The sequence below is a fragment of the Microtus oregoni genome, unplaced genomic scaffold, assembly GCF_018167655.1.
Source record: "Microtus oregoni isolate MIOR12 unplaced genomic scaffold, Mior012 000001F_ref0000356, whole genome shotgun sequence".
NCBI classification, from domain to species: domain Eukaryota; kingdom Metazoa; phylum Chordata; class Mammalia; order Rodentia; family Cricetidae; genus Microtus; species Microtus oregoni.
The window spans coordinates 3,295,407-3,563,890 of NW_024543060.1; the positions used below are offsets into that span (position 1 = coordinate 3,295,407).

The window sequence follows — 268,484 nt, forward strand, 5'->3', positions numbered from 1 at the left end:
GGAGAGCAGAGGAGCCAGGAGGAAAATGTTCACAAGAAGTCACCTTCACACAGAGGAACAAAGTGAGAGAGGGTGCCAGGTTTGCCCAGGTTTTACCTGTTCTCCAGGTAGCTAACCTACTCCTTATGGTGCTGCACTAATCCCTCTCTGGGAGTGAAGCGCTGTGGTTTAACTGCGTTTTGAAGGTTTTACCACCTCCCAACACTCTGACACAGGGTGCAGACCTCTGATACATAGATTTTGGAAACAAACTATATGCAAATGATAGGAATCTATGAAGAGTAGAGTGCCTTTGAATTCAATGCAAGTATTCTCTTTTGTCTCTGGCAGAACTTAACTCAGGAATTAGGATGTGGGCCGCTCAGATGCACTTAACACTTTCCGGAGTCAGTAGCCTCTGGGTTCTTACCTCATGGATTCAAATGATGAAACTCATGAGCAACAGGAGGGTGTGCTTAGAAAGTTTTCTTGAAGGTTCACAGATGGGAGAGTAAGAGAAGGAAGCCAGCGTCTTATATTGCAGAAACAGGTTTCCAATGATGCGATTCCATAAACATCTCATCTCAGGGCTTTTAAAAGTTATCCAGAAACTGGCTGGGGTGAGGTATGGGGAGAAAGATACAATGGGCAGTCCCACTGACCCAACTGTGGGGTGTCCATGTGCTTCCTCTCTGTTTCCATCATGTTCTCTTGGGTAGAAAGAGCGGAAAAATCCTGGGGGTTGGTAGATGGTTAATCTAGCCAAAATGATGAGCTTGGGGTTCATTGAGAGATCTTGCTAAAAAAAAAATAAGGTGCAGAGATAAATGAGATGAGACAGTGATTTTAGCCTTTGACCTCCAAACCTGTCAGTATGGGTGAAGACACCTACACCCAAACATCCATACACTGCAAGGGGGGGTGGGTGAGGGAACCCACACTCACGTGTCCATACACCCCATGAGGGGAGAGAGAGAGAAAGAGAAAAGGAGGGAGGGAGGGAAGAAGGAAGAGAGAGAAAGGGAAGGAGAGAGGGAGAGAAAGAGAAGGAGAGAGGGAGGAAGGAAGAGGGAGAAAAAGGGAGGGAGAGAGGGAAAGAGGGAAGGAAGGAAAGGGAAGAGGGAGGGAGGAAGGGACAGAGAGAGAGAGAGAGACCCTTGACCCTAGTCTTGCTTGGAGGAGACAAAGTAGATATTGTCAGCAAGCCCCCAGTGCTGGTCCCCGGGCAATCACTAATACAGGCTTCACACTTGAAGAAAGACACCAACAAGGCAAAAGTGTGAAGCCTCCGTTGTCTTCCTGGGAATTTTCTCCACCGTTCTAGCAGAGACTGAGTGCATATGTGCTTTCAGAGCACATGTAGGACTTTTGGTGCATCAGACGGACATCTGTTCAATGCTCTTAAGCACCTGCCAACCAGGCAGCTTCAGAAGCATGCATTAGATAAGCAAGGACTTTTTTTTTCCTCATTGCAAATCACGTCGTTAGAACAGTACAGATCCTTGCTGGAGCTGGGATCTGCTGGCTGAGCTCCCCAGAAGGCTGCTCGCCGAGGCAAACATTCTGTTGGGGCCTTTTAGACAACAGATTCATGTGCTCATTGTTTCACACCGTGTTTTTAAATTGTTCTCTTCAGTTGGAAATGAATTTTCACCTAAAGGATGGAGGTGTAGACTGGTTTCAGTACCCAAGTAACATTAACATATGTGCCATGTTTGAAGCCCACGCTCCACTCCTGGTCTCTCTTTTTCTTATTTTTTTCTCCTTCTTTTTCTTTTCATTTTCTACATCTTTTTTTTTATCTCCAAGTGGGGGGGGGGAATTGCAAAAGTGAACTTTATCTGCACAGTGTCCATGTAATGCCCTCCCTTCATCTGGGCTGCTTCAGATACCATTCTTTTTTTCTTTTTTTTTTTTTTTTCTTTTTTGGCTTTTCAAGACAGGATTTCTCTGTAGCTTTGGAGCCTGTCCTGGAACTAGCTCTTTAGACCAGGCTGGCCTCTAACTCACAGAGATCTGCCTGCCTCTGCCTCCTGAGTGCTGGGATTAAAGGCGTGCACCACCACTGCCCGGCTCGCTAAATTATTCTTGAACTGCAAGAGCATCCACAAGATCATCCGGCTCATACCTGTGTCTGCCTGCCGTTCTCACTGCTTGCCTCTCTCTGCCCCTCCCCTCTCCCGCCTGGACCATCACAACAACAACACCTTCTCCAAACTGCCTAGCAACCTCAGGGCCTTTTAGCCCATTACTCACTCCTCAATCACAAACATCACTCTTCCTTCTCTGTGTGGCCAAGTCCCAGCCTCTCCTTGAGATGCGGCTGAAGCATTGCTTATGTTGGCACCACCCCAGTCCCCCCCTCGCTGAAGCTGGCCTCCTTCTCCGAGGCTCACTCTGCTCCCTGACTTGTGCTCCTGGTGGCTCTCAGACCTGCTGTCCTCCTTGCTTGAGAAGAACATAATCACAATGCATGTGCTCGTGCAAGTCCAGCCTCTTGTCCTGCAGCATTATGCACATGAAAATTATCCACGTTGCTATGCATGGCTATATCCGCTCATTTTCATTGCTCCATGGTACAGCAGTTCTCAGCCTTCCCAACACGGTGACACTTGGACACAGTTCCTCATGTTGTGGTGACCCCAACCACAAAATTAACTCGTTGCCATTTCATAACCATAATTTAGCTACTGTTATGAATCGAAATGTAAATATCTGACATGCAGGATATCTGATCTGCAGCCCCAAAGGAGTCGTGACCCACCATTGCTCTAGCAGCTCCTGGAAGTACGTTTCCCTGTGTATCTTCTTCTGGCTCTTGTGGACGGTGTAGCTACAGACATTCTTACGAACAGCTCTTGGTGACTATGTGTCTATTTTGAATGTGGACTACACGTGCAGCTTGGAAGTACTGGACAGTAGTGTAGCACAGCGTCACGGCTACACACATTCTTACACCCACGTACGAGAATTCTAGGTCTCAGTTCTTAATATTTCCTTTGTAATTTTAGCCACCATGATTGGCATGAGGCTAGACCCCATTTTGGCTTTCACTTGCATTTCCCTGCTGACCAAGGGATTTTATCACCTTCCCACGGGCTTGTTTTCTGTGCAATGTCCCTCTGGAGACGACACAGTCTTTTGTTTGTTTCCCTATTGAAAAAATGTCTTTTGAAAGCATAGGCTTGTAGGAAATTATTCATGTATTCTTGATGAAAGACTTCCGGGATATTCATTTTCCAAATCACTTCTCTCATTCTACGGGTCATACAGGATTCTTTCAAAAATTTTAGATTTGCTTATTTTATGTATTTGATTGTTTTTGCCTGCATGTATGTCTGTGCATCATGTGTGTGCCTGGTGCCTGTGGAGGTCAGAAGAGGGTGGTGGATTCCTTGGAACTGGAATCATGGATGGCTGTGAACCACATCATGGGTGCTAAGAATTGAACCTGGGTCCTCTACAAGAGCAGCCAGTGCTCCTAATTGCTGAGCTATCTTCATCACCCCAATTTTTATTCTTTTAATAATGCCATTTGATGAGTAGACATTTTTAATTTTAGTGTATTATGCCCAACTGTTGTAATAAGGGCGGCGGGGCTGCGTCCCCAGCACCCCGGCTGCCTGGCTAGCTTATGCCCGAAATAACAACACACAAACTGTATTCATTTAATCACTGCTTGGCCCATTTCTATCTAGCCTCTTCTAGGCTAATTCTCACATATTAATTTAGCCCATTTCTAATCATCTGTGTAGCGCCCCTAGGTGCGCTTACCAGGAAGATTCTAGCCTATGTCCATCCTGGGTCAGAGCTTCATCCCGTGCGTCTGCCTGGGAGCTGGGAGCATGGCATCTCTCTGAGGCGTCTGCTCCCGAGAGGAGAGCTGTGGAGTCTGAGCTCACTTCCTCTTCCTCCCAGCGTTCTGTTCTGTTTACTCCTCCCACCTATCTTCTAACCAATGAGGGCCAAGCAGTCTCTTTTTATTTAACCAATGACCTTCCTCCATCATCCAACATTGATTACATTGAATGCAATGTATCTAAAATGTGTCAATTTCTTGTGCATTCTGCACAATTGTTTTGTGAATGCTGTTGTTTTAATATTCAAAAAATTATTTTTCTCTATTTAAGGTCATAAAGCTATACTGTTTTTTCTCTGCTGTCTTTGTTGTATTGCTCTTCATACTAGGAGTGCAGTCCATCTGGTGTGACAGCCTTGTTCACTGTGAGGTGGGGATCATGGTTTCCTTTTCCCGATGTGATAATGTAGCTCTTCTAGCAAAATCTCCAGAAAAAAGAACCCTCTTCACAGCCTGTATGCTCAAGGCTTTGACTACTATATATCTGTCAATACAATTATGATTTTTATCCCTAATTCCAGAGGTGGTTCACACACTTACTTTGCACCTGTTTGGGGCACTCTTATCATCACTCCCATTTCACAGGAGAAACATGCAAGGCAAACAGAGATTAAGGCACTTGACCGGCTCACAGACAGCTCATCGCAGGGTGACTCAGACTGGACACCAGGAAGCCTCGCCTTGCAGCCTCTATATTCTTCTTGTCCTTACAGTCTGCTGCTTCTCACTAGCACGCTTCATGGGAGTGTTCATTTTGGTGATGTTCTGTAGGCTGGTTCGTGACTCTGGTGGGAGAAATATAGAAAGACACTCATCAGGGAGCACTCAGTGGTGGGTTGCTAAAATAGAGCAACAGTGGTGGAAAGAAGATGTGGATTTGACCAGCATCGCTGAACTGAGAGAGCAGACTTAGTGATACACCCCAGTGAGAGTCCAAGCAAAGAGGCGACACCGAGGGCTGTGAACGCATCCGCAGGGAGGGCAAGGAATGCATCTCCTGGATAAAGCTCACATCTCGCCTTCCCATTCCTTTCTTGCCCAACCTTACCATCCATTTCTCTTCCTCTCCCCTTACTTTATCCCTTATTCACATTAAGTGTTACCAATGCAAGGCTTCTCCAGTATCACTCTCTAGCACCAAGAGACTCATGCAAAACAGTTTGGCTCCAAGAGGAATTCTGGTGCCCAGTGTCAGAAGTCTGTTTATTGCCCCATCAAAGGACTTTAGCTTTTCCCGAGTCATCGAGTCATATATTCAGCTGCAAGGTGTTTCTCTCCACCATGAAGCCTCCCCCTGATGTCCTTGGCTCTCATCTCGTGTTGACTACATTTTGGTTCATAAACTAAATCATGGTGCAGCCCTCCCAACTACTAGCATGGGTCAGCTGCCCCTTGAGGAACCAGTAGCAAGTAGGGGTCCTACAGGTCTCTCTCTAAAGATCCTTTAAGTTGGCTTTCAGTGAGGTCAAGTTGTCTTCTTGGATGCCTTTACATGCTCAGCCTCTGCTCCAGATGGTTGGAAGAAAGTGGTTCTCATGCCGTGCTGAGAAGTGATGTTGTCGTGGGTTGGGGGAATGCCACTGTCTGGTTCTCTCCCTCTGGGGCAGGGGTGCATCTCCAATCCATCGAGGCACCAGTTGATATAAGGGCTTCACATTGTTGTCCATCCTCTCAGCAGTCCTGTGAGTCCCCATCGTCTCCGTTTTACAGGGAGGACACTGCAACTCAGCACGATCCGTTTGCTGGGTTTCACAGCCAGTACTCTGCCATTGACTCACTCCCTCATTTATGTTCCACCGTATGCTTGGCACTATTCTAGGCACCAGTAGGCGGCAGAGCAAGGATATGAACTTAGAACACTGAGCTCATGCTCTCAGCCACGTGGACGTATGTCTTCCTAAAACCCATGGTGATAGCTTCATAGACGCCAGGGCTGAGTGTGGCAGGGGCAGAGGAAACAGGAAGGCAGGAGGATCCCTGGAACTTTATCTTGTCCTGTTTCTTTCCTGTATAACCTCAGGCTTTTTAATCTGTTTGTGTTCCCATCCCCAGAACTTTCTCTCTACACCTGACCACCAGAAAACTTACCACATTTCTGTTTAGCCAGCACCCCAGACTTAAGCACTCATCACTCTCAACTTGGTTTAGCCTCTTTGTCTTCTTTCCCCTTGACTAAATCCCTAGGAAAAGAGACTATGTTGTTAAACTCAGGGCCCAGAAGAGTCTCGCCTTGCTGTGCTCAGCTTGTGTATCTGCCTGGGCTCTCCTTTCCTGTTGTACAGCTAGCTCTCCCCAGGTCCCCAGTGCAGGCATTCTTGCCTTCATTTGTTTGCTCATGGTTCCGGGTGTCGATGATAACATACACCTGTAAGTCCCTTCCTGAAGAACCTACTCTGGCCGCTTTGGGGATAACCTCACCAAGAACCAGTCATATCTCAGTATCTACCTTAGTCTCTGTCCAGACTTGCATCTGCTGACTCACCTGCAGGACCCTTCTAGGGGTGCAACAGTAGATGACCAAGAATATGTCCCCTGACTTCTGATGTTCCTAACACACTCCCCATGCCTCTCCCCCTCCTGTGTATGGTGCATTCAGGTGAACATGCACATATGTGCATTTGCATGTGGGGGGCTGGTGGTCATTACTGGTATTTTCCTCAGTCACTTTCCACCTTATTTTCTGAGACAAGGTCTCTCACTGAGCAGGAAGATCACCAGTTCAGATAGGGTGGCCAGCCTGCCAAACAAGTTCTGTTGTTACCTCCCAAGCTCTGGGAATATAGTTATTTGCCACAGTGCCTGGCATATGCTGTGGGTGCTGGGGAATCTGAATTCAGGTCTTTATGTGTATACAGCAAACTCCTTCCTGACTGATTTCTCTAGGTCCTATGACTTATTTTTATTATTTTTAATGTGTGTGTGTGTGTGTGTGTGTGTGTGTGTGTGTGTGTGTGTGTAGGGTGTGTAGGCTATGATTGCAATTGCCAATACCTGAGGTGTCTGGAGGCACTGGATCCCCCTGAACCTAGAGTTACAGACACCTGTAAGTTACCTAATGTGGGTACTGAAAACCGAACTCAGGTGCTCTGGAAGAGAAGTATCTGTTCTTCGGTGCTAAGCCATCCCTCCAGTTCCCATCTCTTATTATTTTGATATAGGGTCTCACTGTGTAGCCAAGACTACCCTGGAATTTGCTAAGTAGCCCAGACTGGCCTCAGATTCCCAATCCTCCTGCCACAGCCTCCTGAGTGTTGGGATTACAGGTGTATGCAACCATGCCTGGCACAGAAGTAATATTTCTGAAAGCAAGTGCCTTTGCACCAAGCTATGAGCAGCATTCTGCTTAGCTCTCTGTGCACTAAGAATGGAAATCTTAGCCAAAGGGCGACGGTAAACGGTATAAGTTGAGAAGGCAAAATTTCCCTTAGTCTTTTCAGCAGCACAATTGCAGCAGGCACTATTTTAAACTCTCTGATAATTTGATCTTAATTATATGGTGTGCAGAGGCACTAATAAGTTTACCAATCTGCCAGCAACACTAAACACACATGTCTTAGAAAATGCTACCCTTCTTTCTGCTTATTACAGGACTGGGAACTTGGGTAATTGTGAATAATTAAGAGGGAGTGACCAAATGGTGATTCGCAGGAAGTCTCCAGAGATATCAACAGAAGCAGGGAACCTGCAGGGTGGGCAAGGATCCTCTGAAGGCTGTGGGGGCTGAGACTGTAGGCATTCATCCTTCCGAGCTGAATGGGAAGCAGAAAAAAGTACAACAGGATGGCCAAGAGATGGCTTCTTATCCATCAAGAAGTCCAGTGAAAGTTTTGATGGTGTGTGACTCTAATCTTAGTCAAGAGACTGAAGCAGGAAGATCTCAGGCAAGGCCAATCTGGGATGGATGGATAGATAGATAGATAGATAGATAGATAGATAGATAGATAGATCGAACAATAGGAGGCTTCTGTTCCCAGTGCCTATGCCACAGTGGTGCAGAATTACATGAGCCCTGGGTTCCCACCATCTGAACAGCTCACAGCATGGTTCTGCCATTCAATAGCTGAATGCCACCGTCAAGTTACTGTGGGTGTTCCTTGGCTGCTTTACTGCAGAATGTGGCAAATCCCTGCCTGGCAGGAGTCATACTTATATCTACAAACATATGTGAAGTCCCAGAAGACATCTCCACACACACACACACACACACACAGTGGGGATGCAATTTCTGGTCTTTCATTTCTTTCCCTGCCTTTTTTACTTAAAAAAAAAAAACTATTTGAATTTGTGTGTTCTGATCTTAGCCGTCCCAACTCTCCCTCCAGCTCCCTTTGGACTCCCCTTCATCATCCCATCACTTCTCCTCCTCCTCTTCCAGTAAGTCTACCGTACACAGCCATATGTGCATAGATATGGCACCACCCTGAAGCCAGTGACAATCTACCAGTGGCCATACACACTCAAGGAAAAATGACCCTCTCTCAGTAGCCATCAACTGCCAATGGCCTCTCAGGTGGGGTGGGGCCTTATGAATCCCATCTCCATCTGTGCTGGAGTTTTGACCAGGTAGCCATATCTGATACGAGTTCTCGAGTGCAACAGCCGATCATGCCCAGAAGACAGACTTCGCATCATCCCCTCGTCTTCTGACGCATATATTTTTCTGCCTCTTCTGTAATGTTTCCTGAATGTGTGTGTGTATGTGTGTGTATGTGTGTGTGTGATATAGGTGTCGCATTTAGGGATGAACTCACACACTCACACAATCTCAGTTTTCAGCACTTTGACCAGAAATGAATTTCTATATTAACTATGTCCCCTGCAACAATATCTCTGACCAAGGTTGAAAACACCATTACTCTATAGCTAGAAAAATATATTTAGAAGGCAGTTTGATATTATGACCATTCCTCGATAGAGCCTGTGACCTCCCAGTTATGAGTTTTTGACCAGGTTCACATTGCTAGACACAAATTCCCTCTTGTGAAACAGGTTTCAGATCCAAGTAGAAAGTGGTTGGTTATCCCCAGAACCATTATGCCATTACTCTACCAGTAGGCAGATTTTGCCTGGCATGTTGGCATTGCAGCATGCTGGGTAAAGCTATTGCTGTCTCTTGTCCCCCAGCAGAAGTTCCCATGAGACCTAGACAGCAGGGAGGGACCCTCCTCTTGTCTTTGTAAGTGGATAAGCCGTGTTTACTGAGGTCATGACTGGTACAGTTTCTGATTCTCAGAAGTGTCTTGATCAATATTGGTCCAAGGAAGGAACATATAAAATATTCTGTTTCCTACTTCATGAACAATTTTGAGAACAGAGAGGCTAAATAACTTGGCTAAAGCACCCAGCAAGTAGGAGGCAAGCTAGGCTTTAATCACGGCAGGGGCGGTGTAATGGCAGCATAGTCAAACTCAACATGACGGATCCGAGCTACAGTGTGGAGCTGGGCTCTGTGCCCTGATCTTTGTCCTGAAGTTTCAGTAATTAGCCAGAACATTTGTTTCCAGCAGGAAAAAAGAACACCCCGGCAGCTGAGGGAGTGTGAATGCCTGACTTCTGCCTAGCTTCTTCGGATAAAATAGAAACTTTGCTTCTTTGATATATGTGTTTAGGCAGATTAAATTCATGTTTGATTACAAACCCCAGGATAAAAGGAAAATAAATATGTTCATGCAGATGAGAGATTTCCAAAGGGAGGAGGGGGAAAACGTCCTCAGATAATCCAGTGGTAACTGCTGTCCATAGGGAGGGATACTGTGGGCTACCCAACCTGCTATGGCAGCCTGTACTGAGACCCTGCGCGAGGGACTCCAGGAGATCCAGGGAATGTCTACGGCTCCAGGCATACCACCCACAACCCTCCCATGCTGTTAAAATCCCATAAATTTTTCTGATCTTTTCCCTTGGCCCTTTATCTTACACATCAGCCTGTGTGCTGTATGTTCCCCTCCCTGAGCCTTTACTGCCTGAGACTCCAGCCTATTCCTTCTCAACCCACTGGGAAATAAAAATCAATTCAGAAGGACCCGTTGAAACTTAAATCCCCTTTTAGTCTCTTTGTAGCTCCTTGGCAGGAAATGGCCATTTCCCTTGCAACCCCAAAGCACTCGCTAGCTTTCTTGTTCTGTTCATCAAAATCCACTTTTTATTAAAAGAACCTGGAACCACACCATTTGCCTCCCTGCTTCAGGACTCTGAGCACTACACAAAAGTGTGTGGGAAAAAAATAGTTGATGAGAAGTCATTTAAGTGTCCAACACAGAAAGCCAACGAGAATCAGGTGTGGCATGTTCTAAAGTGTGGTTTTGTGACATCATTAAAGAGACGGCCTTCAGCTCTCAAAGACAGAAAGAACTGTTTAGCAGGGTGTGACCGTGTACACCCCTGTAACTCCAATACTCAGGAGGTGGGAATAGGAAGACCATGAGTTTAAAACCGTGTTTGGCCGTATAGTGAGCTCTTAGCCATCCTTGGCTGCATGAGACTCCATCTTAAAAAGCCAAAACAACAAAGCCAAAGCAAAAAATGGCTTAGCTTTCAACCTTCACACTTCTACTACCCTGGCAGAGCCACAGCTACCTACTAAAGTGTTCATCTGCTTTCATAAATTTCTCTGTCCTGCAGTGAGAGTGTGTGGGGCTGTTTGAGTCCAGTAGCCAGTAGGATTTTAGCACCAGCAATTCTGCTAAGACAGAATCAGGTGAGCCTGCTGATAACCTAGGGCTCCCTTTCTGTCTTGATGGAGCCAGGCAGGGGTCCAAGCAATGCAGCTACAGAAGACCATCTAGAAGCCTTAGTGGCACTGTGGAGAAGAGGCATGACTTAAAGGGGACAATGGAACATCCCTGTGTTGAGTTCCTGGGGCTTAAGTGAGGGCAACACCAAGTGTGGATGTTAGCACCTCCTTTCTAAGTCACGATGCCAATCAAATGAGTATCAGTGCTCATGTGTGGTGCTTAGCAGGGCAGGGCAGGGCACCCAGCACATAGCAGGTGCTTTATAAATGCTGGTTCTTGTCTTCCTTTCTATGTTCCCAGTGATGAACTTCCATTGTCCATCAGCAAGTTATACTACAGAGAGGAGCCCCAGAATGATAGAGAATTCAAAGCAGACCAACAAACCGGTGATGCTGCTCTAAGGGTGGTTCTAGTGGGCTGTCGTGGCAGTGGCTCCGAAAGACCAGCATGGACACAGAGACAGGGGAGCTGGGTTCGCTCCTGCAATGGGCACTTAGAAGCTGCTTTTGCTAAAAGAAAGCCAGTAGGTAACTAAAAGTAGGAGGAAATATGGACACCTCTGACTTCATTTTGTGTGTGTTTCTTTTACTTTGGGGGCGGGGTATCTGCTTATCTCTGCACACGAGCTGTGTCTGCTTAACCCATTTCACCTCTCTTCAAGTCTGAAGACACAGAGTTAAGTCATGGGACTAAAGCTGCAGTCCAAGGGGGATAGCAGAACCTCTCGGGAAAGATTTGGTCCATCATCCACAGTGGTGAGGCTGCCGCCTGGGGCGACTGTCTCCTGAGAGTCAGATTTATCCCCTCCCATGATGACAGAAATAGACCTTCTTGGAGAACCAGAACTGAGACACTGTCCACTAGAGCCACCACAACTTGGCCAGGACTGCTAATCATGTACACCTCAAGCCCTGGCCCAGTTTTCCCTCTGTCTGAAGTTAAACCCCATACCGGTAACCCAAGTCAGACCTGGGGGGGGGGGGTCACTGGACTTCTTTGTTCTTCTCTCCAGGGTGGCTGCTTTAGGTAGCTTTCCTCTCTGCTTTCGCCACCACTTTTCACTGTGATCAGCATTCTGGGCACCAGTGACCAAGCCTAGTAATTCAGGATTCCTGGAGCCTAGGCTTCTGCCATAGAAACCCCAGTTACACTCCTAATTTGGTAACTTGATTTTATATATATATATATATGTGTGTGTGTGTGTGTGTGTGTGTGTGTGTGTGTATCTCGCAAGGGATGGCCCCCAGGGTCTCACTCACACTAAGCAAGCACTCATCATTGAGCTACAAGCCAACCCTGTGGCTTTGGCTTCTGGTCTGTTCATCCACTCTCTAACAATTATAACAATGGTTATAATCAATCTATGCCCTTTTGGGGTAGAAGACACAGAGACACAGGGATCTGTGGACATCTGCCATAACACCGGGGCAGAGGTCTGGAGGGTTGTGTGGCAGGGCAAGAAGGTTGTGAAATGGGGTGAGATTTATAAGGCTGCAGAGAAGGGAAAGTGTCCCTTTTAATCCTATTTGTCCTATGGGAGTTTTCCAAGGCCAGACAAAGGAACTCCTGTCTAACCCCCGGTCTCACCCGCAGACTGTCCTGGGCAGTCTTTATGCTCCTTTTCTCTAGCTGTGCGCACTTGACTGCACAGATTTTAAAAAGGACAAAGGTTGCTTTAATGGTGTTAATGGGGGGTGATGAGCAAATCATAATCTTATAACCGAAATGGTTCACTCATTCGTGTGAGCTATTGAGAGCTAAATCTCTTCGGTAGGTGGAGAAGAAAAGGATTTGAAATTGCCTGCCACCCACCTCCTCCACAGGAGTCGGCTTGCATTAATGAGGGAACACACCGTGCGCGCGCTCTGCGCTCTCCGCCAAGAGGCTGCCTCGCTAATCGCAAACATTACTGTGACTCGTTAGGCAGGGCTGGAGAAACCGTGGGGGTGGGAGGCTGGCTGTTGCCTGCGGTGTTTTTCTTCTGGGGCTCCCAGTTGCCTCTGAAGCAAAACGTCTGCTGAGAAAGGACCCAAGATCAGAACGGTATTTCTGGATTCTTGTTCTTGCAAGCTCCTGGTCAACATGTGGCTCCTTGTTGTGGCTCCGTGTGCCCCACTGCCCACTTCTGAGAGTATCTGATGGCGAACACTTGAAGAATTTGCAAGTAAGTTAAAGCCTGTTGGGAAAGAAAAAGAAGTGGATGCCATAAGAATAGTAGGGCTTTAGGGATGGCTCAGTGGGCTAAAGCCCTTATCCCTAAGGCTCACAACCTGAGTTCAATCCCCAGGACCCACAAGGTGGAAGGGGAGGAATGAGTCCTGCAAGTTGTCCTCTAGCCTCCGCCATATCCCCTCTAAATAAACAATAAATGCAATACAAATATAATACAACCTTCAGGAGTCAGTTCTCACCAGCCCAGGACTCTTTTCCTTATTTGTACCAAGGCCAAGAGTATATCCAAAAAGATCCAGCCACACTTTGATAGCTCAAATCAAATCTTAGTGTGAGGTACTTCAATAACACACTGAGGAAACGGGTAATTCACATTAAAATAATAGAAATATCCATTATGTACAGTTGTTTTGAGCTGTTAAGTTGGAAGAAACAATAAAACCTGTTGAAGTGGGTGTGTAAATGCGGGGAATCAGATATTGCCTCCTTCTCTGATCTCTGCTAGAGAAGACTGAATGTTTAATAAAACACGGATACATTTTTTAAACAAAACACTTCTTTTTAAGGAGTCTTAATAATCACACTCTCTTAAAAAGTATTAACGGAGCCACAGACTGCTAAATTCAGTAATATTTAAGCTCATAAGGTTTTCAGTGTGAACATGCATAACCCGGATGGTGATTTTTGCAATCTTAAAATTTTGAAGCGCCTTGAAAATATAAAATAGTACAACACTAGGACCTGAGATTACAAGACACTGAAAGCAGTGTGTTATACCTTTTAAGAATTCTTTACATATCCTGAGAGTGTCTGGGGTGTCTGTATGTGAATTTGTGCTTAACAGTCACAGAAATAGAGGTTAACAGCAAAACTCCTAGTAAAAACGGAATAGACGGGTTTTACTGGTTTCTGTGTTTTCTGCTTTCTTCATCTACACATTGTCTTCTTCTTCCTGATAAGTGTGTGACTCCTGTAATGTTGTGTGTGTGTTTGAGCATATACACATGTGTGGCGACCAGAGGTTGACACTGGGATCTTCCTCAGTCATTCTCCACCTCCGTTTTTAATATAGCATCTCTCGCTCAACCTCTAACTCATCCATTCGGTAAGGCTGGTGGGCCAGCAAGCTCCAGGGATCCTCCTGTCTCACCTGCTCAGCTCTGAGATTATAGGCACATATAGCTATGACCAAATTTTCCATAGGGGCTGGGGTTCAAACTCAAGTCATCACGCTTATGTGACAAGCACTTCACTGGTAAAGTTATCTTCCCCGCCCCAATTTTCTTAAATCCATCAAGGTAGGTAAAGAATAATTCATTAGCTTACTACTTTCTATTTTCAAAGTCGAAGGCTATCCACAGTGGCTCTGGGGATTCCATTCTAGTTCTTACCCCAATCCTGGCAGAAGATCAAAAGTTCAAGACCAGCTTTAGTTATATATTGAATTCTAGACTAGCTTAAGCTAGATAAAACATTGTCTTAAATAAAAAAGAAACAAACAAATAAGTAAGTAAATAAAAAATAATATTGTTCTGGGCTGAATTAAAGCCTCCCAGATTCCTGAGTGTCAGTCCTACTCCTCAGCATTTCTGGTGACTCTGACTGGAGATGGGATTGTTGAAGGGCTAATTAAGGTTAAGTGGGATCATTAGGGTAGGGGTCCTAATCCAATACGAATGGTGTTCCTGTAAGAAGAGGTTATGATAGACTCATACAGAAGGAAGAACGTGGGATGGGTTCTTTAGTGCACAATTTTAATCTCGGCCTTTGGGAGGCAGAGGCAGGTGGATTTCTCGGAGTTCTTAGGGAGCAAGAAATACATAATGAGACCTTATCTCAAAGTACCAAACCAAACCAAGACCACACCCCCCAAAACAAAACAAAAGGAAAAAGACAAAACAGAGGGAAGACCGTATGAGCCCACAAGTTGAAGAAAAAAATCCACATGAGAAAGTAACTCTGCCATAACCTTGATCTTGAACTTCCAGCCTCCAGAATAGGGGGTAAGGAATTTCTGTTGCTACTCTCCAAGTTTATAGTATTTAATTCCTCACCATGTAGGTTCTGGTGATCAAAGTGCCTTTACCAGATGAGACGTCTCAATGTCCCAATACCTAGTAGATTTGTAAGGATCTGTTCTAATTAATATTACCTTTTTTTTTTATAAAAAAAAGTGCATCGCTTTTAAAACTAATTATTTTATAACTTGCAGTGGAGTTGTTTAAAAATCACCCAATGCATTTCTTACTTATTCCTATTATTATTATTACTATTATCATTATCCCCATCCCCATTTTTTTTTCAAGAGAGGGTTTCTCTTTGAAGCCTGTCCTGGAACTAGCTCTTGTAGACCAGGCTGGCCTCGAACTCACAGAGATCCTCCTGCCTCTGCCTCCCCAGTTCTGGGATTAAAGGTGTGCACCACCACTGCCCAGCTCCATCTCCATTTTTGAGACAGGGTCTTACTATGTTGCTCTGACAGACCTGAAACTCACTATGTAAGCCAGGCTGACCTTGATATATTTTGGCATTTTTGATACATGGTCTAGCTATGTAGCCCTGGTTGGCCTGGAACCGCTTATCCTTTCATGGAAGCTTTACTATCTAGACATTGTCTTGCACCTTCAAAGTTCCTTTGTGAAGTTCCATATACATATTCTGTAGGAAACTTTCACATATAAACTCCACTACAGAGCAAACTGAGGGGAGGAATTAGAAACCAAACCTCCTATTTTGTAACTGATTGAGCAGAGAGGAGGTAGAACAGACCACAGATACACAGTGAAAGCCATGGAAAAGGCTTTTTTGGATGTTTGCGATTTTATCAGCAGATGGCAAGTGTAATTTATTGTAGACAAACTAAGAATTAATTGCAGAGCAAGGAGGCCAGGCCTGTGATGTGTCTGGGCAGCAGATAATCCTCTAGCACACAGATCAAGAAGAAGATTTAGGGATTATTCCTGAAAAAGCATCAAAACTATCAATCTAGACTTAGACTCTGGAAACAAAGAGAAGCAGTGTTAACAAAGAGGGCCACAGAAAACTGGAGTTAAAGCCTGCTAATTTGCGAGTGTGTTTGGGGGCTACCTGGCAGTGCTGTTAGTGACTCTTCAGCAAAAAGAAATATTGGAAGAATGATCAGAACAAGAGCCAACTGTATTTGCCTATAGGGTCATTGAGGGCCATGTGGGGTGGTGGCAAGCTCTCCTGGTAAAACTTTTGGGTACAGTGGGACCGGGTTTGCAAGTGTGCTTGAAGGTTTTCACGTTCACACACACTTGCACGCATGTGCCTGCCTGTATAGGTCCGAGGTTTGCCTACCAATGCAGACCTACGATGCCAAATGTTTTGCTTGGTGCCTCTCTTCTGTTTCTTGCCTGGTCAGAGAGTCCTAGGAGGTAGAGCTGGATCTTATATACTCCTGCACTGCAGCAGGCTGTCTAGCAATGACTGCCCTGGCCCTGCTGTTGAGAATGCTAAAATAAAGGAGCCACTTAGCAATGACCCATGATGGCGATCCCTGACACTCAGTGCCACTACATCTAATGTTTAAAGGACCTGGTGGGTGAGCCCTAAATGTCAGTTCTGTGTGAACTCAGCCTCATTGTGCTTACCTGTGTAGGGGGTTTGTGAATTCTCTTTAGGTTTTATTTTCTGTACTGTGTGGGTATGTGTATGAGTACAGGGGGCGATTAGAGGAAACATTTCAGGCATCAGTGCTTTACAGCCACCTCGTGGGATCTGGGGCTCAGACTCAGGTAATCCCACAGGTATACAAGTACCTCTACCCTTTGCCAGCCCTAGAGTTTGTGAATTATTCTATCTGTTTCTGTTTTGAATGAGACTGCATTTTCTCTCTGCTCTCTCCAGACACTGGGCCTTTCTCCCTCTCAGGTCTTTTCCTTCCTTGTTTAGCCACTTTTTCCCCCCTGAAACATGGTCTCACATAGCCCAGGCTGACCTCAAACACCTTATATATGCAAGGATGATTTTGAGCTTCTGACCTCCCCCCCCCCCCTGCACCACTTTCGTTTCCCAAGTGCTTGATTTGCAGGCTTGCACGACTGACTCCTCCAGGCTCATGCAGTGCTAGATTGCTGGAGACTGAACCCATGACTTTATGAATTCTAGGCAATCTCTCTGCCAACTGATCTACACCCCCAGCTTCTTTGTTTAGTATATAGACAAGAACTTTCTCAGCTGGCTTTGTCTGGCATCTCTCATCCCAGTTTGCTCTCTGCTCTTGCCTTTTTCTCACTGTATTTGTACTGCAAAATAAGTAAATGAATGAATGAACAAAACATACAAAACACACACTGCTCTTGCATATGACCCCAGTTCAGTACCCAGCACCCTCATCAGGCAGCTCACAACTGCCTGTAACTCCAGCTCCAGGGGATCAGATATTCTCATCTGGATTTCATGGGTATCCTAGCAACATCACACACCCACACCCACATCCACACATCCACACACAAACACACACACAGAATTTTTTTTTAAAAGCTACATTAGGCTGATCCTAAAGTTTGTATATCAAATTCTGTATCATTAGATCTATACGAAAGTATCTATATAATATTTATATATAGAAATTATATAACATACTACAGTAAGTATCTGTGAACTCACGTCTCAGGAGCGAGAGTGCTGGAAATACTGTTAAAATGCCTGCCTATCGGTCAGTGTTCCCTTGAGGCTTGTAAATCCTGCTCTAGGAACATCAACATGGACATCCATTGAGACTGTGCGATGCTGGGGGTATACAAAGCGATGTGTCTGTAAGAATAAGAAACAAGCCTCGGTGTTGCTTCTTGTGCCTGCCACCTGCCTGTTCTGCTTCCCAGCTGCCACAGCTTTTGCACAGACCCCCTCTCCCCAAGAAGCACACCTCAACATAACAATGACCCCTTGTTTTTTCTATCTCCTTTCTCACCTAGCAGTTGGAAGAGGTTGGCAGTTAGAGCAGCAAAAGAGGCAGGAAAATGCTTAAATCAGCTAGAAACATGGTGTGAGTAAGTGCAGCTATTGCGTGACACCAATGCACTTAACGGAAGATGGGCAGCTGCCTGAGACCGGCCTCTTCATATCCATCCTTTACACCCACTGTACATGAGCTGAGGAACCTTACCCAAAATACTTGGGACCAGAAATGTTTGAATTTGGAGTTTAGGGGTTTTATTTTATTTTTTAAACAGTTTTCACAAGCTTTACTGGTTAAACATCCTTCATCTGAAAATATAAAATCAGAATAATCAGAGTGTGGTGGCACACATCTATGACCTCAGAACTCAGGAGGTAGAGGTGGGAGCAGCAGGAGCTCAAGATTATCCTCAGGGATGTACCAAGTTCAAGGCCAGCCTGGGACATGTAAGACCCTGTCTCAAAAAAATCAAAGCAAACCAAACCAAAGGAACAAGGTCCCAAATCTGAAACGCTCCAAAATCCAAAACATTTAGACCAATACACGAAACATTTCTGATTTAGTGACATTTTCTAAAGGATTTATTTGTATTAATTTTAAGTGTGTGTGTGTGTATATGTGTGCACGTGTGTGCATTAGTGCACGTGCAAATAGGAAGGAACACACGTGGGTATGTGCACATGAGTGCAGGTGCCTGGAGAGGCCAGAGGTGTCAGATTCCCCCGCAGCTAAAGTTATAGATGAAGCTACAGACACCTGTGAGCCTTCTGGTGTGGGTCTGGAAATTGAACCCTGGTCCTCTGGAAGAGCAGCAAGTGCTCTTAACTGCTGAACCACCTCTGCAGTCCCTGATTTGAAAGTATTTACAGTTGTTCTGTAATAGATTACTGCAAATCAAGAAGGTGAGTATAATGCACCTATTATTCTAGTTTCTGGGAGACAGCTCAGGCAGAGTGTGGCTGGGACCTCTGCCCAGTGACTCTCGCGGCTATGATAAAAGTGCTGCCAGGCTTGTATAGGCGTTATTGGAGAAGACTTCACTGCCATGGCAGAAGTCATTTCCTTGTGACTCTGTTACTGCAGGTCCTAGGTTTTTGTTGACTGCTGACTGAGGTTATTCTCCAGTAGGGACCTTCTTCTTAGGGCCTTCTCCCACATAGCCACTTACTACCTCAAGCTCCCCGGAAAGCCTTCAGTTTCATCAGACTTGTGCGTCATCAATTACAGATTGATAACCCATCATCTTTGCCATGGTCTCTTGGCTAGAGTCAAGGCACAGGTCCTGGCTGCCCTCAAGGGGAAGGCATGAACACCAGCAGAGGAGGCATTGGGGTGGACTTATTACCATCTCATTACCTGTGCCTAAGTAGACAAGGCCTTGGTATAGGAAAACAACAACGAGAAAAAAAAAATAAAACAAAAACTGTTCAGAAGACATATTTTTGTTGGCATTTCTTTACAAAGATCACGTGTGACTACATTAGCGGAAACTTGGCCTTCTGCTGGCATTTCAGAACCAAATGGTGCATTGTATAATGCTGACTGTTTGGAAGGAGTGGCTTATTACATTAGCTAACTTCCAAACTCTTTAATATGCTCCTGTAAAGGGGTTTAGTTTAAAAAAAAATCGTGAGATAGAATTGATGAGAAATAAGGAACGATAGGAAAGCAGAAACTGTTCGAAAGTTTTAAGCTTTATTATTTGTGCATGCGCATATGTATACAAGTGTGCACTTGTGTGTTGTGTGTGTGTGTGTGTGTGTATGCACATCCATGAATGCAAACAGAAAAGTCAGAGGTCACCCTTGGGGATCTGTTCCTCAAGAGCCATTTATTTTGTTCTGTGAAGCAAGGTCCCTCATTGTCTGGGGCTCACTGATGAGAGCAGGCTGGTTGGTCAAGGAGATCCAGGGCTCCACCTGTCTGTCTTCGCAGCACTGGGATTGCAAGTGTGCACCACTGTGTGCAGCTTGCTTACATGGGTTCTGAGGATCCAGCACAGTCTTCATGCTCAGATACTTTTGTATCTTCTCAGCACTTATCCTGCTATTTTTAAAAATGACAACTGAATGACAATCAGGAAAAACTAACCTGAGTAGGATTTTTACTAAACTCAGATGTATTTCTCCATTTCTACTAAATGAACATCAAACCCAATGCTGGTTTATGGGGACACTAGCTAATTAGCCAGTCCAAGGCACTTCCTGTGAGTCTTTGCTCTCATGTCCACACTTCCATCAGAATAGTTTGTCTGAAACACAAATTTGAGGAGCTGGAGAAAGATGGGAGTGGGCTACCAGTGGTTAAGAGTACCCAATGCTCTTGCAGAGGACCAGGTTCAGTTCCCAGCACTCATATGATTGACCACAACTGTCTATAACTCTGGACCCAAGGGGATCTGATGGCCTCTTCTGGCCTCCACGGGTACCAGACATGTATGTAGTGCACATACATACATTCAGGCAAAAAGCCACACACATACATTTTTAAAAATTAATTTGTCTCTTTTTTGATAAATGCCTATAGGATTAACTTTATAGTCTCATATTGATAGCTAGGAACCTTTCTGAACTTAGCACATGTGTTCACTTACCATCTTCCTCTCCTTTACATGCTCAATACTATAAACAATCTGCACAGTTTCATGGCCCGCTACTCTTTCATGTTCTTGCCTCTGTGCACATTATGTCCTCTTCTTGGTATATGTCTTTACTGCATATCTAGAGACTTCGCTTATAGACCTCGAGGACATCACCTGGCTTGATTCACCACTGGAGTTGTCACAGGGCAAAAACATAGTAAGAGATTAATAAATATTGCTTAGGGGCATACCTCAGAATCCACTTATTCAAAGAATTGGAGGACCTAGTTCCTATACTCAATCTTAGCTGAAAGGGCAAGAGGCCACTGGGATGATGGCTTTCTTATGGTTGTGATTTAACAAAAAAATCATTACATGAATTAAGAGTTAAGAATGTAAGAATGAACACTAGTAAATTAATGCATAGAGGAAAAAGGCATCTTACTAGACTAAAACAGGTGTTCCTGCTAAAGGAGGTGGAATTTAAAATACATATTGAAAGATGAGAAGGAATTTCAGCCTATGCTAGCATGACATTTTTTTACAGTAGGCTTTCATTAAAAATTTCTTTTCTTGTGTGTGCACGTATGCATGTATGTATGTATGTATATGCGTGTACATGGGCACATGTGTGTATATGGGTATACACGAGTGTGTGTAAGCCCAAGGTTGATGTTGGATAGCCTCCTCAATTGTTTCTCGCTTTATATATGAGACAGGGTCTCTCACTTAAACCCAGAGCTCACCAATATCGTTTAGCCAGCTTTCCTAGGGATCTAGTTTTTGCCTGAGTGGTGTGGAATTCCAGGGTGGTACCACATTCACCCAGTATTTACATAGGGTTCTTTAGTGGCAATTGCTTTATCTACTGAGCTGTCTCTTTACCTCCCCTTCATTGAAAGTACTGGTTTGAATGAAAATAGTAGGTAAGGTGGAAGGAGAAGGCATTGCAAATGAATAAAAGGCAAGATCAAAAGTTCTAGCATGGGGAGACATAGACTACATGTTCACAAGAGGGCAGTCCCTTGCCTGGGGTGGGCACTGGCTAATGGTGGAAACTCATAACTGTAAGATGGAATGAGGCTATGGATGATCTGAAAACTAAGCATGCCATTCGTATTTGGTAGGGCAGGTAGCAGGGATTCATTACATCTTATCTGGTGACTGTAAATGGGCTGCTAGAGAAACAAAATATAAATGGGAGAGATTAGCTAGAAGGCCTCAACTTGGATAAAAAGTTTTTATGTTATTGTATTTCTTTATGATTTAGAAATCATCCAGTAAGTCTACCAGAAAGTTTCTTACCACGTGACTTTTAAAGTATGTGTGTGTGTGTGTGTGTAGCGGGGGGGGGGGGGGGGGAACAGAAGGTAATATTTTTAACATTCAGAGACTCAATCTGAATTAATCTAAGTCTTATAACCGGCAAATCACATTCATCTAGAAAATGTTGGCATCGGAATCAAAACCTATCTGCTTAGTTAACATCCATTGTGGCTAATTTTATGTAATAGCTTGACTGGACTAAGGGATGCCAAGCTATCTGAGGAAACACTATTTCTGGTTGTTTGGTGAAGATGTTTTTGGAAGAAATGAACACTTGAATTGGTGGATTACATAAACTCTATCTTCACCAAGGCAAAATCCCGCCCTCAGATAAAGAGGGCGGGAGGGTGACAGAGCGAGAAAGGAGAATATTTAGAGGTAGGAGTGAAGTGATGGCTTTGAGGACGGAAAAGGGAAATGGCCAAGGCACGTTGACAGAATCAAGAATTCAGGAAAGGCATGGAAACACATCCTTTCTCACACTCCACAGGAGGAACGCAGCCTGCAAACCCCAAAGATTAACTCAGTGAAATGCTTTTTGTAGTTTGATCTTGGGCAAGGTAAAACAATATGTTTTGGGGACTGTAAGCAATTTAGAGACTCTGTGTAGCAGATTCAGGGAACAAACAGGGAAAAAACTAGGGAAAGAGGACCAACGCCTACTTAGCACATACTGTGTACCCTTACTGATCTTACAGCGAGCTTGTGAAGGGAATCTATAAGCCATTTTCACATACTAGGAAATAAAACTGAGAGATGAAGCAACTTGTCCAAAATGCTATAGTGGGGCCGAATTAGGAAATGAAGGGACTGAGATTTGCTGTAAAACTGTCAAATTCCTCTCCCCAATCTCATATGCTCAATCTGGTGACATATATATCAACTGATTTTCAGAATTGCCTTTCTGATTTAATTTGTTAGTGCTCACCTATCTTTTTCCTTCAGTTGAGAGTAATTAATCCATTTCACAGAAGTCGTGTGTATGTGATGAAGTCGTAACACTCTTTGGGAGGTGAACTCATGAAACCCATTATTCGTAGATAATACAGATGAAAATGTAAGTAAGCTCCAAAAGGGTTTCCATCAATTCACCAATGCCAGACTTAGGGGTTCTTAGAGCCAATGTCTTTAAAAACCCTCAAGGCTGTTATTATCGATAATGGCCCCTTAGGGCTGCCCCTGCTGTGCTGCCCATCTTGGTGTGACACTGGAGGCATGCACACATCACCTGCCACCTCCCAACGTCTTCCAACTTTATTATTTTTATATCCCAGTGCCTGTTCACACAATCTTGCCACACCTAAAACATGACTCTGTGTAATTAATTGTTTTAATTATTTCTTGGGCAATTTCCCGCAAATTTCTTTATATAGAAACAAGCAAACAGTAACAGATAATAAATGCACCTCCTTTATAGTCTTGCAGAAAATGGAGCATGCTCTACTGTATTGCAGAAAATGGAGCATGTTCTACAGTCTTACAGTAAATGGAGCATGCTCTACTGTATTGCATTTCATTCAGCATAACATCATAAAACTCATTCTGCATAACCAAAAGGAGTAACTGACATTTTCAACATCAGTGCATCATATTCTGTCACATAGATACACCATAATGTATCTAACAGTTGCCCCCTTGAATTAACATTTGGGTCTTTTACCCCATTCATATTTTCATATGATTATAAACATGCTATATGTAGAACTGACTTATATGAATATGCATATACTTTTCTGTTTTAGAAGTTTATTTTATGTGCATGGGTAAGTTTTGTCTACAAGTATATCTGTGATATATTACTGCAACAGTGGCATAAATGTTATGGGACTAACCAACCACTTCATGAGATGGAATCCATATTTGACAATGTTAATAAAGCCAAGAATTTGAAACTAGATAGGTTATGTGTGCATGTTTGGTTATGGTTTGGTAGTTTCTTTTTGTTTTTATTTTCATAATGAGAGAAAGAAAATTAATTTGGTGGGCAGAAAAAGGAGAAGGATCTAGGAGGACTTGGGGGAAGGGAAAGAATGATTAAAATAAATATATTCTATGAAAAAACTTTAAAAATAAAAAATATAAAAATATTTTATATACATGAATGTTTTGTCTGCATGTATATCTGCATAACATGTGTGAGCCTCATGACCTTAGAGGTCATCAGACCTCCTGGAACTGAGCTTAGAGGCAGTTGTGAACCACCAGGGTGCTGGGAATTGAAATCAAGTTGTCTAGAAGAGCACCCAGTGCTCTTAACTGCTGAGTCATGTCTCTAGCCCCATTTATACTTAAGGACATGTGCATATTTATCTATAGGATAACTTCCATTAAAAAAGTTATTGTCTTACAGGATGATTGAAAATTTAGGCAGGTAGTGTCTAATTCTCTTCTATAGAGTTTGTTCTATTTTATACCACCAGCAACGATGCTTCAGTTCTCGCTCTCTCTTTCTCTCTGCATGTGTGCACGTGTATGTGCATGTGTGAGTCTATGTCACACGGGTGCAAGTGCCCATAGTCGACAGAAGAGGGTACCAGACCTCAATGAACGAGAGTTACAGATGGTTGTGACCTATCTGGTATGGGTGCTGGGAACCAAACCTGGGTCTTCTGCAAGAGAAAGTGCTCTTAGCCATGGAGTCATCTCTCCAGCCTAAACTCCAATTCGTAATATCAAAATAACGGGCTCTATGACTTTACCATGAACCTCTAAAAGAAAGAAGCTCTATTTCTATAGAAGCCACTAAAATAGAAGGCACAGAAATGATATGGGGTGCACTTACTGTTAAGAAGCTTACATAGGCTCAAAATGTGAAGAATGCATGAAGGAGCCCATGCAAGAGGTTTTGCTGAGCTCCATCCCCATATCAGAATTCAAGTATTCTGTCTCCTAGATGTGTGCCATCACTGCAACGCAACAGGGTCCTTCCTATAACTAATACAGTGAGTGCTGTGATGTCCTTTGTGGGTAGCACTGGCAGGCTGGACCAAAACAGTGGTAGGGCAGATGGCAAAGGGTCTGACTCAGGAGAAGTCATTTAGCAGAATTGACTGTGATGGAGAAGGAACTCCCGAGCCTTTTTGGACTGCCGTAAGGTTTAAAAGGAACAATATTTAGAAGAATATTTAATATATAATAGGCTTCAACACCAACTTTCTTCTTTGCCTTTCTGAAAATATCAAAGAATTAAGAAGGAAACCCCAAGCAAGGACTTCCAAGCAGGATTTATGTCACAACTTCCATACAGTAAAACTACCTTACTATACTCATAAAAGCTCTTAGGATGTATTTAGAATTCATTTACATGAAATTGAAAAAAATGCTGTGTTGTTTAGCTTTTCATTCCACATAGTAGTAGAAACATAGGGTCAAATCATTAACTGATTGAATTACAGAAAGCAAAGGTTAAAAGACCAGGAAAAAGGCACATTAGCACTACAACAAAGGCGCTTAGTAGGCCTGAGTGGACACCTTGCACAATGTCACCTCAAGTCAAACTGTCAAGAAAAGGTTAATAGAAGAGAAAGGATTTACCAGGTGAAAGTGGGTGGTAAAGCATGTGCTTAGCATGTATCAGGCCTTGAGTTTAATTCTCAGTATCAAAATAGAGAATTAATAGACCTCAAATTAAAAGGTTACCTATCTCCCTGTATGAAGAAAGTAGGCCAATGAGGTACTTTTACTTACCCTTCTCTCTACAATTTAAATGGGTGAGATGTCTCTGTAACACATCAATGATTTTATGAAGATTTACATCATCAAATATAAAATATAATTTTGACCCTCAATTTTAAATCTTAGTTACCCATAAAATTGGCCATCCACTCTTTCATCTATTTTACTGAGAACTGCTAAACATACACAAAAACACTTAAGTGACCTAAAATTATAGGTTAAAAGTACCATTCATAGAATGGGCTAAATTCATATTAATCTTTCAGTAAGTCTTTGTGGTAGGTTTATTATCATTGTAACTGACTTTAATTTTAGAACCCTCTGGAATGGAGAATATATTCACCCCTTCCAAAACAGACAGAATATAAAATTGTTGAGTCAGCAATTACAAAGTTGAAATCCCTTGAAAAGACAGAATCTTACATTTCTATTTGAAATTTCAATTGCGACACTTTTTGACTCATAGTCTCTTTTGTCAGCCGTAGTGAGTATAATTTACTTAGCTAATTTCACTAGTAGATTCTGTTCTTTCAGGGCACAGAGAAATAAGAATCATAAATTTGCTATTACTGCCTGCTTTTGTATCTAATTTCATAGCCTCACAGTTTAAAAAAAGAAAATATATTTAAAAGTACAAATTAATTGCACTCATTTTCTGGAAGTATTTCAACATGATTTCTTTTATTAGAGCCACCAAATCTATTTCATGGAGTTTATGTAGATATATATTGGCATGATGCAGACGTAACAGTAACAATAATGGCAACAATAACAAGGCAGTTGCCATTTATTTATTGATTAGTGCCTACATGGTATCATGTTGAGAGCTTTGAATAGATTATTACTATTATAGATTATTACTGAGCACATTTTAAAAGAAGGAAGTATTATTATTCCCATTATATAAAGTTGAAAACTGAGGTTTAAAGAGATTATCTTGTTTATTCATGTTACCAATTTAATGGAACTAGAATTCAACATATGCATTTAAGTTGTTTCAAATCCAGTAAAGAAATAATCTGTCATCTATATGCAAAACAATTTCTTTTACCTGTTAGCTTGGTTTTATTACCCTAGCAAGTAAAAGGATTAAGCTAGTAAGAAGCAAGAGATAGTTATGTGGTTTTTTTAAAAATGTAGATTTTTGAATCACTTTCTCTAATGTGTGTGTAATATCCTCTTCAATTTGTCTTTCAACCTTTATAGGGTTTATTTTGGTATATATACTCATGAAAACTTGTGTCCTACAATGGGGTATTCTCATCTTTCAAGGAGACTCTCAAAAGTCGAGTAGTTCTTACAGTGTTAAATGTCATATGTACCAGAATGACTACTAAAGCTGTCAAAGTAACTCTTTCTACAGAACTTCAATATTATAAACATATTATCTATTTGTTTTCTTAGCATTCCTGAAAAAGCTATTGCCATTATTAGGCAATATTTCCATTATTATTAAAGGAAAGTGGTTAAAAAATCTACAGAGGTTGATGAGAAAACACCAGTGCTTTCTCTTCACCCTTTTCTCTTCAAAATGCTTGTTTTAACTCATCAGTAACAATCAAGTAGTTTGCTGTGTCTTCCACTGAAGGAGCATTGTAATTCAAATCCATTCAGTGCTGCCTCACTTGTGCAATTTGTTAGCCAAGATTTCATAGTGTCCTCTGCACCTATTTTAATGATATAGCACATTAACAACATTTCCACTCACTTACAGCCATGTTTACTAACAGAGCCTTAGCACCTCCCCAAAAAACCCTCAAAGACCAGTTTCACACATTCAAATTGTCTGAACAAGTAATTGATACGTACAGCATTAAGCTCTTTTTCAAATCAAGGTCTTTGCAGAGTTTTAGAATTATGTTTAAAAAAAAAAAGGTTGGTAGAAGTATGTTTGATTGTGCAGAAAACACTCAAGGTCATAAGATGCCCATCCAATTTTTGCTATAACATGAAAGAGGTAACCAGGCTGATTTCTAGAGTTTTTTTTTTTCTTTCTCTCTTTTTTGAATTTTCTTGAGGGAACGTTGGAAACTTTATTACAAAAGATGGGAAACTTATCAAGTGATAGGAAAATCAGGAGATCAATAGAGCTTAGAGGTGCCTAAATATAAGTGAAAATCAGTAAGTTTGTGGAAACTATACTGACTTATGTAATTTTTTTTAAAGCCCCTCAAGATAAGAAAACAACACGGATGTAAGAGAAAAAAAAGAAAAACAGCCCAAGAGGTGAGACAGTCATTTTGATGGGGGGGGGGGGGGTGTCTAACTACACAATGAGGTCATCCTATCTCCCGGAAGTGACAAGTAATCACCTGCTTTGCACTAGCTCCGCCCCTTCCCTCAGAGGTCCCGCCCCTCCGCCAGAAGCCGGCCGGGTGTTAGGGGGCGTTTCTCCCAGAGCAAAGCTGAGAGCTGCAACGCAGAGGAAGGGGACCCCAAAACGTCTGGCACTGCCTCCTCCAGGGAACACTTTGGACCGCCTCACTCAGCCCAGCGGGATTCTGAAACGCCGAGGGGTCAACCTGATGGGTTTCGGGGTCAACGGAAGAGGGGAAGGGGAGCCCTGGCGGGGAGAACCCCCCGGTCCCCCGCCCAGCAGCTGAGGCACAGGAGGGCGGCCATCTTGGCCGGCAGGGTAGGGCCAGGAGGCTGCGGGCGCCGTGCGATTGGGGGGCTCGCCCGGAAGTGACGCCACCCGCCCGGAAGCGGAGGGGGTTCCCTGGCCCACTCCCCCCCCCGTTCGTCTGCTCCCCCGCTTCCTCCCCGCCCCCCTTCCTCTCCATTCGTTCCCCCCCTCCCCGGTCCCTGCCTTCTCCCCCCCACCCGTCCCTCCCCCCCCAACCTCCGGAGCTGGGAAGAGAGTCAAGATGGCGGCGAAATCCGATGGCGGTGGCGTGGGGGTGGGCTTCGCCCAGCTGCACAACCTGGACGAGGCGGTGGGCAGCGGCGAGGAGGACGGGGAGCCCGGGGGAGGCGGCTGCGGCGGCGGCGACGGCAGCGAGCCCGGCGAGAGCAGCTCGCTGCACATCTGCCACTGCTGCAACACCTCCTCGTGCTACTGGGGCTGCCGCTCCGCCTGCCTGCGCTCGCTGCTGGGCAAGAAGCCGCGCCGCAGCGCCGCCGCCGCCGACGGGGGGGACCAGCCTCTGCAGCCGCCCGGGGCCGCCGGCCGCCACCCCCCGACGCCCTCGGCCGGCCGACCGCAGCCCGCGTCGCCGCAGGTGGAGCGGCCGTGGCTCGACTGCCTGTGGATCGTGCTGGCGCTGCTGGTGTTCTTCGGGGACGTGGGTACCGACCTGTGGCTGGCCCTCGACTACTACCGCAAGGGGGACTACGGCTGCTTCGGGCTGACCCTGTTCTTCGTGCTGGTGCCGTCGCTGCTGGTGCAGAGCCTGAGCTTCCGCTGGTTCGTGCAGGACTACACGGGCGGCGGACTGGGCGCCGTGGAGGGGCTCAGCAGCCGGGGACCCCCAATGATGGGGGCCGGCTACGGCCACGGCGCGGCCCGCGGCGCCCCGGGTGCGGGGGGCTCGGCCACCCCGGGGGCGCAGCGTCTGTGCCGCCTCTCCGTGTGGATCTGGCAGTCGGTCATCCACCTGCTGCAGATGGGGCAGGTGTGGAGGTAAGAGCACTGCGGGGTGGAAGGGGGGGGGGCTGCGGCCGCGCGCGGACCCCTCGGACGGGCCGGGCTGGGTTGAGCGGGGTAGCCGCGCGCTGTCCTAGCATCTCGCGACGGTCAATAGGATGTCTGCTGGCCACGCCTTTTGGCCCAGGGGAGGCCCCTGTTTGCCCATCTCCTTCCCCGGGTAGCATTTGGAGGGGATCCTGCCTCTGCCCTCCCTCTTCTCTGCAGACCTCCATCCAGGTTGCCCCTTAACGCCCCCGTGTCCCAAGGTAACCGGCGCTCGCTCTCTGCAGCCCAGCGCTCATCCTGGAGGGAACCTGGCTTTCTCCAGCCGGTTGCCCTCGGCCTTGTCCCCCTCCACCCCCCCACCTCCCCTTCCCCGAGAGACATTTCCTTTCTCCCCCACCTCCCGTTTTCTCTCTGCAGTGGCCGGTGTCTGGCCTCTCCTTAAAGCACTCCTTCCTTTCACGCCCCTCCTCCTCCTGCAGCCCCAGCCCCTGCTAACAGCTCCACACCTCTGCCCTCCTTGAAGGAAAAATGACTTTTTTTTTTCTGGTGTAGATGTGCCCTTTTGCAGTGACTGGGAAAAAATGAGATGCTATCTAATGGCAGCAAACATTTGATGTTAACTCTCACCTCTGGAAAATCACTGAGCCACTTGGGCACCTATTCTGTTTTTAATGGCCAGGCCTATGTGCGATTTCTGTTTACATCCAAGATGCAAGCTTGGCCTCAAGGCCCCTTTCCTCCCTCTGTAAAGTCCTGGTGCGTCAGGTGCATCTCTCGAAACCACTCACTAAGGAACCTTAACTGTGTACCTCACCGACTGGCTACCCCACCGACTGCCTCGTTAACTGTCTACCTTACCGTCCATCTCTCTGACTGATGGCTTCACTGTTTACATCACTGCCTCGCTGACTACTTTAACTCTTTACCTCGCTGACTACCTTCATTGTCTGCTTGCCTCCTCACTGTCTACCCTCACTGACTGTCCCAGTGCCTGACTCCCTCACTGTTTACATCACTGCCTCATTGACTACCCTTATGGTCTGCCTCACTGATGATCTCACTGTCTTACTCTCTGACGACCTCACTGACATGCTACCTCACTGGCAGGCTACTCACTGACAGGCTACCTCACTGGCAGGCTACCTCACTGACAGGCTACCTCACTGACAGGCTACCTCACTGACAGGCTACCTCACTGACAGGCTACCTCACTGACAGGCTACCTCACTGACAGGTTACCTCACTGACAGGCTACCTCACTGACAGGCTATCTCACTGACAGGCTACCTCACTGGCAGGTTACCTCACTGACAGGCTATCTCACTGACAGGCTACCTCACTGACAGGCTACCTCACTGACAGGCTACCTCACTAACAGGCTATCTCACTGACAGGCTATCTCACTGGCCGGTTACCTCACTGACAGGCTACTCTTTGGCAGGCTACCTCACTGGCTACTGCACTGGCTACCCTCCTTGCCTCATCCACTGACAGGCTACATCACTGGCTACCCCACTATCTACCTTTTCCACTGCCTGTCTACCTCACTAGCTCAACCAGCTAGATTTCTTCACTGTCTCTCTGACCACTTCACTAACTGATTGTTTCGCTGGTTGCATCATTCTCTCACTACCGTCCCTGTTTACTTCTCTGTCTTCATTGCCTGCCTCACTGTCTACCTCATTGTTTACCTCAATGATTACCTTCACTGCTTACCTGACAGAGGCGTTGTTTGCCTCACCGGCTTACCATCTGCTGACTGTCTCAGAGTCTGTCTGCCTACTGAGTCCCTCACTACGACTGCCTTAGTACACCATTACCTTCACTGTCTGCTGACTAGCTCACTGTCTACCTACCCGCCTCACTGGCTGCCATTGCTCTTCTCCCTGACCATCTCCCCGTCTACTTGAATGTCTGCTGATTATCTCACTGTCTACTGACTGCCTTGCTGTCTGCCTCACTGCCTGGCTGCCTGGCTGTTTCCTTTCACCATTTACCTCACTGACTGACTACTGTCGCTGTCTACCTCACTGACCGTCTACTGTCAGTGTTTACCTCACTGGCTACATCAGGAAACCATTGAAACCTTAGTCACCCTGTGCCCTCCGACTTATATCAGCTTCAGTGTGTTCTGGAACCAATGACTTTGTCAGTGACAACATTTGCAAGGGGAACAGTTTTTCTAGTAAAGCCTACACCAGGATGAATCCTTTTGCTACATTTCCTCTGAGGAGACTGGTCTAGACTTCTATGCCAAGTAGGTACCAGACCTCAGTACCTCAGCTGATAAAACTGTACTCGGGTTAGATGAAAGAAAGTTTGTGTTTTGAATGTTTTCTTCTGATCTCTTCTGACTCATCAGAACATCTCAGAAAGCGTGAGACTGAATTAAAGCCTTGTCCTGAAGAGTTGACGTTCTGATTCATGGAAAAGCTCACTTTCATGAGACTGATCTTGGTTTTCCAGGTTAATCCCAGTGACTATTTCTCTAGCTGCATTCGTCTGCAGATAATTTGTTTCCTGCTGATAAAAATTTACAAACAGGAGATTAAAATTTTTTGTTATGAGCATAGCTCAAATAACATTTTCAAAATAAATCTTAAATTTAAAATTTTAACCCCTTCCCTTAAATAATTGATGCTGAATCAAAGTGTGCTTGGTATTGGGGATATAGTTGTTCAGTCTGTTGGAGACTGCTATGAAAAGTGGGGGTCAAAAAGTATGGGTCTGAGAGCTATCTTGAACTGTTAGTAGGGATTTTACAGCATGTATTTAATAACTAGGCTTCTGTTTGAACAAACTGAAATTACTGTCTCCTGGTCTCGTGTAGTGCCATGTTAATTTTTCTGGGAGAATTAATTCTCATGTGTTCTATTCCATTATTTGGAAGTAAACTTTTGGGACCAATGAAATTAGAGTTCAGTGTCAGTATTTTCTGTCAGGAAAATCTCCCTTGCCCCATGCCTCTTTTAGCCAAACTTAATTGTGTCTGTGCAAAGTTGAAGTCTAGATTATGGGACAAACCGAAAAGTTTTAGATTTAGCTTGTAGAATTTAAATGGGGTGCTGTATTTGCTCCCCCATCTTCATTTAACTTTTCAAAGTCTTCACTGGAAAGAAATTATGGAAGATGCCTGTGCTTTTAGTATGTCAAACTTTCAGATTGGATTTTATCTTTACATAGCTCATAGAGTTACAATATTAAAAGACAGAATGATTCAGCTAAGCTGTTTCATCTGTGTTGCTCCATTTCTAAAGCAGCATTTACTGGGGAAGGATTTTCATTTTTTATTTTTGGACTGATTTTGCTTGAAATGCTCCCAGAACAAGGTCTGCTCATTAATACCTGCTAGGCATGTTGTTTGCATTGAAATCATTCATGTGGAAGAGCTTGTGAGAAAGGTTTTCGCTCTTTTCTTGTTTCTACCTCTTGGCAAATGGTTGCTTGTCAACATATATAAGCACCCGTTGACTCAGTCCTTTACTGCAGGTCTTTGGGGTTCTATTTGTTTCCTTTATCACATTTGTGACCCAAATTGTGCTATTTCATGTGGTTACATGCGATCCTGGTTAGGAAATTTATCATTTGATTTGGGCCATGTTTCTAAGAAAAGTTATCTGTTAAGTTTCATATTGTCAAAATCAATTCCATTAAACACTGACTGAATACTTTTTTTTTAATTTATGTATTTATTAAAGATTTCTGCCTCCCCCCCCCACCGCCTCCCATTTCCCTCCCCCTCCCCCGATCAAGTCCCCCTCCCTCGTCAACCCAAAGAGCATTCAGGGTTCCCTGACCTGTGGGAAGTCCAAGAACCACCCACCTCCATCCAGGTCTAGTAAGGTGAGCATCCAAACTGCCTAGGCTCCCCCAAAGCCAGTATGTGCAGTAGCCAGTATGTGCAGTAGGATCAAAAACCCATTGCCATTGTTCTTGAGTTCTCAGTAGTCCTCATTGTCCGCTATGTTTAGCAAGTTCGGTTTTATCCCATGCTTTTTCAGACCCAGGCCAGCTGGCCTTGGTGGGTTCCCGATAGAACATCCCCATTGTCTCAGTGTGTGGGTGCACCCCTCGAGGTCCCGAGTTCCTTGCTCGTGCTCTCTCTCCTTCTGCTCCTGATTTGGACCTTGAGATTTCTGTCCGGTGCTCCAATGTGGGTCTCTGTCTCTTTTCATCACCTGATGAAGGTTAATATTCAGGAGGATGCCTATATGTTTGTCTTTGGATTCACCTTATTATTTAGCTTCTCTAGGATCGCGAATTATAGGCTCAATGTCCTTTATTTATGGCTAGAAACCAAATATGAGTGAGTACCTCCCATGTTCATCTTTTTGGGTCTGGCTTACCTCACTCAGGATAGTGTTTTCTATTTCCATCCATTTGTATGCAAAATTCAAGAAGTCCTTGCTTTTTACTGCTGAGTAGTACTCTAATATGTATATATTCCATACTTTCTCCATCCATTCTTCCATTGAAGGGCGTCTAGGTTGTTTCCAGGTTCTGGCTATTACAAACAATGCTGCTATGAACATAGCTGAGCATATACTTTTGTTGTATGATAAGGCCTCTCTTGGGTATATTCCCAAGAGTGGTATTGCGGGGTCCAGGGGTAGGTTGATCCCGAATTTCCTGAGAAACTGCCACACTGCTTTCCAATGTGGTTGCACAAGTTTGCATTCCCACCAGCAATGGATGAGTATACCCCTTTCTCCACAACCTCTCCAGCAAAGGCTATCATTGGTGTTTTTTATTTTAGCCATTCTGACAGGTGTAAGATGGTATCTTAAAGTTGTCTTGATTTGCATTTCCCTGATCGCTAAGGAAGTTGAGCATGACCTTAAGTGTCTTTTGGCCATTTGAACTTCTTCTGTTGAGAATTCTCTGTTCAGCTCAGTGCCCCATTTTACAATTGGGTTGATTAGCCTTTTACGGTCTAGTTTCTTGAGTTCTTTATATATTTTGGAGATCAGACCTTTGTCTGTTGCGGGGTTGGTGAAGATCTTCTCCCAGTAAGTGGGTTGCCTTTTTGTCTTAGTGACAGTGTCCTTTGCTTTACAGAAGCTTCTCAGTTTCAGGAGGTCCCATTTATTCAATGAGGCCCTTAATGTCTGTGCTGCTGGGGTTATATGTAGGAAGTGGTCTCCTGTGCCCATGTGTTGTAGAGTACTTCCCACTTTCTCTTCTATCAGGTTCAGTGTGTTCAGACTGATATTGAGGTCTTTAATACATTTGGACTTGAGTTTTGTGCATGGTGATAGATATGGATCTATTTTCATTCTTCTACAGATTGACATCCAGTTTTGCCAGCACAATTTGTTGAAGATGCTCTCTTTTTTCCATTGTATACTTTTATCTCCTTTATCGAAAATCAGGTGTTCATAGGTTTGTGGGTTAAAGTCAGGGTCTTCTATTCGATTCCATTGGTCGACTTCTCTGTTTTTATGCCAATACCAAGCTGTTTTCAATACTGTAGCTCTGTAATAGAGTTTGAAGTCAGGGATGGTAATGCCTCCAGGCAATCCTTTATTGTATAAGATTGTTTTGGCTATCCTGGGTTTTTTTGTTTTTTCATATAAAGTTGATTATTGTCTTCTCCAGATCTGTGAAGAATTTTGACTGAATACTTTTTTAAACATGTTTTAAAATGTAAAATTTCAGGAGTCTTCTTGGAGAGAATATGATGCCTCTTTAAGCACTTGTTCCCCCTGATTTTAAGGAACGTTCTTCTTGTCTCTTGGGCCAAGATGGCACATGCCTGACATTTTTGTCATGCCAAGCCCAACTTGGAGCAAGGAAAAGTAGCTGTTTCTTAGGGTTAACATTGCTGGGATGAAACGTCATGACCAAAATAAACTTGGGGAGGAAAGGCTGACAAAGTCTGAATGATGATCATTGAAGGGGAAGCCTTGCCAGAAGCTCAAAATGGATGGGAACGTGGAGGCGGGAGCGAATGAAGAAGCCATGGAAGAGTGCTGAGTACTGGCTTGCTCAGCCTGCTTTCTTACAGCGTCTGGGAGCACAGCACAGGGATGACACCACCCACCACTGTCTGGGCCTTCCCACATCATTAATTAGGGAAGTGCTCCGCAGGCTTGCCTGTAGCCTCAGTTAGGGAGGCGTTTTCTTATTTGAGGTTCCCTTCTCTCACACGACTATAGCTTATGTCAAGTTAACATAAAACTAGCCAGCAAACACTGTGTTTGTAGTGATTTGGTGTGGTGAGCCTGCTTCTGTGGAGCATCCGAATGTGACGGAGGGCTGTTTAGTGCAAGCTTTCCTGGCACTAATTGGTGAACATGTTGCTTACTGTGTAGCGTGTGCACCATTCTTCAGGTGCTTTTCCCGGGGATAATGGGTTGTGTGCATCAACCATAGTGACGATTCACTGCACTTCTGTACAGTGAGCCATTATTAGAAAGTGAGACCATTTTCTAGGTGGCTCTGGAACAGAATTGTGTGACTGAGTTTGCATGTCTGTGGCCATGCTGGTCTTTCTGCAGCATTTTGGCCTTCACATTTGGCTACACCTTTGGGAGGTACCCAGTGAGGGTTGTCATAAAAAAAAAAGTTTAGGCTTTGTGTTAATTTTGGAGGGGCAAGTAAAGGTAGACAAAGCACGCCTTGCCCTGCCCCAGTTCCCTGTTAGGGTTGGAGAGGGTGTGTGTGGGGTACTTGCTGTCAGCTGGGATGACACTTTCTAGAAGTAAGTCTTGATACTATGGAATGGCAAAGAGAGTGGAAGAGAATTGAAAAATCACTAAGGAGTATGGGAAATGCATCAAGTTCTGTTTTATACGTGAATCAACTAGTTTACATTTTGCACCCATTCTACAGATGGAGTAGGGTCAGGGGTTTTGTAACCTTTGCCACTGCTCACTGGTGGAGGGAAGTTTTGACAGTCTCTCAATGATGGCAAAACTGGTCACACTTTTCTCCCTTATGGGATTCTTTTCCCTGAATTAAGGCCACGACAGTTGGTGTGGCCACCTCAGCGACTTTGCTTCCTTCTGAGAGTCTGCTCTTCTGATTAGTCAGAATCAAACTGTGGTACCCCTGGAGTCTGGGACACTTGTTGATGAGCGGAGGTTCTCTGACACCTTGCTCTGTAGTCTAATGCATTAAACCCCATTTGGCATTGGGGCAGAGTCTTAAGTCTTGTAGCTGATGATGACATCAGATGTGGCACAGCTGAGGACCACCAGTGAGCTTGAATTGAGAGCGTTTTCAGCAACCAATCTAACTCTTTTTCTCAGAGTAGATGGCTTGCAGCCCTAAAAATCCACAATGCCTGGAGGATATGGCCGGGTTGACCCCTCTGGGCCACCATTCATACCTGTAGTTACATCTACAAGCTGTCTCTATTTATTGTTCTATGTTGATCTGCTGGAAATGCCTCAGGGTTACAAATGCATCCGGCTCACACTCACCTCAAAGTCAGATATTCAGATCCATCATGAGAGATTTTGGTTCATGAGTTCTGGCATTGGAATGACTCCAAGAATCTTAATTATTAGGGACTGGAGAAATGACCCAGCTCTTCAGAGAACTTTCTGCCTTTCAAGAGCAAGTTCAGTTCTGGAGTTCAGTTTCTAGAACCCATGTCTGGTGGCTCCCAACCTCTTTTCTCTTGTAACATACATGCAAACAAAACACCCACACCCCATACATATAGAGTGATTTGATTTTCCTTTCTCTCTCTCTCTCTCTCTCTCTCTTCTTTTCTTTTCTTTTCTTTTCTTTTCTTTTCTTTTCTTTTCTTTTCTTTTCTTTTCTGAGACAGGTCTTAGTATGTAACCTTGGCTGGCCTGGAACTCACTGTGTAGACCAGGCTGGTCTCAAACTCAATGGAGAACCATCTCACTCTGCTTTCTAAGTGATTGATTAAAAGCATGTGTCACCATGCTTGGCAGAAACAAAACAAACAAACAAACAAAACAGAAATCTTAAAAGAACCTAAGAATTCTGAAAGTGTGGGCTTCCCATAAGTTCCCCAGCTGTTGTAGAGGGGAGCGGTGAGAACACAGTTGCATCATCTTGAATTAATACGGTATTTACAGGAGTACTTCTAAGGAGAAAGGGTACATTCTAGATCGCTTGGGGTTGTTTTGTAAACTTAATCTCTATCCAGATTAGGTTTAGTGAGGTAAGAATGATGAAGGGTCTCTGGATGGTTTATTTATTTATTTATTTATTTATTTATTTATATTTCTCATGTGTGAGTTTTCCCTACATGTATGCATATGTACTGTTTGCTTCTGCAGAGACCAGAAGAGGGCGCCAGGTCCCCTGAAACAGGAGTTAATGGATGGTTGTAATTCACCATGTAGTGCTGGGAACTGAACCTCAGGTCCTCAGCAAGAGCAGTCTGTGCTCTTTAGCGTTGAACCATCTCTCCAGCCTCTGTAGGTGATTTTAATAGATCTTAGGTATTTAAACAATAGTTGGCTTAGGTTTTTTTAAAATCTGGAATGGGGTTGATGAAAATGTAGATTATATAGTAATAAAATAATTGGTGTTGCCCTATAGTGTGCTTAAAATTCTGAGTGGTGTTGTGGAAACATTTGACACTAAATTGCAATGAAATACTCTGTTGGCTCAGAAGTTTTTTTTGAGTTTTGAAATAAGGGTCATTATTTGAACACTATGATGATTCTCATTCTGGAAAACAACAAAATAAAAATATCAGGGCTGTGGGGAAAAGAGCAAAGACAGATTACCTAAAATTGTAACTTTGTAAGCAAACCAGTAATAAAAAATCATGAAGCTCAGATACAGATAATAGCAAGCAAGGCTCACTTTGCAAAGACATTTCATTCAGCCGTGTGTCTGGGTGATTCTGCGTCTTACTTGAGTCTCATATGTAGACTCCTTTTTTAAAAACGGTATTGTGTGTGCACACATGCACATGCGTGGAGATCAGAGGACAAATTGTGGAGTTGGTTCTCTTTCTCCATCATTTGAATTCCGGGGATTTGAATACAGGTCACAAGGCTTGGTAGCCATCTTGCTGGCCTTAGAGGAAGGTATTTGATATGATTCTTAGCATTATTTTGGAGCAACAGTTCTTGCCATTTTCTCATCATTCGTGAGAACATCAGTAGCTGTGGAACATGCTAAGAAGAATGGGCTTCAGACTAATGCCACTTCCCCACATGCTTCTGTTCCCACTTGACGGTTGCACATGGAGAAGCCCGTGGTATACAAGTATGTACTGAGACATGTTTTGAGTTGAGAGATGTCAAGATGCAGCCATTGAAATGTCACGGTTCTGCTGTACTGGAAGTCTAGCTTGGGTGAGACTGCTCCAAGGTCAAGTGAAAATGATTGCTCTTTTCACGCTTAGGTGATCCTTGCTTATAGTGAAGAAGCACAGAGGGGCAGTTTTAACCCCCTTTTAAGTGTCTACTTCTGTGACCTTGCCACTGGATGAGAAGTGATCCTCTTGAATAGTGTGCCTGGAGACTGAGTGGTTTGGGAATTTGCTTCGTTTGTTATGTGGTTATAGCAAGGGTTTATATTAAAATTCTTCTGAGCACACAGTAAACAAAAAGAGCAACAGTAGCCAGTTGTCAGGGAAAAGACTGATGGGTAGAATAAACAGACTGCTTTCTGCAATATAAACAATCTGTTTTCATAGGGTTTTTTTTTTCCTTTACTTTTTTTTTTTTGAAGGCTGAGTAGAACTTCCAAATCAAGAAGTTGCTTGAGTGGGAAGCCGCAGATCTGCCTGTACATTAATCACTGTTAGTTTCTGCACTAACGAAAACAACCTCAGCTGCATGACTCAGTGGGAACGCATGGCCTGTTGCTGTGTCCTGCCTGCAGGAGGTATTGACTGGTGGTGCCCCTCACATTTCTCTGGCGCTTGGATTCCTCAACCTGCAGAACATCCAGCCATAAAGAGGAGAGAGTGGGCGTGTTTCTTCAGGCTCTCACTTGAGTGACACGTACCACTTCCATTTAGATGCCAGGGTTAGGGATGAACCTAGTGGCCATGCCTAGGTCAAGAATGGCTACCACTTCTGCCAAAAGGAGTTTACATTTTGTTGAAATGAAACCAAGAAAGAAGTAAACCATCTATTCTTCAGGTTACAATGGCAAATACATATATGGTGAGACACATAAATCATGCTAATGGTTGTAGAGTATAAGAAGAAATTGCCTATTGCGGTTGTTTTTAAGTTTCCTGTTGGTTTCTGCCTGTGTGGTGCTCATGCACCATGATGTGCCTGTAGAGGTCAAAGAACAACTTCCGGGAGTAGGTTTTCTCTTTCACTATGGGATGCAGGGATTGACCTCAGGCCCTCAAGCTTACATGGCAGGCACTGTTATCTGCTGAGCCGTCTCAACTATCTGCACTGTTTTCTGAGACAGTCTTCTGTGCAACCCAACAGGCCTGGAACTCACTGCATAGGTCAGGTTGGCTTCAGATTTGTGGGTGATTTTCTTGCTTCTGTCCCCCCCCCCCCAATGCTCTGAAATAGTCGTACCCCACCATACTTGGCTCCACAATTTCCTTTTAAAATTTTGATTCTTGCTTTAATTTCATTTAGATTAGCAAAGCTTCTCTAAAAAGAGATATTTCAGAACTTGGGGGTCCTGTGGAGCATCCATTGTACCGTTTCCTTTAAAAATGTATAACCGCCTTTGCCTGTTGGGTCTAGAAAATAGTTCATTATTTAATCTTTAAAACTAAGAGCAAAGTGTAATGACTTAAAGGCCGAGTCATACTAAGTACACCTAAATTAAAATGTGCAGGGGCACCCCTGGGTGCTGTTCCTCAGGCCCTCCTCATCTTGCATCTTGACATGTATGTATGTATGTATGTATGTATGTATTTAGTGCCTGGAACTCACCAAGTAGGCAGACTTCTATTTCTGTTTCTGCCCTGCTGGGATTACAAGTGTGCGCCACTGCACTTGGCTGTTCTCATGGGGGCTCTGGAAATCCAACTCAGGTTCCCATGCCTGTTGTGCACTTAGCTGACTAGGCTGTCTTCCCTGGTGATATTTTATTGAAAAATGTCCTTAACAAGGTATCGTGGCCCCATACCTAAACTTGTCAGTGTTTCAAATTTTAAAACATAGTTTATTTGATTTAGACAAGGCTAGGTTTTGGTTTTTAACCACAGCTAATGTCCCTTTAAAGAAATTCTCTTCCTTCGTGGGACTTTTATTGAACCCAGGCTCTCCAAATGACTTTATTTCTATCTGCTAATTTTATAGACCACCAAATAATTTACCCAGAAAACCTTGCAAAGTTTTATACTTAAATTTGGAACTTTTTAGGTACCAAAATATACTGGATTAGTATTTGATTTTTGTGTTAGTAACTCTTGGGGATGAATTAAAATTATCTGAAAATTCTTTACAAAGGTGTTACTAATCTAAGTGTGATTTAAGTCTGAAACTAAACCTCGTGTGCTCTTGAGACAGGTCACTATGTTCTTGACGTTCATAGTCAAGTCCAAAAGATACTTCAACAATAGGTGGCACCTACCATTCCAAAAAGGAAGTTCTTAACTACTGTTTAAAAGCATGCTCTCTACTAATTCTCTACTAATAATAGGTTACATTTTCTGTGATTCTTAAATGGCCTTTAAAACTGGGTCACTGACACATGAAAATAATAACTATATATTTATTTAGCAGCTATTTAATAATTAAGGTTCCTTTATGTAATATAGCACCAATGAGCCCATGCAGAGCTCTAGATGAAATTCTTGTTTCTTTTAAGAAGTCAATTTGTGACCTATGTGGGTAATAAGATCTTCTCAGACGTGAGAGTCAACTGCAAATTATATAACGAGGGTAACAAATATCTATGAGAACTTGGCAGATTGTGGTAGTCTGCCAGGTTGGAAACATTCATTACAGGAATCGGGATCCTGTAAAAGCATCTTATAAGGTCTTGGTATGACATTCTTGGAGTGTGCAGTGCAGAGCAGAGCAGAGCATCTCATTCCTAGGGGTCAGAAGTTGACACCCATTTTCATGCTTTAAATGCAAATAAAGGTGGAAGCTAAGCTGCAGGCTTGTATTCTTGTCCTGTTTTATACACTGTGCCATAAAAGAAAGATGGATCATAAGGGCTGTGCATTCATATGGCTGCCACTGGCACACGGAAGGGTGATGTGATTTGGAAGGGATTGGAAGGATGTGCTGAAGGCCCATTGATCTGGTAGGTGAAGAAAGTATAGTGCATGGGGCCGAGGAGCCATACATTACTTCCAGGGTGAAGTAGTAGATCATCAGAATTTTAAAAAGGGTTTTGAGCACTCAACCAGATGATGTGTATATATTTTGGACAAATTTGTGCTCTTTTTCCTTGTCTTAGAGAAAGGAGAGGTTAAATCCCCTTGGATGTATGAGACCACTCTGCTCTCCACAAGATGGATATGAGGTGTTTGAGAAGGTGATAGTACCCCATGGCTGTCCGTTTTCTTTTCTCCTCTGCTTGACTGGCGTCTGGGGAGTAGGATCATGAGAAGACCTGATGAACTTTGCTGGAGTCTTGAGGGGACATCTATAATTGGAAGCACACTCAGGCCAGGATGTCTGCCTTGTGGATCAGTGTAACCTCCAAGACTATTAAAAAGCAACTAAAGGAAGACACTTTGTGTTCCTTGCAAGTTGCAGGCACTTTGTTCCTTGTATCAAAGAAAAGAACAGAATACCTAATTATAATCATCTTCTAATAATTACAATATTTTGCATTCATTTTCTTTTAAAAATCTATTTGAGTAAGTACTAGCCTTCAGAAGATGTTGGAAAATAGTGTTTAGGCAGCAGCTAGCAGCTCTAGTGCAGTATAGTGCCCTGCTGCAGGAAGAGTTAGTTGGGCACACACTTTGATTTCCTTACTGCCGCAGAAGTGTGCTCCTGAGAGACTGTTTTGGGAAGGGATGTGCAGTACAGGCTCCTACACTTTTGTGAATGGGTGGAGTGCCGCTCACCATCTGGAAGAGAGAAGAGGGAGTGCTGGACTTGCTAGAGTGCTGGTGCTGGAGACGGCACACTGTTCTGGTGCCGTGGCCATCCCCTGTCATCTTTCTCTCGTGGGAGAGTGGCTGACAGCTGTTGTCATTTTGCTTCATCAGACGCTTAACAATCGGACTACATGGGCAGGAGAGTTTCTAGAAGGGGCATTGTGCTGTTCTCACCAGTGGTGTCTTAACTTTTAAGTGACTGACTTTCCTAGTGCTCACCCACACTTGGTGTTTTCATTTTTACTTTACGTGTCTGGCTGGTTGCCTGCGTGTACACGTGTGTACAATGTGCATGCCTCATGGCATGTAGAGACCAGATGAGGGTGTTGCATCCCTGGAATTGGAGTTAACAGAAGTAGTGGAAGCAAGGAACTGGTAGAGTGAGTTGAGAAGAAAAGCATAGAAGGTTCACAGTCCATATGTAATTGGGCTTACAGCTTTAAATTTAAGGTCTTCATGTGCAGGGCATAAAGTGCTTAATGCCAGTGTTACCCCATCCCCAGGTAAGCTGTTGATAGGCCTAGTGACTTAACTATCACGACAAGATTTTATAGACTGATGAAAGTCCGAAACAGCTGCGCTGGCTGTGGGCTGTTTCTAGATTCAACCCTCTTTGGGAGCGGCTTGGTTATAGTAAATGTTTTTCCATAAGTCATATGTAGGACTATATTCCTGAGGTCTTTCTTTGGGGTTTGTGTGCTTTCTGACATTGCTCCTGCTGACAAACCAGATACAGCCGTATAGAGGAATAGAAGATCTTCACAGTTCAAAATGGATTTATGAGGGCACTTTTTTGTGGTTAAGAAAAAGCAACAGGAAGCAGCAAACATCAACAAAACCCCCACGTCGTCTACATCACCTCTGTGTTAACACTAGACCAAACTGATTTTATTTGAAGGCAGGCATGTGTTGGTGGAGAGTGCCCAGAACCACTGTGACAGCTTGATGACTTTGTGAGAAGCTTCTCTTCAGAAATGTGGAGGTGCTTTGTCCCATCTCGGTCATTCTGAATTGACAATTGACAAGAGACCTGCTCTGTGGACAGGGTGCACTTTTCCTGTGCTGTGTTCAAGTACCTTTAACAGGTCATCTACCCTTATTTTTGGGGTAGTGTCTGCTATGGCTGCCGAATCTAGTTGGTTGATGTGCCATACAAGGCTCTTGTTCATTATTGGTCTTCACTGAAGGTACATCCACTCTGGAACATGGCTTCTGGAACTTCATATCTTTTCATGAGCTCTGTTAATCCTTGCTCTGGTCAGGTGCTACTTATTTTCTTTCTTATTTTTCATGTATTGTATCTTTGATGAATGGACTCTCATTGATTGGTAATGCTCTCCATTTCACCTTCTATAGCATATTGATACTGAACTTATAGTTTAGAAGTTGCTTTAACGTTTTCACATAGTAAAGACAGTGGCCTTTTTAGGTACTTTCCAGTATTTTGGAATGGACTTAAACTTCCAAACTTCCCATGCCTTGTACTCCTTATGCTTGTGTGTGCTGGTGTTTGTTTCTGTTGTTGAAAGCACGGATATGTGAGGATTATGCTCTTTCTGTAACTCTGATTCCCTCACTCTTTTTCTCCAGGGTTTGCTTGCTTTTTGGTCTTTGTTATTGAGGGCTACACCTTTCCCTTACCCCCTTGTTTTTGAAGTGTTTTTGTAGGGACGCAATTCCTTGTCCTATGTGGTGGTTTGGAAGTTTGTGGTGTTATTGTTATATTGTTTTGAATTTCAGTGTCAGGGATTGTACTGGCTGGTAAGAAGAAACCAGTGTCACTGAGGTGAAACCTTCTGGGATTTGTTTCCTGAGAGCAGAGAAACTGCTTTTCAGAAGTGGCTAAGGTTGTACCTTCTGCTGACAGCTGGATTTGGTAATGTGTAGCATCACCCAGGTGGTACTGGTTTTGAAGGCAGGAATGGGTCATGGAGAGCAGCTGAGGCCTGGCACTGAGAGACCAGAAGAGGCCACTGGTGACGATGCAGCCTCAGTGGCAGTTGAAAGCCCAGGACTAAAGGGGTCATGCAGAGAAGTTGAGGCTTGGCACTGTGAGGAGGGCCTAGGAGAGGCTATTGGTGAAAGTGCAGTTCAGTTGTAACAGAACACCCAGCGTTTTGAGATGCCAGCACCATGGGGTGACCACCAAGAACAGCAGCAGCAGTGGATGGGGCCAGCCGGAGCCTAGAAGATGAGCTTTGTGTGCTGAGGAAGGCAGAGCCAGGAAATACCCTGAGTTGGAGGAGTCCAGAAGACCATGAATTTGATCTTCTGAATCCCAGAATTTGGACATTGAGTTATTTATACTGTTGAAGTTTGATTTTGTTTGATTTAGGTGTGACAGTGCTCTGGTTCTTGCCTCTTGAAGAAGGTATTTAATTTTGATTTTTACAGGAGATAGACTTGAACTTTTAAAGGAGATTGGATAAAGAGACTGCATTTTTAATGTGTCTGAATTTGTAAAGACTGTGGGACTTTTAAAATTATTTATAATTTTAATATGAGATCTTGGGTTGAATAAGAAAGGAAGGGTTATAGCATAATAGTGATGTATTTGTGTGTTAAGTTGATAAGGGGTCTGTTGTACTGGCTGATTTTGTGTGTCAACTTGACACAAGCTAGAGCCATTAGAGGAAGGAGCCTCAGTTGAGAAAATGCCTCGATGAGATCTAGCTGTAAGGCATTTCCTCATTCAGTGATCAATGGGGGAGGGCGCTGCCATCCCTGGGCTGTTGGTCTGGGGTTCTCTGAGAAGGTTTGCTGAACAAGCCATGTGGAGCAAGCCAGTAAACAGCTCCCCTCTATGGCCTCTGCATCAGCTCCTGTCTCCAGGATCCTGCCCTATTTGAGCTCTTGTCCTTAACTTCCTTCAGTGATGAACAGCAATGTGGAAATATAAGCTGAATAATCCCTTTCCTCCCAACTTGCTTTTTTGGCATGGTGTTTTGTTGCAGCAGTAGAAATCTAACTAAGATAGGGATTGAACCTAGAGTCTTGATCGTGATAAGCAAGTGCTGTACTATTGAGCTATTCCTCCAACTTTTAAAAATGCTTTTTATTTTAGGATCTCTCTAAAGTACCTACAGTGGCTTTAAGCTTGCTTTTTAGCTTAGGCTGGCCTTGAACTTATGGCTCTTTTGTTTCATCATCCTGAGTCATCAGAAAAAAACAAAACCAAGTAGGTAACAAGCTAGACCCCCTCTAAGTCTTTGTTAATTTACTCTTTGCTGGCTCCACTTTGACCAGTTAGTCAGACTGATGTCTAGTACAAGTTCAACCTAAGGTGAAACCCCTTAGGATCTCCTCTTGCTGCTTTTGAGCCTCTATCCTCTGAGCATGTGTTTGGTTTCTGAAATCCTCCCATGTGTAGGCTGCTTTTGATTGCTCTAATTCCCAAGGACACCTCTCCTCCTGTGAGGTCTCCCGGGTCTATCTTATGTCTCAGTTGTGGTACTTTTATCACAGGTAATCTTGAACACTGCCAATCTTCCTCCAGCTTGGGTAGGTTTTGGGCTAGGTATGCAGCAGGTTTTTGTGACAGACTAGAGCAGTTACTGTATAATGGGTCAAGACGGTCCGCTCTACTCCTATTGGAGCCTAGGATGAGTCCCAGTCTGGGAATGTGGGCTACTGCACCAGGCAGGAAAGACAGATAAGAATGCTGTAAACTTGCTTGCTCTTTTTAGTTGATGTTTCCTTGATTCCAGGTTCCATTGGTTGCTTAGCTTTTGACTGATTTGCAGAGCTCTGATAGACAACTGGCTCCTTCCTCATGTTTCACATAGGGATGCTGTGCACTTGGAGCTGCCTCCTCCGCCATCTCCCAGCCTCACTCTGTCAGACTCCACAGGAATCCTTTCCAGAAAGCACAGAAGCATTTGCTTCATAGACAGGGATGCCCCATTGCCCTCTCAGACCCTTTCTTGTGACTGTGAGAATCACCCATTACGTTTTTCATTATACTTTTTTACCTGAATGCTAGTGTTGATACTTCCTGTCTTAAATATAGAAATATTAGGATAAAGAAGCTTTGATTCTTAGTTCATTCAGGGTACTGTAACAAAATACTATATTAGAAGTTGCTTATGACCAAAAGTTGTGATTTTTTTTAAAAAAAAAAAAATGGTTCCAGAGACTTGAGAAGTCCGGGTGAAGGTATTGGCGGACTTGGTTGGTGTCTGTGAAGATCTACTCTTGGTTTTTACTAATTACTCGGTTTCAGATCTTATTATAGCAACAGAAACAGATGAAGATCATCAGGAGTCGGAGATCCTTGCGTGAAAGAACAGTGCATACCGTCCTTTTAGTGTTTCTTGACTCCTTTGTTCTTGGTGCAGAATTTTGATGGACATTTGGTGTCATCATCATGTGGTGGGAAGGACAACTTAGTTTCTTTGGGACTCTTTTTCTAAGGACACTGATCCCATTTATGAGGGTTCTGCTTCTTGAAAACCCCACCCCTTAAGACCATAGCCTTGAATTGCTGCTTGGGAATTTTGGTGAGACGTAGATATCTAGACCACAGCCAGTGCCCGAGTTTTGTGGTGTTTTCTCTACTGTGAAAATATGTTTCCTGACCCAAGGACAGGTCCAGTTTCATTGTGTACAACTTTATAGTTACGCTTTTATGGTAAAACTTATATGGTATTTTGTCTGGTGATTGGTATTTGTAATTACTTTGCAGATTGGGAACATTAGGGCTGTTGGACAGCGCTAGTCACTACTGCGTGCAAGCTTCTGAGGACCTAACTGTTCCAATTGTGAGACAGTGTGAAGCTTTTTGTTGATGAAAGACAGTGTGATATTTCATGTGAGAAATTATCATGCCATAGTTTCAGTGTCCCAAATGACTCATGTTAAAGTTTAATTGCCAGTGTGATGTGATTGGAAAGTGTTTAGTTCGTTTTCTCATGGTTGTGATACAATAACCTACAAAGGCAACCTAAAGAGGATGGGTTTATGGGGCCCATAGTTTGAGGATTACAAACCATCATGGCGGGAAAAACGTCTGCAGGCATGTGAGGCAGCTGGCCACATTGTGCCCACAGTCAGGAAACAGAGAGGTGAATTCTGGTAGTCTTCTTACTTTCTCTCTTTTTCATTTTGGAGACCTGAGCCCATGGGACAGGGCCACCTACATTCAGAGTGGGTTTTCCTCCTTAGTTCATCTCTCCAGGAACCTCACCAGAGGTTTGTATCATTTTGGATAATCAAGTTGATAGTCAGGATTCACTGTGGGTCAGCAGAGGAAGCCTTGAGTGAATGCACATTGTTTGCGTGGTGGTATCCGTGTCAGACACCAGTGCCTCAGACTTACAGCAGTTTGCAACGCCTTCCTCTGGGTGAGGCTCAGAGGGATGCAAAGCTTTCTTACTTCCTTTGGTCCAAATTCGAATATTGATAGTGTATATAAAAAACTAGCAGCAACAGCCTCCTCCCTATGGGTTGACTATAACTTAAAATGCTTCTCTACAGAGACCTCATACTAAGACTAGCTAACAGCATGAATGTGCTGAGGATTCAGGGTTGTATGATGTTGATATGTCTCCATCAGATCTAGAACATCCATCTGATCCCAGCTTTTCCGTGTGTGTGTGTGTGTGTGTGTGTGTGTGTGTGTGTGTGCTTTCTTTATGCTCTCAAGGCCCCAGTCAGATTTCCATGACCAAGCTGGGCAATTAACCATCCAAGGATGTGAGACTTGTTAGAAGCCCATGTGGATGTACTAGGGCCACTATGGGAATGGGCAGTTGTTTTGAGTGGGCTCATTGTGAAAGCAATGACCCTTTTCTTAGTCTCTGTCTTCTGTGCCTTTTTGCCTGACATGGGGTACAGCAGCAGATTTCTTGCCAGATGCCACAGCCATAGCCTCGGACTTCTCAGCTTTCAGTACTACGAGCCATATCATTTTCTATTATTTATAAACTTCCCAGTCTCTGGTATTAGTCTGTTATAGCAATAGAAATAGACTAAAATAGACCATCTTAATAAAAATTTAAGGTCTTTGGATGAAAGATAGTATATATTGTCTTCCTGGTGTCTCTTGACTACTTTTGTCCTTGATGAAGCATTTCATGTACTGTATTGGGATTCACCGTTAATATCCAGAAGCATAGTATGTGAATTAACACATATTTACATTGAAGACTGAGTTGGGGAAGGGGAAGAAAATGGGTTTCTAATAAATTGTGACCTTAGTAACTATTAGCCAGGAGTGAATACCCTTCTCAGCTATTCTTTGACCCTGTCTCATTTGTCTAGGTAGATGTAAGCTGAGCTATAATTTGGCAAAATTCTTCCTAAAACTATAGGTGGTAGTTGACCTGGCTTTCCTGCTGAAGATAGTCCCAGGATAAGTACTTAGTACTGGCATGTTTCTTCTAAGGGGTTGCTTGTATCCAAAACTTTCTTAACCTGTTGGTACCTCAAGTAGTTTGACATCCTAAGACACAGCATCTCCTTGGAGCCTCCCACTACTGAGGTGAAGTGGGAGTGTAGACAGGTGGTGTTTACCCGTAAGCTTCAGTGCCTTGTACTGTAAGGAAGTGGTCATGTTTGTATGGGGTAGGTCTCAGGTGTCCAAAGCTGCTGCCTGTCTGCTGTGCCACATATGACGAGTGTGTGACGGAGAGACAAATGTGGTAGACAATCGGGGATAGAAAGAAATGCCATCTTAAGATCTAAGGCACAGCAGAATACATGTCTGTTCGTGTGTCTTCCTTTGTATTTTGGCCATATGTTGTATATTTTATTTTCTGTGATGCTGGGAATTGATTCTAGGGCCTCGTGTTTGGTAGGCCGGCACTTTTTCCCTGGGTCAAACCCTAGCCAGTTCACCATGCCTTTTAAAATAGTAACTTAAAACAAGAACCTCTGAATTTTGGCTTCATTATTTCCCTGCCCTCCACCACCTCTTCGTATCTTTTGTTTGCCCCGCAGGAATTCATAGGAGAAAAGACTCAGAATAGCTTAACTGTAGGGCCTGTTTCATGGAGAGGAAAGGGCTAATGACAGCTCTGACTGAGTACTGGGAAGAGAGTCTGAACCCCAGGGGCAGAGAGGAGGAGAGAAAGTCTAGCAAGTACTCTCGTAATTGACCTCATTCCTAGCATGGCTGGATGGTACTCAGTTGCAGAGTTTGAGACTGAAAAGGATCAGAGAACTGTGGGCTCTGCTTGAGGCACTTTCAAACCTCACTGCTTTTCCAGCATTGAAGCTGAAGCCTGTGGGATGACTTGACTTTCTGCCCCTCAATAGCAGACCCAGTGGGGAGTCAGGCAGGAGTAGTGCTGGCCTGGCTGCTCTTGCTTTTCCAGTTGTAGACAGGAGCATTGCAGGCACACACTTCCTTCCACATTAGCCTGTGAGTGAACTTACTAAGGTATGGGGCTGTTAGTGAAGGCTGTCCCTTTGAGATTTCTGTATAATTTTGTCCTGTCTGTATTTTTGGTTAGAGCTAGGGCAGGGACCAGAAAAATGCCATTCAGTTCTGTGCGCTTAGGTAAATTGCTGAGCTGTCTTACCCTCAGTTTCTCAGCTGTTAAGGGAGATAATTTTGACATATTCACCCCCAAAGGCAAAATGAGTGTGTGTTTGGTGCTTAGCATAAACGAAGTAATATATAAACATTGTTAGAAACCAAACAAAGGAGTGACAGCATGCACACAGCAAATGATGGGTTCTGTTTTATCTAAGGGCCCCTAGCAAATCCAGTATGTGTTTTTGTATTATTAATTTTTATTATTTTGCCCTTACATTTTATTGTAGGACTTAATTCTATTACATGGGCATTTCTCTCCAGCAGATCTCAAGAAATATTTATGTATTAAAGATAGACACAGGGGAGGCAGATTTGGGTAGATTTTCTGAGCCTTTTAACCCTAGATTAGTACCTGGGGCTTGACAGTAGTGATCAGCCACAGTTTCGTGAGCCAGTTGTATTTTTCCTGCAGCATCGTTCTAGAAAGAAGCCCATTTGGTAAGTGTGTAGGTTGGAGAGCAAAGGTTGAAAACACTCATGGTAAGATGTCATGGACATTTGAGTTGCTCAGTGCTTATGCTTTACAAAGAGCCTTTCCAAGTTTGAAAGAATGGTGGTTAGTAGGAGCATCCCTCATGAGAACGGCTTCATGCTTTCTGACAATTTTCATATTAAATTTGTTGATTTATCACCATTTTAAATGGTTCTGAGTCCCGCAGAAAATAATTCTGGGTTATGACCACTGGTTTTAGTGTAGAATTACGTTTAGCAAAAGGTTCAGGTTTCTCTGTTTACATGAGCAAAGTGAACAGATTGTTAAAGTAGCTTGTTTTCTCTTAAAGAGGAGCTGTTTTCTTTTTTCTTACATACTTCTTTGTGGTCCATGGTATGTGATAAACATGTAGTGATGTCTGTGAAGTTATGTTCTGGTGGGATTTGACTCTGTTTTCCCTACACTACAGGAATAACACCCTTGCTTTCACCATGGTTTTTCATTCAATATGTAAGCCTTTTTGAGAACAGAAACAGGATACTAAGGATTGGAACCCAGGGCCATATGCCTGAAGCACTCTGCCAACTGAATTATTTGCTCATCCTGTAAAAGCCATTCGTAGATAGCTCTTTGGGTTGTTGACCGGCCTTCCTAGTTCTACCTAGAGCAAGTTCAGCTGCTCATTCTGAGTGCCTCTTTCTGAGCTGTATTCCTTTCTGTGTCTTCAGTTTTCATGTTTTCTTGATATTGCTGGATCTACCACTGTTATTCTTTCCCATGCTTTGAATATTCTGTATCTTAATGAATACCCAAAATTAAACAGAATAACCTTAAAAATCAATTATTCTTTTAAAAATCAATTACTATTTTAACAGCAAAACCAGAGAACCTCTATTCATCTGGCTTAAACAATAAGAAAAATATTTTTTGATTTTTTTTTTGAGATGTATGTTTCTTCATATTTGGAAACTCCTATAGTTGAAATACATGGTACACTTTATGTATGTTTAATTAGGGCAACAACATTTTTTCCATTGATGGTTTATAAAATAAATATTCCATTGTACCATTGATAAGTCTTTTATTTAGTGAAGAGAGATTTCAGATCTCAGAAGTTCTTGTGTGCAGGGTAGATCCATGCTGAGTTATTTTACTGGCTTGATTATGTCAAGACCCTGTGACAGATGTGTCTTGGCTCGTCCTCCTGCACAAAGAGGTGGCTGAGATTCTAAGCATCAAATCATCAGTGTGTAAGTGCATAGAGACTGGAGAAGAAAGAGAGGCCGTTCTTTGTCTTACCTCTATGGTCCACGCTGGGCTTGAACTCATTATGCAGCTAAGGAAGACCTTAAACTTCTAATCTTCCTGCCTCCATCTCCTGAGTGCTGAGATTACGGGCATATACCACCTCATTAGGTTTTACTTTTTCTTGTGTGTGTAGTATGTGTGGTGCACATTTGCAGTGTGTGGGTATGTATGTGCATGTGTATGTACATGCATGTGGACGGCCAGAGGTTTACCTTGAATGTCTTTCTACATTATGCATTAAGGTGGAGTCTCACTTGAACTGAGAGCTGGTTGATCTGGCTAGTCTGTTAGCCAGCTTGTCCTGGGAAATTGCCCTGGCTCCCAATCTGTAGAATTACAGTAGCCACCATAGCTGCCTGGCATTTACATGGGGCACCTGTCACAATCTAGGCCAGTATGGTTATGGTTATTTATTATGAGTTGTGCAAAATGTTATTAGAAGTAATGATAATTATCAGTAATCATTCAGAATGGTTTGCTTAAATCACATCAAATGGATCTAAGATGATAATTGTGACTAATGACATGCTTTCTTGAGGAGTACAGAAAAGTATGATTAGTCCACAGGAGCTGAGAGAATGGACTATATGGTCAGACAGAGTGCATACTAATGATATCTTACTTAACCACCAAACCAAGTCAGTGAGACTAGTATTGCTAATAGCTGTTTACGTGACCCAGTACTATCATGCTAGGCAGAAGTATAGTTAGAGCTGGTTGTGCTAGATACGCACTTGTAACCTTTGCACTTGGGAGATGGAAGCAGGAATATTAGAAATTCAAGGTCAGCTGGGGCAACAGTAGCAAGACATTGTCTCAAAACAAAAACAATAGGAAGGTAGTACTGTGCTATTTGAATTGTGCATGACCAATACTTTCAACAAAACATCCTGCTACTCCATTCAGGTCAGATCTGAGAGGCTTGTACTGTAGATTTGAGTTGTGTACAGAGGTTGGGATTTGTGCTCTGGAAATTATTCTTTCACTTTGTGGATCACCTCTGCCTATGTTTGTGGGGCTGATGTATTTGGATATTATGTATAGAACTTAAACTATGCCAGCTCCATTTGTTAGAGCCTTTTGTCATTTCTCTATTTCGGTAGCTGGCCTTCCATGTCCTTATACATGTCTGGTGGGCAAATGAGTTTGAGAGCAGAGACTTGTGGCTAAATGTCAGTTGTTGTTAAACACAAGGGGTTTTATTTAGTTGCCCCAGAATTTTCAGCAAAGCTAAAGCAATCTGAGGCCAAGGGTCATGCCCAGAGTTGACCGAGACCCTACCTTCCTGTTTTTGGCCTTGTCCCGGCATTACGCTGATCTGTTGGCTTTATGCTGGGCACTGAGCTGCCTGCCTGCCCTGTCACTTGCTGTCCTGTGCTGTGATCCCTCTGCCCCTCTTCTTAGCTGATGCTCCTTAGCTTTGAGGGCTCACTCTGAATTTTTTTTATGGATCTGTTCATCCTAATTATGATGGTAGGTGCACTGGTTTGCCCTCCCTGCAATGGAGTTTCAGATGGCCACCAACTTGCCCTTACCCCTTTCCCTGTGAGGGTGCTTTGCCTAGTGTGAGACTTGAAGGGAGTGTAATGGATAGCTTAGATTTAAAGTCACCTGTATCACACTGGACCAGAAATGATGCCCCTAGTTATTGTGTAAGTTGCAATTTTTGTGTCTCCAATGGACTCTATAAACTCTCTGCTTTGGCTTGAACAGAACACCCCTGTAGCATGTTTAGTGTGACTGGAGCTGGATGACGGGCTTGCTCACCGATACTTCTTTGAATTTGGAAACTGGGAATCTGAGAGGTTGTATTTACATAAGAAGAGCATCTGTAAACCAAATAGTCATAAGTTACAGAACACTGGTAAAGGTGGCCCAGGGTTGCTGCGCTCTGCTTATCCACTTCTCTTCTTAACGTTGGATGTTACCACCATAAATTTATTGTGCCAAAAAGATCAAGAAGCTTGAGACTCTGTCTCTTCCTATGAGAACAAATTCCTACCATGCTGTGGCTCTGTAGCATATTGCCACAAGTTAACAGATAGCAATGCATGTTCTCCATGTGCCAGAAACTGTCCTAAGTTGGGGACAGTCATTTTAATTTCTATAGGGTCACATACTCTGAGGAACTGATAATTGCTGTAGGCCTTTTCTCACAGAACTTGAAGATATTCAAGATTATACATATACTTTTATGAGTTTATATAGTTTTAGACTCTTAAGACTTCAGTTAAGAAGACATGGTTTGTTGCCAGGTGATGGAAGCAGAGGTAGGCAGGTCTTTTATGATTTTTGAGGCCATTCTGGTCTTCAGAGCAAGTTCCAGGACAGCCAGGGTACACAGAGAAACCCTGTCTTGAAGCCCCCCCCCCAATAAAGAAGACACTGTCCTCTATGAGTTCAGCCCCACCGAAGTGTCATGCAGGTAAGGAGAGGGATGTGTTGTACACCCCAAGTGAAAAGCCTTACTTAAGGGAACAGGTAGTTGTGAGTGAGGCAGTAGAGAAGGCTGCCGAGGGCAAATGCCACTGCATTCTGAACTTGAAGAATGGGAGCATTAAATCAAGGTCTGAAACAGTCCTAGAGAGATAGCTCAGAGGATATGAGTGCAAAGTTTGCATACTGTTCTCCCTGAGGACTCGAATTTGGTCCCCAGCACTTGAGTCAAGTGGCTGTCTCACAATTGTCTGTAATTCCAGCTCCAAGGAATCAATTGCCTTTGGCCTCTGGGACATTTATGCTCACGTCTATATACCCATACACAGCCACATGGCCACAATTAAAAATAAAGTGTTTCTAAGTCTTCTTAATAAAAAGGTCTGAAAAACATAGTAATTAAATAGAAGGACTCAAACCAGCAAATATGCAGTGTGTTTTATGATGACTGAGGGTTGTGATCTTGTCACAGTTGTAGAGGTGAACTGAGAGGTGGGCTGGATGTAACGCTGGAGAGGGAGGAAAAGGTGTAGAAGTTTCTCAATTTATGAATTTTAGAATGTTTCAATGCCTTTTAATTCTGTACTCAAGTAATTTCTTTAATCCTGTGGCTTGGTGGTTTACAGTGCGTGATGAGTTGAGTAGGCAGAAAGAAATGCAGGCTGCATTGTGAGTAGGTGTGACTGGGAAGGGCCTTGGTGTGAGAGCTCCATGTGATCTTGGGGATCCAGAAAATTTTGCTTTATGTAGAAGTGGGAGAGTGATGTGTTAACTGAGACCAGGGAGCCAGCAGAGAAATGAGGCAGGTGAGGGCAATCAGAATCTCAATATGCCGAGAGCTGGCTGCTACAACCCAAGATGGACTCTCACTGCCTGAGGACAGCATGGGGACTGTGTCTCACTCGTGGTTCCTGGATGCGTGTGTCCTGTTACTGTCCCTGTTTCTCCTACCATGGACCCAGCAAGAAAAGTTTAAGGGCGGGGGGATAAAATCTTATTATTCTAAATTGAATATGGCCCATCATGATGGGGAAGGTGGTGAACAGGAAGTGGGGCCAGGCTGTAAAATCTCAGGGTGGCCTACTTCCTCTAGCTAGGCTCCACCTCCTAAAAGTTCTTCAGCCTTCCCAAACAGTGCTGTCACCTGGGGACCAAGTCTTCAAATGCACATGCTCAAGGGAATGTTTGACATTCAAACCATGGCAGTAGCATCTAGAACAACCAAACATCTAAAACCTATATTTTAAATGTGGCCTCACTTTGATCTTCCTGTTAGTGCAGTAACTATGCTTTTTACTCCCACCATTGAGGTCTTTGCTAGGTTCTGGTGATAGAAGCATCAGAGTTAAGGCTCCTGATGAATTCGTTGAGGTAATTAAGGAACAGCTATAGAAAGGATAAAAATACATGTAATATGATAAGTCATATTTTTTCTCTGCTTTGGGCTGCAGGCTCTGGCCAGAGCACCCACCATCTCCATGCTGCTGGGAAATAAAGCTGAGGTCTGTGATTTCCTCTTCCTAAGTAGCTCCTCCTTTAGAAGTGAGCATGGAAGGTTGGCGCCTCCTCACTTGCTCTTCCTTTTTCCTTATCTGTGGTCTGTAAAGAGGAGTGGCTTTTAAGGTGACTTCTGTCCTTTTAACTTAGGCAATGGTGCTGTTACTTTTTAATCCCATGAATGCTATTTGTAAATGAACTGGAAACCTTTGTGAGGGAAATGATTCCTAACTTAAAATTTAGTGATTTTTGAGTATAAATTTGACTCCCTACAAAAGGAGATTTTTGGTGATGGTTGCAAAGTCTTTTGTGCATTTTATTAACTGATATTGAAAATGAATTTAAAATGAAATTTCAATGGGTAGACATTGCTTTTGTGTTTCTGTTCTTCTTTTCCTTGTGACCTCTTTCTTGAGAAACCTCAGAAGCTACATGTTGAAGTTTTATTGTTTTAAAAAACTGTCTAGTGTCACAAACAGCTGACTTTGGAGGACCTTCTCCCTTTTGTGATGAATTTTTACTAAGAAATGTTGGTTAAATTGAATGACTTCTAAAGTCACAAGACTTTGAACTCTGTGGAGAGAGTCCTGTTTTGTTTCTGGATTTAACTCAGCGTGTCTGTGCCAAAGCACCACAGTGGAGAGGGAAGAAAGTCAGGAGGCCCACAGTGAGGGGTCCAGGCACTGGACAGGAGTGGCTGGTTCTGAGACAGGGCTGTGGCCATGGCCTGTGTTTAGGACAAGGTGAGGGCTGCAGCCTGGATCAGAGTGGAAAGACACAGAGAGGAAGACAGGCAAGGAGGAGAGCCAGGTGTGTTGTGCAGAGTTTGCCAGGATTTTGTCTCTGTCCTGAGCACACTGGAAAGCCAGAGAGGCATTTTGAGTCTCTCATGAGGTAGAGCAAAAACTAGGTTGAGGTTGAGGTGAAGATAGGGAGACCAGTGTGCTGCTCTCTAGAGAGTCTGCAGATCTGAGGGTGTGTCCTGTGAGCTCTCAGCTGTTCCAGGTTAAAGGTAGCTATGTGAGCACCTCTTTTTGGAAGTGTAGTTTTTAATCTATGTTCATCTCTCTCCACTCCCATTTAAGGATTCTGGATTCCACTAGGCTTCTTGCCCTAAGAATGCCTCATGGCTGTAGTGAAGGATTCTTATCCTAATGATGCTGTGTGGCTATAGTGAAGGCTCCTCTTCCTATGGATGCCGCATAGCTGTGGTGAAGGCTCTTCCTCCTATTGATGCCACATGGCTGTCCATAGTGAAGGCTCCTCCTATCAATGCTGCATGGCTATCCATATTGAAGGCTCCTCCTCCTGTGAATGCTGCATGGCTGTCCATAGTGAAGGCTCCTCCTCCTCCTGTGAATGCCACATGGCTGTCCATAGTGAAGGCTCCTCCTTTCAATGCTGCATGGCTTTCCATATTGAAGGCTCCTCCTCCTGTGAATGCTGCATGGCTGTCCATAGTGAAGGCTCCTCCTCCTGTGAATGCCACATAGCTATCCATAGTGAAGGCTCCTCCTCCTCCTGTGAATGCCACATGGCTGTCCATAGTGAAGGCTCCTCCTCCTGTGAATGCCGCATGGCTGTCCATAGTGAAGGCTCCTCCTCCTGTGAATGCCGCATAGCTATCCATAGTGAAGGCTCCTCCTCCTGTGAATGCCGCATAGCTATCCATAGTGAAGGCTCCTCCTCCTGTGAATGCCGCATAGCTATCCATAGTGAAGGCTCCTCCTATCAATGCTGCACAACTCTTGTGAAGTCTTCATTACTTTTTCTTACTGGCAACTTGTCTTTTGTTATTTTACAAGATGAGGTTTTTTGTTTGTTTTTTGTTTTAAATCCATTTGTAAGTTTTTGATCATTCATACTGAATTAAGAGTAGTTTTTTCCTTTCAGTCATAAACATACCAGACTACTACCACTTTTTGAAGCATTTGACCCTTAATTCGCTGGCAAGGCAGGGATTTCAGTCTGCACAGCTAAACCTTGGAAACCTGAAGCGAAATAGTAAGGCTATAGTGACCCATTCAAGCCGTGTACACTGCAGCCTTTTTGAGTAATAAAATAAGCTTTTATGGTGAGTCCAGAGTGGGGAGCAGGGCCCAGTAGCTTTGTCTTCAGGACAAAATCCCTCCAGACAATTCCTGTTTGTCTGCCACAGCTCAGGTAGCCACGAGGCTGTGCTGTGCTGTGCTGATGGAGACCCCTTTGAAGGCCGTCACTGTCTTTCTTTTTCAGAAGGAATGGAAACTGTGTGGAAGGCTTATGAGACTACAATAGAATTTTAGGATACAGTTTTGAGTCTCTATAGAAGTTTTGTTCTTTATTCCTTTTACTGGGGGGGGGGGGCGCCACCCAGCTCTCAAATCATGACATGGAGGCTTATTATTTCTTATAAATGTGCCCCCTTAACTTGTCTTACTTTTGGCTAGCTTTTCATAACCTTTGGCCTCTGGGATTTTTCCTTTCTGTTACTTCTGTATATCTTACTCTCACTCCTGCTCTATGCTGGCTGAGTGGCTGGTCCTGACGTCCTCCTCTCCTTGTTATATCTTGCTCCTTTTCCTTCCAGATTTCTCCTTGTATTTATATTCTCTGCCTGCCAGCCCCACCTATCCTTTCTTCTGCCCTGCTATTGGCCATTCAGCTTTTTATTGGACCATGAGGTCTTTTAGACAGGCAGAGTCACTGCTCCACAGAGTTAAACAAATGCAGCATAAACAAAGCAACACATCTTTACATCGTTAAACAAAAGTAACACACCTTAATATTTCCAACATAAAAATATAGACTTTAGTGCTGAGAATTTTGAAACAAGAATGAATGGCAATAAAGCAGAGGGAAGAGCATGGACCTTATGTATAGGCAGAGAAGCAGTAGACAAGGACCCATCATATACTGTAGAAATTCTTTGTTAATTTGGAAGAAAACTATATAGACACTCATTGATAGCTTTCCAGAGCCAGCCAGACTGAGCTTTGAGGGTGTGCTCTCTAGCACCGCCCTTCGTTCTGATGGCTGTTACACGGTAACATGAAGGAGTGAGTCCTAGCCATCTTTGGGCCTGGTAATTTGCAGGAAGGATTCTGCTTCATTGACTGTTGTCATATTTATCGTTATGGTTTGTTGGTGTTAATGTTGATTCCAGCTAAAGTCAGCAAAGGAAGATATGCATGGGAAGGTTCCATTTGCATCTTCACTTTTCTTTTCCTTGGAGTAGGGCCATACCAACCTCCTGGTACTGATGTGACAGTACAGTGTTGTCAGCCAGGAGGACTCTCCTGAGCATCCACGTCCAGAGGTTCACTAGAAATTTGGTACATAGACTTACTTAATTGAATGATTATCCACAAGCTTGACTTCAGTCTCCAGGTCTACGGATAGTCATGAGCAAAAACTGCTGCCCTAAACCACGTGATTTGCCTTTTTGGCATGACCAGCCTCCACCCTAATAATGTAGTGTGACCAACCCTTCCCTAAGATCCAGTTTGTCACTCCTAACAAGGACACTTACTCTGTCTGATACAGATTACTGATTACCTCCCAGAAATGAAGGGCAAAGAGCAAACCTTTCACTCAATGAGGCTGTCTTCTGCCTATGTGCAGACTGTGAAAGGATTGCCTTAAGAATAGTTTGGGGGTGGGGTGGGGAAAAAAAAAAAGAATAGTTTGTTTTTTCCCCATGGATCATGAATGCAAGGGTGGAAAGCAGAGGAACTGGTAAGAAGTGTATTATTCACAGTCCAGAGGGAAGGTGACTGGTAAGTGTGATGCAACTAGCTCAAATCTGAAACTATTTTGAAGGGAAGGGATGGCAAGGTATGTTGATGAGTAGATGTGTGCATGAGAGAAAGGGGAGTCCAAGCTTCTTTAAGCTTTTTACTTGGGCTGTCTGGAGGATGCTGAGATATAGGACCAACAGTTGTCCATCATTAGAGTGAAGTGACTCCATCCTCATCACCATGGAGAAGCGATCATGAAAAGCAGTACTGTGCTGGCAGCTTAGTAAGAGCTCTGCGTCAGTGCTGCGAATGAACAAATACCCCGCAACCTGATACTTGAAGTTTCTAAAGTGCCAATATTGCATAATCACTTTTGGATCTAAAGTTATTTGACCCATTGAAAGTGGCCAGATCTTTATAAAGTCTTGCTCTGCATGTTGTGCATTCTACAGTGCCTGAGTGGCTTTGTGTTTCTTCATTTCTATCTGTTGCCTTTGTTTGGTCATGGTCTCTATTGATCCGGTAAATTGGTTTATTTGGGTCAATTGAGAATAGTTACCTAAGGGACCTGTAAATATTGAGCTCAGTCATTCATGTTGCTTAACTAAGTGCTGGGAGTTAGTTACAATTCTCTGGATACTATCTGCAATTCAAAAATTAATTCTTCTCAATGGCACACTGCATCCCTCTGTGTCAGTTTTCTGGTCACAGTGAGGTTACAGCTATGTACGCATTGTTCTGTAGCGGCACACACCTTGTCTTGTCATCTTTGACAAATCTGTCTGCTCACGTTTATGTTATGTTCAAGCCCCGGTGATCAGTGGTAATTTTGTTGAATTATGGGTAGTGAGACCAGTTTGCTTAGGACTGCTTAGGAAAGTATCATTGGCCAGTTGCTGGCGACTATGCGTCCATTGCACAGTTGACAGGAGTAACCTCTACAGACTTGCTGCTCAAAGGTTGATTGAGGAACAGCTGGTCAGTTTCTGACTTCTGGTTACTGACTTAATTCTTTGTCTTGCTCTATGAAAGCAGTTAGGCTTTACTGAAGTTAAGTAAAATGGGAACGGAAGCCGTGTTCAGAAGACACGTGCATTGGGTAAAGTTGAGGAAAGTTTTCCTTGAAGAGAGCATTATCCTGGCAGCAGCTCATCATTCTGGAGCGCTGGGTGCATTCCCCACTATGCCCCAGCCTCCTGGGACGATCTGCACCCCAAATACAGTGTCTACTTAGCTATAACCTTGAATAGATGGGTAAACTAGCAACATGCCTGGTTATTGTTTGAAATCAGAGATGAGAGACCTTTTAGGATGTTTCAGGGTGGACCTTTGTCCTTACATTCCCCAAAGTCCCTTAGCTGATAGCACCAATTTATTCCAATATTATATATTGGTAGAAATTTTTACCTAAGATCTTAGGTGAATTCTATATACTTTGGCAAACCTTTGTAATGCCCTTCATGTAGGGCATGCTGGATGTAGTAGCACACATTTGTTTTCCCACCACCCGTGAGGCTGAAGCAGGAAGACAGTGAGTTCAAGGTCAGTGTGGGCTACACGGTGAGGTGTCACCTTAAATAAGAGGGCTGGATATAGCTCGGAGGTGGAACCTGGCTGCACAAGACCCTGAGTTTGACCTACCTGTTAGAGTGTGTGTATGGTTTTGTTTTAATAGTAACGTGTTAATATATTTGATTACTAGTGTCCTTATTTTCTCCCTTTAATATTGACCTTTGATTATCTGTTACATTCACCCTTCAATTTAGTGTAGTTTGAACATGGTCTTCCCATCTTTGTGGCCACACTTGTAATGTTAAACTAGCCTTATTAATCATTCTTTTCTTGGCTGATGAGAGCTATCAGAAACTTTAAAAGGCTATTTTGTGATTTTTTTTTTTTAAGGTGAGGAAACATTTGAAGCAGAAAGACATAAGTGGAGTGTGGCCAGCTTAAAAATTGAAATAAAACAAACTTCTTGCTGAGAGATTATCACCCAGCTCTCAGGTGGACAGCTTTGAAATGGGGATGTCTGATGGCATTCACTCTGGCTGCTCCATTGCCCTCAATGTTTCCTGGTGTCGCCTGGGCTTTTAGGAAACAGTGTGCTTACATGGCTGGGATTAATTAGATTGGTCTCTGAATGATCGTGTGCTAAGTTGAAATATTGCCACTCTTATATAACTAAACAGTAAGAAACCACAGAAAAGTATGTTCAAGTTCTCTTTCACACAGCTAATGTGCCGTCTTAGAAATACATTTCTAAATTAAATGTAAACATTTTGAAATGTAGTGACTTTTTATATATACATACTCTTGTCAAAATATGGCATTGTGATTATATTTTTATTAGTATATACTAGTGTGGGTTAGAGTTTAATAAACATGGTTTAAATTGGGAAGTAATAGGCTGCCAATAAAGCTGAATTCTTTCATGTTGAAGGCTGGGTTCAATCATCGACACTTTTAACAAAATTACAGAAGAGAAATTGAATAGTGTTGGGGTTTTTTTTTTCTCACTTTTGCTCCTAGCTTTTGAGTATTTTGGGGCAAAAGTTGTTGTTTTCCAAATACTCAATGAACAAATACATCATTGAGGAAGAAAGGTAATTGGGAAGAATATCCTGGGGAGGTTAAGGACTGTGCCTGTTTAAAGAAATACTCACAAATTAACTTGGTCTCTTTATTCCTTGGAGGAATTCTAGTGCCATGGGTGCCTTTAAATTGATCAGAGCAACATAAAACTGCATTTAATGTGTACAGTACTCAAGGCATTTTTATTTGAACTGCAGTGTAATAGAAGAGGAAAACAGCAGATTTCAAGGTTGGAAGGTGTTGGAAAAAGTCCCTTTCCAGTCAGTATTCCAGCGAGGTGGAAAGTGACCAGAATGAACCCTCCACTCCGTGTCTTGGTGAAAACAGACATATCTTACCTTGTGAATCTGTAAATGTAATCATAAGGAATTGCACAGGAGCTGAAGAGTTGTCTCCCCGTTAAGGGTATGTGCAACTCTTGCAGAGGACCTGAATTTGGTTCCTAGTGCCCACATCTTGTGGCTCACTGCCGTCTGTCACTCTGGCTCTTGGGGGCATCTCACACCTCTGTTTATCCTTTGCAGGCACCTATGCCCAGGTGCACACACCCACACACATGCACATAATAAAAAGCAAAATCGTTTTTAAAAGGATGCTACAGACCCTTGGTGTCTTAATATCTTTAGGTCAGTGTCGCCACATTGTGCCATAAGCTTTCTTTCATGTGTGTGTGGTGCTGCTGAGGACCATGGTGGAGGAATGCTGCTGGACCACCCGAGCCTGCTTCATGGCCACTTGCCCTCTGTGTGCCCCAGAAGCGGAGCTGCTCTGCCAGCATCCCATCTGGACAGCTCTTTCATCCCCTTTGCTTTATACTGCTTCTGCTCCTGCTTCTTTATTTTCTTTACTATTTTCATTTGCTTCATTTCTTTTTTTCCTTCCTGAGTATTGTCTTGCAATCAGTTTAGGGAGGTATTGGCAAATATTTTTTTCAAAGTAATTGTGTTCACATTCACTTCCCCTAGCAGATAGTTTTGTGTCATTGATAATACTTATTATTTATTTCATTGTACTTATGCTGTCAGGGTTATAGTCCATGCCATATTATCATATCTCTGTTTGATTTTAAGTTTTTAATCTCATAATTTCATGGTCAGTCTTGTGTGAACAAGCAGAGTTTATCAGTGTGGACTTCAAGATCATTTTGAAGTTTGTAAAATAAATACACTGGAGTTTTGCATTGAATTTGGTGAATTTACAGAGGTCAAAGTGACACTTGCTTTTCCAGTTGCTTTGATATGTCTTTCCTGGCCCATAATTGAGGTAGGTGGCTGATGTAGAAATGTTCCATAATGAGTGGATTCCCTGTATTATGCTTTTAACATAGCTTCATTTTATTATTTTCTGGCTTCTTCAGTTTCAAGCCTATCTATCCATTTTCATTTGTACTTAGTATCAAAGGCATTAAAAAATTTAAACTTTCTTATGTTACCGATTTAGAAATTGCTTTTATATTTTGGTGTTTGCACTTTAATTAAAATTTCCTAGATAATGTATAATGCTGTCTCGGATCTCTCCTTTGCCTAATCACCATTTGTAAGTGAGTGTTCTAAATTCTATGAGGTTAAGGGATTTTGTTGTTACAAATCTCCACTTTTGTTGCATGATGATCAAGATGCTAGAATTCTTTTGTAATCCATTAATAGCTTTTATTGCTCTAGTGTCTGTTGAAATTCTCTGTTGTGAATGTTGAATAGAGACGCAGCTGTCTTTGTGCTGTAGTTAATGTGGTGATGTGTATGTGTGTCCTGGCTGGTGTTCACTCCTAGCTTTTGCTTGCCTTATCTTTCAGGGCCTAAGAGATTTATGAAAATACTGTTTTTTTTTTAATGTCAGTGTCTCTTTGACTATTACAGTTTTAAATATATAGTGTGTACATATATATATATATATATATACACACAATTTTAGCAGTTTTGTTGAAGACTGATCTATTAAAAACCACATGTGTAAAGTATAAAACTTGACATTTTTGAATGTGTGTGTGTGTTTGTATATTCATATCTATGAAGCTTAAAGTCACAGGAATCAACACATGCATCCATCACTCCTTGGCTTGGTCAGGTCTGGCTGTTAAATAACTACATCATAGGTATCCACCCAAATGTTTCTCAAGATCTGGGGGTTGGAAGTCTGAGGTCCAGGTCTCTGGCATGGTCAGATTCGTGGTGAAGGCCTTCATGGTTCACAGATGACAGGAAGGGGCAGAGCTCTCGGCTGTAGTGACATTGTTAGTCCCATCACCTTTCAAAGGCCCCACCTCCTAACTCCATCACATTGACCATTAGCATCTCAACATCTGGATTGGGGGAGTATATAAACTGTTGATTCTCCACGTGCAGTGTCTCCTAACCATCCTTCATGTCCAACAGCACGAATGTGCTTTCTCTCTATCTAGGGCAAGGTGCTGCATCTGGACTTTTATAGTAGTAGCGTTTTACTCCGTCTTCCTGTTTGGTTTCTTTGACTTAACGCAGTTATTTTCAAGTTCATTCATGTTATGTGGGGTTATTAGTGCATTCTTTTTAATGCTCAGAAGTGCTACAATTGCATGAAAACACAAATCTATTCACTCATTCATCTGATAATGGACACTCCATGCAGCTGGGGGCTGTTACGAATGGATAGGCTTTCAACATTTGGGAGCAAGTCTGTGTAGACATACGCTTTATTTCTTCTAGGTAAATATCCAGGAGTGAGATATCTGGATCATGTGGCAGATATATGTTCAAAGTTCTAAGAAATCGCCAACCGTTTTCCAGAATGGTTGAGGCATTTTTCATTCTTCCCAGCGGTACGAGAATGGGTGCTTGCTTCACCTTTGCTGAAGGCTGCCATAACAGCAAACCAGTGAGACCACAGCCTTAGTGTCTGAAGTGATGGGCTTGTTTCCTTTAATTCTGAAGTGCGGTAAGACCAAGACCAGGGTCCACAGGGTAGCTTTTATTGATTGCCATGGTTCCTTCTAGCTGCTTCTGGGTTCTTTCCTTTGCCTGCACACTCCTGGGGCTTTTGATCTGTTCTCTGGCTTCGTTTTTACCCGAGAGGCTTCACTTGCCTGTGCTGGACCTAACATCTCTTCCATCCTTTTTATTGTATCTTCATTTCTAGTTTAATCACCCTATGTCTGTTTTTTTTTTTTTTAAATCTGACTTAAGTTCTTTCATGTCTAGTATTTATTTCAGTTTCCCTTTGGCTTTCTTTCTTTCTTTCTTTCTTTCTTTTCTTGTTGTGTAATTTTGGTGACTTTGTTAATGAGGGTATTTATTCTGTAATGGCTTTTCTTCCTTAACTTGTGGAATCTGATTTAGTGGGGGTTTTTTTTTCTGTTTTTTTTTTTTTCTCTATGTAACCCCTAGCTATCCTGGAACCTTCTTTGTAGACCAGTAGACCAGGCCGGCCTTGAACTCACAGAGATCCTCCTGCCTCTGCCTCCTGAGTGCTGGGATTAAAGGCATGTGCCGCCATCACCACCCGGTCTGACTTAGTTTTTTTGATGCTCATTTTTATGTGAAGTTCTTTTCTTTTGGGAAGGGTGTGTGTGTGTGTGTGTGTGTGTGTGTGTGTGTTTAATCTTTTCACCCTCTAGGGTTCCTTAACAGTGCCATGGCACAGGCATCTTCCTCTCTTCCGTGTTTGCCTCGCCCATTTCTTCTTGTTTGCCTCACCCATTTCTTCTACTCCATCTCCTGTTGTAATAATTTTTTTTAAGCTTTCACTCTGCTGCCCTGAGTGGCCTGAACTCATTATGTAGATCAGGCTGCCCCAACACAGAAATCTGCTAGGCTCCTTTTGGAACCCTTGCTTATTAGCTTAATTACCTCTTGTCTTAGCTGAATTCTTGCTTAGCTTAATCACCTCTTGTCTCCTCCCTGGGTGCCTTGCTCTGGAAAGGGAAACCTTTGATTCTCTATATGAGTCAGTCCAGATCTGCGAGGTCTAGCCCTGCATGCCTGTGCTTCTAGCCTGTGTGGAGAGGGCTGAGCACCTTCACTGTGTTTCCTATGAGCACCTGTCCTGTTGGGCTTCTGTTCTGAGCTGGCAGACTTACCACTATTCCCTCTGCAGTGTCCTCTGCAGCCTATGTTAGGGTGTGGCCTGTGGCTGGCATTTCTTCCTATTTGCTGGTGTCCACAGGATTCTTGTCATTGGATGTGTCAGAAATGATGTGGGTGAGTGTTGGTTTTGTTAACTAGTCTTTTTGTACTTCATTTGGTAAAAATATTTTTATTCAGAGAAGTAAAGATTTTTAGCTTCTTTCACAGACATAAGAATCTACTTGTATTTAAAATTAATAGCCCTGTCATGAGGCTAAGAGAGTAAAATTGTTAAAGGTTTACAATTTGCATTTAGTATTATTAAAGGTTAATTGTTTTATTGTGAAATTTCTAAGCATTGGAGAACTAATTGCTTTATTAGTCCCTAACAAGTAACTCATAGTTATCTGGAATGTGACACACAACTGAATATGTATTAGTACATTATTGAAAATCTCATCTCGAGGTCAGTCAGTTTTTATCATTGGTTAATGAACTGGTTCAGATACTTCAGCATAAAAAGTGCTTCTGGCCCTGGAACATATGTTATTTGTTTTGTATATTTTTGCCTAGAGAATATAGAATACTTACTTGTAATAAAATTAGACACTGTGAATCCCGAGAATTAGAAACTTAATAACCAATCATAATCTCCGTTTGCATCCACTTGAAAGACCCCCTTGGTTTGAGAGTGTTTTGAATAGAAGTATATATAGATTTAGTAAAACTTTCAGTCATTTTATGTATGGCTCTGTTTTGGGACTTAAAATTTCCCTTGTTTTCATCTTTTTCTGTTTTTAATTTATTGTAAAATAATTTGTTAAAATGTGCTTTTTATGTTATATGTTTACATATATTCTTTTTAACACAAAGTTCATAGTTTCTTTTAACAGTGTAATAGAAATAAACACTTTTATATCATTAAATCACATTCAATCACAACAGTTTATGGTGTATAGTATTTCATTGTTTATACTATAGTTTAATTTGCTGGTTTATCATTGGTCATTTAAGCCCCTTCTGAGTTTTGCTGTTATAAATAAAAGCATAGTAGACACTTTGTGTTAATAACAGTGTATATTCAGGGTCATTTCCCTAGGTAAATAACTTGCCTATCTGTTTTGGAGGTGGGAGGAATAAGAGATGCAGGATGAGTTCAGATAGCTTTCCTAAAAGGTTGTGTGAGGGGTAGGAATATAGCTTAGCGCTAGATCTAGTGCCTGCCTAGCCTCGCCTAGCATGCCAGTGCTGGCCTTGCTCTTCATCAACCCCATCCCAGTCAACACCAACAGAGAGCTGAGAGACAGAGAAAGAAAATGAGATGAATTTACATTCCTACCTGCATCAAAAAGGACCATACAAATGAAAATATCAGCTAACATCCTATACCACACAGGTGTGCAACAGTCAGTGAATGCCCATTGTGGCTATGGAGTAAATGCCAGTATCAGGGCCATAGTGAATGCTGAGTTATTGAGCAATGCCCGAGACTACCCGTTCAGTATATGCTTACATTTAAGGTGTTGGGATAGGAGAGGGTCCAGATAGACAAGAAGTAGCATGCATGGTCACTCTAAAAGAGAGAGAGATAGGGGACACAGAGAACATCGGGGCAGTGGGGCAAGGAGGGTATCACAGAGGAGTGTGATGGCTGTGGGGAATGCTGAGGAAGAGTTCTCCAAATGGACCAGGAGCCTGGAGAGCGGTGACACAAGATGCTTACAGAATGTGTGTCAGTGCACAGGGCGGTGAGCATCATGGGTACCTCTGAGGAAATGGAAGAGATTTTAAGACGGGGCTTTGGGATAGAATATCAGGTTTAAAAACAAGAGACCAATTTACAAATGGCCTCACAGGCAAAGTCATGGGCTTAACATTTACTCCACAAGTTAGGGACAGTCTTTGCTGGGTTTAAGTCAAGGAGTGGTTCAGTTGAAGACATGAGTAAGCATACTTATGTTTGGTGTACAGAGTGTAAAACCCAACACTTCCTTACATTGATTAGAAGGAAGCAGGCTATTATGAACAAGGGGCAGTTTGGGGCATAGATTTTCAACAGCTTCTTTTTTTTTCCCTAAAGGACGGCGTTAGCCCTGCCAGCTTGCTTTCCCACCATGAGTTGATCATTTATTAAATGCCAGGCTCTTTGGTTAGCCTATGCTATATTAACATTTCCCATTCGTTCGTTCATTCGTTTTGTGTATTTGTGCTTGTTTTATGTGTGCATGGCTGGGCTGGTCCATGAGGGGTCTGTGGAGGCCAGTGTTTGCTTCTGGGTGTTTTCTTTGGTCACTTTCCACTTGGGTCTTTCTGAATCTGGAGCTCACCATTTTGGCTAGACTGTCTGGCTAGTGAGCCCCTGGGACCCCCACCTGTCCTTACCTCCACCCTTTCACCCCAGTGCTGATGTCATAGATACCATCTGGCCTTGCTTTTAAGTGGATGCTGGAAATCTGAACTCAGGTCCTCATACTTTGCAAGCAGGCTCTACCCACTGAGCTGTCCTCCCAGCCCCTATCACATAATCTTCCCTTTTCAGTCTCCCTGGAGAGTGTGTATTTTAGAGAAACACCATTCCCTCCTGCTCAGGGTCTATTCTGAAAGGTCTTGCATATTCAGGAGGAATATTTTGCAGTCTTTGTAATTTGTGCCTGGAGATGAAAGATGGTGTTCACATACTTAGCCCAAGTTAGATCCAACACAGACAGTAATGATGTACTATCTCAGAGCACCTAAAACTTGCCCCTCTCAAAGCCATGCCCTGTGTGACGTGTTACGGTGTCTCCAGGTCTGCCAGAGTGGGATTCCAGCTGGAGTTCTGATGCTGCCATGGAGTTAAGCTTTTAATAATGCATTTGAGTCACAGTCTTTTTGGCCCTCATGCCCTTGTACTGTCAGCCAATCATGTTTAAGAAAAAAATAAAGATTGTTTAAAATTTTATATCTAGGAGTATTTGCCTACATGTGTGTGTATTATCACATGTATGCAGTGTATATGGAGGCCAGAAGTGGGTGTCAGATCCCCTGAGAGTGGGTGAGCATGTGGGCACTGGGAATGGAGCCAGGGCTTCTGGAAGATCAGCTGCTGCTCAGATAGCCCTCCCGCCTATTTCACATCGAATGCTATTATTGCGCTGGCCATTTTTACCCCTTGCTGTGACAAAATACTTGAGAAAGGAAATTTTACAGCTTCATAGTTTCAGTCCATGATCACTTGGCACTGTTTTGGGGTCCTAGTGAGGTAGAACATCATGGCAAGTAGTGCGTGACAGGGCAGAGCTTGCTCGGTCATTAAAAGTGCAGGGACAAAGCAACAAGCATGCCATTGGTAGCCTGCTCCCTCCATCTAGGCCCCACCTCTGAGTTTCTGCACCTCCTAGCCATGGCCATACATCGTGAGTCCAGCTGCGGATTCATTTGTTGACCAAGTCTGCTCACTCCCAAGAGCCCCACCTCAGCACTGTGTTGGGAACCACACCTTTTTTTTTTTGTTTGTTTTTTTGTTTTTTTGTTTTTTGAGACAGGGTTTCTCTGTGGCTTTGGAGCCTGTCCTGGAACTAGCTCTTGTAGACCAGGCTGGCCTCGAACTCACAGAGATCCGCCTGTCTATATTGGAATAATAACATGTAACATTTCTAGGGAAAATTCCCTTTCAGCACCATAAATTTAAAACAAGTCAGGAAACTATTTCGGCTACGCCCTCTACTTTAACAACCTTGCATCCTGGTGTCTCACTTTTCTAGTAAACACATTACTCATTCATTCCTCCCCTCCATACACACGGAAATATAAAGAGGCGTCACCTAGACTGAAAAGGCGAACTTGCAGTTGAATTATCTGTACAACAAAGAGAAAGGCGGAAGCTGTGGAGCCGTAGATGTGAGACACTTGCTGAGATTAACCAGGCTGTGTAAATGCTGAATTCCATGCTGTGTTGGTTCTGGAATGTTTTCTTCATCAAGATGAGAGCAATGAGCAGGGATTACCACAGCGAGACAAGGCATTCCCTTGGGACAGTCTCTAAAAGAGGGTGCTGAATTATGTACCCAGGTTTCCTGTGTGGTGTACCCAGGCTTGTATGCTGTGGGTGACACCATGGCACCAATTCTTGCTCTTCTGCTTAGAACTCAGGTAGTGTGGGAATACGCTTGGCACCCCTGTGGTGTGTGTTAGCATTGCTACAGCCAGGTGGAATGTGTGTGAAGGACAGATGCTGATGTTACAGTGGCTTATTTAGTGAATGTGTCCATGTGTGTGTCTTGAAAAGCCACCTGCCAGTCTTCCATGGCTCTTCTCATTAGGTTGGGCATCTTATGGCTGGCCGTGGAAGGCCCACAGTTGGTACAGATCGTATTTCATGGGCACTTCTTAGTAACACCCGGAGGTAAGCCCAGAACGGAGTTAGGCCATAGTGTGTCTGCAGTGGTCTTTGACAGATCTCATTGGGTGGGGTGGGACTAAGGAACCTGTTACAGATCAGTCAGTGAGGGGGTTTGTTGCTTGTTTTGTTTTTAAAGTCAGAGACAGAAGGCCAGGCATCTGCCACAGTAAACAGTTCTCCCACCTTGTCCTGAGGAAGCCCAAGGACACCACAGCTCTCGGCTGTGGACTTTGCAATGTCAGCACACCTGCGCCAGCTCTGTGGCACATGCCTACCTCTTGCCCTGATGCTGACAGTTTCAGGCCCCTGGGAGTGGGATGAGGTGGGGGTTAAGTCCTAGGAGGAGGGGATGAGGAAGACAGGATTTCCCTTTAAAAGCCCGCATTGCTCTGTGTGTTGATGCCTTGTGAAGTGCTTGTACTTTGGGGATGTAAAAACCGCAGACTCAGATGTGGCCGTATGTGAAAAGGAACTGAATTGTGCTAAAAATTTGTATCATGTTTGGAAGTACTGAAAGATTAAACTCACATTTCTGATGGCAAAAACCCCAGACAAACAGGTTGGCTACCCGTCTACTCCAAAGCCCTTGCTTTGCTTGGCTTTCTAGAAGGTACATTTTGATTACATAACGAGGTAACTTTCCTTTGGCTTGGGAAAGTTACTTTTAGTAATTCAGACTGTTTATATAAGAGTGTGCTAAGGATTTCCCCTTTAGTCTGGAATTGAGAATTTGGACCAAGAGTGTAGCTTTGTGCTTCAAACATTGCTACTCCTGTTAAATGTCACGTCTGTGAAGGTTTTTTTTTTCTTTTGTAGAGAGAGGAAATAGTTTATTTCACACAGTTTCATAAAACCATTCATCATTTAAGGACATGAGTACAGGAAGGAACTCAAGCATGCAGGGACCATGGAGGAGGCATGCTTACTGGCTTGACCATCATGGCTTGCTCAGCCTGCTTTCTTCTTTTTTTAAATTTTTAAAACAATCCTATTTTGCATACCAATCCCAGTTGTCCCCCGCCCCCCCATCCACTCCTCAGAGAGGGTGAGGCCTCCTATGAGGAGTCTACATACATCACTTGAGACAGGACCAAGACCCTTCCTGGTGTATCTAAGGTCTCCCTCCATAGAGAATAGGCTCCAAAAAGCCAGATCATGCACTAGCGATAAATACTGGTCCTACTGCTAGTGGCCCCACAAACTGCCCATGCCACACAACTGTTACCCACATTTAGAGTTTGGTCTTATGATGGTTACCCAGCTGTCAGTCCAGAGTCAGTGAGCACCCACTAACTCGAGTCAGATTTTTTTTGGTATCCCCATTATGGTCTTCACACCTTTGCTCATAATATCGCTCCTCCCTCTCTATGACTGGACTCCAGGAGTTTGGTCCAGTGTTTAGCTGTGGCTCTCTGCGTCTGCTTCCATCAGTTACTGGATGAAGGTTCTATGATGACAATTAAGGTAGTCATCAATCTGATTACAGGGGAAGGGTAGTTCAGGCACCCTCTCCACTATTGCTTAGATTCTTAGCTGGAGTCATCCTTGTGGTTCCCTGGGAGTTTCCCTGGTGTCTGGTTTCTCACTAACCCCACAGTGGCTCCCTCTTTCAAGGTATCTCTTTCCTTGCTCTCCCTCTCTATCCTTTACCCAACTCAATCGTCCTGATTCCTCATGTTCTTCCTGCTCCCCTTTTCTCTTCCCCCTACCCTCCTCCCTACCCCCATCTGCCAGTTTACTAAGGAAATCTTGTCTTAGAGTAAATGTTGAATTGTTCTCATACTTGGACTGGCAGAACATGGCAAGGCCTTGGACAGTTGACTTGGCTGGAATGAAAACCATCCTCTGGCCTGTTTTCTCGTCCATCCCACACTAACTTAACAAATAGATACAGATGCAGAGTCCCCCAATCATAGGTTTAGGATGAATCAAAATGCAGAGACGTGCAGGTGTTATAATCTGCCTATGTAACACCTGGCACTAAGTGTATGTAATCTTTTACAACATGTCTTTTTAACTGGGCCTGGCTGTTGGGCCTGTAATCAATACCAGCCATGTGGGAAGCTGAGGCAGGAGGTTTACAAGCTCAAGGCTTGCCTGGAAAACTTAGTGATATCTTGCCTTGCAATAAAAAAAAAAAAAAGAGTGGGGGTGGAAGATGTAGCTCAGTATAGGCACTTGTCCAGCGTACATGGGGTCCTGGGTTCAGTCCCCAGGATAACATACCAACTGTCCAAAAGAAGTATCTTCATAGTATGGTTACTGTGATTGTTCATAACCCCTGGGTGTTCTCATTCAGTTTAGAACTAGTTATTAACCCAAGCTTGGCCATCCATTCATCTCTGTCTGGTGATGTATAGGAGAGCTGTTTAAGGTGTGTTTGACAGGAAGTTTTTAAAAGGATGCATGACCAGTGAAACCATGACTGGGTGCTAAACCTTTAGCCTCGCTGGAAGTCAAACATCTTTGGAAATGAAACTTGTACAGCTCAATGATCCACTTTGTTATTTATTTATTTATTCATTCATTTACTTAGTTATTTATTGTGTGTGTACACTTGCATGTGAGGCGATTATTGGGTGTATTCCTAAAATAAACCATATTAAACAGACCTGTTCTGGGCGGGCTGTCGAGATGGCTCAGTGGGTGGAGGAGCTTGCCCCAGTCCTGATGGTCTGAGACCCATATGGCAGAAGGAGAGAACTTGCTACCACAAGTTGCCCTCTGACCCCTACAGCACTTCCTGGTATGTGCCTACCCATCCCCACACAGAACAAAGAAATGAATAAACGATATCCTTAAGATGAACTGTTTTGGGGGTGTTCAATGCTTCTGGGGTGTTGAGCAGCCACCTGACTAGTCTGAACACCTTTGGTCACCCTGCACACATTGAAGAGTTGATCCTGTTTCTCCGCCTCTCAGCTCTCAACAGCTGCCAGTTTACCTTCTGTCTGTGTGTGTTTACCCACTCTAAATATTTTGTGTAAATATGATCTCTTATATTTGATTTCTGTCATGGAGTGTAGTATTTTTAGTGTTTATCTACCTGTGAGTGAGCGTCTAAACAACGGTTCACTGCATAGATAGACAGACCACATTTGGTTCCTCCCGGTTGTCCACTCACGGGCATTTAGGCACTTTGGCCTTTTTTGGCTGTCCTGAACAAGGCTGCTGCTGCTAGAAGCAGCCACATGGGTCTGCCCTGTGACCCAGTAGATTTATTTTGGATGTTACCCAATGAGACTATTTCCCTGAAAAGGATGTCTATATTACAACAGCTTTATTCCTAAGACGCTGGCAGTGGAAGTGTTACGTCTTGAAAGGGGTCCTGTTTACATGAGGTATATACTCACTGAGTTGAAACCAGAGCTAATGTTTGATTTCACTGTTGGCAAATTTTAGCTCATTTTACAAGAGAGAATAGAGCAAACTGTGAATCCTAATTTTCAGCAACTCCAGCTGCTGTGCCAAACTAGGGGAACAAGAATAGAAGGAAACTAGTTAGCAATACGTAAATCCAGAGAGGCAACGGTAGCTTGGCTCCTGTGGCAATCGTGGGGGTAGGTGGGAAGTGGTGTGATTCTTGGCAAACTCGGAAGGTAGACCCGATTCGCTGTGTTGACAGGTGTGACTGTGGTTGGCTGATGGACACGGATACATTGGCCGGAAAGACAGGGTTGTGAAGGACACTAAAGGATGGGGGTAGAGCTGCCGTCTCAGGAGCTGAGAGAGCCCGAGGGCAGGTGTGTAGGAAGGCTGGGAGTTTGAGTCCACCCAGAGAGTTGCCAGAGATTAGGAATCAGATTGGAGCTAGAAATGTAAAATCCAGAAATGTCAGCATGGTAGTCAGGCCATGAGACAGTTTCAGCACCAACAGAGTGTGTGCTAAGCCGGTCTGAGTGCCTAGTCCCCTGAAACAGGTAGACGAAAAGAAGCCAGCAGAGGGGGGCGGGGCAGAGGCCTGGCTGGAGGGTGAACCGCAAACTCCCCCTCTGTCCAGAGTAGGTGGCCTGCTCTGTTCCTGTCTCAAAGAAAAGCACAAGCCTTCAGATCTTTTTACTTCCTCTAATTTTCTTCCTTAATTTGAACCTTCCTAATTGGCACAATGGTAACTGTGTGCCCGTGTGGAGGCTGTAGATGGGCACCAAGTGTGTTTCTTCATCACTCTACTCTGGAGCTCATTGATCATCTAGGATAGCTGACTGGTAAGCCCTAAGGGTCCTGGCTCTGCCTCTCCCCTCCGCTCTTGGAATTACAGATGAGTGTCACAGCATATGGTTTTTATGTGGGCAGTGGAGATCTGGACTCAGGTTCTCATGCTCGGCATCTCTCCAGCAGTGGACCGTCAGGAAGGCAAGTTGAAGGATTTTAAAAGCGTTTTATCCTAGTATCACCTGGAGTACCCTGTTTAGGGACTGGCGCATGAGGTTAATTTACCCTGTGTTGTTAATGTATTTTAGGGAGCTGCTTGCTCTGGGTTCTGTATGCAATAAAGGAGGGCTTGATGACTGCGTGGCTCCCTCTGTGGCTTGCTTGCATGGAATGGCTGCATTGAGCAAACGAATCAATTACCTGACTTCCTGCGATTGTATACCAGCCTCCAACAAGGTTTGTCTGCTGGGGAAAGTGGTTGTCACTGGTCACAGGACTCTGATGTTTCCTAGTCCCCTCTGATGTTATAACTCACTAAACACTGCCAAACCAGCATTCTGGTCGAGTCCATAAGACGGGGGCTACTGCAGTCCTCTCGTGGGACAGAAAGTACTTTTTTTTTTTTAAATAGGAGACATAGCCCTGTTGTACAAGACTGATAATAAACGTGTGTGAGGTTTTCCCCAGCTTGAATTTTTATTTTGACAACCAAGAAAATGGAAAATGAAATCATGAATGAAGTAGAATTTTATTCCTTCCCTTCCTTCTACTTCCCTTCCTCGCTTCTATTTCCTTTCCTCCCCCCACCCCCCCCCCCCCTTTGGAGACGAGACCTAGCTATGTGGTCCTCTCTGGCATGGCGCTTGCTGTGTAGCACAGGCTGGGTTTAATGGCAGTCCTTCTGTATCCGCCTTCTGAGTGCTAGGATTACAGGCAGGTGCCAGAATACCCGAAGCTCCCCTTCTCTCGCTTCCTCCTCTCCCCTTCCTTTGTCTTAGTTAAAGCTTATAGGAGGCCAGGCCTATCTGTTACTTGTTGGACATACAGAAAGGTGCAGTTCCCAGCAGGTTGGTTGCAGGCCAGGTCGTGTTGATAGAAGTGTTGTGTTCAGAACCCCAGAGGTTGTCAGTGTGATGGACCTCACACTAGACATCATAGATGATGGATTGATGACTGAAAGAGGGATCATATGGTAAAGCACAGACCTGTGCAGGGGAGCTGTGGATGGGAAAGGGGAACACAACAGTCTCTCCATGTGCAGCCAAGGATCATGACCTCTCTGTAGCGCAAGAGGTCAGAGCCAGTATCAGTAGGTGGAAATGACTGGAAGACAAAACCTTCAGTTCCATGTACCCACTGAGAACACTGGGTAACCTTTAAATCCATCTGACACCTCCTTCCTGGTGGAAACTTGGTTTTATGATATGTCCTCCCTGTACTCCTAGCTGGAGTCTGTGACAGGGAAGGAGATGAGGGGAATGCATTTTAGACAATCAGTCTGGAACCTTGCCCTGGCCAGTGCCTGGCCAGAAACAGCTGTGGTCAGGCATTGGTTTTGGACCATTTGTGTTATAACAAAATACCAGAGGCTGTGTATTTTATTTTTCAACTTAAAAAATTCAGAAGAGATTTGTTTATTTGTATTTTGTATGCCTCGTGTGTGTGTGTGTGTGTGTGTGTGTGAGAGAGAGAGAGAGAGAGAGAGAGAGAGAGAGAGAGAGAGAGAACTCCTAACTATATGTGTATGGGTACTCACAGAGGCCAGAAGAGGGTATTGGACCCTGGAAGGAGCTGCATTTGGAGGTGGTTGTGAATTGCTGGATGTGGGTAACTATAGTCCTCTGAAAAGCCTGCTATAGCATGAATAATAAAAACCCAGAGATGGATACTTGGGTTAAAGCTGAAGATCAGAAAAGCAAAACAGCCAAGCCACTAGAAAAGTCTTCAAGGCTGGGAGACTGCAGACTGAACCCTGAGCTCTGTTTCCTCCTGTTTTATATTCCCCTTTATTGCTGGGGTTAAAGGCATGTGGCTCCCTAGTACTAGATTAAAGGTATAGGCCACCACCACTTGGCTCTATTTCTGCATTGATCTTATGTAGCCCAGGGTGGCCTTGTACTCACAGAGATCCACCTGCCTCTGCCTCCCTCTTCCAAATCCTGGGATTAAAGGTGTGTGACACCGCTGCCTGACCTCCAGTGGCTTAGTTTTACCCTCCGTCTTCAGGCAAGCTTTATTTATTTATTAAAACCTAAATAGAGTATCGCTATAGGCTGCAAGTTCTCTTAACCACTGAACCATCTCTGCAGCTCTGAGACTGTGTACTTTAAAGGAGATTTATTTAACCCACATTTGTGAGGTCCAGGGCGCAGTTGTGGCATGTGCTCAGCTGGTGAGTACCGACCATGGCGGGAGTTGCTCCTTTAAGAAACTGGACCATTTACTAGTAATGAATGTTTTGGGGATACAACGAAACGATACACCTTTGGAAAGTGATAGCAGTGGTAGGCATTGATTTGGAACTTTCTGTGCGATTTGAATTGGGAGTACACTCCTTATGTTAAGGTCTAATGAGAAATTTCAGAAGCTGAGAAGAACACCAAATAGATAGGTGTGTCTATCGGGGATGTGTGAGTTGTCCATCCTACCGATTGTTACAAGGCCATTTTTCTGATCATTATTCTTTATCTCTTACCTGTGCGTGTGTTTAAACCATGCCTGACCCTGAGCAGTTGGGGAATCGGGCACAGTTTGTCTTTGACACTTCCTGATTCTTGATGTAGCATTGCAGCTTTTTTATGTACAGCGCTTTTGTCTTGTTCTCAGGAAGCCGTATTGATCTTTCCTGGGGAGCGACAGACTTTAGAGTGTGGTCATTATGACTCGGCAGTGAAGCTTATCAATTGTGTGCTTCCTGCCTTGGAAGCACCATCTGCTCCGCGGTGATTATGCTCATATGCAACCCTGGGATTGTGCTTTGGAGATCTTATGTGGTACATTCCCCCGCCCCCTTATTTAAACGCCATAACCACCACCATCCCCAGAAATGTCCCAAGACACAGTTGGCCTTGATAGGCCCTGAAAATGATTCCCTGCTGCCGTGCCTCTGCCAAGGCCTCCTCTGCTCAGATGGGTGGCTTGCTGTTCATCCTCCTCCACTGTGTGTGCACTCAGCTCCGTGCTGGTGTTGCTGCCTTGAGCTTGATGACAGTCGCTCAGAGTGCCTTGCATTTCATGGTGTGCCAGGCCCTAGGAGCAATGCAGCCGCCCTGCGGTGAGCTTCAGCCATCGCCTGCTGTCCTTCCCCTTCACTCCAGCTTCCTTCCGCTGTGCCTTGCAGTGATGGCCCCTCCCTCTGTGATTGTAATTCTTGTCTTTTAACTTCTGTTCACCTCCGCCAGCCCTGAAGGGTTCTTGTATCTAGCATGTTCTGCTCAAAATAGGATGATGGAAATAGTTTTGCTATCGTAGGTAACATGGACTTAAAATTTTTACTACATTCATTCATTTGTTTATTTATTTATTGTGTAACTGAATGCATGTGCCATGGCATACATTTGGTGATCAGAGGACAACTTGCAGAAGCGCGTTCTTTCCTTCCACCATGTGAGTTCCAAGATCAAACTCAGATGGCAGCACCCTCACCCACTGAGCCATCTTGCTAGCCCAACGTTTAAAAAAAATCAAATATTATCAAATATGCTATTTTGAAAACACGTATTGTACTTTGCTCATAATCACTCCCATTACCCTTTCTTGTCTTTGCTGATCCCAAACACTCCCCTTTGATTTTTAAGTCTTGTTTTGAATTATGATTCCACATATAGGAGAATGCACATCTGTTTTTCTGAATCAGGCTTATTTCATTTAACATAGTGATTTATAGTACCATCTATTTTCCTTTATAATTCTGTTCTTCATTATGGCTGAATAAAATGCCATTGTGAGTGTATTTTTTGGTCATTTATCTGCTGGCTGGTACCTAGGCTGACTCGATAGCTTGGTTATTTTTGAATAATGCTGCAGTACCGTGTATGTGTAGATATGGCAATGTAGGATGTGGGCCTAACATTTAAATTTCTAAGTCCTTTTTTTTGTTTTTTGTTTTTTTTTTGAACTCACAGAGATCCACCTGCCTCTGCCTCCCGAGTGCTGCGATTAAAGGCGTGTGCCGCCGCCACCTGGCAAATTCCTAGTTAGTTTGGTTATTTTATAGCTAGATTAAGAACATGCTTGCATGCTTATTTTTCCTGCCTGATCTTCCTTGGTCTGCTAAGCCTTATCAGCGCTGTATGTGGATCCAGACACTTGGTGCCTGTGATTCCGGGGGGCTTTGGGGAGCTGCTTGCTGATGCAGACTGTGTCTCTCTAGTTCGTTAAAATAGGATGGTATTAAATGCTTTTCCAAAAATTTTGGATTCTGGCTGCTGTTGTCTGTTTGTTTGTGTTATTGGAAGTAGTTTCTATTTAGTGTGTTTAGACCTGAGCTGTTTACTCAGTGACATAGCTGTGTTGGGAAGCCTGCTAGTAGAGATGCTGCCTGTCTAGGTTAATCTCCTGGGAGCATCAGCTGTCATCTCCCTTTACATACATTTTCATGTGTCTCATTAGGGGTTTTATTGCTGTGAAGAGATACGATGACCACCATAACTTTTAAAAAATTTTTTTTATTAATTTATTTTTTAAAACAATCTTTTCTCATTTCACATACCAATGCCAGTTTGCTCTCCATCCACTTCTCCCGCTACCCCCACCTTCCTCTCACCCTACCATTCGTCCACTCCTCAGAGAGGGTAAGGTTTCCCATGGGGAGTCAACAATGTCTGGCACATCACTTTGAGGCAGGGCCAAGGCTCTCCCCCTGTGTCTAGGCTGAGCAAGGCATCCATCTAAAGAGAATGGGTTCCAAAAAGTCGGTGCAAGCACTGGGGATAAATCCTGGTTCCACTGGCAGTGGCCCCGCAGACTGACCCAGTCACACAACTGTTACCCACATTCACAGGGCCTAGTTTGGGCCTGTGCAAACCACCGTAACACTTAAAAAAGCAAAACATTTAATTGGGGCTGCCTTACAGTTCAGAGGTTTATTCCATTATCATCATAGTGGGTGGCATGCAAGCCAGGCAGACATGGTACTGCAGAAGGAGCTGACATTCTGCATCTTGATCTGTAGGCAGGAGAAGGAAACTGTAACACTGGGCATAGCTTGAGTGTAGGAGACTTCAAAGCCAGCTTCCACAGTGACATTTCCTCCGTCAAGGTCACACTTACTCCATCAAGGTCACGCCTCCTAATAGTGGCAGTCCCTGTTGGTCAAGCATTCACACACACGAGTCTATGAAGGCCATTCCTATTCAAACCACCACAGTGTGTGTCTTCTAAAAGTCCTGCCTATTGGTGTATCTGGTGGGTAGTTAACTGTGTGTTTAATAGTTTTTGTTTTTTTTTTTTTTGTTTGTTTGTTTTTTTAACAGAGTCAGCTTTAGCTTCTGATTGGGAGAAAACATTCACACAGGCATATGGGAGATAGAAATAAACGTCCCAAGTACTCACCAACAGAGCAGGGCGCTCAGTGAGTCGACACATTTGTATAACTGAATAACACACACAAAAGCTGTTTGTAGACACCGCGCTTTGCCAGGTGCTCACTGCCTCACAAATGATTGTTTATCATCCTGTGCACCGTTGGTGGGAACAGAAAGTGGTATGGCTGTTGTGGGAAACAGTATGGTTGCTTCTCAAACAAAGGAATGGAATTGCCATACAATCTAGAAATTTCACTTCTGGGTATACATACTGAAGAATGGGAAGCAAATACTTAAACAGATACTCAGGCAACTGCATTCGTAGTAGCTCTTTAGTCATCCTTGCCTGGAGGTTCAGGCAGCTGCAGAGCCGCTGGATGAATGAGTGGAATATAATCCAGCTTTGGAAAAGCAGTTCTCATGCACACGACACCCGGATGAACCTTGAGGAGTCTCTGTCTCTCTCTTTCTGTCTCTGTTTCTCTCTCTCTCTCTCTCTCTCTCTCTCTCTCTCTCTCTCTCTCTCTCTCACACACACACACACACACACACACACCTACACATGCATGTTTCTACTTGCGAGGCACCTGGAGTAGGCAGTCATCAAGTCAGAAAAGAGGGCAGATGGATGGGAGATGGTAGCCAGAGGATGTGGCTTGTGCTTTGCAAGGTGGAGACCTTGTTGGAGGTGGACACGTACCAGTGCAAATGCACTCAGTACCTCGGAACTGTGTGCCATAGAGATGGTGAGCATGGAAAGCCAAGCAGCAGCTCAGTTGCAGATTGGGCTTTGGGTGGGGAAGGAAAAATTCCCATGACATGGAGAGCTGAGGAATCTCTGGGGAAACAGGTAAAACACAGGTGGCAGCGTGTGGATGATTATTAAAACTGGATGAGGGTTGTCATCAGGGTGCACTCTGCTGCTTTGCTAATTATGTATATATTTGAACAGTTCTTGTTTGTCATTCAGTTAAGAAGACCGCTTGCCTTTTCCATGAGGAATGGGTGCTTCAAGAGAGAGATGTGAGCCGGTCTGGGATGGAGCTGGTGGGCTCTTAGTGCAGAAGGCTGAGAGGAGAGCAGCTGTGGAGGGAGAGGAGTTTTTCTGCAGGCAGATAATTTTGTGACGGCCTGAGTGACTTGCAGAGAACTAAAGAACGTGGCGTCCTCTGAATGTCTGATACATGGGCATCAGAGCTCTACATTCTTACAGAAGTCTCTCCTGAAGGGCGAGGTTGGGTTGTATTTGTCTCTGCTTTGAGAGCCACAGTGTCTCAGTGAAGTTAATATGAGAAAGACCATGACAAAATCCTACCCTTAGCTGAGGAACTCTTTGCACTAATTGAAAGTCACTGACTGTCCTTCAAGGAGCTACTAGTAAGGTGTCCATGATCCAGGGACTATCCACATCCACCCATGCACATGCAGGTAACCCTGAGAAGTTAGTGGGTTGAATAGATATTTTTTTTAAAAATTGTGAAGGTAGGAGAGTGTGTTTGGAAGATGGGGTCAGAGGTCAGGGAGAGGGGTGGGATAAGAAAGGGCAGTGGAGGGTTAATGTGGTCAAATACATTATAAATAATAGTAAGTTGTCAAGTGAGTAATTTTTAAAAGAAAGGAAAAATACAATGGCATGCATTTCATGGAGCAAAGTTTTGAATACTAACTCCTCTCCACCAACCCCCCCCCCAAAAAAAAATCTGGGTTCTGTGTTGTGGCTCCAAAGACAGGCAGTTTTTGCTCTCATCCTTATTAGACTCTAATAATCTCTTGCACTCAGCACAGTATCTTCCTGTGATCAGGACCCAAGTATCAAAGTCTCCTCCATTTCCAGCTTTACTGCTGAGGCAGCCACGTGCAGATAGAAACAGGCTGGTGTGTGCCTACGCTGAGCTCCACAGTGTGCAACCTGCTCTCTTAAGATATTTTTTAAGACAAAAATTGTAGATAAACAGTTTTAAATTTTTTTCTCTACCAGTAGTATTTAAATTTTATGGCATTCTTACCTTTGGTTATTAAGGAATATGAGTGGAAGACCAAGAGGAAGGACATTTTGTTTGAGTCATATAAAGATGTGTTTAACTAACGTGAGACCTTATTCTGGGCACCACTGTGACGAGCCGGTGGACTTTTAAAAGAAAGTCAGGGCCTGGTGATTTGGCTCATTGGGTAGAGGTGCTTGCTGCCAAGCCTGATAACGTGAGTTGGCTCTCTGGTACTCACGTGGGGCTTCCACGCTTGCACCATGGCGTAAGTGTGTGCCCATACTAACTAAAGGTGTTTTGTTTTTAATTGGCAAAAAGGAGGCTGGAAAGATACCTCAGCAGTTAAGAACAAGTATTACTCTTACAGAGGAGCCGAGGTTAGTTCCCACCACCCACGTTGGGCAGCTCACAACCCCCTGTAACTCCAGCTCTATGAGCATCTGATACTTCTGGCCTCAGTAGTTGTTGCCATTCAAGTGCACATTAACACCCCCCACACACATAATTAAATTAAAAATAAAGTGACCCCTTAAAACCTAGCAAAAAACATATCAGCAGCTTGGTTTGTTAGTGGGATAATATTTTTTCTAAAATAAGTAACTCCTGGGCTAGAGAGCTGGCTCAGCCATTAAAGGCTAGACTCACAACCAAAAATATAAAATAAATAATTTGTGCATTTCTTTTTAAATTTGTACCCATAATTCTAGTAAAATTTGAGCCTATCCTCTCCCCCATATCAAAATCAAGTGAGATTACTCGGTCCATCTTTTTACTTCATAGAATGTAGTAATCATAATTTCCCTATTATAATGTATATATGATGTTGGACAGTACCTTTTAGCATGTACTAAAATTTTCAAAATGGAAAGAAGAGAATATTCTAAGAAGTTTAAAAATGATTCACCTATGACCCAGGGGGAAGGGTGTGTTGGTGACTGACAGGTGTGAAAGCTAGTAGCAGAGTGACATTAGTAGTGGTTGTTAACACTGGGGTTCATGACCGCATGACACATGCAGGGACTGGTCAGCACCAAGGACAACGACCTAAGGAGCAGTAGCATGGCTCCTATGCTCCTGTTCACTAGGGAACATTACCACTCACACAACTCACACAGGCAGGGACTGGTCAGCACCAAGGACAGCGACACAGCCTCAGGCTGTTAATGGGGGTTTGTTTAAAGGAGTTTCTTGTTGGAGTTCCTATGTGCTTTGGCAGAGCCCAGGGAAACACCACAACAAGGTTTCATTCTTGTATTGCTACTTCTCATCCATAGTTTCCTTCGGAGACTGGTCCATCCACTGTACAAATCCTGAACACTTCCTGTGTGTAGAATGCTGTGTAACTATTGAGAGACGCTGAGGGGTAAAGCCAGCAAGAGCCTGTGCTTCAGGCTCAGGTCAGGAGTCATTTCCAGAGTAAACAAGAACTGTGACATCTGAGCAGCTCTTCTGTCTGGGAGTGCCCAGCTGGCCTTAGGGGATAGAAGGACACCAGGAGCAAGAGTGAGGTGCATTGAGAGTGACAGCCCAAGCCTTCTCTGTTGTCTGTGGTTGTTACTTGGGTTAGAACTGACTTTCTTCAAAATTGTCCCCACATCATTCAGTCTGATGTCCCAAGATACCACATTGTGGTCTCAGGTCTCAAAGGTCCAGGTCCCTCCCTGGGATGCTATTGTTCATACTCTCTGCTTAGCCACCTCCTATCCAGCCCTTAGGTTTCAACACAGACACAGTTCTTCCCAGTCTTCAGTCAGGTATGTGTGTGATGTGGGACCTACAAGAATGACTGGTCCCAGAGAGGCAGGACAGAAGGACCGTGGGGTCCAAATGAGGTCTTTCAGGAGTACCCTTCAGTCCTAGAATCTTTTCCTTTGTGAAAAGTAACATTTCAAACCAGAGAATGTGCCTGATGGCTTGTGCAATGACAGCAGCAATCACTAGCAATCTCATTTTACTCACAAAGCCCTGGTGTATTGTCATTTTCCAATAAACACTTAATGAGTGATTAGATACCATTGGAATATGTCCGTAACAAGTTGTTGATATACACAGGGGAGGAGATTGTGGGTTGTTCTGGGGTCTGGCAGTGTGCTTGTGCTTATGGGGTGGAAAGAAGATGGACAAGGGAGAAAGGGGTGGAGTAGTACATGGGATAAAGTCTACAGGAGAGGTGTGCAGAGAGCCTGAGAGAAGAGCTGGGTCGACTTGAGATGAAGGAGAGCACTTTGAGTAGCAAGCTGCCATAGACATACATTGTCGCCCTGGACGACCACCAAAATACGGGCGCCTGTGGGGTTTTTCCCCTTCTTGCATGTACTTGTGGTCAAAAATGTTCTGATCTCACCAGAGAGGTTGTCTTGCTATCCTCTGCTCAGGTCTGTTTACTGCTGATGTGGGAGCAGCCATGAGGACTGTGAAGTCAACAAGGGGCTTTCTGCAGCTTGTTTTTCTTGGCTTCCTCCCTGAGAGACAGATTTTCTCCAGTGACATTTTACTGGGAGCTTTAGCTCCAGCTTTGTGTTCCATTTGTAAGGGTAGGTGTCTCAGAACAAGACAAGATGGAACATACTGGCAGAGGTACTGGGTTAGCGTCTGCCATCTCTGAGAGGGCTGTCAACTGCATGGGGTTCCTGGGTTGTGTCTCTGGGTGGAAGATCACTAATTTTGTGGCACACACTGTGCTACTGTATAGCTTGTGAAGACCTTGAAAGTAAAAAGCCAAGCCCTGTGGCATGTTGACATGCCCCATTGTGTACTGGAGCTTATAGCATAAGTTTACTTTGCCTGGAGTGTGTAGACTGAAGGATATTGGAGGAAGCAAGAAGTGGTCAAATTCAAGAAGCATGGTGCCCAGGCCACATTAGCAGTTACCACCCTCAATTCTTTGACACCTGAGCTGTGCATGAATTCTCATGTTCACAGTGGCTTACAGTAGACCTGACGGAGAGCCAGCAGTTTCTATCCATTTTCAGAAACCCAATTTGTAGAATTTTGAAATGCTTAGTAAAGCACCTAGGGAAATATTTTGCTAGAAGAAGTAATAATTGTTCATGATACAGAAATTATACTCTAGAACCATGAAGTGGTAAGCGAAAAGCTATTCTTCTGGGATAACAGCTTCTTGGACAGCCATGCATCTTGTGTTTCTTTTTTTACTAAAACCCTGCTTCGGATAAGCAAATGGCTTATGTCTCTTTTTGGCAGCAGCATTTGTGCACCTGCTGATGTGCCCAGATCACGTCTCTATAGCAGCATAAGAAGAGGCAGCTTCAAACCTACTTCCTTGTGGACATTATGATTGTTTTCTTTGACCATTTGCATGTTGACAGTAATGCCACCATATATCTGTTTTATAAAGTCTCTGTAAATATTTTCACTTATAGAAGAGAAGAAATCAGAAGGATCTAGTACTCGAACTCAGATTGTGGGGGTATAAACTGGTTTTTGTTGTGTACTGCTGTTATTATGTTGAAATATGTTTCTTTTATCCCTATAGTCTCCAGGATTTTTTTTTAAATCATGAAGGCATGTTGAATTTTGTCAGTTTTTTTCTGCATATAAGGAGGTGTCATGTGCTTTGTGTCCCTGTGTCTATTTTTGTGGTGGATTACTTTACTGATGTTGAATTTATCCCTGCATGTCTGCGATAAAGCCCACTTGATCATGGTGGATGATCTTTTTGATGTGTTTCTGAACTTTGTTTGCACGTATGTGGTTGATAATTTTTGCATCATCGGGGAGATTGACCTTTAACTTTTTTTTCTGTTCATTTATTTAGTACAGACTAATTTGAGTGAGGCATATTTATTTAATTTATTTCATACAGACTAACTTGAGGAGTGTTGATGTTAGTTCTTCAAGGCCTGGTAGAATTCTGGGCCCATCCATCTGGCCCTTGCCTTTTTTGGTTGGGAGAATTTTAGTTACTGTTTCTATCTCATTGGTTGTCATGTTTAAGGTGTTTGCTTCCTCTTGGTCGAACGTTAGTAGGTCATATATCTGGAAATCATCTGTTCCTTTTGCATTTTCTAGTTAATAGAAAACTAAATCTTTTTAAAGTTCTTCAGCTGTCCTCGGTGTCTGTTGTAATGTCACCTTTTAACCTTTCATTGTATCTATTTGATTTTCTGTCTCTTTCTCTTTGTGAATTTGGCTAAAAGTTTGTCTCTTTTCAAAGAACCAACTTTTCATTCAATAATAATACTAATAATAAAACCAAATTTTATTAATTCTTCGTATTTTTTCATTTTTATTTCATTAATTTCAGCCCCAATTTTGGTTCTCTCCTCTCATGTACTTTTTCTGGATGTTGTTTGTTCTTGTTTTTCCTAGGAATGCAGTCATTAATTTGAGATCTCTCAAAAATTTTGATGTAGAGCCAGCACTGTAAACTTTCTCTTAGGAATCACCTTTATTGTGCCCCATGGATTTTGGTATATTGACCAAGCTTTTAGTCTCTATGGGTTTATATACTTCCTGTAGTTTTTACTGGAGTTCTGTAGGCCAGTTTTACCCAGATAGACATCTCTTTCTATTGGTTTGGGAAATTTTCTTCTTTGATTTTTACTGAAAATATTCTCTACATCTTTATTATGCAAGTCAAGCCAATATAACTTACTAACATTTGTCTAGAGTTTAAATTTAGTTGGCCCTCATGTAAAGTTCTAGAAGATGAGCTGGCTTAAATATGTGCTGGCTACTCCTGTTGCAAGACGAAGGTAGACCTTATGTTGTATCACAGAATTAAAGCATGCCATTTGATACACACAGCAGACAGATGAGAACACCCAACAGGAATGTTGATGCGGACACTGCTTGCTGACTTAGGAGCTGTGTTTAACTTTGGTATTTATGAATGGAATTAAAACCTGTAAGCTGCTTGTCTTAGTTATACCATAGGGAGAGCTGATTACAATGTAACTAACTACCAGCAAGATTCCTGAATTTTACATCATAGCTCCAGCTAACTGAAATAATGCATAAGTGGCTTTTGCTCATTTTGACCTTCAAAAATAACCCAAGACATGTTTGGGATCAGAGTGCCCCTGTGTACATTCCAAGAGAACAATGAATTTCAAGACTATTGTAGGATTTTGAAAATCATGCTTGGTCCTGAAGATTAGGGGTTAGTGATGCAGAGCAGAAATATTTGGGGTTCTTGGTGGGGTTTGTTTGAGTCCCATGGTCTCTTGCTGTCACATCATGGATTTTGCTGTCCTTCCTGGTGGAAGCAGCAGCCCTACTGCCCTGGGTTGGCTGGGACCCCATCTGTGTACTTGGCTTTGCCATCTAGGGCTCAGGCACATTCTGTATTGGTTGCTTTCACTGGAGAAGCCGGTCAGTTCCCCTGTACTTCAGCACTGCTGTTGAAACCAGTTCTGAAAACTCTTTTTATTGTCAGACCATTGTTCTGGCTCAACATTGAACTTTGCTTTCTTGCCCTGGTATGTATGTATGTACAAATAAATATATGTGTATATAAGTAACAAAGTTAAATTGTTGTTTAACTTCATTAATGTCATTAACTTAAGAGTAAAAATAAATGTATCATAATTTCAGAAAATGAGCGAAATATTTCTATTTTGGCTTTGTGGATCAAACTTGGGGTTCAATGATTGTTATTGTTCTAGCCTTTAAAAGGATAGAAAGGGGAACATTCCAGGGAGCCTGGAGCTCTGATGCTGTGTACAAATGTGTGCGCTTTCAGTTTTCGGACATAAAGTTGCTTCTGATGCTATGTAGTTTAGTGTCACGTTAGAGGTTTCATTTCATGATCATTTGTTCATTCACATGTATTTTTATTTTTAGCTCTAAGCAAAAGACTTGAGGCCTCAGCCGAAATGAGGTGGTTTTGAGGTCATCCGATTTCTAGACGTGTGCGGTCACCTGGTCCTGAAAGTCCTCCACAGAGAATGGTAATGGCAAAATCTAAGGGATGGAGAAGGGCCTCGTGTCCCCACCTGTCCCACCCCCACCCCAGTGCCTCCCCTTGTAAGATGCAGAAATCCTTAATTTAGCCATGTTCCTGCCCTAGACTGGGTCAGATGTTGCATAACAGCAGCAGCAATAACATCAGAAAACCACAGGCAAATCCAATGTTTCAGGTGTGTGTGAACCAGTTTTTATTTTTGCTTAAGTAGCAATAAAATATATGCCATATGAAAAGCCTTGAGCCCCTAGGAATTTGCATACTGAAAACTAGTAGGATTTGCTCCCAAGCACAAGGGAATCCAGGCTTCCCTAGTATCTTTGATGCAAAAGAAAGAATTCTTGCCAGAGAGTTCTCTCCTAAGATAAGAATTTTAATGTTATGTATCTCTGTGGTTTAGTTTCAAAAGGTAAATCACCTTTTGAGAATGAGTGATTTTTTTTATTTAATGATTTTACATGTATCTGTCAGCTCTACTTTAATTGTTTATATTCAAAATTTTATTTAAATAGTTTATAGTGGAAGGGAGTATAACTAGTATATATATGTGTGTGTGTGTGTATAAGCATATTTGTTAATATTAGTGCAACTTTCTTGGGAAGGTGTCATCTCTCTGTGTTTGTTTTATAAACAGTACTTAGAGAAAGGACTAGGCTTGATTCTGAGAGAGACTAAGATTCTTTGCTCAAATTCAAAAGGTGTCTGAAGTCGTTAGCTCAGAGAAGGGGTCCCGGTGTCATTTCATATCCTGCCCTAGATACAGGTACCATTAGCTTCCGAAATAACTCCCAGGCTTGCTGCATGTTAGCCTAAGTCGTGAAGTTGCTTCATCACTGAGCTCTATGAGGGGCCAAATTTCATCCCAGTCTAGCAGGTCACACGGAAAGCAAGTTCCAAACTGTTCCCCGGTGGACAGGATCATTTTAGAGCAGCGCCATGTTGCTTTTCGCATTTCCTTTCATGGACACTCATCGGCACTCCTGTGCCTGCTTCCTGTTTTCTCGTAGTGTTTTCTCAGTCTGTAATCTTACATGTTGGGAGTAGCAAGATTCAGGGAAGACTTCCCTTCACATCTGTGACACATTGTGACGAGAGAGAGAGTTGGTCACATGCACCAAGATAAAGCCTACCTTTGGAGTTCTGGCCCAGTGGGCCATCCAGGAGAACTGCACTCTTGTTTGTGTCTCAGCTTGTCCTCACTGGCCAGCCTTGTCCTGTTCTAGACAAAACCAGTGGGTTGTTCCTGTGTGCAGGGTTACAAGTCTCTAAGAAGGGAGAACTCTGGGCTCTTGGTTTTCTATAGAACGATGCTCTGGCCTTAAGTGGCCTTGTGTCTAAACCACAGTCGAGTGGGTGATGGTTCATTTTCGTGTATTAACAGTGTCTTAGTAAGAAGGGGCAGAGCTGTATATTTCTGTAGTCATAGCCCCAGTACTTTCGAGGCATCATGGTGAGACTGCCCTAGGTGTGGGTTGTGGGAGAGGGCCTTAATGGAAACAGTTCCTAGCCTTGCTGATGCCTGTATGTTTAGACACTGTAATTTCTAGCTGCTCTTCGTGGCCCATGCCTGTTATCCCAACACTCCAGAGCAGAGACAGATCTCTGCTCTACATAGAGAATTCTAGACTGGCTAGGGCTACATAGTGGGTTTTTTTTTTCTCTCTCTCCTTCTCCCTCTCCCTCCATCCCCCTCTCTCTCACACACACCCCTGATTTCTCATTGCCCAAACTAAAACAGGTTTTTTTTGTTTGTTTGTTTGTTTGTTTTTTAAATAGAAAAAAGAAAGCAAAGCAAGCACACTGGATTATGCCAGCCCCTTTTGAGGTTAGGAGAACTTGGTATATTTTTAATGTTAAGTGCTAAAAGTTAGTGTGTTGGAGGACAAACACCAGCCGCTATCACTCAGCTTAAAAAAAAATAAAGCATCCAAACAAGTGAATTATTCAAGAAAAAGCCTGTAGCTTCATTCAATGCTCCTCAGTGTCTTGGCCATAGCGACGCTTCCAAGAGAGAAGGACAGGACTAGTGAGTGCCATTGAAGACTCAGAAATGTGCGAAGGTGATGACCCAGCAAATACTAAACAAGCAGGGGCCATTTGAGTACAGTCGGATATTTACTTCACTGTATGGAAGCCGCTTTGTTTTGAGGTAAAGCCCAAGAGCGAATGTAAGACGAGGGAAGCACTAATGGTGAAATGTTTTTGAAGTTTATAAAAGTAAATATTGACCTTTTCTGGAAAAGTCTTTTCTTTTGTCCTTGTTTAATTTATTTTCCCTTTTTTGTTTTTTAGGTTTGCAATTTTTTTTGGTGATGGCATGTTCAGAATCTTGGATCCCTAAGTTGAATATTGGAAATATGTAGGAGCCTTGGAAATTATGTTGTTTTCATATTTTAATGTTTTGGTAGGTGAATCAGTAGATTAATAAATGTATGTAAAAGAACTCTGTACTTGTAAGCTGACAGGTGTGTCTCAGGCGTGTCGCCTGCGTGCAACGCTCTGGAGAGAGTCTGTTTCGGAGGTTCTCTGTGGACCCCTCGTGGTCTGGGCAGTGGGCTTTCTCCTGTCGTGTTTTAGTTAGCTGGGTTTCCTTCCTGCCTGCCTTGTAATGTGAGCTCCTTAGATCACAGGCATCATTGACCAGGGGTTAAGAAGAGATGAGAAAACATCATGTAACAATCTTAAATGCAGTGATTACAGAATTTCTACCTGGAGATCACCTCACAAGATCTGTATTAGAAATAAGCAGACTCTTTTTTTTTTTTTAAACAAATATATGTATGAGCAAATGCTGCCAGTTCTTAAAATTAGACATTACTTTAGATTGGAGGTGCTCACACTGAGGGAGTAAGGCTGTTCACTTTCACCTCCTTCCTCTCCCTCTCTCGTCAGGTGGGTGAGCTAGTGGGAAGGGGTCGGTGGTCTGTATAAAGGGAGAAACCCCGAGAAAAGGCCTCAACTTCCTGGAAGGATTAAGTTCCCCAAACAACTACAATAGCAACAGATTTGACTCCCTTCCAAGTATGGGCTGCTGTCATGTAGAATGTGGGCAAGGGGGTGTTCAACCACTGACAGATGGATGCGTGGTATCGAGCGCAGATTACAGTGGCTGTAGTCGTTGGTGGTGGTTGTCTTTTGCCTGCCTCCCCTGCACCTGCTGGAATCCGGAGACCTGAGGATGCTTAGTTACTTCATAACTAACTCTGGAGCTTCGTTATTCAGTGGGCAATAGAAATGCTCTTCACCCTAACTGGGGAGCAGTGACTGTAAAGACCACAGTTAGAACAACTTGGAAGGATGAAGAAAATGCAGGAAACTGGGGAGCCTGAATAGTAGTAGCTCAGGAGAGATCGTGGTGAGTTCTATTATTGGTGAGTTGTCCGTTGTTCCTGGAGTCCTTACATGCCTGTAGCCACAGTGACCCTCAGATTTCTGTTAGAAGGTCTTCAGTTAGTAGAACTGACTGTACTACTGCCACTGGCTCCCTTCTAATTAAGATTTAATCACATCGTTTCCCCCCTTACTCCCCCACCCCCGTCCCGCTATCCTGCTCCTCCCTTTGCAGTGGGATGAATCAGATGTTACTTATTTAATAAAAAGCGCACTGAAAACACTCGGTAGACTTTTTTTTAATTGTTACATACCAGTCTCCACATGTGTTGTCTATTTAGCCGCTTTCTGATTACAATTGGCTTTTAAAAACTCTCCGTCCATGGTCCTTCTGTCAATAGAGGTTTCCTTTTAGCCAGTTCTAGCTACAGTATTGATTGGGCCTGGGTATCTGATATACCCAGAAGGAATTAGCCAGCCAGGAAAAAACTTTGTTCCCTTCAGAATAAATATTTTAAAGACCTTCTTAGATTCTGAAAACCATGAGTTCAAATGAAAGAGACTTAAAGAGAAAACTTTAGGATTCTGATGGTACAAAGTGAGGGTGGGCTGCATTTGGTACTCCACAGAGCAGGTCCAAGGGAACAGAGTGCATCCCAACAGGACAGGAGGCATTTCCTGTTGTCATGGTAGCTTTCATGAGCTTGCATGGTATTTTAAGAGTAGTCAGGCCAGTGTTTGGAAATACTGATGTATCGCCTAATGGTGAGTTTGAATTATTCTGGAATGTTCTAAATATGTTTGTGACTTAATGGTTAATTTAATTTCAAATAAATATTTTAAATACTAGAGAAAATACATTTTCAATAAAACTTTTGTTTTTGTTGTATAACTTTATAAAATAATATAGAGTATCATGTATAGTGGAAAACTGAGGGCATGGGTGTGGTCATAATGGCCACCTCCCAGAAACTTCTGGATAAAACTTTAAGACTATACTCAATTTTGTTTACTTGTAGTATTGATTAGAGAGCATTTTAGTGTGTCTCTCATAGGAAGTCTGTCCCTTCCTGGGTGACCGTGCTTCACGGCCTTGGTTACATCATACTCCAAAGAGTAACAGATCTGTGAGCGTTACATAAACTAACAACGGGACCCGGAGAAGGTGAGTGGAGCAGCGCCTGCTGTGGTGGGGACGTTGTAGAGAAACGCCAGCAGAAATTTGCTGGAAGCTGGGGCGCCTTCACCAGCAGAGCCACAAAAGCTGGACATAGCTGTGCAGTGTGTGCACAGGCAGGGACATTGATGTGTGAAGATGCCCTGATATGTGGGGTCCTCGTCACTCGCTCTGACCTTGATCTCCCCGCTTAGCGGTTCTTTGCTTCCAAAGACAGGGCTTCCATTGCCTCTTCACACAGAGACCTGCGGCCACAAGATGGAAGCTACTCCTAGAGCAAGGAAGTAGATCCTGCAAAGGCCACTCCCTCCCGAGAACAAGTAGAATGTGGAGCCTGAGGCACAGGGCATGGCGGTGTCCTCTGTGGATGGATGTTTATTTGTTTCATAAGAGGTTGAATAGCAGTACCCTTTAACATGAGCACACTTGCCCTCTAAATTATTAGAAAGGTCTTCTCAAGTGTGACCTTTTATTATGTCAGGATATTAGGTTCTTGGTGTCAGATACTTGTTAAATTCTGTAATAGTGACTAGAGATTTGAGACTCCGTTGTGACTTGTAAATCTGAAGCACATTTTCAGGAAAACTGTCCACACTCCCAATTGATTCGTTTGCATCCCTTTCGGCTTTTCCGGAGTGTGGTCCTTTCTGAGTTTGTCAGCTGAGAGGAGATACCCTCTGCTCTCTGTTTCCCCTCGGTGACTGCCTCTGGTTTGCACCATTCGAAACCTAATTTGTCAGAAAGTCCATATGAACAGCCTACCTTTCTCCTTGGTGCAATCTCGGGTCACCTCCTTGTTCTTCCAGTTGCTGGGAATTTCTTGTATGGTATGGCTTCACTCTTGAAGGTGAAGTCAAGAGACTTGAAGAAACACTGCCCTGTGTCTAAGTATTCAGAAGGGAATCATCAGGGTGACACCAGCAGAGAGAGCATCCTGGGTGGCCTGCTGTTGACTGAGTTGAATTTGACTGTTTTTTAAAAACTGAATGTATAGACGTAAAGTAATCACATAAGGTGTATTGTTAATGTAAGGCCTGTCACCTGAGGCGTTTCTGTCTGTGTGGTCTAGGGTTGATGACCCATTCTGCTGCAAAGGATCCAGGTCAGTTAATCTGACTGAAAGATAACGTTTACTCAGCTTCTGAGGCCTTTTCATGTCTCCTTTGAAAGTATGCTACTTTGTACTTTCATGGTTTCACATCCACAGGAAGAGAATCCTGGAAGAAGAGCTTGAGTTCACCCATGCCTCAAATACATGCTTTCTTTGGTGACAGTAAAAACAGCATACAAGGGGTTTAAGAGTCTTTTGGAGTTCTCCTGCATCTGTCCTGCATTCTTCCTCTGCAATTCCATCATGGTTCCTTCTAGCACTTCAAGATGGTGCTGTTGGCTCCCAAGTCCTGAGTCCAGATAAAAGTATCGGCACACAGTTCAACCTTGTTTCCCATCGTCAGGTTGCACTCTACTGGGAGCAGGAGCTTCGCTTCACCTTACCAATCCGTTCCTGGTGTATCTCCATCTTCCTTCCTGAAGGGAAGCGGCACTTCCAGACACAGGCACCTTGACTGTCTAAGGGATGCCTCTAAAAAGTCCACAGCACTGTATTCTCATTGTGCCGGTCACTGCTGTTGTGGTTTCCAAGGAAAACAACTCCAACTGCCATGCTATGAAGCCAGAAGCAGCCTTGCCTACCTCAGGCATGGGAAGACCCAAAGCTGAGCTACGAGCATGGAAGCTTACTAGAACCTGAGGAGAGCTGGAGGATACTCCTGTGTTTCCTTTGGTGACTTAAAAGCAAACAAACAAACAAATAACACAAACACACACAACCAGATCACAGAGAGAAAGTGTCTGTGTCAGCAAGATTTGTCCAGACCATAAGCCCACTTTTTCGGCCCACATAAACCCACATTGAACCTACATTGACTGTCTAGGTGTGTCTCTGTAAGCCATCATGTAATCTTTGGAAAACCTTGTTACACTGATACTAAAAAATAATAAGATTTCAAGTTTTTTGCCTACACATTTCAAAAACCATATAGGTGTATTTTATGGATAGGCTATACTGCTGGTAATAAATTTCTCACTCTTTTTTATAAAAATTAAATGGTTTGATTATTTAAAACCTAACACTTCAAAATTATTTGTGGGGGGTGGAAAGTGCATGGCTGGTTTTACTTTTCCTGTAATATAGGCATATTTTCTGTGGCTGCTGCATATAAATGATGTGGTCAGGGGTCATGTGTTTTCTCCAGAGTCCCTAAGAGCTCGGCTGTAGTCGCTTAGTGCTGAGGGTACTGGGAATGTATCTTAAGGCTTTCTGTGTATGTGGGGAAGTTTGTCCAAGTACAGAGGCTTTGTACTCTGAAAGAGGTTTTAATAGGTAAGGCTGAGTGGGGTATGGTTCAGAGGTTCAGAGGAAAGGGAAAGACCCTCTGTCTGGAACGAGCAGTGGATTAGCTGCGTGCTGTGGCTCTGAACCCTGTCGGAGGGGCTCATGGTTACTAGAACTCCTGATGACTGATGGGGCTTCTGCCTGCAGAAGAATACAGGGAAAAGGAATGCAATTGCAAGCAAGCACTTAGGACAGTAAAACATAAAAGACTTTAATTTGGGTGTTAGTCCCGGCACTCCCAAGGCTGAGACAGTAGGAGTCCCCTCTTTTAAGGACAGTCAGGACTATAGAGTGACTTCTAGGCCAACAGCTGTCAGAAGACAAATTTTATACTCCTCTTTACCATATGTCAGGGTCATAAAAGTAAAAGTCTGTGTTCTTGAGTTCTCTTAAAGGCAGTTATACAATTTCTTATTGGTCTTTGAAGTCAAAATCTTGGGAGACATCATTTCTTAGAGTTAGATTAATAATAGCTTGTTGACTGAGTTGTGCCTAGTGGACTTGTTTAACTTTCAGGTCCCTTATTAGGGTTTCTGAGAACAGTCTGGAAGGGGAGGTTGATGGTTTCTTTAACATGCTGTTTAGCAACCATCTTTGTTTTTAAGACAAATCTGACTTTGTAATAGTGTCATCCTGTTTGAGCCAATATTTGGCCAAGAACTCTCTGGAAATCTCTCAAATTACCAATATGTTAAAATTCAGCTGAAAACTCAAGTGATGCAAAGACTCATGACAACACAAACTTTCAGGAAATGATTTATATCACACCGTGGAGTGATTGTGTGTGTGTGTGTGTGTGTGTGTGTGTGTGTACCCATGCATGCATGCTACAGCTCGAATATGGGGGTCAGGATAGTTACAGAAAGCAGGGCTCTCCTACCGTGCCTTGCAGGGATTGGACATGGGTTGTCAGGTTTGTGTGGCAAGTGCTTTTACTCACTAAGCCATCTTTCTGGTCCTGATTTATCAATTTCTGCTTATCTATACTATCAACTTTAAGGCTGATTTTTGCATGTCGTTGTCTTTAGCTAGATTGCTTTTGTTAATAAGTTTTAAAGAACTTAACAAAAATACACTGAAGGAAAGACACTAATATGTCCATGTTGCCTTTGAGAGGTGCAGTCACCCTCACCTTCCCAGTGTAATGGAATTTTCTAGAAAAACTTAGTCCTGTAATGCCAGTTTCCACCCACTATCTACTTGAGGACCAACCATTGTGCTAAGTGTGTCTAGGAGCCAGTTTCTTCAAGAGTAGGGTGGAACCTTGACCAGCGGATAGCCCAGAGCAACATTCATAGGAGGCTCCATGACCTCTGGCCTGGTGCATAGCACTCTACAGTTTCTTCCTAACTCCCTCCACCCAGGACTGTACACAGTTCTCCTGGGTTGCATACCAGAGGAAGTTTGTTCTACTGTGTTTTTCTTAGAATTTTTTTTCCCTAAAGAGTTTCAATGTTGAATTCTTAAGCCCTGGGCTGTAATTAGTGAGGCAGTTGCTTCCTCCATTCATTGGGACTTAAAAGCAAGAATGAAATTACCAAATAAATGAACTTGGCTGTAGGGGTGTCTTGAACTGTGTGTCATGTTGCACAGTATCCTCCTGTGGGGCTGCACAGCCATCAGGCTTCATGGAAGGTGTTACTTACCATTAAGGTTGTGAGCCGTTTTTAGTATTCTGCAATTGAAGCAAAGACACCTATTGAGATACTAATTAAAATATGACATCCAGAACTTGGTAGATTTGTGATTTTTGCTTTGAAGAGGAAACACAAGTTTCTGACTGGACTTTTGATAGCAGTCTCAAGCAGGAGGCTTAACTGTTTCTCTGCCTTCTGAGCCATGTGCGTTTGTGGTCAAACGATATCTCAGGTTTCCCTTAGAAATTGGAGTGGTGGGTTGTTGTTTGCCCCCCTCCCAGACTTGGATTTCCCCATAACCTCTATAGAAATCCAAAATCCTGATCACAAAACAGGTTTTCATGAATTTTAAAAACCCTATTTGTGGAACCTTCAAAGCATGCCAAAATATTGCCCCTGCCCAGTCATATAACTGAACTTGATTGAAATCATTAGTTCTATTTTCTGTCAGGATGAGCTCTGTTTAGGAATTGTTTCTACACCATCTCTTTCATCTCCCACCTTCATCATGCCTCCTCAGGAACTCAACAAGCTTGGTACTGTTATTGGGAGGTATCCAGCAGAGAAGACCACTTAGACGTGGGTTCAAGTCAATAGACAGTCTTTATTAGCTGACTGGGATTCCATGTAGTCCTGAGCCTTTCCCAGTGAGCTTTTAGACAGTGTGTGTGTGGGGGGGGGGTGGTTAGAGGGAGGGGGAAAATAGAAAAAACACAGACAAACCTCAGCAACAACAGCCAGAAGAGTAATTACAGAAGCCTAAAAGCAAGGTTAGTACATTTAGGGACTTTCCCAGAACTATGGGCTTTGATGGATTAGGTCTTTGTTCTCGTGTTGGCAGGTATTGCTGCCCATATGCTGGGTTTGAGGCCTGAATGGTAGTTTCATCAGGGTGTCTATTGTTATGCTAAGATCTGGGGTCCATTAAGATCTGGGGGTCTGTTACATTCCCTCTTTGTGAGCATGAATCAAATTGTGGAGTCATCTGAGGTTACTTCATTTTCTTAGCCCTAGTAACTTAGCAGAATTGATATCTGTTTTAAGTAGGCAGTTGAGCAAGCAGTACCCTATAGTGAGTGCTAGGAGCACAAGGATTAATGGCCAAGGCATGGCCTTAAGTGCAGTAGTTAAGTAGGGTGACCAGGAGCACAAAGTGTGTTAGTAGTTGTTAGAGTCTTAATGTCTTTTTTTTCCCCTGCCTCCAGGGGAAACCCTGACCCTGGCTAAACTTTCTCTAATTACCCCGTCTGGTGGGTGTAGAAGCAACAAGTCCCACCCGGTGCCATAGAGAGACCTCCTTGTCTCATAAAGAGGAATCCAGTCCTCTGTGGCTCTGAAGAACAACCCTGGCTAAGTAATCTAATTGGACTTCCATCTTGAAGTGGAAGTAGAATCTTCTAGATGGCCCAGGAAGGTTTTTATAACTCATAACTAGGTCTAAGGTTCTGATTGCAGCAGAGCCCGCAATGCCTGTCCCCACCAGTAGGGGATTGAGGCTGGGAGTGGCTTACCATGCATGGGAATACCCAGAATCTAGGTTTAGGTGGACCCTGCCCTCTTCTAGATGAACACCTGCAGTATAAAGTGCACGAGGACAAGTGGTGGGGTCTCCTCCTGTGTAAACAATTTGGAAGATGCACACTTGGTTAAGCTTTTAGCATAAGCAAGCCAGGTAGGCTCTGGAGCCTGGAAATAGACTCAGTTGCCATTCCTGGAATTAGACTGCTGCGTATGGCTGCAGGATTCTGTCTAGGGGAAATGATCTAGGAAGTATCATGGGGACATTAAACAGGCACCCTTCCGCTGGAAGTACCCAAAGGTGGACTCTTAAGTTGGGAGTGGCCAATCTATCCACTGAGACTCAATCCACCTTCCAGGTAACCATTCACAACCAGACGTAGGCCAGAACTGCTGATTACTCCAGATCCCCAAGTCTCCATATTATGTTGGCTCCACGTGCCATGTTGGAATTTTCTTTACCCATAAGGTTCCAAGGCTGGAACTTGGGGGCAGACTGGGACACAGGCAAGGGCACAGTCTCTCAAACATTCTAGTGAGTAGTACTCGGGATCTTTTGCAGGGTCTGTAAGGACATGAGAAGGGAATGGCTAGGCATTTTTGCCCCATGAATTTCCCAATAGAGGGTGCACCTGGCTCTTGAGAGGGCAGAAGGTAAGAGGCTGGCTCAAGGACACAGGTCTTAAGCTGGGGACTGGCTGTTGTCTTCCACCCATTATCTTTATAGCCACTGGTCAATACAGGGAAATTGGTATGTGTCTGGGTGGTGGGGTTTCATAGCCACTGTGTTCTAGGTGGCCTGAACCATCACTGGGCAACCCGACTCCAAAAGAAGGGCAATCCATTTTACAGAAGGTCCAGAGACTTTTGGGAGAAACACATCATATCTGTTCTTGTCTGCAAAATTCCCCTTGTGCTGTGGCAGCCATCAGCCACTATTATTGCTTGGAGCTGCCACTGGCATCGTCATAGCAACAACAGCAACTGCCTCTGAAAAAATGGTATGTCTCTCTGGTGGATGACCTGGCATGGCCCATAAGCCTTTGAGAATTTGCTATTCATCGTGGGAGCAGTGGAGGCTGTAGTCCCATAATGACTCCTCTTTCAATTTTAGATTTGTTTCTCTGACCAATAAAGTTGATAGAAACACCTAGATACACACAGCGATACTGTGAAGACAATCTTGGTGGTCACCACATATCTATACACCTGAACAGACCAGGGGCATCTGCTGAGGTCTCACATAGGGTTGGATCGGCAGCCACTTCTGGCCTTTCCTATGTGTCCTAAACAGAATACACCTTAACCAGACTCATCTCCAGAGGTGACAGACGAAGCAGCTTTCATTTGTTTCCTTTTGAGATGGAGCCATTGGATTCCTTTGAGGTCATAGTCAGCGATTGTCAAAGGGAGTTCTGGGGCCCTGGAATGTCGCAGGTTGCACACCACTTAGGATTTTCTTGACCACTGTACTTTTTCCCAACTCTGAGGCCGCTCCAAGACCTCTGGTGTCTTGAGGTCTGATTTCTGGGGATTGACTGGGGCCTCTAGAATTATGAGGTAGGTGTCCACTAGATAAGTCCATTCAGACATGGTTCAAGCCAGTAGACGTCTTTATTAGCTATCCAGTAAGTATAGTAGGTGTTTGGGACTCCAGTGCTTTTAAGCACAAAAAAACATATCCAGGTTTAACATACTTCATCTAGCAAGAGCAGTTGGCCAGAAACAGAAGCCAAAAGCATTTAGGGACTTTCCAGGGAGAATGTTTTTTTTTTTCCTTGTTTTGGCTGGTGTTGCTGTCTATGTACTGGGTTTCAAGACCTGAATGGTGTTTCCATCATGGTGTCTTCCATCATGCTAAGGTACGGGGGTCTGTAACACTGCTCCAGGTGCTTGTGCTGATACAACCTCCCTAGAGAGGTCTGTTAGTATGTCTCAGTTTTTTTTTCATCACAGTGATTATGACCTGAACTGTAACTTTCACACCTCCAAATAAATACAAACCCAGCCTGGGAAGTGTCTATTTAGTTTATGACTTCTTTCTCAAGACCTAAGCAATCCCCAATGTGTTAGACAAGAGTCCAAGGCCAGCCTGGTCTGCCTTTAGAAGTCAAGAACATGGAAGCAGCCCCTAGAGTGAGGTTTCCAACCATGACTGCCCAGTAACACCATTCTAGCCCCACCCTTGGCTTGGGGGAGTACTAAATATGATCACTTCAAAGCATTTCAGTGGCTTGATGCCATTCTGAGATCCTCACCGGGAAGCAGCCATGTGCCCACTTTGGTGCTGGATGCCAGTGTTGAAAGGTGCTTGGCAAGTTGTCTGAGCATGTGACCTCGGTGGATACCTGATCAGCCTGGGCAAAGCGTATCCACACAGCTGTGAGGATGGAGAGCAGTCACAGGCCTGGGTGTTGATGGGAAGTGGTGGGCTTTGTGGTGCTGTTGCCATGGTACATGGCAGAAAACAGGAACCAGGATGCTTCTAGTGGGCATCAGGGAAAGAGTCCTTGATACTCTCCCTTCCTTCTAGACCATATTAATAAGAGTCTTGTGAGTCCTCTTTTAAGTTATTAAGTTAGATGTTTATTGACTTGGTTCAGAGTGATATCTGTGGAGAATTTTTTAGAAACTTTCAAGATCTAAAAAAAATCTATTAATGTGACATTTAAAACACCAAAAGGGACAGTGAGATACTTCAGCAGATAAAGGGGGTTGCTGCCAACCGGGCAGTCTGGGTTCTAGACCCAGGGCCCACTTGGAAAGCCGAGGGAGATGGTTTGATTGTAGCCGAGAGCTGGGCTGGATTGCTGGAGTGAGGAAACATACCTCAAGGTCGGCTGACCCCAAATCAGTGGTGGGCAGTCTGGCAAGGGTTCACAGGGCCTGTCATAGAACTGTTATCAAACATGGCAGGTTACAACCTGGATTCCAAGTCAGGTTCAGCCGCCCATTCTCAATAAGCCAATAAAAGAGACAAATTAATAGTGGAAAGTGGAAAAAGATATTCAGCATGGCCACATTGGGCAGATGCCTCTTGGGCATCATTACCTCATGCAAGAGGCTTTTGTGGATTTTCCATCTCTGGCAGAATACATGGGAAAGTGGACCAAAGGAGTCAGGCTTATTTTGGCTCATGGTTTCAGTCCATGATCACTCTGCTCTGTGGCTTCTTGCCCTGGAATGAGGCAGAGCATCCTGGCAGGGAGCCTGTGGTGGAGCATGTGGTCAGGAAGCAGAGAGAGAACGGGGTGGGGAGGCTGAGACAAGATACACCCGTCAACAGCCATTTTCTGCAGCTTTGCCTACCTCCTTCTCCAACACCCTTCTCCACCCAGCAGCCTGTTAAACTGAATTCATCAGTGGTTAGATGAGGTCAGAACCCTCATGACCCAGCCATTCCTGAAGGCCTCGTGTCTGAGTCCTACTGCACCAAGGACCAAGCCTTTGACACAACCCTTGGGAAACCGGCCAGACCGTAACTGGGCCCAGCTGACTAGAATGTTTTTTGTTGAGGACCCTCAACCCTAATGAGAACTATTTATTGATTGTTACAGGACAGAAAAGTCAAAAGATGTTGAAAGGGGGTCTCCGCTCCTTACTGGCTGAGGACCCTGGTCCCCACCCAGGAGGAAGCACATCCACACCCTTATCTCTTGGCGCCTCGCTGGGCTCCACTGGCAGCACCATGGACAGCTCCTGCCAATCTAGTGCAGCAACACCTTTCCTTGATCCACAGTAGCCTCACCCATACTGTGGCCTCTAGAGGAGTCCGCCTTTCCAGCCAGGATTCTTACCTGACCCCTCAAAACTCACAGGGATATCAGGTCAAAGTGTCGTGTGAACTCTGATAGCAGTGCTGTGAGCCACAAACAATTCTAAAGGTAAGGTAAATAGAAGAAAATATACAGTAGGAACTCTTGAATGGAATGTTCCTTGGTTTGCCATTTGTACGTGTGTGCACATGTGTGTGATTGCACGCTCAATGAGGTGTAGTGAAAATTTTATTAATTTTTTTTCTGACTCCTTAGTTGTAAACAGGAAAATTTCAGAGATACCTGGAAGTATTTTTAGGTGTGGCATAAAGTCTTGTGAGACCCGTAAGGTTAAGGCACAGCCAAGGAGAGCATTCTTATTTTCAACTGCGGTACAGATCATCCCTTTCACTCCGGTGGGTGTGCCACACCTGGTAACTTTTGCGTCCCGGAATTCTAACCCACAAGAGATATTACATAAGAAGTGGTGCTGGTTAGTTTTATGTCAACTTGACACAAGCTATACTCAGTTGGAAAGAGGAAATAGTTGAGAAAATGCACCCTCCAGATAGGTCTGTGGGTAAGTCCATGACGTATTTTTTTCTTATTATTGGTAAGTGCCCAGATTTTTTAAATTATTATTATTGGAGTGCCCAGATCACTGCGGGCAGTGTCTCCTCTGGGCAGGCGGTCCTGGGTGCTATAAGAAAACAGGCTGAGCAAGCCCTGAGGAGCAAGCCAGTGAGCAGCATTCCTCCATGGCCTCCACTTCAGCTCCTCTCCACAGATTCCTCCTTGAGTTTCTGCCCTGATTTCCCTAGATGAAAGAGTAAATAAACCCCTACCTCCCAAAGATGGTTTTGGTCACAGTGCTTTATCATGGCCACAGAAAGCCCGAGGCAGAGGATGGCTGCTCCCTGTGAACAAACTGGAGAGTGGGATTCAGAAGGAAGGAGACCAGCTGTGAGGTGTGCAGGACTCAGAGCATTCCATAGTTAGGGTGGCTCTGGGCTCTAGAATGGGGATTCCATTTCACCTTGGTTAGCTTCTGCTGACTCATGGCTGCTCGTGGCTGTAGGTCTTCCCACCCACAGTTCCAACTGCCCTGCAGGACTCATCATCCCCTCATCCCAGAGCCCTGAAAAACAAACTCTTGCCTACTTCTCCTGTGTTCCTGTATCCTGGGTGGCACCACTGCCTCACACACCTGCACATAGCCCATCCTTGTCCTCAGTATTGTCATCTGGTCATTGGTTGTTGCCACCCCAGTACTACCTGTTATTTGGGTCTCTTTTCACTTCATTCTCAGTACCACCTCCTACCGGAAAGTCAGAGTGGTCTTGAAGGGTAAAGTCGTCGGTCATGAAGGACTGGACATAAATAAGTGTGTTCTATCTCTATCTCTCTCTCTCTCTCTCTCTCTCTCTCTCTCTCTCTCTCTCTCTCTGTGTGTGTGTGTGTGTGGTGTGTATTTGAGACAGGGTCTCACTATGTAGCTCTGATTGTCCTAGAACTTTCTTTGTAGACCAGGCTGGCCTCAAACTCAGAGATCCACCTATCTCTGCCTCCCAAGTGCTGGGATTAAAGGCATGGGCCACCACTGCCTGGCCATAAGCTGTGTCTCTTACACATTCAATTTTTCGTCTGTAAAGTAGAGTTGGTGATAAGTATTTTGTGGATTGTAGTTACAAATAAAAATGGAAGCTGAGTGTGCTAGTGCACACTTTTAACCTCAGCAGTCAGGAGGCAGGAGGATAACACCAAGTTTGAAGCTAGCTTGTCTAAAGAGATAGTTCTAGGTCAGCCAGAACCATGCAGTTAGATTCCACCCCAAAACACAAAGCAAGCAGAAATATATTCAGGGAACATAGGCACCAAAAGCCTTGTTAATCGGCGAGATGGGTGGGGAGCAATGTTCAAAGTGTATGAAAGGAAGAGACAGTTTCATGTGTGTGTGTTTGTGTCTTTATGTGTGCAAGTCCACATGTGTGTTCATGTGTTTGGAGGCCAGAGGACAAGCTCAGCTGTCATTCCTTAAGTTTTGTCCTCTTGTTTGTTTTTAAAGACAACGTCTGTCATTGGTCTGGAATTCACCAAAGAGTCTAGGCTGCTTGGTTCCAGGGATCCTCCTGTCTCTATTTCCATAGTGCTGGGTTTACAAGTGTGTGTCAACTTGATTCCCTTTAAAAAGTGGGTCTGGGGCCCAAACTCAGGTCCTCATGCTTGCAAGGGAAGGCATTTTGCTGGCTGAGCCATCTTCCCGAACCCTTAAGTGGGATTTCTGAAGAGGAAATAAACAGATCAGTAAGTACATTAAAAGGTGTTTGACCTTGTATTACAGCAATATGGACTAAAAGAATGTTACTCATGCCTTTCACAGAGCACAGACTACAGGCAAGCGTGTCAGGCAGGAGTGCATATATTCCTGGTGTATGTGTGAGTGGCTCCTCTTTAGAGTGTTATTAGCAATATCTTAGAAGCACTGAAGCTGTGTAAACACCTGTCATCCGACACACCAGTTAGGAGTGTGTTTGAAATGGTTCATTCCTAGAAAGTGCCTAGTCGTGAATATGTAATACTATTCCTTTCTCTCATTCAGAAAGCTTTGAAGGTTTCCATACACCGGGCTGGTAGGGTTTCATTCCCTCCGTCTGGAATCCCAGGTTAGATAAGGTCTTAGCTCTTAGACTCTAGCCTCTTATACCAGCATGTTCTTCAGTGGACTCGATATCCGGCCTTTCAGTGCCAGCTCATATCTGTGTGTCTCCACTCCCATGTCACGGACTGTGTAGTTTTGTTAGCCATAGTCTGCTTGCTCCTTTACTCTGTGACTGTACATATGACTCCCCTTTCAAATCCTATTAAAATGTTGCCTTACCCTCCATCCATCATCCACCATCCACCCATTTATGGCCAGCCCTTTTATCCACTCATTTATTATCCACCTATTCACCCATATATGTACTTCTGTCATCAGGCATCTATTCACCCATCTTCCCACTCATCCAGCTTGTCCATCCACCCACCCACTCATCCCATCACCCACAAAATCAACCATTCAGTTACATATCCACTCGGACATTAATCCATGTACCCCCACCCATGTACTCAAGCAGCCTTTCCTTCACCTGTCCAATTATCCACCCACCATCTGTCCATCCCCCAATCCACCCACCCAGGCATCTGTTCATCCACCCATCCACTCAACCACCCTTTCATTCACCTGTCCAGTTATCCATCTCCCCACTATCCATCTGCCCTTCAATCCATCCACCTATGCATCCATCCATCCATCCACCCATTCACTCAATTACCCTTTCATTCATTTATTCAATTATACACCCACCCATCAGCCATCTACCACTATCCATCGCTTTGCCCTACACCCGTCTATTGGTGAAGGGCAAAGAGATGGATAAGTGGGTGGATTGTATCTTCAGTCTGCAAGTCATATACAACTTACCTTAATTTTCTCTAGCTCGAGTCATCGTCCCAATTGCAAGATCTCTTGCTTCATATCTGTAACATGAATTTTAGTCACATTAGCATTTATCTTCGTGGACTCTTTATTTTTAAGACCTTATACTTAAGAAGCTCATTAAATATTGGTTGAAGAAATGAATTAGTCTCAGGTTGTCTTTCCGCAACACTGAGATCAATGTTAAGATGGTGTCTCCTTCCTCATCACTTGACTCAGAATTCTTAGTATCTTTAACTCATTGTTGCACATTGCTCATATGGATACCAGTCTCTCATATTTGTCATGAGAAGGAAAGGAAGGAGAGAGGGAGGAAAGGGAGGGAGGGAGGGAGGGAGGGAGGGAGGGAGGGAGGGAAGGAGGGAGAGGGAAGGGCTTATGTGGGTATTAGATCTGTCTTTGGTCAGTCTGCTCTCATATTGATTGGGAATCCAGACTATGCATCAGGTGATCTTGCCTCTCTAGGGATTTTGCATTTAGTCACAGGGAGAGAAGGCAGTGCCATGAAAAATTAGCAACCTGACAGAGAAGAGTGAGGTGTGGGCCAAATGAATAATGCTGCCATCATGACCTGAGATGGCCCATAATGAAGCAACTTGTTTTATGCTTGGCTGTGTGAGATTAGTTTTGAGAGATTCATTCTTTTGCAAGAGGATCTAGGTCAGAATTATCATTTTATGTCAGCTTGGGTTTCTGTAAATCTTTCTTCCGTGGCTCAGTGGATGTTTAACAACATCGCTATTAAGTGTAAGTCATGTACAGGTGTAGATTTGAAAATATCTTCTGATACTACAGTTTTACATGGTGTGAGCCTCAAATAGCTTTCTGACCTAACACCAAATGGGATTTTCTTTGCTCTCTTTCAGACAGGTGTCTGTGAATTCTTCTACCTGCTAGCCTCTCTCGCAGCCCTTGCAGTGCTTTCTTGGAATACGGTTTTCCCTCTGATAGCGGCTGGCTGTATGTCTCCATCCATCTATCTCAGGTTACTTTACTTACTGGGTTTTTCCCTATCCAAGCAGGCTACTCAAAGACTCTTTAAGTTGGCAGGGGTCTTTGTGCAGGCTCCCCTCTCTACAGGACAGAGATTCTTTCTCTGCCTTCTGCCTTCAAACACTTCTGGTGATGGGAAGCATACTTTCTCGGCCATGATGAACTTTATATGGAGGCCGGATGTCTTGGGTTCTCTGAACATAGGTGAGTCCATCTTGGTACATATGAACTTAGTAGATGAGCTGGAGTCTCTGCAGATATAGGACCCACGTAGGATTTCAGAATACTCAGGCTCCCTCAGTAGGCTCAGGATCTGCTCATAGATCCCAGTCTTTTGCAATGGGGAGTTTATCAAACCTTCTATTGAACCATGGCATCACTGGAGCACTGACCTCAGGATTAAGAACCTCGTAGGTGGCATGTGCCATTTAGCATTTTGGGTGGTGAATAATAGAATTCAATTCTGGCGTTTGTGTGAAAGGGAGTAGGAAGTAAGAGTGTAAGGTACGGGGCATACGTGGGGAAGGCATGTGTAAATTAAATGGGGTCCAGTCCTCTCTGCTGGAACAAGCAGCTGTGAGATCCAGGTGTGACAGGGCTTTTCTGGTACCCACACAGTCAACACGTCAAATCGGACAGGTGGAACCTCCCTTAGTTTTGCCCTGGTCAAAGAAAAAAGGAGAGGAATATCTGTAGGGGGCAGCATTTCCACGATGGGGTAGAGCCCAACAGATGTGGCTGTCACCTGGACAGCCAAGAAAACAACAGAGATCACAGGCTTGAACAAATCCTACAGTGTCTGTGTTCAGTGGTCCAAAGCTGTTCACCGAAGAAGTATTTGACCACTTCCCTTCATTCTTCTGCTCCCTGCTTCATGCCCCGGCATGCAGGTTTTGTTGGCCAGGGAGGTAAATGTGAGTAATGGAAGCAGAGCCCAGACTAATACGGTCCAGTGACTGCCTGACAAGAGGAAGCTAGAGCTGGCTTGAGACGCAGGATTCCCGGGACCATCAGCTTAGTGCACATCCAGCCATCTCTCCTAGGTGGATCCCAAAGGACACAGAACATGGTTGGAGTGTAAACACCGACATGAGCCTCATCACTCCTTGACACAGTCTGTGTTGTGTCTTTGCTTTATGGCCGGTATGACTAAACCTTTGGAATCAGGACACCACTTTTGCCAAGACTACCTTATCCCTCAGCTGGGCCCTTTCCTGGCCCAGGCCTCAGGCCCACACCTCACCCTCTCAAAGCATCTAGATATATTCCTTCCCCAATTTCTCCATCTGCCCACCTCGTGGCTGTACCCTTTGAGTATGCATCCTTTTCTTCTCGGGACCCTTCCTCAGGTATTTGTTCACCAGTTTAATGGGGCAGTTGATCTTCATGCGGGGTAGGGTAGGGTGGCGCCTTAGAGTCTAGAGTTCATTTGCCTGTCCTTGTCTGTCTACAGAACGTGAACATAAGTAGTAACAGGTATTCTTTCCACCAGCAATGTTTTTGAAAGGCCACATGTGTAAACACAACCAGGCTTAAAAGCTTTGGAGAAGTGATGGCTTCACGGGTACCACAAGGGAAGGTACGGGCTGGTGGGCTGGATAATTAATACCCATGGTAGACTATGAACGGAGTAATTGGAAAGACCTTAGAGGCAGGCATGCTGATGTACCACTGACGGACCCAGAAGACAAGACCCCTGCCAATCAGAACCCATATCACCATGGGCTAGGGAGCTGGACTGTGATCTATTCCAGGGGTATTGAGGCCGACCTGGCTGGCAGGAGGAGCACCTGAAGTACTTGCCATTTGCCAGGCAGAAGAATATCTGCCCAGCTTGCCATATGGATGCCGACAGAGACGCAGCCTGTATTTCTAGAGGTGCTTTTTAGGGATCGGATTGTTTAAACATAAGTTTAATTTGGTTTGTGTTTTCTGGTTGGGTGGGTGTTTCTATTGCCAGGCATAGCAGTTTAGGGATTTTCTGTCTCATGCTGGCCTTAGTTGTCCAGCTCTAATTAGGAGTGGGGGAAAAGAGGGACCGACTTTTGTACACCTCCCAAAGCGAACCTTTCTGAGAGGTAGGCCTGATGGCCCTTCTCCTGGGAGACGCGGAGGATGCTGTGGGATAACGGAGGATGTCGTGCGATAGCCCAGTTCATGCAGTTCATGTGTCTCACTCTGGCTGCTCACTGCAGCACTATGGGAGGAAGATTGGCCTTGCAGAAAGACACTGGGCTTTGAAATTCTGCTCAGCCACTTGTCTGTGCAGTTCCAGACAAGCCGACTCCTTGGAGTCCCCGTTGCCTTGCCTGCCTCACAGGATTGTGATGTCTGGGTGTCTTTCCTTCCCTGGCCAACTGTGTACATTGCCCATGATGCTGGGGGCTCCAGGCTTAGAATTGTTGAGAAGATGCTTGGAGACTGAGGTAGCTGGCCATTCTGTTCAGGCTCCCAGCAAGCCTGGCTGTGGCTTCTACCTCCCTTGTCCCCTCTGGAGACTCCATCCCAGCATGTAAGTGTGATGGTGGCTGGACCTGAGTGCTCTGTCTTACAGATGAACCCAATGTTCCTGATGAAGGTCTCCACACCAAAACATTCATTTCATAAGGGACCGCCCTAGCTTCAAAGTAAGACAAAAAGAACACAACAATAAGAAAACACCTGCTCTTTCCATCAACGATCACCTCGTACAAAATGCAGGCTGGAATGCGGAGAACCAAAGTATATGCCTATAAATACCTTAATGATGCAGTTACTAAGAGGCTTTTATGCCATAGCAAAGACATTGTCACCTCATATTTATGCCCTGCCTTATGAGGAGGGAGGAGCCACAGGTTGGTGTAACTGCATAGTCTCTGCTAATTCATAGAGGGGCTGTTGGCTTTCCGTCCAGGGCAGGCCTTTCAGGGACCCACGAAATCGACACCTGAGCACTTGTTCAAGGCCCTGTGTTCCGATCTGAAGAACATTTAGTTCACACTGGGAATAACCAGGTACCTTCATCTAATGTGGAAGAATGCGGAAGACAGAGGACACTGCCATTCCAGGGTCTCCTCTGCCCTAAGATATGCGGAAACAGGATTCTCTTGATAGACTCTGATCTGCCATATAGATGACTATTGATATTTGTATATCGAGCTGCTTATACAGTGGATGTCCCGTCATTTCTTGGCATTTAGGGTAGGTTGGACAGCCTTGTGCATCTTTCCCCTGGTTGATTCTTGAGGGAGAAAGGGTCTCTTCTGGGAGGTCTTTTCTGAACGACATAGCCAGGGCAATACCTGCTCCTTTTCCACCACCATCAGCCAGTGTCTCCCATTGGTCAGTAAGAGCAGTGGCCAAAATTCCATCTCATTCCCCATTGTGTGTCTACAGAGCCCATGATCCAGCGAGCTCTACATTGGCAAGGTGTCTGCTGATGTGACAGAGAATCAGAGAGAGAGAGAGAGAGAGAGAGAGAGAGATGTCTCATGGAAACATGTCTCATGTTCAGCTGGGGTGGAGCTCAGATTTGTTTGTCTTCACAAAGTATCCCCTGGACTGTGTGGATGGTGTCAAAGCTATGGTTGCTCAAGCCCAGTGTTATTATTCTCATATTCTCATATTCTCATATTCATTCTCTCTCTCTCTCTCTCTCTCTCTCTCTCTCTCTCTCTCTCTCTCTCTCTCTTTCTCTGTCTCCCTCTCTCTCTCCCTCCCTCCCACCTCCTATGACTCTCTATTGCTCAGCCCATTGGTGTAGTCCCCTGTACACAGTAAACACTCTGGCCTTGGACCCTTGCTGCCCAGTCTCCTGCCAGTGTGGCCCCCCTGCACCCAGTACTCTGTCTGTGGTCTCAGCTACCCTTCCCCCTCCTCGGTCTTTTAGAGCCATCTTTCTAAGTACTCTCTGCACTGTTGTTTGCACCTCTCCTGGGTCTTCCTTTTCTCCCTGGAAAGCAGCTCAACACTGAAGGCTCCCAGAATGTAAGTACAGTAACTGAACAAATGGGCCCCTAGACGCAGAATCCTGAACGAGACAAAGAAACAACCTCGGGGCCTAGGTAGTTTCCTTTCTGGGAGGCAATTTTGTAGCTAGAGTTTGCATCACAGAGATCCTGGAGAACTGCTGACTTCCCAAGAAAGCAACAGTTTCACTAATTTTCCTTTAACAAGAGGGTTTTCAAGGCCCTTTCACAGCCCCCTCCACTGAGCCTCCCACACTGCCCTGTGGATTCCGCGTGGTTTTTCTGTGTAAAGAGCTGGGATGATGCCTGTCCTGTGGGATGTGGCACATACACCGTTACTCGTGTTTGCTGTCCCTGGTTACAGCTGGGGAAACAAAAGGTTGCAGAGGCACTGGCAGTAATGGACACCAGGACACACAGCTGGAAGGTGGCAGAGGTGGGGTTTGAGTCTCAGTGACCAGTCTGTTCCATCTTCTACATAAAGGCTGTCTGTGCCTTACCTTGCACCAAATCCCCCCTCCTTGTTGTCCTCAAGGGAGGCGGTGAAAGCCTTTCCCATTTGCCATGGGACCATTATTTTGGTCTAAATGTAGAAGGCAAGGAATTCAATCTACTTTCCATTCATCCAAGAAGATGTAAAATGCTGAGCATTGTGCTCAGGTATAATATACTGTCCTATTGTGAGTTTTGGACATTGGTTCTAGTAATAGTCTCTCATTAATTAGATGCTAAGACTATATCGAGAAGGAAGATTGCCAATCATTTAGGTTAGCTTACATTTAGGTTACCAATACAGAAAATGCACTTCCTAGTCACCGGATAAAATGGATTATATCACTCAACAAGAAGTCACCAAAGTGACTCCAGAATGGGTTAATTTGGTAGCTCAAAGTTGACACCAGAAACCCAGACTTCTTCCATCTTTTTGCTCTGGCACCCCAGAATGTCAGACTGGCTCCCTTCCTGTGCCTTCTTGAGATGGAACAATGATGAGATGACAGAGGGGAGAATGTCCCTGCCTCTTTCAGGAGGAAGGCTTCATAAACCTCTGCCCAGCAGGCGTCTACCATGTCTGACTGTCTAGACTCAATCCCATTGTGAGTTTAGAATGAGCCCCTGGGAAGAGAAATGGGGCCTCTGAGATTGTTGGAAGAAAATTAGAGTTTACCCTGAGCTTGGTCTCTCCCTTTCCCCTCGGGGAGGAAGGTCAAGGTATGAACTCTGAACAAGGAAGCAGGGTAGGAGTGGCTGTGGACGGTGAACTTGTGTGAGACCCCAAAGTGCTCTTCACTGAGACAGTCAACTGCGCCTCTTTAGGGATAGATTGAGTGGGTTCAATGCCAAAGAGTCCACTGAGGTATTATGGGCCAGAGCATGAGGAGAGACAAGATTCTAGGAAGACGAGAATTCTAGGAAGTGTATACCACATCAGACCCTGAGCAGAGTGGGGAAGGCCCGACAAATGAAAGTGAACGAAGATGGAATTGGGGTATCTGAGGGCTCTGCTTGCCCACACCCACCCTTAGAAAAAAAGGCAGAGGTGTGCGGGTGGCAGGCCAACTTTGAGGGAACTGGCAGTGAAGCCGTCCCCTGGAGATCTCCGAAAGAAGGGCGCGACTGATCCCTGCGGGGCAGCACCAGCCCGGTGACCTCCAGGGCCTCTCTTCTGTTAGCGCTGTTTCTGGCATTAAGTCTCTTCAGAGGATGCTGGCAGCAGACACAGCACTGCCTCCATTAGCAGCAGAGCAAGCGACTATGCTTACTTTTTATTTGAAGTTTCCCCTTTCACGAGAGAGCCAGCAGAATCTAGCAAAGAAATACAATCAGTGGGATACCAGAGATCTGGGATTAGATTCCAGCCTCCACTGGGGAGTGGCTTTGTAGCTGAGCTAAGTCACTTAACCTCAGCCGTCTCGTTCTAGTGTACGGGACTTGACTTATTGTCATTTGAAGCTTTCTGTTCTCTCTGACATTTTAGACTTGCTGGTCCAGAATTACCCTCATGCAGGCTGAGCAGGCTGTAATGCTACCCCATTGGGGTGCCTGGCCGTGGTGCAATAATCAACGACATGGGACAGTTTGGATCCGCCACTCACACTTAAAACCCACCACCGCCACAGGGTATTATTAATAGATAATGAAGCTATCATTTTTGAAAACCTAGTATGTGCTGGGTGCTTCTTCAGCCAGGGCTTCATGCTGGGTCTCAATTTTGCTTTCTGCTCACCTGAGGTCACATGTGTGCCCCTAGTCTGATTTTTCTTTCTTAAACAATCTTAAATGAGAAACCCCAGGTCACACATAAGTGACAAGCCACGGCCACCGAGGTAGCACATTCACAAGAGAGGTCAGGAAGATGAATTAAAAAAAAAAAAAACCTTATCTAAACACGTATTGACTTTCAGTTCTATTCTTCACATCATGGCATCTGGGTGGCTGTTAAAGCTGCAAGACAGCTTCTTCGGGACGCCCAGGCTGCCTACCAAAGAGCAGGCATGCACCCTTCCACTAGATGATAACAACCCTGGGCAGTGGCTTTAGTGGTCCTCTGACTGTGAGATGAGGATAGTCTGTCGTTTGTGAACACGTGGGTTCCTGGGACAGCCTTGCAGGCAGGCAGACTCTATAGGTTTAAGATGGGACTGACGTGTGCATGTTAGCCAGTCCCCAAGTGGTATGACACAGCAAATCTGTGAACACCCTGAAAAGTGCTGGGCTCTGGCAAGCATAGAACTGCTGCCCGGGGAACAGCAGGGAGCCCTCTGACGGAAGCTGGGCAGCAGCACTGGGGGAGTAGACTCCAATAAAACAGTGTTTTGGAAGCTATGGCTGTGAACTAAAATGTTCAGGAGGAGAGACTGGTGATACTGAGATCATCGCTGCCCCCACTTCCACCCTGAGTGTCCACAGGCAAGACTTTCAAGGAGTGGGCTATACAGGGTCTCCCACACACCAGCTTGTCACCATGGACAGCCAAGGGCAGAAGGGAGACATTACTAGGAGCCCAACCTCTGTCAAGCATGTTTTTTTTTTCTTCTTGAGACTTAGGACAGTGGTTTTCCACTGCGCCAACCCCATCTTTACCACAACCCGCTTACCTCTCCCCAGTCCCTAACCTACTTCATTTCCCTCTGAAAGGATTCTGTAGCCCTATCTATGAAATATGGAAAACCTGCTTTTCCTAGATTTATGAGTTGACGTGAGGGCTAATTAGCCTCCCCCATTCTGCACCTTTGATCCCCAAAAAGTGACAGCTTCCCTCTCTGCAGCTGGACTCCCTGCAGAGGGTTCTGGGTGCCTGGCAACTGCCACATAGAACAGGCACACATGATGAAAGAGAAACTGAACCTGGCCTGTCACCAGAAACAAAAGAATCATGGCCCCTGCCCTTAGTAGCTCTTGATTGTCTACTAGGTAGACCCTGGTGTCATGGGATGAAGCAGTTGCTGGCACCACTTAAGTTTTGTGTAGACTTGCCTGGGACAAAAGGAAGGGGACAGAAAGGGGGATAGTGAAGTTATTAGGGGGCCAGAGGAGGCCAGGGACAGGCCATCCAAGCAGAGTGATGAGCGAGAGACCGAGCAGGCCACAACTCGGGGCAGGCAGCGATGGATGCTCTGAGACCTGGAGGGTTGACTGTACCCCACAGACAGATTCCACTATCCTGAAGCTCTCGTCTGGAGCTAGCCAGCTACAAATGTGTGAAGGAGACACAGGATACTCAAGTCCCCCCCCCCCCCCCCGAATGTGCAGAACTTCTCCCGTCCCTTCAGGCTGGCAGATGGCCCAGCACCCACACAGAGAAGCTTCTTCCAGCCTTAGGAAAAGCTAGAATGTTGCTAGCAAGAGCCTCCTCCTAGCAGGGAGTAAAACAGATCCCACACGGTAGTGCTGGGAACTAGTGAAGCCTGATCTCTGATTTCAGACTTGGATTGAATGAGGCACAGGCAGGCTGGTGGGCGGAGCTCTAAATATACACCTTAAGCTCATCATTAGGATGGGGAAGATGTTTCATTAACGTTAGGTGCTATGTAAATATGAGACACTTTCTGAATAAATATTTGCCTTTTTTCTCCCCTTCCAAAATTAGGGTATGCTCTACAGAAAGTAGCGCAATTCTTAGACACAGGAGAGTTGTATTTTGAGAGTGTTATTTTAAAATGGCAATGTAAATTACAGCTGAATTCTGGGATCCCGCCCTAAAATAAGCCACCGACTTCCGTGCGCATAGGAAAGCCACGCGTGGTTGAGACTGTCCATGGGACATCTGTTCTCACTCCTGAGAGGGTGGCCATGCGTGGTGCTCAGACCAGATCTCAACTCCTTCGGTCTGAAAAACATTGTTGATGGAGAGCAAAGTGTGGTGATGTCCACAAGTGCAGACTGTGGTTGGACAGACTTCAGGAAGTCAGATCGGGAGGCCACCTGGATGGAGGTCACTCTGAAATGTAGTGTGTTTGTGTGCTGGGGGGGGCGGGGGGCATACCCAAGGCTGTGTGGTAGATGAGGCAGAGGCCGCGTACAAGCTGGGAGAGACCCCACCGAGGAGCCGTTCTCGCTGGGCTTCCACATGTCTTTTCTTCTTTTCTCTTCCCTCCTCCCCATCTCTCTCCCTCCTTCCCGCACTTCTTCCCTCCCTTTCTTTTTTTCTCTTTCTCTTACATAGTTCAGGATGGCCTCAAACTCACTTTAGAGCCTGGAATGAACTTGTATTTCTGATCCTCCTGCCTCTACCTCCTGGGTTCTGGGACTATGGCTACTTTACAGAGTTCTGAGTATTGAACTAAGCAATTCACTGTACTCTATTGATCTATATCTCCAGCCTTATTGGCTTTCATTAAGTATTATTTATTATAACAATAGGACAATGTGCTAGGAATTTTTTAAAAACAAACTTGTAATTTCCAGCTATTAAGAACTTTAGTTGATAATTTCTGCATTCTATTACAAATAATTTAATATTCGTTATTGTAACCATAATGGGCATAAAAATCTGTGTTCAGGTCACTTTCTTACATGGTTGCGTGGTTTTCATAATCATGTGTTTTTTGCTTAATTGATTGATTGATTAAGACAGGGTCTCACTCTATACCCCAAGCTAACCTGGAACTCACTTTGTTTCCCATGCAGGCTATGAATTCTCAGCAATCCCCTGTCTCAGTTTTCTGGGTGTGGGGCTAATAGTTGTGACCCCTTCCCCTGGCTCCTAATCATTTCTGTGACAGTTTGCCAGAGCCCTCATTGTTGCTAAGTGATTGTGTTTCTCTGGGTCATGATTCACACCTTTGGCTTTTTCACACAGTGCTGGGGTGAACATCTTCAGTCATTTGTGTTTTTCTTATTGAACAGTCCCTTGTCCTTCTCACAGAATCATCTCCCCACCCCTCTCCACCCCCAGGACCCAAGGGGAAACACAGCGCTGGTGTGAATTTTGCAGTCTAGTCATGGGGTTTGTAGGGAAACTTGTGACTGGGGCCAAGGAATAGATAGCCCAGTGGGGAGGGTAAATTTACAGGGCGCATGCACACCACTGAGAAGGCATGGCGTTTCCTGCCAAGGCTGATGGCTTCTAGCTTCTACAGTCCTGAAGCCTTCATGTGAAGTGGGGGAAATCATTGGGCAGAGCAGCTCACTGGAGACCACAGTGAGAAGGAAGGGTTTGCTCATGCCTGCAAGTGGTGTGCAGAACCAGCCCCCTTCAGCGTCTCCCAGCCTGTTTCCAAGAGGGTCCTTCATGCTCTGTCACTGCCCGCTGCAGCACCAAATGACTGCAAACACACAGTGCACCCTTGCAGCTCCATAGCTCGTCAGAGGAGTTAGCAGGCACTTCTTTCTAGCCCTTCTTCTCCAGGACTGCTCTGCCACGTGCTCTCCCTCTCAGAGGATCAGAAATCCAAGTTTGTTCTCAGATACAAAGCGAGTTTGGGGCCAGCCTGGGCAATGTAGGCAGAAGAGAGGAAGAAAGAAAATGTCAGATGTCCGAACACAGGATGGGGAGTCACAGGTACAGGGGAAAATCTTGGCGGAAGAAAGGCCCCACCACAGGCTCATCTGAACTTGCTGGCATGGGAATTTCCTGAAAGGGTACAGTCCCAGGAGAGGAAGTGAGGCTTTAATTTCTCCATTAAAGTGGCTTAAATGTTCACATTTTGATGTGTGATCAAATCATATCTGAAGGACACTGGGCCAAATCTATTTCTGATGAACCGCTGTACAGATAATGGAAATAATTTCAATAAAGGTCTTATCTGTGCTAAGACGTTAATCAAGGGATAACCTATTTGACACTGGATCACAGATGATGTGTAATTCTGCCCTGGCAGGAATAGATTTATTCCATTTGGCTGATTAATACATGAGGAATTGGAGGTCAGAACGAAGATAAAGTCTGCCTTTTGGATTTCTCCAACACCTTTTGGGTTTCAGTAGGAGCAATTTTCTCATTGTGTTTTTAATGCTTTTTCTTTTCATAATACTTTCTCCAAAGCATGGATTGCTTTTCATCCAAACTGCCATTTTGAGTTGGGTAACCCAGAGAGCCAGGAGCTGCCTCTCAGAGCCCCTTATAAGGGCAGAATGCTGCTGCTGCGTGAAGGTCACGGTTTTGCCTTTTCTAAGTGTATTAGCTACTTTCCTTACTACTCTGACATAATACCTAACATAAGCAAAGCAAGGGGAGTTGTTTTGTTCAAATCTTCAGAGGTCTCAGTCCCTCGTGGAGGGGAAGGCATGGCAGGTGGGGGCAGCTTTGCTCCTGGTAGTCAGAGCTTGGGCACAGCCTTGTTCACATTTTGAAGGTCAGGAAGCAGAGATAATGGAACCAGATATGAGGCTAGGCCTTAACTCTTCAAGGGCCCGTTTTGAACGACCTGATCCTGCCAGCCAGGCCCTACAACCTCCCAAGCAGCATCACCGACTGAGGACCAGGTCTTCTGATGCAACCATAACACCCAGAGTTTTGCATCAGAGGGTCTTGTGCCAGGTGGATACAGACTCCAGGTTTCACAATCACTTGCCCTTGGCATGCTTGGTACATGTGCTGTTTTTCATACCTGTCTTATTCTGTGGTCCTCTGTTTCCTTCTGTGTAAAACTAGAGTGCTTATAGTTATTTCCTTTCCAAACCAATTGCTAGGCAGATGAGGAAACTGTGCCCAGCGAAGCCTGGGTGGAGTAGAGTCCCACCCAGTGGGACCCAGCAGTCCCAAGTCATCTTGGTCTTCCTGGCTCTCTTTCTAACCAGATTGGGCCATTCCCTACAGGCAGGGACTTTCAGCCCTCCTCCAATTCACTTCCCCACACAAGACGGAGCTTATGAGACTAACTGGACAGAAGCAGGCGAAACAGATGGCTAGCTTGGGGGTTACCACGACAACAAGCTAGAGACAGACTCAAAGCAGTGACAAGAGCTGACATCCTGAAGTTTTGAGGATTCTGTTCTGCTGTTTAGAGAATGAGAGGGATAGAGTAATTAAATTGCTAAAGTGACCCCAACAATTATATCTGACCTCCCTTAATATGTGATCATTTTTTTCTCCTAAAATCTGGCCTTTTTTTTTTACAGAGAGTCAGGCCCCAGCCTGGCACATGCTGTCATTTGGGACAAGCAGTGTAAGAAGAGATTCCCTCCTGTCAGTTGTATGGCAGCTGCTCGGCCAGGAGAACACAAGTGACTGAAGAGGCTCAGGATTTCTAACCAAGCAAAGATTAAAAAATAAAATTAAAGTCCTCACAAGGGGGCTTGGGGGCTGGCTCAGTGATTAAAGCGTGAGGACTGGAGATCAGATCCCTAGAACCCACATACAATGCTGGGTGAGTGTGGTGGTTTTTCTGCAATTCCAGCCTCAAAGAGGAGATGGGATCCCCTGAGCAAGATGGCTAGTGAGAATAGCCATGCCAGTGAGCTCCAAGTCTGGCCTCAAGAGACCCTGCCTCCATGCGTAAGGTAGAAGAGTGATTGAGGATTGTTCCCACCATCAACCTTGGGCCTATCCCCATGCACAGGCACACAAATGTGTGCGCATACATGTCCACACACATACAAACACACACACACAACACACATACAATATACACATGAAGATGGAAAAAAAGATAAATGCTGAATTTAAATAGACTTTTCCCCTTTGTACTGGAGAGGAGTATCTGCAGACAGTTTGAGGTATAGTCCACTCATGAAGGCCCCCACTTTTAAACATGCGTTTTTCTTGTTCAAGGGATTAGAGGACTTTTTGTAATTAGTTATTCTTCACCTTTTCTTCTCCAGTGATGGGGACTGAACCCAGAGCCTTGGGATTACTAGGCAAGAGCTCTGCTACGGAGCCAAACTCCATCCCATCCCATCCCATCATGCTGTGAGGTTAACAGTAGGCTAGGCACCAGCTAACTCACTGCAGTGTCATTGTTTCTTTCTCGCTGCAAGGCTACCTGACCTTTGCAACAGAATTTCAAGGCGTGGTCAACATAAACCAGTGCTCTCCCTTTTCTTACTCACCGCTCCTCCTGGATCCAACTATATCTCTCCACCCAGAGGTGCCAGGAGTTGGTGCGGGGTAGATTTCCAGACTGTTTGATGTGAATACCTCATCCTTACACATAGATTCTATGTCCCTGAAGATGGACCCTCATGTATGTAAAGTTCTGCAACTGGCCTTACTCACTGGGGATTTCAATCTGAAGCAGAGCTCTGCTTCCCTATTGTTAAAAGCCGAACTTCGGAATTTATGTTTTGGCCAGCTGGATGTACCCAGATGTGGTCATGTTGATACTTAGCTGCCGTACCTTTCTTCCATCCAATAAATGTACTCCTTTTAGCCATGTGTGCAAGCAAGCAGAACTATGCTTGCTGGCATCCATTTCACTGTGGTCTTTTTCTTAGTTGTTTGCCTTTCTGCCTAGGAGGAGGCGGTGGCTGGAAACTGTTCTGTGTCTTGGTGTCCATTCCCTGCTTCTAAAGGAAGGGCGAGACTGTCACAATCTACCAGAGCCCTGCATCCAGCTCTAACTGGCATTTCCATCAGAGGTCTTGGTGTATCCTACAAGGATTTGTCCATTGGATAGTGTGTTGGGCTGTCACCTGCCAGTGAGAATGAAGGGCTCCAGAACAAGGCATCAGTTACCCCCATGAAGCTGTGTTTTGTTGAGGATTGGCTGTCTACTCTGAGTTCTTAGGTCTGATGCTGTAGGTATGTATTGGCCAGCAGAGATCGCATCTTCCTGTCTTACGTTCTTTGCACGTCAGGACCCTTCATGTGAGCTCTACAAGACAGCAACCAGGTAGCACAAGCAGACCGAACAGCTCTTGTCTTGTGCAGCCTCTCTTTAATGTGTCAGGACACCCAGGTCCAGGTGAAGGCTGCCTCATAGTGTCCTGGTTGCCTCTGCCTTCCCCCCCCTCCACCTTAGATCTCATAGGGCCATAGCTCATGGAGCCTTCCCTTTGATGGAGTTGGTTCTATTTTGGGATAGTGAGGAATCAGGGGGAAAAGGACAGGGTAGTTTGGACCACAGAACCAGGATTAAAAGTTCTGTGGCCTACGACAAGTCATTGGAAATCTCTGGGGCTCTTTTCCTTATCTGTAAAATGGTGACAATCACTCAGTCATTCATAAGTCTCTCATGTGCTGACAGTCACTGGTGATATTGATGAAGAGAAGACTCAGAACTGAGAGTAAGACAGTGTGTGCGCGCGTGTGTGTATGTGTGCACACGTGTGTGCATGCATGCGTGCGTGTTCCTTTCCCTCTGGAGTTCCTTCCCTACACTATCCTTCCAAATAAAAATAGGTCTGCTTTCCCAATAGACTCAGTGAGAGCCAATAAATCCTCATATAAGGCACGAGGAAGGATTGCAGTGTTCCCCAGAAGACTCTGGCAGCACACTGGCCTAAGGTGGTTTGGGGTCAAGCTTAAGGTTAACTTGAGGCTCTTCCATTGGAGGGTCATGATTTCCTCCCACCTGACCACTTGGTCCCTCATTGCTCTCAGGTCCTATTTAGGCCACATAGGTGGGCACTGACTGGGGAGTGGGGAGGTGGAGGAGGCTGCTCCTAGATTCTCCTCCCTCTTTAATGTCTCCTGGGGTCCAAGTTCTGAGGAGCATGTGAGGGGGTCCCCCCTCCTACAGCTGCAGCAGCATCCTGCACACATGCTGACACAGACTGGAGCGGTTGCCATGGGAACGAGGATCTGTGCCCAGATGCGTTCTCTGGGTGAAGAAGACAGGATGGGGCTCCTGCCTGGAGAGATGGGGGTTTTGCTTTCTAGAGAGGGATGGAGGGAAAGAACCATAGGCCCCTGACCTGGTTTCCCCTCCTCCAGGAGATCCGAGGCCTGTGTCTGGGGCTCCTGCTTGGTGCATGCGCAGTATTGTGCTCACACATAGTCACTGTCTTCCTCATAGACCCTTCTCCTTCGCCCTTCCTCCTGGCTGCAGCACAGATGGAGACGTACTGTTGATGCAGGACCATCTATTGCCCCATATGGATGGGGTCACATGTCAAGGAGAGAAACTTATTGATGACTCACCAGTACTAGGTCTTCCCCAAGTCCAAGACTCCATTTGACCCCTGTGGCAATCCCCAGCAGGGGACCTGGACTTCTTGGGTCGTAAGGAAAAGCATGAAATGGCTTCTCAGAAGAAGAGGCCTAGCAAGACTCCAAAGACACTGCACCCATAGGCATGCTTGTGTTTCCCAGTAGCTGGGGACAGCTCCCTGTGCTGGGATAATGCTTGGTTCTCTCATCCTGGTGATTGGTATTCAAGGCTACAATAGTCATAAGACTCTTGTCTTTCCATCTGCCCTGCCATGCAGAGATGGGCGATCCATACCTGGGTGCTAGGTACTGGCTGGATGTCCCTAAACCCCCTCCTTATGCGTCTGTTGGGCTTTCCCAGTCTGTCTCCCCTGAACTAGGCATAGTAGGCTGAAACCAGGAGGCAAAGATCACACGACTTCTTGTTCACTGGTTTCTTGTCTCTTTTTAGTGAGTCCTGGCTTCAACGCCCCTCAGCGAGTGGTGCAGGAGTCTGGTAGACTAGAAGATACAGGTTCGAGTCACTTAAAAATTTAAAATTTAAGCCGGGTGGTGGTGGTGCATGCCTTTAATCCCAGAGCTCAGGAGGCAGAGTCAGGCGGATCTCTGAGTTCGAGGCCACCCTGGTCTACAAGGCTGTTCCAGAACAGGCAGCAAAGCTACAGAGAAACCCTATCTCAAAAAAAATATTAAAAATTTAAATATTGTAAAACACATGTAGTATAGAATTTGCCATCTGCAATATCTGCAGTGTACAAGTCAATTGTCTCACATCCATACACGCTCTGCTGGCATCACCACCATCCATCTCCCGAATTGGTAATCTCCTGAAACCCTGCCCATTAATCCATGTTTGCAACTGCTTGTTCTCCTTGCCGGTGAGAGCCCTGTTCTGCTTTCTGCGACTTGACTGCCCTGGAGATCGCAGTCAAGTGGGATCAGTCAGTGTAGAATGCCGTTAGGGTTCCTCAGTGGGATGCACACATATTAGACGATCCCCTTTCTTTAAGATTGGATAATGTACCACTGTATGACGATGACGACCTCATTCTGATTACTAATCCGTTGGTGGACAGTTGAGTTGTTTTGTGTTTTGGTTCTGTTGTGATTCAGACATTAGTGAGTGTGGGTGTGTAAATGTCTGCTCTGCTCAAGGTCAAATCACTTTCTTTTTTTCTTTTTTTCTTTTTCCTATTTTTTCAAGACAGGGTTTCTCTGTAGCTTTGGAGCCTGTCCTGGAACTAACTCAGTAGACCAACCAGGCTGGTCTTGAACTCACAGAGATCCACCTGTCTCTGCCTCCCAAGTGCTGGGATTAAAGGCGTGCACTCCCACTGCCCGACTCGCAGATCACTTTTTAAAATGGATCACTTGACAGTGACACCACTTGGCCGACCTTCTAGGATTGACGTGGCAGTGAGAGGGGATGCTTTGTGGAGGGCGGGATTCCAGGTGTCTCCGCCATTAGCTTTGACTGGGAAGACTCAACTTTCTCCAAGAGGAGAAAGCTTGGGATGCCTTCCTCAGTCCCATCTCTGGATGAAGCTTCACAAAATAGAAGTGACTAATTAAAACACTAGTAAGGGTGTCCAAGTGTGTTGTGAGGGCAGATCTTCTCATACCCTGCTTCTTTAAATATGAGCCCCTTCCAGAACATTCTCTCTTACAAACCCAGATTAACGTACAACTACCAGTCACTTGGCATCCCTCAGTCCACCTGAGATATAAACGATTAACCCTAACACCCAGCCTCTTTTCTTTCTTAACACAACCAATTAAGACAAATTGAACTCAAATTTCTAATCAGGGGATCTGTGGCTTGTAGATGTGACCCACCCCTTCCTCACGAGTTCAGACTATAATAGGACTTCTATGCCTTCAAATCCAGACCTTACAGGTTTCGGTTTCCCTCCCTCCTTCCCCTGTGCCTCAGCTTCCAGCAATGGTCCCACCAGCCAGGCCCTGTGTGCCCCTTAGAGACTCTGCCCAGGAACCCCAGGGTGGTTTAGGTTGCCCCAGTACAGTTGTCCCCAGTGCTTTGCCTCTGCCTCCTTCTTCCTGGACCTCCACACTGCAGCTTCTCATTCTGCCCCAGGCACAGCTGCCCTAGATGTTCTGGAAGGTGCTTCATTTGGCAGTTGTTCACAGTCTCCTCACTCTGCCTGCATGCATCTTCTACTTTGTACTCTCTTCCTGATGCCCAGATCCCATAGCTCTGCTTCCCAGCCCACTTGGCCATGAGTTTGTCTGCTCCCCACCCTGGACTGGGAGCTTCCTGGAGCAGGTAAGGTGGTTTGGGCACATACCAAGTTCTCACAGGATATTTGTTGATAGAATGACGATCTCCCATGCTAGATATGCTCTTGGGGGCAGGAATGTGACTCAGCCACCATTTTCATTTCTTCTTCCCATATATGACGAAGCGTCTGGTGTGTGACAGGAACCCAGGAATGATTGTTTAGATAAACGAGTTAATGAATGACTGATAAACCTGAGCTTCTGTGCTCTCTGGGAGGAGCTGGGTGGTTCTGTGAGTGGATACTGCTGACACATTAGCATCCTCACTAAATAGTTACCGTAGTGACCTCCATGGGTGTGGGGCTGCAGGGGAGCACTCCAGATGGGGAGGACTGGGATTGGAGAAGCAGAGGAGAGCTTGAGCAGAGCACGCAAAGCTCTGTGCACCCTGGCTCCTCCCTGTGTCCTCTGGAGCTGAGCATGGCCTCCTTGCTGTGGTCATGAGCCTCAGAGAGAGGACATTAGAAACCATACCCTAGCTCCCCTTTCCCCAAGAATGCCTAAGGCTGCCACTTTAAAGAATCTTACCTTTCTACCCAAAAGTCATGAACACCCGAAAGCTTGCAATTCCTGGCCTTCTGTGACGTCCCCAAACCTGTTTTTTCTATACCTTTTGCCCCATCTGTCTTTTCAGACCAGCTATGCAGACCACTGGGTGTTTGCCATATGCCTTCTTTGTCTCCTGGCAACATTTTGGAACCTACTGCCTGGTTCGCAAGCCCCTTGAGAGGCAGCAGAGCCCTGGGCACCAGCCTTTGCCCACTAGCCCTATTTCCAGGGTTGTCACACTTTCCGTGGAACTTCACATTCTGCCCTGGTTCCTCTGTGTCCATCAAAAGCTCCCCAGCTGCTTTCTGGCAAGGCTTGTGACTTCTTAATCTTTTCTCACAACCTGTAACTCAACTGTATGCATTGCAGGTATCAGGACCTAATGCATTTTTTAATTCTCTATTATTGATGGAAATTGATGCCTTGGAGCATTCTGACTCTGCCTTTCACCATAGTCTTTCATGTCTGAGACTCTCTTCGGGTTGGAACTTGAGACCTCCATGGATAGTATATGCCTCCAAAATAAGTTTATGTCTTCCACAGAGCCAACCCCATGTATAGCATGGAAATGGCCCATAGTCATCATGCTTAATGCGTCTTTGGAGGTTATTGCAGCCCTGACTCTTCCAGGTAAGACCCCTCCTATACACACACATACAGGAATAAATACCATGGCCCTGTGGCTTGATGATCCTGGACACCAGCTAATGGACAGTTGTCCTTCCCAGTGTCATATACTGTGCTGATCGTACTTTACCACGTGGGACCAACTCTGGTAGGCGTACTTTTGGCATGATTCAGATATTCTGACTATAACTGTCCAACCTTCTGACCATTATCATCTTCCCATCGTGACATGTGTGTTCTTGCTTGGTAGATGTGGCCTGTGTTTTCTTCACCCAGTAGGGGAGAAGGGCTCACACATAGATTTTTCTTCCTCACTAGACTCAAAGTGAGACCTTGGGACTCTTGCCTCCTGCAGTGCAAGATACTTGGCTTTGGGTAAGTCCCAAATCTCTTTGGTAGCCTCCAGACCCCTCGTGAAGTGTGGCTGGGGAGAGAGCATGCCTTCTGCGTCTCTGGGGTCGCTAGAGCAGAAGGAGGGCGGAATATGAGGGAGCAATTCTGCCACGAGGTGGTTTATTATCATCGATGTCGCTTGCCTGGGTGTCAGAGGGTTAGCTGGAGATGCAGCCACTACAGAACTTGTGGCCTCTGGGGAAATATGTTCTGGGCTCAAACACTTAACTCTCAAACTGGTTTCTGGACAGAGTGGTTTTCAAAACCAAGCAGCATGTTTCTAGCGTACTCTCCTACTAGATTTAAGTTTGTTTGTTTATTTTACAGGGGGTAAATGCATGATTTATTTAGTTTAATTTCTTGGAATAATGTGTATATTGAGCGGACATGGTGTTGGTAGAGGTGGCATGGATATTCTGTCATGTTAACAAAGACCATGTGCACATGGGTCATTCCCCAAGTTCAAGGCCCAGCCTGGCACCAGAACTTGTAATACTTTGCCCACTCTCCTCTACCAAACTCCAGTCTGAGAGGTGTTGCCAGCCTTCACTTACTTCCTCCTAGTTCTGGAGTCTGGCATTCCATGGCCAGGGTGTGCACAGGTTGGCCTTATAGAGGATGGCTTCTTGCATGCTCTCTCATGACCTTTGTGTGGGTGTCCCTACCCTAATCACTTCTTATAAGAACACAAGCAGATGGGGATTATGTTCCCTATAAGATTTTCTTTTGAGGGTAGACAGAAGGACTAATACTTTCTTTTGAAGAGGACTGGAGTTCAGTTACCGGCACCCATATTGGGCAGCTCAGATGGCGTGTAACTCCAAGGAATCCGATGCCTTCTTCTAGAATCCATGGGTTCCTGCACACACAGGTGCATAGACACAGGCACATGCACACACGTGCACACAAATAAGTGACATTAGAATGTACGTGTTGCAAAGGTTAGCCTTCCAGAGGAGGGGGGCGGACAGTGCAGGTACACTCCTTTAAAAACCCATAGTGCACATGTGTATATCGAAGGCTCCAGACAGTATAAAAGCTTCTCCCCTGCCCCTAGATCTCAGAACTTGATCCGCTCGTCTTCATTTCACTTGCTCATCGATTCTGTCTGGGATGCTCTATCCGAAATGTTAGTGAGCTGGCATCACTTTGAGACATTCTTTGTGTTCAGAAATCGAGTTGGGGAAGGTGGGCTTGAGTAGCGAGTGTGGCACACTAGCGACTCAGACTCAGCCTGAGGGTCACCAGAGGACACAGAGAAAGAAGGTGGAATGTGCAGCCACCATCCTGGCATCTGCATGACCCTGAGGACTGACAGCATTGGCTCTACCCAGGGATATGGGAGGACCTTGGAGGAGACAGACTGCAGATGGATCTGGATGGGAGAGTAGCCCTTCAGGAGGAGGTGGGCTGGAGGCTGCTTCTGCTTCAGAGAAGCCCAGGGGCAGCATGAGACGCTCCTGAATGGAAATTCTGGCAGGCAGTCTCTTGACATGATTCAGGTATTCTGACTATAGCTGTCCAAACTGTGGACCATCAGCCCCTATCCAACCTGACGTGTGTGTTGCCCACCTGGTCCTCTGTATATCAAAGGCAGGAAGGCCTTATTCTTTGCTAATTATTCTTTGCTAATGTTCCACACTTGGTGGCAAAGACCATAGTGCGTGTTACCATCAGTTGATGGGTTGGGGAGGAGACCAACACAGAAGACCAGGCAACCGTTTTATTGATTCAGTCAGGGTTAGAGACTCTGAATTTGTGTTTAAAATGGGACAACAAGAGAACTGCCCCCTTGGCTAGGAGCAGCCTGGCATGGGTGACAGATTGGAGGATGGAGATAGGCGAGCAGAAGAGAGTGAGGAGCTAACTGCCTGGCAGATGCCTCTTTGAAAGGAAGAAATCCATTATTATCAGTGTGCTGGGCACCCAGGGATCTGCTGTGACTGTGTTCCTTGCTATCCCTCGAGGCTTTGGAGGGAGGGTGGAGAGGTGGTCCGGGCTCTGCCTTCACTAGGGATGGACTGTTTGCTGGTGGGAGGCCACATGGACACCCTGTCAAAGCAGCCACCTGTGCTAGTGTCAGCAGCCCCAGCAGGGACCCATGTTCCTAAGGGACTCCCAGCCACCTGCCTGCCAGGCACAGGCAGTGTTTTATGAAGTCTTCCTCTCAGAGAAAGGCAGAAAGAACATTTCAGCGTTTCAGGCTGGTGCAAAGGAAAGCCACCCTGTCCCTGATCCTGGCAGGGGGGAGGGGAGAGGTTTCATGTAGAGAGGAGAAAGAAAGCTTTTAACAGATGGCAGGGTAAGTAAGGCAAGAGCAACTGGGAAGCCCCACAGAAGAGTCAGCGCCATGATTGCTGACGGCAGTACACCGATGGCCAAGCACTTCCTTCATTGTAGGGCTGTTGTTCTGCTGACAGAAGTTTGCTCTGATGCTGTGTGCCAGGAACGCTGATCACTGGTCATCAGGTCAGCCCAAAACACCCTGCCCCGTGCCTCTGGCTGAAGGAAGCCACAAGGCTGTTTATTTCTGACCTTCTATAATGTCAGAGCTAGAGGGGCCCTTCGTTATAGAACAGGACAGACCCTGGGGTGTCAGCTGCTGTATGTCAGGGGCCACGAGGAACAGATGGGCAAGGAAAAGCAGCATTTTTCCAAACCAACAAATGACTGTTGAGTCAGGAACTGAAGAGACTCCAGAGACGTAAGAGCGGGGCTTGAAGGTGCTCATCTCCAGCTGGGGACAGTGCCATCAGCAGACTGATGTCTGAGTCACTGTTTCTACAGAAGAAGATAGCTCTGACGCTTCTAACAGGAACAAGGGCAAGAGCCTGGCGTGATGACAGGGGCTTCACATTGGACCCTCACCCAAGGATGGGCCTCTCATCCTTCTGTGTGCTCCCTCAGATCACCTAGTACCCACCTCGGTGACCCTGGCCTGTGCATGTCCTCTTTAAGTGTTGGTGTCCTCTTAGATCCTTGAATTCCCCTTGAGCACTAATTCCATGCCTTCGCATGCATGAAGACTTGGAGCTATTGACTACACCTGACACAGATGGAGCATTTATTTTTTTCTGCTGGAAAGAGCACGCGGTGGGAGGTATCTCTTTAAAAGGGGCTGGCAAGTCCCTCCTACACCTCCCACTCTGCTAGTTCTCTTCTTGTACATGCCTATGACATCATCCTGGGCCACCCATGTAGCTGGATCTCTGGGGGAAGGAAACAACTCTTCATGTCCCACAGCATGGCAAGACAGCCTAGGCTCTGGGGTCGGGAAGGTGCCAACACCTCTTGAGTCCTCATCTGGGTTGTTCTTTGTGGATTGGAGGGCACCGTATGGACAAATGAATGATAAACTATAAAGTGCCAAGTTCACGCTTTACAGGAAAGTTCTTCATGGCAACATGGCTTGCTTAGCTGTTAGATCTCACAGCGAGGATGCTCTGAGCTGGTCCTGAGAAGTACTGAGGACAGAAGATGGGCAGGCGTAAGTCTGTCCTGACCACAGAGGTGTCCCTTGGAAACTGTGTAGCTGTGAAGTCCTGTTTCTGAAGAGGAAGGGACAAAAGAGCAATGGGTAACCTGCAGAGGAAACCGGAGACTGGAAACAGTGTCTGTCGGACAGACTGATCCTAGGGACAGTTGGAGTATATCAAAGACACAAGGCTGCTTGTGATGCCAGCTGAGGCCTGCTTCCTTGAGCTAACATCAAGGATAGAGGGTTGTGTAGGCCCCCGAATGACTGCTGATGGCTAAAGAGCCCTTTAGGGGTGACTCGTAGTGGGAAGCAGAAACAGCAGAGGCCAGGTAATGTAAGCGGAAGCACCCACCCAGATGGTCTTCTGTCTGCTTAGATTTTTTTCTCAGCCTGACAGAGCTAGAGGCGTCTGAGAAGAGGGAGCATCAATTCAGAAAACGCCTCTGTCTAGTTACTTTTCAGTTGCTGTAAGAAAACATCATGGCCAAAGAAACCATAAGCTCAATGAAATGCTTTCATCACAAGGTGTTTGCTGGCAATATATTCTATGTTTTGGTCACTAGGAACGTGAACTTCTGTTGCCTGTGGAAAGCTGCTGCGCTGTATGTTAGGCACACCCTGGGTGCTTTGGGGTCCATAGAGGATAGGCCAGGTTCAAAGTCAAGTTGACAGGAAGGGGAAGGTTAAGAGGATCTAGAGCTGAGATAGAGGACAGCTGAACAGGATAAACTCATGTTCAAGTCCTTGGGATGTTCCTTCTGAAGAATACAGAAACCAAGCCATGTGTACATGAGTGTGACCTCAGCACTAGGGGAGGCAGAGCTAGGAGGATAGAGGAGATCCCCCTCCCCTTTTTTTAAGGTAGAAAATTGAAGCTGACAAGATCCGGGAGTGAACTAGTTATCGTGGTTGGCAATGGGGAAGCATTCTCTTCTGTGACAGTGGCCAGGGAGACTTGGATCTGTCATGTTTCCATTTTTGCCTTGGATGCTGGGCAGCTCAGGGCTAAATTTTATGTGACATATTCTCTCAAGTCCAGCCTTTTAAAAAGCTGCTCTAACTATCCCTCCCTCCACCCACATATCCCTGTTTTTCCTGTCATTGTTTTTATATGATTTTTCTTGTTTGATGTTGTGTCATATCTTTTAGCAAACAGTATTTTTAAAAGCATTTCAAATACTTTATTACAAGAGTGACAAAGATTATTGCTATGTACACAATGCTTTCCAGGATTAACTGTGGAGACCATGTCTTTAGCTTTACCTGCTGTGACAGTTCCAAGCTCAGTTTTCTGCTCAGTGACAGTAAGTTTCCTTCAGCCAGGATACATTCATGGGTCCACACATCCTCTCAGTTTCTTAATTGGTTTGTATTTTTTTTTCATGTTGCAAGTTTTATTTTGTATGTCTCTTTTGTTGTGAGCAATCACAATCTTTCACCGGGGGAGAACAAAATGTATTATAAACACTAGAGGGAAAAAGAAATAAAAGAATAAAAAAATGGAAGTATTTGAAACATATCAAGAAACTTGACGGGGGCCTGGAGAGATGGCTCGGTGGTTAAGAGCACTGGCTGCTCTTCTGTAGGATTTAGGTTCAATTCCCAGCACCCACATGGCAGCTCATAATCTTTTGTAACTCTAATCCCAGGGATCCACCATCCTCTTATGTCCTCTGCAGGCACTGTACTCGACATGGTACACAAACATATGTGTAGGCAAAACACCAAACCATTAAATATAAATAGATAAGTCTTCTTTAAAAGACTGAAAGAAAATTAACAGAAGGTAAATTATGACTGAGATGATGGCAAGTCACATGTTTAAAGAAGTAAAAGATTGGAAGAAGTAATTTTCATTTCTTGCATTATACTTTTATATTCTTTTACTCATATTTTATTTATTCATTTATTCACTTCACATTTGTGCACATGCCCCAGTATGCACATAGATGTCAGAGGACAACATGTGGGAGTCAGTTCTCTCTAGCATGTAAGTTCTGGGGATTAAAATTAAGTCACCAGGCACCTTTGTCCACTGAGGCATCTTTCTGGTCTGCAACCTAACCACTATGCTTTCTTTCTCAAAGGGTATTGTCGACAGACTTTGCCCCTTAGCATGAGAGAGATTAGGACATCCATGGTCAGGAGATGGGCCACTCTACTGGGGTCTCGTACTCTTCTGTGAATGGCAGCAGACAACTTCTGTCTATGCTTGCCATTCTCATGGCTTGACTTCTCTAAGGAGGAAGATGGGCAGAATGGAGAGGGAGGCTTGCTCTCCTCACTCCTGGCTGGATGATTGATGGGAGAGAGCGTGCCTCAGAGAGTTAAATGGAGCTGTGGTTGGTGCTCTGGGGAAGGAGGAGATGCATGGAAGATGAAGGAAACAATTTATTGGAAAAGAAATAGGAAGTGGGGCACAGCAGAGAGGAGCTGGTGGACTTGAAAAGGCAGTGTAGGGAAGTGATGCGTGAAAGAGGGAGAACCAAAAGTGCAATGTAGAGGGATGGATTGATGGACAGCGCTATAAAGATCCTGAGAAGATCGCAGGAAATAGAGGGTATGAAGCATTCGGGAAGCTTGTGTCACACTCAGCAGTAAACTCGGAAGATTAAGGGAAATTCAGAGCTTGAGGACAGAGTTTGAAGAGAAAGAGACGGGTTCACTCAATTTCTGACTGAAAAAAATCCTTGGGCCATCAGTTATGTCCAAATGGTCGTCAGAATAGCTACTACAGGAGGAGAGAGAGAAGCGCTGATTCCAGGATCTGGGGCCAGGTCGAAATTGTAGACAAGAACAGAGAGAAAAGGAGGTACCTTTTTTTTTTTTTTTTTTTTTTTTACCAAGATCTCTGTTCCAGGAGCTTTTACAACTCCTGCCTCCACAGCTGTCTCCCGAACCAGTCCTCCTCCCATGCATTCAAATTAACCTTTATAGGCGCATGCCGCACCCATCCTGGCTCGCCACATACTGTTCACGTAGTGTGTGCTTGCATGGGGCTAATACTGGGTGTCGGGTTGTAAACACCATTATTTTTGTGTTGGAATGGATTAAAATGTATTTCCCATGCACACGGGAGTGCCACCAGTGTTCTGCCTGTGGGGATCCTAGAGCTTAGACGGCTCCATGCTCCATTCCTAGGGTTATTGCATTCATTCCCAGCCGGGACACAGGAAAAGAGGATGGTGACTCATGGCTGCCATTACAGGTCTTTGAGAAGCCGAGGTAGGAAAACTGAAGCCAGCCAGGGTGACAGAGTGATCTCCTGTCTCAGAGAGGGAGTGTGGGAGGGGGAGGGAGATAGAACAGACATACTCTTGATCACGGGAGAATTTTAGGGCCAAGCCTTGTGGTGGGGGTTACTCCCACTTCCCACCAGCTTTAATTCATTAACACAAATGCTCTGATTGCTAAGGAGGCTGAGAAATAGGCTTTGGCTGGATTTTCAAGGAAAAGGAGCAGTGTTGATAGATAGATAGATAGATGATAGATGGATGGATAGATAGATAGATAGATACATACATACATACATACATACAGGTTAATAACAGCATTTTATAAAGTTTGATCAATGAAGTAAGTGAAGCTCCAAGTGTAACATCATCATCTCAGAGGGCCATGTTTACTCCTGGATTCTTCATGCCTTTAAAAGATGTGCAAAAATGATTTAACTGTACTGAACTTGAAAAATCCATCTTTTTTTTTCTTGGACCTGGGCATGATTGTTTTGAAGTAAGTCCCCCCAACCCTGTGCAGCTTGAGATTTGGGGTCTTCATATTTCCTGTGTAAAGGCTTCCTAAGGGTTGGGGTAAATGAAGACACATGTAAATAAGATTAGAAGCCTAGGAGAAAGTCGGATGCCATTTGTACACACTTGGTTCATAGATTCCAAGTCACATTGCCCCTGGTTTCCTTTAGAAGTCAGTGGCTCTCCCTGACCTCAGCTTTGGCTGTAAAGACAACTGTGGTGTGTTAGTCCGTCTTGCTGTCTGGGGCCTGTTTTCCCTAGTGCCTGGGCAGTGCTAGCCTGTATCAGGACAGGCTCTGTGTTTACAGCAATTTCTCCTGCCTTGCTGGGCTTCTGAACTAGGTCTGACTTGGTTTCTGCTGTCGTGTCTAGTTTCCTTGGCCTGTCTGTTCTACAGAATTCTGTGAGTCCGGATCATTCTGCCCTGGATGTATTAGCCCACTGCTGTCCTGGTTTCACCCTGCACGATGTTTGCTTGCTTGCTTGCTCTTTAGAGGGCTGTGAGATAAGAGCAGCAGCAGCTCCTGCTGCGATGTCCTGGTCTGACCTACACACACACACACACACACACACACACACACACAGAGAGAGAGAGAGAGAGAGAGAGAGAGAGAGAGAGAGAGAGATCCCCTTGAAGGGCCTCTGCTGCAGACCTAGCACTGTGGCTGCTGGCAGCTGCCTACCCTTCTCTCCTGTACACTTGGCCTCCCTCCTTCTCCATATTTGGACCAAGTAGACTTAAGGGTCCTGTCTGATTCTCGGCCTCTGCTCCAGAAGGATGGAAATGAATTGCTCTTTCTCAGTCCTCTTCTGTTCTTTATTGGAACCGTGAACACTTGGGGTTTCTGTGACACTCTACTCAGAACCAGGTCAGGGAAACCTCATCCCCCTGGAAGACCCTCCCACTTTATAATCAGTACCTTGGATGGAGTTCTGGGGAAACAACTTCAGCCCCTCATCAGGGCCCCATTAAAATTCTTCCGTGCTCAGGACAGAGGCTTGCAAGATGGCTTCAGAACCACGGACAGAGACCATTCCAATCGGTCGTTCAGTACCCCGGACAGCACCACCTCGCTGCCAAGTCCTGGCTAAGTTTTCAGATTTCTGGCCCAGTCGCGTGGGTCTGTGTTTTCATTGCCCTGACAAAAGGATGTTTAGTTCTCAATTGAGGCACAAATTTCCAGTGTTGACTCAACAAACCGACTTGTTCTGAGACTCACCCAACCCGTGGGTTGGGCTTCATGAGTCTGCACTGCTATAAACTAGAATGCCTAGGTGATGACTTCTAGTCAGTCTGTTCTTTGTGTTTGTTTGTTTATGATTTTTTTTCAAGACAGGGTTTCTCTGTGTATCCCTGGCTGTCCTGAAACTCAGTCTGTTGACCAGGCTGGCCTTGAACTTGAAGATCCGCCTGCCTCTTCCTCCCAGGTGCTCGGATTAAAGGCGTGCACCACCGTCACCTAGTGTCTGTTTCCAGTTTTGCTAATTTGGAAGATTCAAAACAACTCTAAGTTGTTGCTCCAGCTGAGAATTGCTGCTGTCCCTGTGCTAAGGGGCCAGATTTCAGTGGGTTGCTGCAGCCCAGCTGTTTCAACCTGAGCTAGGAGCGAGTCATTTCTCATCCATCTCCTGTGCAGACACCGCAACAAGATCAGAGACTTTAGACCTGGATCCCAGTCCCACTGTGACCTGGGACACATTGTTTCTCTTTTCTGGATCATTTCTAAAATAAGGATATTATTTACTACCCAGAGCTGTTACCATGGTGAGTGTCAGGATTAGCATGTCCCTGTGGCACCTGAATTATCTTTTAGCTATCTCCTTGCTTGCACTTGGGCTTTTCCCTCAAGACACAGTGCAGTAGAGGAGGAGTGTACTTGGGATCTACATTAAAAGGCTTTCTCTATTGCTTTCTGCCTTATTGTTTGAGACAGAGTCTCTCACTAGAGCTCATAGGTTAGGCTAGACTGGTTGCCAGTGAGCTCCAGGGTTCTTCCCATCTCTGCCTTTATGCACAGGCTCAGCACAGTTTTTTTTCTGTGGGTGCTGGGCCTTGAAATCAGGTCCTCATGCTTGCATGGAAAGTACTGTACCCCACTGAGCCATCTCCCAGCCCCTATGATGCTTTTATTCTATTAGTAAATTTTTTTTGTTGTTGTTGTTTCACAGGTGAGTTTTAATCTATACCATGTCACCCATATCTTGCAACTGTCAAAAAAGTGAATGTCCTATGTTATGGGAGAAATTGGATCCGAGTGACATAGAGTAGTGTCCCAGTAGTATTCATTCTTCACAGGCCCTTATATAGATACTGTTACCTTGGCCAGAGTTTCATATGGGCCCACTGTGGACCCACATGCCTTTGCTGGTGCAGGCCATGGAACAGTCAGTGACCAGGAGACAAGGTCACCTCTCTACCCACTGGTCTTGGTTCTTGGTCTGCCCACCACAGTCCCCACTGATCTCCCTTCCCACCTGGCACTGCACAGTGCCTGGAAGAGGTGCGATGTTTCTCCAGCATGCAGAGCCCAGTTTGTAAACAAACCCTGGAGCTGGTGCTGCCACCGCCCTCGCAGCAGATGGCTCTGCAGCTGCCCACTGGGTGGAGCCTCCCTGAGAGCAGAACAGACAGGCAGGCTCTAGGCTCTGTGGTGAAGCAGAGGCGCCCAGTAGGGGCCCCGGGGAGAAGGCGAGGAGACCTAGAAAGGGAGACACCTCCCTCCTTTCTTCTAGGGCATACCTCCATGTCTTCTTCCCTCCCTGCTTGCTAGCCTCCCTCTCTCCCTTAATTCTCTCCTTCCTCCCTCCCTTCCTCCCTTCCCAATCCCCTCCTTTTTTATTCCAGTGAACTTTCCCTTCCTAGGATGGGAATGAACATTGCCCTCTACCGTGATGCAGTTCAGCTGGGTAGGGCTGTGCCAGGGTGCCCGTGCTAGTGAAGTAGTTGCTGTCTCTGTCAGGAGGGAAAGAATGTAGATATGCCAGGCATGTGTTAGCCTGAGGCAGCCTCTGACTGTGTGGATAGGAGGTTAGGTGGGCTTGCCAGATGGTCAGTCCTGGGCGTGGCACTTAGCAAGCTGGGGCAGCACCCCCTGCATGATCAGCTGTGAAAGAGTTCTGTGCTTTGAGACCATTTCCTGTCTGCTATGCGAGAGCTCCTGCGTGGGAAGGACAGTTGTAAAGACAGGAAGAATATGTGAGAAGTAATGGAGGGTTGCTTGTAATAACCTCTAGCGCATCCTCCACTAAAGCACCCCAGAGGGAGGCAGGCATTGGTAGGGGCTGAATGGATGCTCTTCCTGGGGGGGGGATCCAGATTTCTGTAGAGGAGAGGACAGCACAGTGGGTGTTGAAGGCTGGGGAGGAGCCCCCTAGGTGGAGGTAGGAGGGCAAAGGAGGTGGCTAGTACAAAAGCAGAGAAGTTGGATCGTCCCTGGCTGTGTTGAACAGCAGCTCTGTGCCTGTCACTGACACCATAGCCGGGCAGATGTGTTGGGATGGTGCAGGTAATGAGGAGCAAACACAGGCATGGCTGGACAATTGCCACTTCTCATTCATTCATTGCTTCAGTTATCGAACATGTGGCTTCTGAGCTCCTACTATGTTCCAGGTCCTGCTTATATCTCAGTCACCAACAAAGAACAGAAGTCTCTCCCATGTACAACTACAAGGTGATAGTGAGGGGGGCAGAGAGAGATTGAGAGGCGCCAATGACTGAGCAAGATGTGGGATTCATAGAGAGAAGTTGGTTATCACTGCTCTGGGCTTAGTGTGGAGAGAAAGTAGGAAGAGCTTCCCATGCACAGCAGGGCTCTAAGAGTCAGAGCAGGCAAGTCAGGCTTCAGGATGCTAAGGTAGCTGCTGATCTCAGGGGTGAAAGGGGCGGAGCCAGGAAAGGAGAGCACAAAGATCAGATGGGTAGACAAGACCTCAGACCTGAGTTGTGAGCCAGAGCTGCCTTAGACAGGGATAAAGTTAGCCGGGGGTACATGAAAGGGGCCTGGCAAGGAACACAGAAAACTCACCCTCTCACCTCATCTCCTGCCTGGAGACTAATGAAGAGCAGTGAGAATTCATGCCTGGGCCACTCTCTGTAAGGCAGGCATGGGAAGTGGGTAGAGGGAAAGAAGAAATGAGTTCAAGGAGTTTTGAGTCATTGCCAAGGGTGTTGTCATATCAGTTCACACGTGAGTCTCTGTTTTTTTGTGGTCCATCAGACTCTAAAGTTCAGGGGTTCAAGCCACCTGTCCTTCCCCAGAAGCTGGACCAGGGAGTCCCTTCCCCATGGGCATCACCTCAGAGTGTCTGGGTGTCTTTAACCAAGGGACAAGATGTATAGAGAAGCATGTGGCCCCTCTCAACACACTCCACATGACTGCATAGCACGTGTTTCCAGTGGCTCTCAGAAGAGCTTGTGAGCACGTGGCATTCTTGAACCATCAGGGGACCCAACAGTTCAGCCAGGTGGAGCATGGAGAGGAGATGAGGAAGCGGGGAACTTGTGAGACTTGTGTGATTGCAGCGATGTAGACAAGTGCTTCCCAGCAAACGTGTAAATAAAAATAAAAAGCTTATGGCAATGCCCTGGGGATGGGAATTGGCCTGAGCTTGGCTCTGCCACCCCAAGTTAGATGCATACTGCAGGATGCCTCCTAAAGTTGGCCTCTGCCCTCCTGTCCAAGAGCCCTCCTGTGAAGGTATCCGGCAGGGGAAGGTGATAAGAACAGGCCACATGTAGTAGGAATTCCTGGCGAGGTTGTTTCTCTCCTGCGTTTAGCTGGAACACTGCATGGAGAAACATATGAAAGAAATATCATGTTAACAGGATCCATATGTGTGATCCATAGCCTCGGGGCTGGGCAGGACAGAGGTCATCTTGTCCCTCAAGGCTTTGGTCGCTCCCTAGACCATAGACTCCCAGTGCCACGATGCCACCCCCTGTCTGTAAGGCAGAATTGAGTCTCTAGGACGGTGCATCCAAGAGGTTGCAGATATGCAGGTGCCCTTTGGGGGCAATGAAAGCTCTTTAGTGCATGGCATGGGGTCATCATGTGTCACATGGAATAGGGATGTCAGGTGGAGAAGCCATCTGCATTCATCTCCACAAGAGCTGAGTCTCACGTGCACTAGCTACCCCTCTCCATAACCTTCAGGGCCTGGCTTCATCAGTGCACTTCTAGCAAGATTTCAGGACTCAGGATCTCATTAACAGTGCCCCACCCTCGATACCTGACCGGATTCATCACCTCTTTCCATATGTCTTCTGCCCACCAAGGACAGCATGCTGTATCACCCTATGTCTTTTGCCCTTCTTCTCACCCACCTTTAAGGTAAGGCAGTGGTGAGACTGTCCCCTTCAGTATTGGCAGATACTAGGCTTCCTGAAGGACAGGCAGGGGACAGCTGGTGACGGCCCATTCTAGAGCATGACCGCCTGTATGCTAAGGAGTGTTCTTCACAAGTTCGTGGGGCAAGAGACCCCCTCCTGCAGTTGAAGGACTTTGCCTGGGAGCCTGGAACCCCTGTGCCGACCCACATACTCTAGATGAGGTTAGTACATGCCTATAGTGTTAGCCATAATGGGCAGTGCCCAGACTAAGGCAGTATACAACCTGGACATTCATTGGTCCATGAGGCAGTTTCTTGTTTAGGGTAGTAGAGCCTGTCAGCTAAGCCGAGCTATTGGGGCTCATGACTTCTCGCTGTCATAATTGGAGAGTTGAAGCCTGAGTCACTCTGAGCTGTTTGTCTCCCACTCTGGCCCCGCTCACTGTCCACTTCCTGATGTGACTTGCAGGGGCATCTTGGGAAAGGCCAGAAGAAGGTGGGGCACACCTTCTCTCATGAGCTGACTTCCTGTAACTAGGGGCTGCCCTCCTAACACCACCCCTGTCTATAGAGTTGGATCCCTTGACTCCCCGCATGGCATTCTCACCGCGCCTTGCTCGTCATGAAGCAGTATTGTTGCAACTTTGCAAAGAATTGCCAAAGAAAAAGCAGGCAACTTAGCCTGCACATTTTGTGGCTTCGTGGTTCCGAGATCCAGCATTTCCTCTGCATCATCTGACACTCGTCCATGCACATACATAACCATGTGTGTTAGAAAACCCAGTGTATATGCACTGTTGAGGTCACTGAATTCTAGTGAGCAGAGAGAATAGCTCTGTATGGGCTGGTAAGGGGCTCAGTGTGCAAAGAAACTTGCCATCAAGCCCGATGGCCTGAGCTCCAACCTCAGGACTCAACAGTAGAAAAAGAAAACTGACTCCCTGCCTCCAAGTTGAGTTCTGACCTTCATGTGAACTATGGCATGTATGTGCGCGCGCGCACACACACACACACACACACACACACACACACACACAGACACTATCCACCTAGTGGACTGCCTTGCTTCCATTTCCCCAATGTGGGTGTGGGGTGGTATTTACTGGAAGGAACCAAAGGGGGAAATGAAATCTGTGGACTGGGGGATGTTTTTATTTTTATCCACAGGGCTGTGTAAGTGGATCTTGGTCTCTGTGGGAATTCTCTGGACCAGAAGGCTAGAAACAGATTTGATCAATGAAAGTCGTTTCCAGACAGAACAAGCCATTGATAAATCTAGCCCTGCCCAGTCAATCAGGCTCATCTGTTTCTGGGAGACAAGGAGGGAAGGGAAAGAAAGAGGAAGAAGGGGAGGGTGAGAGGGAGGGAGTGGGGGCAGGAAGGATGGCGCCTACTGGGAGGAGGCTCCTGAGCTGGGCCTCCCTAGAGTCTCAGCAGGCTGCGCCCCTCCTGCCCATGAATCTTTTATTTCCGTGTCTGGGAAGGAGGAAGGGATGCAGATTTCTTTCTAATTAGTGTGAGAGGATCCGGGATTGATCTGAGCTGTGATTGATGGATTCATCCCAGCTGCCAGCGGAGTAGTTGGCGACCCCAGGGAGGATGAAGTGGATAGCTGGCTTCCCTTGCATGGTGGAGACTTTGGAAAGAAAATGAACCCTCTCCCAGCAACCTTGGCCCCCCTTTATAAGACCAAGGCATGTGAAAACAAGAACGAGAAACATGGTATTGCCAGGACGGCGTCCTAGACGCACAGTCCCCCAGGCAGTGACAGACCCTGCCAGAATAGGAAAAGGGCATGCTGGATTCTGGCTTGTGGATGGCTCTGTTTGTCCAACTCGAAGCTGTTTGTCCTCTCACAGCGGCGTCTTAGTCCTGTGACCAAACTCTCCTACTGAGGCTGAGTATGGACCGCGAGGAGAGACCCGAAAGTTCCTCGAGTGAGCACTAGTGTGGCCGGGGAAGTTTGCTCAAGCCTGTCTTCTCACAGTTCTTCCCAGAGTTCTGGGCTGCCCCACTCAGAGTCTCTTAGACTTCCTGCTCCTCCCAGAACTTTACATAGAAGGGGAGAACTGGCCTCGGGGACAGGTGACACTATGGGGACATGGTGGCCCATGGTGAACCATGTACTTGAACTCCGTTGAGGTGTTCTGGTTCCCTCTTCATCTGGTGTGCTCCCAGTCACTCAGACCTGCTTGGTGCATTGTAACCAGGACTGCCTGATGTCAGGTTAGTGCTCCCAGAGGCTGGAGACCCCTGGGGAAGTTCCTTTACCAAGACTGACATCCTGCAGGGGACACCCTGCAATAACCAGCGTGAGCAGATCAAGGTTTGAGCTGGCAGAAAGGTCATGTCTTGATGGCAAAGCAGTACGATTTCTGAAAAGGGTAAACTGAGGCACATTGACAAGCAAATGTTCTTTCAGCTACTCTCAGTGGGTGCTGACCTTGTGCCCGGGCCTTGTGTCTGCTGTGTCTGCCTCCTGCTTCCAGGTGGGCTTTTAAACCTAACATAGGGAGGTCAGCCTGAAGAATGGGGTAACTTTGGGGGGGGGCTGTTTCGGGACAGGGTTTCTCTGTAACTTTGGGGTCTGTCCTGCAGACCAGGCTAATCTTGAACTCACAGAGATCTGCCTGTCTCTGTTTCCCGAGTGTTGGGATTAAAGGTGTGCGCCACCACACCCTGGGCTAATTGGGTAGCATTTTTGCTTTTTCTGTTTCTCACCCATTTCTAGACACCCTTTGGGTCTAGCAGACTCATGTGCTCACTGACAGCACTAGTATTTCCCTCCCAGGGGGTGAAGTCCCAGACCTTGACCTTCTAACCCCAGAGGGCTTTTACTAAATGCCACTCTGTTTCATTGTTAATTTTGTTGTGTTAGGTTTTTGTTTTTTTTTTTTTTTTTTTTTTGGTTGGTTGGTTTTTGTTGTTTGTTTATTTTGGTCTCTGACTTCCAGGAAAGACTTCATGGGTCAGTCTACTTGACTCAGTTTTGCAAGACTGGGGCCCTCAACACTTCAGCCCCTTTAGGTTTAGGGTCTTGAGCCTTTCAGCCCCTTAAGACTTGGGTTCTTCAGCATCTTAAGATTGAGGTTTTTGACTCTTCCCCTTCTCAGGATGGGGCCACTGCCACTCTTATCAGCAGGTACCATGTCCCCCATTTGAGCTATGTACTCGGACTTGAGTTTCTGCTCATGAGAAGTTGTTAATGAAAAGACTCCACCAGGCAGCTAGTTCGGGACTTTCCATGGATCCAATGCTGACACAGTTTAGGCTCCTCCCCAAGAAACAAAGAGGTGCGATTCTAGAAGGTTCCAGGCCTTCCACAGTTCTTTCCAGCCACTGAATCTGCAAGTGGCATTTTTCCAAGAATAGGACACCCTGATGATACAGCGCCTGGCCCAGGGAGGCCTCCTAGGTGCCACAAAGCCAGACTTCCCCTCATAGATGTTTCTACCACTGAGGCTGACCACATCTGCCTGCTTGGTGACTCTACACACTTGTCAAGGGGACACACACAGGACTTGTCTTGATCCTGCCCTAATGGATGTGTTCTCATTGATGTGAGCGGCAGCTTGTAACCACAAGGCACCTGAGAATAGTCAGTCATCTGAGCCAGCTGCTCTACTGGCAAGGAATATATTGGAGGCCAGTGAGGGACTGGGCAATGGCTGCAGGCCAGGAGGAGATGAAGCAGAGTCCCAGGGGGCTAGCCCAGGATGGACAGTCAAAATTATCATCCTAGGGCTAAACCAAGCTAGGGTATGGAGTCCATATACAAAAGTTTATGGGCCTTGTAGAGAGTCCAGAATGACCCAGAAAGTCGAGACCCTTTGTCTGCTGTTGCCTGTGACCCGCATCCAGAACGTCAGACACTCAGTAGCTATGCCCTCCAACCTATGTCTAATGCTTCTTCAGGTCCATGCAGCCTACACATAGCCCCGAGGAACTTCCACAATAGGCATTACTGTTTCCTAGGAGCTGAATAAAAGTCATCCCAGAAGATCACATGACTCCATGGCGACCCCCAGGAACTGCACTGCATGCTGAACTTAAGGTCACTTTGCATTGGGTCCCCCAGGTCTCTGAAGCAGTTTTCAGGGGATAAGGGACAGACCACCGAGACGTGGGGGGAGTTCAGTTCAGTCTCTGCTCACGCTGTCACACCACCTGGTGCTCATTCAAGAACAGAGGTTGTCGACTTCAGAATTTTCTTACTGCTTCCATATTGGTGAATTGTCTTCCACCCACGACCGCAATTTGCGTGTTCTGAGAGGTGGAGCCAGGTCTGCCACGCTTCCTGCTGTCTGTCTGACACCCTGAATCCAGCTGGCTTGCCTCCGCGCTTGCTTCCTGCTTGCTTGCGGATCTGAGTCACAGGGATACAGGTGGCTCCCAGGAACACTTTGAAAGTCACCAGGTTTTCAGAGATGCTTTTGACCCTCCCTGTTCCTTTTCCCCTCCTCTAGCCCTTCTGCATCTAGAGCAGGAAGGTGTGATTGGGAGCGTGGAGCATCCCGACCAGCAGCACTTCCTAACAGGGTGATGCAGATTTTCCTTAAGTCTGAACACAATTACGTCTGAAACAAACAGTCGGGCATTCAGCTGCTCCCACCACCTCCCTCCCTCCCTCCCCAGTTTTTACCTGCTGTAGTCAGAAAACGACTTGTCCTTTCTGAGCTGCAGGATGAGGTCTGATTACTACTGTGGACTGTTTGGAAGGCAGGGCCTCTAAAAAGAGAGAAGGTCCTTGGGAGAGGTCAGTGCCTTCCTCGCAGTACTGGCCTCATTCTCCCTGGACTGACAGGCTACCCACAGGCATGGGTTGTTTGAAAAGGGGAGCTGATCTGGCGTCCTGCCCCTCCGGTATACCTGCCTGTGGTTTCTTCTGCTTCACGTCACTAATGAGATTGTCTCCCCAAATATCTCTCTCTCCTCTATAAATGACTCGGCCTCAGGATAATCTGTTCTAACAACAGAGTGTGAACTAAGACAATACTTTTGCTCTTTAACACCGCAGTACATATTAAGAGGCCTCGGCATGCGATTTTGTCAATCGTTAATTTCATCAAAGGGGCGCAGGGATGCTGATGAGGCAGGGGAGAGGGAAAAGCTTTGGCAGAGTGGAGCAGGAATCGAACTTTCCCTCTAGGGTTTTGTGCCTTAACCAACCTATTTCTTTAGCACTGCAGGCGAATAGTTAAAGACATAGGGCAGGCTGCCTCTTGCCAAAGGCACGATAGGTAACATGACCAGCAGGGAAGTACCGGGCTCAGCCCCACAGGCCACAGAGGACCAAGCCAACCACACTGGACTCTTCCTAACTCAGCATTGCTACTGCCTGGGGGCTGCTGCGCGGAATGGGGCGTGAGGGCGACAGAGGGTAGTGTGGTCTCTTTCTGGTTGCGGAGAGTGGCCTTTGCAGTGCACCAGCAGGAGGATAGCTCTGAGGTGTGACAGAACTGCCTTCGAGAGCCTCGTCAGCAGGGTTGCGGGCACCTTTCAGCCTAGTGTTCTCATCCGTGAGATTGGGTCCTTCGGCATCACCCGAAAGCCTCTAAAGGTGAGAAGAATGGTTCCCACCCGTATGTCCCTGGGGTTGTGTTGGTAGAGCCAGTGATCCTACAGTTGCTGCAATTATGGCTGTTTCTTTAAGCTTTAAAAAAAACCTTATTCTTGGACAGCGTCATACATATATAAATACATAATGTACTTTGATTATATTTCCCTATTATCTTGTCCTATCCTCTCCTTATCCCAATGAACCCATTCTTCCCAACTAGTCTCTTTCTTACTCTGTGTGTGTGTGTGTGTGTGTGTGTACACGCTGCTGTATTTAATCAGGTTGCTTGCATGTGCATTAGTGTGCAACTTCACTGGAGCACACGCAGTTTTACCCATGGCTACCGTTCCCTTCCTTCCTCCCCCAGCAGCCACCAACTTCATGGGACTCTTCTGGGAGAAGTGGGGCCTCATGACCTTCCTCCCCATCCGTGTTGGAATGCTGATGGACCTAGTCTTGTGCAGGTAGCCACGGCTACTGTAAGTTGGTGAGCACACGGGGCCTGGCATGACACTCGTCCCCATTCCCCAGCCCTTGCAGTCTTTCTGTCCACTCTCTTGTTGTGTTACCTGGACCTTGAATGGGTTGATAATAGATATTCTGTTCAAGGTTCGTCATTCAGTGGTCATTTAGTCTCAACATGTGGTCTCTGCATTAACTAGTGTCCTCTTCAAAAAGGAACTTCTCTGACCCAGGCTGAGAACAGCACTGATATATAGGTGTAAACATGAATATTTTTAATCATGTGTATGTGTGTCTGTGTATATGTATGTGTATGTGCATATGTGTGTAGTACCTATAGAGGCCAGAAGAGGACCCTGGATCCCCAGAACTGGAGTTATAGGCAGTCTTGAACCACCACGTGGGTACTGGGAATTGAAACTGGATCCTCTGCAAGAGCAGCAAGTGCTTTTAACTGTAGACCCTCTCTCCAGCCCCCCAGCACGAATATTTAGAAAACAGTTTGATCCCATGGCTGTTCAGCAAACCAGTGTGGTAAAATACACATAAAATGAATTGTCTTAGCCATTTTTAGTGTACATACAGTTCAGTGTCGTTAAGTCCTCATTACCATCTGAACTTCTTCACTTTGTAGATCTGAAACTGGACATGCGACATCTGATCTCCTGTTTTCCCCCATTCTCCTTTCAGTTGCTATGAATTTAGCCATCCAAGGATTCATACTAATTAAAAAAAAAGGAAAATTAGCTAGATATGGTGACATATCCTCAGACTTGACAGGCAGAGGCAGATGGATCTCTCTGAGCTCAAGGCCTGGTCTCCTTAGTGAGTTCCAGGGTAACCAGGATCACATAGTAGGACTTTATCATTTTTAAAATAAGGGAATTTGTGGGCCCTAGAGATGACTCTGTGGGCAATGGATCTTGTCGTACAAGCCTGGCAACTTGAATTCCATCCTAGGACCTACATAAAGGTAAGAAGGAAGAGAACCCAGCTCCACAAAGTACTTTGTGACTTGCATAGGTAAAGCATGAAAGGTCCAAGCCCCCTCCACACACCAATAATAGATGAAAATAGATTGGAATGGAAAACTGGCCAGCCATGACGCATTTCAATTTCAGTCTATATTTTCTCTTAGGCAATATAAAAATGTTCTTCCTGCTAGAATCAAAACTCTGCTCCAGGAAACACAAAAGGTCACATGCATCCATGACTCAACATCCAAAAGCCAAAGCCTGTAACCGTAGGCTCCTCGGAGTCTTCTGCATCCTCTTCCCCCAGCCATGGACAAAAACTGTGTGTTTAAGGTGTACAACAGGGTGTTTGGATATAAACATACATTGTGAACTGATTACCATAATCAAGCTAATTAGCATCCCTATCACCTCCCAGGCTTAATTTTTTTCTCATGAGAACATTTTGAAATATGTCTTAATGGGGCTAGGGAGATGGCCCAGTCAATGAAATACTTTGTTGTCCAAACCTAAGGGGCCAAATTGAGATCCCCAGCACCCACAGCTCGGTGTGGTGGGGTGTGCCTGTAACCTGACCACTGAGGAACACAGGGGGATTCTTGGCGCTCACCAGCTGCCAGTCTACTGTAAGTGGTGAGCTCTAGGTTCAGGAAGAGACTTCATCTCAAAAACTAAAGGGGGGAGCGTTTGAGGAAGAAACCAGATCACTGACTTCTAGCCTCTGCCCAGGTGTACACACACACACACACACACACACACACACACACACACACACGCACACACCTTAGCAAATGTCAAGCCTACAGTACATTGCTCTTAACTGGCATCATCTTGCTGTACCCCTTATTTCCAGAATTTATTCCTCCTGTCTTAATGGAACTTTGTGTCTTTTGACCATCCTCTCTGATACCCACCATCCAGCCCCCTGGTAACCACCCTAGACCCCCACTCCTTATGTCCATGATACTGTACTGTGCTTGTCTTTCTGCATCTCCTTTTCCCCCTTGCTTAGCATGATACTGGTTGAGTCTTGTGGCTTCATGAAACATCCACATCTTCTCTCTAAAATGAGAGGGTTGGCTTGAGATAACAGCTTCTCGCTAGTTAAAGACCGGAAGTGGATTGACGAGATGGTTCAATGGGCACCACGCTTGCCAACAGATCTCAGTCTCCAGGACCCATGTAAATTTGGAAGGAGAGAACCTACTCGTAAAAGTTGTCCTCTAACCAACATACGCACACACACACATGCACAGACACACGTATATGCACACATGTAATCTAACTACATTTAATTTAAACAGTAAAAGCAGAAGTATCATTCTAAAGTGAATGCCACAGACAGTCTCCACACAAAACAAATAAGAACAGATTCCATATAAAGGAGCCTATAAGTCCAAATCTACAATGTTCACTGTCATGTCGCTACGTGAGGAAAATGGGCCCACCTGACAGCATATGCTGGGAATCATGGGCTCTGGTAAACAGTTTACTTGTTCATCAGTCTTGGCATGTGGTCACTTCTTCTTCATGGACAGAACATAGTGCTTTCATGGCTCTGACCAACTCAAGTGCACTGTAGTCAGTGACAGTTTGCGGACAGGTCAAGTCGTGATTGGAGAGCTCTTCACTCTTGGGTGAAAACAGATATAGATGCTGGGCAGGACAGTCACATTTGTCGCTGTGTGAGTGAGGTCATAATGAATAGCAGATCTGCGGGGCACTGTTACTTGCTGGGTGGCAGCGTCTCCAACAGAAGCAAATCCATGCCCACTTATACTGAGTGGAGCCTGACAGGCATGCCCAACTCTGACCTTTGACCTCACAAAAGTTGCTACATGGCTTCTACCATAGCAGCTGGCCCTTAATGTTCACGAGGGTGTCAAAATTATGTACTTAGCTTTGAGGGTGAAATTGTGGTTTGAAAACTTAGCTATATCAACCTGGTTGAATTTGCCTCAAACTTCTGTTGAACCCCCTCCAAAGAATCTTCTTCCTCCTAAGCCTCGAGAGAAATATTCCTCAGGTTTAGCATCAGATGTAGCGTGGTAAAATTTCAAAATTCAGCCAGCTTTCTCCAGGAGGGTTTGTAGAAACCCGGATGCCTGGATCCCACCCATAAAGATATGGCCTTAGTAGGTCTGAGGCAGGGGGAGGCCTGAGAGTTCTGTTTAGACAAGCTTCCAGAAGTTCTTCTGGCAAGAGTCAAGTTCAGCAGCTTGGAGACTTCTTCACCAGAGCTCTCTTGGGGCCCTCCTTACTTTAAACACACGTGACCATGGGTTCCCTCTGGTCTGCCATCCTCTCTTCTAAGGTTCAGCAGACCAGACTCCAGAAACTTAACCAGGATGCTCGTAGCTTGGAGATGCTTTTCCCTCTCTGCTGGTCTGGTTTCTCACATTCATCTAGTCAGACCTAGTCTGGGTGAGACCTGTTTCTGTCTTTGTGGAGCTGTGGTATTTCAGGGAAACCATTTAGCTCCCGTCCCCAGTTTCCTGTCTGCAGGCTCAAGTCACGCATGTGATTCCTACCATACCCACAAAGATGATAGATTTAAAGACGACGTGTGATTCTCCGACTGCCTGTAACATGTAAGGAGAGATCACCATTTGTGCGCTCACAGTTTTGGACCCATCCTAGATGAGGACTGTGACAGTGTGTGTCCTTGAAATCATTCAAGGTAATTCTGCGGCTGGAGAGATGGCTCCGAGGTTAAGAGCACTGGCTGCTCTTCCAGAGGTCCTGAGTTCAATTCCCAGCAACCGCATGCTGGCTCATAACCATCTGTAATGAGATCTGGCACTGTCTCCCAGAAAGTGTATATATAATAAATATATAAATTTTTAAAATGTTTTAAAATGATAAAAAGATAATTCTGGATATATAGGGCATTATGGGAGGAGCTTCAAGGTGTTCTGGTTTCTAGAACGTTTGCTACAGAATGAAACTGTCACTTTGGCCTATAGCTCCTAGCCCAGTCCACCTAGGAATCTCCTCCCTATTTATGGGGATTCACTGAGCCCCTGTTACTCCACTTACATCCTTGTCTTCTTTGGGCCCTGTCTTTCCTGGAGCCACCCTTTGCATCTTGGTCTGGGGCTCTGCATGGCTGCTGAGGGTGCCAAGCTGATGCACTGCAAGAGGAAAGCTCCATGATGCTGCTGATGCTGGCGGTGATGCCGATGGTGCGAGCTGAAAATGGGCTGCTACGTCATCGTCGTCATCGTTATCATCATCATCAGCACAGCCATCCGATCGCTGGCACCCGTGCTGGGTTGGCTGTTGGCCATCACTTGTCTCTTGAACTTATGACAGCCTGTTGAGGTAAGTATCAGCCGTGCCCATGTTACAAACGAGGAAACAACGGCTCAGAGAGAATCAGTCGCTGGTGTGTATTAGCCTTCCCTTACCATAACACAATTCCTAAGGTGAGCTACTGCTGGAGAAAAGGGGGCATATTTAGCTCATCACATTGGAGGCTAACGGTCCAGACAACATGGCATGGGCTCTGGTGAGGTCACAAGGCAGGTAGCTGGGATAGGTGTGATGACATTGGCAGACAGGAAGTAAGAAGACTGCGGGAGGGGTTGAACCCATGCTTCACCATGGTCCTCTTGCGGGAATTAGCAGAAGTCCACAGGGAAACAGCTTCATTCCTCTCAAGAGTGCATTCCTAGTTGACCTGAGGGCTTTGATTAAGACTATTCCCTTAAAGGCTCCACGGCATCTCCCCCAGGTGCCACCCTAGGTACCTGGATTCCAACACAAAAACCCCCAGGGTGGAGGAACATCATAGGATGGCCCAAAGATACCCCAATACTATGTATGTGAAACACAGGGCCTTTGGGGCACCAATAGGAAGTACCACTGCCTTCACCTGCTGTGTGTGGCCGCTCAGGATTGGATCCATTTCAAGTGACCATTCATAGATTCACTGTTGCTAGGAAGTAGGTGGAGCTAGCAGAACATAGAGATTCTTGGTCTTGCTGGGGTGGGATGAAGCCCAGAGAAGCCTAACCATGTGGGCAGCACACTCCCCACTTCTGCCCATCCCCTCCATGTGGCAGGGGGAGCTTAGAGAAGTTGTCAACTGTCTCACTGGGGACTTGATGGTCGTGTGCACTGGTACTTTTAGGACTTAATCTTGGGGACAAAGATGTCACTATTTCCATCTAGTTGTAGGCTGTTATCTAGCTGTGCTTCCTAAGCTCCATATCATTCCCTTCCTGGAAAGCCCTCCCCCACTACACATACACAACACTGCTGCCTGGAAGGGAGACACAAACTCCCCAGCTCATTGTGGGGAAACCGCTCACTGGCTCCTCATTTGAGCCTCATGGGGCCCATTTCACCCGAGGCTCTGAACAAATGCAGCTTCTTCCTGTTCCCCGGAAGTGTCCAGCACTCCCTTGCCTTGTGCCCTGCCTTCTGATAGTGTCGCTTCCCTCTTACTGGCTGACCAAGTGAGGCTCGTTTAAAGTTCTAGCTTGGGTCTGGCTTCCTCAGGCCGTCTTCTTGGGTCTTTGAGATTTTCCTCAACTTGAGGTTCCCCGCCCATGCAGCGTTTCCCACTGAGTGCCGCCCCAAGCCATCAGCACCAGCACTATCATCTTTATCTTCATGATCATCCTCACCACAATTACCATCATCTTCATCATGATCCTCCTAAGGTCATCTTAACCATTAGAACTACCAGCAGGATTATCATCACCACCATGTCACCATCCTGATCACCATCATTACCACTATGGTTGTTTTTCAACGTTGTCCTTCATCACCTGTATCGTTATCATGTTCATCATCTTCACCATGTCTGTTATCTCCTTCATCACCTTATGATTAGCATCAATGTCAATATTATCCTCATGACTTCATCATTAGAACAATTGACATCATAATTACTGTCATCATTGTCACCACCATGGCCATAAACTCCTTAATCACCATTGCTATCTCTCTCATCACCAGGGACACCACTGCTCAGTGCTCACTAGGGATCTCTTGTGTTCCCATCTTTATGGTCATTGTCTCCTTGAGTCTTTTCAGAGTGGGGGACATCATGAGTTAATGTCTAAGCGGGGCTGGGTGTGGTGGCTCGCTCCTATGCTCACATAACTTGGAAAGCCAGACAGGAGGATTGCTGTGAGTTTAAGGGCAATTTGGGTTACATAGTAAATTTCAAACCAGTCTGGAGTAGAGTGAGAAGCTGTCTAAAGGACTTTTTATTCCTAGAGGCTTGGGTTCCAGTCTGCAGTGCCCCCCCACTGCCAAGCCATCTGCTGCAGGAGTAGCCTGCGTCTTTGGGAGGGGACACACAGGGCACTGCCTTCCGCCTTCCTACTTCGCTTTCTACACCAGGCCTGCTTCCTGCCAGGCTCTGCTTTGACTTCAGTCCAGATCACATTTCTTTTCTATGTTCGTAAAGCAAAGATTTCATTTTTCTTCTTCTTTCCAAACCGCTTTCTGCCCACTCGAAACTCCTGTGAAAATAGCATTCGTAGCCACGCCTCAGGCCGATCTGTGTCCTTGTGCTCACTGCACATGCTCTCTCGTTCACACCACAAACGCCTTTGCTCGGGGGGAAAAATATGTTTTCTCTCTGCAAAACTGCCATTTTTAGGCAGCACATAGAAGGCAAGAGAGACGACTTCACTTTTCCTTCCCCTGGAAAACCCCACCAAGATGTTGTTTTCCTTTGCTTTCTCTGGAGGGGAGATATTTTTTGACAGCTTTCATCGCTATTCTGGCTCTTGGCTTCACAACTAGTGCCAACTTGTAAAAGGGAGCAAAAGAAACCTTCGATGAGCGAAGACAAGATTCTCCCAGAGGGGCACAGCACCCCAGAACTCGGCATTCTTAGGGACCCTGTGGCAAGGCCAGCCTCCCACCCACAGGGACTGCCCTCCTCACTGAGGGGGCCGAATGGAGACATACACTGGCTTTGTAAGGCGCTGGTGGCGTAGGGACTGGCCATTTACTGAGGTCCAGATCGCCCTCTTCAGCATACTTCCTCCAGGACTTTCATGAAGTAGGATGGAGAAGGGTAATGTGTTAGGGGTTGCAAAACCCCAATCAGATCCTGATTCTGCCTTAGCCCAGCCCAGCACAGGGAGGAGCTGAGTGGAATCAGCATCATGCTGAGTGTGGGGAGATGTGGGCAAAGTCCTGGTTCTCCAGATAAGGTTCATTTAGCCAGAGAGGTTTGGGGCAGGTGGAGGTAGAGGTAATGCTTGAGCTGACTAGTCAGTTTCCTCTTTTAGGACACACGCCTCATCTGAAACTACTGAAGCCTACTGCTCCCGCTCATCTCCTCTCCCTATGCACCCGTTTCTGTGACTTGGAAGACAGAGCTGGCGGCAGCTTCTGATGGGCCTGCTTTTCTAGGCTCATTTCTGAGATCCTCCCAGCCTTGATGTTCCATTCACATGGCTGGGACTTCCCCACTGCTGCTTGGCACTGTGGGCCCAGTGAGCCAGAGCAGGGACAGCATCATTGCTTTGCCGTTCCACACTGTCATCCTGCCTGCATCAGATCTTCCTGCTTAGCCTCCTCCTAGATTTGCAGGATGCCATTGCTCTAGCCCAAGAAAGGGTTGTTTAAGGAGATGCCCCGCGAGAGCGCAAATGGGCCCCCTGGGTCAGGTGGTAGCACTTCAAAGATCCCAGGCCCTTCTTTCTTTTGGTATCTCTGTAGGTGGATTCCGTCTTTGAACCAGATTCCAGTTGACTTGTCTTGGGTCAGGTCATTTTATGATGAGAGGGCAGGAGTCAAAGAGGGGCCTCTGATTGGCTTGGCTTCTGCCAGGAGCACTTAACAGCAGTCAGTGAGCAGGTAGGGTCATGTCATATGAGGACATCAGGACCCACCTCTTCAGAATCTGGAGAGAAGTCCGGGAAAGAGGCCACTGTGGGCTGAGAAAGAGTGCTCGGGTGCCCCCATGCCCTCCATGCCTCTGTGTCTTCAGTTCATGGTCCTTCTTCTCTGAGCCCCAGGTCCCAGAGCTTTAAAATAGCAAAAAACTCGCTTCTCAGTCTTTTTAGCCAAGATCAAGCACACAGTGACAACCGGACTGCCTGTGTCGCTGAGATTATTGCGATGATGAAAAAAAAAAAAAACCACATATAGTAAATGACAGTGACCAGGATGTCCAATGGTGGCCCTAAGGGCCTTTCCCCCACTGTTCCCCATTTGAGGGCTTTCAAGTGAGGGCATGAGAGGGGACAGTTATTGCCTGCTGCTGAGAATGAGGGGAATGTACACTAAAGATGGTAGGACACATCCTCTGGCAGGAAATGCTGTCGGTTTGCAAGAGACACCAGCTGCCCGGCTAGTGGCTCTGGATAGGAGCACCGGAGGCTCTGGGTATTCTGGGAGGATTGACAGGTCCTAAGACTTGAATTGGGACTGTTCTGGAAAGTCTGTTGCCACTCATAGAAATGGAAGAGGGGAGTGAATACTTTCTGGGTCTGGGGCAAGAGGCTGAGCTATTTGGAGGTGACAGTGAGTTCTTCTTGGGCAAACAATACAGAAAGCCAGAGACGGTTCTATGCAGTATGAATGGGGCAGGCATGGTTGGAGCCTAGAGTTCTTCAGACTGATCTTAGGATGAAGAGTGGATGCCCACAGTGTACACTGTGGAATGCTGCATGCAGTCTGCTGGTTTATTGCAGGGGGATTGGGAAAGGGAGCTTGGTAGCGTGGGGGTCACATAGACTATTACTGTTCTGTTGTGGGTGGAAAGTGACCAGAACCAGTGCTGCTGACACCAGTGGAGGAAGGCTAGCCCAGGGGAAAGTTTGAAGGGAACACTAAGAAGGGAAATCTGAGTATAAGAGGAGGTCCAGGCTTCTGGCAGTGGGAGACCTAGGATCTGAACAAGCACATTCGGGAATTAGTGGACACAGACAGCATCCAGAGACACAGAAGGTTGGGGTCTCTGCATGAGGCCAAATGTTTGCTACGGGGGTTCTAAGGGCCTCAGTCCCAAAGGAAAATTGTGGCCGAGTAGGTGGCCGGGTGTGGAAGGAAGGGTATAGAAAGGATGGTGGAGGATTTGGTGGGATTTCTGGAGATAGCACACGTGAGAGGAAAGGACAGGTTCATCCCCCAGGACTGGTCTGGGTCAGCCTCACTGGGCTCCTCTAGCTGCCGGACAAGGATGACTCCAGGGGGAAAAAGAGAGGCTGCTTCGTGTTCCTTATGGAGCTCACAGCTGATGAAAGTGGGAGACTTGTCTCAGAGGCGGTTCAAGGATCACTTGTAGTAGGGCCCGGGGCCATCTCTGCTACTCACAAGGAATGTTCCTTTGGATCAGCCATCCCTGCTAACCTGTTTCCTCGCGTCCATGGGGATGATGGTGCAGAGAAGGGGGTCAGCACATGAAAGACTTTTGTCCAGTTCCTGCCATGTTTATTTAGAGATGTGGTTAGCTGTAACTGTTACCAAGGAGACAGGTATACATCCCAACTGCTAAGTGCTGAGGGCAGGACTCCTCTGATGGCTGGCTGGCTCAGTACAGAGATGGAACATTTATAAAGTGATGAGCTTTCCAAGGACACTGTGGTCCACTCATTGCTGGGGAAAGCTTAACTTGTGAGCTTGCTACAAAACTCATGGCCAGCAGCTACCACGCTAGGGAGCACCACCGTCTAAATACACAGACACGTTCTCTCCCCCACTTTCCAAGGGAACGACAACATTCCAGAGCTTCACCTGTCACTCATCCACGTCACTCACTACCTGGTATGGAGTGTGTGATTAGATCAAGGACATCATCTCACACACGACAGTGTGAGTTCAGAAATTCAAACCCATGAACTCATAAACTCGCAATCACAGATCCATGCTAACCTGAGAATCAGCCTTTTGTTTCACCAGCGATTTCTATTCAGCTCACTTCCCATACTTAACCAAGCCTAGTGTGCATTAGGTTGTGTGAATGTTCCACTCGAAACCTCTGGAAAGGAAGGTTTTGCCCCTAATCACCTCTCTGGCTTGCCATCTCTCCCTACGATTCACGTGTTGAGTTCTCAGCTGCCCTTGGTGGGTCTTCAATTGTATTTGCTGAATAGACCCCATGAACCAAAGGCACCAGCTCCCAGTGGGAAGGAGACATTGGGCGGAACAGGCTCTGAAGTCGGAGCATGTAAAAAACGTGTTGAAAGGCAGAAAGGACATCAAAGGTAACCACAGAATTGAAGTTTTGATTCACTCAGACACAAGCCTGGGTGAGGTGAGTACAGGCGGCAGCCTGGTGTGGCTGGAGTGAGATGTCTGGAAATCTGTCCCAGGCATCAGAACTTTGGTGACATTTATTCTGCCCCAAACCCGTGTGATGTATTACAACCACGAGTAGAAAGGGACTGCTCATTCCCCCATTCCCCGATTCCCTCAGGGCCCCATGCCTGGAAAGAGGGCTGCCTGCTGCTCCTCTTGTGAGCTTTGGTTCCTGAAGGCTGTGGGAAGGGAATCTCAGAATTGTGTCTACAGAGACAAGTTAGAAACCAGAAGCCAAATATCAGTCCACTGTGGCTGTTCTGAGGAGTGTGGAGTATCTAGTGGGCAAAACTAAACAGTAGCTTGCGGGGAGTAGGGGCTGAACAGTCTGCATTTCAGAGTGTCTTTGAGATCCCAGCCCTACCTTGGCAGAACTGCAGGTGTCTCAGCAATGGGGAACCATAATCAGCAGGGGTGCAGGGTAGGCCTTTGGGGATGCAAATTCCAAGCAGGCATCCCTTGAAGGGACAGGGAAACCTTTATGCTCCAGCTCCTTCATCCCCCAACAAACGGACCTGAGCAGGACCTGAGCAGCTTCCCAGATGGAGGTGGAAAGCACGTCATTGGTAAAATGTAATCCTCAACCCAGGCCTGTCCTTAGCTGCTCACGCTAAGACCCACCTCTGCCCCTGCGGAGTGAGTCATGGTGTCCCAGATCACGGGCATCAGATGACACGGGGCCCATGAGGCACCCAGCCTGTTCTAAGGCCGTGTGGGATTAGGGAGCTTTAGGTTTCTAGCACACATTCTGCAAGCTCTTCCCTCCGGGCAGGAGTGGGAGGCAGGATACTGGGGCTGTACCTCCTGGGAATTGGGAATTGGGGACTCCTCAGAGGCTCAGTCATCTTCCCACCCCCACACTTCTCACTGCCACCCCAGTAATTGAGAGAGTTCCTGTCTCTCATTTTTTTTTTTTTGTTCAGCACATCACAGGCAGCGGCTGGGCCTTCGGTTAGGAGTCTGAGCAAACTGGAGCTGAAATTGTCTCAGCGGGTAAGGGAGCGCTCACTGCCAGCTAGTCTCTGTGGATGAGCAGGAAGGAAAGCGCCTTCCTCTGCCGATTATGCTGTCCCCTCCTCACCCCACCCCAGGAGCCCGGACCTGCCCTTTGCATTAGAGCCCTAGCTCTGCCCCAACACCCACCTGGGCTGTTACACACATCCAGGAAGAGCTGATTTGTTAACTGTTGGTGACAAATAGCCCTGTGGAAATGGTCTCTCCACTTCTGTAGGCTGCCTGGCATAGCTGGAAAAAGCCCGTGTTTTGGAAATAGCCACTTAGTGCTTGCAGGACTCTGGGCAAGAGAGCCTTTCTCAGCCTCGGGCTCTGCAATGTGAAAAGTATGGAGGACAGGCGGAGAGTGCTCAGTGCATAAAGCGCTTGCCTCTCAAGAATGAGGACCAGATTTTGGAACTCTATGCAAAGTTGGGCAAGCATGGAGGCCTACCTGAAGTCTTGGAGTTTGGGAGATGGGATTCCAAGAGCAAGCAGGCTAGTTAACTATTCAAAACCAGGAGCTCCTGGCTCAGCCAGAGACTGCACCCCAGGAAACAAGGTAGAAAGTGGTGGAGGAAGACCAAGGTGTCAGATTCTGACCTCCTCATGCACATGTGCACACTCACCTGCACATATGAGTGCCCACACGCATTCAAATATGCATGAACTCTCTAGAGGTCTTGGACACACCGGGCCACTTGGCTACTCCCACACTTTTAAAATTAATTTCTTCAACTCGCATACAAGATAATTAGCTTCTCTGTGGCACTTCCATGCATATATCATTATGCCCTGTTCTTGTTCATTCCCTTCCCTCACTGCCCTCCCGCATACCCTGGGCAGCCTTCTTGCTGGGCCGCTTCCTCTGTACAGATAGTCCCACCTCCTACTTTCACGTCCTGTAGAATTCCTCTTCTCTCTCCTTAGAATCTCCTCCTCCTCATTCCTAGTCCCCTTTTCTAGTTTTATCACACACACACACACACACACACACACACACACACACACACACACACGCTTCTGACCAGAGAGAGAGTTTTGTTCTTGGCAGAAGAGTAGGAGTTTGTGCATCCATGTTCAAAGCTGCTCTTCTTGTTAGTGGTAGCCATACTGACCCAGCAGGCTTGTGGTGACCCATAGCCCTTTCGCCAGTGTGCTCATGGGTTCACTACTCTATGGCTTCTTTTCCTGGATCATGTGTTATTAGCCCTTGCTGCCTTACACATATTATATTACTATGAGTAAGATGGATTGACTGTGTGTGTGCTTCTGTGTGTAGACATCTGCATGTGTGTATGTATGTTTGTGCACATATGTGGGGGGCCATATATTGATGCCTGGTGTCTTCTTGGTCCCTCTCCATGCACACCAGGCTCCTGCCTTTGAATTACTTGAACTTGGGCCAAGCCCTGGTATCACCAAGAGCATCAGCCCAGGCACTGCCAACCTCCCTAGCCTGACTCTTACAGCCTTGATTTGAGAATCCTTCATCTTGTACTTGCCATTAGTTTCCTCTTCCAGATATCAAGGCAAATACAAGTTCTACTAAGACAAGGAAGTGGGCATGACTCGATTAGGGAGAAAAGCCCCAGTACAAGAACTGTTATCTGCTCCAGTGAGCCCAGCTTTCCATAGACAGACATGGCCCACCTGCCTGGCGTGGCAGGCCATTCTCCGAGCTCGCCATTGTTTTTTGCAGTGGCTACTCACCTTTTATATAACCTTCCCTGCTGGGCAGTGGTGACACATGCCTCTAATCCCAGCACTTGGGAAGGAGAGGCAGGCGAATCTCTGTGAGTTTGGGACCAACCTGGACTACAAGAGCTAGGTCCAGGACAGGGTCCAAAGCAACAGAGAAGCCCTATCTTGGAAAGCCAAATGTGTGTGTGTGTGTGTGTGTGTGTGTGTGTGTGTGTGTGTGTGTGAAATATATATATAAAACCTTCCCTTTCTGCTCTGTTTGAGCCCAGCTGGGAAGCCAGTGCTATCATCTTAGATCATACTTCTCTTTCCTGGATTCTCATGTATTGTGGAAGTGAAGCATTCTCAGAGATCAACATCTGAGCTCCCAAGGATGTCCAATCAATGCTCCACTCTTTGTGGAAGCGGGAAACAATTCACTGGTGTTAGCTTCTGCTTCTGAAAGCTGTGCATCCTCCTGCCTTGCCTGTCTTGTGCAAATCAGGGCCCTACAGCTTCTGCTAGCTACATCACCTCCTTCTTCTCCTTCAGGCACAAAGGTTAGTCACTGGCCTGGGATAACTCTAGCATGGGTAGGGGGAGAGTCACCCAGACTCTGGAAACCTCATCCTCAATCTTTCTCCTTTGCCCAGTGCCTAGGAACTGTTCTTCCATCTTGAAGGGGATGAGGTGGCAATCCACCTCTGACATTGCCTAGGTGCTTCTCTGAAAGGCAGAATGCAAATATCCAGTCTAGAGGAGGTGAAGGGATCAGTCCCCATCTGTATCTCAGGGGCCAAGGGCTCTGTAGATGAATGAGGAAGGAATCACTCATTGGCTCCTCATTTACCCTCAGTGAAGGTCTTCACGTCAACCTGCCCTTCACACTGACTTTGGCTGCTGGTCCCCTCAAACTACAGGAACATCAACCTGGAGATGGCCAAGTGCTTGCCTTTGAGGTCCATACACCACATGGGTGCCAGGCACTCTATAGTCTATGACTTAGCATAGACTATCCTCACAGGGCTCTCTAAAATGCAGCCAGGCAGGGGGATCTAAGCTTTACCTGGAATTGGAAAGTGATGAGGGAGCCAGAGGACAGTGTCCAAGCCTTTGTGCGTCATGGTCAAGGGCACAAGCAGGCAGGAGGTCAGCTCTGGGCAAGTGCTGGGAGGTGGCACCTCTGGTGGAGCCTCAGCCCTGGGGCAGGGTTCTTGGGAAGCAGCCTGGAGGTTACTGGGCAGAACATGAGCGAGCTATAGAAAGAAGGCCAAGGCCATGGCAAGAGTTCGGCTTTGTTGCTGTTGTTCTTGGCAGTGGAGGGCTATTGATGGTGCAAGGCAGGAGATAATTGACCTGATAAATAGTCAGGAAGACTATTTTGGTTATTGCTGTAGTCTGGAACATCGTCCAAAGACCTGCATGTTAAGGGTTTAGTCCTGAGCTTGGTGCTGTTTGAAGGCCGTATGATCTTTAAGAGGTGGGGCCTGGTAGGAGGTCTTAGGTCATTTGGGATGCCTCCTCCTTGAGTGGATTGTGGGGGGCATTCTCCACCTCTTTCTTTTGTACCCGGCCATAAGTGAAACTCTTTCTGCCACGTGTCCTCAGTATGATCCACTCTTCTGCCATAGGCCCCTCTGTCATGGGCAAAATACTTCAAAACTTCAAGCCAAAATAAAACCTTTCCTTTCTCTAAAGCTGATCATTGTAGGCGTTTATTGCAGTGATGTAAAGCCAGTGGACATAGTGGTGGTGGTCTGTGTGTATTTGATGAGAACAATAGCTTTTGACAAATGATCATGTATCCCTCCCAAGCATATTCTCAACTGGGACACATGGCATAACCTGGAATGGTAGAAACTTCTAGCGTCACCTGTAGTTTCTCTCTGGACCTTTGGCAGTTCTCAGCTTCTGGCCCTTCCTCCTTATGCCCTGTGCTGCAGTTCAGTTCTGGGATGTCTCCACAAAGCCTGTGTGTTGAAGATGTTCCCAGCATCGGGCTAGCTGCTAGCAGGAGGTAGTGTGGACTCAAAGAGATGGAGCCCAGTGGGAGGTCTCTGGGTCACTGGGGCGTGTCTTCCTTTCACTTCCTGACTGGAACAGTTGCTTTTCTCATTGCTGGAACCAAGTTGACTGACAGGAGCAGCTTAAGGGAAGAAGGGTCCATCGCAGTGGGGAAGGCATGGCGGAGTTCATGGCAGAGGCTTGTTCTTGTGGCCGCAAACAGGAAGCAGAGGAAACAGGTCAGAGCCAGGAACCTTCGAAATCTCAGCACAGCCTTTAAAGTGACACCATGAACCAGGGACTAAGTTCTCAAACCATGAACCTATAGGAGATGTGTTCGGCTCAAAACAATGCCTACTGTGAAGTAAGTATATAAGCAGGCTTGCTTACCACACGCTGCCATAATATGTGGTCTGGAGCCTCCGAAACCGAGAGCCAATGCTTTCTTCTTTAGCAGGGCATGGTGGAGCACATCTGTAATCACAGCACTTGGGGAGCAGAGGCAGGGGCATTACCAAAAGTGCAAGGCCAGCTTGGTCTACATAGCAAGTTCCAAGGTAGCCATGTCTCACAGAAACAACCAAATCAAGATCTCTTCCTTTTAGCAGCTGGTTATTGCGGGCACTTGTTACAGCAATAGGAAGCTGTCTAGCACACCTTCTATACGAAGCCATGAAATTTAGAAAGAAAGACTGGCCTAGGAGCCTGGTGGTGGAAGCATCTGTCCTCCAGCCTTCCTTCTCCATGACTGCTCTCTTCCTAAACTCCCCCAGACGAGGAAGTCCCACCTCGGTGCCATCTGCTAAATATCTCTGCAAGCTGAGAACAGTATTCAATCCTGGTGTGATTCTGAAGGCCAGGTCTTATCAGGAAAGGTAGGTAGGAACCTGGTTTCTTGAGGTCACCATGGTAACCAGCTGGAGGCAGGAAGGAGCTGGGAGTGGAGCAGGGCTGAGTCACACTGAGGAGGAGGCTGGGTGAGGGGACTTGGCAGACCAGGAGAACTGCTTCCTGCACTGTGAACCTTTGAGCTCCTCAGTTGCTCCTGTGGAGATCTTACATGTCCATGGAGGACCAAGGGTCTGCCAGTGGACCGCGTCCACCCTGCGGCGGGTGCCTGGGAACAAGGGTAGCAGAAGAGAGCGGAATGAAATGTTAGGCTGACTGTCAAAGCCATTCCCAACTTGGTCTTAGCTGACTATCTTAGTTTCTTCTTTTTGTTACTCTGATAGAATATCCTGACAGAAGCAACCTAAAGGGGAGAAGGTTGGTTTGAGTTCATGGTTCAAGGGCACAGTCCCTTGTGACAGGGAAATCAAAGCAGCAGGAGCTTGAAGCAGCTACTTATACACCATCCACAGTCAATGAAGCAGAGAACAGCGAATGCTAGTGTTTGGTTTCCTTATTTTATCCGGTCCAGGCAGTGTGGCATCCACTGTGAAGGTGCGTCTTCCCGCATCAATTAACCTAATCACAGTAACACCTCACAGGCATGCCCAGAGGCTAACCTCACCTGTGTAATCTTTCGTGGGTGTGCCTGGAGGCATCTCCTGTGATTCCAGATCCTGTCAAGTTGAGAGTTCATACTAAACCATTACAGCAACCCTCACATTGTCTCAGGGCATTCTTTGTGTTCCTGACCCCTGCCTTTCTCAGGAGAGACCTGGACTCACATTGGTACCTCAGCCTGATTTGTCTTTCCTCTGGGGACCCCCCCCCCCCATTTCATCCTTAAGCCTCAGGGGCAGTTACCTCTCCATCATGGTGTCTCATAATCTTATAATCTTTTCTCCTCTCCCTCTTTCCTGTCTGTCTTTTTATTTTATTTTATCTTATCTTATGTTTTGAGACAGGGTCTTGCCACAACCCGACTGTGCTTAAATTCACAGCAATCCTGCCTCAGTCTTCTGAGTGCTTGGATAATAGGCGTGAGCCCCTACACCTGACTGAAATATTCTATTAATAACCTCTCCCAGGGTGACTGCCACGTGGATCCAGTTTGGTACGGAGTGGGTATTCACTAGTGGGTGGGCATGTGCCCACCTGGTCTCTGGGTAAGACGGGCCAGAAGTCCCAGAAGTATTCATCTGCACGGAGCTCTGCAGACTCCTTGAGGGAGGGTATGAACGGATGAATCCATGAATGAGTCTGGTGCTGCTACCAACTGAGCCCAGGGCACTTGAGCTCTGCTTGGGCCATCCACACCTGGCCTTTGAGCCCGGAAGCTAAGCTGCTGCTGTGGTTACACAGGGACTCAGAGCACTTTCTAGCTTGTACCTCTTAACTATATTTTGGGGTGAGCAAAACTCACTCACTGTCCTGGCCAGACCAGTTCCTGGATTGTCCCATTAGGACGTACATGCATGTCTGTGTGTTATCTGTTTAAAATACAGATGTTTACATCCATCTCAGCCATTTACACGCACCTATAATGTATGTAAATGTGTGATGTATAGTAATCTATCTTTTGTATCCAACCATCTCTCCTCAATCATATCTGTCCATCTGTGATCTATTATTGTCTGCATAGCTTTGCCATCTACATTTAAGTGTATTTTTCTGTCTACCTAAAGAAAGGCGACTTGCTCAGAATTGGGTGGCCAGGGTATAAGAGTCAGGAAACTGGGAAGTAACTGTGGCAAAGAGAGAAGTGGGGCAGGGTGCCTTGTTGCTCTCAGGCCTGGGAGGAGTGGTGCTGGCAGAGATGAGGTAGTGGAGGGACAGACACCCTGGCTTAGAGAGGGGCACTGCAGAGCGAGGGACTAAGTAGGCTGGGGATGTGTTACAGCTCAGATGCAGGCTGCATGGGCGCAGGGTGGACGGGGGCCTCCAGGAGGATGGCGTCATTCACAGCGAAGACTGCAGAGTGAGGGGCCACCAAGGCCTGAGAACAGTCTAGCCGTGTCAGGACAGGGCAGAGGTAGAGAAGGTCACCCTCGGATGGTGTCTGGAACTGGCTGCTCTTCACCCAGCAGCTGCCTGCGGTGCCCAGAGGAGCAATCCCCCAGGAAGGCAGCTACAGCGGAGGAGAATGGGGGCTCCGGGTTGTGGGCAGGGGTGTGCCCATCAGTGCTGGTCTTTAGAGACAGTCGCCTTGTCTAAGTCCACTTGCCATGTCTTACAGCCCCATTGGAAGGAGCAGAGAGAGCCACTCAGGCTCCAAAGTGTTGCACCACTGCCCGCCTGTGGTGTCTTGGCGCAGCACTTGAGGTGGTGCTGCCTTCCTTGCTCCACCTCCCTGACCTGTACAGGTGTCTGGGGTATTACCACAGGGAGGCAGAAGGTGGGACCAGGCCTATCCCTCACCCCAATCCCATGCCGATTTTCTATCTCCACTCATGTCCTTAGCCTCATACCCGACGCCAGTTTCTCTACAACCTTTCCTCTTTGGTGAGCCAGCCAGTGTTGGGGACGGAGTCAGATTATACCAGGAGAGGGTTTGCTGGAAGGAGAGAATATAAGATACCACCAGCGAACCACTGTGACATCACAGTGTTTCCGGACTGAGTGCATTCTGGCTAACGGCAGTGCTTTGTGTGTCCACCCCCGGGGTGAGCCCAGCCCTGATGTCACAGGTGGACACACCTGTTCCAGTTGCACACATTCTGTTCCCTTTCCTGGCCTCTTTGGCTCCGTATTCCATTGGTTTGGGTCATGAGTTCCGCATGTGTTTGCAGATGGTTTCATATTTTGCCTTCAAAACAAGACAGGATTCCTCTTTGTATGACAGCTGAGGCCTACAGCGAGGGTCTTTCTTGTTACTAGATTCCTTTCTCTGTGTCCGGGAACTTCCATTTGGTGACCAGGCATTTACTCATTGGACAGCAGCTTACTCCAGCCCTATGTTGATTGAATCCCAATCTTGACACCTACACTTGGCTTAGTAACTTGCTCTACTTTACTTCATGGGAAGATGGAACCGAGAACAAACCTTAAAAAGAACGCAGGGCTAAACATCCAGTAAAGCTGCTTGCATCCTTCAGGGCCTCCAGGAAGAGAAAGCAAGGCAAGAGGAGGGCTGCCGTCTGGGTAGCAGTGTGGGCAGAAAGGTTGCTCCTATAATGAGTGTCCCGTGGGAGGCCTCTGGGGGGAGTTTCTAGCCTTCCAGGAAAGAATATTTGTAGGCCAGCGTGGGTTATCACCTTCCCTTTAGATATTTGCCTTTTGTGGTTACTTCCCTGCCTGCTTTTGAACATATGACCATTTTAAAAACTAGAATCGATTTTCCCAGAAGGGGAGCAAAAGCCCCCCTGCGTTCATGGAGAGCCTTTCCATTCCCACCTGTAACGAACATCGAGCTTCAGTGGGAATGGCCAACGCTTCGGGGCTTTGGAAATATGGATTATGTAGATGAGCTATTTAAGGACCTTTGAAAATGCTGACCGGGTCTGGTGTATTTACTGGCTGTTAGAGGTGTGGATTGTCTAATGGGCATTTGGGGACCTTTAAACACTGTGATCATGACGGATCTGGAGAACTACCAAATCCCTCCTGGCCTCTTAGGCCTGTCTGCTGGTGAGGAAAGGCTTGCTTAGGCAAAGCCGTGTTTACATGGCGCCTGGGGTCCCTGGTGCTAGTGGCCTGACAGAGAAGGGGAGAGATTTAAAGAAGGTGGTGGCCTCACAGTGGCCCCTTCCAAGTGGCTTGGGCTAGGAAGCAGAGCCGTAGACAAGCTGAGTCCTGAGGGCCATGTTAAGATCCCCGCTGTTTAAAGATGCCCTGTGAAGGAGGTTTTGATATTTTGTTCGACTCATTTTGCAAAGCGTGGGTAGAGAATTGGTAGAAATATGAGGGCGCTGGCTTCACCTGTCCCCCCAGTTCTAGACGCCTTAGACTCGGGGATGGAGGGGCGTTCCTTCTGAGCAACGAAGCTCTGGATCAGAGTACCAGGTTGCCACTAGAGACAAGGGAACAGGTATTCAGCTTCTGAAGTACTGATCGTGCCAACAGGTTGTGAAGAGTCTGGGTGGGCAATCTCGGGCCTCCCTGGCTCAGCCTGCAAGAGCACCAGGATACAGAGTTCCAGATCCCGACACACAGCCCTCCTCTGGAGCCTTTGAGGACCATTGTCCTTGATCCTGCTTTGTGAACAGTGGAGGCCAAGGCATCTCTTTTCTCCCCTCTTTTTGGCCTCCTCCATGCAGCCTGCTGGTAAAAGCCATGACTGTGAAGGTCAGCCTCCCTGACCTCTGCCGGAGACCATGGGCGAGTCTTTCATCTCTCTAGCCTTAGCGCCCTTCTCTGTAGACACAGGTGGTGCTGGTGGTGCCTCTTACGATTGCCAGGAGGATTATGTGTGTGCCCTTAGGCTTCATATCTGTTTGCTTGGAAACCCAGACTCCCACTTTATCTTCATGCCTGAATTGCTGTGTGACCTTGGACGATTTACTTCACTCTCTGGTCCTCATTTTGACTCCAGACTGAGGCATCAGGGTGGCCTGCTGATGAACTTGGGTGCCCACATCTGCCCTACAGGAACACTGTCCTGCCTTTTCCTCGGGGGACCAGCATTGGATGGAAGATGTCCCAAACGTACAAAAGAGGGCTGTCCCACTGGAATTGCATGTAGTATGGATACTGAGGAAAAGTGGTCTTAGTGGGGTGCAATGGACCCATTTGTGGTAGTTAGTGATCTCCAGGGAGGAGTGGGTTAGAGATAGAAGGGCGCAGGTTAGAGGCCATATGTTGGAGTAGGAGCAAAAAGAAAGGGGAGATGAGACTTGCATTTCTTAAAGTTTCTGCTTCTGGGGTCTTCTCCAGACCCTGCATGAAAGGTGATTGACACGGTCAGGTGCGGGGATGTCGGGGACATTCTACACTCATAACCTGTAGTCTTTCTTTGAAGTTGAGTGATGTAATTATCCACGGTTCACAGTGGAGGCCATGGGCAGGAGGAGAATGGAGAAGCTTACCAGACGAAATTGGTTCATCTGCACAGGACCCCCTAGCAGTTGAGACCCGAAGGGGGCTTGGGGTTGTGTGGCCTTTCCTAGTGCTCTCCAGTCCAAGCTGGGTCTATGGTCTGTTAGCCTAGAGTGCTGGTCAGGGTTGCTTCTACAGCACTGGTCTAGGCTCAGGGGAAATGGATGGGCTCTTCCCTTTGTGTTTTGTTGGACTTCAAGGCCTGGCCTTTTGCATCCCAGATTCTCCTCCTCTGGGTCTACAGTGGGCCTAAGCATGACTGAGGGGATCTGTCTGTCACTTACTTCTCCCTCCTGGCTCATCTTCCTTCCTCATTGTGCGTCTCTGTTCATCCCCATGCTTGCAGAAAGGTACCTAGTGGGTGGATACCTGGCCTCTCTATACAGCTCTCATACCGCCCTCCCAATGTGCTGGGAGCAGCTCCCGGATCATGTGTTCAAACCCTCATTGGTACTGTTGCTGGGAAAGGCTTCAGAACCCTTAGGAGGTAAAACCTTGGAGGTGAGAGTAGGCCACCAGGGTTGGGCCTTGAGGATTTGTGATCCTGCTGCATTTCCTGTTCACTCTGCTTCCTGATTGCCTACACAGTGTCACCAGCCTCTTCAAGCTTCTGCAGCCATGAAGGTTCTTCCATGATGGATGTATCCCCTAGGACTGTGTAAGCCAGAGTACTCCCTTCCTTCCTTACATTGCTTCCTGTCACATGTTCCATCAGAGCCGTGAGAAAAGCAACTTGTAGATTGCACCAGCACAGGGGCCTGAGTTCAGATCCCTAGGACTCAAGCAAGAAGTTAAGTGTCATGGTGTGCACTTTAATCTCAGCTCCGTGGGAAGGGGCAGTGGAGATGAGCAGGTCCCAATGGTATGCTGGCCGCCAAGCCTAGCCACTTGGCAAGCTCTAGATGTAGAAACACTGCCTCAAAACCAACAACAGCAAGACAATAGAGGAAGGCACCTGGTGTTAACCTCTGGCTTCCACACGCACACGCACACATTCCAAACACATGCCACACATATACAGTACACACACACTCCACACACGTATACAGTACACACACACTCCACACATGTATACAATACACACACACATACTGCAAACACATGCCACACATATATACAATACACACTCCACACATATATACAATACATACACACAACCCACACACACACGCACGCACGTGCCCATTTGCCACACCCTTCCCCCCACTCACGCTTTTCATTCTAGAAATAAAAGATATACATGCATACATACATAGAAAATTCTCTCTAGTGAGCTCGCTACCTACAAACCATCTGTCAACATTTCATCTAATTTCATCCTTAGCGTTTTCATTCCCATCAATGAGAACACATTGTAAATACAATCCGTTTCCAAGATTCTCTCTCCGTGTCTTATTGTGACTGTTCCCTCAGTCAGTCAATATGATCAGATCTGAATGGCCACACTGTTTCCCTAGAAGAGGTGAACATAGCAGTTGTGTCCTTAAGGTTTGACATCAACTCTGCGCTGGTTCTGCAGTGGTGCGGAAGAATCTCTTCCCCAACACAGTGACCCCTGGTGACGGCAGTGGCCTCTCTGGAGATCACAGCTCGCTTGCTGGCATTCAAAGGCTATGGCCACTGGGCACTGGAAGGAGGTAAAAGAAGGGCACGCGTCAGAGTTTCTTCCATCTCCTGGTGTGAAGCATCTGGTCCTGGACACTTTTCGTGTGTTCCTAGACTAGAGCCACTGAACGTGGACTAGGAATCGAGGCTTATGAATATTTAAACATAAATACGCACGGTCAGAGGCCATGTCCAGCTGCGGAGTTGGCTTCTCCCCTATTCATATGCTTCAAGAAGCTAGAATGTCAGACTCTAGGTGTGTGTCTATGGAGGGCCTGGGGAGATGGAGCCTACCCCGGGATCGTGGGGGAAATGAGCAATGCAGCCAGAGACCTGAACCTCCAAATCTCAGGTTGGGCATCTTGCAGCTTCCCAGACTGACTCCTGGAGATGGATTTTTTTGCCTGTGGCCTTATCCTTGTCCACCACTTCACTCTACCCTCCTAATAAGTCTGAATCAAATTTTTTGGCTTTATATTCATAAATTTGAAGTGGAGTTCTTAACAAGCCTGTCAGTAAGATGGAGAAGGGCGGGTGAGAAGGAGAGGTGAATTCGAGGAACTGGGGCTATTTTTAAACACATCCTCATTATTCCAGAGTTTGCGGGTCACCAGTGCCAGAGAAGAATTCCACAGACATGACAGCTGGTGCTAAAACAATTAGGCTCAAAATGACAACCCAGGGCTGTGTGTGCATGGGTGTGCGAGCATGGGCATGTGTGTGGCCAATCCTCTTCTTCCCTTTCCTTGGATTGCGAGGACGATTTCCTGGAAATGTCAGGTGCAGGGCCAGCTGTGTTAGTGGGATCTGGGACAGGGGCCCTGAGGATGTCAGAGCTGGACCCTCACCCCCCTGCTGTGCACACAGGCCTCACTGCTACCTAGCCATCCTTCTCAGCTGCTAAATATGGGTGGGAGCAGGGCCTCTGTAGGAGCCTCTTCGTCTCTGGAAGGCATCATGGGTCCAGCACGCCAGGCACTCTGATGCAGCCGTGTTATAGTAACCTTGAAGCCCCATCCCCTCATTCCTTTCCAGTCTCAAACCTGTCTGAGTATCCTCTTGAGTTCCCGGTGTGGTTGCTTATTAGTGGGAAAGGGATGCTTCACTTAGCTTTCTTCCTTCATGATCCCCAGGAAAGACCCGCCTTTTCATTTCCACTTCCCAGTTCCCCTACCCAGTGTTCTTCATCCCACATGCTTCCCAGTGCCCTCACAGATGTTTGTACCAGTTGGCCACTACCTATGCCCATCCTTCAGGTGGAATGGCCTGAGGAAAGACATATGAGGACACTGAGTATGTTCCTGGAGAAAAACCACATACAGTTAGAAGGGCTGTAGGGTGTGTATATGTCTGTCTGTCTCTGTCTCTGTGTCTGTCTGTCTCATTATTAGGGAATGAGTAGTAGAGTTAAAAGTAGGCTCTTGTTATGGTTTCTACTTGTCCTAAGGACAGTCCCTTATTAAAAATAAATTGTGTGTGTGTGCACATGCATGTGTGTGTGATGCATGTGTGTGTGTGATGCATGTGTGTGTAGGTATGCTTCTCTGTGTGAGCACCTGTGGATGTTGAAGTCCATGTCAATGCCTTCTTTTCCTATCTCTTTGTTTTAGATGGGCTATCTCATGGAGCCTGGAGGTCCTTGGCTAGGCTGGCTGGCCTGCAACCCCCCAAGATCTCCCTGCCTCAATTTCCCTGAGCAGCATGAGGTACACTGATGTGTACTATCATGTCTGGCTTTGAAATGGGCATTGGGTATTCACACCAGACCTTTATGACTCTGTAGCACCAAATCTACCCACCGAACCATTTCCCTAGCTCTGGGCCAGTCCTTTTCTGTGGACCAGGAGAGGGTTTGTACGACAGCACAGTAAGACACACACATTTGAATTTACACTGTTCTAGATGCAGGAGACAGGAAGCTAAGGGAGTGTGAATGGAGGGCTGTGCTTCTCTCTTCTCTTCACAGTCCTCTCGGCTAAGTTTCCCCTGTGACTGGAAATTCATTTCGTATTCTGCCTCTCTTTCTCACCCTGCTCCAGCTCCATGTGAAGGGTGAAAGTTCACAGCAGGGAACGTGGGAAAGGACCTCAGAGCTACTGCTCAGGTTAGCTGGGTGCTCAGATAATGTTGTCACTTGACAGTGGAGCCAAGTGCCTGCTGAGGCCAGTGACACCGGTAAGAGGCAGCCGGGAGTGACTGTGGCCCATTTCCCCCGCAAGAGCCCCTTATTAGAAACTAATAACAGAGAGCCACAGAGAAATATTTTAGTCAATATCTATAAAGGATGCTGTATTGATTTGAGAAGATGATAACGGAAAATGATTCCAGAAGAAAAGCGATTTTCTAGTCATTGCTTACTTTAAATTTTTCTCTCTCCATCTGTGTAGATTGGTAGGATAGAATTCCAGAACTTTAGTTGTTCAAGGTGGGGTTGGAAAGTGTGGTGGTTTGGCTTTAGTTATCAACTTAGTATAGCATAGAATCACTCCAGAAGAGTTTATCAATGAAGGGTTGTCTCCATTGCGTTGGTCTGTAGACTTGTCTGTGGAGATTGTAATTAGCTGATGTGGGAACATCCATCCCCCTGGGCACGGACGGCACCATTCCCTAGGCAGAGGGGGCCCTAAACTCTGTAGAGTGGGGAAATCTAGCTAAATACAAAACGTTCTCGCTGCTCTTGACTGTAGATGTGATGTAAGTGTGCCTGAAGCCTTGACTTCCCTGCTATGATGGACTGTAACCTGGAAATGGGAGCTAAAATGAACCCTTTCTCCCACCCCCCCCCCAAACCGATTTTTGTCAGGGTATTTTATCACAGAGGCAGAAATGAACATAGAACAGAGAGGCTATGTCTTGGCCCCCCTTTTTACCATGCCCATGGGTTAACTGAGACCCTAGAGGAGGTGACCTGTGAGAGCACAAGGACCACTGAATTCCATCTCTCTTGCCACATCTGCAACCCAGCCTGACAGCATTCACTGGAGCAGAGATGTTTCCAGAGGGTTTCCAAACCTGGCAGCAGAAGCATCGAAAGGAGAAGGTGTGAGGTTTGTAAGTAATTCCTGAGTGAGTGTGTAATAAAATACCACAGGCAGATTGGTGTAGAAATGCCAGACATTTCCTTCTCGTCATTTTGGAACCTGAGACGTGCAAGGTCAAGGCGCTGGCAGATGTGGTGTCTGGTGAGGGCCTGCTTCCTGGCTTCGAGACAGACATGGTTTTGTTTCATCCTCACAGGACAGAGGGAGCTCCCTGGGGTATTCTGCAAGGGCATGAACCCTACCTGTAAGGGCTCTATCCTTAAGGTCCAATTACTACCTGAAGTCTTCACCTCTGATACTGTCATCTTGTGGGTGACGGTTTCACATATGAGTTTTGAAAGGATACGTGTGATGCATGTGGACCTGGAACCTGAGGAAGTTCCATCAAATCTCAGACCACACTGGCATTCTAGTGAGTGAGTTACAGTGGTCCAGGGCTCTCATTCCAGTACAACCAGGTGGTGTGGTGAGCGCAGCACAGGAGAATGGCTGATCTTCAGGGAACACATCCATTTTGTCTTGTTTTTCAAGACAGTGTTTCTCTGGGTAGCCTTGGCTGTCCTGAAACTCAATCTGTAGACCAGGCTGGCCTCGAATTCAGAGATCCACCTGCCTCTGCCACCAGTGTGGTGGGATTAAAGGCGTGTGCCACCATCATCCGGCTTTTTTTTTAAATCTATTTTTAATTTTTAGATTTTTATCTATCCTTTGACAATATTATACATGTATACATTGGCCACATCCGTCCCCATCTTCTTTCCCACACAACTGCTAGACATCCATAACACAACCTACTGCCTTTATGTCTTCTTCCGTTTTGTTTTACTTTGTTTGTAACTGCCCGATTGATCCTGCTGACTTGATCTCATGCTGATAGCAAAAGCTGCCCGAGTTCATGTGAGCAGCCAGCCACCATGTCATGTCCAGGACAGCTGCGCTCCTCTCCACCTTATAGCTCTCTTCCACCCCCCTCTTTCATGATGCCCCCCTGGGCTTGCATGGAGAGGTTGACACAGATGTCCCATGTAGAGACCAGCACTCAATAGTCACTTACTCACATTACTCTCACCAGGTATAAGTCCCTGCATTAACTGCTCCCCACCATAGAAGAAGTTTCACTGATCAAGGTTGAGAACAGCATTAAGGATATAAACATTAATATTTAGAAGACAGTTTGATGATAAACCCATTTAGTAAAGCAGTCATAGTGGGTTCTCCCCTAGGATCTGTGATCATGTCGTCATCTTCTTCTTCTTTTTTTTTTTTTGAGAAAAATCTTCTTTTTTTTTTTTTAAACTAGGTTTACAGTACCAGGTACGGATTACTTCTTGTGGATCAGACCTCTCAGATCCAATCAGAAAGTGATTGGTTATCCCCATAATCTTCACGCCACAATTGCAACAGGGGACATATGAGGATAATTCTATAGATGTAATTCTTCCTAATGTTTAGCAGGCATCTGGGCCATCCTTCCTACTCCCCATGCCCAGCCCACCCTGTTGCATTTGGCTCAATCACTTATCAGTACCTAGGCTTGGATAAAAGTCATTTTTATGAGTGTCTCAGACCCATATGAGGCTTGAGGAGGGTGCAAAAAGATGTACTCCTGGCCCTCCTTGATGTGGTCCCAGTGATGGAATCAGGTCTCTTTTCGCTACCACTGATATTCCCATGCAGCTCCCTGAATACCAGCACTCTCCAGAGGCAGAAGCCAGGGGAGGACTAGGACCCACTCAGGAGAGGGCCACTCATTCAAGCATGGAATGTAGATATTACATGGAGGGTGGGCCGAGATGATGTTGCAGTCTTGGCTTCTTTCCTGGGACTTCAAGGTATGAGCAACTTGGGGAGGCTGAGATGTTTCCATTGGTAAAATACTTGTCTCACAAGAATGAAGACTTGAGTCTGGCCCCCAGAACTCATGTAAACAAAACAAAGATGGGGTGCGGTAGTGTGCACTTGTAACCTCAGTGCTTGGGAAGTAGAGATAAACTGATCCCTGCGAGTTACTAGCCAACTAGCCTAGTGTTACCAGCAAGCCTGGGGTTCCAGTGAGAGACCATGTCTCAAAAACAAGGTCAATCGAGGCTGACCTTTAGTCTCTGTGTATGCATCCTATGTGTGAGGAGCTAGGAGATGTCTTTTATGTATTTATACTCTGTTTCAGCTGTCATGACTCTTTCCTGGGCTATAAGCAGAAGGAGTCAGGAACTTGGAAATCAAGCAAGTCTTTATTTGCATTCTTGTGTTTATTTGGTGTATTGAGGCTCCTCATTTGTAGATGGGGTGGTTTCCCTTCTGGGGCCACTCAGAAGGAGCCCTCCAGGTGTGAGTGAAGGTCGGGAACTTCATGACCACCAGCTTCTGACCCTCAGCATAGTCAGGCAAGAGTGGCATGAACGACACTCAGAGATCCTGATCATAGAGTCAGTTCCTGTTGTCATTCATGGGGCAGATGTGACCTGGTGCGGGTCAGGCATGATCACAGAGACGCTTCCATCATTGCTCTGGCCAGACATTTTCCTGCAGTTACCCCACTACCTCTGAGTTCTTAAATGGACAGACCCCGCTGACATCAAGCCCAAATCCTCCTGAGTCATACGACAGCGTCAGATTGCAGAGGATACGACTGGCAACTGAGTCATTCTGCAGGAGAGGAAGCCAGAGCAGACTGGGGACTGGCTCTGCAGGGGCTGTCCCTGTGGGTGATGTGCCAACTCAAACTGACACTGTCTGAATCAGGATAGATTTAAACTGGAGTTAATTTCCCCAGGGGTTTGGGTCTTAGTGCCCACCCCCTGTCCTATGACCATGGGGCACTGATGTGGGCATGTTGCATGTGCACGTGAGCGAGGCATTGGAAATACATACCCATGGGCCAAAAGGGCGTTCAGGTCCCAGGCAAGGGGTGTGATTTCCAGCGATCTCCAAGGGATGAAATGTGGAGTCATTTCTGGAAGCTGTGAGGTAAATGACTGAGACATTGCTAGGGTGGGCTCAGCAGCTGCAGGGTCCACTCTGGGAATCACCGTCATTGACTGAGGCTGCACCCAAGGGAGGCAAGGAGCCCTAGACCCCTCTGAGAAAACTGGGCTGTGGGATCATGGAAACTCATAGAGCAGTGTTCTAGATGAGCATACGGTGGTATGAATAGGTCAGGAGTCCAGTTTGCTTGGGGCTCGGGTTGCTGAATGACAAGAATGGGACAGGGCTGAAGCAAGAGAGCAGGAACAGAGCAGAGAGGGGCAGAAGGCAGCCACTGTTACACTCACCCTATGCCCCCTGCACCAGTAGCATTAGGTACAGGATCCCTGATGTTGGCATCCTGAAGCATGTCATTATGATCTCTCTAAAGATGCACACCCTGTGCCAGCTCACCAGCCTACAGTCACCTGATCCTGAGCATCCTGCAGACGGAGAAGGTGCCCAGGAGTGTAGTATGGCTGGCCTTCTGCCTTCCCCTCCCCTCCTTGCCAGCTTGCTCTCCCCCCTCCCCATCTTTCTTTCCTCCCTTCCATGACGTCACCTCTCGCCACTGCCCTCACATCCTCATCCCTTGGCTTCCTGGTTGCCGGGCTGCTGCTGCAAGTGGTAGGTGCTGATTAAGATGGATGGATTGGTAAGAAGCATTGGATGTGACTTGAATAAAAAGCAGCACAGCTTTGCCTGGCTGCAAGGGCACACGGCCAGTAAGCGGCGTCACTCGGGAGATGACTTTACTACTGGAGCTTGTCCTTAAAATAGCAAGCATCCCCCATTCCATTTCAATCGCTATTTATATAAATGTAGACACACACATGCACATTGAAAAGTAACAGTGCCTCTGTTTCCCAGCTTCTCCTTCCCTTTCCTTGTTATTTCTAGCAGAGATCAGACGCTTATTTCCCCAAGACATGCGGAGAACCTTTAGTCCCTGGAAAACGCTGTCATTCTGCGACCTTCCAAGGTGGTTTGTCACCTCAGGTTGGCATTGTGGATGGTTTGATCCAGCAGAAACTTAATAAAAATCACGAGGGTATATTGGATAATGTTCTTCTGTGTCTTGGGGGTACCTGGAGGACCATCTCCTTCCCTCATCTCCTGTGTCACAGCTGCAGTGGCAAGAGTTCCCTCGGAGACTTTCACTCCAGATACAGAACTGGCTTGGTACAGCCGCTTCATGGTAGCATGGAGGTCACGAGATTTGTTCAAGGTTAATGGCAAATGGGGATATCTAGATCCCAATCCATTCTCTTGGTGTTTACTCGTGTCTCTCTCTGTGATGGAACAGGAGGTACTACAATGCCTTTGACATATTAGGTTCACTTAAAGCCCACAGGCTGTTGTTGGTTCAAGGTCAAACCCAGATTTTCTCTTGGTACAATTTTATCTTACTTACAGAAACCCCGAGTATTATTTCAAAGGATTCAGCCGTATGTCCCTCTGCATAGGCAACATGTTAAGGACTTGCTAAAGATAAGGGTCTTGGCTGAGTCAGGGGGTGGATTTTCAGGTCCATGGATTTTTCCATCCTAACAATTAGCCTCTCAAATCTATTGGCACTAAATCAATCTCTCTGTCTCTGTATCTCTGTCTCTGTCTCTCTGTGGTGTGTGTGTGTGTGTGTGTGTGTGTGTGTGTGTGTGTGAGAGAGAGAGAGAGAGAGAGAATCACACAGGAATGGACAGACAGAAAGATAGAGTATATATGAGTTTATTGTTAAATTGTGCTGTAGATTTTACAACATCTATTAATTTTTATAACCTCTGTTAAAAATAATTGACAGCTGAACAGCAACAGGCTGGAAGCGGTGATGTCATCTCTGCTATTTATAGAGCTCCATCCCCTGCAGAGTGCAGATCTTGATATTTAGACCGTGAAGGCCTGTGGGTAGGATTCATGCCCAGTTCTGTGTTTCCTGCTGTACCTGTCACATGGCTATCTTATGACATCCGTTGTTAACCACCTGTTTATAGACAGGAAATTAAAATCGGATCCAGGGCCTCAGTAGAGATGGGAGTTGTCCAGTTCTATTTTCTTAGCTTATTTTTTTTCCACTAAGCCACCAATTTCATATATTTGGAAACAAAACTGGAGAAGCAGTGTTTGAACCAGTTCCAGACTAGGTGCATGGTTAGAAGCAAACAAGAAAAAAAAAATGCTGTCTTGCCCAGAATAGGGAAAGATAGCTGAAAGGGAGTCCAAAATAGAATATGAAGACAAATTACTGAAGGCAGACTGTGCAATTCCACCTTTAATGAAATTTATATTCGATATAATGGTTCCAGACTTGTTTATGTCTGAGGTGCTCTTGACTGCCCACTCAAGTGCACAAGGAACCCTGCATAAACTTGAGCCATTCTTCATGTAGAGTGTTTTCTGGAGTGGTGTGTTTATGCTGACTTTAGTTGTTCCACCACAAATTTAAACTCTGGACAATTCTGAGGACCCTGAAAACATGAGCACAGCTTGTTTAGACCTTGACATTCAAATCAACATTGATCCAGCACCAGCTTCACTGAATTGCCTTTAAATCGTAACGGTCGTCAGGCCAGTCCATTAGAGAGATGATCAAAGAAGTACTAACTAGATTTTCAAAGGCAAAGAGGAAGTGATCTCACCCAGAGCAAAGATTTTAACACTGAGCCAAGTCCACGAGGCCATAGAAAGCTACTGTGTGGACCAGAGCAGGACTTCAGAAGCCTGGTTAGCACCTCTTCACTGCAGAGAATAAATTTCAGGACCATGGCCAGTACCTCGCAAGGCCCTGAGGTGGGGCAGAGCATGGTGTCAGAACAGATTAGGGAAGCAGGGCACCAGTTACTCTGCAGAAACTTTCTCAAGCCCCTTGCAGTTCCCTCATGCTGGAGTGTTTCCTTGCAATCTCTGCATTGGGGACCCCCTCAAAAGCATAACCACCAGGCGTCCAAATACTCACACAATGTTTCTGTTTATTGTAACATAATAGATTTATTGTTTCTGCAAGCTCTTTATGTAGTGGTCGGGGGTCATGATCTCCGAGATTGACAAGGAATATGGCCATCTGGAAAGCATGGTCACCTCCTGTAGGTCGCATGCTGAGGTGCTGACATGACCAGACCACAAAGGTGTAGCTCTGCTCTGTAGAGCTCTGGTCACCCGAATGCTGACAAGTCATCCCTGCTCACAGGCAGTCAATGGAATTATTAGGAAAGGGTTAGCCCATGTACAACTTGCCAGCACTGGGCAGCATCTGATTGTTCTTTTCCCTCAGTCCAAGCAATGAATGTGTAATTCATTCCTGTTACATTACTGGCATTCCAAGCAGCTGAGATCGCCTGGATGTCATGCCTTACAGGCATTACTCAGTTTCCAGTGTCACCTCCAGTGCACCTCATCTGGATGAGGACACAGCCCCACTGTACATCTCCTGGTACCCAGCCATCACCATAGAGGAGAGGTAAATCTATACCAGGTAGTTCTGACTAGTGTCAGGACTGAGTCTCACAGTTCGTGTTAACTAGTCCTCTGTGTGTCCAGCCAGGGTGCTGCCTTTTGCCTTTTGCTGAGAGCCATCTGGAAGGCTGTGCCTTTTGGCTCTCAGGAAACATTCCGTGTGCCACTTGATAGAATGATGAATCTGTCCCTTCACTCTGCAGTCACTGGGTCTTCATTTTCTGAAGGTATGCTCTGAGACAAGAGTAGGATCAGCAACTCTCTTTGCTCTCTTTCCATTCTTTGGTGCCTAAGTTGGCATCAATTTCTGCAGTTGTGGTACAACTTACCTCCCTCGGTTATGGGATGCTAGCACATGGAAAGCAGGCCTGGGGTTGTCCCCTTCTGTGAGTGGAACATCATGGAGCATCTACAGACTTGCTCCTCACAGCTCTCATTTCTGCATGTAACCATGAGTTTCATCCTCAGTTATACTGATGTCCCAGGTCTCTCAGCAATGTCTGTGCCTAAGGACTATAATGTCTGCCGAGAATTTCCAGAGAACAAGAAGAAAAAAGGCTATAGAGAAGACTAGAATTCACCAAACAAAATGATGGAGCATCTTGGGAAGGGCTGCTGAGTTTGTTCACTTGTCTGTATAACAAAGATTCATTGAGTACCTGCTTTGTACCCAGTGTTGGACAGGGAAAGAAGGCAGTTTCAAGCAAAACAGATCCCAGTGCTGTGTACAGGAGGATCATGATAGGGGAATAATCAAGAAAGCGTTGTATCAGGAAGAAAGGTTGGAGATGTGAGAGGCTATTGTTGGTGGGGGCTGAGTGTAAAGTTTTGCTTGAGATGGCCAAGGAGAGGTAGGGTCTGGGCATGAGAGAAACATGGGTTTCTCATTCATACTACTGCTAATGATGTCATCCTGACTGAACAGTCAGCAGAGAGACTGCATAGATTGATCTGTTAACAATATCATCGCTTTAGAGGTTACTGGACTCAAGCTAAGCCTGAGTTTCATACCAGCCAGGACCACATAGTGATACCCTGTCTTAAAAGCAAAAAACAAGCAAAGTAACCAACCAACCAAAGGAACAAACAAAACCCACTCCAGTCCCAGCACAGGACTCAAGAGACAGCTCAGTCAATAAAGTGCTAGGACCTGAATTCAGCTCCAGAATCCAAGTCAAAAGCCAAGTGTTGTGTGCACTTGGGTTTCAGCAAGGAGGAGGCAGAGACAGGGGACCTTGGTGCTTCACTGCTGGCTAGCATAACCTTCTTGGCAAGCTCAAGTCCATCAAGAGACCCTGTCTCAAAAAACATGAGCATCTGTAGAGATAGCTATGTGGTTAAAGGTATTTAGCAGGGGACAGGGGTGTGAATCCTGGAACCCACATGGGATGAGTCACAAATGCCTGCAATTAAAGATCCAAAGGATCTGATGCTCCTTTCTGGTCTCCATTGGCATACATGCATTTACACACACACACACACACACACACACACACACATATGAAACATAATAAAAATCACCTTTGAAGGTCCATTCTTTCTAGATATAGCATTGTATTAGGAAAGGCATAATACGAGTGTGAGAACATTCCCCCATGGGTTTTCTCATGGTGAGCTAATTTCATTTCATGTTTAAATATTTTATGCATCTGAGATTTACTTTGCATGTAATCTCCTCTTCTAAGGCATCTACTCTTCGTTTCTCCTAATGCCAGGTGATCTCTGCTATTATCACAATCAAATCGTCCATCACTCTGTCCACCTTTGTCATGTACCGGGTTCTGGTATGCTTTGCAGTCTAATTCTGCCCTTTCCAGGCTAGCCAGGACATCTACCTAAACCTTATGCATTAAATCTACACTGTTTCATCATCCTGTAGGCTTGTAACTGTTTATCACCTGATAGTAATCTCCCTTTATGACTCCTATTTATTCTAGAAACTTCCTAAATATTCTTATTTTTCTCCATGGATTTGAGGATCATCCTGTGTATTTAAACAAAACGCCATTAGCTTTTATTTGGTGGGGTTCATGATAAATTTGTGAATTAAATCAGAAAGAGTTTATCTCTTTACAGTCCTGGGATTTCTTAGCTAAGAACATGAGGTATGTTTCTGTTGTTTAAATCTGTTACTCTCAGACTACAGTTATAATGCTTCTCTCTTACACATTGCTGACTGAGTATATTTCTGTGTATTTGATTTTTTTATGTTACTTTATATGTCTCTGTGTGTATGTGTCTTTGTGAGGGCACATATGTATGTGCGTGCACACATATGTTTGTGTATGTTTACATGGGGGTCAGAGATGGACACTGAGTATCTCCCTCAGTCGTTATCCACCTTATTTTCTGAGGAATGATCTCTCACTAACCAGGAGCACCGCGATGCATCTAGACTGTCTGGCCAGCAGGCCCCAGGCATGCTCTCGTCTCTGACTTCCTGTGTGCTGGGATGATGTGTCACTGCATCCACTTTTTAAACACGGGGGACTGAATTCAGGCTCTGAGGCTTGTGGGAAATCTCTTTTGACTGACGGAGCTCTCTCCCTTCTCACTTTGTGTTGCGTTTTAGTGGCTGCTTTCATTTGAAATGTCAGGTATGTATCCTGCGCATCAGGCATTTACAATTCACAACGGTAGCAAATTACAGCTATGAAGTAGCAATGGCGTGGTTTTATGGTTGGGGGTCAGTACAGCGTGAGGAACTGTATTAAAGGGTCACAGCACTAGGAAGCTTGAGAGCCACGACTTTACTGCCGTAATCATCTGTTAGCCAATTCTCAGGAGTTTCCAGCTGAAAATTTGCCCGGTTTCTCCACCTCTCCAATTTGTATACCTTCCCTTGGTGAATTGGTTAGTACCATCATATCTGTACTGAAAGTCTGTCTTGGTAAAACATATATTGGGATATATCTAGTGTTTCCCAAATAGACATGTTGTTGTGGCCTTCCAAGTTAGCAGGTGTTTGTGTGGGTGTATGAGATTCTGCCTCTAAGAATCTTACTATGACCCAGGTGGTGGTGGTGCACATGCCTGTAATCCCAGCACTCTGGAGGCAGAGGCAGGCAAATCTCTGTGAGCTCCAGGCCAGCTTAGTCTACAGAGTGAGTTCGAGGACAGCCAAAACTGTTACATAGAGAAACCTTGTCTTGGGGGAAGAAAAAAGAGAATCTTACTGTGGTTTTAAAATGAAAACAATAGTTTTCTCTTGATGGGGAACGGGTGTCACATCTTACACGATGCCTTTCCAGTGTCTGTGGCAGTGAGGCTGTGATCTCTCTCTCCAAGGGTCCATTAGTATGGAAAGTTATGGTGATGATTCCTCGTGCATCCGTGTGTTTGTGGGACTCGTGACTCCTTGTCTGAGCTGTGTCATTCTCTCACTGTGTGGGTTCTGTTGGCTAATGTTTCATTTAAGCATTTCACGATAATATTCCTGAGATTGGCCTTGACTTTCATTTATGTTTCATGGCTGTGGGTTTTGCTGTCAGTGTTATGCTAATTTTACAGAAGGGCTCTGCGAGTGTTCCTTGCTTCCCCCATGCTCTGGAACATTCTAAGTGGATTTTGTGTCATCTGTTGTTTAATGATGAGCTACAAGTTTTCTGTTAAACCAGTTGCCCAGGCTGAGGCGAGGACTCAGTCAAGTGTTCGCCACATGAGTGTGAGGATCTGAGTTTGGTCTCTAGAACCACGGGGGAAAGGTCTGGTGTGATGGCTCAGGCTTAAAATGCCAGCCCTGGGGAGGCAGAGACAAGGACCCTCAGGCTCCCTGACTAGTCAGATTAGCAAATCAGTTAACTTAAGTATTGACCAAGGTTTCTGTCCCGCCCAGTACTGCAGCTGTTCGGTCCCAAAGAAACACACAGGGATCTAGATTAATCATAAACTGGTTGGTCTATTAGCTCAAGCTTCTTATTAACTCATTCTTACATCTTAAATTAGCCCACTATTCTGGTCTATATTAGCCACGTAGCTTGATACCTTCTCATCTTGCTTCCTCTGTAGCTGGATCACAACTACAGACTGAATCTTTCTTCTTCCCAGAATTCTCCTCTTCTCATGGCCCCACCTCTACTTCCTGCCTGGTCGCCCCACCTATACTTCCTTCCTGGCTACTGGCCAATCAGCATTTTATTAAAATAATACAATATAAGTGTCAGGGTAGAAGACCATTATCCCATAGCACTTAAGGCCCGTAAGACACCCTCTCTCAACAAACTAGGTTGCTGACTCCTGAGAAGTGGCCCTGTGGCTATTCTCTAGATTCACGCATGCATGTGTGCATGCATGCAACCATGTATACACAGAGAAATAATCATTTTTAAAACCTGACCCAGTTTTTGCAGCAAGATTAGCTCTGAGATGATATCCTCTATAATTGTTCTCTTTACTTCTTCTGTCTTTCCAGAGATTGGCTCTGGGAATCCACAATTTTCTATGTTTCAGTTCAATTAGGGTCACTGAATTAGCCACATAGAACGAAGCAAATAAGTCTCACAGGATTCTTTTAGTGATGCCTTCTGTGTCTATCATTGCATTTCTTCCTCTCCTTTCCCTCTCCCTCTTCCTCTTCCTCTGTTTCTCTCCCTCTGCTTCTTCCCTCCTCTCTTTCACAGGGTCTTGTTACACAATCCAGCTGTCCTTGAGCTCCTTGCCTCTGCTTTCTGATATTGAGATAATAGGCAGGCATGTGACCCTGGACTTGGCCTGCTATTTCTTGTGTGTGTGTGTGTGTGTGTGTGTGTGTGTGTGTGTATGAGCATGCGTACACGTGCGTGTGCACATGCACATTTTGCCTTTTTTCTTCTTTTCGTGGATTTATCTAACAATTCATTTTATTTTCCCCAAGAACAGAAATCTTGAATTTTTTGATCAAATCTTTGTTTTGAGGTTTTTGACTCATTAATTTTTATCAATTTCTGCCATTTTGATTTCTCTACATTTATTTTACTATTTTATTTTTATTCCCAGAACCACCCTAGTGTTTACAATGGTAGAACACTTTTCTGGGGAATCACAAGCTTGATCCCATGCATGCTAGGCAGGTTTTCTACCCCTGACCAACACTGCCCACTCATGTGAACCACCATCAGGCCGGGGGCCATTTTCCCATACAACTTTCATGAAATACAACTGTGTAATCTGGGTGGTAGGGACCTTGTGGGGTTTTGAATAAGAATGTCTGCTATATGTTTGAATACTTGCTCCCCAATTGGTAGAACTGTTTGGGAAGGAAGAGGAGGCCTGTCCTTGCTGAGGAAGGTATGTCACTGGGGACAGACTTGAAGTTTCTAAGGATTTTTGTCATTCTCAATGTGCTCTGTGCCTCCTAGCTGTGAGATGTGAGCTCTCAATAGCTGCTCCAGCTGCCTGTCACCATGACTTCACCCTGTGTCATGGACCCTCTGAACTGTAAGGCAAATTAAATCCTTTCTTTGATAAGTTGCTTTGGTCATAGTGTCTTATCACAGCAATAGAAAAGTAACTAAGACAGACCTCTATGAAATAGATAAACTCCACACAGCCAGGAAAGAGCAGAAACAGGGTTCCCCTGCAACCAACAGCACCCCCACTCCAGTGCAACCTGCTAGACTGGCAGCCAGGCCTCCCCTGAGTCTGCTCCATCATGTTAGCCTCTGTCTACCTTTGGCTGCCGTGTCAGCGAGGATGCAACAGGCTTGACCACCACATGCAAAGTCTGAGATGTGTCAGGGCCAAATTCTAGGTATAGTCAGCTTTTGATCCTTTTCTGGACTTGAGTTCAAATAATTTCCTCATGAAACAAACTGGCTCCAGCAAAATGTCCCCTACACCATAGCTTTTGCACCAGTTTTCATAATCAGGACGTCTGTTCATTTTCCCTCAGCCACAACAGGGCCACTAAGATGCCTGTTCAGCCTTGGGAAGACTCATCCTAAACCTAAGGACCACGTGTGGATTTGGGGAGAAGCGAAGGGGTGCAACAGAGTGGGGGCAGTGGCTTTCAAGAGGTCTGATCTTTCTCCTTTTTGCAAAGGTGACACCTAAAGTCCCCAAAAATTAATGTGCCTGTCACTGAGGGCTGCTTTATATTATTATATCTTAGATGAGAAAATTAGGGCACGGGAAATTGCCCCAGATTTCCTTCTTTCTTAGGAAACTAAGCAGTTCCTTTGCTTTCTTGGAAATGGTTTTCAGCTTGGGGGATCAGAGCGCAGCCTGGCTGGAGCTTCCATTTAGTGTTACTCTGCTGTTCAGCCACTGGCCTTCACAGCAGAACCCATGGGAGGAGCCCCATCCAGGGGTTGAGGTGGCTTGGGGAGATGCTCTGGTTGAAGCCCTTGCTCTAAGGGTAGCCTCCTGTTGGATAAGCCACTTGGGGTTTAGCAGTGGCTTCAGCCCCCTGTTTAGATGTCACGTGCCTCGCTCTAGGAATTGGTAGTCCGTGGAATGCCTGGCAGCCTTAAAATGTTCACTATGTTTCTATCTATGGTGTGGATTTGTGGTACCACATCTCTAATGTTGACACATTAGTGACACAAAGTGACACTTCCACTGGAGAAAGAATAAAAATCAAGGAAAGATGCAAATCAGAGAGTGCAGTTACCTTAGTTACAAGGAAGAAGTTGCAGTGATGGTATGGTCAGCCACTAGAACAAGCTATGCAGGGAAGATGAATGCCACTGCTTGCTTACCCGTGGAGGAAATTCTGTTTAGTTTTATGGCGTGGCAAGCACAGTGGCTAAATTCCAGGGTTCACCTAGTTCTGTGGACCTTTTCTCTTTCTATTATTATTTGAATTTGGGTGGTCCGGAGATTTACAGGTAGGGGATAGCTTTTTTTAAACTGCTTCCCTCCAATCCCACTGTCAATGAGGCCCCCCAAAAGTTCTGGAAACCCCCAATCCTTCCCCACATCTCATCGTCTTTGCCCTCCAAGTCTGTCACTACCACACCTGTCAACATCATGTTGGAAATGTTTCCTCTGCTGTGTTCTGTTCTTCTGGTTCAGGTCGCCGTGGGCCTCACCCGGAACATGGAAGGCCTAACCCACCTGACCTATAGGTATACGAGCTGTGCTGTAGGTGCTGCTGCTCGCTAGCTTCATTCTCAGAAAACCTAGCAGTTCCCTGGCCATGTTCACAGCCACAACCGTGTGTGCGCACGCCAGTGGGGGTCGGCACACTTCTCAACCTCTGAGTTTCCAAGTGGGTGGCTGACCCTTGCTCTTCTTCCCTTGTCAAATCATCCGGACCCAGCTGACAGTGGGTGAGAGAAAGCAGATGACAAAGACTCGGAATAGCATAGGAATCTGAAAATGAAGGCCATCTGTATTTGCCTAGCAGTCTACCCCTGTTCGTTTAGGAAGGAACAACAGTGGGCGTGTCCCCCTCTTGCCTCTCGTATAGCCAACAGACGTGCTATAGAGTCGTTGTCCCTTGTCCCTCCAACCTCTGGGTCATTACTCATGACCTATACAACCTACATAGGATCATAGATGTGTGAGTCATTACTCATGACCTATACAACCTACATAGGATCATAGATGTGTGAGTCATTACTCATGACCTATACAACCTACATAGGATCATAGATGTGTATCCTCACCCGAAGTCACAATTCAGACGACATGGGTAGGTATGGTAAGCTGTCATGCCTGATCGCTGGGACACAGATAGAGAGGTGATGCATGTAATCCATTATCCCAATCCATACACCAGTGGCTGATGTAATCCACCAGTCATCTGTTTAACACCATACTGAGCACTTGTTACATGCTAGGCACAATCCTGGTGCTGAGTTGACAGAAATGGACACAGAGGGTGGGACTGCCTGTCCTCATGAACTGACAAGCCTGAGGAGCCTTTCCCACATGTCAAGCAGAGCTAAGCTGTCTGGTTAACATCCGCTCACAGCTCACTCGGTCATCCCTGACACCCGTGAAGACATCTTTATCTTGAATCTGGTTCCCTCTGCCATCAGATGCTTTGCTGCCTCATCTCTGCCCCTTCTCCCTCCCCCAGGTTCCTATGCACTCTCATTGCTGTGGCCACTCCTGTGCCTAGAAGCCTTCTGAATGGGGCTGTGACCTCACGCTCAGCACCCACCTCAAACATCTATAGAAGTTCTGCAGAGGCTGTTCCCTCTGTGTTTCTCTCCTTGCAAGCCCTTGCATGTGGTCTCGGGTGCAGAGTCTCCTGGGTCAAAAACATCTGTCTGATACCCGGGAAGATCCAAGACGGGTGGTGGCAGACCTCAGGAGCAGGCTTAGGTGGGTGGATGAGCCTAGCAGAGCTCCCCTGATATCACTGCAGTGATCATACTAAACTCCAAGGAAACACTGAGAGGAATAAAGTCTCCAGCCCTTGGAAAGTCCTTGGTCTGAGCTGCAGCTGGAGCTACCAGCTCTACACCTCCCTTCAAGGGGTACAGGGTACATGTTCAAAGTCAACCTGCAAGGGACTGAAGCAGCTAGCTGAAAGGCTCAAAGTCCCAGTCCTCGGTCCCGGGCAGCCCTCTGAGTTCTGCAAGCAGCATTTCATATAGGCAGCAGAGGAAGAGGGAGGTGGGGTGCTCAGCTCCCCTTTTCTAGAAGGAAGTGTCTTAGGTGATGCCTTCCCTGCCTCTCTTGGTTGCCAGTGTGACAAGAAGTGGTGTTTCAAAGGGTCCCTGGCTAAAGGGATTGCTCCAAGCTGAGGGAGGGCTGCCTTTTAGCCTCTTGGGATTGGCCAGGGCTGGCGGGCAGGGGGCGGGGGCTTGCCTCTGTGTTGCAAGACACCAGTGATTGCCAGCCAAGACAAAGAAGCCCAAATTCTTTTAGCATATATGCATAGAGCTTCAGGAGACACTGCAAGAATGCAAGCCCAAGGAGCAGAGAGTGGGGTGGAGCAGGAGACTCCAGGAGACCCATAGGCAAGATGAAGGTTTTTTTTTTTTTTTTTCCAGTGGGAGAGCAGAGGAGGGCACAGAAGAGGTGGTGATGAGGTGGGGCTGGGCCCTAAGTCAAGCAGGACATTTATAGGAAAAGTTGGACTGTCGGGGAAGTGGGGATGGGAGGCCAGCTAGGGATGTGACGTTGGAGTGAGCCACTTGTGAAGCCTGTGTGATTGTGCCTGACTGCGGCTGAGAATGGAGAAGGTGATGGGTGATTGAGAAAGACACCTAGCAAGGCTGTCTTTAGCCAGAATGGGAGCTAGTGCTCGATCTCTCTCTCTCTCTCTCTCTCTCTCTCTCTCTCTCTCTCTCGCTTTCTCTCCCTCCCTCTCCCTCCCTCTCTTTCTCTCTCTCGCTCTCCTTCCCTCCCTCTTAATCTTCATCTCCCTCCCCCTCATCCCCCCCTTTGGAGGAGAGTACTTCAGAGACTCTGAGAACAAGTGAGGGGCTGGAGAGGTGACTCTGGGTAAGAGTGCTTTTTTTGCAAGCATGATGACCCAAGTTTGAATCCCAGCAGCCACGTAAAAGATGAGCCCAGCCACATGTGCCCGCAATCCCAACATTGTGGAGTAGGCAGAGACAGGTGGATCTTGGGAGAAACCCAACTGAAATAGCAGCTTCAGGTTCAGTGAGAGACACTGTCTCTAGGGAATAAGGAGGAGGGTGCAGGAGGAAAAGACCTGACGTTCTTCTCTGTGCTCCACATGCTAGAACATGGATGTACTTACCTACATACCACATGTGGCTACACCATACACTTTTAAAAAAGAGATTATACCTAGAATACACCTATTTCCATTAACTCAGGCTTCAACAAATTATTCCCCTCCCCCATAGCACATATATTATTCAATTTGTTTTAAATAGAGTGCTTGTTCCAAGATGTAGAAATCCACGGGAATTTATTAAGTCTTGACAAGAGTTATTGAATGTTCTATTAAGTTTTCCAAATTGGCCAGTGTTGGATGGCTTAAAAATTATTCATTAAGGCATAACATTAAATACCAATAAATTGCATGGTATATTTATGAACTATCTTTGAAAGTCATTAAATATGCATATCAGGCAATAAATCCATTCTCTCCTATAAGTCTCTTCTGAATGGTGGCAATTGAGGGTTTAGGTAATAGTCATGGGGGCGAACTAGCTTGCTGTTGGGTGTCACTAGGACCTCAAGGAATACACAGGTGCTAGAGCCAGACCCTTTCTGGTCATCATCCCTGCAATGGGATGAAAAGGGATAGACCAGGTAGACCATTTTGATTTGTGATAGCTATCAAAGGGTGAAAATTCAAAGGTTGGCAAGCCATGTGATGGAGCAATACATTATGTTCTGCAATCTCTGCCTATATTGCCATCACTGGCTGAAAAAAAAAAACCTTCCATTCACCCAAAATTAACCATCTGATTATGGGAGGCAGGAGCTCTTAGCCACAGTCACTACAGCTCAGTAATTCTCTCATGTGATGGGCTTTACTTCTGTATGGCCAACACTGTCTTCAGACTAGAATTGGCCTCAGTTACTGCCCCTGAGGATGAGGGACTTTGACACTCCCACTCCCAGTGAGTGTGGCTGCAAAACCCCACTCAGCCAACCGCGCAGGGCTCAGCTGTAGGTTGTTGGAGACTTCCGGCCGATCTGCTGGTGCAAGGGCAATGTCAGCTGTCACCCATTCTGAATCAGACCAAGGTTGTAATTTCATCTCATCCCAGATTGTCCAGTAATGGAGAGCGCAGCCCCCTCCAAGGCCTGCTGTCAGGCTGGTTACACTCCTGGATGGATGGCTGTCTTGGAGTTAAGAGAATCCCAGGCTGTCCTCCGCAGATGTTCTCCAGTGCAGAGTGGTCCGGGGGTTCCCAAGGCTGCCATGGCTTCTAGACGTTGCTACGGAGTGCTTTCCTGGGTTCTCTGATTGTGAAAGGGTGTGCTCGCCTGAGCAACTGTGGCCTGCTAGGCAGCATAACAGGTGTGGCGCCTGCTCCGTAGAGAGTCAGAGCCGGGCAGAAGCTCCTGAGGATGAAAGGCCCATCTTTGACGTCAGAGCCGGGCGGGAGCTCCTGAGGATGAAAGGCCCATCTTTGACGTCAGAAACACCTCATTAGTTCTCTGATCTGGAGTATGATTGATCGTTTGGGGAACAAAGATTAGTGGCCATGCCGCTTTTTATGGGGCATTAGAGTGACTGAATAAAATCAGTGGGGACAGAACGGCCACCTCTGTGGGGTGGGCCCCTGTTGCACCCATATCGCTCGGGCCACCTCAACCCTCTGCTGTATGGGAGGACCCATGCCTTCAGTTCTCAAGCAGACCACATCAGTTCTGGAGAAATAATAATAATTTTAAAGCATTTATTATTAAATAATAGTAAATATATTATTAAATAATAAAAAGTGTAAAAAGTAATATATATCATACATACAATGTATGCTTATTATAATTATATTTAAGTCGACAAACCCTTAACAATGGCAGCCCTCACACCAGACATGAAGCATCTGGGCCTGTGAGTTGTTCTGCTCAGGTGTTTGGTCTGAGTGTTGCATTTAAAAGAAAGCATTCTTAAATACTGAGTACTTATTATTTAATAACAACAAATTAATTATTAAATAATAATTAATTGTTATTAAATAAGTGTTTATTGTTTGATAATAATAAATATTTAAGTTAACGCTATCGTTATGTGTGTATGTGGCATGTGCAGGTGCTGTATGTTCATCTGAGTGAGGATATATGCGGAACAACCTCAGTGTCTTCATTTGTTGTCTGCCTTATTTTTGGAGACTATGTCTCTCACTACTTGGGACTCACCCATTTGGCTAGGCTGGCTGGCCAGCATGCCCTGAATTTGCCTGTCTCCATCTTCCCAGCATTGGGCGTACAAGAGAACGCCTCAATGCCCAGCTTTGATGTGGGCGCAGAGCGCCCAGCTTAGGTCTTCATGCTTGTACTTTGCCAACAGAGCTGTTCCCCCAGTCCTACTTCAGCTTAGAGACACAAAATCAAACCTCTTCGTAGTCTGAACACACAGAGAGACAAAGAGTAGGAAAATGGGCCAAGAGCAGGCTTCAAAATAAGGAAGCCACCAAGGCACTTCGGTGAAATTGAACCCTGGCGTTCCAGCACCCTGTGGCCTATTCTCCCACAGGAGAGCTAATGGCTTCACTTCCTCCTTCACCTCAGGTTTTGCTGGGATAAATGTTTCCCTCTTGTTCCACCCCACAAGCAGTTCAGGTCCATGTGTGGGCTGAGTGAAGCTGGCATTTCCCTCCTCACAACCCACAGCATAGGCCAGGGTCGGAGGAGCCTCACCTGGTCACTGGAAGATCAAGGTAGGAATGCATTTCTCAGCTTGGTTCACTTGAGCCTGCCTTCCTCAAGCATTGCAGCTAGGCCAGACGTCGTCGGGACGGGAGTCCACTGGTGTACATACACATGCATAGCACCTGGGGAGCCAAGCTTTGTTCTCAGTCTCCATGGTTGAAGACTATCTCAGCATCCTGAGTGCTCCCCCGGGGGACTCCAAGAGGTGTTAAGGCTTTCTCTAGTGAAGTGTGTACCACAATATTCGAGAGTGCTCACAGAAACCAGCGTCCTTTGATCCTACCCCACAGAGTTGATCCTGAAGGGCTGAGAATGGAACCTCAGAACTGCTATCTGATTCATCTTCTAGGTGGTACTGATGGAGCTGGTACCAGTACAGTGCATAGAGTGGTGAGGTTATAGCAGGGGTTCCATGAGTATTTGGGAGCTCATTTTAAATGCAAAGATCGTGGGCTTCCCCACAGACACACTGAATCAGACACTCTGGGAGTGGAGCCTAGCCATCTCTTTTGCAACCCTCCTTGCACCTTTAGTGACTTAGATGTACCCGAAGTTTGACAAGATCCCAGAACTCCCCTCAACAAGGGCTGGGAGTGAGTGGGGAACCAACAGGAGCTTGGTACCTGGGGATGCTGAGGCCTTTGTTTGTTTCCTGGGGAACCTGGTGTCCCAAGCTTGTGTGAGGCAGAAACCGTGAGGAAGCTGGAAGTACTTTGCCTGAAGCACAGATCAGTTGCATCCCCGACATCTTTTGGTGGTGATGGAAGCAGGAACATCTGCTCAGGAGTTCTCACCTTTGCATTCAGTGCAGAGGAAGAGTTAAGAGTAAAGCTGTCAGACAGCCGTCTGTTGCCCCGGTAACACCCTGCAGCTGCCAAAAGAAGGAAACCTGAGCTTCCAGGCACCAGGCCCCATTCCCTAAGTCTCAAGTGAGGTGTTTGTCATCTACATTTTCCTCTTGGAAAAAGGGATGGAGAGCTGATTCCATAGGCCTCGCTTGCTAGAACTTACAGTGTAGGATGATTACCAAAACCAGCCTGGTCCCTGTCTGAGGTTCAACATGGCTATGTGTGTGCCCAGCACTGTGATAGGCATCCGTGACCACAGCGAAATGGCTGCCCCGAGGCTGTACCCCAGGCTGGGTAGTCTGTGACCTCTATAGCTCCATCTTCTCCACAGGTGCAGGATTGACAATATGGGAAACCTAGAGCCACACTCAATAGGCTGGCACCCTTGTCAGAACACAGAGAACCCCCTGGGCTCCCCAGAACTGAGAAAGGAGGCTTAAAATGGATGTTCTGATTTCATCTCTGTTGCTGTGATAAAGTGCTCTGATGACAACCAACTTATAGAAGAAAGGACCCATTATAGCTCAGAATTCTGGGTATTGTCTCCATCACTGGTGGGGGGGGGGGATCACGGCAGCAGGGGCTTGAGATCTCTAGTCACACCAATCCAAGTGGAGCAGAGAGAAACGAATGTGTGCGTGTTCACTTCCTTTCCTCAGCTTGACCTTTCGACTGTCACACGGTTCAGAACTGCCCAGGAAACTGTGCCACCCACAAAGTCTTCCCCCATCAGTTCACCTAAGACAGCCCCTACGTGTATAGAGAGACACCCCCATGGATCGACTCAATGTAGACAATCCCTGATTGTCTACTTGAGTAATTCTAGGTTGTGTCAAGTTGACGGAGAGCCATCACAATGGACATCTGTCCACAGGATCCAGAGATCGGCCACCGGCTTGGCGTAGAGCTTCCTGGCTAATGAATGGGTCCTCAGAGCCTTGACCATGTGTCTTCCTGAGTGGACAGCCAAGAGCTCTGTGGGTATCCTCGCTGGGCTCCCCAGCCTGTCAGTAGCTCTTGGGAATCCCTCCAAGAAACAGGAAAGGGAAAAAGAGGCGAAGAACAGGCCAAGTCGGTGCACTTGTTGTGGATTCTGGGTTAGACACAGTTTCCTGTGTCTGCGTGACTGACAGAACTCCCATCAACTTCCGGTACCTTCTGGTGTCTTAGCCCTCACAGCTACAGAAATGTTGGAGGGTGTGGCTGCAACAAGAGGGCAGGAATGAAGCGAGAGGACATAGGATGCTGGTGTCTGCTGGCTGTTGACTCTGTGCTGACAACCTACATTCAGCCTCTACTCTCTGATGGAGACTTGACACCCCTGTTACAGAAATGGAGATCAAGGGGCATGACCATGAGTTTCATTTCAGATCCAAGATCCCAACATTCATGCCGTGTGTGCTTCACCCACTTGGGAAGTAATTCCTTGGGGGACTCAATGCTGCACTCCATTGTAGCCACTGGATTCAGATAAGAAATCCCATTCCACATGGTGTGGCCATACCAGCGAGGGCTGACAAACCACACCTTGAAATCCCCAGCTAACTGAATCTGCAGGTACAGCTGGAAACCTGTCTATAGACACAAAGAAGGTGGGCCAGGGACAAGGAGCCCTCAGCAGGGTGCCCAGGCAAGGTGGCATTTCAACAGGATCCTGAAGGGGAAAGCCATGCATGCGTCTCTGGGGACACTACTATCTGCCGAGGGGAAAGCTAGCGCAGTGGTCCAGGACTGCTCAAATGGTGGGAGTCAGGTGAAGGTGTGGGTGTCACGAGGAAAAGGGAGGAAGGAGCGTGTTCAGCCTATTGTAAGGGGCTAGGGTGACTTAGGGGACCCAGTAAAAGGCCCAGGTTCAAAGGACAGTCATATCCTGGGAATGCAGGCAAGATCCAAAGTTGTGATTCTGTGTAGCTCCCAAAATAGAAGAATTGGAAGCTCCATGTGAAAACAGAGCCAAGAAGGAATGAGAAATCAAAGGGAACCTGAGGCCTCCTTCCCCGTGAAACCCCATTGCCAGCACTACAAGCTGTACGGAAGTGTACTGGCATCTCCAGTGGGGGGCTCTCCTGGGGGACTCATGGTAGCTACTATTCCTACATATAGTGACTCTGCCTCCCAGATGGGGGGAGGAGGGAAGGCAGCACAAAGCTGATTATGGAACAACTTGTAGTATGTGACTTAATAACCTCTCTATTGTATAATATTATGCTTCCGAAAAAAAGTCTTTAAGCCTGCTTAGTGCCTACATTTGCTTCTCTAAAAAGGCGGAAAATCAGGCCCCTCCGTGTGCTCCAGGGGAGCCGCCTCCTCCTAACTCCCGCACCTCCCAAAGCCATGATTAGGCCAAGGGTCTTGCATTATGCTCCAGAGAACCGCATGGGATAGGATGGGCGTTCCGAGTGCTCAAGGTGCAAACACCCTCCCCCAAACCAGGGACTGCACTGATGCTGAAAAATACAAGGTACAATTAGGCACTCATTGTGCCCAGTGCATACAGAATGCTCCATTTTGCTGTCAGGGAATCATGTTTCTCAGGGGTCTTCAGTGTGATTAAAGGCCCCCGCCTCACTGCCTGGCTTCTCTTTGAGCTGGCGACAGCAACCAAGGAAGCCAGGGTTGCTGCTGCCCAGGAGAAAAGCAAAGAGGTTGTAGGTAAATGCAGGCCTGCACTCTAGGAGAAAAACTATAAAGAACCACAACAGAGGGCCTGTGCTGTCTTCTCCACGCCCTGGGCTGTGGCTGACTCCCTTGAGACCCAGGCAAAATTTGACGAAGAGGAGGCTGGTGGTTTGCTGAGCCTGTCGGGTAGGTTCCGTGTATAAGGGTCTGAGAGGGTAGTCCTGAAAACATTTAGTATTGTTTTGTATTTGTGCATATGGTACATAAATGTGTTCGTGTAGGTTTGTACGAGCGTGCATGGTGGCGTACATTCGTGCATGTGTGTGCATGTGCACCAGAGGTTGGTGTCAGTTGTCTGTTTCTCAATCATCCATCACCTTCCCCTTAGAAACAGGGCCTCTGACTCAACCTGGAATTCAGCCATTCTGCTAGGCTGGCTGGCCAATGGGCTTGAGGGATCCTCTTGTCTCTGCCTCCTCCTAGTGCTTATAGATAGATGTAAGGCACAGCCCCTGGCTTTTGTATGGGCTCTGGGGTTCTGAACTCAGGTCTTCATTCTTGTGTGGTGTCCACTTTAACTGAGTCACCTCCCTGGTCACCATTACCTTGTGTTTGGGGGTCTTTACCATCGCTGAGTATTTGCTGGGCATTGCCTCCCCATCCTAAGGCTGCATCCAGCTCTGGCTTCTAAGCCCATGGCTACTCTTGCTTCCTCCACTAGTCACAGCTAGCGGGTCTGCTAGTCACACCCCAGCTCTGTGAAGAAGGCAGCTTGTGTTCTAAAGTCTTTAGACCAGCTCGAGGTTCTCATAATGTCTCATTCAAGTTCCCAGTACCCCATGCTTGGAATGTTGCCAGTGGCCAATTGCCTACCACATGGCCACCAGATTCCCAGCTGGTTGGCACACCAATGCCACAGTGATCTTCTTAATTGGTCAATTGGCTCTTGCTGCTTCACTGTTGAAATCTTATCCGTGGCTTTCCCTTTGTGCTTAGAAAAAGCCTGACTTCTTAGGCTGGGTTCTGTCTACTCACTCTGCGTTCCCTGAGACTTTAGACAGTGACATATGCTGTCCCTGCTCACCCGTAGCTTCTGCCTGGAGTTCTCATTCTATCCCAGACCCAGCAGCATCCCTCACCTTGAAGGAAGGAGCATTTGAGGAGACAAGGGAAGGAGAGAAATGTCTGGATTTGAGACGACTGGTCTTGGGTGTTAGACAAGGAACGGGTTCTCTGTGACCTTGAACATATCATTTAACACCCTGGGATCTTGGCTCCTTATCTGTAACTTGAGGATCACACCTCCCCCTTCAGTGGAGTGTGCACAGGATCAAATGTGTTGGTTGTGCAAAAGTGACAGCCAGCCCAACACCTAGTGGGAATTCCAAAGGTTTCCCTTTTTATCCTCTGTGGAGACGAGCTGGCTCCTTGACTAGAGGGAAGGCCTGGTGCTCACTACCTCAATTCCCTGCTCTCTGCCCTCCGCTATCTGTGGGAACCTCTGCCTGTTGCCCTCAGACACTAAGCAAGTCCTCTGCCAAGAGGAAAGCCAACAGGATGTCCACTAGATGGTTGGCAGACTTGAGGGTTTCCTTGAAGATAAATCTGCTTCTGCTTGTGGCCCCTGGAGTGACCCATGGGGGCCCTGTGGGGAGGGTTGGGACAATCTGAAGAGAGTCAGGACAAGTCAGGCGTAGGATGAGGTAAGAAGGGTTCCATGTGTCTATTTTAAGATGCTCATTTTCAGACATGTATACACACAGCCATCTGCGACAGTGAGTGCCACCTTAAATATTGCACCCTGGATCCCTTTATCAGCCCTGACCACAGAAACTTGTCTTTGGAAAGTTATTGATGGCCTCCTCTGCTTATTCTTGGATTCCTTTCAGAATATCCCTGCCATGGGAACTGTCTTATTCACTGTTCTGTTGCTGTGAAGAGACACCATGGCCACGGTGACTCTTACAGAGGAAAGTGTTTAACTGAGGCTGGCTTACAGTTTCAAGGTTTAGTCCGTTATCATCAGGGTGGGGAGTGTGGTGACATGCAGGTGGACAGGGTGCTGGAGAAAGAGCTGCAAGTTCCATATCCAGCTCCATAGGCAGCAGGAAGAAAGAGAAACAGGCCTGGCTTGGGCTTTTGAAACCTCAAAGCCCACCCCCAATGACACACTTCCTCCAACAAGGCCACACTCCCTATCTGTCTCAGGAGTACCACTCCCTGATGACTAAGCATTCAGATAGTTTAGCCTATGGGAACCATTCTTTTTCATCATGGGAATGCAGAGGAAAAGGCCCAAAGGAATAGCCGTCCTGCGCGTGGGTCTTCCTGCCTTCCTACTGATGCTGAGTCACGGGATACTCCGTGCTGGAGGTGGTAAGGCTCAGATGAGGTCATGAGGATGGAGCCCTTGATGGCATCAGCAGCATCTTTACAGAAAAGTGGAAGATGGAGAGATTTTTTTTTCTCTGTCCCTGCATATAAGGGCACAGCAAGAAGGTGTTCATCTACAGGCAGGAAATAGCCACCTATAGGACCCCCAGCTGGCAGAAAGTGGTGTTCACCAGGAGCTAACCTTTAATCTTGGATACTCTTAACCTAGTTGTGAGAACCAAATGTCTTGTTCAAGCTGTTGCCACAATGGTACTTAGTGGTAGCAACCCATACTGATCTAGGGGTCCCCTAGAATTTTCTTACCTCCTCTACTTGGGCCGCAGAGGACAAAGGTCCTCTGTGCACCAGCCTGTTAATCCTGGACTCCTCCCTTTGCAGCCAGGGGAACTGCATGAACTGTCATTGTTTCTGTGAAATCTCCCATCTGGGGACCACAGAGCAGCTGGGGCTCATGGCGATCCATGAGCAGAGACACTATGCAGGGCATAGAGAACCCTGTGTTGTTACTGGCAGCCTGAAGTGTGGTCTTCATCCATAAGAGGAACAAGGCTCTGCACTCAGCTTAAGGCAGAAATGTAGGGGTGACTTTGCACAAAAGTGGAGACCTTTGTCTACTGGCCTTACTACATCTTTGTCCCCATCCCAGGGAGGGCACCCCCTAATTGCATTCTCCAGAGCCCTCGGCTGCATACCATTTCTTGTCAAGGAACTGGTTTATCCCTACTTTGGCCTGGAAAGCAGGAAGAACCAAGATGAGAAATGGAGGCACACTGGAACACTACTTGTAGTAGTCTCTGGTGGCCACCCTGAGGCCCAGCCAACAGCCTGACTCTGTCCCAAGCAAAGGAGATGCTGGTTCAAGGGACATCACTAGCATTCAGTCCCCACTGCCTGAACCACAGCCTTGATGCTTGCCAGGTTACTGCTTCCTCCAGGCATTTATTTGTGCTCAGCTGTGGACGTCCAGGCTTCAAGATGATCCTGACCAGAGAAACCTAGCCCTGGTCTCCTGGGGGAAATGCTACCCCAGGAGGTTCATCTTCCTGTTTGATTTAACCAAAGATAACTCAGCACCAAGCAACCAGTAGGATGCTTCTAATCTCCTAATTATATTAGTTTAATGCCTATGCCAGAGGGCCAGATTCAGATCTGAATCCCAGGTTTCAGACCTCTGTCCCCCCAAGGCTGCTCACAGATGGCTCAGACAGAACATTCCTTTTCCAGATGACTTGGTCTGGGCATCATCCAAATGGGACTGCCATCTCATGAAATGGCCTGCAGAGTCTGACTCGGGCTATTTTGAGTCTAGAAGGTGAGGTAAACAGCACCACAGGCTCTTTGGATGCCTCAGGACTCAGGCGAAGGCTCAGGGAGAGCAAGCAACTTCTCCAGAGCGCACAGCACACAGCGAGGCCCCCACACACTCCAAATCTCCACACGCTTCTTCTCCTTGCTTTAATTTAGTGCATATCAGAGTTTAATCACTGTTCTCTTTTTCGTAATGCTTTGGTTCAGGTTTTTAAAACTTTAATAACACAAGTGGCCAATTTTAGCTGTTGGCTCAAGCTCTTGGGGCATAAAGTGTTTCTAATCCGTGTGAACATTCCTGGCCACTAGTCTGGTGTGACCTATGGGTAGAGGGACACCAGAGCCCTACTAAATGCTTCCCCCACTGTGATAATGAATGGCCAAGAGCATTGGAGCCAACTGTGCTGCTGGGAGATGGGCAGGGTTGCATACCTCACGGCAGGGGTCCTCTCCATCTGTCCTGCCAACCATATACATTCCTTCCTGTTGGGAGCAAAGCTATCCTCATCCTAAAGTTGCGTGTCTGCCCACAAAGGCTGCGAGAGGTTGGTAGGTGGATCTCCTCAGCCACCTGGAGCCTTCCATAGTGGGGAAAGGACACCATGTACTGAGTGACTCCTCAAGGCTCCCTCAAACTCTGAAAGCCCAAGGGTAGGGAGGATTCAGATCCTTCTGTATCAAGATGTAGCCACTTTTTGAGACTCTTGCTTAAGGCTTTGTTGTACTGATAGGGAGGATGAAGGATTAGACAGGCTGATGGAGTCCGGGACAGATATTTTAAGGGGTGACTTTCCTGTGAGCTGGATGACCCCAATAACAATGAGTGAAGCAGAGCAGGGAGCAGGTAGGATCAGGGGACAAGGCCACCTGGCAGAGGGTGGCCTTGGACATTCCAGGAAAGCCATCTGGTTGCTGCATAGGATCTCAGCATGCGCTTGGTCCTACTCAGCCTTGGGGTCATTTGTGGACTCTCTCCCCCCCAAAAAATATATATATATGTAAAAGCAGGAGACAGTCTTGGGAAAGAATGCCAAAGCTGAAGGAATTGTGTGTCCCAAGAGAGCAGAAGTCAGATGTAAACTTTGTCTGTGTGTCTTAAATGTGTATGTTGTGTATGTTTGTGTGTTGTCTAAGTATGTTGTGTGCGAATGTGTGCGTTGTGGTATGTATTGCATGTGTGTATGGAATGGTGTGTTGTATTGTGTGTGGTAGTGTATGTTTTACGTGTGTATTGTGTATGTATGAGTGTGTTCTATGTGTGATTCATGTGCTGTGTGCATGCACATGAACCAGAGGAGGACATAGGTTCCTTGGTATAGTACTGTCTGCCTTACTACTCGGAGGCAGAGTATTGGGTTGAATAACCATGGCCCCCAAGGGAGTAAGTACCATTTGAGGATTAGGGGGTGGCCTTGTTGGAGGAGGTGCTCATTGGGGGTTGGCTTTGAGGTTTCAATAGGCCCAGTCTGTCTGTCTGTCTGTCTATCATCTATCTATCTATCTATCTATCTATCTATCTATCTATCTATCTATCATCTGTCTGTCTGTCCATACATCTATCTGTGCATCGGGCTATAGCTCTCAACTACTTCTCCAGAACCATGTGTACCAGCACGTTTCCCCTCCTTGATAATAATGAACTAAACCTGTGAAACTGTAAGCAAGACCCCAATTACATGTTTTCTTTTATAAGAGTCGCTTTGGTCATGGCGTCCCTGCACAACAGAACAGTGACTAAGACACAGAGTCGCTCACTGAACCAGCCAGCCCCAGTGATCCTTATGTCTCCACCTTTTACTGCCTTGAGGCTACAGGCCTAGCTAATTACATGGGTGCCAGGGCCCACCCAAACTCAGGCCCTTGTCCTTGCACAGCTAGCACTCCCATCTACTGAGCCCTCTCCGCACCCCAGAGCTAAATTCTGCAGCATGCCTGGGCAATAGATGTCTGACAAAGGTGCCAAGACTATTAAACTGGGGAAAACCACTTTTTGAACGAATGTTGCTAAGATGCTAAGACCACTGGATATCCAAATGCAGCAACACACACACACACACACACACACTATCTCATAGTGGATATAGACACAGATGCAAAAGTGAAAATTATAAGACTTGTAGGAGAAAATCTTCATGACCTTAAGTCAGGCAAAATCTTAGGCATGACAACAAAACACAGATGTCAGTGGGATCGCTTTGAGTTTCTCTCCATTTAGTTTGATGTTGGCTGTTGGTTTGCTGTATATTGCCTTTATTTTGTTTAAGTATGTTCCTTGTATCCCTGCTCTCTCCAAGACCTTTATCATACAGGGATGTTGTATTTTGTTGAAGGCTTTTTCAGTATCTAATGAGATGATCATGTGGGTTTTTTTTTTTCAGTTTGTTTTTATGGTGGATTACATTGACAGATTTTTATATGTTGAACCATCTATTCATCTCTGGGATGTTTTTCTGTTGTGTTCTTGGATTTGGTTTGCCAGTATTTTATTGAGTATTATTGCATCAATGTTCATGAGTGAGATTGGTCTGTAATTCTCTTTTTTAGTAATGTCTTTGTGTGGTTTGGATATCAGGATAATTGTAGCCTCATAAAAAGAGTTTGGCAATGTTCCTTCTGTTTCTAATGTGTGGAACAATTTGAGGAGTATTGGTATTCGTTCTTCTGTAAGAATCTTATAGAATTCTGCACTAAAACCATCTGGCCCTGGGGTTGTTTGTGGGGGGGGGGGACTTTTGATGACTGTACAGAATAGAGAATGTTTTTTAAATGGATGGACTCAATACTTCTCTTCAGGATATATTTATTTTTTATTTTATGTATGAGTGTTTTGCCTATGTGTGTGTGTGTGTACCACAAGAGAGTATCAGATTCCCCTAGGAATTGGTATGTGCCACACTGGAAACTGAATCCAGGTCCTCTGCAGAGCAGTCAGTGCTCTTAACTGCTGAGCCATTTCTCCAGCCCTCAAAAACTCTTAATAACAGAGAAAATATCTACTTTACAAGTAAACAAACGATCCCAATAAACCTTTCTTCAGATACATATTTCTCTGAGACATACTAACAGTCAGTGAGCAATTAAAAAGAAGCTGAGCATCACTGGGAATCAGAAAAGGATGTGTGGAGGCCATGGTGAGATATCACCTAACAGTGCCAGTAGAGCCAAAATGAGCTCAAAACACGATCTTAGCAACTTGGGAGAATTGGAATCTGTACACATTGTTGATGGTGTGTAAAATGACAGGACGAAGCTATAGATGCCTAGAAGCTCCTCCGACAGTTAAACGTAGAGTTAACCTATGACCCAGAAATCCCAGTTAGAGAAATACCCAAGAGAGGCAAAAACACACCCGTAAAGAAGCCTGTACCTGGCACACGGTATGCGTAGGCTTGTGTTTCCTCACTGCATCCGTCGGATTAGTGTACTAACTGTCACAAACTCACAGTGTGAAATGACTCAGGGATGGAAAGGAGTGTGGCGCTGATACCCGCTGCCCAGCAGTGGACCATGCAGACACAGGGCTATGCCGTGCTTCCCATGAGTCCTTTGTATGATGCATCTCGGATATGCTGACCAAAACACATTGGTGAACGGGGAGCTAACGGGTGCAGGATTTGGGGTGTGTGCTGAGGTTTTGCAAGGAGGCTATGGTGACGGTGCAGGACTCTGAGAACGTGCCGAAGCTGCTGCATGGCACACCCGGAGCTCCTGTGAATGAAGCTGTGTGAGAGATGGAGGAGTGAGTCAGGCCATCCAGCGTTTCCCCCACCCCTTTACAAGATACACAAAAGTGCGCAAGGTTGTGGGAGTCTCGCAGCCATCATGATGGAGTGATGGCTTAGACTGGCAGGCACATGCCCCGAACAAGAGATTCTGGCATTTCTTTCCCGTTTCCTGGGGACTTGTTGCTGGGTATAGTGTGCATGACCGTGTGTGCTAGACTATAAAATATACAGGCCCTGGCCACCCTACAAGGAGGAATGTCCTTAATGGGCCCTCCAGATGAGTTCAGGTCCCTTCTGTGTGGGGGTGGGCTGAAACACATGGAGGACTCTGGGAAGAGAGAGGTGTAGGGGAGGCCATTTGGCGGAACTTGGACTTCACCTAGGGCACTAGACACCTGTGCTGAGGCTCCTTTTCCTTCTTGCCCTCCTCACCTGGCCCAGAATTACCTTTAGCCACCAGCTTCCCTTAGTTCCTTGAAGGAAGGGTAGGGAAATAAATCTCCTGCCTTCTGTCCCGCCGTACCTTTCCTTCCTGATGTCAAGAGCCCGACCAGGCTCAGAATCCCCATGCCCAGCTCAGACCAGGCAAGAAGAAAACTTTACTCCTCCAACCCATCAGGGACACCATGTGAGGGGTTCTTTAGATGGACCCTGTGTGGTCCCGGTGCTGGTTTGTGACTGGCAAGGAGGGGGTCATAGAGGTGGGGCCTAGTGAACAGAGGAGCAGGGGACCCTGGGAAACATTACCCCTCCTGCTTAAGGGGCAGATTAGTTATGGTCCCACGTGTCCATCATCAGCATTGAGGTGGGATGTGGGGCGAGGTCATAAGGCCGTGTAAAGCAGTGTTTCCGTTTGACTGGGAGAACACAGGCTTGGAAGTTGGGGACTCCTACAAGAGAGTAGGGACACTTGGGAGTAAAACCTAAGGCATCCGGGTGCTGCGTGCCAGGGGCCGTGACTGTTACTGGAGATGAAATCTTCTATGCTGCCGTCTGCCCAGAGTTGCTTTAGCTGTCCCTCCAACTGTTTGCTTCTCTGAACTGTGAGCTGGCTGTTCCCTGGGCTGAGCACAGCAACTCGCTCCAGGGGCTCTGTGTCCCATGTCACTTCTGTCCCCAATTCCCCTCCCTTTCCCATCCTGGCATGACGTCATATCACTATTTACTCCTTTGCTTGCTGTGTGCTCCAGGTGGAAGCTGACTTCCACGGATGGGGACCTGGGATGCCGTGTGCTCCTGACTTCAGGTAGCTGGGTCAGGACTAGCTCAGGAAGGCGGATGTGACTCTGTGTAATTCAGTGAACCCCAGCACGCACACACACCCGACACCCACCCAGCTGTGTGACTTTGGACAAGTGACTCACCATCTCTGTGCATCTGCTTTTTCCTGTGCGGAATGGGTAGACAAGAGAAACGGCCTGGTGGGGCAGATGTGGGGGTCGGACAGGATGGATTGTGTAAAATGTCTAGCAAGCCAGCTGCCTCAGGAAGTGCTCCTGGGTGACCTTGGGAGGGAGGAGCTTTGCCAGAGAGCAGAGAGGTCCTTGGCACTTGCCAGCAGTATCATATGTGGTTGCTGGCTTGGGTTATTTCCCGATGTGCTGAAGGGCAAATTGGTGAATAATTCATATCTCTGTCTGAGGAAGAGCCTGGCCCTTCTGTCCTGAGCCTGACACAAAGTTTAGACTCGGACCATGGCAGGACTGTGTCAGTCAGTTCTGCTAGGGAATCCTGGAGCCTCACAGTCCCCATTCACATCAGAGGTGACTGAGGCCCAAGGTGGGGATGACAGAGAAGGCAGGTGCATGGTCCTCACATAGCCGACACCTCTACCTGGGGCTGCAGGCTCAGGAGGGGCTTTCAGCTCCTGCTGGTTCCCAGAAGGAATGGGTGCTGCCATCTGCATGGGGTCCCTAGAGAGAGGGGGGAATCCCTGCACCTGGTCTGGAAGAAAGGAGCCCTACCACAATACCTTCAGGGGGACTTTTGGGCAGCCTGTGGATTCAGAGCTCTGGGGAACCCCTGTGTGACCCATTGGCCAGGCTAAGATAATCTAGAAGTGAGGTCTGCGGGCAGACAGTGGGGAGATTCCACCTCTGGTCCCTGCCCATCTGTCCAGTCCTGCATTGTACTGAGGAAAGAGGCAGGAAGAGGATGCAGTGGAGCCTCAGGCAGGGACAAGGCTGAGATCTGAACCCCTGCTGGGCTTTACCTCCTCCTGGCATCTTCCTTACTCCCGGAAGCTGCAGCTTGCAGACAGCACAGTCTATGCGTTCTGGCCTGTGCACTTGGATGAGCTGAGACCATTTGCTTCTGTTCCTCACATCTGTGAAACGGGGACCGCTGCAGATGTGCTCCACGGAGGACAGGTATCCTCTTGGAAGATCACCAGCATCTCCTGCTGACTTTAACTCCTTCATGACTGGGCAAGCCCTGGCTCCACACATGGCATATGGGGGCCCTGACTGCTTTCCATTTAGGGAGTGTCCATGAGCAATTATGTCCCCCTGGATGTAGAGACAGGTGGCTGGATCCATGGAGAGGAGCCTAGACTACAGCCCACAGTCTGCTGTTGGGGCTCTCCTTCCCTTTTGTAGGACAGAGTCAAATACTATGGATGGTAGAGAGGACACAGCTATGTAGAGGTGTTCCAGGAAACCAGAGGAGAGAATTACACCGGGAAAAATAGAAATCACTGAGCGGACACATTTTCTCGTTTCGTTTCTCACTTTATTTTGAGACGGGGTCTCTTATAGTTGATGATAACCTTGAACTTCTGATTTTCATGCCAATATTGACTTCCTAAACCCAGATTGAGTGGACTCTCACCATAGGAAGGTGAGCATTTGAGTTGAGCTAGATCCCCTTGCTCAGCCTCCTATGTTGGCTGATCCCACTCCAGCCCTTGTGGCTCTACAGTGTTGATGAGGTTGCCCAGAGGTGGCCAAGGGGAGGGGCCTCGGCTGCTGAGCAGTGGGTGCTCTTGGCGGATGAGGGATGGAGAAACGGAGGACTCAGGGAATGCGGTCTTTCCTGGAGTCCAGGAGACCATGGGCATGTTTACTGCAGTTGCCTGTTTCCAGAGGTTGCACGAGACTCTTCTTCACCCTTGCCCTGAGCCACTCGGAGGAGCGCCATCTCATGCCTGCTCTCTGGTTTGTTCTCTGTAAGCCCCCCTACTAGAGCTCAGCTGATATCGACACTGGGAGACAAGGGCTAAAAATAGCTCTGATTTGATGCATTGCACACAGGGGCTGAGCTGGCAGCTGGCCCCTCCACCTTTCTCCATGTCAACAGCTTCTCAGCTGGTGTGCTCTGTGTGTGTGTGTGTGTGTGTGTGTGTGTGTGTGTGTGTGTGTGTGTGAGAGAGAGAGAGAGAGAGAGAGAGAGAGAGAGAGAGGTGTATTCCAGCCTGCCTATTAAAGGTTCTAGAATCCACCCTCATACTCAGGAGAGAGCCTGTGGCCTCTGAGTCCTGTGGCCTTTATGGGTCTGTGTTGCTGACTCCTCCTGGCAGCACCCTGGACCCATTCAGTCTTTGGCGTGGTTTTGACGGGGTTGAGAGGGGAGACTTATGCATGGTTCTTCTGAGCACATGATAAGCACTAGAGCTGGGAGAGCTCTGGAGGTCAGCAGCTGCAGCCCTGCCCTTGGAGCTGAAGGATCTGGACCCGCTCCCGCTCCCTTACACTGCCCTCCTGGCTCCAGTTGCTAAGTGCTTCCTAGTGCTCACCCCATCTCTGCTGGCTCTGACTCAGCTCTGGGCCCACTCCAGATGTCCATCTCTGGAAATACGGGCCGCCCGTGCTCAAATCCAAGATTGCTGGCATCTGATGGCCGAATCAGCTTTCCACCAGAACAGACGCAAGGCTCGCCCTGGCACACCGGCTGCACACGTGCCCTGATCTTCTAGATGCCACCTTGAGGGTTAAAATGTGCCAGGAGAAGCATCTGTGTGTACAGGTGACTCCAGCACGGGGTGAGTGTGCAATGAAGGGAAGGAGAACTGTGACCACGTGGAGATAGACTTGCGTAGCGGGCATGGACATGTCACAAAACCATGCAGAGAGAGGCTTGAATCTGGCTGTATGGCACGGCCAGGTCATTCCACTCTCTGAACTTACATCTCTTCACTTTGGAGCTAATAGGTCATCTAAGTCATAGCATTGTTCAAAGGAGTAAATGAGGTAGGGCGGGACAGAGAGGCAGAGACATCCAGGTCAGTCTGCAGTGTACACCCTGCTGCATCCTCTTGCCTTGGCTTCTTCATCCCAAAGCATCCAGAAGAGCATGCGTGTTAGGACAGGCACTCAAGATGGAGGAGACTCATTTCCTCCAGTGAAAGGAAGCTGTTATCACATTGAGGCTCCCATGCTCGCGGCCCCTGTCCTATTAAGACACGAGGACAAGGGACAAGAAATAACCCTGGCATGGGATTAAGTCATCTAGAGGGAGCCCAGTCTGCCCTGGGAGGATTGTGGGCAGAGGGTAATTGTTGTGTGAGGCCTCTTGTTTGTTTCCCGGCTGCCCAGACTCCCGAAATAATCACACAGAAACTATATTATTTGCAATACTGTTTGGCCAATCGCTTAAGCATATTGTTAGCTAGCTCCTACATCTAGAATTAACCAATTTCCATTATTTTATATTTTACCACAAGGGTTGTGGCCTACCGGCAAGGTTTTAACTAATAGCTCACATCTTTCCCCTCTTGGGAAATGGCATCTCTTTGACTCCTCCTCCTCTCTCTCTATAGATCTCTCCCAGCCTGGCTATGTTCGGTTAAGCCATTGGCCTAGAGCAGCTTCTTTATTCATTAACCAGTAAAAGCAGCACATTTATAGAAGGACCTCCCACACCAGGTAATGACTGAACCTAACCACCATGATGAGCCTGTGGGTGGAGAGCCAGCAGGTGAGAGGTACATGCAGGTATGTGTCAGTCATGGGATGTAGCTCCTAAAGACATAGGGACAGGCACTTGGGTAATGACATCCAGACTGGCCTCCGTTTTCTCTGTAAAATGGAAGTGATGAAGAGCCCTAGATAAACAAAAGGCCTACCCAAGCCAGGCAGCCGCTGTCTCCGCACTGCTGTCCCCTCCTCTGGGTACTTTATTCCACAGCTGTCACATAAGCCACTGACTCTGGTCCTTTGATCTTGAGATGCGTCCGGAAAGAGACAGGATGCACAAGAAAGGAGTCTCCACACCCCTTCCACTTCGAAGAGGCAGATCTGAGAACATCACACTTCCAAGTCACTGTGATAAGTCAGGCTTCCCAAATCAGCCTGTCCGGGAGAGGGAGGAAGTACAGTGGCGTGGACCAGGCCAGCTGGAGGCAAGACCTGGCAAACTGAGCCCCCAGTGAGCTCAAATAGTTTGGTGACCATTAGCTCAGCTGTCTTCAAGAATGTGGATGTTGGCCAGGCATGGTAGCGCACGTCTTTAATCCCAGCATTTGAGAGGCAGAAGCAGGTGGCTCTGTGAGTTCAAGGCCAGCCTGATCTAGAAAAGAATGAGGACAGGGTATCATGTAATCTAGGGACCCTTTCTCCTCCTTTCTCACTTGACTCCTAAATAAGGGGGGGTCTGCTTATCTCTGTGAGATGGTCCGGTTTCTTAGAGGGGCCCCATAGCTCAGCATGGGTTGGCTTTTCTCTGAGTCTGTCCCTTTCCTTCTGAAGGCCATGATGGCAATGAATAACCAGGAGAAGATTCTTTGCAGGGCAGTGGAGCCAGGCAGATCTCCCCCTCAGCAATCCAGATGGGCTGTGGATATAAAGCTGTGTCGGCGCGACGGTGTCTACAGTGTCTGTGCCAATCGGATTCGAGTGTGTGTTGTGTGGCGTGTGTTGGGGTGTGTGTACACATGTGCACACTCTGTAGACAGTCCATGTAGTGTGTGAGGTGGGGACATGTGCGTTTGGAACAGAGCAGCATATATGTGGAGTGTACGGGTATTGTGAACACCGTGTGCTGTGTGTCTTGTGAGGGGTGGGCAGGTTCAGCTGTGCGTATGTGTGCAAGGGAATATGATATGTTTGTAGCACCCACATGGGACGAGGGCAGAGCCGCCCCGGGTACCCCCACAGGCGCGGCGGCCTGTGTCCAGGTGGAACACCGCACAAAGGTATTTTCAAAGCAGCAAGGAGTTCTGCAGGTGGCTGCTTATTATTAACTTCAGAGAAAAAGTCCTGTTCTGCCTTTGAGGTTGTCTTGCTAGGTCTTTCCAGAAAAAGACTAAACAGCTCTTTGCCATGAAAAGGTCAGCCCGCTGTCCCACAGGTTGTTCATATATGTTCTGTTGCTAGTGGAGACCTTGGACTGACCACCAGGGTCCTGCACATTACTGTAGCCTTGGGCCTTGAAGACCTCCTCCCGGGATTCAAGGGGTCGTGGGTCATAGGTCATGCTATGCCTACTGGCCTGATGATCTCAGACTTTCAGTCAAAGCAGAGGTTCTCATAGAAAGCCCCAGAATAGCCTGAGGCAAGAGGAGAGGTCCACTCTCTGCCTTCTAAAGCTGAGTACTGTTCCAGGAGCCATCAAGTCTTTCTTGGTGTGTGAGAGGCCTGGTCTGTGTGGCCCAGCCAATATAGCATCGGGGATCATGATTGTCACCTCACCTGACTGCAGTTCTGATACACCACCCTTCAGGAGTCGATTGCATGGTGATCCAGACCCCAAGAGGACAGCCAGAACTGGTGGCACGGAGTGGATTCTCTGATTCCCTCCTTTTGCCTTGAAGTTGGGGCAACGGCTTGTTTCTGTGACACCAGCCAGCAAGGGATGGTGCAGCTTGCCGGTGAAGTGCTCAGTAGCCTATTGCAAAAGGAAAGTGGTTGGCATTTAAGGTCACAGTCACTATGTGCAAGACACCTGTGTCCTGGGCAGGTGGTTCTGCAAGTTGGCAAGAGGTGTCCAAGGGTCTGGTAAAACCTTAGAGCCCCTTGACAAACATTTGGCTTTGTGCCCACCCTGCTTCCAGAATAGCTGTCTGCAGATGCTCTAAGGAGAAAAGGGGTCTCAGTCTGCACCCAGGTGGCCTACTCTGTCACTTAGGGTCACAGGTGAAATTCAGGGCCTTCCGTAGTCTCCGCTCAGTCTTTCAGCAGATTTCCAGTGACTTTCAGGGGCTCCATGGCCCCCTGATTGACCTGCGGTCTCTAGAAGAGAAGTCACGGTAACCCCGTGGGGTTGGAGTCAGGAGACTGGGACGCATGCCCTTGTTGGCAGAGGAGAGAGGCAAACCTGGGGGGCTCCAGCTCTCTCCTCCCCTCTCCTGTGCTCCCATCCTCTCTTCCCTTCCTGTCTCTGTCTCAGCCTCCCCACCCCTGCTCTATCTTCTCCCACTCTCCTTTCTTTTCTCCTCCGCTATAGTGTGATGTTGCAACAGCTCAGATCGCAATGCTTTAGCGCTGCAGTGGAGCTGTGGAAAATCATTCCACGCACGCAACCGTAGATGGAACTTTGAGTTTGGTCTTTTCCCTGGCCTGGCTGAGTGTAGTTCCACCCACTCTCTTCATGCTGGGCAGCGGGCAGTGAACCGCAGCATTCAGTCAACCATAGACACCAGAGGAAACAACCCACATCCCACAATGCACTGTGTCGCTAGGCTGCAAGTTCAAGGTCAGGTATATCCGACGTCTTTTTGACTTATGTGTTCAGAGACAGATGGACTAGCATTGTCACTTCGTAATGTGTATCTGCTATGGCACCAGGGTCTGCCAGGCACCAGGACTCTGGTCCCTACAGGGTCAGACCCTCCTGAACAAGATGCACATGGAAGCGCACACTTCCCTGAGCTTCTAGCTGTAAGTTAAGCTCACTAGGAATTACACGCATGTTCCAGATCTTCCTTAGTGTAGCTACGTGTAGGGTTGCACCTAGCCAGGGACCCCCTCCTTGGCCCCTGAAGTCCAGAAAAAAAAAAAGCAAGCTTCAAGCAGTGAGGGCCAACTGTATGACTTCCAGGCAGAGCAGAGCCCCAACCCCAGGCAAAGGGGAGATGTTATCCAAAGGCCTTCCTGGTCTCCAGAGCCAGAAAGAGAAAGCTAGCCAAGCCCTGGATTGGAGTAGGAACCTGGATTGGGACCCTAAGGACTTAGAGGAGACTAAAGGACTAAGACCAGGCTGGGGTCTCAGGCTCCCTCTGAGCCAGATGGGACCCAAGAGGTGGGTGGGCTCCTGAGAAAAGCCATTGCTAGGTGAACGGGAGGGTGAATGGTTGCTAAGGCCACTCAGCTTGCATCACTGTCCACATAGATAGCGCTCCAGAGCTGGTTTGGTCCAAAGGGACATGTCCTTTAGAATGAGGTCATTGGGCTAGTTCATGATGCCCCAATAGTCCCTACCCAGAGGCCCAGAGGTGTCAGTATACCCATAGTAATCTTGCTCTAAGCCATGTGAAGTCATCTTCCAGGCTGGTGTCCAGGATTAAGCCCAAAGATTTTGTTTAAGAGTGAGAGGAGCAAGGGCGGGATAGAGGTGGTAAATCTCACTTGCCCGACCCCTCCTAGTATCTCCTTGCCTGTCGGGCCCTTTGATGTCCGTAGGCATGGCCTTCTGAGTTCTCAGGCTCTAGGTCTGTGCGGTAGGCAGGGGATTGTGGACTTGCTCCTGGGGAAAGCGGGATTCCAACTAACTGGCACTTGGGGACAGACCGTGCATTGTCACTAAAACATGAGCTTTACGTCCTTACTCCCAGACATCCCTTGTTTATTTTATATTGATAATTTGAATTTTTATTGAGAAATGGCCTCTCTGTGTTGCCTGGGTTCACCCTGGACTCCTGGGCTTAAGAAATCCTGCCTCAGTTTCCCAAGTAGCTAGGTCTCCTTGGGAGCCCATGCCAACATTCTGTCTCCAGGATTAACCAACAGATAAAAACCTAAGGCAGCATATGGAAGTCGCTCAAACATCTCTCCAGTTCCAGCCTTATGGATCCCAGTTGACCTCAATGAAGCTAGAATGGCCACCCCGAGGCCATGGGGCTTTGCTTAGGGTTTTAGACTTTCTCCGTCCATTGTATCTTTTATTTACTTGCCCGCCATGAAGGAAGCCAAATTATGGCAGAGGTGAAACGAAACAAGAGTTTTATATCCTTTTTCAGGACTCGTGTGTCCCTCTGCCTCCATCCCGGCCTTCTCCATGACCTACCCTTGTCCTCCGTGCCCACGGTTAGGCCTGCTTACATCTACGTGTGTCTGTATTGTAGTCTAGGGTCTGCATGGGAAGGAGAGTGAGCACTTGTGGGGTTCCCCTGAGTTTAGGTCACCTCACATAGTCTTACGCTTCCCAAGCACACTCATTTTCCTGCAGTTTGCTGCTTTCTTTCCTACAGCTGAATCCTATTCCAGCTCGTGTGTGGACTACATTTTCATTATCCATTCACTTCCTGATGCCCATCTCGGTTGGTTCCGTTTCATTGCTCCCTTATACGGAGCAGCAACAAACAAGGATGTTTGTGCAAAAGAAGCCATTAGCAGAGTCCACAGACAGTCTACAGACAGTCCACAGAGTGTGAGACGATATCACTGTGACACCTCAGACAGGGGGCCAGAGTCCACAGACAGTCCACAGACAGTCCACAGATAGTCCACAGAGTGTGAGAAGATATCACTGCGACACCTCAGAAGGGGAACCAGAGTCCACAGACAGTCCACAGACAGTCCACAGATAGTCCACAGAGTGCGAGAAGATATCACTGCGACACCTCAGAAGGGGAACCAGAGTCCACAGACAGTCCACAGACAGTCCACAGAGTGTGAGAAGATATCACTGTGACACCTCAGACAGGGGGCCAGAGTCCACAGACAGTCCACAGAGTGCGAGAAGATATCACTGCTACACCTCAGACGGGGCTAATGTCTAAATTTCACAAAGAATCCCAGAAATTAAACCCCGAGGGAAAAACTGCTAAGCTATGAATGGACTAATAAGATGAACCATTTTCAAAAAAAGAAACACAAATGACCAATAACTATTTTTAAAGTGTTCTACATCACTGGTCATTGGGAAATTACTCCGAGACCCCCATCAGAAGGGCTATCACCAACTCTGACACAAATGGAGAGGCTACGGGGAAAAAAATAACCCCTTCACACTGTGGGTGTGCAAATTAACACACTCATTATGGAAATCCATTAGGAGACTCCTCAAAAAGTTCAAAACAGCGCTACCCTATGACCCAGACATCCTGGGAACATACTCAGAAAACTCCGTATCTTACTAAAAGAGATATTTGTGTGTCTTTTTAAAAAAAAAAAACATTTTCTTTAACTTTGAAGTGAATTTCGTTACATTTTAAGAAAATGACATTTGACACCCTCTCTGTTACTCTCTTTAACCACCACTGGCTAAACCTCTTCCTGATGAATATCTCGCTTTCATGGCTTTGGTGCTGGGGTGTGTGTGTGTGTGTGTGTGTGTGAAATAGCGTTGCTTGCGTGAGTGTGGGTGTGTGGTCCCTTCCTAGAACAAGGGTAACTTGCCAGTGGTTACAGCACTGAAGAACACGTGGGCTCAAGTTCTCTGTCAGCTATGGGATTCAGGGATGTTTTATCCCATCTATAGTTTGCCTTTCATTCCCTTAATGCCTCGCACAGAACAAGTTTGAAGTGTTGAAGCTTACTGGGTTGACTCCTGTGGGCATGTTGAACTCCTCAGTTAATGCAGACTGTCTTTTCTCTAGAGGTTTTCTAGTTTTATATTGCAGCCTGTGATACATTTTTAAGTCAGTTGTCCCATGTGATCAACTCGTCATCCCCACATCATCGAGGAAGAATTCCATTTTGCTATTAAATTCTCTGTGCTCCTTCCTAGGCAACCAGCTGGCTTCATTCATGTGGGTCTGATTTGAGACTCTGGCCCATGTCTTTCTCTTTGCCAACACCATCTCCATTATTGTATCTTTCAGTCCTAGAAATCAGATATTGTAAGTGCTTCAAGTTGGTTCCAAAGTTGGTTCTGCGATTTTGGTTCCTTTGTTTTCCACATAAGCTTTAGAACACGCTGATCTAGGCTCACCCACACAGACGAAAGCTACCAGGATCTTTCTTAGAGTTACATTCAACTTAGTCTGCAGAGGTGGCAAGGGGTGAGAGCACTTGCCACTCTTGTGGAGGACTACTTTTAAATCCCAAGTTGGGTCACTCACAACAGCCTGTACCAAGGGGATCTGATACCCTCTTCTGGTCTCCATAATTACCCTCCATGTGCACGTACCCACGACACACACACACACACACACACACACACACACACATTAAAAAAATAAACCTTTAAAAATTACTTTAAGCTTTCAGGTCAGGGGAGTGGGCAGTTGCCTTCTAAATTATATCCATGAAAATGGTCTGTCTTTGACGTCTAATGTGATTTACCTTCATTATACACACCTTTCATGCCTTCTTGACTTATATCTAAGAATTTTTTTGGAATATTTAAATGGATCGTTTTAAAATTTCAATTTCAGCTGTCTATAAGTAATCTACAGAAGTAGTTGGCTTGTGTCTCCCTTTGTTCTGTGGGATAGTTCCTCGTAGGTCCCAGGAATGCATTTGCGCAAGCATGTTAGCACTTCCGTCTAAGCCTCTAACAGACAGAGCTGGGCTCCCTCCCTCTGCAGCCTGCTTGTATCACCTGTACACAGTTCTTTATCATGAGCCAATGAACCGGCTGCTCCTTCTGGCACGAGGTTGAATGAGGGCAAGAGGAGAACTCGTTGCTTTTGTGCCTGGTCTTCAGACAAAAGCGGTCAGCCTGTGTGTGTGAGACGTGTGAAGTTAACCGTGCGGGTTCACTGGTGTCCTGCATCTTCATAAGCTTCTGGGGAGTTTCATCCTAGGCTTTGCTTGTTGAGTGTTTTCATTAAGAATAGTTGTTGAATTCTGTCAGAGACATTTCCTGCCTGGGTTGATGTGCTGTGTGGGTTTTGCTAATGAAGGAGTCTGCCGTCATTGAATTTGGAAACTTGAACCAGTCTTCCGTGCTCAAGATAAACCCCATCTGGCTTTGTTGCACCATTTTTTGTTCTACGTATGATTGGATTTGACGTGCTCGCCAGTCTCATCTGTGCTGCTGTAATAAACCAAAGCCAGACTGCCCAGGGGTGAGGCTCTGCCTAGCTCTGTGCGCAGCTGGGTAAACTGAGGACCAGGTCTTTGCCTCAGAGCTTCAGTTGGCCATCTGTGAAGTGAGGTGATGCTGCGGGTTCCTTGTAAACGGTCGGTTGTGAGGATTACGCCAGTTAATGCTCTCAGCTCATTAACTCAACACAATTGCTCAGAACTATGCCTTGCACTCAAATGCAGATTACTGTGTGTAAAGTGTGTGCCGCGCTTTTGTACACTGTGAAGCCACACACTTAAAAGGGGATGACGGAAAATGCTGGCAGGAGTCCAGAGTGCCTCAGACTGCCCTTCTCTGGCGGGTAAACCTGGGGTCGGGGGATGGATGAGGGGAGGGGGTTAGGGTGAGGCTGCAACCTGGGGTCACACGGCCCTGCAGTGTGCCGCCGATAGGCGACCTCCTGGCTCTTATACTGATCACTGCAAGATCCGGTGCTCCTAAAGGAGAGACAGTGTGACAGGATGTAACAGGAGATGATGAGGTAGTCAATCCAGGAGCAGCAGGGTGGGTGAGTTCTCCCCTAGACTGCCTTCCTGTTCGAGGCAGCTTTCTAGAACCTTCAGAGGAAGGGGAGACCTTGGCACCTACCATACCTTTAGTTGGGACCCTGGTGCATACTGACCAACATGCGCCGCCGCTCGCAGGTGGCCCCTGCATCAAGCACTGTCGCATAGGAGGGCGCCAGCCCTAAGGTATGAGATCACCGGTGTGGCGCCTCCTTTTTGCGAAACTTAGGATCTGGCGCCACCGTGTGGCCACATGAGGAAGCAGCCCACATAGACGATAGGCCGTCCAATGAGGGGCAGGGCGACCTCACAGGGCTTGGACCTACTCTAAGGGCTCAGAAAAGAGATGTGGTGTCCCATCACCCGCAGCTCATTCCCTTATTTCAGTGCGCTTCCCTTCTCAAACCCTTCCCTGGTTCCTCTATGGCATACAGAAGGACCTAGAACTTCTGTACCCAGAGCAGCTATATGCAGGAAGCGCAAGCTCACGATAGAGCCAGAGTTTGGTGCTCAGCCTCAGTTTCCCCACTTTTGAAATGGCGATCATCAGGCCTGCTCACATGTGATTGGGCTTCATCCTTCCGGGTTGAGCACACAACTGTTGTTCTGGAGTGAAGACCCCATTTTGCAACCAGAGGTCGCAGCACTTTCAGTTTTAAACGTGTGTTGCGTATGTGTGCTTTCCAGTCTAGACTTTGAGCATGGTTTCCCACCTGCGCAGTCTTCGGGTGACTCGTGAGGACAGCCTTTCTCTTGTCTCTCATACCTCTTTCTCCAGCAGGCTTAGGGTCTGCCATGAGCATGTTGTGAGATTCTGGTCCTGCTCGGAGTCCCCAGTCCCAGAGAAGAGGCATTCCCAGCATGCACTTGCTTCTTCCGTGGGTGCCGTGCTATTCAGTGAGATGTACCAGGGTGCCATCAGCAAGTCCCTACTCACGCACGGCTTCTGCGCTCCGGGGGGAAGCTAAGACAGATGAGAGAGAGAGAGAGAGAGAGAGAGAGAGAGAGAGAGAGAGAGAGAGAGAGATCTGAGGGAGCAGGAGAGGAGAGCTGGTGAGGCCTTAAGCTCCCAGGAGGGCTGGGGGTTATTCTGAGCACTGGGAAACCTGCGCTCCAGAATCTTCTGAGAGCACTCTGGGTGCCTCGTGAAGAGGGATTCTTATGGAGCAGGAGTGGACAGCACGTGCCCGTGAAGAGGTGCCGGTGTCACTGCATGGAGAGAACAGAGAGGGCTATCCAGCAGGCTCAAGTGGGTCGTGCCCTAGGGCCAGCGAGCCTGAAGGGGGCTGTCAACCCTCTGCGCTGTCTGTATGGTTCCAGCTGAGGAATGTGTCTCTGTGTGTATGGTTCCATTCTTGAACCATTCGGAAGCTCTACTTTTTTGACCCTTGTGTTTGGACAGGACCCCACTCAGACAGGTCTACCATATCCTGGGCTCTTCCTCTGTCCTGGCCCTCACCCATAGGCTGACTGGCACCCAGGCTGAGGGCTGGGCTGAGTAGAGCCACCAAATCCTTAGAGACAAAGCTCCAGAAAATTCTGGTGATGGTGAGGCTAACACAGGAAGGGGACCACTATACATGTGCTCGCTACCCACCCTGTGAAGCCTCCTCACTGAAGAGGAGGGCCTGGCTCTCCAGCTAGACCTGCTTCCTAGCACTTTTGCGGCTCCTCACAGATTTGTGACTGTCCAGACCCGGAGGCTCCCTACAGGCCTTGGGGGCCAATAACCTTGGGCCAATTTCTGCTTGAGCCTCCATTCAGCAGACTGAGCACATGTGGGGTGTGTGGGGGGTCTAACCTTTCAGAGGTCCAACTGGTCTCTATGGGGATATACCCACCTCCTCCACATGTGGGTATGGCCAGTCAGAGAGTGGCTCTTAGGAGCATCACAAGTTAGTTCTTTTCCTGTCTGGAGTAACAAAAATGCCAAGCCTACTGGAATGTTTCCCAGTTCCACCCTGATCCTGTACCCCAAGAAACCCACCTACCTCTGAGCTCATCTGAAATACTCAGCTGATGTGCCTGGGGCATCATTTGGTCAATGCTCCCATTTCCCGGATGTGTAAGTGGAGACCAGGATGGAGAGGCCTGGCCTGGGGTCCCTCGTAGGGCCAGCTCCTCCCATGACTGGACCCCATGCCTCACCTCTTTATCCTTTTGAATCTGAATCCCATTCGAGCTCCTGGGGACCTCAGCAGGAAGTCTGGGAATGCCACCACAGGCGGGTCGCTGTCCTTCTGCAAGCCCCGCCCACACGTATGCTCTGTCCCATGTCTCCCCACAGGTATATCCGCACCATGTACCTGGGGATTCAGAGCCAGCGGCAGAAGGAACACCAGCGACGCTTCTACTGGGCTATGATGTACGAATACGCAGATGTCAACATGCTGCGCCTCCTGGAGACCTTTCTGGAGAGCGCGCCCCAACTGGTGCTACAGCTCTGCATTATGATCCAGAAGAATAGCGCAGAGACGCTGCCCTGTGAGTGCCCGCCGGCCTCTCCCCCCGCACCACCGCCATCACCTCCCCTACCTCCTCCCTCCACCCCCACCCCTGCTGCAATGGCCTCATTTGTCTCCTTCGCCTTTTCCTCAGCACCCCTGTTCCCAAGGTACTTTGTTCAGAAAAGCAGAGCAGGGGCCTAGTGATATAATCCAGTGTGGGGCCCCTTTGGTTTTGCATCGCCCTGGGCCCTGGTATTTCCACATCCGTGGAATGGGGTAACCAGGCCTAATCACAGCACGTGCCAATCACACTGAGGCATGGCAGGTCTTGACATTGCAAACGTCAGGATCTTGCTTCCGATGCATGTCGATGTCTCAGCTCACTTGTAGCAACAGACCGAAGTGGTGGGTGCTCCAGTAAGCACACAAAGGGACTCTGTGCTCCCCACTGTGGCATCACGTCGTCTCCATGGGGCCCTCAGAAGCCACAGAGCGTTGTCCAGACATGCAAGCTCTGGGGTAGGAAGGCTCTTGGCTGTTAGGGATGCCAAGGTTAGACCGCACTGGCCTTATTTATAGCTGATGGCTAGCCAAGCCTACAGTGTTGCAGAGCACATACCAGGGAGTCAGTGATGAGCCAGAACAGGCTCTAGGTTGAGAAGGGACCCGAGGTGGCACACGGAGGGAGAAATGGGATGTTTAGCAGAGGGGGACTTGGGATGTGTGAATCCTAACGTTTGGAGAAATGGGGAAGAAGAAATACCATAGATGCCAATGTACACTCTGGGGGAACTGTTCTACCTTCAGTGGGTAGGAAATGAGAAACCTTCCATCCCACCATGGGAAGACTCTTTCTAGAGTAGTGAGTACCGTGTTGCTAGTTGTATTCAAGCAGAGACACCGCTGAAGGAACCAGACCCAGAGGCCCTGACTGCTGAGGCTTGCAAGAGTATCCGTGGTCTGGGATAGCAGGACAGCTGGGGGAGAGGGCCTACCCTACTTGCCTTCTCTCTTTCTCTCTCTGGCCAGGGGGCCTCCAGACCCTGCAGTCTGTGAGCTGTGCCTTGGCATTTGGCTGTTTGCACTGTAGATCCCCTTGCTGATGGAGCTCCTGAGCCCTAACTGGTTGGCTGTGGGATAGCTCCGCCCCTCTCTGTGCCATTCATGCTGAGGGTATTTAGGCATATGCTAAGGCTGCTACCATCTCCTCGCTGGTTCAGGTTCCTGCCATCTTGGCAGGCGTGCTGGCTTAGGGCGGGCTTGGAAAGCAGCCTGGGCTACTGGGGAAGGCAGCATACAACTTGAGCTCAGCCATGGAGACTTAGGATGTGGGACGGTTCCTTTCCAGCTGTGTTTCTTTATCTGTAAGATGGAAATAAGAACCAGCTGTGCTCAGGGAGCACCTCAGAGGCACGTGTCTTCCCAGGAATCTTCCAAGGTAACTCGGGCAGACAGCTTTTGTTTATTTGTGTTTTGTTGAGGCAGGGTCTCTCTCTGTAGCACTGGCTGACCTGAAACTCACTAGCTAGTTCAGTCTGACCTTGAGCTTGTCGCCATTCTCCTGTTTCTACTCTGCCTCAGTTCTGGGACAACAGGCGTGTGACAGCATGTCCCATAGACTGTAGTAGGAGGCTGCTTGTTCATTTCCCGTCCACCCAGACTCCCTAAATAATCACACAGAAATCTGTATTTAATTGCAATACTGCTTGGCCAATAGCTTAAGCGTATTTTTAGCTAGCTCTTATATCTTAAATTAACCCATTTCTATTAATCTGTGTATCGCCACGTGGCTGTGGTTTACTGGTTAAAGTTCTGTGTGGCGCCTGTCTCCTCTGGTATCTCTTTGACTCTGCCTTCTTTCTTCCAGCATTCAGTTCAGTTTTCCCGCCCAGCTCTATTCTGCTGAGCCACTGGCCGGAACAGCTTTATTCATTAACCAATTAAAGCAACACATATACAAAAGGACCTCACACACCATTACTTTGCTATCTTAAGTGCCATGCTATAACACTTAGCGGGAGTGCTGGGGCTCTACACTCTGTAGATGGGTGGGAGATGCCAGCCACCGAAGCCATAGGGTCCGGTCCCCTTGTTTTTCACACAGGAAGATGAAGCACAGGAAAGGAAGCTGCCCAAGGTCACAGCAACCAGCATGCACACAAAGGACTTTTATGCTTCTTGCTGCCCTGAGACAACTGTCGTGGCACGCAGAGACCTCCGCACACCATGCCTTGCCCGTGGAGTTTCCACCCTCACCTCCCAATTCCACAATTTGTGCCAGGGAAGATGGTTCATCAGGTGAAGGTGCTCGATGTGCAAGCCTGGAGGCCCGAGTTCAATCCTCCAGACCCACCTAAAGGGACTGCACACATTGTCCTTTGTTCTACATCAGTGTGCCGTGGAAAGCATGTGCCCCCTGCAACCCACACAAATAAATAAGCACGGATAACTCCAGACCAATGTATGACAGAAAGAGTTAAGAGAGACAAAAGAATCTAAGAAGTAGGAGACGTGCTGAAACATTGATTTTCCTTTAAACAAACATTTAGTCTCAGATACAGTTCGATGCCTTTCTATCTCAACTGTCACAACTTCCTGCTAGCTTCTTCTTCCAGTCTCTCTCAGTTGTGGGCTCTGCTCACATCCAGCCCTGGGGAGATGGCACAGTGGGTCACAGGGCTTGCTGTGCAGGCACGAGGACCTGAACTCCATCTCTAGCACTCAAGTAAAAAGCTGGACATGCCACATGCACTGGTGACATTGGTGCCCTGCAGGGTGGGGACAAGAGGATCACTGAGCTTAGTGGCCTTCAGCCTAGCTCCGGGTGAATGAGAGACTCTGTCTCAAGTGAATGAGAGGCACAGTGATGAATCCAAGCATCCTCTGGTTGTTCACACAGCAGAGTGACCTCCTCTGCTCTCTGTGTGCACATGTCACACATGAGTGCACACTGCAGACACTTGAACCTTAGCTTCACCTTGGCTTAACATATAGCGAGCATCTGAACCACCCAGTAAGGCCAGAGCCCATCCCTTCCCACCATCCCGCTGAGATGAGCCTTTCTTCCTCTGGTGGGGACAAAGAGTGCCACACAAGAAAACTCAGTTTCCCCTTCTCTGTCTTCCCAGGCAAACTTCTCCTCCTAGAGGATGAAGCTCCTGTACTGGTCTACAGGGAGAGAAAGGCTGGGGCCTGGCTCTTGGCTGCAACACCCATGGAATACTTCAGTTCCTTCCTCCTCGAGTTCTTCCTCGGGAAGAAAATGCTTCTAGACTCTTTCTCGTCTGGTTCATATAGGTGCTAGCTCAAATCCTTTTATGTTCAGGACAAAAAATATGTGTTGCTATAACAAAACACCCAGGGCTGAAAATTTACAATAGAGATTTATTTTTGGAGGCTTGGTGTCCAGAACATGGTGCTAATACATGATGGAGGGCTTATCTATCTATCTATCTATCTATCTATCTATCTATCTATCATTTATCTATCTACCTATCTATCTATATCTATCTATCTATCATCTATCTGTGTCTATCTATCTGTCTATCATCTATCTATCATCTATCTGTCTATCATCTATCTATCTATATCTGTCTATCTATTTATCATCTATCTGTCTATCTATCATCTATCTATCTATCTATCTATCATCTATCTGTCTGAGGACAGATGCATTAAGAATCAGAACAGACTCAGTCCCCCCCACCCCGTTCCTTCATGAAGCCAGAGGGTCATGTAAACAAGTGATAAATATTTTATTTTCTCTTAGGGAGTGATAGGAGCCCGAAAGAGAGCAACGAAGCCAGGAAGAAAGCTGGGAAAGGCAGCAGAACTTCATGCTGCTCTTAGTGGGGTGGTGTTGGAAGCTCCATGAGGTTACCAGGTCACCTTGCAGCCAAGAAGTGCAAGAGACAGAGCTTCAGTAAACACAGGGAAAACGTGTTGAGGAGTTTAGGAGGATCCAGGGTCGAGGCTCAAGGTCAAGGGGGCTTCCAGTATGTGAAATGAAATTGAGGGCAGTGGGGATTGCCAGAGTGTCCCTGTACTCTGGCCATCTCTTATGCTGAGGAGGAGGAGGAAGGGGGGAAGGTCTTCAAGATGGGGACTGTGGTGCTCCTCACTGTGAGGCCAGATAGATGCACACACCAGAAGCAGGAATTCTGAGCCTCGTCACACAATCCAGGAGACTGCAGCACAGTGAGCCTCTGCAGAGTCATCCCACCCTGAAGATTCCACAGAAGCACTGCCATGCCCTGGGGCAAGAGCTTCCCTGCTTGCTCCCTGGGTGGTCTGGAGACTCTCACCTAGAGGAAAGGTGCTGTCCCTGTGAGCACCAAGCATTGACCTTGGTTCGCCTGTCCTTGTGGAGCTGTGTCCCTCAGAGGGTCCTTCTATCAGTCCCTCTCAGCGGTCCTTTGCAAACACTGCTAACCCTTTCTATCCCCACTTCTACTCTTGATACCAAAGAAGCACCCAATGCAATGGCTGATGTTGGTACTATGCCATCAAAGGCACACTGGTTCTTGGTGTCAAGGACTTAGGGCCCAGAGCAAAAAATGGTTCTCAGCACGCAGCCTCCTTCTAAGTCATGCTCCTATCGTTCTGTATCAGGAGTAATGTTCTCTGTAGGCACTTGCAGAGGACACCCCGGGAATTAAGACTTCTCAGTACTAGGCTCAGGGTACTGCGATGGGCAAAGCAGAGGTCTCTACTCTCTAAGGGCTCACATTCTGTTGGAGACAGGCAAAAATAACTAGGTACATGAATATAACTTCAAGAACATATGGAAGATATATATATACACATATGAAGACAGCATATGTTTGTACTCTTCATAAGCATTCTACATATATTTGGTTCATATATTTATGCATGTTATATATACATGTGCGTGTGTATGTATATAGAAATAGTATGTGTATATATACGCACAGTTATATAAAAGGAAAGAGTCATTACTCATTGCATATTCAAAGTCTGTATTTTTACCCCGGCTCGCAGAAGATAAATTAAGTCTTAGTTGCTTCTTTGCCCAAGGTATGGGCTATGCCCACACTAGATATCTTGTGGCAGAACCCATGTTCCTTCCAGGACATCTCTCAGACTCCATTCCAATGCCATCATGTTTGGTAGCCGCAGGGGATCGGGTGTGGTCTAGTTGTTCTTTGCCCAGTGAGAAGGGGCTTGATAGACTCCTTGGGGAGGGCAGAAGAGGGCCTACTTCCTGAGTTCCAGCCAAGCAGATCCAGGCTCCCACAAGCCTTGACCGTGCAGCTGAGTAGCTGACATTTGTTCTAGAGTCCCCGAGGCTCGCCCTCATCTGCTGGCTGTGGAGGCGGTATTTTGATATCTCTGACGTCTTAGGAGGGAGAGCCCAGGGAAACATAAGGTGTAGCTAGCTCTTCCGCTGGATGCTTCAAATGCTGTTATTTGACCTTCAAGCTCCTTGAGATGAGAGCTGCTCCCTCCCTGGGTTGCACCATGTTCCCAGGGTGGCCTTTGGGGCAACTCAATGAGCCCCAATGGCCAGAAGAGCTTCATAGGGGTTCCCACCTTCTCTGGTTTAGCCATAGGAGAAATGCAATGGAGGGTCCGTGCCTGAGACAGGGCAATGGCTCTTTCCCAGTTGTTGGCCTGTTTCCTGTGACAAAACACCTGACAAAGGCAGCTTGAGGAAGGAAGGGATGACTCTGTCTCTCAGTGTAAGGGTAGAGTCCAGCATGGTGGGGAAGGCGGGGTGGCAGAGGTGTTGAGTCATTGCATCTGCTGCCAGGTTCAGAGAGAGGAATACTGATGCTCAACCCATTTTCTCCTTCTCATTCAGTCTGGGACCCCAGACTATAACACGCTGCTGCTTACTGAGGATGGGCCTTCCCATTTCAATTAGCAGCATCTAGAAACTCACAGACACGCACAGTGACCTGCTTCAGTGCTGATTTTAAGTCTCAGCAAGTGGGTAACCAGTATTACTATCAAAGGAAAAAGAAGGAAAAAAAGGAAAATCACTAGGCATGGTGGTCCACGCCTTTAATCCCAGCACTGGGGAGGCAGAGGCAGGTAGATCTCTCAGTTCAAAGCCAGTCTGGTCTACATAATGAGTTCCAGGACAGCCAGAGCTACATAGAGAAACCCTGTCTCAAAAAACAAAACAAAACCAAATTACCATCAGAGGATTCTGCGTTCTTTATCAGCACCAAGAGACGATTTCTAGTGTCCTGGTGTTCCTGTGTCCATACTCATGGGCCTTTTACAGAGTGACACCCATCTCTGGTGTCAGGGGCCATGATAGGAGGTGGGGCCTCAGTGTAATTAGATCTAGGAGCACACGATTCTTCATCGCGGTTGCTTTCTTCACTGCAAGGTGTTTGGCAGCCTCCCCAGCCTCCATCTACCTGTATCCTGAGTTATAAGAACCAAAAGTATCCTCTCAGACACTACCTGACACACAGTATGGCTATTACAGGGTGATGCTAAATGCTGGCTGCGTATTATGTACCACGAGGTCTGCCGCCTAACCTTGAACCTAGAGTTGTCATATTTCATGCAGAATGGGCTTTGCTGATTCCATAAAGAACTCTGAACTGAAAAGATGAAGCTGACCACCCGGTTGTACCTGATAGGAGGGAGGCAGACCAACTGGACAGAGGGTAATGTGTCTGTGAAATATGAAAGTCTCGAAGACGACGCTGAAGACAGAGAAAGGAGCCACCAGCCAAGGGATATGGGCAGCTCCGGAAGTTGAGAGGCAAGGAAGCAGATTCTCCCTGGAGACTCCAGCTGGCTCTCAGCCCTGCCAATGCTTCAGAAATCAGAGCCTGACCTCCAGAACTGCGCCGAGAGAAATGTGCCTGTTTCCCGCCAGTGCACATGTGGTCTTTGTTCGGTCAGTCACAGGAAACTGAAATCATGGGGAAGGTGGATTTAGATAAGACAACTGTGCCCACTGGCCTGGGAGAATTCCAGGTGCCCGTTCACAGCCTTGCTATAGCCAGGGAATCAGTGGCTTTGTTATCAGAACTTGCGTTTCTGGCATTGCTTACGGAACAGCATGTGTGAGGCATTTGCTCAAGAATCGTGTTGGGCAACCACTCTGCTGACACAGAGTCTGTAGGAGTAGAGAAGACAGCTTTTCTCCACTCCAGAGTAAAATTTAGGGGCTGGAGAGATGGCTCAGCGGTTAAGAACACTGATTACTCTTCCAGAGGACCCAGGTTCAATTCCCAGCAGCCACATGGCAGCTCACAACTGTCTGTAACCCCAGTTCCAGGGGACCTGACACCCATGGCAAAACACCAGTGCACATAATGATGATGATGTAAAAGTCAGGAGTTGGTGGGATGGCCCAGCAAGTCATATTTGAGCTCTAGAACCTATATTTTAAAAAAAAAATTCCAGGCACAGTAGTACCTGCCTGTAAACCGCAGTACTGGGGAGGCAGAAATGGGAAGATTCCTGGAGCTCACTGGCCAGCCAGTCTGGCTGAATGAAGAGCTCAAGGCTCAATGACAGATCCTGTGTTAAAAACTAAGGTGGAAAGTGACTGAAAATGATGCTCAAGTTTCAACTCCAAACCGCCACATGCATATATACACCCATGCATGTGTATTCATATATGTACACATGCACACATGACCATACACACACACACAGGCACATGGAGATCATAAGTCAGTTCTTTCAGAAGGGAAACACAGATCAGGGATGGACTGGGGCCGACAGTCTGCAGAAAGTGGTTTTGAAGTAGAAGCAACGGAGGAGCAAATGTTTGGAGTGCTGTGGCAAGGCCAGAAGTGTTTCCCACTGTGCATCCCAGGGCATGTGTAGGGTGTTCAAGGAGGAAGCAATGCCCGGGCTGAGCTCTGAGAATAAGCAGGAGGTGGGCCAGCAGAGAAAGCAGGGAAGAATCTATCTAGGCCGAGGCAGCAGCAAGCCCTCAAGACAGAATGGCACATTCATGCAGCTTATGTGTCTGTTTGAATGCACTCGTGGGCATCCAGCTTTTCTCTGTGCTGGCTGCTAAGCCCAGCCCTGTTACTGCTGTTTTCCTTCCACTCTTAAAGCAGTGCCCTCAAGGAGAGCTGTCAGTCAGCATGGACTTCTCACAGTTGAGGGGGTGGGCTTGAGCCCAGCATCTCTTTGGACAGTAGGGGCAGCTCTTGGCTGACTCTGGGGCTCATGTCAGAAGCATGCTGCCTTCCTGCCTCAGAGAGCAGCTTGGCTCACCAAGTTCTGAGCCCGGCCCATGGGGATGAAAACTACTGAATGTTCTTTGGATTGTAGCCCAAAGGCAACTGGGACTTAGGTGTTAAGTGCCCCAGACTTGCATCCTGTCTGACCAACTGGTCGGTGAACTATCTTAAGGGATCTATTTTATTATGATCCAAATATGGCATCAGGAGAGAATGGCAACTGAAAACCGTTACTGGGGCTGGGGAGCTGACTCGGCTGGTAAAATGCCTGTCCTGCAAGCTTGAGGACTTGAGTTTACCTGGCACTCATGGTCAAAGTCTCCCATGGTGGCTCATGCCTGTGCTCCCAGAACTGGGGAAACAGATAGGAGGACCCCCAGGGCTTGCTTGTCAGCCAGCCTCACCAACAATAAATAAGCGATTGAGGAAGACACCTGAAAGGAGCCTCTGGTGTCCACACACATATGGACCCCCATGCATATGGACTCCCACACACATGGTCCCCCACACATAAGGACCCACACACATGTACATTCATGAACACACATACACATATGGACCCCCCACATGGACCCACACACATATGGACCCACACACATATACACTTATGAACACACATACTCACAACAAAAGGGTTTGTAATTCCAAGATCCAGAAAGAGAAACTCGTTGTACCCAGGGGCTTGTAGTACAGGCAGCCTTGTGCCAAACAGGAGGCAGAGACTGAAGGAGGCAGGAAGGGAGAAGGTTGTCAAGGTTGTTACTGTGGCTTCCACAGGAACAGCAGGCAGGTAGGCAGTTCAGGGATGGCTGCTGTGAACCATAGGGATCATGTGTGTTCCCCTAGCCAGAGGGCGATGTTTACCCCTGGCCTGGGGTGATAAGAGCAGGTGGCAGAAGGACCAGACGGTGGCAGCCCCTGGAAGAGGCGGGCTTTTATGCTGAGATGTGAAAGCATTGCTCATAGGCAAAGTCTGCTCTCTCTAGGAATTACCCTGACTTCTCCAGGGACAGCAAGGCCACAAATGTCAAAGCATCAGATCAAAGGTCTGCCGAGCCCAGAAACCATGAGCAGTTCCTTTACCTCTCTGAGCATGCGATAGTCTGTGAAATGGAGACACTAACAGGCAGTTAGGGTTTATTGTTCAGAATGGGTGAAATAACGCAGGGTTTGGCATAGCACCCGATGCTCTGGAAGCCTTCAGTATCGGTGGTACCCTTACTCTTTCTTCTGTTTCCAAGCCGTTCTTCCTGAAATACGAAGACACAGGTTGGGGCTTCCTGGGAGCACCCCTTCCCACAGTTAAGACAAGGAGGAGATTGTGAAGGCTGAGTGGATAAAAGTCCTTTTCCAGGGCACATACTACAGAATCTGAAGCTAGCTGGGGACCCTTGCATGTAAAAAAGCACCCAGACAGATTTTGTTCGTAATTCTAGAGAAATCTCTCAAGGTTCGGCCCTGTGCTTGGGAGCTAACCTTTACCCCCAAACAAAGCAGCAAAGGAGATTCAGCATCTGTGTATGGTGGGATAGAGAATAAATGGGAAAAGAGGAAGGCATGGGGGGGGAAGCAGTTGAAGGTTGTGTTCTAAATGCAGTGATTGGGGGCCAAAAAGGTGATCTCTGATAAAGGTCTCAGTGAGGTGACATTTGGCTACACACGTGTGAATACTGGCGAGGAGAACCTCAAATGGAGACAATTCCCTGGGGTGAAGTGATCCTGGAGGGGTTGGCATGGGTGGACCCCTGAGAGGACAGAGGGGCTTACGGAGGCTTCCCTACCATCGGGACCTCTATCTGAGCCTTCTGGAGATGGACCACTGAGAGGTGCAGGCAGGGGGCTGGCAGGTGCATGTGTAACTCTTGAGGCAGCCTAGATTGAGTGGAGCCTTGAAGGTCCATCTAAAGACCACAGCTGTACTGGAGGGATGTGGCCCATCAGTCACAGCAGCATCTAAGGATCACAGCTGTACTGGAAGGATGTGGCCCATCAGTCACAGCAGCATCTAAGGACCACAGCTGTACTGGAGGGATGTGGCCCATCAGACACAGCAGGCTAACCATGTAGTGGTTTGGAAGCCTAAGCAATTCCATGGCTTCAAGGACCTATGATTCATTTCTCCTTGCTGGCTGTGGGCTGTAGGTCTCCGGGGAGTGGCCACTGGCTATTCTGGAGTATCTGTGGGGACAAAGTCCATGTGGGCCACAAGTTTATTTCCTGCTCTACACGAGGGTAGTGAGTAAGCCATGAAAGCTCATTGCTGGGAACTTGTCATAGCTAAGCACAAAGCATTTGACAGTCTCTGGCCTGATCTTTGGCATGCACCAAGTGGCCAGGCTCTGAGTGAGAAGAAACCTTGGCTATTCGCAGGTCTAGCTAGGCAGTTTCCTGGGGCCTTGAGACCCCCCTGTGAGCTTGTGTTGCCCAGGGAAACATTGGTCTTTGGGTTGACCTCAGGGATGGAAATCTTCCCAGGGAGCTGTTGCAGGGCAATGAGCACACTGTAGCCTCAGATTAATCACCTGGTGGGACAGTGACCACAAGGATTCCACGAGGGTCACTGCTCTCTTTGTGGTCTGGGTATTAGTCTCCTAAGGAAAGCTGATGGGGCTTTAAGAGCCTCCCATTTGGTTCCTACAGGGCCTGCATTTTCTCCTACTCCAGCGAGAGTCAAATCTCCATGCCCACGTTTCCACCACTCATTCAGCCCTCACGAAGACCAGCAGTGTCCAGGAGCTTTAAGGCATGGGTCACTTTCAAGGTCTAATTCTGTGTCTAGGCTCCTGCGAGGTGCATGATTTGGAAGATTTTTCTTAAATTTCTTTATTTAAAAAATGAATTAAGGGGCTGGAGATATTGCTCAGTGATTACAGCACTGGTTACTCTTGGAGAGGACCTGGGTTGGGTCCCCAGCACCCATACTACCCATAACTGCATTATAAGGGTTCTAGTGCCCCCTTCCGGCCTCCGCAGGTATCTGCACACACATGGTACATACAGACAAGCAGACACACACACACACACACACACACACACACACACACAAAATAAAAGTGAATTAAATAGAAAACCACACTAGTTTACCAGAGTCACCATCATGGAGTCCCACAGGCTGAACAGCACAGCAAAAATGGTCTTCTCATGGTTCAAGAGACGGGAAATCTGGATCAACATGTCACCGGATGCCTTCTCTTGAGGCCTCTCTCTTTAGATTACAGGCAGTGCCTCTGCCAGGTCCTCATGTGGTCCTTCTCGGTGTCTGTGCATCCCTAGCATCTCTCTGTGTCCTCCTCTTCTATGAGGATGCTAATCAGGCTGAATTAGGGACACCTCTATCATCTCGCTTGGCCTTAAACTGCTCTGTAAAACCCCTCTCAGTTGGTCTGGACGGGGTGGCAAATGTCTGAAATCCCAGCACTCAAGGGCCTGAAATAGGACGGCTGTGAGTTTGAGGCCAACCTGGGTGGCAGGATGAGGCCCTGTCTGAGAAACAGCAACGAAAACCCATCTCCACATCCCTAGGTGCTAGGGGTGAGGACTTCAACACAAAGATCTAGGGAAGACCCAGTTCAGCCCATGACCAGCACAGCCTCAACATGGTCCTTCTAATAAGACTGTGACCTGAATGGTGGTGTTCTCCCAGACAGCTGGGCATTGGCCAGAAGTATTATAGCACAGGGGAAGCCCCTCTTCTGTCCTGGCTTGTCATCCCCTACATCATCTAACTACGTCCAGCTAATGGCTCGCCATCAAACTGTTGAACTAATGATTTCGTGAATTGGAGAAGCCACAAGCTTTATCCAAAGAAAAGATGCAGGCGTGGTCTGGCCAAGCCAGGAACATTTACTCCATCAATTGACAACGATATATCTTTGGGGATAGGTTGAAAATAGGTCTATCTGTTACCTGTACCATTGGCTCTTAAGTCCATGGAGGATAAAGGTCACATCTGGTGAACATCCAGAGAGAGAAACCCATTTCCTGCATGGAGTCTTATGAGCCTGGCTTTTCTCAGCTCTTCAGTGAAATGGACTAGGGCCTTTGGCCACCACCAACTTTGGATGAAAGACGTGCTGGAGCCTTGAATAGAGCGGGGAGTGGGGTGGGGTTATGGTAATGTGGTGAACTAGAAAGTGGTGGGAGTGAGGGTTTGGACACCCCCAGGCCACCCTCCCCCCTCTACAGTTCCTGCTCTGTGTGGGTATGAGGCCATCTCCACACCCTACACCTGCCTGTCACTCCCACTCCCGGGCTCTGGCATGCCTTTTGACTTAGGGGTCCATTTGTACTTCCAAAGTACCTGTCATTCCAGGCCCCCAAGGAGTCCATGGCTAGGAAGTAGAACAGGTTCTGCCATTGAAACAGGCCAATGACCTTCATTACAAATGGCCTTGGGAACGTAAAAGACCCCAGCTGTCAGAAGGACAAGATGGAGAAGAGACAGCATCAGCTAGCAGCCACAGATAGCTGGAGGAACGCTATCCTAGATTGCATGGTCACTGGTCCTCGGGGTAAGCTTGGGCAAGGCTTGCTGGGGGATGAGCAGGTTGAGAAGCGTGTATGAGGACCTCTCTTCCATAAGCCATGTGGCAATTCCAGACTTCACCAAGTGAAAACTAGCTGAGGTTGTGAGAGGAAACCATGACTGCCTGCCATTGTTCAGCCCTCCCCGTGGTTTTGCTCCTCTGTCCCCCATAACCATTTCCTGCGCCTTCATTATAAGCCAGTGATAATGCCGTGGGATGTTTTTTAGAACGTCTGCACCATGCCCTGCTGGGAAAACCCAGAAGCCCCATCGCAGAACCAGCAACTTTAGTGCCACAAAGGGTGAGACAAGAACAAAGCCTCAGGTCCCAGCCCTTGGGAGGCAGAGACAGAGGCAGGATCTCTGAGTTCCTACCTGGAATGAGTTCCAGGACAGCCAATGCTAAACAGAGAAACAACTGTCTTGAAAAAAACAAAAGAAGAAAGCCCCAGAACCACAGCGGTGAATGAGGAGGAGGCAAGGAGGCGGAGCATGGTGTTGGGCTGCGGCTGCTGAGCAGACACACGGAAAGCCCTGTACTCAGAAGGCAGACAGTGTCACCACACACAGAATGGTAAAACCGGAACTGTGAAGGCCAAAGGCTGTCCTGCTCTGGTACCCCCAGCACTGTTCAAATCAGGCTTAGAATGGAAGCGAAAGCTCAGCTGGAGTTTCCTGCTCTATAAGCTCAGCACTCTTGCTCTCCCGAGTGGAAAATGATAGGGCAGTGATCGTTCCCATTGTGTTAGGAGGAACCCCAGATCAAGCCTTCCTCCTACTTCATTTTCATAAAACTCCTTTCTGACAGCCAAGTCGTGACAATTCCCAGTAGGTGCTTAAAGATTAGCACCAAGAAATGAATTCCACCTTGGGGATGGTGGTACACCCCTTTAATCCCAGCACTCAGGAGGCAGAGTCAGGCGGATCTGTGTGAGTTCGAGACCAGCCTGGTCTACAGAGCTAGTTCCAAGACAGTTAGGAAACACAGAGAAACCCCGGATAGAGAGAGAGAGAGAATGAGAATGAATGAGTTCAAAGCTGGGCATGGTGACACATTTCTTTAATCTCAGCACTTAGGAAACAGAGGCAGGTGAATCTCTGTGAGTTTGAGGCCAAGCTGGTCTACAAAAACGAGAACAAGTTCAAACAGCCAGGACTGTTACACAAAGAAACTTTGTCTTAAACAAAAAGAAAGGAAGGGAGGGAGAGGGAGAGAAGGAGAGAGAGAGAGAACGAAGAGAGAGGGGGGAGAGAGAGAGAGTTGGAGCTGGGAAGATGGTTAAGCCAAACAAGTGTTTACCATGCAATCATGAGGATATCAATTTGATCCTCAGCATCACATAAAAAGCCTTGTAATCCCGGTATTGAGGTGTAAAGACAAGGGCATCCCTGAAGGTCACTAGCTAGCCAGCCTAGCCTTCTAGGTAACCTCGGGTCCCAATGAGAGGCCCTGTCTCAGAACATAAAGTGTACAGCTCTTAAGAAATGTCACTCGACATTGACTTCTGGTCTTTACATGCTTGTGCATATATCTATGCATGCCTATACACAGAGAGACATGAATACATGTATACACACACACACACACACACCTGTGCATGCACACAAACAAAAATAAATGAATTCAGTTGTTAGAACTCTGGAGATTGAGGCAGGATGATTCGGAGTTCCAGGCTAACCTGTGCTACAGTAGTGAGTTTGAGACAAACCTAGGCTACTTAGAAACACCCCCAATTCAAGGGGAAAAAAAGGAAGGAAGGAAGGAAGGAAGGAAGGAAGGAAGGAAGACTGGTTAGTCAGGGGGCAATGGAGTCACAAGAATGTTTGAAAGGAATTCCCTGATAGTGTCCCAGGGACTAAGTCTGACACACGATACCATGGTGTGATATCCTGTTCTCTTCCCTCTGGAAACCCACACCCAAGTCAAGTGAATCCTATGAGGACCGGCCATCCCTAGCAGCCAGAAACACAACCTGTCTCTGAATATTTGTACCACAAACCATGTATGGTCTCTGAGAAGCAGACCAGATAGATGCCCTGCGTGTAGGACAAGCAGGCAGGGTATTCAAGTATCCATTATAGAACTTTCCAGAGAGGTTGGATGAAAATCCACTGTCACTGCTCTAAAGATATTTTTTTGAATGGTTTGTGCCTCATCTCCCCTGTTCGTTTTGTGTCTTCGTTGATATGAGCAGCGCACATGCTCCTGGTGGCAGTCAAACATCTATACGTTCAATGTTCTGTGTGCTGCCCACGTGCTGGGTGTGCTGTGGCTCCTGACACACTATTTTACAGTCTGAGACCCAGAGAAGAGGGGAGGAGGGAGATTCGCGCGCCGGGCAGGATCATAATTCTGGAAGCGGCAAGCAGAAGGACTTTGTTTCCTCCTTGAAATCTGAATCCTTATGAAGTAGTGTGTAGGGACCCAAGCGAGGCTCTGAGGCATTTTTCTTGGTCCCTTGAGTACCTGAATCTGACTTTAACACTAGTGGGTAGCACAGAGCTGATTTCGGCTTGGAGGACGTAACAGGAGAGCCGTGCTTGTGAGAATAGACAGTTTGTTAAGGAGACGGTCAATGAGATGGTAGCCGGGCCTCCAGTTGCATTTAGTTCTGAATTTTAGGAAGGATTCCACAAGGGGGCGCTAGACGCTCACTTGGGCTACGCATGAGGATTCAGGGATGATGGAGGAATCCTGGGTAGAGAGGACCTTAGGCAGCCATGCTTGGTGGATGACTACCTGTTCATGGGTGGATTGGATCATAACCAGTAGAGATCATTGCCATTTCGCTTGATTTGTTCACAAACATCAATTATGCAAAGTCAGAATGAAAAATGCTTTAGAGAAATTGGCGTGGTTGCAGGGCTCAGAGACATCCAAGCTCCTAGACTCCTTGAGCGTTGGAGGATTTCCTGGGGGGGGGATGAACCACAGAGGCCCCCAGAAAACATCACCAAACCCACGAGGGGAAGGAGCCCTTCTGAATCAGGGGGTAGTGATTCTAACCTGGGAGACCAGAGGAGAGAGGACAATGGCGAGGGAAGACCTCAAGGGGGCTGCTGGGAGAGCAAGAAGAGTGTGTGCAGAGGTCAGGACAGTGCCACAGATGCCAGCGAGGGGACGGACATCCCACTGCGGCTTTAGATGTCTGGTTAAGGAGAAGGCTGAGTGGGAAAAGGTCCAGAGAAGGGCATTTGGGACCGAGAGTGAGCCGCCCAGAACTCTCACGGAAAGAATGATTGAGGGAGGAGCTTGAGCTAGGGTGGGCCTCCACAAACCCGAGATGACTTCTGCAACAACGACCCTTAAGGTAGACAGCAGAGTGGTCCCCACTCGTTGCAGATGCTCCCTATTTCCCAACTCCAGGCCAAGCAGGGCCTCTCCACTCTGCTCCTGAGCCTCCAGACTCTCAAACTGCAACGGGGTTTCTGAAACCGACTTCAGACACCCACAGTTCTCGGTGTGGGAAACAGCCGGGACTGTGGTCCAGTGCCTGATTTTGTTTCTCTCCCTTTCCTCCTCTAGATTGTATGTGGGCGTCTCCTCGGCCAGGAGTTCCATCCACGGGGTCCACAGTAGATATCCGAGGTGTTAACTGTGTGGGTTTGTGTCTTTTTGGCAGGTGTCTCCTCTGTGACTTCCCTGATGTCCCTGGCTTGGGTGCTAGCCTCCTATCACAAGCTGCTGCGGGACTCCAGGGACGACAAGAAGAGCATGAGTTACAGAGGGGCCCTCATCCACCTCTTCTGGCGCCTCTTCACCATCTCATCCCGAGTTATCTCTTTCGCCCTATTTGCTTCCATCTTCCAGCTGTATTTCGGGATCTTCGTGGTGGTGCATTGGTGCGCCATGGCCTTCTGGATCATCCATGGAGGGACAGACTTCTGCATGTCCAAGTGGGAGGAGATCCTCTTCAACATGGTGGTAGGAATCGTGTACATTTTCTGCTGGTTTAACGTCAAGGAAGGGCGGACTCGATACCGAATGTTCGCATACTATACGATAGTCTTGACCGAGAATGCTGCCTTGACGTTCCTTTGGTATTTTTACAGAAACCCGGAGAACACTGACTCCTATGCCGTGCCAGCACTGTGTTGTGTCTTCGTTAGCTTTGTGGCTGGGATCGCGCTCATGCTCTTATACTATGGCGTGTTGCATCCCATGGGGCCGCGGGCTAAGGTCTTTGCCAGCTCCTGTTGTGCCGAGCTGCTCTGGGGCATCCCTTTGCCCCCCGATGTTGAGCCCATGGCACCTCAGACCCCTGGGTACCGGGGGACCCAGGTCACTCCCACCAGAGCCGTGACGGAACAGCAGGAGGACCTCACGGCTGATACTTGCCTGCCTGTATTCCAAGTGAGACCCATGGGGCCCTCCACCCCATCAGGGCGTCCTTACCACCCAGAAGGGCCCCTGATTAAGATTGACATGCCAAGAAAGAGGTACCCGGCCTGGGATGCGCACTTTGTAGACAGGAGGCTGCGGAGGACTATTAACATCCTGCAGTACGTCACCCCCACCGCAGTGGGCATTCGCTACAGAGATGGGCCTCTGCTTTATGAGCTGCTGCAGTATGAGTCTTCACTCTAGAACACCTTGACCCAGATTGAGAAGGGGACCTTAAGTCTGGTTGCGGTCAATGCCGCCTGCAAGAAATATAACCCTCCCTTCCCCCAATACACAGAACCACCACCACCGCCACCACCACCACACACCGCCACCACCAACACTACAAACAGATCAATGAGTCACATCCCCTTCAGATAAGCTTTCTTTCCAGTCACTATATGTATACAAAGATATTCTCTATGTTTTGTAAGTAAAAACAAAAAGAAAAGCTTTCTTTTGTTTTTTACACATAAGAAACAGTATTGAAAAAAATTAATCCCACACTACAGTTCCTAGGGTGGAGAAGGAGGAGCTCTCTCCTCTCCAAAAGAAACAAAAAAGTTTTCTACTTTACACCAAGTGTAGATCATTGATGGGATTGGTGCTGATTGAGAGAACAAAACTAAACTAAACAAACAAACAGAAACCTTCAACTGCCTTATGCCCTTAGGTGCTGAGTTTCTTTAGGTACTGTCATGTTTCCTCACACAAAACTCTCTGGTGACTGTCACACCAGGAGAGAAAAAAAATTAAATAATCAAACGAAACAAAATCTACCAACAAAACAAACAAATTAAAACAACAAACAGATACCATACCAAAACGATCCTTCCTATCTGATGATTTGTATTGAAAAACAAACAAACAACAAACAAACAAACTGACCAAAAGCAAAGGCATAGAAACCCCTCTCTTTATTCAGTTTCTCCTGCCCCTTTCCCATTTTGCAAAGCCTTCTAGAAGCTACTTGGATCTCCACTGGCCGGAAAAGCTACTGGAAGGCTGACTATGTGCCATTTAAACATTTGCCTAGCAAGAATTGCATTGTTTTTCCCGTGCAAAACAAGAAAAACAAATAAACAAAAAAGGCAAAACAAAAACAAGAATGAAACCCCCAGACACCCAATTTGGTAAATTCTAAAAGCAGATCAAAGGAAATGTCCACAAACACCATCAAAGAGAATCATTAATGATACAACTCAGCATGGTAGCAAAAAGGATGACTTCAATTTAAAGGCACAATACTTAGTCCCTGACTGGTGACAATGATCTCTTCCGTCGTTTTAAGGCTGAGAAGGGCGCGTGTGTGTCACGTGTGACAGTGTGGAAGGCCTCTTCTCTTTCCATTTTTGGTAGGGAGCCTTAAACTGATCCGGAAAGAGTTTTTCTTTTTTCATTTTTCATTTGTGCTTTTGAAAAATAACATAAAGAGGAACACTAGACTATCTATCTCTATATCAAAAAGTCAAATCGTATTAACCAACCCATTTCACAGACTGGTGCTTCTGTCAATGTGGTTGGCTGAGACTCATTCAGCCTGGTGCATTTGGGGTGAGTGAACTGTGTGTGTGTGTGAGAGAGAGAGAGTGTGGGTATGTGTGTGTGTGTGTACACCTGCTGTAAGGTCTTGCCAGAAATACACAAAATTGAAATGAGGCAGATACTGTGGTAGCTGGGAAAGGGAAATGTAAGGGACTGTATGGAAAGGTGGGCAAAGTGGCATCTGAGTGTGGCCATCAACCTGGAGAGCAAGTCCCCACCCAGCAGCAGAAACTGTTCCTCCAGGCCCTGTGGCTTTGGTGAGGACTTGAGACAACTGTTTATTTTTCTCACTATACCAAGGTGAATTTCTGGAGGTGTCACAAGTATGTTTGACCATTTGTAAAATTTTTAATTTGTTTTTGGAAGGTACTGTTCCTTTAAAGAGTATTTCTGTTTTAGGGTATTATTTTGATACCATTCTATCTCACTTGGGCACACATTAAGAAAAATGAAAGAAAAGAAAAAAAGAAAATTAATCATAAAAAGAAAAATATCTCCGCAAAAGATATATATGTGTAAATATATATATATCTATATATACATGCACAGTATTTTTAAGTACATACTGTTAGTCTTTATTGTCTGTGGTTGTGATTGTTTTTTTTTAATTCTGGATGTAACTGTTCAGGGTGCAAGACCTCACACTGAGCTATACTTAAGAGAAGTTCAAAAACTGAGGAATTTTTTATGTTTGCTGAATTTTTTTATATTTTATTTTAAATAACTATTCAAAAAAGCCCCTCCTTGTCACTCCTTCATGGTTTATTCAAATCTTTTTTTTTTCTCCCTTAAACCTTAAAACATGTATTAGTTGTGAAACTAACTGCTCCCTCCTTTGTCCCCCCCCCGTATCTCCTGCATTACGGCAACTTTGCAGGACCCCTAATATGGGGTCTCAGAGGGTCCTACCTGGTCCCTGCTCTGGGAAGCAGGATATAAGCGAGCACACTTGGGCTGAGGTGAAGACCAACTGGGCTGCCTCTGCCAGGCAGGAGCAAGCCAGGGAGAGAGGGACAGCTTGGATCTGTGCATGAAAGCAGTGAACAGAGGGAGCTCCCACAAGACTTGTTCAGGCTGTCTTCAGCACCTGCTGGGGCTCTGTCCCCAAGCTCCAACCCATGCTCTGCTCAGACTGGGGAACTGAAGAGTTCATCTGTGGGGTGGCTGGGCATTCCTCTGGCCAGCTCTGATCCTGACTCTTGGGGTTCTGTGTGGCAGTGGAATAGCTTCAATGCCGCATGAGCCCTCTGGACCCCTGCCACCTTACTTGTCTAGCCTTAGGCATGCTTCCATTCTATCTCTTGCTCTTTGATCCCACCATTGGCTTTAGCCTGCCCTCTCTGCGTGACTGCTCCATCTCTAGCGCACATGCACAAGCACATGTGTCCATGTTTACACAAAGCTTAGAAACTGCGGGTGTTGACTGGGAGCATCCAACGTTGGGAAAACAGGTTCCAGCCTAGGGAAGCCTTAGCCAGGGGAAGTGAGGGAGGAGGAGGTCATGGTGTCTCGCCAGCCCAATGCTGTAGCCTTGGTGACTTTGGGCTCCTTTCCTTCTTTAGTAGCAGCATTCCTGTCCCTCTCTCTACACTCCTCCATCATGCCTTACCTTTCCCAGTAATGCAGTAGAAAATGTACATCTTTGGGCGGTAGCCCGGATGACGACAGAGACAAGAAGAGGGGTGAAAAGTGAGCCAAGAAGCAGAGAGCAAAACAGAAGGGAGCAAAGACTGAACGATCTGTTTCCTCCGGCGGCATGGCCCCCATCATCATTCAGAGCCCCATTTCCTGTCTCCTTTGTTCTTAGGCATTGCTTCCCGTGGATTCTTCTAGAGTCCTTCTCCTTCAGAGGCTATTGGTGGCTGGCTGATTCCCAGGTGTCACCAGTGGACTTCACACATCCTCAGTGTCTTCCTCCCAGATGACGTTGCCACCCCACAGCAGGACCACTGCACCGAGGCAGAGTGTCTGGGCCCCCTGACAACTTTCCCTTTCACGAGTTACCAAATCCATCTAAGTTTTCCCCAGCTGCAACCTATAGTGCTTGCAGAAGAAATCTCTACACGTGTTTCTTTCCCTGGACCTCTTGATGGCAAACAACCAACTCCAAGTATTTAGCTTTGGTAGGTAAGCCTGTTGGTACCTCGTTCTTTCTTTTCATTTTGCCCCCCACACACATAGATTATGCCAATAGACCTCCATATTTCATTTCTCTAAGCACATACAGAACAGTTGTCTTTTTCATATTTCTAAGAAATATGGTCTGATCAGTGGAACAAGAACTGGTTTTGCTGGCATTGTTTCCGCAAGCCTCCCCTCCACCCTTAAAGCTTGGATGGCTCTGCCTTGGGACTCTTCAGGTCCCTTAAGGACATAATGGGGGAAGTTAAGGGGATCTAAGCCCATCAAACCTGCTCCCATTGACTCCATTCGCCCCAGAATTTCTGATTTCCCAAACACAGTCTGTTTCTATAAAGTGTTTCTCTGCTCTTTAAGCTCAGACTTGTCCCAAAAATGGAACCAGGAATGTCAGGATGAATCCCCAAAGCCCAAGTAGATTGGGAGCTGGGAGACAGCAGGCTCTGTCTTCCCAACTGTCCGAATCTCCCAATTCTTTGTCGCTCCTGTGGCCTCTTAGCAGCAGTGACTCCTAGGGTCCCATGGTGGCTAAATGAGGGCGGATCCTCTCTGGTCCCAAGGATAACTGTCCTGGTCATGTGACCTTTCATGCTACTGGCTTCCGACCCAGTACAAACCCAATTCTCAGAAAAACATATGGTATTTTTTTTTTTAAAGCACCAAATCATATTACTTTCTCCATTCCTCCTGCAGCCTGACCTGTTGTCACTGCCAGATGTTTATCTTCCTCTGAGCAGCTCTGGGAAGGTTGGGTGCCCCTTCTTCACTTGCATCTGAGCTCCCTTTGCAGTGCCCCATGTCCCCCAAAAGAAGTCGTGATTTCCTTGTCTATTCCATGCCTCACTGACGGGGTCTTTCATGAACCCTAAGTCTTGATGCTTCTGGACCTGTGAAAAATTCTCTACCTTGAAGCAGAGCAAGATGGCTGCCGTGTGCAGGTTTGGGCCCCTGGTGTAGAGGAGTCTAGGTGAGAATAAGGTTAGGGTGTGACCAATACCCTGCGGTGCTAAGAAGTCTTGATCCGGGTGGTTGTGTATGGTCATCTTGCATCTACTTGCACAGCAACTGACAAATACTAAAATAACCGCATCAGGTCGTTTGAGGCATGGGATACAAATTTGGCATGAAAAGGGAAGAGAGGTCAGTGTAAATCCAAGAGCCCAAGTGGCGATTGAAAAACTGACAGGGAAATCTAAGCATGCTCCAGGGAATCCTGGGAAAGACAATACAGAGGAGAAGGAGAGGACTCTAAGGAGTCAAGCTCTTCCTTCCAGTGCCCAACCAGTCTCCCAGGGAGCAGTTCTAAGCACTGCATATCAAACACCCACTGATTCCTGGACTCCACTCTTCTCAAGACACAAAATCCCTTCCTGCAGGAAGGAAGCTAGGCTTATCCTTTGGTCCTTTCATCAAGGATATGAAGGGGCATTATGGGAGCCTCCTCCGGGTTCAAGTATGTCCTTCCACTATCTCCTCTCCTCAAACAGCTCTGTCCCGGTTTGGGCAGCTTTCCTTTCTCATCTACAGCCCAGCCTCTGGAATGGGCATTGGTGATGATTATCCAGCTGCAGGCTACAGCCTTATTAGCTCTTCAGAGCATCCTAAGTCAACATGTGCCTGTCTCAACTTTGAAATGTATGACAATGTCAAAGGCAAGCCCGTTTTCTTATGGGTTTTCTCTAAGCCTTTCCTTGAGGGAAAGGAAGATGTAGTAACAAAGTCTGCCTCGCCTTTCCCATCTCTGGATGGTCTAAAGGTTTCTGGTTCATACTCCAAATGCTGTAGCTGTTGCTACTGGCTGAATGCCAGAAAATACTGACTTGACCTAGTCCTGGATTTCTCCTCTGCTTACCCGGCTCTTTCTGCCTTGTTCAGCTCCCAGGCATCATCTTCTTTCTCTCGGTACCTTTCTTTGCAGTGACTGGCAGGACACAGCAGGAATGTTCTGGAGCCAAAGGTCTTGAGTGCTATTAATGATGGTTCCAGTGCAGCAGACAGACTGCCTCTGCAGGAGATGCTCCTTCTCCAGGCCAGCACCTGTGCCAGGGGCTAAGAATAGACCACAGGGATGGGAGCAGGTGGGACCTAGGGACACCTGCCCTGGGATGCCCATTGCGTGAAGAAAAATGTGACTGCCCAAGTAGGAGATGCTGTCCTGTTCTGGTTCCCAGCAGGAATCCCTCACCCCCTCCTCACACTGAAGTCAGTCAGCCATCAGTTCCAGCTTTCAGGGAGGCTAGCTTCTGGAACATCACCCTCCACGCCAAAGGAGAAAGGATATTTATGACTTCTCTCTTGGTACAGTGCTGGCTGGTAACCGGGAGAGCACCTGTCTCTAAGTAACCTTTGGCCATCTGTCACTGCGGATACAGACGAGCAGTCCATCCTCGATGTAGCCCTGGGGCCCTCAGGCTTAGACACTCGCTTTAGCTTCACACTTCCTAGGTGCTCTGCCTAAAGCCAGAAAGACCATGAAGGACCACAGGCCGACACAGGGCTCCACTGCGGTCATGGGTGCCACTTCGCCTCTTGGTGCCTTGGTTTCTCCATCATAAAGTGGATGAAGAGCAGATCAGACCACTTCTGCTTTCCCGCCTGCTCAGGGATGCTCTGAAGATTCAGTCAGTACTGTCTGTAGTGAAGGCATCTCATAAGAAGAAGGGTGACCCCACTTCTTGGGGACTAGAAGTATGTAAAAAGGGGAGGTTTCAGGTACACTTGGTACCCAGAAGCCCAGGAGGTGAGCAAGAAGGATGAGAGCCCTGGAGTAGTCAGCTACATCGCAGCATTGCTAACTCGGTACAGTAGCAGCTGGCCAGGGACATCCGGTTACCTGACTTCTGCTAGGCATCTGTCAATCCTTACATCCCACGATGTTAGTTTTTTCCTGAAAGACCAAGGAAGATACAGGGGAGTCTGCTTCTGGGAATGGATGTTCACTGAGGACCTGACAGGCATGAGGTGGGATGAGCAGAGCAAGTCTGGAGATGGTGTGGGGGTGGCCGGAAGCTCTTTGGGAAGTATCTCAAAGCCTTGGGGTTTCCCTTCTCAAATGGACTCATTCCCCTCCAGCTCTCCTGCAGGGGATGGAAAGCTCAGCTGTTCTTTTCCAACACCTGTCTTGCCAGCTACAAATGCTTGGGCACATGGTAGGTCTTCACCACTCCCTGGTGTGCTGTGCTTGGAGCCTGCAGGCCGAGATTCAGGATACGTGGGGCTGGAGAGGAGCATGCAGTTGGTTTTGCCTTTCTTTATCTTTTTCTAAATTTGGATTTTTTTTTCCCCATCACAATTGGAATTGAAAAAGTTAAGTTCAATTTCTTTTCCCGTCCCCCCACCCATTTTTTTTTGTGTTACTATGGATTGACTGTTATAGTTTCAAATGCCAAGATATACTTGGAACAAGCAAACAGACCCATCCTAAGAACCTAACTGTTCTTAGGACCTAACCCAGAGTGGGAGCAGGTGGGAGCCATGGAGGATGTTAGCACTCAGGGGTGCTGCCGTGATACTAATTCTAAATTGGTTCCCAAAACTGTCTTGTAAAACAAAGCTATAGAGAAGTTCCAGTTCCCATGGATCAGTCCACCTGGTCCTGGCCGGGTCTACTCTGCTATAGAAATGCTCACCAAAAATTACAAAAAGCAAGAAAAGTCACTTTCTGAGATGGCCCCAGAGGAACAGAGTGTTCTCAAGGGCAGGTCTTGGGTACCGTTGCCAAATTCTTCTGCCCCTGACCATGGAGCCCTGGTCTGACTCCATTCCCACCTGCTCTGAGTCTGGTCTGCAAGGTTAATGCTATATTCGATGCAGAGGATAAACCAGCCCCACTCTGAAAGTCAGTAATAGCTCCTTCGAGTTTGTCTGAGTGTGTAGCAAGGCCAACCCTGCTGGCCTTATTCCCACAAGGTATTTCAGATGGCGACCAAAAGGAAGGAACACAGAGGACCCCCTGCTGTGCCTGTGTGCTCACCATGCTCATTCTGACTCATGAAAAGATCCTGCAGCGTTTGTGAACAGCAACTCAAAGATGGATGCTTGGCGCCTCGGAGAGCCTCAGTGGATGGTAGGCGAGAGATAAGGAAGAGGCAGGATTCCGGAAGTAAACTGGAGGAAACTGTGTCCAGCTGGTCAGTGCTTCCAGTTCCTTAGGGCAGAAACAGCATTAAGTGTATTCTTTCCAAACACAGAAAACTGATGTTACAGAGTGACGTCTTTAAGCATTTTCCTTGTTTTAACAAAAGGGTCAGAGAAAGCATTTAAATACAAGCATGGTGCTTTCTCATGGACAGATTGTGTCTTTGGTGATGAGACCTGCAGGACTCTGCCCTTTTGCCAGTGTACCCAAGTCAAGTCACTCTGGGGCCAATTTCTCTTTCTGTGCCATGAGAATATTGCTTACCTACCTCACAGGGGTGTTGTGAGGATAAAGCAGTGTAAGGTTTGGTAGCGCACTTCGAGGATAACAGTGTTATGGTTACTAGGTTTGCTCTGTGTTTAATGCCTTTGCTCAGCACTAACGGAGCACTGACTGGGTACACGGTGCCATGCTCTATGTAGGAAAAAAAAGAATCACAGGCTAATTCCTTATTCACTCTCATTTAAGAATATTTTAAATCAGTAACAGAATAGGATGATGGAGTTGTCTCAGTGTGGGGCTATATTATCGTTCTGCTCCCAGAAAGGCCACTCTCCCTTCAGAGGATTTGAAAAGTGGTGCTTTCTGCCCTCTGGCTTCGGTCAGAGAAGGTGTTCCTGAGATGCTTCCTCCGCTTGTAGGGAGAGGAAGGCAGGGATGAGCTCGTGCACCCTGGGACCAGCACTTACTGTTTTGGGTTCTGTTACTTCAATGATTCCTCCTGGGCTCAGTGTGGCAGCAGGCCCTCCTCTCTGTTTAAATACAGAGAGTGAGTCCCCTTGGCCATCCTGGAACAGCTTGGTACTTTTTAGTTTGTTCATTTCCCCGGAAACTCTGGTACTCTGTTTGCTGGAAAATCTTGGCTTCCAAAGACGAGGGTCTTCGCCAGAAAACAAAATGTGCAACTGTCTTGTGCGCGTTTGCATTTTAGTGATGGTGGGGGAGGAGATTTTCAAATCTCGTATAAAAGACCTTGCATAGGACAAAGCCTGTTTAAACTTCTCATTTGCTTTTCCATGTGCATTAAGCTCTTCCCTTCCCAATACACGCTAAGAGCCAAGTGTGTCTTCTAACAAATAGCACATCTAAGCTATGCAGGGAGTACCATGCCACAGGCTCACTTGTTTCTGCAGAGAACCAACAAGTAAAGGTTCCAGCCACAAATCCAGGATCCCTGGAAATACTCCCTGGCCTATTAGTTAGGGGACTCCCAGTGTCTGCAGAGCTGTGTCCCTGAGTCCCCAGAAACTCTCCTGCCACCAGAGAGCCTCCTTAGAACCTGGTGGGAGCATCCTCTTTGTCTTAGACCCAGAATGAAACCACCTATTATTCTTTAAAGTTGTCCTATGATGCCAGTCTTCGAAGAAAGGAAAGGATGGCTGTTTTCCTTGGAGAGAGGAGAAGTGACAGAGAAAGGGAAGGTTACTTGTCTTGGATGAGGACTGGAGAGGTCTGGAGTGCGTTCCCCTAGGCATCTGAGGAGTGCTAGATGACATGTCCTTGTGCTTATAATCCAGGGCCCTTGGCAGGGGTGGCTTCTGTTTCGAGCCTTCTGAACTCCCAGCTGCTTTGCTGCCCTTTCTCAGTGTGGACAGGCAAAAGACCTTCTTCCTGTGCTGCCAGTCCTTATGTATGCCTCCTTCTAGCCAATCTCTCCTCCTTCCCCTCACCCCCGCTGTCCTTCATAACCCCAGAATCACACAGGACTTATTACATCCAAGTGTACTATCTTCAGGCCCTGGAAAAATTGGTAGAACTTCTATGGCCAAACTCAACTGTGAGTAATATTTCCACTATCTCTCCCCATCCACAGAGCGTTTTCTGGAAAAACAAACTTCCAAGAAAACCACTTTCCTGTTAGTATTAAAAAATAATAATAATAACTGTGCCTTCGGGCGTGAGGAAAGCAGTTTGGAGGTGAGTTGTGACAGATGAGAGCTCAGCACTGGAGAGAGAGACAGCCAGAACCACTCTTCCCACTCAGCCCGGGCTTTCTGCTGTTACGAAAAGGATAGCCTTGTTGCAAAAAAAAAAAAAAATGTTAAGAAAAGGAAGGAAAGAAGGAAGAAAAGAGGGAAGGAGAGACAGAGGGAGGGAGAGAGAGAGAGAGAGAGAGAGAGAGAGAGAGAGAGAGACCGAGGGACAGAGAGGGAGGAACAAGAAATTACACTGCTGAGGTCTCCCTGTCATCTTTTGGGGTCATCATGCTGTCACAGTGTTGCTGGTTTGTTTGTTTGTTTGTTGTTGTTGTTCAAAGCAAATGCATATCCCACCCCTACCCCCAAGTTACAGGATTTTCTGGCTCTATGTCTTCCTGATAGTGAGCTCTGGTGCAGGCTTCCTGCCTCACTAACCCACCCTGCTACGCTCTAAGCTTTGCTTGAGCCTTCTGAACTCAACCCTCCATCAGGAGATGAGAATCTCGCTTCCTCAGAATGGTGGAAAGCTGGGGTCATTGTTTCGGACTTGGCAAGCTTTCCTTTTAGAGGCTCTTCTACTAGCTGTCCTCATTTCACCCCACTAATACTCTGGGCACTGCTGCCTAGCTCTTCACAGAGTGAAAGAACTTGAGCTTCTTGGGTAGTTTGGAACCTTGAGTGTACACCATCTGTAATTTTTATGAAGGGCTCACCTCAGTGTGTCCTGCCACACTGACCTCATATCCCCTCTGGACGCTATTGGTTTGAGAAATGGGTTATAGTCATGGTCTTGAATTTCAATGAAGCAAAGTTATAGCTCATCTTGAGATTCCAGGGGTTTACCCCATGGACCAATAAGCAGGTATCTTCTGTCCATGAAGATGAGGACCTTCAACTTGATGGTCCCACCTGCTGCCCATCCCTTCCTGATTACATAAGGCCAGAGGCTTCCCCCAGGCACAGACACCCCATATGCCTACAGGGACTCTTTGCTCCCCCCCCCCCCCGCCCCGTTCTTCTCTATTCCTTATGGTCATGGTCAGTCCTTCCCTCAGGAGAAGAGCAGAGTGAGTGGACTGTAGGGCCCCAAGCTCAGCACATAACGCCCCCCCCCTTACCCTTGACTGTGCCAACAGTCTCCACAATCTCCAGTGAGCAGAGCAGGTGAGCTGAGCTTTCCAAATATGCACTACTGCTAACCAAATCCTGCACCTGAGACAGTGTCAACGCACCAGCATCTAGCCCCCATTTCTTTGAAACACGTCTGTGAATTAGCAGCTTAGCCTAGGCATCACAAAGGGCTTAGCAGTAGCCTTGACTTTGGTCACACAGGCCCTGCACAGATGCTTCTCATGTGCACCCCAAGAGGGGTGGGGAGAAGCACATCCAGGGGACATGCATTAGTGAATTAATGCATCCCCTTTGGAGGGACACTAAAGAAGCCCTTATTTTATACATGCTAGTATATGCCAAACAAAGCCCTGGCATGTGGTTAAAGCAGGGGAGAGGGGAGATATCAAATGATAACCCAGGCCTAGAGGCTGGGAATGAATTTCAACCTGTGACCATAGGCTAACATACAGACTCCCAATGGGAAATCATTCAATGTGAGCTCTATGACCTTGGGTCAGTTCTTTAGCCTTTCTACTTGTCAATTTCCCTGGCTTCCAAAAAGGCTTGTTTCAGTTTTAAAAATACTCAAGATGCCTGATTCGGAAACTGAACATCCAGTAGAGCAAGGTATAATTGGGCAGTTACTCAGATGCATGGGTAGACTCTGGCCAATTGCACAAGGAGGAGCCCATCACCTTGGAGATGAGGGTAGACTTCCCAGCGGAGCCTTCCACTGGTTTCCATCACAGTACCACAGCCTACAGTCATCGTCCGGTCCCACCCCCCCACCCCCCCACCCCCGTGTCATGGATTCCACCTTTCACCCAGTGTCGTTTGGGAGACAGTAATGATGACGAAGTTGGATTCCTCTTTTTCACTGGCATCTCCAGTGGTCAGCAGCAGCAGCAGGGGCAGTGCAGGGATGAGTTATCAGACAGCTGGAGCCATAAGGCAGAGGAAAAGCAAGGGGAGTGAGTGTGCTTAAAGTCAGTTTCCAACCAGAAAGAAGTCCTAGAAACCCTAGAAAGAAAAAAGGGAACAGAGATCATGTCCCTCCACTGAGGGCAGACAGACAGACAGACTTCCAGACAGCCAAGGCTACAGTGGAGGGGGCAAAAGATATGAGAGAAGGCCCAGGCGCAGAGTGGGCAGGTTGTTTTTTCTGTCCCAGGAGGCTACTGGAGGTTCCCCTCATAAACGGAGGCCCTTTCTGCAGGAGCCTGTTGCTTGTCCCTTGCTACTCACTCATGCCCAAGCTAGAAATGGATACATAGCTAGTAATATAGAAAGTGGCAGCAAGCTTGGTCTCAGAGGTAGTTCCAGGATAGGCTCCAAAGCTTCAGAGAAACCCTGTCTCGAAAACACACACGCACATGCACACGCACAGTGGTAGCAACCATTTCTTACCACCTAAAGAAATGAAGTACCACTTGAGGTACAGATAAGCACTGGAATTTGGAAACCATGAAGGCTAAAAAACCCGAGGTTTGAGGAAGCAGAAGGAAAATCAAGAACCCCCATTTACATCAGTAAATTACAGATGTGGGTCACCATGCCACACTCCCACTGCCACCAGCCAGCTGAGAGATCCCTGTGCAGACAGCCATCATAATTTTGGTCCCTGGTCTCTCTAGCTTATCATGATGGGCTCAGACAGTGGATAAAAAGACCCGGAGCCAGCAGGACCCACCGGCATGGCCAGTGTGCTCTTCTTTTCCAGCATCGCCTCAGAGCCAGGCAAAGACAGTCATCACTGAGGGCTCTGCACTCTGTCCCCACGTCCACTTTCCTGCTGCATTGTAAGTACCCATGTCAACCAGGAGTGTAGCTTCCAGCTGGAGTCAGAATCAAAAAGGATTTTCAGGGCCAGCAAGTATGCTGAGGTCAATTAAAAGGTCACTGTGTCTGGTCAGCAACACCTTCCTGGTTTTCCAGTGACCTATGGAATTCTTAGTGTTTCAGATGACACTAACTTCCATTTTTTTAAGCCAGACTTTCAGAATGGAGTGATGTGGATTCTAAGTCAATATGCGTGGTCCCTAGTTGTTTGGACACACGTGGACATCTATCTGACTTCAGTAATCTCCATTTGGTGCTATTTGTGGCTAACCGGATGTGGATGTAATAGGTTCCCCCTCCTTCCCTACTCCTTCTCTCTTCCTTCCTTACTTTCCCCCCTCCTACCTTTTTCTTTCTTAATTCACCAAAACCAAGTAATCGTAACACAAAGGTTTCCATGCCCCATTTTAAACGGGGCTTGTCTTCCAGTATCTGAGACCCTCCCATTTTTATTTCAGAATTAGGAATGTTTTTCCTTTTCTATTTGTCATCAAAAAGGACAATGCCAGGCTCTTGGCTCCTCTGTCTCATTGAGTTGGGACTGACAGATGCACATGGAATGAGATGTTTGCGCTCAAAGGCTTTAAGGTCCTTGCCAAAACTAGACAACCTGTCTGCGTCCCCACCGTGGCAAGGTCAGGGTCATAACCACACACGATGTAACTTCTGAAACCCGTGGTGCCTTTTCTCGTGGTGCTCTTCCGTCGTGTGACTCCACTCAAGGTGGCCGCTCGCAGCAAACAGCAGTGCCAGGGCTTCTCCCGGGTCTTCCGTTCCAGTGCGCTCAGAGACATGAGTGTCGGTCACCATGGATATAGATGTACCACTGTGGTTCTGTAATCATGTAATTGAGGTTCTGATAGAGCTTTGGTGGGAATTGATCATTCCTCTACAAAGATAACCTGCTCGGCTAGACCCACCGGCGCTCTGGAGAGTAATGACCTTGGGGAAGGACACTGACAGATGATCTAAGCTGTCCTCCTATCCTTGGGATGAGCTCTCTTCTTCTTCTTCTTCTTTTTTTTTTTTTTTTTTTTGAAAGTTGCTGTCTCCACAACACAGAATGTTTGATAAAGGAACACAAGGCAGCTTCTTTTAAACTTCCTTTGGTGCTGATACTTAAAAAAAAAAAAAAAATCTTAGTTCATTTTGCTTCCTTGTTCATGGCCAGAAGCTGCTTTTCCAAAAAAGAAAAAAGAAAAAAAAAAAAGAAAAATCTCAACTCAACAATCGCAGTGGACAAAGATGGTTTGAGAGTGGAAGGTCAGGCATTCTTGATTTGTGTCCAAACGCAAGAGGGTTTCCTCTGTAACCTGCTTCGGTCTCTCAGACTCAATTTCCCCATCTAAAATGGTTCCCATATTATTTCCGTACCTCATGGGGAAGGGTTACTCATAGCATTGGAGGTTGGGGCACAGTCAATAAATGAATGATTTGGAGACAGCAGCTTGACCTAATTTTGAGATTCTGTGTGTGTGTCACTGCGACTTTACCCTGAGGGTTGCTTTGCTCCCCCTCTGCCATCACCGCTTCATCTCCTCCCTCCAGCAACACCTTTGGATGTTGTGTGACCGACGGGGATTCTCTAAGGCGTTAGGGAGTGCTAATTTCTCCCAAGGAAACATCGCCAGTGCTGTTTAAGGTGCTAGAATCAAACCTCATTTTATACACTTTGGTTCTTAGAGAAAAACATGCAGAATTCTTTCTGTGAGGCCTTATAATAGATTGTTGTAGCCGGTTGTTCATCCAAAAAGTGAGAGAGAATAGAGAACACAAATAAGCTGCAGAGATTCTGCATAAACCATAACTAAAAGATGTTTTGTTATCTCCTGTATTAATGTAAAGTTCATATAGGTATGCATATATGTGTGCACATATATCTCTATATGCTGAAGGCACACAGCAAGAGTAGAAATGTGTACGGTATTCTAAACTCTACTTTCAGTTTTCCCCTTGGTTTGTGACTTTTGGTACATATGTGTGCAAGAAAGTCCGGTGAGGATTGAATGCCAGGTGCTGAGTGTGAAACAGGAACTCCTTCATCTTTTGTTCTGTTCCATACCTTACAGAAGGCAGGCTGAGTGAGAGAGATGTAACCCAAGCTGTAAATACGCTTTCTCGTGCTCTTCACATGGATATGACACCTGAGTGTTCTTTCTTCCCCATGTGAAGACTTACTGATGGCTGGCTGTCTAAAGTATTCATACATAAGGTTTACCTCAAGAAAGCTTAAAAAAAAAAGACAGTTTTTTTTTCTCTCTCTCTCATCTCTTAAAAAGTAGTGACTCTCCCCTAACCAAATTTGGGGCATTGCCACAGAGAGATCAATAAGAGAATCAAACCATGTCTGGTGCTTTTTGTCATGCCTCGTCCCCCATCTCCCCTTGTAACTGCTACTCTAAGCAAGAATCTGAGGTGTTTGGTGTGGGGATGCAGGCACAGTGTACTTGTGAATCCAGACTTTACTGGAACAGGCAGCAAGGGGTCTTTCAAAGGTTGGGGTTGGCTTGCATGGTTTTGGTGTTAATGTTTGTGTGTGTGTGTGTGTGTGTGTGTGTACACTGTATATGTTTCTGTGTATGACATGTCTGATGGACAGAGAACAAAATACTGCAAACAGAAATGAACAGAAAAACAAACCAATCTATCAGATGCTATTTCTCAGATGATGTACTCGTTCACCTTGGTGAGAAGCCACTGTCTCACAGCTATGCAATCTTCCAGTTCCCTCCTCCCCCCTTCACCTCAGATTCCGAGCTGTTCTCCATATCCCTCACAGATTTTTTTTTTGTTTCCTTTATCCAAGAACCACAACGACCAATCTCTGGTTCAAGGTGAGCATGCTACAGTGATTCTTTGCCTAAATTTAAGAGCTAACGACCACAACAAAAGTTTCCTTTGCTTTCATGCGAAATGATTCAATGATGTACTAATCCCGTTCGGTTCTGTAAAGTAATCTGACGTGCATTGTATGTTTTTGTGTTTCCATCCTCTTTATGGTTCAGAATATCTATTTCCTTTAGAGATTCGACTTTTCATGGTATATGTTTTGGGGATGTGTTGACTTAATGCAAGAACAAAATTTGGCTTAAGTGGAGCCAGGAGCCTGTGATCTCTGAGGCCGAGGGTGGGCTGGGGGAGAGCATGCACCTGTCGCTATTACTGTAGCGCTTCCAACCTGCTCCTGAATCAGACTGTAGCCGTGACTCTGTGTGCTCTTGGGAGCTTGTTTCTTTCCTTATCTGTGGAGTAACCTGTCCCCAGAGGGCAATAGAAATTTTCCACCTTAGCTTTGGGCCAGTTTCACCTTTCCCAAATAGTCCCCAGTCTACCCTTACTACCCAGTGACAAACCTCACTCTTTCTATCCTTTCTAATACCCCTCCCTCTGCCAGCACGGACATCGACTTGGTCTGACTAGGGCCAATGCCTCTGTTTTCCTTTTGAAGCTCCTGTAAGTCCAAGCGGGACTCTTCAAGGGCCAGAAAGGGTAATTGCTCAGGAAGCCAGCCCTTTACCCGCACGCTGTGTGCGGTGCGTGGTTCAGGGTGGAGTGACATTATCAGCGTGGTGGCAGCTTCCAACTCATTGACGGTGGCCTGTGAGGCTAATTCAGGGGAATTGGCACAGCCTCACAAGGTCTTGAAAAGTAGTCCTGGGGAAGAAGAGAGGTCCCGGGGGTCTATAAAGCACAACCTAGGCAGGGAAATCCCTGCAGGCAGAAGGCAGCTCCTCCCCTTTTTAGGCTGAGAATGCACAAGTCTGAGTTCTGCTCATGGTTTACAAATCTAGCACAAGGTGGCTGAGCCATCCAAGACAGCTTTTAACAGACAAATTCAGACACTGCCTAACTGCTCTAGCACAAGCTGCTCCTTCTCCCTTGTTGGTGGGAGCATAGGGGGAGTTCCTTTGAGCTGAAGAAGGAGAGCATTGCTCCGCGAGAGCAGCATAGTCTTTAGCACCAACCCCACCTCCCCATCTCCCTGTTCTCTTAGCTATCAGGGGATAGTTGAGACTTATCCAAGGAACTTTCTCCTCTTTGTTTTTCCTAAAAGAGGGTCCCCCTTCCGAGGTTGTTTTCTGGAGACTTTGAGGCCCAATTATACAAGCACCCCCTCCCAGAAATCCTCCCCAGAAACTAAGCCATCTGCAAGGTTCAGAAAATCCCAGCAGCAGCAGTTTTAAAACACAAAAAATTCCCCAACACCTGGCTCTTGCTAAGTGGTTAAGGAGCTGACTCTCTGTCTGTGACTCCCTCCTCTCTGGACCAGTGCTATCCAGGTTCAGGTCCAGAGATGACCCCAGATCTAGTGTTTCCAGGGCTTCCAACAGACACAGGTTTGGGACAAAAAGAGGAGCCCAGGGGGAGAAGTATGCTGACCCTTTGCTCTTTATGGCAAATCAGACTTCTCAGATTTCTTCGGGGCTGTGCCAGCCTGTGACTCTGGGAAGGAACACACACACCTCTGAGGTCTGTGATGGCAGTGATTCTCAGGGACTGTGCCTGTGGATACCAACTGTTCATGACTAGCCCTGTGCTGAGGGACTGTCTGTTGGAGTGGGCATGCCCTGCTGTAGCATGGGAGCTGACCCTTGGTAGAAGTCTCTCCTATTAGCTGCCACTTGAGACCGTGCAGCATGTGTGCTGCCAGGAGTACCCAGGCTGGGAGAGCCGGGGAGGCCCAGTGTTCCCTGGATGGCTACTCAGAGGATGGAAGATGATCAGGGGACAGCCAAGTTCTCAAGATCTCTGTGAATCACACTCTTAGAGTAAGCCCCACAAAGACCTTCTGATAGCGTTAGCCAGTTGTAGCAGGGCCCTTTTAGACAGGGAACTCCTATCTATGGGATGTTGACTTGACGAAGAACAAGCAAAACAGGAGACTCGAGCTAGCCTCTCACCTAGCTTGCCCTATCAAAATCTCACTCCATTTTTTAGGCCAAGAAACAAAGGCTCATAATGCTTTGAACAGGGTGCTGTGGTCAGCTGGGGGTACAGCGGGAGGCCTAGATCAGTTGTTCTGGTCTGCCTCCGGGGTTTACTCCTTTTCAGGGTCTCTCCATCTCATTTCTTCTTTCCAAAGCTTACAATGATCAGGTGTCTCACAGAGCCCGGCAGAGACTGTTTGAGATGGACGCCAAGAAACCTGGCATTTTGTTTCCATCCAGTAAATTCAGCAGGAGGGACCTAGCCAAGAATCTGAGAAGGTGGCAGCCCGAAGTGGGGATGAGCACAGGACTGGGAACCTTGTCTGCTCCTGTCCCTACATTTCTAGGCATGGTATTGGCCCCTGTGTGCCTCTCTTTTCCCCCTCTCTAAAATGCAGGGGTGAGGCTGCAACCTCTGAGCCATGCCACCAGAAAACACCAGACTGCAAGATGAGCAAGTGCAGCAGTGGAGGAGAGTCAAATAATGGTCAGATGTGTTCAGACCTGGGAAGGCCATGCTTCAAACATAAACCAGGGACGGGAAGGTGCGACAACAGGGTGGGGAGCGTAAGTGACAGTCACAGCCTCCAGCACTGGAGGCAGAAGGAAGCTGGGAAGGAAAGCACCGGGAGCAGAGAGGGAGCGAGAGAGATGGGCATGTGGGGTAGATGAGGGGCTTAAAGGGTGTGGAAGAGAAGGCCGATGTACTCTGCTGACCCTATCGGTCCCTTCTTTCATGTGTTTGCAACAGCAGCTCTCCCAGGGTACTGCTTACTAGCACTCGGACTCAGTGCACCTGCGTGAACACACAGTACTAACTCTGCACGGATCACAAAAGCTGTCCATCATGAAAGCTCTCCCATCCCGTGCACAGAGCTGGGTATCATTGGACAGGGCACAATAGGATCTCGGGGTGTGAAGAAGATATCATCATCTCATCTCTCCTTTGTTCCCCCCGAATACCATGAAATCAGATAGTCCTCCTTCTGGACTGTCCCAACGTTGCCTACTATAGTCCTGCTGCTTTCCCTTGATTTGAGTCTCCCAGGGGACAGAGACCAAGTATTTGGGACCCTTCCAAGTGCCCTTGCTCCTGCCTGATCTAGGAACTCCTGAAGACATGATTGGTAATCACAAACTCACCCGGCCATATTTTCTGAGAATCAAGCGCTCTGATAAGTAGTCCCATGCCCCCAGCCAGGCTGGAGAAATTGTCTGGCTTCATGGTGGCTTCCATTTACACATGAGTTGGTTTCATTACCTATCCCAATGTTTGATGCTCAAAGTTCAAGGCAAGTCTTCCCTGGTATGAACCCAGAAGAGCAGGAGGAGGCCCTGGGTCCCACCTAGACAGAGATAGCTGGCCATAGCCTCTCCAAAGCTTTGAGGACATTGAGATCTTCCCTTATGCCTCAAACCAATCCTCTTGATACACTTTCTAAAGACACAGCTCAGCCTGGTTTATGTTGTCCGCAGACCAGGTGTTGTACTCAGGAGACCCACTGTCTCCTGGGGTGCTTACAATCCCCAGGGCAATGAAGCACAAACAAAAGAGCCAACCCAGTCCCACTCTGGCCTCTCACCCTCACACGTCCCTAAGGTCCCCCCTGAACATATCAGGTAGCCTCCCATCCCTCTTCCATTGTCCCTCAAATAACTAGGCGTTCCACCAGGGCCTCTCAGCCGCTGCCCTGGCCTGTAGCTTTCTTCATTGTTTATTAATAAAGCAAATTTCATCCAAAGCAGGACCTAGCCACAAGTAGAGACATGAATTAAAACATCCACGGAAGTCTGGCTCAATGGGAGCCCCAGAGATAGACTGGAGCCCCACTTCCTCTGCACCATTTGCTCTAAGTCTGTAGAGCTTTCTGGTCACATACAACATGGCTAACAGTTTGTCTGCCATCTGCATAGGTCTGAACTGACCTTCTAGAGAGAGCTGTTTTATGGTTCACCCAGCCTGGGGTCCTCCTCTCCTGCTCCTTCCTCCTGCCCATGTTCTATCATTTAGGGCACAGACACGAGGACACAGAGGAGCTGTTCATCTGTAGTTGTCAAAGCAAGCATACAGTCAAGGCTGAAGATGGCTATCTGGGTAGTTCATCAGCCTCCCCATCGGAAGGATTGTTCATTGAAATAATAAGGGAAAAGGGATGTCTTTAGACACCAACGGGCGGGTACCTCTTGCTTCTGAGACCAGTTGATCTCAGAAAGAAGCTGGGCTCAGTACAGCTGCTGTATTAAGGGTCCCAAAGGCCAGCAGTCCTCTTCTCAGGAGCTATCACTGTGCAGATGCTCCAGGGAATTAAAGCCCCTTGACATGCTAACCATAAACTCCTAACTGGTGAGCTCCTGGGACCCTTAGGTCTCACATGGCAAGACTACCCAGAAAACCCCTCCAGGACAGGTTACTCCTCATTAGATAAGTTAAAACTCTTTCCAGGGTGAAGGCAGAGAGCACAAAAGCAAAATAACAAACAAACAAAAATAACCCACATTTTTTTCTTAATTTTATCAGGGTTTGCAATTGAACACATCTGATACCCTGACTTTAAAAAAAAATGACTTTTCATTTTGAAGCAGGTGTTTTTTTACTGGGACTTATTTTAGGGTCAGAGATCACTGGGCTTCTGCTGGCCTGGTGAAAAGGCAGACATTGGTGGCCACAGTATTAAGCCAAATTTAAAATCTTTAGTCGCCTCCATCTGTAAGTGTTCTGTATCTACCTCATTATGATTCTTTTGGTTTCCTGTGCTTTCGTGTTGTGTACAATGTCAGAGGTGAAATGTAGATAAAAATATATATATATATAAAATATATATTTTTTGCTTTGCAATAAAGTTCAAAGCTATAACACAGAATATTCATGAAATGTCATAGCCTTTTCTTGTACTCTATGCTCTTAGTTGTGAACTGTCCTCGGGAGCCCTTTTGCCTATTCACTAGAGTCAATATTGTTACGTTGGCCATTTGATAAGTTACTCTTCTTATTTTCACTGCATTTTTTTTTTGACACATTGAATACGACACTAGGATTCTTGAACAATTCTTGGTTTCAAAGGTGCTTTATTTCTGTGGATGCCAGTGACCAAATGGAAATATCTCTACAGACTGGATCTTCTAGATAATAGGATTCATCTTGATGCCATTGTTTTTTGGGTTTAGAACTAAAGGTTTGTGCATAGAGGTGGGGAAAAGGAAACGTTGGTTTGGCTTTGTTTCTGTTTTTTTTTTTTTTTGAAACCTTTTCTGTTTACTTATGTCCAGCAGAGGTTCCTTTTGTAGGCTCCACTCTGTGGCATGGAGCACGGTGCGCGCTGACTCCTTGGCTTTGCTGTCCGCCCGGACTGCCTTCCTTGCTGGCGGAGCCGCTTTCTCTAGGTTGATGTCATGTTGTACCCAGCCTCCGCCTCTTCTCTAAACCTTCTGGAACTCTCTTCCATACCAGTGTGTTATGAGGAATGGTGCTTTGGAAGCATTCACAGTGTACAAGCCAGCGGTACCTAAAAACTCACGTTTCCCAAGAGTCCAGATGGATAACAGGACAGGTTCATGGGATCCTGATAGAAGGTGAACTGTCTTCAATATATCCTGTTTATCCACGTGTTTGGACAAAATTACCTTCATTTCACTAAGCATGTCTATGTAGCAAGCCCTGTATAATTTGTACACTCAATGATCCTTGTTTTTTTCCTGTGTCTTGGGCCAAAATATGTATTTTTTTCTCAAAGTAATTCAATGTGCTTTAAATGGGATGAAGAAAGGTTTCAAATTTAGGGTAAAATATCCTTATAAGTAACACTTCTGCAAAATTCTAGACTTAGTATCCCCTAGCTCCGAGGAGCTAGGGAAAAGGAATAGTTATGGGGATTGACCCCCTTATAAATACATACAATGCTACAAGGAAATGAAAACATCTATGACTCAATTTTATAATAGGTTGGGTTTCTTTCTCTTTGTTCTTCTAATGATCATAAAGAATTGTTGGGCGTGTATCAAAGGTTGACATTTCAACTTGTATTTGAGGGAAGTTTGGTTTGCTTTTTTACCAATGCTGGGCTGGGATGGAAAACAACCATGGCTAGGTTACACTCTGCTCATCCCCAGCTGTTTCTCTCTTTATGGTATAATGGTCTGTCTGTTAGTGAGTTGAAATGCATATAAAGTGTATAGTGAAGGTTGGGATATACTGGCGTTGATTTGGAAGGAAAACATAATGATAAATATATATTTACATATATGTGTGTATGTGTGTGTGTAGCTAGAAGAGTGGGAATACATCACACATATGCACACACACACACAAGTACAATAGCCATGCAGTTCCAAAGTTGGTTTCTGATTCTGGGGAATTTGCCACTTCACTGAGCTTTCTACGATTCCAAGATTTCATTGGAAATAATGAAATGATTGAGAAATGTTTGCTAGAAAATTCACCCCTTCTTCTCTCCCTCCCTCCCTTATTTCCTTCCTTCAGCAATAGAAAGCACAATTCCTAGTCTTACTTACCCTTCTGGTTCCATAGCTATGGTGTAGTCCAAGGAGGAAATTAGAATTCGTTCCTTGCCTCTGCCCTATACCCCTCCTTTCACCCAACACCAAGAACAAGCGGAGAGATCTACCCACACCTATCTCATCTTTCCATGTGCCTCTGTTTCTTATTTTTTTCCCCATGGGTAGGTCTCCATTCCTTGAGAACCTTCTAGAGTTTGAATACCAGGCCCCCTTCTCTTTCCATGAAGGTTCTGCGCCACCCCCAACCTTTGGAGCTGTCCTCTCTAGAGGCCTACACACATTGCTCCTGGGCACAGACAGCAGGAAGTCAGAGCCACCAGAAGGGCTCTCCTCTATCTGGTAGAGACACCTTGTGTCTTAGTGCCAAAGAGAACAAGGTTCAGAATGTGTTTTTTTTATAGGAAGAACCAATGATCTTGGGTGGCTCTATTGGTCAACCAAGGAGAGGATGTGGATGGGACTTTGGAACAGGCCAGCCAGCTTTGCCCATGCAATGACCTCCCTGCTTCCTCGTGGGCATGCTTCTTGGAGAAAGAAATTCTAGGCAAGTTGGAGAAGCTTTGGAGTGAGGACAAATGATCAACTTTAACTCACTTTTATCCAGACAACTCATTTCTGCAGGGTGGACTGGTCCTCCTCTGGTCTGTCCACTGTTAGTTTTATTGGGGGGGGGATTTCCGGTGATGCTATCTCATTATCCATAATTTAGATAATCACTGATCCCTGGAAAGGGAGAAGACACTGTCCCAAGAAGAAACCATTCCAGAAAGAGACGCTTTTCTTCCTAGTTTCCTAGTTGCTCTTGGTAGCTCACTCCTGATTCACTCCTGAGCCCCCGCATCCATTGCTGATTTCTGTGTGCCCTACTTTCAGATAAGAATAAGGTCTAGGCCTGGGGGACTTGTAGATCATTGAACCATGAGCAGCAGGTACACTTCAATGAAAGTGACAAATGATGCCAGTATTTCTTTACCCTGAATTCAAGGTGCTTTATAGCAAGAGTCGAAACTCTAGACTTTGGGCTACTCAGACCACTGTGTGGGCCACGCTCTGACCTTCCTTACAAGGACAGGATGTCAGATAATGAATCCATTTTACCTCATAGGAGTTTCTGCCAAAATAATATTCCCATTGAAAATGCAGCCACTGTCCATCGAAAGTGTTTTCTATGCCAAGCACAGAGCTAGAACTACAGGGGATCTAAATGTGAAACATATTTCAAGGCAATTAACAGAAAGGGGTAATAATTGCACACAAAACACTATCACACCATAGGAAACAGAACACAAGACAAGTGTACCATGCAGTGGGCATCTGTAGAAAGACACAGTATTTCCAAACAGAAGTACAAGCAAAGGCTTTGAAAAGGCTAGTGTATGGATCAAATTTTGAAGGATCTATGGGATGCACAGAGGTGAGCCATTAGGGTTAGCTATGACCTCAGTCATGTATAAGATACTGTTTCCTCTCTGATGGGAAAGCAAGGTATCTCCAGCATGCACAAGGTGTGCCTTTCTTCTTGGAACTGGTCCTGCCAATTCCAGGTGTAGCCTCGCCTTGAGGATAGACCATGGCCTGAACATAGCTGGTGAGATGCAGAGGTTGCCACTGCTAGCACTTGAACAAGTCACTAGATTTCCTCAGTCTCTTAGTCTTGTTTCTTAGGGTCATTCCCTCTTTAATCTTCCTAAACTAACAACTTTTACCAATCCATAATCCAGTTGAAGTCCAGCCCTGTCTGCCTAGTGTCCATTCAGAAAGGATGGACTTCAATTTCATACATTTTTCCCCCTTAGGATTAACCTTAGTACATAACAGCATGGGCCACAGCTTTATTTTACAGAGGGAAATGAGACTTGGGGGCTTGAATAATCTTCCCTGCTTCCCTCAGTTAATAAGTGAAAACCCCGACACAGGGTTAGGTGTCTAGGGCAAAACCCCCTCGCCTCTCCCACCTCACCTCTGATCACACCCCCCTTCTTGATTGATGGAGCCCTTCACCTCTGTTTCCTTCTGTTATCTAAATGAACTTTGAAGGTTCACCCCTACAGTGCTATCATTTATCTGGATCTTCAGATAAATGTGCCTGTAACAGCTATAATGCCTTGACTGATGAACTGTTGGGATGGTCAAGAGAAGAGATCATAACACATTCTTTGAACCTGACGGATGGCAACAAAATTATTCCCCTCAATTCCAAAGATTTTTCTCCTGATAGAGTGCCTAAAACAGATTCTATGAGAACCTGCTTCACTGATGAGTTTCTTTTCAGACCTCTCCCAGGAGGCCATTTGGAAGGATAACTCCATCCAGCAGAGAAGGGGTCAGAGCATTGGGGGGCCCCATTGTTTTGGGAACCTAAGCTGCCAAACAGAAACTAAACAACATCTGCCTGTCTAAAGGGCTGGAGTCTTGCTTTGTCTCAGGCACAGCTGGATTTGTCTCATGTTTCCTATCAGAACCAAAAGCTATTCTTTTGATGCTAAAGGAAGGGATAAAGGCTCCATCAGATCCCTCAGTCCCTAACAGTTAATCCATTCTGCATCCAGCTCGGTCTCACCACTCACTAACACCAGGTAGACATCCCAAATGCTTGACTAGACCCATCCCTGGGTCATTCACAGTCTTTTTTTTGGGGGGGGGGATCTAGTTCAAAGGGACTGAGTATAGGGGCTCAAAAGACAGGAAGACATCTAACACAGCTGAGCTCAAAAACAGAGGAGGTGGCATGGCATTTCAGGAGGTCTCTGCTCCCTGTCTTTCTAAAGGACTCATGAGCATCCCCATGGGTGATAGTACCTGCTAGACTTAGGAACTAAGGACACTGATTAGGAAATGAACAAAGTGTGCCTCATCCTCTTCCCCCATCCATTTCCTGAAAGTCCCTTTCGCTGAGTACCTATGCCTTATCTCTGTAGATCAGGTGTAGCGGATTTGCAAGGCCATGAAGAGCCCTTCACCACAGCAGTGCCCACTTAGGAAGAAACGTCTCAACCAGAGAGTGGAGAGTGACAGCATGCTCCTCTTCCTCTGAACCAGATTCTCCAAGAGAGAGGATGATTGGTTGCGTTCACCCAAATCATGCTAAGGTTGATCTCAAGATGGAAGAACAGCCTCTCTATTGCCTCACCTCCAGGAAAAATAAGACTGTAATATACCTTCCTAGCTATCATTCTTGACCATCATATCTCTATGTCCACAGACCATACGCCTCCATTCCGAGCCTTAGGGACTCACAGAGTTCATATAAGTGTATATTCTATGAGTAAGGAGAAGAATGGTCTCTTAGAAATGGCCAGAGAAGCATGACATGACACAAGGGTTGAACCAGCTTTGTATTACTTAGCTAACTTTCAAAAGCTCCCTGTAAGATCAGAAGCCATAGGCTAGTCCCCAGCACACTTTTGGGCTCACACTGACTGCCACTGGTTCCTCCTAAAAGTTTTCTTTTCTTTGCCACTGTTCCACTCTAGTGTCATGGCAAATTTTGAGATCTCCGATGGAGTACTTTATCAAAAGTCTTTTGAAGTCAGTGTGCATCATCGTCCTTGCATTTATCACTTAGAAGATGCCTATTTCCAAAACAGTACGTCCTTATCTCCTAGTGAGTTCATCAGGCCAGTTTGCAGGTGGTATTTTAAAAGTCCTCATTGTTTAATAGTGATGAGGCATAGCACTGTTCTTTTTTGAAACCCTCAAGAAAGAGTTATTGGTTCCACCTTAATTTCCTAGTTTGATTTGGCAAACTGGAGCGTACAAGTCTGCTGGACATGTACAGAGTGGTTTTTGTCTATGTGGATCAAGAATGACTTCTGGAAAGAGATCTGGAATCTAGGAAGATATGCTGGGACATCCTAAGCATGGCTCCTGTCTAAGCAGAGTCCAGTCTCATCACAGTCCAGGCACAGCAGGTGGAGCACTGGATTCAACGTCAGTCTAATGCACCAGCCTGGGCACAGCTTCCTCTTCAGTAAATACAGACAGCAGTCTTTAATACCCCTTGCTAGCCTAGAATTCTGTTGTCAGTACACCCACACTTCTAACAAAGAAGGCATAGTTTGGTTCCTCCCTTCCCAACTCAGCCTAATGTTTATAAGTCTAAGAACCCAAGGAGATCCTTTTTAAATGAGTGAGAAGCTGAGCATGGCAGTACATAGACACCCCTTCTCAAAACAAAACAAAGACAAACATCTCCTAAATAAATTTTATTTTTTCTTGATTTAAAAGAAAAAAATGAAGCAAGTGCTCATTGCTCTGATAAACATGCCCAAAACGCTTATTTTGCTAGGAAATATAATAGAACACCTTTGCTTCTCCCAACTCCTGTTTTACTGATGATGTCAAATGGTTTAACTGTGAAAGAAGACCAGAGTGTTCTGGGTCCTAAGCTGGGAGTCAGCCACATTAGATGTTCAGAAATTAATGAGCAAACTAAACAATGCCAAGCACAAAGGAACTCTACAAAGCCTATTGTCTTTTAAACGTCACTTGGAGTAGATAAGTGTGTCACACAACATGCGCTTTGCATATGCAAGGTCATAAAAGTTTCATAGAATGGGAAGTTGAGATGTGTTTAAGAGAAACAAATGAGGCTGTCCATGGCATTTCCTGAGTGCCTGATGGGCGCTTTGCCTCCAATAACTATGGATTAAGTGGTTTCACACCCAATGAAAGGAGGCTGAAGGTCAGAGAGCTGACTGCCTAAGGTCATGCACTACAATAAAGTAAGAACCCAGCCTAGATTCCTGTGCCAGTTTGGTGGTATGCAAACCACACCAAGAGATAGTAATGTAGCAGCTACCTTGCCACCATGCCAGTCCTTGAAGTATCATTCATGGGAATGTCTTTCAGCTAGGGACAATGCCATAATGGCACTAAGTACTCCAAGGTACCAAGAATGGCCCATACAGACTTGTCCTGGGGTATGATTTTTAGCTTTTAGGTTGCATTCCCTATCATCCCATCTTCTAATTTCATTCTGTCTTTTTCCTCATGTGAATACATCTGTGATCACAAATCCTTAAATGATGCATCATTTGGAGAGAGGAGGCCTGGCTGTCTGTGCAAAACTCTGGGGATTTATTGAAGACTATAGTATCTGTAAAAGCTATTAAAGCAAACCAGCTTTTTAGAGTCTTCACTTGGTAGGAAGAGCCATGATCAGCAAAGCCCATAGACATCAGCTGGGAGGGGCCAGTCACTCTAGAGGCGCCCAGAGAGGTATACAAAGGACCACACTGTGGGCTATGCTGTGGCTCAGACTGGGCTGGGAGTATGGAGCATTTCCAAGGTGTCTGCTGTAGTAGAGTGGGCTGTGGCCGGTGACTAACTCCGGGAAAGCTTTGTCAGAGAGATTCGGAGGTAGGTCACTTCTGTTCAAAGGGAGGAATGGAAGCACCCTTTTGCCAAAATTAAGGAATGCACTACATGTTTTAGAGGTAGCCCATGCTTCTTCCAATGGCCAGAATTTAGCCAAATCACACTTCCTGGCTGGGATTCACACCACCACTTCGCACTCAGTGTCGAAGACAGGGAGGCTTCCTGATGGCGCCTAGGGATGGGGGCTTCTTTCTGGTCTTGGCTGTAAACATGAGTAGATTTGCTCACTTATACAGGTCACTAGGAGGAAGCCAATGAATCGCCCTACCAGCCACAGTTCAGAGATGGGACATGGTGCTCTCCACATCCTACACAGGTTTAGCTAATCCTGGACCCAAAGCACCTCTTGTGCTAAACTAGCCTCCTTTAAATTCAGCCCCAAGGCTCACCATCAAACGGGGCAGGGTGGCTTTCTTGGATTCAGACCCCAGGGGGCTTTCATGAAGAAGGCCAAAGACCAACAAGCGGGGAGTGTGGCTTCTGCAAGCTTCAGGCCTGCTGCTGTCTGTGCCCACTGTCAACTTTTTGTCCTTCCTCTTGGTCACAGAGAGGGTGACTCTCCAGTGGCTCACGAACCTCCTAACATCCCCCATATATGAGATGCTGCAAGTCTCAAGAGGCAAGTCTTCCACAGGACCCCCTGACTCTCCTCATGCCCCACCCAGGGGCCTGGTCACTTCTTTTATCCAGCTTCCTCTTTTCCAGTCTTGCCCCAAGGTGAAGTTCCAGTGCACGAAATCATGAGAAGCACTGTCGCCTTGGCAATGGCCATCCATTTAACAAGTAGAGGCCTCTGGGCCTACCCCCAACCTCCCTGCTGCTTCTGTTGTTCTCTTTCTGTCCAGTAGGTGGTGCCACCTTCTCTCCCAACAGCCTGCAACAGTGACTGAAGGGCACGGCAATGTGGCCCAGAGGATTAGGCAGAAGCACTGTTTCCTAAGCATGATGGGAAAAGCTCAGTGATGCGGGTACTCCCTCAGGATCTTCCACCCTTCAGCCCAGTTTTTTAGTTATTTTCTCATTGAAATTGTTATCAGTTTTGAAGAAGTAGGCACCTTGTGCTGGCGAATTGTGCAAAACACCACCCTTCTGTCGTTCCTAGCCCTGGAAGGGGTGATGGCCGCAGCGCCCAGTCTCTGTTAAGACCGCCATCTGTTTTTCTGAGTTGATTTCGATTGGTGCATTCTCACTTTCAGGGACCTCTGATTCTAGAACAAAATCAGCTACTTATTCTCGTTACTGTAAGCAGACACATAACTTTACTGTAATTTGAAAACCCTTGCACTGTAATGGTATTTAAAAAAAAAGCGAATCCTATTGAAACTGATTTTGTATTTTTGATTATATCTGGATTTTCACATTTTTGTATCTAACCATAACCACGGCAGAGCTTCCATAGCTTGTGTTTAAGGCCTTGTTTTCTTTCCAGGTTGAAGTCTTAAGATTGTGTTGACACCAAAAGTTTAAGGGGACAGGACTGGGGCCTGGCTGGTGGCACACTATCCCTGCTCTGGTGCCAGGGAGATCTCGTCTAGAGGAGCAAGCCACATCGCATTCCATTGAGTGAGTTTCCCACAACAGCTTGCATCTCCAACAAATCCAAGGCCAGCAGTTTAGGCCCAACCTTTGCCAGGGACTCTTCTCGACTGAGCGGCCCCTGCCCCCTGCAACACATGGCTTCCTGGGCAAGGGAGGACATTTTTAAAAATATGAAACTTTTGGAATTGATTTGTGATTATTTTTTTTCCTTCCTGCTGGAAACGTGCTGGGCAAAAAAGACAGCATGATGTTATCGCCACCCCCTGCTTTTCCAAACCGATACACCTGTTGTGCTCTTTCGTTTCTTAGTGAAGAACATTCTAGACACAGACCTAAATACGAACTCTTTGCCTCCTGTATTTCAGGTTAGCAATTCTCCCTGTGTATTCCTAACTGTTGACGCGTTTGCCTTCTTAGCATTGCTTCTCATTTTATTTTATTTTTTTTACTGAACAGCAACAAAACCACAAAGGAACAAATTATCTCTTTTCCTCTCTCTCTCTCTCTCTCTCTCTCTCTCTCTCTCTCTCTCTCTGATGTGTAATGTTGTGTTGTCCAGATTCTGTATAAAAATATGTATATGATGTATCTGATATCTGGCAGCCATTGGCTGTTACTTTAACCAATATAATTAACAAAAATGCATAATGTTGGTGTTTGATTTTTTTTTTTACAAAAAAAACCAACAACCTAGTTAAGATGTTGTGTATTTTTGCATGGTTAAAATGTACTTAGTGCATTAAGAAGTGTCGTGGAGGTGCACAGTGAACAGGCCAGTTTACTTTTTAATCCTAACGGTGACTGGTTACCAACCAGACTTAGTCCCAATGATGTCTGTCTGCTTTCCTTTAGCATAATTCTATTTATAACTTGTGTTTAGTATTCAAGGTTCAACATAGCATATCTATCTATCTCTATTGTATTTACTGTTCCTTAAAACCAGGTTGTGGAAGTTCACCCATTGGGCACAGGTGTCTCCATTGCTGATTTCTGTTGGATTACACCCCACTGAACAGCTGTACAGTCCAGCTCTAAAGCACCAGGCCCCGGAGAAGACTAGGGCGGGCATTTCTCCTTCCAGAGATCTCTCTCTCTCTCTCTCTCTCTGAGCAGTACTGTGGTTTTCCCTTGTCATGGAACATTCTTTTTTCAGTCCTAGTTATATGAATGAGAAGAAAGGACTAGAAGGTAAGCAGGAGTCTAAGAATTATTTATATTTTATACACAAGAGTACATATATTGTTGACAGACAGGCAATAAATGTTGAGTTAGGTGGATAGGCAATGGGAGATATTGAGGGTTCAGAAAGATGTTGCAGGATTCAGAAAGAAAGATGCCAGGCTTTCCTGACTGCAGTGGCACCACATGAAAGACTGTAGAAAAACTGGTGACCTTGTTATGCCTCTGTTTCTTCGTATGTGACACATCAGGAGGGTGACTACAGAAAGGGAGACAGTTGCCTTTTCCTGGGTCTTCAGTGCACTTAAAGCAAGGATGGGTCTTAGGCTACCTGCAAGATTGAATTGCTGTTTGGAGACAGACTATGAGACACCCCCACCTCAGGACACATGGACTTGCTCAGGGGGAAGACATGTTTTAAACAGGATATTGACGAGATGGTTCCCACATGGATTAGAGGGAGGAGAATAGCTAGGCATTATTTCTGGTCAAGGGAATTGAGTCCTTGCCTTCTCTTTGCCAAGTCTGCATCTGTGGCTGGTTTATTCCCTGGTACGCTAGCCTAGCAGTTTGTTATCCTATCTTTCCCCACCCCAGACTCTGATAGACAGCCCCTCCCCTTGCTGGGATCCAACATGTACAGTTGGTATTAGCAGCTTTGTGGTGTTTAGCCTAGGATCCGTGTTTCTCAGACACTTACTTGTCTCGGGGCAGACCACTTCACCTCTCTGCAATCAAGCTTCTTCTTCTTTCCCAAGCTGAGGTCATAGGTTTCCAAGATCCTGGAGCTCATTGGTTTTGGAGATAATCATCTGTCCAATGGCCAGCTGAGTCAAAGGAAGTTCTTGGCTGTCTCTGTCTTCCCCTCTTCAGAATTAAGAACTCAGAATACTCCACAGGCATCTTCTTCCTCATGGGCACGTACGTCCTCAGTGGCGTATATGTGTGTCGCGTTGTTGTCAGCTGCAGGGGCATTTTTCAGAATGCGCTGAGTGCGTTTCCTCCTTTTCCTCAAAGTCAAGGCTGGCTGCAGAGGGACCACGCATCCGTTGCTGCATTGTTCCTCTCTGGCAGGCTCTCTGTGGCCAGGACTCAAGGGGAGCAGTACCAGTGTGCTGATGATGTTGCTCTCTAGTCTCCGGGAGGCTGTGGGGACAACAGTGAGTTGCTAACTTGTCAGGAGCAAGCTCACTCTCTCTGGGTGCAAGGCTGTGGAATTCAGACCTTACTCTTGTCTGTTTCATCTGACAGCATCTCTGGGACCTCAGACCTTGAACACCAGAGAAGCCCCAAGAGCCCTGAGGACTCAGTGTCCTCCTTCCACAGATGAGGTAACCCATGCCTAGAGGAAAGAAATAAAGAACAAAGGGAACTCAGCAGAACTGATGGAGCCACTTTGTCCATCTCTGACAGAGAACCACAAGCTCAGAGTGCCCCTTTAAATTTATGAAAGCTGTATGGTATGTCCCCAACCACCATGCTTGACATCCCTAAATATCTTTCATGACCATGGTTGATGGGAATGCACAGTTCACATTCCACTTTCCCAGGCCTGCGTGAGCCAAGTGAGGAAGGTTAGTGTGTGGGACAGGAAATGAGCAGATCTCCTCTTCACCTGTGTGTTTAAGAGGCACTGGATAGAAATAACAGTAGATTCTCTACCTTTGTCCTGCCCTTCCTATTCTCCTGCTAGGTTTTCCTTAATACACACAGTAGTCTAACTGTCCATCTAACTCCCCATCCTTGAGCCCCCCACACCTTGATGACCTCCTCAAGGTTGTTTCCATCCCAGAAGCTTCCATTCATTCCAGAAAGAACATTCTATGGCTTTTATTTTTTTTTAAATAGTGTTCCTCAGGAAGCCATGGCCTCTGATCCAAACAAGTCTTCATGTTTACTTTAAATTCTCCCTGTTTATTCACTGCACATCTCTCTGTCAATTTATATCTCCACGGAGCCACCAGAAGCCATTGGGTATTTTCCTCGTGTGAAATGGCGGTTTCAAGGACTTTTATGGGTGTCATTTCCCCAACAGCGACAGCAGCCTCAGGCCTTGCTTTCCCCTTTAAAGGAGCTTGGTGTACCATTCTACCATTCTTCTGTGGCTGTTTTTTTGGTCTGGAGGACACTTGAGATTTGTCCCTAAATCATGCAAAGATCTACTCTAGAACATGCTTTTGTTTGAATTTTTAGAACAGAGTCAACAGCCTGCTGCTGGATTTTTTTGTTTTGTTTTGTTTTGATTTTTCCTGAATCATCACTGATAAAGACCACGAAGCCTCCAGGCCTTAAAAGGCTTTTCTTCTTCTTCTTCTTCCTACATGGAGAAATGTTTTTGATTCCAGTTAGACTGAGGGATATTTCTTTAAACAGATCACATTTCCGAGTTAGAGTTTTTAAAGGACTTTATACCTTTAAAGAACTTCTATCTCAGCCTACTTCCAAGGGGCCACTTCCTGTCCCCAACCAATCATCTGAAGAGAAGCCTATGCCCTAGCTAGAGGCCCAGAAAGGACCCTGGACATCTTTAGTGGTGTTCTCTGGAAAGAGATGTGCCCCAATCCCCTGCGAGGTGTGGGTCAGATGTTAAGGTTCAAGATTCTTCCTTGACTTCTATGGCTCTAGAACACCCCCTTGTGGTTCTCTGGGAGAAAGGTGAATCTAGATGGCCAGTAAGCCACATATCCAACTTTTTTCATCAAGAAAAGGAGCTGCCATCACTCCATATTAGGACCATAAGCCCTAAAACTAATGTGCTTGATATTGGTAATAACAATTATCATTAGCTTCTCTTTTAACAAAGTAGGTAACACAATCGAATTTGCAAGCTTTCTTTCAGTCTCACTATCCTGGCACAGACTCTTGCCTGTGCACTTTCTGATGTGTTGTAAGCGTCCGTCATGCTGTTAGAACAGCTCCTATCCTCCTGGTATTCTTAAACTCTTCCAAGAATAGGCAGGGCTGGTGAGCGCATACTTAGTGAGCAGCTGAGGCCACACACCAGCTGCTGCTCAGAGTAGAACTCCAGCCCAGGGCTGCTGCTCCCCTGAGCTATGTGGGAGCCAGGGCTCCTCAGAAGGATGCCTTGCAAGCCTTGCAAAGCAACAAGGTGCCTGCCATGAACTATGCTCCCAAGGCTCATTGGCAGTTCTAAAGAATGTTGCCCGCCTCTCAACATGGTAAGAGCACAGTCAGAGAATAGGCTTCGATTAAAGACTATAAAGGTGACTGCAGTCTCAGTGGCTGTAGAAATATGGCTGGATTCTAGCTCTACAGAGCCCATTCCCAGTGGCTTTGGGTATTCTGTCAGGGAAAGGAAGGTGTAAGCTAGGTCACTTCTTAAAGGATTTGTTTTGTACTATGTATTACGTACAGGATAAGTTTAATCAGGCACTAAAGTAGGACTTGACAAGAAAGTCATCCACCAGTCCTCTTTAGCACTGATCACTTTACTTGTCCATATCCCTAGAGCATGCTTGTCATATGTTTTTGTCATTGGCTTATTGTTAGAATTCTTACGGTCCGGTTACCTACTCTTCTTGGAATCTAAATAAGACCGCTTCCACCAGAGGAACTAGACAGGGATGTAGCTCCAGACAGCTGGCCATTAAAGTGTTTCCTCTTGCAAAGGTCTCATCCCCACCAAGGTCCCTTAGAAGGCTCCTGAATAATTTGAGTCTAGCATCTCTAAGCTGCTATACCTGCAGGTCCCAGGCATCTCAAAAAGAGCTTTTCTGGCCTGTTACCTCAGGCTGGAGGATGGAGGGGATTGATTCTATCTGCTTTACCCGGATCATACTTGGTTCTTCTGCAGGGATAGCTAGTTGTACCCTTTGGCAGAAACTGTCCCAGATCCCCTTCTTCCACTCCGGAGTCTCAGCAGTCAGACCACCCAGCCTCTTGCCAGAAGTTAGCCCAGAACAAGTAGCCGTTTGAGGTTAACTTTCCCCATAGCATTGCAAGGTAACCTCTTTGTCCAGAGCATGGAGGAAGAGGGTAGTTCTGCTCTCCTTTATCATCTGCATGTCTCCTTCAGAATAGATTCAAGTCACAAGAGCTTTTCTCTACTCCCTAGAGGCCAAGTGGGACCTCATAGTTCCATAGCCTTTATCGCTATCCTGTCATCTGCTCAGGGGAAGGTGCCCTCTGGACCCCTGAGATTCTTGCCCTCTCTCCAGTTGAGTGTAGGTCTCACGGTGCATGCAAGCATCTGGCCTGGTTTTCCAGGTTGTGTGGTGTTCAAGGCCAATGAAATGGACCAGCAAGATACGAGCCAGGGTCTTGACCTAACTTCTGCATGAACCTTGGTGCTTCCACCTGCCACTCACCAGAATATGACCACAGGAAACAGTTTGGAGGGTAGAGACTGCTTAAGTTGCCCCAAGTCTTGGACGAGCCTTCTTCCCATGGAGCCTCCCAAAGGGCAAGCCCTCTGCTATTGCGTACTGTAAATCTGTGCTCCAGGAGCTGAGGCTTGCTGGCTTGGGGAAAGTAGCTGAGGAGAAAGGGCCCCTTTCTCACCTTTCGTTTACCTTTGATCTGGCTGAACTTAGCTGTCCTTAACTTCTAGTTTGCTAAAGTCCTTATTGCCTTAATGACCATCTACCAAACAGTCAGAACCAGGCGAGAAGTCCCTCCCATGGTATACGTTGGAAGCCTGCCTGTCTCCCCGAAGCTGCTGTGCCTGAAAGGCAACCACACTCCCTCTCCAAAGCCCAGGACCCCCCTCTCACTAACAGAGCAGTGTTCCCAGGCTGAGGACAAACCCAGGACTGCTCAGGCTGAGAGATCCCCAATGCCCATGATAGCTATGACCAACCCTACTCCGTTCTTTGGCCTCCACTGCTTGAGAACTGGACTCCTCCCCGCCCTCCGCCTCCATCTCTCACCCAGAGACCCTTCACCCCATCATGCTCAGTGCTGTTCCTGAAGACCATCTAGACTTTTCTGTTTTCTGGAACATTCTACTCACCTTCAGCTGCAGCATCCCCCTTCAGCCTCTCCACCAAGCTCTTTAAGTGAAAGGCAGCGGCTGTCTTCCCTTGGACAATAATGAATGTATCTACTGTAAGTGCAGACCATGTAGAGAAGTGGCTGGGTTCAGAAAAAAAAAAGAGGATTTTTGTAAAGCCTGTTTATTTTTTTAAGTCAGTTTTGAGCATTTCTATTTTATCACCCTTCACGTGGTTTTGGGGAACCCAAATTGTATCAAGGTCTCATGCCAAAACAAGCCAACAGTTGTTTTCTTTACCTTTTTCCTCCGTGCACCATGATTTCAGAGATTGTTTTGGTGTCATTTTAAATGTTTTCTTGTGACATGTACTGATGATAAAAGTCATCTTGACAAAAAAAGATTTATACATGAATCAGAAGTATTTATTTCAATTTTGTACCTTTCCATTTTAATACATTATAATGTATTGACTCAACTGAGATAATATAAACAGTTCATTTTAATAACACGTGTGTGTGTTTTCCTTTATATATAGTTGGGGTGGGATAAACACTCCTGGAGTGAAAATAGTGAGTGTTAACTGACCTCAGTGTGAGCAGGGGGAGACCTCCCCTGCACCAGAGGCTTCTAGACTGGAAGTTGGAAGTAGCTGGTGCCTTTGGGGGAGGAAAAGATGGTGACGCAAGGAAAGGAAGTGTGGAGGTAAGTGGTGGCCTGCTGGACAATGCTGACCCCTCCAGTGCTATACATTACATTGATCTCCCCACTAGCAAGGCAGGCCAAAGACCACACTGGCCCTTGCACCCTGGCCCCTGGATGTGGTCTTGGATGGAAGGCTTCAAGAGGGGCTGTGCAGAGGAGAAACACAAAAAGGGATATAATCATATTCCATGTCTGAGTCTTTTGCTGGAAGGTGGGCAAAGGTGGGAAGAGCAAGCACGGAGACAAGGCAGCAGGGAAGGAGGAGAGATGTGGAACTGCATCCAAGGGCTGCAATAGTTGGTAAAGCATGTGCAGCAAACAGGAGGTGGCACCAGGAATTATGGACATAATTCTCTACTTTCAAGGGAGACAGAGAGAGGGTCCAAAAGAGTACTTTGATCAGATGGATCCAGAATGCTGAGAGATACACAAGTCTCAACAGTTGGTCCACATCCTTGATACCTTGTTTTCTCAGGTCTCCACAACTTTCTACAAAATAACCTTTATTTTTATTATTTTTAATTATGTATATGTTTGGGTAGGTGAACTTGAGTACAGGTGCTTACAGAAGTCAGGAAAGGGCTTTGGAGCTGGAGAAACAGGCAATTGTGAGCTGCTTTACATTAGTCTTGGGAATTGAACACGGGTCCTCTAACAGGAGCAAGAGTTGTTCTTAACTACTGAGCCAGCTCCAGCCCTATCCCTTTATCTTTCTATGTTCCCCTTCCCACACACCCCATCGGTCTTTTCCAGGAGAATCACCGGAAGAGGAAGCCTGCCTTTGCTTTTAAATCTCCCCCCCCCCCATCTCCAGTCTTTTCTTCTAAGAACATATGACCCTGGTCCAGGAGCTGATGACCAGATTGTTTCAAGGTTCAAGCCAGCATTTTAGAAATTAATCAGTTGCCAATAACATAAAATAATATCAGTCCTTTCAAAGAGCCAATTTGAAGACATGTGTACCAGGAAAATCTTAAGAATTCCCTCTGATACTCTCATCCCTAAATGGCTTTCCTAAAATTCTTCTGAACGATGGCAATTTTTGGCTTACAGCTGTTTAAAGAGGGGCTGGGTTACGTAGGAAGCCTGTACTGATGTTCTTAAACTAAAATTCCTCCTATAAGTGTGAATGTATTCACCTTCCTAAATATTTGCATCCCAGGAATGATAAGAGACCCTTTCCTGGGTCGTTGCTCTTTGGAAGTAAGGGTCTGGAATGTAAGATTATTACTCTGTGCCAGTGTGTAATTTTGCCTGTCTTAGTCCATTTGAGCTGCTGTAACAAAACACTGAAACTGGCTCAGAGATAACAGAAATGCATCCCTCAATGTTCTGGAGGCTGAGTCCAGGGTCCAGTGGTTACCAAATCTGGCTTTTGTGAGGGCTGCTTCCTGATTCCCAGATGCTGTCATGTTGCTGCTTTCTCAGAGTCTGTGAGAGAGGAGGAAACCTGGATTCTCTCTCCTAAAGGCACCGGTCCTGTCCCAAGGCTCCCTCTTTGTGATCATATTAACCCCCAGAGGCCCCACGTACTCACGCCATCTCCTTGGGGATGAAGGTGTAAGCATATGTGTTAATCTCATGATAGCACACGTCTGCTTTTCTCTTTGACACTTAAGAGAAAAATAAGCTTCCTTGTCTCTGGCAGTTGGGGCTGTGGGAGGGACTGCTGCCAGCAATCCCTGCAGCTACCTGGGTGAACTGTTGTCATCTGCCACCCCATCCCTAGCAGGTCTCAGAGCTTTATCAGCCCCTGGCCATTTTATGTAATAATGAGGCAAGTATAATCATACTTTTCTGATGGCAAAAAGGGAGAAATTGAGCTGTTCCTTTTTTTCCTGCCCTCCTCCCTTCATCCATCTTTCTTTCTCTGTTTTTGAAGTGTGCCATCTTTACTTTTTACCTCTGGGGTTTGAAAAATCACCTGGATTCAGGCGTTCCACCCAGCAAGGTCTTTCTTCCTGGGAACAGCACACTAAGGCTGGTTATAGGAAAGGATTTAGCAATCCCTTGCTCGGTCAAGTTCAGGCTACGTACGGATGAGCTCCGATCCCCATCAACTGACACTAATAATGAAGGAGGAATGACTGTGTGAGGCACAGATGAAGCATGTCAACATGCTCTCTTCCCGGAGAGTCAATCAGGATAGCAGAGGCCAGGCCTTTCACTCTTATAGCTACAGAACATGTTTACATAATGCACGCCGGACAATCTCAGGATCTTTTCTGCTTGCCCCTTATTTCCACGATGATTAATTTATTGGTTTACTTTTTTTTTTAATCACCAAGACTAGTTTTTGCTCTGGGCAAAATCATTATAGAAGCAAGTTCCCCACAGTGTCCGAATCAACTTGCTTAAGACTCCAGGCCTGCACTGATTACACGCTTTATTTTCTATGCTCTCCACACTTGTCCATCAGGTTCTTCATAATCAGGGGTAAGCGGACAATAGAAGTTTACGGTGCCCCCCAAAGATGTTTTCAAACAAAGAACAAAGGTTTCCAAAGGTAGCAGATGCTGTGATCCAAGACCACTCACTGGGAATGTCACGCACTGGCCAATCCTCCTTGTCCTGTAGAGAACCTCCAGAGAGGAGTGAGAGGCCACACAACAAAGCCTGTCTCCTCACTGTGTGTAAGGAAATGGTCCTGTGTGCCCTCCTGTTTGGAAGCCCTCCATTTGCCAGGTCTTGGGTTTGGTGATCCTGACTGGAAACCCTGGCAATGGGAAAGGAAGGATTCTGGACACGCCTGGGTGCT

General features: G+C 46.5%; 1 protein-coding gene and 1 long non-coding RNA gene across 2 annotated transcripts; one reads left to right on the forward strand and one right to left on the reverse strand.

The window, feature by feature from the left end:
* Window positions 1–430: 430 nt before the first annotated feature.
* Window positions 431–28,677, reverse strand: LOC121462742. The gene is made up of 4 exons (XR_005976364.1): window positions 28,547–28,677; window positions 12,385–12,748; window positions 4,379–4,623; window positions 431–778 (listed from the first exon to the last, which is right to left on the reverse strand). It is a non-coding gene; the product is annotated as an uncharacterized LOC121462742 (long non-coding RNA).
* On the forward strand, window positions 27,922–230,041 carry Xkr6 (XK related 6). Its single transcript, XM_041674609.1, has 3 exons — window positions 27,922–28,872; window positions 212,580–212,776; window positions 229,077–230,041. The coding sequence occupies exons 1-3, from the start codon at window positions 28,118–28,120 to the stop codon at window positions 230,039–230,041; spliced, it is 1,917 nt and encodes a 638-aa protein (XP_041530543.1). The 5' UTR covers window positions 27,922–28,117.
* The last annotated feature ends 38,443 nt before the right edge of the window (window positions 230,042–268,484 follow it).

Excerpts from the sequence above, each read along its gene's own strand:
- Xkr6 (XM_041674609.1), top strand. The coding sequence starts at position 28,118 with ATGGCGGCGAAATCCGATGGCGGTGGCGTGGGGGTGGGCTTCGCCCAG. Across the intron at positions 28,873-212,579 it reads CAGATGGGGCAGGTGTGGAG|GTATATCCGCACCATGTACC; the intron begins GTAAGAGCACTG and ends GTCTCCCCACAG. Across the intron at positions 212,777-229,076 it reads TAGCGCAGAGACGCTGCCCT|GTGTCTCCTCTGTGACTTCC; the intron begins GTGAGTGCCCGC and ends TCTTTTTGGCAG.